The sequence below is a fragment of the Megalobrama amblycephala genome, unplaced genomic scaffold, assembly GCF_018812025.1.
Source record: "Megalobrama amblycephala isolate DHTTF-2021 unplaced genomic scaffold, ASM1881202v1 scaffold201, whole genome shotgun sequence".
Taxonomy (NCBI): domain Eukaryota; kingdom Metazoa; phylum Chordata; class Actinopteri; order Cypriniformes; family Xenocyprididae; genus Megalobrama; species Megalobrama amblycephala.
This window is the reverse complement of record NW_025953337.1, coordinates 876,077-1,153,043: the sequence shown is the minus strand read 5'-3', so window position 1 is coordinate 1,153,043 and position 276,967 is coordinate 876,077. Positions and strand designations below refer to the sequence as shown.

The window sequence follows — 276,967 nt, the reverse complement described above, 5'->3', positions numbered from 1 at the left end:
GCAAATCAATGATAATTGAGAGATGGAAAAATAAATGTTCCCCAAAAGCCTGTTATTTGACATTTACATTAACATGAAAAAAAAAAAAAAAAGAAGTTAAAAGAAGTTAATTTTTTTACATAAAAAAATGGTGTATGAATATGAATAATCGAGTTGCTTCAATCCAGTAAATGTTTATCTTACATTTACTTTATAAAAATCATAGCAAAGTTTTGGTCAAATTGATAATAGGCCCTAGAATTTTGCATATTAAATATGATAGGTATTTATACTTATTGTTCAACAGAATTTTACAAAGAATGTTTAGTTTAGGTAATGAGAGAATGATTGTTTTAAAAATTTTGCTTGCCAATTTGCATTGCCAAACAAGCATTCAATTAATTTATACACTCAAAGAGGCAACTATATCTTGGAGATACAAACATGTAAAAAATAAAAGTCATGTTAAAAAAAAAAAATCATGAAATTTTATTATTTATGTCCTAATTAAATGAAAAATAAATAAAATAAAATTAATTAATTTTCTGATTTCTCTTTATGGTCTTGCCCTTTTTATGGCAAGTATGAAATTTAACTGTGCAGACTTAACTTATATGAGTTTGCATTATAAATGAATTCATAAATATTGTTTATCACTTATTGTTTATCAGAATGTGTTACAAAGGATGTTTATTGGATGTTGTAAGAGAATAAAATGTTTTAAAATGTTGTAAAAGGCATTGCCAAACAAGAATTCAGATTTCAATGAATTTATACCCCTAAAGTGGCAACGTATCCTGGGGGATACAAACATTAAAATCAAAACTAAAAGTCATATTTTGAAAAAATATATCATATAAAAATAATCAAATATATATAAAAATATTATATAAAAATAATAAAAAACAATAAATAATAAAATAAAATATATAAGTTGTATTATTTGTGTCCTAATAAGATGGAAAATAGCAATAAATTAATTTTCTGATGTCTCTTTACACAAGCAACATGCTTGAAATATAAGGATTGTTGCAACATACTATGTTCTGTAAAAGTAATTTAACATTAATTTTACACAATAATATCAATGTGGTATAGTATATAATATTGCTATTATACATTTTTGATAAATTAATTGTCATGCTAAGTACACACAAACATTAATTTGAAATTGGGAACTATATTGGAAGCAAAAAACCTACCTAATAATATAAGCTAAGCTAGCAGGCTAATCGGGTAGATGTATGTTATGCTAGTATATGAGCTAACTAAAAAAAATGTAAGAACAAGAAATGCTTGATCATTATATGGTCATTATAACACATTTTAAACTATATAATGTGTTTTTGCAGGAATTTTAATCAGGCGCTAAAAAAACTACCAATTAAAAGTCCGTTGAACCAATGTGATCACTCGGGGTCCTAAAGGAGACCCGATTCCTTGGGGGACTCGATTTCTCACCTCACTGGTCTTGCTGTTATGATGATCAATGCAGCAGACACATCACAACACACTGTACTCACATAGCGCTCTATACTGGTCTGGCAGAACCACCATTCCTTCAATGTATTTTCACATACAGAGACAATATTAAATTCATCAATTGTGACGAACCAACAATTGGGGCATCACACATCTCATCCTCATGGACCGCACCAGATTTGTCACTTTTATGAAATCGGCCATCACTAGATATTATTAAAAAGTCGTTATTTTGTTTTTTTGGTACACAAAAAATATTCTCATTGCTTTATAATATTAAGGTAGAACCGATTTAAATATGTTTTTAGTACCTTTATGGATCTTGAGAGAGGAAGTACCATTGCTGTCTATGCAGGCCTCGCTGAGCCATCGGATTTAATCAAAAATATTTTAATTTGTGTTCCGAAGATGAGCAAAGGTCTTAGGTGTGTAGAACGACATGAGGGAGAGTAATTAATGACATTATTTTCATGTTTGGGTGAACTAATGTTTGTCTGTGCCAGTTATAGGAATGTACATATGAATAAACTGTAAGTATACTATTTTTTTCACTATAGGGTAATAATTATTGCCAGTGTGTGTGTAGAGGGTTGATATTAATTATTCATGCCCCAGTGCATGCTGGGAAGAGGGTGAACTATAAAACATACTTTCTGACATTTCTCATAGGAAACATTAATTATATTAAACCATTTAAAACCATATAAATGAGGTAAACATTTTTGGCACATCTTTTATTATGTAAATGAAAAAAGCCTGTTCCTTCCCATTTTCACAAAAAAAAAAAAAAAAAAAAAAAAAGAAGAAGAAGAAAAAAAAAAAGGATGGTGAATAAAACCTAGACCAAGAACGGGTGTTCCGTTATGTTTTAGCAAGACAGCAACTGTTCAAAAAAATCTGCTGAAAGGCAAATTGACCTTATAATGTCCTTTTTCCATTACGACAGGGGAAAGGATATAAATAGCCATTAGGGTTTTGACCAAGCACTTGCCTGTGCCAACACTCGCCCAGTAAAACAGCTTGGCCCAGGGCATCCCGCCTGCCTGAGGAATGGCAGGACAGCAGGCCGGACCTCTGGAAAGGTTTCAGCCATCTTACTGTCCCTCTAATGTCCTGCCAGCCAACCAACACTGGATATGACAGACAGTCTGGCCACAGAAAACGACAACGACAACAGTCATGTCACAAAGATGTCTGGGCCCACCAAATCACAATGCAAAACTTGAATAAAATATGAAACAAAAAACTTGTCTACACCCTTCCTCTTTGCCTAGATCTCTAATAATAGGTATAAATTACACTAGAAGTGATGTAGATAAAAGCTGGTATCTGAACTGCCTTTTAATCTCCAACCTAAACCAGAAGCTCTTTGCATAATCACAGACTATTAGCTGTCATGTTGCCAGCATACAAATTATACAATGACTTTCGAGGAGGTCTAATGTTTTAGTTTTTTTTAGTCATTCTTTCAAAACTTGATCTCATGCTTTCATTCTAGTTGAACATTTGAACATTTTCATTCTACATAATCACTGTTTCAAAACATAAGACCAATGTGATATGAGAACATTTGGTTTAATCACTGAAACACAATAGTATGTTCTTCTTACAGTTTAGTACTTTTAACAATCAGTTAATTCAATAACAAACAATGCAAGATACATGTTTCAAATCACCCTTGTTGCTGAAATAGTTACAGTAACAGGCTACAGATGCCACATTAGAAAATAAACTTACATTACCTAAATTACATATTAGACATAAAATCCATAATGTTTGTAATATATTATAGAAAAGAGATGAAAATCTAAAGTTTGAGAGTATATGCTTTATGAAAGGCAGTTACTGTGAATGAAACATAGATGGAACACTTATTTTGTGTTGTGAAAAGGATACTTGTAATTGTGTATTGTAATGTAACGATCAGCCAGATCAGTTGGGTTACAAGATTTAAAATGGGGTCAGGTTTTACTGTATGAGATTGTTAGTGGTTAAAAGAATGACACATAAAACAGGGATAAGTTTAAATAAGAATGGTGTATTTACAATATTCACACAAGACTTTAAAACAACACAATAAAACCAGGAAAACTCAGTCTGTTAAAAGCATATAGTCCAAAGCACCATACTCTAAAACAGCCCAAGAATCCTAGTGTGTTGATAAGTCCCAATGTGTGTGTCCACGGTAGTGATAATCCAAGTTTGGAGTTGTGACTGGAAAGGTGAGTCCACAAAATGTTAGCTCCACGATCCAGATAGGTTATGACTGTTAGTGACTGAATGTGTGTTTGCCATGCTACTCTCTCTATAAAGGGTATGCATAGACATCACTTTCCCGCCGGAACGCGTTCCCTCAGCTGGATTGAGTGGCAAAAGAACCTGCTGCATGACTGGATTTAATAAGGGAAACTGCGAAAACGTGAGTAAAACAAAAGATTACACTAAAGGTTGGGGTCGAAAGCGTTCCTTATAACATGTCAAAGAAACCTAATCCATGGATATTGACATGCAGCCAGGAATCGTGTTTCCTGACATTTATATGTGCCTGATTTCGATGCTGGGGAAACACATGAAGCAAATCTGTCTGTGAAAGCTTTATATAATTACAGTATAGGTAGGTCTAAATTGGAGTGATCACTTATATCATTGTTATATATGTCATCATTTTGTCCAGCCCTAAAACTTTAGTTTTTTCAGATTAAGATTTAGATTAAGATGTTTTTGAATGAAGTCTCTTATTGTCACATTTTCAGTTTGTTTGGACTTTCAGTTTGGTTTGATTTTCATTGAGTCCTGTCTTCCTTTGTTCTTTTCCCTCCAATCCTTAGTTGCATTGGATACCTTGATTATGAGTTTCAGTTCAGCTGTGCTAGTTCAATTATCTTGTTTGGTTTGTATTACTTAAGCTTGTCCTTCACTTTGATGGTCTGTTTAAGCCGAGTTCAGACTGCACGATTTTAGCCCCGATTTTGGCTCGCCGACAGGTTTTGAGAAATCGCCGACAAATGCCCGAAATCACAGGCAAATCGGTGCTCGTTCACGCGAGTGACAATCACGCAGTGTGAATGAGCAAAGACGTGATCTGAGAGAGTCGCCGACGAGTCGCGACACCCGTGAGATATTTGGCATGCTAATATCTGGACCTGTCGGTGATTCAAAATCCTGCTGTGTGAAAAGTGCTCTGACTGAAAACTACATCGGCGATGACCGACAGCCAATGAGAGAGCAAGATACAGAGCAGCGTGAGTTCGGGGAGGAGTTAGACCAAAATATCAGCAAGCATGGCTTCGTACACATAAACATTACAATTCTATCAAACAGAACCAAAGCACAAACATTTGCTTGATCGTATGCAACAGCAGCACATTGAAAAGTTATGTAGGCTATTTTGCTACAACTGTCGTTGCAGAACACACAATCCACAGTCTCCCCAAACATTTCCTTCTCCCTATTCTTCTTTTATTTTTTGTTGTTTTCGCTGCAAATCAGCGAACAGGCAATTCGTATTTCAAGCTTCTTGCGGGCTACTATTTTTAATAATAATGGCCGTGTGTCTCAATCAGCTCCCTAGTTCAGTAGTCAGGGCACTGATCAGGGTATCAGCCACATTCACTTTCATTATATACTGATTCACGACCTAGGGAGCTAGGGAGCTGATTGAGACGCAAGCCCAGTCTCACGTGAGAACTCCGGTCTTGAATGCGTGATATCGCGTTGTTTCCTTGTCACATCTCGCGCGTGTATGGTTGTGAAACGGAGTTTGTGTGCCAGACAGAGTTGTCGGCGATTCTTCCTATTGTAAAGTCACGCAGTGTGAAACCTTCTGTCGCCGATCCATCGTGCAGTATGAACACAGCAGCGACTGAATGCTGGCCAAGATAGTCATGCAGTGTGAAAAGAACAGTGACCCGACTACTTTGAAAATCGTGCAGTCTGAACTCGGCTTAAGTCACTGTTGTTTTACATGTGTTTTCTTACCTGCTTGTCTGTTCTCCAGCGTTTGAATTAAAGCTTTATTTGGAATAGTATCTCCTGGACCTTCAGTTTGTTCCTGTGTATACCACACCGTTACACTTATGCTCATCAAAAGCTGCATTTATTTGATCAAAAATGCAGTAAAAACTGTTTCCTATATTACTTTATTTTAAAATGTAATGTATTCCTGTGTTGGAAAGGCTGCATTTTCAGCAGCTTTTACTCCAGTCTTTAGTGTCAAGTGATTATACTAATATGCAGATTTGTATTTTGCCACCCCCATTTCTAAATGAAAGGGTAAAATTTAACTTTTTTTTGATAATTATTGATCTAGAGTGTCCAGAGAATTGTACTGCACTGGTTTGGTTCCAATCGAGCGAAAAATGACTAGCTTTCAAAAGTAGTTTTTTTTACATAATTGTGAATATTTAATGAATGATTTGATTGACAGCATTGGTTCTTGAGGCAAAGTTGTTCAGCATGAGGAGATCTATCAAATGATATGAATATTGTGTGTATGTGTGAAATACCATGTGATTACAGAGGCGTAAAACTCATTAGCTCCACCTAGTGGCTGATTTTTACAGACCTCTAGGACAAGTCGAACATGCCCACCGAGTTTTGTTCCAATCAGCCTCAGTTAACCTAGGTCTAGGTGCCCAAATTTCATTGGCCGTTAGAGGCCATGTTTTTCTAGATACACCATTGTCCTCATAGACAATCATGACATCTTGGACCAAGACACTGCATGCCATTTTTTAAGTCAGTTGGTCTAATAGTTGCATAGTTATAGCTGTTTTCATGTTTCTTTTTCATGTTATAGTGCCACCAGGTGGCCAGTTGCCGAGTCCTTTTTCACACAACCACAGAATGAGCTCTTACTTAGGTGTGCTGAGTTTGGAGAAAAGATCTCATTCTGTTCACAAGTTATAGCCATTTTAGTAAAAGTCGCTCCACCCACTTCAAAAGTTTTGGCGGCCCTTAGGGATCGTGAATTGAAATTTTAACTTTTTTTTTTGATAATTATTGACAATCAGACTCCGGAGAATCTTGCTGCACTGTCTGATTCTGATCGGGCCAAAAACCTAGGACTAGTTCGCAAAAGTGGGTTTTTCAAAAAAATCCAAAATACCTGAAAATTTCATTAAGCCTCCCAGCCTGACCCCTGTATGAACTGATCAATCAAAAACAGTGACTGCAGAAATTGCAGGAATGTGAGACGTTGCAAGTGCCAGACTGGGGGCAGTGACAGCAGTCTGTTCTGACTCAGAATCCATGCAGAGAACAGAAGACTGAAGCATGTTCTGAGCTATGCCTTTGTCACAGCAGAAAAAGAGAGCGAGAGAGAGAGAGGATGTGAGGAATGAGGACAGATGCCAGCTCCTCCTTCACTCATCTGTATTCATGAAGGATGGCAAAAAGCTTTGTGTTGCTTATGGATAGAAAGAGCACAGTGAACTTTCCCATCAGGCTGCAGCTGGGATTTTTGGGTAATGTTGTATTATTATAAATGTGTGTATTTCAACAGAACATAATGGCTTATTCAACAAGCAGATAACATTTCATTGACTCTTTAAGGATTTTGAATCCTAGACGTCTAAATCTTAATCTAATGTTATTAACAATAAAAAAGTGAGAAAAAGTAGCACAGATTAGAAAAAAAGCTTTGTGTGCAATAAAAGACTAATAGAAAATGCCAAAAGACCTCATTTTACAGAAGTCCCAACTATAAAATCTCTACCCCACTTTATCTAAAATCCTAATTAGGTTTTGCATTATCATTTAACTATTGCTCCGAGTCCTGTCCCTTAACCTCATTTAAATAACATTAAAAGTTTCTTTCAAGGACATGTCTGTAATGACCCGAAGTACTTTAATGAAAGTTCTGACAGCTGATTAGGCACCCTCATTACAGACAGAGAGAATTATGTCAATAATTCATACAACTATTAGTAAAAATATTTCATACATCCATTACCACATCTATTTCTTTTCAGAAGCTGAATTCTTGCACTTTAGCATGTGTTTTATTGTCCATCAATTGGCATCAAAACTGTTTGGTTATCATCATTCTTCAAAATATTCCTTTGTGCTCCATACATTACATGATGGTGAGTAAATGATGACAGAATTTTCAGTTTGGGGTGAATTGTCCCTTTAAACCATGTTGAGGAACTGAAATTGTATTTTGCCCACTCACAATAATCAACACGACAGCAGTGAATATTCCTAAAACTCTTACAAATATTTTAAGAAAATAAAGCAATTATCTGGGTTCAAGCACTTTAAGGCCTTAAAGCACATTCTATAAAAAAAGTTATGCTTTCTTTAGAAAGCCTGTAGTGTAACCATCTAGATCATAGATAGTAAACATTTACAGTCAATGCAGGCAATTTACTAAGGAAATATGTGTTTTAAAGCTTTTTAACAGTTATTGGGGTTGAGCCAAAAACCTAGGACTAGTTCACAAAAGTAGGTTTTTGAAATAATCTCCAATATTTAACAAACAATTTGATTGACAGCAGTGGTCCTAGAGGCAAAGTTGCTCAGAATGATGAGTTCTACCATATGGTATGAATGTTGTGGGCCTATGCAAAAACAAATCGAGTGATATACAATCCTTTACTCAAAATGCGTGAATTTCTCACAGGCCTCTAGGGCCGAGAGTCAAGCAGACCCAGCAAGTTTCATTCATCTGTTAACCTTGTCTGATAGCCGTTAGAACTACATTGGCTGACGGCGGCCATGTTTTTCGAGATGCGCGAATGTCCTTGGACAAAGACACCACATGTCAGTTTTCAAGTCAATCACACTGACTGTTGCACAGCATAGCCATTTTCATGTGTTTTTATAGTGCCACCAAGTGGCCAGTTGCGTCCTTTTTCACGCAACCACAGACTGAGCATATACATAGTTATACTGAGTTTGGTAAAATTATCTCATTCAGTTCAAGAGGGATAGCCATTTTAGTAAAAAGTGCCCACGTCCACTTCGAACACGTCCACATCATAGATGTGAATTTAAATTTTGGCTTTTTTTGATAATTATTGACAATCAGGCTCCAGAGAATCTTTCTGCAATGGTTTGGTTCCGATCGGGCGAAAAACCAAGGACTAGTTCGCAAAAAGAAAGTTTTTTGAAAAAATGGAAACAGTTTTGAAAAGTATGGCAATTTTCTTTTTTTCTTTTTTTTAGATGAACTATCACTTTAAGAATTTACATAGGAGTCATTTAGACTTAAAAAAGACATGGTCTATCATGAATCTGTAAACATAAATCTATGAATCTTACATGCATTCAGTCTCACTCTCTGTTCCTGTATGTGCGTGTTGGATGATTTAAAGCACTGTCATGGGTGGAATCGCAGGAGAAGATGGCGCAGATGGATAAGGCTCTGCACTATTTCATCCTGACTGACCCAACAGTACGCCACTTTTCTGCTCTTGCAGACAAAGCAAGATATCACAGCTAAGACAGCTGATGTCCTGCCTGTGGCAAATGTTGCATGAAATAACACACAAGATCACACTCACTCAACCCTATGCTCTTGTGAATGGTCTGAGGGTGGGTGCAATTTTTCAAATGGTTGTGTTGATTTTTAAAAAAGACCACACTACCTAGGTCACAATGAAACAGATGTAGCAACAGATTATTTTTTTCCTGTATTGCAACAAACATCTGAATATTTCGGATTATCAAAAAAGATTCTGTGCATTGGTTGTTGACTGGATTTTGTGATATGGATGCTGCTCACAATAAAGGAGGCAGATTAACATGATTTTACAGGGGCAGGGTTTATGCAGATGAAATGACTGGAGAAGTCCTGCATATGTCACCTGAGAGAGAAGTCTGTCATTTTCACCTGAAGGTCCAGTTTTTACATTTTTCTTAAACATAACATTTTTTAAAAGAAATATAATTAAAAAGTATGAAGAAAAAGAAACATACACAGATAAATTGTTCACAATAAGATCTATAACATGCAATTAAAATAGATATGGTGAATATTCATTTTATGCCGAATTTAAAGAGTTCTATAATATAGTTTTTTTTTTTCACTACATAAATATGACATACATTTTACACACAAAGTTGCCATTTACCTTGTCTATTTTTGCTCCACTAGTGAAAATAGTTACAACAAGGCAAAAGCAACTGCAGTGTCTGTGCAACAGAAGAGGAAATTTATTCCTGAACAAATCAGTGTTCTAAAAGAAGTAGTTGAATGAATGATTCAATAACTTGCTCATAAAAACCAGCCAATTGTCGCCGCCTACTGGCATAAGATGTAGCCTGCAGAAAGAGTGGCCGAAAAATCCCTTCCAATAATATACTGACTGACAATCAAATTTAAGGAATGGAACAAACTGTTATAATTATAATTAATAATTACATTATCATTTAGCTTGTGATAATCAACTGAATAGGCATGATCTGACTTAAACTGCTGATTAGCATCCTGGCATTGAAATGTCTTCACAATAGAAAAGAGATGTGATAAACTGTGCTCATTACAGATTCAGTAATGAGAACAGAGTAAAAACAACACTGATTTGAATATTTTAATTGTTTACTGATTTAGCCATGATCCTTTTGGGCAGTGGTGTATGAAATCTTAAAACCAATCAGTTACATGAGAAACCTTGCAAGACCTCATAGAGGCACAAGCTGGTGGTCCATCTCGATGAACTAATAATGCATGTTTTCAGAACATTTAATCTAATACTGCGTGGGAGGAGGTTAATGAATGTGAACCATTTTTTTTAGAGCTGTTATGAATCAGCTAAAAGGGGCATTACCATTTATCATGTAGTCCCATGGGGGTGGTACATGCATCTAAACATAAGGCTAGTAAATCAGAGCAGACAAGAAGGTTTTAAATGAAATCTATTTTTTTTGCACCAACGTTGTCTTAAATGATGCACTTTTTTTCCCTGCTATTGCATTTACCATATAGTATGCTGATAATGCTGTTAGCAACACTAGAGTGAAAGCCTCAGTCATGCAGATTTGTGCTCTACAACATCAGAAAAATAAAGACTTTGCTTTACTTGCAGCATTCTTTTTATAATAAGCGTTTATAATAAGAGTTTATAATGACATTTCTCATATTTAGAACAGAGTCATACCCAGCATTTTAACATTTTAACACAGAGAACTAAACTCAAATCTCAACCTCTGTGAGTGCTCATCTCTGACCCAGTCCTAATTAAGAAGACCTGACCTGGGTTGTCTTTCACTCCATCCATTTTTATAAGCCTCAAATGAAAGAACACTGACCTCTTGTTCTCTAATGAAAAGTAAGCATAGCAACCGGTGACAAAGGCAAACACCATCTGCTCAGGATCAGCCTAAATGAATAAAGATCCACAAAGAAAAGGAGCAACTCATATAAGCCAATTCAATACAGGATGTCAGTTTAGTCTTGTTCTTGTTTCCTATTAATATTCAATAAATAGCAATATTATATACTCGACTCAGTTCAACATACTCCTGGTATTGTCAAAAGACATCTCGAAGGGTTAAAAAAAAACATAATTTGTAACTGCTTGGGATGCTGAGCAGTTTTGATAGTGCCAGAGACACATTGGTAAAATAAAAAAAAAAAAAAAAAAAATATTATTCAGCTTTTATTAAAAATAAAAAAACAAAAACAAGTTCATTGAAAAGTTGTTGTTGTTTTGTAATTGTCTTCATTAGTATGCATAACAAAGTTTATATTTTGGAACAGTACAAGATAAGGCCAACTGTGCTCCACTGCAATCTGAAAAAGGACTGTGATAGAATCTTAAGCTCTGAGAACCGACACAATGCTGAATCAGTATTCTACAACCGTTTGCTCTCGATTGTTCCCATTCTCCTCCTGTTAGCCTCTGGACAAATGGCACTCAGGGGCATGAATGATCAAATCAGTGCTAATGACTCTTTCTGCTGAAGTGTCATTAGACCAGCCAGAGCAAAGAGGGAGTTCTGACGAGACAGAAATATCATGCAGGAAATTGAATGGGACATGGAGGACAAATGCATAAAGTAATTCAATTGGCCCAGAAAATATGACCGTTGGTAAAACTGACATAAAACTATTGAATGTGAAACAGAGATTGGAAAATGACCCACCTCCATGTTTTATGATGATTTTATGATCTGTCACGGGTGTTTTGGTTTTGTGTTCATGTTTTTGTTTTCATGTCTTTTATTTTGTAGTTCGATTCATGTTGCTTGTTTGTGTCATGTTTCCCTTGCTCCTCATGTTCTCCCTTAGTCCATGTGTCATGTTCTTATTGGTTGGTTATAGTCATGTGGTTTTCTGAGTTTATTCTGTCATTGGTTCTCTTGTTCCTTGTGTCACTTCCCCATTGGTTGTCCTAGTCATGTGTTCCATCAGTTCTTGTATTTATAGCCATTGTCTTCCCCATGTTCCTTTTGTCATGTATTATCAATGTAACCTGCTGTCGGTGAGTTGTTTTGTCAAGCTTCACAGTCATGTTCACGTTCACGTTCATGTTTGAATTTTGGATTATTCTTATTAGTGATGGCGAGATGAAGCCTCATGAAGCATTGATGCTTTTCAGCCAAGTGGTTCACAAAAGGGTTCATTTCTCGAGGCTTCATTTGCTCACAATACCACCTGGTTGTCAAAGAGTGTAAAACAAGTAGACACATTACAGATGACCTGATGTGATACTTTATTTTGCGGCAGTTATGGCTTAGAAATAACAGTGAAGAAAAAACACACATTTCCACAAAGACTTAAATATTTATTTGAATGTAATGTGTATTTTTTTGTTGTATATAATGACGATTGTATAACATAACTTTGTAATAAACGTATTGGCTTTAAATGAATGGGGCTATTAAATGAATGTAATAAATTCTTTGGTCATTATATGCTGGAGGGGATATATTATTCTAAAACCACACAATCTGTGGTGATCTCATGGGTTTATATATCTGTCAAAATATCGCGCCAAGATTTGAACCGCATCCAGTCGAACCATTCGAACCAGTCAGGCAAAAGCGAGGCTTCAAACATCATCAATGACGTCACTGATCTAAAACGATACAAGCTTCGATACGCGCTTCACTGAAAGCTTTCGGGATTTCCCGATACACGCTCCGAAGCCTCGGCACAGACTGTAACATCACTAATTCTTATCAAAACTGCACTTGGGTTCTCACTACGCTCACCTCCAGTGGACTCCCTTCCGTTACAGTCCCAATGTGCATCCCATCCATCCCAAATAGTACGTGAGATTACAATATGTGTGACCCAAAGCATAGTATGTTGATGAGAGTATGCCAAAAGTCCCTGGATGGTCTACCATTTCTGGTAGATTTTCGAAGTGTGGAGCTGCGTCCCAGTTCACCTACTTATACTACACCCTAAAAGTATGTACTCTTTTTGTGAAGAAAAAGTACATACTTTTGAGTGTGTAGCAGAACAGTAGACAAGCTTTGGGATATCACATCATACAATTGTATCTTTGCTCTGTCGCATCCTGTCACACATCCTGTCACTGTAAACTGGCCTGTCATCATCAATCATCAGTTAAAATCCTCCACATTTCATTTTCTACTGTATCCAAGAGAAATGCAGTAGCATGTTGATCTGCAGTCTCAGGTCTTTCATGTGGAGTGTAAGGCAGCCCACTGAGGCAAGTTGCAGAAAAACCCATGTGCAGTTTTATTTACATTAACAAACAAACAAAATACAAAGGCTTGGCTTGGCTCAGCTTAAAACATAAAACTCACCAACAGTGGTTACACGGACAATACTAGACAAAGACACATGGCAAATATAAGCACCGAATGCCAACAAAACAGACTGCCTGCGATCTGCAAATCCGGCGTCGAACTGGGTCTTGTTTACAAAGCATTCATCACCGAAATTCCGGGAACAAACAAACATACATGCACAACTCCGTTGCTGCCCCGGAAAAACAAACTTCATCCACTGTTCCCTTAACGCTGGGTTCTTTGGGAAGCTGAAAAAATGTAATCTTTCCATCACAACCAAAAACACACTCCTTTGGTGACATTGTTGAAAAATCTCTCGGCTTCCGTAACCCGAACAAAGCACGTTGATGGGCATGCACTTGCTCTTGCTCAGGGTGATGCGTGTGTGCATGCTTCTCAGGGAGAAGTGCCCATACAAGGAATTCCACACTATATTACATGATAAAGGGCCATACTCTAAAAAAAACTCTCCGAAACCCGAAGTAGTGTATTTGGCAGAAATACTCCATCATATGTCCAACTCGTGTTTTAAAACTTTGGCCATGTTTAGCATGAGAATGCAACTCTTTGAAAGTGTAAATAAGTCAGAATGCATGAAATAGCATTAATATTTTTAGTGATATTTGTAAATTGTCTTTCTAAATGTTTCGTTAGCATGTTGCTAATGTACTGTTAAATGTGGTTAAAGTTATCATCGTTTCTTACTGTATTCACGGAGACAAGAGCCATCGCTATTTTCATTTTTAAACACTTGCAGTCTGTATAATGCATAAACACAACTTCATTCTTTATAAATCTCTCCAACAGTGTAGCATTAGCCGTTAGCCACGGAGCACAGCCTCAAATTCATTCAGAATCAAATGTAAACAATATAACAGTATACAATACTCACATAATCCGCCGCATGCATGCCGCATGAATGACGAACACTTTGTAAAGATCCATTTGAGGGTTATATTAGCTGTGTAAACTTTGTTTATGCACTGTTCAAGGCAAGCGCGAGCTCCGTGGGCATGGAGCACGAGAATTAAAGGGCCAGTATCCCTGAATCGGCTCATTTATAATGATGCCCCAAAATAGGCCGTTAAAAAAATGAATTAAAAAAAATCTATGGGGTATTTTGAGCTGAAACTTCACAGATACATTCAGGGGACACCTTAGACTTATATTACATCTTTTTAAAAAAAAGTTCTAGGGCACCTTTAATGACTAATAACTTAACTGATCTTTATAAAAAGTCCACATTGTTATTGTAGTTGAAATATAACATGGATAACATAATTTTTTTTTTATCAGGTTAAACTGATTATTAGTCATTCAAATTTTTATCTAAACCTCTCACCATCGGTCGCGCATATCCACCATATTTTGTAGTTTTTTTTTTAGTTTTTTTTTAGTTTACTCATGTTTGTATTTCTGAAATGAATCCTCCTCCAAAGCGCAATGGGTTGTGGGCATTATTAGCCTTTATAGTGTGCACAGAACCACACTTCGAAAATCTACTGGGAATAGTAGACCATCTGGGGACTTTTGACGTACTCTTTTCAACATACTATGCTTTGGGACACACTTATTGTAATCTCACATACTATTTAGGATGGATAGTTATAGACATTGGGATGGAGGGTGGATCTGTGCATAATGGCTAATATTGCCCACAACCCATTGCGCTTTGGAGGAGGATTAAGAACTAAAAACATGTGCGTGACCTACAGTTAGGCTAAGTAGAGAGGTTTAGATAAAGGGGTTTGAGTGACTAATAATCAACATTTAACCTGATAAAAATATTTATTTAAATGTTATCCGTGTTATATTTCATCTGCAACAACAATGTTAACTTTTATAAAGATCCGTTAGGCAATTAACTTTTAAATACATCATTACGTAAACACATGAGGAGAATTCTCCACATGAAAGGCCATCGTCTGGCAGATCAACATGCTACTTCTTTTCTCACTAATATGATAGGAAATTAAATTAAATGTGGAGGATTTTAACTGTGACAAGATGATTGACAGGCCAGTTTACACTGTAACTATGCGACAGAGTGTCACAATTTAATGTTGTGATAGTATGTCCCAAAGCTTGTCTAGTCTTTTGCTACACACTCGAAAGTACTTTTTCTTCACAAAAAGAGTACGTACTTTTAAGGCGTAGTATAAGTAGGCAAACTGGGATGCAGCAATCTACAGTGCATAATTATTATGCAAGCTGATTTTCTGATCATATTTTTTTCCAAGCACATTTTACCAATTCCAAACCACATCTTAAAAACTACGATTAAATTTGTATTTAATCATTTATAAGTGATATATAACTGTTTGTAAAGGCTGGAAGTGAAAAACACCTTTCACCTATTCAGGTGTGCATAAATATTAAGCAGGTTTTCTTTTACAGATAAAATAAGCCAAAAAAAGAGATTTAACAGACTGAAATGTCAAAAAATATTAAATGCCCATTAGAAGGAAGCAATACTAATGCAATACTAGAATTTGCAAAGTTAAGGCATGACCACTGGACAGCAAAACGCTCAATGGGTCAGACCAAAACAGGTGGAGAAGAAAAGACACATGTTAATGGCAAAATAATTAAGAATTATGGTGAAGAATTATGTGTGAAACCATCAGGAAGCCTTTAGTCTCCAGCGCCACCATTTTCCAGAACTGCAACTTACCTGGAGTCTCCAGAAGTGCAGGTGTCAGATTCTCAGAGACTTAGAGAGAATTTATCTTCCAGAATCTGGTAGTAAGATTTGGGGGTTAATTTTTAGTTCATCTCCTATCCCGAAAAGTCCTCAAAGCTCACCCTCATTTCGTTCCACACCTGTAAGACCTTCATTCATCTTCGTAACACAAATTAAGACATTTTTGATGAAATCCGATGGTATCTGAACCATACATAGGCAGCAACGTCATTGCACCTTTTGAGGTGCACTCAGTGCAGCCCTTCCTTGTTTACGTCCGAACACCGGCTCATTATTGGTCGACTCTTGCGTCAGCATCACATGCATGCGTTGTGGTGCTCACAAGTTCAGCTTCGGCCAATACTAACGTAAACACGGAAGCCTGCACTGAGTTCGCTACGTATGACAATGGTCAAATTGTTGAATAAAGTTGTTATTTTTGTTTTGTTTTTGCGCACAAAAAGTATTCTCATTGCTTCATAACATTAAGGTTGAACCACTTTAGTCACATTGTATATTTTAACCATGTTTTTACTACTTTTCTGGACCTCAAAAGGTGCAATGATGTTGCTGCCTATGTGTGGTTCAGATACCCTCGGATTTCATCAAAAATATCTTAATTTGTGTTCTGAATGAAGGTCTTACAGGTGTGGAACGACATGAGAGTGAGTAATTAATGACAGAAATTTCATTTTTGGGTGAACTAACCCTTTAAGGCCTCCGCTCTCTAGAGCTCCGACCAGAATAACAGTTGCCAGTTATAGGCTTTCTGTGAGCCTCCTTGCAAGATATCATGTGTGTGAAGCGTTGTTAGGCCTCCTCTCGATAAGAGTTGTTATGCTGAGGCCTCTGCTTCTGGAGCCCGGCTTTTATTTGCTAAGTTGTCAGGCTCTCTGTGATCCTCTGTGGCTAAATTTGAGCGTCGTCAGGCCTCCTCTCACTGAGAGAGTTATTTTTATTGAGGCCTCCGCTTTCTTGAGCTCTTTCATGATAGCAGTTTTGAGTTGAAGGCTCTCTGCAAGCCTCCTCGCAAGATGTCCCTTGTGTGAACATTGTTAGGCCTCCTCTTGATTGGGGAGTTGTTATGCTGAGGCCTCTGCTCCCAGAGCTTGGTGATTATTTGCTACGTCGTTAGGCTCTCTCTTTATTGAGGTCTCCGCTATCTAAAGCTCTGCCAGGATAACAATTATGAGTCGATGGCTCTCTGTGAGCCTCCTCGCAAGAAATCCTAATATGGAATGTGGTTAGGCCTCCTCTCGATAGGAAAGTCATTATGTTGAGGCCTCCACTCCTAGAGCTCGTCAGACTCAGGCTCTCTGTCAGGCTTTCTGTGAGCCTCCTTGGCTAATATGAGCATCATCAGGCCTCCTCTTGTTTTAGAGAGTTGCCTTATTGAGGCCTCAGCTCCCTAAAGCTCTGCTAGGACAACAGTTTTGAGTTGAATGCTCTCTGTGAGCCTCCTCACATGATATCCTGAGTGTGGTTTGTTATTAGGCCTCCTCTCATGCTGAGGCCTCCGCTCCTAGAGCTTTGCTATTATTTGCCAAGTGTTCAGGCTCTCTGTGAGCCTCCTTGGCTAATATGAGTGCCTCCACTCATTTTAGAGAGTTATTTTTCTAGAAGCCTCTGTTCTCTAGAGCTCCACCAGGCTAGTACTTGTGGGTTGTAGGCTTCTTGCAGATATCTGGTGTGTGGGACATTTTTAGGCCTCCTCTCAATTTAGAGAGTTGTTTTCTAGGCCTCTGCTCCTAGAGCTCAGCTAGGCGGTAGGATAGTATGCTTGGTAGTTAGGCTCTCTTGGAGCCTCCTTGGCTACTTAAAGTGTTGATAGGCCTCCTCTGAATCTGAGAGGCATTCTATAGGCCTCCACTCTGCGGAGCTTCGTGGGCCAGCTGACCCGTCACTTCCCTTGGGTTAGAGTGTTGCCAGGCCTCTTGGTGAAGCCTCTGCTCTCCAGGGCTGCTTTTAGAGGAGTTGAGTATTTTAAGCTCTGCGTGAGCCTCATGGAAGCTGGCCTAAATATGAACGTAGTTAGGCTTCCTCTCTTTTTAGAGTTATCCTATTGAGGCCTCCGTTCTTGAGAAGCTCTGACCTATGATTGTTGCTGGTGTGCCTTAGGGATGAAGACTCTTTGAGTCTTTGACTTAGCTCAGCCAATAAGGCACTCATCCCTTCAGCATGGCAGCATGGGTATTCCGTTCCCCATAGGGACCCGTAGAGGATGCACTGTGAGTTCCCTTTCGAAAGGGAACGTCTCAGGTTACGCATATAACCATGGTTCCTGAGAATAGGGAACGAGACACTGCGTCCTTTTGCCATGCTTCAGGCATTCCTGCTCTGGTCTCCTTCAGACAAGAAGTGGATGACTTTATTCACAAGTGCCCTTTTATACTCACGGTCGCACCAGTGATGAAGTCAATGTCAAGTTAATTGTCGTGTTTAGACTCACGCTTCAGACACCTGGCATGCTAGAGGCATTACCCATAGCGACTCCTAGGGGACGCAGCATTTCATTCCCTATTCTCAGGGAACCATGGTTACATGTGTAACCTGAGACGTTTTTTCTCTTGCAAATTCCACCATGTAAATAGCTATAGTGCGAGTGCAACTGGTTTTTAAAGGGAATGGGAGATGAGACTCTGATAGGTTTATTGCATGTTACGCCCAAAACACACCCATTACTCATTAAGAGAATAGGGACAACCCTTTTAGACCATGCGGCGGGTACGGCGACCATTTTTTCCATCATTAAACTTGCGCAGTGCGCTTTAGACTATGCGCTTAGGTCGTTAATATAAGGCCCAATGTTTTTGTCAATCACAGAACACTGAACAGCCGATGCTTGTGTTCAGCACTGGAATATGACACACTATGCTCCAAAGCATGTTTACAGTCATTGTTCACACAGTGCATATCTCAAAGGTGACAGAATCAACAGAAGAAGATGAAGAAAATAAATAAAAAGCTGATGAAATAATTTCTGCTGCAATAAATCCACTCAAGATTGCTTGATATGTGAGAGCACAAGAGAAAGTGAAAATCCTTGCAGATTCACCTTTGGCACAAGCAATTAACCTTGCTGCAAAGTCAAGAATTTTATCTTTTTCAATCACAGTTAGAGAAACTCACCATAGATCAGTGCTTCAATGCCGAAAGTAAAGATTATAAAAAGATGTTGACCCCAAAGGGAATACTACAAATCAATTACTCCAGTTCAGTACCAGTGATAACTACAGAAAACTGGAGAAAACCATGACTGGTGGCAAGAACACAGCCTAATGCTGTGACCTCAAAGGAATTAAGCATTACTTTATTATATACATAGTCAGTGGAACAATCTAAAGTAATCTGAGTCTTACTTCAGAGAGTGTTTGCATTGAGTACTGCCTCTAAAAATACCAGAGATCAATGGGTGAAACAATATGGCTCAGAGTAAAAAGAGGCACATCAATGACACTTCAAGGGCTCTGGAACATTAGGGATAAATTCAGACAGTCAGTCAGTCCTGTTCAGAGTGCTAAATACATTTATGCTCACATGCAATTCCAGAGATTTTATAACTGGAATTTATTGCATTCATAAGGGAGATTCACAACTGAATTTTGGGTGGCAGGAAATAGAGACACAACTCCTGGTAAGAGCTTGGGCAGAAGAGAAATAACTTGACAGAGCTGGAGAGATTATGCATATCTGAGAGGATGAGAGCAGCGAGAGCTGCCCAGAATAATTTAGAATAGAAATGAGAATAAAAATTAAATCCTTATTAATTATGCAACATAAAGTCTTGATATTTACTGTTACTATGGATTCAACCATTACTCATAGTCTGATTCATAAAGGGGACTAACTTTGGATATCCCCAAGGAACACCTAGGTGAGACAATCAATGGAAAATTAACAAGAAAACTGTTTATCTTCGTAACACAAATAAAGATATTTACATTATTCTCATAATTTTTGTCTTTCTATTGAAAGTCCACACAATCAAAACTTTCATGCATGAAGACATCACAAAATTAACCCATATAAATCATGCAGTATAATTTGTGTAACAAGTGATTTTAGGAGACACAGTTAATGATGAACAGATTTATTTTAGACTAGGGATGTGCCCGAAACCGAATTCTTTATTCAGAAAGTATAATAGAAGAAAGAAAAATGGTAGACACAGCCACTCCTCATGTTTTCTGGATAACAGTTAAGCCAGGGGATAGCACAATATTTTACATAAATCTCTAAAATTACTATGCTATAATGACTGTGTGAATTTTAGATAATCCATAATTTAATATGAGAATAAATATGTTTGTCAACATTGACTGTATGAACATAGCCAATATTACGAGCGGAATTCTAATATTCACAGCCCCATTTCATTTGCACCCAATGAATACTGTAAATACTGAGAGGGGTAAAAGATTGACATAAACACCTGTAGGGACAGAGACTAAGTGGAACCCAGAGAAAATCTGTCATAGATCAGCCAGCATGTTTATCAGATCTTTCATTTTCTTTAAAGAGTAGTTTTGCAATGGTCTAATTTAAATTAACTCAAATAATAATGAACCCCAGAGGAGATCACCAGAATGGACAGTTTAATAATGCATTATCCATTTAAAAATACATGCAATAATACAGAGCTTCTTCCAGCACCAGAGCCAGAACATGTGCCAGATAAAAGAGAGAGCAAATATATCTCCTAACAATGACAAATAATTACATTGACCAGCATTGGATTAATTCTCTGCAAAAAGCAGGAGTTTAATCACCCTCTCTCCAAAACCTCTAAAACATACATTTCAGTAGGGAACAAAAAGTAATAGTTCAATCAAAGTTGCATCTGCACAGTAAACACAGAAATACCTATCAATATTTCCATCGATCTCAGACAAACACAGAAACACTGGCACACAGACTAAAAGAAAGAAGATAACCTCAATCAGACGCAGCGCAGCTTATCACACACGAGTCACTTAAGAGCCTGCCAGAATAATGCCTGAATCCCAATCAATATTACATATCTGTTTGTACAGTTTCCTTCCATAAGCTCCAAACTGCAAAACACAACACCCTCTGGGTAACACTATAACCAACACAGCCCATGAGCGTGATGCGAAAGAACAGCTGAGTGTGGCAGATTTAAAAAAGATTATTTTTATACACACTCAAAAAGCTGCTTTGACCAGCATACAAATGTTCATTGAACTGGTAACAACATCATTCTCACATTTTATAAATATATAAATGCATTTTACGTCTGGCTGAGCAGCAATCTACCAAGCCCCAGAGCTCAGGCATAAAATCACTCACCATCATAAATTAAATTTGCCACTGGGGTGTTAATAAATCTTGCAGTAAGGTTTCACTTCACATGTGTCAAAGTTTCGAATAAAAAAAAAATTAGATCACCTAAAATTCTCCTGATGGACTTTCATGTTACATCCATCAGCAGAGGCCAAGGAGCCGTATACAGCTCTGATCATCAGTTACTCCACTTACAAATACTTTCAACTCAAACAAGCAAAGCAACATCATATAAACAAAATTGTTTGTCCCACATCCCATCTGACCCATCTAGCAATTTAAAAGTAAAGTGTGTAATTATTGCACCACTAGAGGCACCTAACAGAGATATTGTGTTTACATTAAATTGGGATAGCCAATAATATTTTAAAATAAAAATGACATCAGCTTTAATGATCACGGAAATAAACTAGCCTCTGGTTCATTGTAATACAAAGCATCACTCATATTGGCAATAGTCTCTGTCTCACACTATGTTTAATAATTATTCAAGGACTTTATGCCTGTTATTTAATTGCTCCTAGCATTTCCCTTCTTTCAGTGAGTTTTATTTATGCATTCATACGTCTGCTACAATATGTAAATGTTTCGCTGCTAGAGGTTGCTTATTCAAAACAAAGGCGTAGCTTGATGACACCTTGATTTCACAGAATCATGGGATGTGTTGGCTTCATGTCTACAGCTGGTGAAAAAGAATCGGGAAGGCAGAAATTATGTTCACGATGATTATTAACGTTACTGTAGTATGAAGCAGAGCAGGACTGAGTGCTGTGCGAGCAGAAACGAGGCCGCTGGAGCGATTGCTAATGAGAGAAGAGTGAGACACATGTCTCGATAGCAGTGGAACTTTTATTATGCCGCAGTCGCCGCTTCCGCTTCTTCCGGTCATTCGTATGTGGGGTAAAGCAGCACTGTATTATCATATTAGATATATTTGTGTGTTGTTATAGTGCTACTCTGTGTTCGCTCGGCAGCTGATATGAGACACTTGATGCACACTGCAGTAAGCTAGATCAATATTAGGCATTGTAAAACATAGTACTAGCTGTAAATCAAGAGTTTTACTGTGTTTAGCTATATAACATCAATAGTTGTTGATGAATGTATACTGTACATCCAAACAGTTGCTCACCTGTCTAATAAAACACATAATATATTAAAGTGTCTAAAATAAAACCGGAACCCGAGGGTAATGCGGGTATGATGTCATTGATAAGCGACGCATGGACACATCCCGAGTCCTGGTTAAAATTTGTTTATTTCTCTGGATTTAAAGGTGCCCAAGAATGCTTTTTCACAAGATGTAATATAAGTCTAAGGTGTCTCCTGAATGTGTCTGTGAAGTTTCAGCTCAAAATACCCCATAGATTTTTTTAAATAAATTTTTTTAACTGCCTATTTTGGGGCATCATTAACTATACACTGATTTTTTCAGTCGCCGCCCCTTTAAATCGCGTGCCCCCTGCCTCACGAGCTCTCGACTATATTACAGCGCATTTACAAAGTTCACACAGCTAATATAACCCTCAAATGGATCTTTACAAGATATTCGTCATGCATGCTGTGTGCATACATCGAATCACGTGAGTAAAGTATTTATTTTGATGTTCACATTTGATTCTCTATGAGTTTGAGGCTATACTCTATGGCTAAAGCTAACATTACACACTGTTGGAGAGATTTATAAAGAGTGAAATTGTGTTTATGAATTATACAGACTGCAAGTGTTTAAAAATGAAAATAGCGACGACTCTCGTCTCCGTGAATACAGTAATAAACGATGGTAACTTTAACCACATTTAACAGTACATTAGCAACATGCTAACGAAACATTTAGAAAGACAATTCACAAATGTCACTAAAAATATCATGCTATCATGGATCATGTCAGTTATTATTGCTCCATCTGCCATTTTTCGCTGTTGTTCTTGCTTGCTTACCTTGTCTGTGCACAGATCCAGGCGTTAATACTGCCTTTCCTTGTCTAATGCTTGAACATGGGCTGGCATATATGGAAATATTGGGGCCGTACACCCCGACTGTTACGTAACAGTCGGTGTTATGTTGAGATCCGTGTGTTTTCCGGAAGTCTTTTAAACAAATGAGATTTACATAAGAAAGAGGAAGCAATGGGGTTTGAAACTCAATGTATGTCTTTTCCATGTACTGAACTCTTGTTATTCAACTATGCCAAGATAAATTCAATTTTTCATTCGAGGGCACCTTTAAACATTCTTGGAAGCATTTGGTATAATGTAAGTACACAAGTCAACAAAATATATAACATTGTTCTAGTGGTTTTGATGTTTTAATCCAAAAATTTTACATATTGTGCCTTTAAATCAATCAAATGTGAAAGTAAAGACATTTATAATGTTACAATAGATTTCAATTTCAAATGCTGTTCTTTTGAACTTTCTGCTTATCATTCGAAAAAAATATACATCATGGTTTCTAAGACTGGAGTAATTGCTACTGAAAATTCAGCATGCCAACATAGCAATAAATTACATTTCAAAATATGTTTAAATTAGAAAACAGTTCTTTTTAAGTCAAGTCAAGTCACCTTTATTTATATAGTGCTTTTTACAATGCAGATTATGTCAAAGCAGCTTTACAGTGATAACTGGTATATAATTTTTAATTCTCTTAAAGAAAATGGTGTCATTGTCCAGCTTAAGTTAATTCAGTATTGATTCATTCCGTTGTAAGAATCAATAATTATTAAAACATTGTTGAATATTAAATGTCAAGTGTCCCCAACTAAGCAAGCCAAAGGCGATGGCGGCAAGGGACCCAAACTCCAACAAGTGACATCAGGTGGCAAACAGGTGTTAAAATGGAGGAAAAAAACCTTGGGAGAAAGCAGGCTCAGTCGGGGGGCCAGTTCTCCTCTGGCCAACAGCGAACAGTGCGTGATTATGATTCAGGCAGTTTTCATAAGTCTGATTGGGATCGCAACAGTCAAAGTATTTATTCCATCTAGTTGGGGATCATATTCATCACAACGGTATGGGGCGGTTTGTTGAGGATCTGTGCCACTGGCTGTCGTGTCGATGAGGCCTTCACAGGGGATGATCTAGTTGACTCAATCTCTGCTGACACTTCAGGGCTGCGTTGTTGTCATGTCTAGGTGCAGGTCCTCGATCTCACCTGGATATGGCCCGGATCAGGCTGACTACTGTAAACCTCGGAATAAACAGAGAGACTAATATTAGCGTAGATGCCATTCTTCTTCTGATGTAACAAGTACATCTGGTGTTATAGGAAGTGTTCCCGGTTCTGGCTGACCTATTTTATGCAGCCTAACAATCCTTTAACGGATTTGAAAACATAAGTTGATAATGTGTTATGTGTATGCCAGGTTAAAGAGATGCGTTTTTAGTCTAGATTTAAACTGACAGAGTGTGTCTGTTTCCCGAACTATGCTAGGAAGATTGTTCCGGAATTTAGGTGCCAAATAGGAGAAGGATCTACCACCTGTGGTTGATTTTGATATTCTAGGTATTATCAACTGGCCTGAATTCTGAGATTGCAATAGATGTGAAGGACTATAATGCGTTAAGAGCTCGCTCAGGTACTGGGGAGCTAAACCATTTAGTGCTTTGTAAGTAATTAGCAAGATTTTAAAATATATACAATGTTTAACATGGAGTGTTGACAGAACTGGGCTAATATGGTCATACTTCCTAATTCTAGTAAGAACTCTAGCTGCTGCATTTTGTACGAGCTGTAGTTTATCAAATGAGCGGGGCAACCACCTTGTAGAGCGTTACAGTAATCTAGCCTTGAGGTCATGAACGCATGAACTAACTGTTCTGCATTTGTCATAGAGAGCATATGTCGTAGTTTAGATATATTTTTAAGATGGAAGAATGTGGTTTTACAAATGCTAGAAATGTGGCTTTCAAATGAAAGATTGGTATCAAAGAGCACACCCAGTCCAAGCAACAGTCCTAGTACTGAGCCTTGCGGTACTCCATATTGAACTTGTGATCGATATGACATCTCTTCATTTACTGCTACGAACCGATAACGGTCAGACATGCCAATGCAATTCCAATAATGCCAACATAATTTTCGAGTCTATTTAAAAGAATGTTGTGATCGATAGTGTCAAATGCAGCACTAAGATCCAGTAACACTGATAGAGAGATACAACAACAATCTGATGATAAGAGCAAATCATTTGTAACTCTAATGAGAGCAGTCTCAGTACTATGGTACGGTCTAAATCCTGAAAATCCTAAATCACGAAATCCTCAAATACCATTTATTTCAAAAAAAAATTAACATAGTTGTGATGATACTGCCTATTCTAGTATTTCTGACAGAAAAGGTAGATTCAAGATCGGCCTGTAATTGACTAATTCTCTAGGATCAAGTTGTGTTTTTTTAATAAGAGGTTTAAAAATAGCCAGCTTAAAAGTTTTCAGTACGTATCCTAGTGATAAAGATGAATTATTAAGTTGCAATATTTCAGAATGTTCTTGTTTTTACTGTATTTTAATCAAATAAATACAGTCTTGGTGAGCATAAGATACTTCTTTCAAAAACATAAGAATTTCATAAAAAATCAGTTTGCATTCAGAGGTGCTATCTGTCGTAATTTCACAAATAAAATGTTTCCAGTTCCAAGCCTGGTTTACTCGGTTTCAAGTGAGAATTCCATCTCAACAGCTGCTTATGAGCACTATTCATTTATAGTACAACTTTAAGCTAAGCTTTTAAAAACTCACAATGTATACAACAGTCTCTGGGCTCACAGCATCCCAGTCACCAATATTTTAACAATTCATAAAGATGAATCGCTGTCTGGCCAAATGAGATTTTGGTATGGAGATAAAAATTAGGATCATGTTCGTTGTTTGCTTTTGGCATTTGAAAAAGTGATTGGGACCCGAAATGGTCATGCGTGACAGCCAATTTAACAAGCAGATAGTGATGTTAATGTATCAGATCAAACCCTTTTGTATACATGTTTTATACTACATATGCTGGAGCAAAAAGGGACTGACCTTGAATGAGTGCAGAGGAAATGAACGACCAAAGAGCTTGGCTTTGAAAATATAAACGGTTGGCTACTCGCAACATTTGTTTCCAAGAACTCCATGTGTGCTATAGCTGTTAATGTGAAAAGCTAATATTGACATTACATAAGCAGACAGGCCTCTATTGGGTTACATGAGCGGGCAGCTGTTCTGAGAATCTGGCCAATTATGACTGCCAGCCAATGAGCCGCATCTGCAGGTAAGCTGCGCCACAAAAATCTCACTCCAACACATTGATTTGCTCAACAGTTCAATACATTTAACTTACAAATGTGTCTTTACATAGAACATTAGAAAATAATGCATGCCATCAAATGCATTTAAAATCTGGAAGAATAGATAAAGGTCATTAGCAGTGGCCTTATGTGTCAGCTTTCTGAGGGGCACCAATGGTGGCTCTTTCTTACTTGGTGCCTGATTCAAAGACACTTCCCAATGGCTCTTTAAATAAGTGTAAAAGGCTTGTTAATCTAGCAGTACAATTTTTGTTTAGTACGAAAATTGATTTACCAGATTTTTTTAAAACCATTTTTTTAAAACTTTTTTTAAAAATTGCAATTGACAGTCAGTTGAGTATTTTTTTTTTTTTTTTTTTAGTTATAACGGGTATGATTCTTCTTATAGAAGCATGTGTAGAGGCAAAATGTACAAATAGGCTATATGGATAAAATTCACAGCCACGATGTACAAAACACCACACAAAGACATAGAAGAAAATGAACAAAAACATTTTGGATCAATAAAACTTAAAAATAAAGGCCACACTGAAGATAGATATGCATTTCACATGTCGGCAAATCAAAATAAATCGGCTAAATTGCCTGTGCGAGCAAGCTTTAACTCTACAGCGCAACATCGATGCACCAATAAAAAACAATAAAAAATTAATTTACAGAATTGAATTAGAACAGAATATACCATTCTAATAAATAAAAATAAATAGGCCTAGTCTAATCAAGTCACAACTGCAAAATGCCTGAAGTGCAGGGGAAAATTCAAAAGAAAACACAAGCCACAAATAGTAGATAACCCAGTTCAGTGATCAATAGGCCTAAATAAATTAAAATTAAAGAAATTATTAAAATAACGATAGTAGATAGCCAGAATTGTCAACTTTGTCTTTTTAACTACAGAGGCAATAAACGCTAAACTGGAGTGGCAGCCTTTTTAGCTAAACATTCACAGCATTCAAAAATCAAATTAGAACTGACTGAAATGTTTTGAAATCACTTGTACTTTACCTGATTGAGAGAAAAAATCCAGTCTTTCACACGATCTGCCTGTGTCCGTTTGAGTCTTTTCAAATAGCGCAATGTTTTTATTACCTTTCTGGACATGGACAGTCTACCGTACGTACACTTTCAATGGAGGGACAGAAAGCTCTCGGACTAAATCTAAAATATCTTAAACTGTGTTCTGAAGATGAACAGAGGTCTTAAGGGTTTGGAATGACATGAGGGTGAGTCATTAATGACATGGGTGAACTAACCCTTTAACGTTGACCGGCAGAGGCGCGTCGCAGTGTTTGTCGTTGTTGAGTGGTAGGACATGAGCTGCTGGCACAACTTGCATATACGTGTTTTGGATCATTTTTTACCATTTCAAAGTGCATCCAATTCCACACTTTAGATTTTCTTATCCCAGATTTGGCAGCAGGGATTAAAGATTTAATCCCTGCCGCCAAGATGCCCTCTGTTAGTCACGGATCATGGAAGTGAAACTTAAAGGGTTAGTTCAACCAAAAATTAAAATAATGTCTTTTATTACTCACCCTCATGCCGTTCCACACCTGTAAGACCTTCATTAATCCTCGGAACACAAATTAAGATATTTTTGTTGAAATCTGATGGCTCAGTGAGGACTCCATAGCCAGCAATGACATTTCCTCTCTCAAGATTCATTAATGTACTAAAAATATATTTAAATCAGTCCATGTGAGTACAGTGGTTCAATATTAATATTATAGAGCGACGAGAATATTTTTGGTGAGCCAAAAAAAAAAAAAAACGACTTATATAGTGATGGCCGATTTCAAAACACTGCTTCAGGAAGCTTCGGAGCGTTATGAATCAGCGTGTCGAATCAGCGCGCCAAAGTTATGTGATTTCAGCAGTTTGGCGGTTTGATAGGCTACGCGATCCGAATCATGATTCGATATGCTGATTCATAACACTCCGAAGCTTCCTGAAGCAGTGTTTTGAAATCGGCCATCACTATATAAGTCGTTATTTTGTTTTTTTGGCGCACCAAAAATATTCTCGTCGCTTTATAATATTAATATTGAACCACTATACTCACGTGAACTGATTTAAATATGTTTTTAGTACCTTTATGGATCTTGAGAGACGAAATGTCATTGCTGGCTATGAATCGTCAACTATTCAGGGTCACCCCTAGTATACACACATTTTTGGTCAATACAGTTCACATTAGACCTAAATTGTTCATAACAAGATATACACATCTACACATTCATGCATTATTCTCAAGCAACCTATTAACAGGGAATTGTATCTGTTCGCTCAGTCAAGCAAAGTGCTTCACTATGCTTGCATGAATGATTCATTTACTAGCAGAGTGCTGGAGTAGCAGGTTTGATTCTGCTCTTTTTCAGAACAGATACAAACCAGAGCAACAAAACCTTGACTGCGACCTTGAATAACACAAGGTCTTTTTTTCCATATATAAACAACTTACGTCAAGCTACTCTTTAAAAAAGCAGTAATCTGCACTGCAAGCTACTAACAAAAAGTAACTAACTACACTATGCAACTAAATCTTCCCAAATATCTTGCTGTTCTGAATAAATGCAAATTTAAATAAAATTTAAAAATTAATTTAAAATGATGATTTTTTTGAATTAATAAAATAAGCAGAGGTCGATTCAGTGAAGTGAATATTTTCTTTTTGAATCATTCATTTATATAGGCCTTCCGAATTAACTGATTCGATAAAACAAATTAGTCTAGTATCCAACTCTACACATGAGAGAGATGACATTTCCCACTTGTTAATTATTGTACACCAAGTTTAATAGATACACTAGGTCTTCATAGAGGGGAGAATAACATAATAGTGAACAAAACCAAAGCGATTTTACAACAGAAGCTCAAAATCATGGAGCAGAGAATAAAAGGACAGTTCTGTGTGAGATTCACGTCAGTCACATCTTTGCCCCAGTTATGGAGACTCAGCTGCATATTTCCAAGTCCTTCCAAATCAAGCTGCTCATATTCCATCCATTCTCACAGATTTTGGACAAAAGGTAAGGATTATTAAAAATAATAAACATTTACATTCTAATAAACAACCATGTCGCTCTTTTCAAATTACAGTTCATAAATAGCCTGGAATGTTTTATTATTTTACTTCCCTCCTCTCCAAATATGAGTACAATGTAACAGTCTGGCTGAAGAGATCTTTGCCTAGCACACCACCTCTTAATAATTGAAGCATGTGTTCCATACATTGCCATCATAGTGTCATTGAGAAGGAGGGTGTGAGCAAAAGGAAGTGAGCTGGGAATACATTCTTGTAGGAATTGCACGCTTGTTGTGTTCCTCTTCATCAAATAATATATTTAAAGATTTCATTCATGATTATAACAACATCAGTAGGAGAAATCTCAAGGGAGGCATCCACAGTAAATGTATGTACATTGCTCCTCGGTGTGCTTAAACCTCTGTTAAAATGTAAAAAAAAAAAAAAAAAAAAAAAAAAAAGCATAACATGAAACTCATTACTTTTTGAAAAACATTATTTTAGTGGGCAATTGGGCTTTTTATGTATGTTGCCTGAAGGTAACGCTGTGCAAAAACGGAAAGAAAATAAGGCAGGGAAGGGTTAAGGGAATACACATCAGCACATTTGCTTCTTCCATCACATCCTCCTCCAAAAGAACAACACCTGGATTTATCAGCTGAATGTGTTGACCGAGCAACTAGAGAGAGTAAGTCACAGATAACACATACACACACACAGACACACACACACACACACACACACACAATGAGGTGTCTGGGGAGCCATGGTGATCTCTCCATCCTCAGATGATGATGATCACATAACGCTCAGTCTCTGGAGAACACATTCATTGGTTCCATCAATTGTGAGAAGGAAGACTGAGAAGGATCTCTCACATACATGACGCATGCATGCAGCAGGTCCTTATGTTCAAAAAACAAGTTAATACACACAGGGGTGATACTTCTATTAGGGGAAGCTTTCAGTAGGATTAATTAATAAATAAATAAATAAATAAATAAATAAATAAGAAATATTAATTTTTTATATATATATATATATATATATATATATATATATATATATATATATATATATATATATATATATATAGACTACCGTTGAAGGGTTTGGGGTCGATATGTTTTTTTTTACTGTTTTTGAAAGAAGCCTCTTATTCTCATCAAATGTAATTTATTCCTGTGAAAACAAAAGCTGAATTTTAAGCACTCATTACTTGGAACATCACTGTCACTTGATCCGTCAGAAATCATTCTAATTTGCTGATTTGGTGCTCAAGAAACATTTCTTATTATTATCAGTGTTGAAAACAGTTGTGCTGCTTAATATTTTTGTGGAAACCGTTATTCATTTTTTAAGGATTCTTTGATGAATGGAAAGTTCAGAAAAGCATTTATTTGAAATAGAAATCATTTGTAACATTATAAGTGCTTTCACAGTCTCGTTTGATCAGTGCATCCTTGCAAAATAACAACCGTTCTAGTTTAAATGGTAGATTATAATCATAATTTAAAAATGTAGTTTTAAATGTTTTAAAATATAAATGTATAAATATAAATGTTTGAAAGGTCAAAATTTTCTACAGACATGGACAGAATTGTTGGTACCCTTGATAAATATGAACAAAGATGACTGTAAAAATAAATCTGCATTGTTTATCCTTTTGATCTTTAATTCATAAAATTAGCAAACATCTAATCTATAATGCCTGATGAGTTTGGAGAACACCTGACAAGAGATCAGAAACCATTCTCATGCAGAATGGTGCTGCTTCTTTTCAGTTCACTCCACTCATTTTCTTTAGGGTTCAAGTCAGGGGACTGGGATGGCCATGGCAGAAGCTTCATTTTGTGCTCAGTGACACATTTTTGTGTTGGTTTTGATGTTTATTTTGGATCATTGTCCTGATGGAAGCTCCAACCATGGCCCATTATTGGATTTCTAGCAGAAGCGGTCAGGTTTTCATTTTTTATCTGTTGGTATTTGATAGAATCCATGATACCATGTATCTGAACAAGATGTCCAGGACCTCCAACAGAAAAATAGGCCCACAACATTAAAGATCCAGCAGTATATTTAACTGTGGGCATGGGGTACTTTTTATCCATGTGTGCACCAAACCCATCTGGTGGGTTTGCTGCCAAAAAGCTTTTTTTTTTTTGAGTTTCATCTGACCATAGAAGCCGGTCCCGTTTGAAGTTCCATTCTTGTCTGACAACTGAATATGCTGGAGATTGTTTCTGGATGAGAGCAGAGGATTTTTCTTGAAACCCTCCTGAACAACTTGTGGGGATGTAGGTGCTGTTTGATCTTTTTTTTTTTTTTCAGGCTTTCTGAGACTCAACTAATCTCTGCAATTCTCCAGCTGTGGAGAGTCTTTGGCCACTCACCTTTAGCTATTTTCTTACAGCCACTTTCTATTTTGTGAAGCTCAACAATATTTTGCTGCACATCAGAACTATATTCTTTGGTTTTACTCATTGTGATGAATGATTAAGGGAATTTGGCCTTTGTGTTTCCTCATGTTTATACTCCTGTGGAACAGGAAGTCATGGCTGGACAATTTCATGTTCATGATCACCCTGGTGTGCTAAAAAAAATGTAAATATAAATGGGAATATACTAAATAGATATTTTACTCTATTCTAGGGGTGCCAATAATTGTGGCCAATGTGTTTTAGAGAAAAAAAAAGAAAGAAAAAAAATCATGATGTGATTTCCCCCCCACTTTCAATTCTTTTCCTTCAATTAGATTTTTGCTAATTTTATGAATAAAGATCAAAAGGATAAACAATGCAGATTTATTTTTACAGTCATCTTTGATCATATTTATCAAGGGTACCAACAATTTTTTCCACATCTGTATATTAGGCTTCTGTTCTATCCAGACTTAAAATTGATGTTTTTATTTAGTCAAAAGTACCCCTAATTGAAGAATCACCCATATATGGACTACAGCAGCACACCCCTACACACATTATGAGCCACACACACACACAGGTTTGTTTTTGTGAATTGTGGGGACATTCCATAGGCGTAATGGTTTTTATACTGTACAAACCGTATTCTCTATCGCCCTACACTACCCCTATACCCTAAACCTACCCATCACAGTAAACTGTGCACATTTTTACTTTCTCAAAAAAACTCATTCTGTATGATTTATAAGCCTTTTGAAAAATGGGGACATGGGGTAATGTCCTCATAAGTCACACTCTCCTTGTAATACCCATGTCATTATAAAAATTTGTGTCCTGATATGTCACATAAAAACACACACACACACACATACACACACACACCTATATTACAAACAGGGGACTATCACTCTACACCCGCCAAGAGGGGACCAGTGTTTCTGGTCATTTTGAAGAAACAAAAATGACATACAAAATTTTCTTTTAAGGTCTTTTTTCATAATATAACTTCAAATAAGCATTTTTTTATTTTTTTAAAAATATGCCAAGAGGGGACCTGCAACTCTGACCGATGTCTACCTATCCAACAGGGGACCTCCATAGCCTGCAGTGGAGCTGTGTGTGTGAACAGTGAACTGGCAGTGAAGTCATTATGTAACTTTATATAATTATGTAATGTTCACACAGGCATAAAGGATCACAGTAGGCATGAACATTCACAATATACAAATAAAAAAAAGAATGGCCAAACCATCAGTTATTAAAAATTTTAAACGTTGAATTGCTTGAGGAAAAAACATTTGAATCAGTTTTAAATACAACGGGGGAAAAAATACAGTCAGTGAGATGGCAACAGTTCAAAAGCTAATGTTTTGGACATTACAGAAGAATATTTTCTTTAAGAAATGTATTCTCTGTTGTGGCTTCATACAGTATATGATCAGTCCACATATCCCATTTAAGCTTATTGTCAAGTATACCAAGATATTTATAATTTTGGACTGATTGTACTGGCTTCCTATTAATTAAAAAATAATTTATGCTCTCTAAAATTAATAGACATTCCCTTTGTTTTGGAGATGTTTAGAGTGAGATTTGATTCCTTGCACCAATTTAAAAAGATTGAGGACTGGACTGTGTTCCTCCTGCCCATCATATAAGAGACTCACTAGCCATGTTTCCACTGTTGAGCCAAAAACTTCAAAACTTGCTGCATTAAAAAATTGGCTCAATTAAATTATGTGAACTGAACACTGGCACTTCATTTCTTGAACCAACCAAAGATTTTCATGAAACAATCAACATAAAAATTAATTTTGACCTAAAAATAAATAAATAAATAAATAAATAAATAAATAAATAAATAAATAAATAAAAATCTTATTACAGTGTATTTTTTATGGCAAGAACTAAGTTCAAAAGTTTAAATCTAGCAGAAACAGGTATAAGGTAACAATTGCAGGTCACCATTTTATCAGGTTAGTGATTATATTAAACAAATGGATACTGGTCCCCTGTTAGATGGTGTGAAATGATCTGGTTGCTTTGCCAGCTCTTCAGTTTCATTCATTTTGACCTTAAAAATCTTTTTACAGTGTATTTTAATAACAAGAATAGGTGTTTTAGTGTTTTTATGAACATTGCTGCTACATTCAAAGATATACAGAATACAAAATTTTGCTAAATATAAAGGTATAAATATAAAAATATTATTTAACATCACTGAACAGTGAAATTTGATTTGATTAAACAACCTACCATCTGTTTGGTTGCTTTGCCATTTCAACAAAAACTAGGTTTTATGGGTTAAATCAAGCAGAAATAGCTCTTTAAGGTAACAATTGCAGGTCATCACTTTATACAGTGAAATTTGATTTGATTAAACAACATGCCTTTGGTCCCCTGTTTGATGGTAAATTGCGACATCTGTTTGGTTGCTTTGCCATTTCTTACCATCACAAACACACTAAATATTTTGGAGGTCAGATCTCAAAATTTTATGTTGACTTGTTGCATTGCTGCAAAATTGTCAGTTATCTCAATTAAATTATGTGAACTAAATGTCTTTTAACACTGACACTTTAGCTGAACCAACTGAAGATTTTCAATGCAACAATCAACATAAAACTGAGTTTTGACCTTTAAAATCTTTCTAAATTGTATTTTTATGGCAATATCTGGTGTTTTAGTTTTATTATGAACATTGCTATTACATTCAGAGATATGAAACATTGCTAAAAGTAAAGGCAACCAAACAGGTGTCACACTTTACCATCTAACAGGGGACCACCGTTCTTTTGTGTAATGAAATAACTATTACATGCACATTTTGCTGCTGTTTACCTTTACCATTTAACTTGATTGGAAATGGGCATGGAATAAAAAAAAATGGTAACATATTGTGGTAACCTGTTATTGTAATGGCAAATTAACTAATTTTGTTGAAGTCAATAATTAAACCTTACTAAACCAACCTAAATACATACATTTTTTACCCCAGAAAAAGTTTTATGGGTTAAATCAAGCAGAAATAGCTCTTTAAGGTAACAATTGCAGGTCATCACTTTATACAGCGATTTTTGATTTGATTAAACAAAATGCCTTTGGTCCCCTTTTGATGGTAAATTGTGACATCTGTTTGGTTGCTTTGCCATTTCTTACTATCACAAACACACTGTAAATATTTTGGAGGTCAGATCTCAAAATTTTATGTTGACTTGTTGCATTGCTGCAAAATTGTCAGTTATCTCAATTAAATTATGTGAACTAAATGTCTTTTAACACTGACACTTTAGCTGAACCAACTGAAGATTTTCAATGCAACAATCAACATAAAACTGAGTTTTGACCTTTAAAATCTTTCTAAATTGTATTTTTATGGCAATATCTGGTGTTTTAGTTTTATTATGAACATTGCTATTACATTCAGAGATATGAAACATTGCTAAATGTAAAGGCAACCAAACAGGTTTCACACTTTACCATCTAACAGGGGACCACCATTCATTTGTGTAATGAAATCATTATTACATGCACATTTTGCTGCTGTTTACCTTTACCATTTAACTTGATTGGAAATGGGTATGGAATAAAAAAAAATGGTAACATATTGTGGTAACCTGTTATTGTAATGGCAAATTAACTAATTTTGTTGAAGTCAATAATTAAACCTTACTAAACCAACCTAAATACATAAATTTTTACCCCAGAAAAGGTTTTATGGGTTAAATCAAGCAGAAATAGCTCTTTAAGGTAACAATTGCAGGTCATCACTTTATACAGTGATTTTTGATTTGATTAAATAAAATGCCTTTGGTCCCCTGTTTGATGGTAAATTGTGACATCTGTTTGGTTGCTTTGCCATTTCTTACTATCACAAACACACTGTAAATATTTTGGAGGTCAGATCTCAAAATTTTATGTTGACTTGCTGCATTGCTGCAAAATTGTCAGTTATCTCAATTAAATTATGTGAACTAAATGTCTTTTAACACTGACACTTTAGCTGAACCAACTGAAGATTGTCAATGCAAAAATCAACATAAAACTGAATTTTGACCTTTAAAATCTTTCTAAATTGTATTTTTATGGCAATATCTGGTGTTTTAGTTTTATTATGAACATTGCTATTACATTCAGAAATATGAAACATTGCTAAATGTGAAGGCAACCAAACAGGTTTCACACTTTACCATCTATCAGGGGACCACCGTTCAATTGTGTAATGAAATCACTATTACATGCACATTTTGCTGCTGTTCAACTTTACCATTTAACTTGAGTTGAAATGGGCATGGAATATAAAAGGTAACATATTGTGATAATCTGTTATTGTAATGGCAAATTAACTAATTTTGTTGAAGTCAATAATTAAACCTTACTAAACCAACTTATATACATTCATTTTTACCCCAGAAAAAGTTTTATGGGTTAAATTAGGAAGAAAGCATTTGTGATTAGGTTAAAATTTGGTAAATTTGGACAAACCATTGGGGAAATTTGAGCTGTGATGGATGGTTAAGATATCTCTGGATTACAGTCAGGACACTTTCCAAAGGGGAAATTTGAACTGTGTTGCATAGATAAGATATCTCCGGAAGGGGGATTAGGGCTGTGTGGCGCAGTTTGAGGTGTCTTGGCAAAAGAGGAGATTGAAACTTTGTTTATCAGTTTGAAGTGCCTTAACAGGTCGCTAGAGAGCGGTCCTGTCGTGTGAGGTTTAGATCCACTCTGACGGCAACAACAACACAAAACTCCCTAAGACTTCCTAGCTCTTCCATCCAGATAGCAAAATTATCTGTTTTACTGTTATTCCTTATGTTTTATCTTTATTATTCTTCTTTATGTAAAGCACTTTGAATTACCATTGTGTATGAAATGTGCTATACAAATAAAATTGCCTTGCCTTGCCTTGCCTTGCCTTAAATCAAGCAGAAATAGCTCTTTACGGTAACAATTGCAGGTCATCACTTTATACAGCGATTTTTGATTTGATTAAACTAAATGCCTTTGGTCCCCTGTTTGATGGTAAATTGTGACATCTGTTTGGTTGCTTTGCCATTTCTTACTATCACAAACACACTGTAAATATTTTGGAGGTCAGATCTCAAAATTTTATGTTGACTTGTTGCATTGCTGCAAAATTGTCAGTTATCTCAATTAAATTATGTGAACTAAATGTCTTTTAACACTGACACTTTAGCTGAACCAACTGAAGATTTTCAATGCAACAATCAACATAAAACTGAGTTTTGACCTTTAAAATCTTTCTAAATTGTATTTTTATGGCAATATCTGGTGTTTTAGTTTTATTATGAACATTGCTATTACATTCAGAGATATGAAACATTGCTAAATGTAAAGGCAACCAAACAGGTTTCACACTTTACCATCTAACAGGGGACCACCGTTCATTTGTGTAATGAAATCATTATTACATGCACATTTTGCTGCTGTTTAACTTTACCATTTAACTTGAGTGGAAATGGGCATGGAATTAAAAAAAAGGTAACATATTGTGATAATCTGTTATTGTAATGGCAAATTAACTCATTTTGTTGAAGTCAATAATTAAACCTTACCAAACCTTAAATATGAAGTTGAATGACAACTTAAATACATTAATTTTTACCCCAGAAAAAAGTTATATGGGTTAAATCAAGCAGAAATAGCTCTTTAAAGGTAACAATTTCAGGTCACCATTTTATACAGTGAATAGTGATTTTGTTAAACAAAATGTTTTTGGTCCCCTGTAAGATGGTAAAGTATGACACCTATTTAGTTGCTTTGCCATTTCTTACCATCACAAACACACTGTAAAGACTTTGGAGATATAGGGCCAGATTTAATAAAAAGGGAAAATTAGTGTGAGAGCTCAAAACCATAAAAGTGCTGATGGTAGTGGAAATTTCAGCGTGTGATCTACTGACGAAGCACAAATTAAAGAACACACTGACGCAGCTAGATCACTTCCATAATGACCAACGCAATCTACCAAGAGAAGCGCAAATTAGCATCTGGTTTAAGATTTTTGCATTTAAAAGGTAAACTCCAACAAATGCATATGCAAAAAGGACAGCTGCAAAAATATCTGTGTCCACGCCTTTTCAGAACTAATTTTTTCACCGTCTTTAGTAAATCCTGAAAGTGGATTTGTGCTGTTGCAAACCGTTAGTAAATCTGACCCCAAATGTCATCATATTAGAATGATTTCTGAAGGATCATGTGACACTGAAGACTGGAGTAATGATGCTGAAAATTCAGCTTTGCCAACACAAGAATAAATTACATTTTAAAATATTTTCAAATAGAAAACAGTTATTTTAAATTGTAAATTGTTTCACAATATTAATGTTTTTGCTGTAATTTTAATTAAATAAATCCAGCCTTGGTGAGCAGATAAAACTTTTTTTAAAAACATTAAAAATCTTACAGATCCCATACTTTTGAACGGTAGTGTATATGAGATATAAGGATTTTTTTGTAGTATATAATATAGTCAATAATAAAGTGTATAATGTCAATAAAACAGTATACAGCAAATAAAAAAGTAATGTATTAAATAATAACAACTACCCTCTAAACAATGTTTTGTTCCGTATCTCAAGAATCAGTTCCTTAAGCAGCCTGTTAAACAGCAGCTCACAGTCTCAGACCCTCTCTAGGACAGCAAGCCATTCAAACAATAGAGGAGTGTGAACGACGTGTGTTTATGGGCCATTGCAGTTCTTGCTCCAGCCTACAGGGGTGCTGCTGTGTATGGGCTTAAACACTCACACACCTGTAGGTCCCCACTTGGTCAAAAATGAAAAAAATTCACCAGAGCGTTTTTTACTTGATTTTAACATGATTTAAAGCATGACAAAGTGGGGACCTGAAAAATGTTGCCTCTTTGCTCGGTGGTCCCCTGTTCGTGAATGTGTTACGACACCAATGTCCCCAGTTTGATAGGTAGACAAGTACACAGACACACACACACACACACACACACACACCTAAACACACATACACAAGCAGACTGGCACCTCTCTAGATAAATGTATCATCATTAGCTATCTAGACACTGAATGTACTTGTCACCCACACAGTTTGGGCAAAGCAGCTCTTCTAGCGTACTGAACGACATGGTATTACAGTTTAGCTAATGACTCTCAGTGAAATTAATCAGCTGACTTCCTCTCTCTGCCCACAACACGGATCTCCAACACACAACTTAATAGCGGGGCAGGTTGCAGGACATGCTGGGTTGCCATGGCGCTCTAATGATACGATACTGAGGGGTGAAAACACAGTGGTCCAAGCTCATGGAATTAGTACACTGATTGTCAGATTGAGTGGTCAACACCTATCTCCTTGAGTCTTTCTGTGTGTGTGAATTTTTGGATTGAATAAATTAAAGAGTTGTATGCAACTATATCTACAAATGAAAGAAATGAAAGTGAGGTTATTTGCCCTTCAGGGCACCTTGTATGACGCTGGCTCCCTCCAGAATGACAGATCATTTGTCAAGCAGTGGAAAATTAATTTAGTCACCAGTATCCCCCCTAGTGCAATGCACCTGTTTAACCTGTGCGGTCCCGCTGAGCTCCTGAACCATCAGCCTCGATTTTCAAACTGAGACGACTGGTGAAATACTGTGATAGACAGAATTGCATGCTTGTACTACTGAGTGTCTGACTGAGTGCATTTGTTTGTTTTGCTTGTGTTCAGGACTCTCAAACAAGTGACCCTGGAGGCCCTTCAGTGCATACCACAAACGCTAATGAATTTTTAAAAACGCCGTCACTCATGGAGCATCGCAAGATCGATAGAGAACAGTGCAAATTTCAGGGGAAGCACAGCCCTTTACATTGCTATTGGTGGATTTCATGCTTTGAGGCATTTCTCTTTTTGATTTGTCTTTGTTTACTCCCAGCTGGAGCTCAAGGCTCACTCCTGACGCGTGAGTAACGCAATCTGAGCTGTGCTTGATGAAAGCTGAATTTGAGCATATGCAAACACCGTAAAACATCTGTTCTTATTCAAGTAAGAATAGGTGAATTATTTGCACCATAGCTACACACAGTGAAGATTAAAGGCTTGATGGACTTTTTAACAGTTAGTTCAGTACACTCTTAAAAATAAAGGCTCTTTAATTTGCATCAAAGAACATTTAACATCCATGGAACCTTTCCATTGCACAAAAGATTCTTTATATTGAAAAGATGTTTGATTATTAAAATGTTTTTTTACACTAAAAAAAGAAAAAAAAGAAAAAAAGGTTTTGCTATGGCATCGCTGTGAAAACTCCCTTTTGAAACCTTTAATTTTTAAAACTATAGTTGTAACTGCTTTAAAAAATTGACATAATTACTGTAGAAATGTACAAATGCCTTGCCCCTATGCTACCTGCATCCGACTACTAAATAGCAAATTATGCATCACAGTTTTTACCTCATGGACCTATTTCTACTTGATCTAACCCCATCCAAATTTAATGTATTCATGTGAAAACAAAAGTTGAATTTTCAGCATACTTCACTGTCACTTGATCCTTCAGAAACCATTTTAATACGCTGATTTGGTGCTCATGAAAAATTTCTTATTATTATCAGTGTTGAAAACAGTTGTGGTGCTTAATATTTTTTTGGAAACCATGATTTGTTTTTTTAAGGATTCTTTGATGAATAGAAAGTTCAGAATAGCATTTATTTGAAATAGAAATAATTTGTAACATTATAAGTGCTTTCACTGTCACTTTTGATTAATTCAATGTATCCTTGCCAAATAAAAGTATTACTTTAATTAAAAAACAACCATTCTAGAGTAATCATAATTTCAAAAATATAGTTTTAAATGTTTTAAAATATTTGTACATTGTACATTTGTACATGTGTATCTGAAATGTTTGAAAGCCAAAATTATCTATATTAGGCTTCTGTTCTATCCAGGCTTAAAATTGATGTTTTTATTTCAAAAGTACACCTAATTGAAGAATCACCCCACCAACCCCACAAAAAAAAACATATGGTGGTGCAACCTGTTTTGACGTGAATAATTTTTAATTATGAATAATAATTAATTTAAATGTTATCACACAAAGCGCATTACCAGGTTACAATTCAGCTTGCATTTTCAAAGTACACAATAGTTTCAAAATTCACGTTTGAGGTAGGACTGTAATTTATTTATTTATTTATTTATTAATTTATTATAAAATGCTAAATGTTAAAACCCCTATTTTTGAAAATACTAATTCTCTTCCTGGTTTTAGGACTAAAACTGAATAGCTCTATTAAAGATAACAATAGGAGTAAATTGCAACAACCTTGCCTAGCTTTCCTACACCTATTACAAGCCCTCTTGTGTTCTATCATCCATCTGCTCTTTAGCTGTGGAGAGACAGAGTGGGTGAGTGATGAGGGAGGAGAGAAGAGACAGGTCAGAGGGGCCAGGTAAGGACAGAAAACACTCACACTATCAGCGGGAGAGATGATCAACAACACTTTACGAACCACTGAGAGCATTCTGGAAACAGTGTGTTCATTATTCCTGTGGAGTAAACACAGTGAGGGGTTCACGCAGTGCTTTTCACCCCCACCTAACTAATTCTCCCCCTCCAGCCTCCATCATCCATCTCTCTCTGTGATGGATCAAACTCATTGTGATTTGGACACAGGTATTAAATTGCAGCCTCCACCAACGCATTGTACTTATTATTGAGCACTCACACAACAGTCATCCACAGACGTCTGCTGCCAGCGCCCGTGGCGCAACAGTCATCAGCCACAGGTTTCATTTACGTCTAAGGGTTCAGTTTAGATTTGCAAGACAATGAGGTGCATGCCAACCACTCACTGTTAAGCCCTGTTGAAAAATAATATAGAGGATTTTTTCTTTTTTCTTTGAGATGACCCCCTTTGAAGTTAAGTGTGATCAGATAGTGTGCAAAGAGAGAGATAAACAATGCTGCCTAATTATGTTTTTGTCTTAAGGGGTTGAAAAAGTGGAACACTGAACAGTTTCCACTGAAATAATTTATGAGTATGTGTGTGAGAGTCTGAATACACCAGAGAATTTATAATTGAGTGGGCTGTTTGACTTAATTATCTACTGGTCCCGGAAGATTAGCAGAGTTGGTTAGCACTTCAGTTGGGAAACTCAATTAGCTATTATGGCGTGAGGCGCCGCAAACATGTATAACCACTGTGCAGCCCATAAAAGAAACAACACACACACTCAGCTAATAATGAATGTTGTGCACTCTTTCATATAATCTAGTGAGCTACATAGGCACTGCCCTCTTAGGAAGCACCAAAATGTTCATGGAACATCATCTGTAAGTAATCAAGTTTTCAGTAACCATTGGCAATAATGGTCTCTACTCAGGCTTTAGGATGCTTTTGGGAAATGCAGCCCTTGGACACTCTATAGGTAGAAGTTCAACATATATATATATATATATATATATATATATATATATATATATATATATATATATATATATATATATATATATATATATAGAGAGAGAGAGAGAGAGAGAGCCATCTGAAATTGGTTACCAACATTATTCAAATTACCTTTTTTTGTGGTCCACAGAAGAAATTGAGTCATCCAGGTTTGGAATAACATGATGGCAGAATTTTCATTTTTGGGGAAACTATCCCTTTTAAGATCTGAGGTGCAAGTTATAATGTCAATACATAAGAAGAAAAAAAAACTGCAAAACTCAAAAATGTTTTTATCGTTTATAGTCAACTGCCACCTTAGATTTTTACTGAGTTTGTCACAATGCATTCCAGGATTGTTCTCTCCCTTAAAGATACATACGATGCTGTTTAAGAATGTAAACACAGCAAGTTAAAAGGCAGCATTATTTAAGTGGCTACCATTTGGAGCAGCTTATGGTGCTTAAAAATGCTGCCTCCATAAGCAGCTCACAAATTTCTGGAACTGACATATTGTGCGGAAACTTATCAGATATCAAAACGTTACGAAATTTGGCTACCTACATGTGTTCAGTTGAAGCATTGGTTAATGAATGATGTCACCAGTTTCCCGTTCTCAGTCAGGGTGTGGAGAATTGAACAAATATCTGGTTTGATTGTAAAATCTCTGTTGAGTGTAAGTGGCTGTCAGTCAGGTCAATCTCTCAGCTCAGCTACTGTATCTTTATCCTGTTGACAGCTTTAACTGTCACACTTTGCCAGGCAGAGCCCCCAGACCACAATCTGAACACAATACCAGCGGAAAACAACACTGCAGAACATATACACACACACACACACACACACACACACATACAGGTATATAGTGTTTATGAGGACATCATGTAAAAACTGTGGTTTAGAGGGACACCCCTTTTCTTACATCCTACAAATAAAACAGATATATCAAACATTGTTATATGGCCTCAATAAGATACATCTCACTTAAAAATTTAGTTCTGTCCACAAATTCATTGAAATATGACACCTGTTTTTTCACAGGCATACAGGGACAGACAAATCATGGTTTGTAGGTACACACCGGTTTACAGGGACTGTTTGTGTAAAACTTACACATTAAGCAATGTGGTTTACAAGGTCAAACATGGTTTACTAATTACAAGTGATATACTATATTTTATGTTTGAATTAATCTTAGGGTGGGTTAAAATTAGAGGCTTTTCTCACTTGGCTCATTTCAGCATTTGTTTTGGAACCTGGCGCAACGGTATTACTGGAGCAAAACACCAGAGCAATTGTGACAGCAGAATAGTCACACATGCGTATCAGTAAATTGGACAAATTTTGCACATTTGTAAATCAGTTTGTGAATGCACCTGTAGAATGTTTCTAACGAATACATTTATTTTCTTTGATATTTTTTGGCACAAAGTCCATAACTAAAACTATATGAATCTGCTGTTACGAATCTCAAAAGCTGCTTTTTCGATAACAAGTTCCACATTCTCTCACTTTTGCAGCACATATCTGTGTGGAATGTGAAGCAAAAGTGGTTTGTTCACCTGTAAAGACAGGGGTGGCCACTGTTCAGAGATCAGAGAATTTTGGCCAAAGGATCTTATTTGGGGACCTGGGCCTGTATGTATAAAGCCGCTCAGAGTAAAATTTTAGTCTTAAGTGTGTCAAAATTTAAGAATGACGTAATTTTACTCTTATTCTTATACTTTAGAATAAGTGTGATTCATAAAGGTTCCTAAGTGTCAAGACTAGGTCTTAGCTCTTAAATTATTTAAGAGAGCTGGAGAGGTGTCTTAACCTAGTTAAGAGTAACAAGATGGCAACAAAGAGACACGCGCTTTCCAATGAAGATATGATGTATTGGAGTTATATGATGACGGATGGAGTTAATAAAATGATGATAACTTGATTGTCAATTCTTTTTGTAACTGACCTAATAAGAAATGTAATAACTTTAAATAAATGTTATAAATATTACTGCATTTTATGCATTTTAATACATTTAAAGGTGCTGTATGCGATTTCTCAAATTTGTTGTTGAACACTGTTGATTATTTGAAATCAACCCAAACAAACACACCCCTCTCTTCATTGCGCCACCTCCAAAACTCGCACTCTAATACAAACAACCCTGCTGCAAGTCAGTCTCGAACCCCGGCCTGAACGCTGCTGACGTGAGGCGAGTGCACTAACAATGACACCTCATTCTCTAGCGGGCATCAGTGTCCAGTGGTTTACCTGCAAAACTCTCAGAGTCACTACTCTATGGCAGTTCATTGACTGTCTGACCGACCATCAAACCATGCGGCAAAAGAAAGACACTTTTGTGTTGACTGTGGGCTTCACTGCAGTTGTTGGAGCCGTTGATGAACTCATGACACATCATTGCTCTAACTGTAAATGAGGAGACATATATCAATAGAAAAAAATTCCACACCATCAATACTAATTTGTGATAATTTTGCACAATGCAAAGCTATTGCTTTTAAATCAATTTAAATATTAAAACGTTTGTGGGTTTTTTTATTATTATTGTTATTATTGTTTTTTATAATGACATTAAATGACTGGTGTTGTACTGCTGTGACTTCACCCTTGCAGACTCGCTATTGGCTGATTCAGAGGTTGAGGGCGGCCATTTTGAGTTGACATCATTGTAGTCCTTAGTTCACAACACTTAAGTCAGCACTTAAGAATCCGTCTTACACTTTACTAAAAGTTGCTTTTAGCTTCTTTATACTCTTTGAAAACTCCTACTCTTTACTAAGAATTTTTTGACACTTAAGTCAAAACTTAAGACTATTCTTAAGAGCATTTCTGAGAAGTTTTATACATACGGGCCCTGGATGGGTGTCCAATAGGGTGGGGCAACACGTGTTCATTTAGGATAGATAAGAATAGATAAGAAATGCTTGGGGACCATGTAATCAAAATTTAATTTATTTAATTTTATTTATTTATTGCTAATTTCTGTGAGTATCATCCTAAAACAAAAATATAAATATGATTCAGCACATAATTACATAAATTTCATAACTGAAAAGTTGTGTAATGTGTAGTGTCATTGTTCATTAGGATGTTTGTAAGGTTTTTCTTTGTAAAACCATTTAAAATAATGTTTATTGTAAAAACAAATATATTGAATTGAGTGTGCAAAAATTTGCATTCACATTCTTTACCCAAACATGATTAATAACCTGACAGTGCATGTGGTCATGTAAATATGTTAACCCCCTTTCCTGTAATATTGACATTTTGCAATATTCTGCAGCTATTAATGCTTTATTTAACATCATAACTCACACAATAAAGGCAATACTTGGAGTCAGATACACAAAAGATTACATTTTGATGTCAGTAATGAGGAATAACCTGGGGTCATATGTATAAAGCCAAGTTTTAGTCTTAACCCTTGTGCTGTGTTGAAAAACCTATCACACTCGTAGTGTTGCCAGTCAAAAATGACCGGCCTGCAAAAAATTACTTTTCTCGTTTTCACCAAATATTGGATTCAACCTTTATGTCAGCTTGTTTTCTTTCAATTAGGACAGGTTTTGTGTTTATTTTTGGAACTGATTGATCGTGGTCCTTATTTATCACGGTCCGTATGTATAAAGCCTCTTAGAGTAAAATTTTAGTCTTACGTGTGTCAAAATTCTAAGAATGACCTAATTGACGTAAATGACTTAAGCTTTTCTAACATTAATGCGGTCCTAAAGCGCTTGCCCAGTCACAAACCTTCACTGCAGTGATATTCTTTTGAGCTCTTTAGTAATATTGCGAAAACTTACTACACCAAACATAGTGGCCAAAATTGATGTGTAAAGGTTTTTGATGTAAGAAAGGTTTTTTTTTTTAAATGACCCTACAGTTTTGCTTAAACCATCAAAATATGAGTGAAATATTTTTATTTTTATGTTTATATTATTTAAATGTTTTTAAAATATGACATTGACTACAACATAGTCAGTTTTTAATATTTAATTGGTTCTCTCTTGTTTTTGCATGTGTTCATAATTTCTTGGCCAAAAATAATTTGAAATAATTTGAAATTTCATTTCATTATCACACATGAAACAGTTAACTCCAAGCACAGCTACACAATATGCTTGCATCTTTTATCACATTTTTAAAGATATTTTTATTTTATAATAACATTAAATTATTGGTGTTGTGCTGCTGTGACTTCACCCTTGCAGACTCGCTATTGGCTGATTCAGAGGTTAAGGGCGGCCATTTTAAGGAGACATCATTGTAGTCCTTAGTTCACAACACTTAAGTGCGACTTCAGTCAGCACTTAAGAATCAGTCTTATACTTTACTAAAAGTTGCTTTTAGCTGTAGCTTTTAACTGCCGGGCCCTGAGCTCATGTACCACAGTTTTTGAGTGAAAAAAGTGTTTTTTGTGGAAAATTTTGTCAACTTTGCACAAAATATGAAAAAAAAAAAAAAAAAAAAAATGCAGTTTATCACACTAGTGTGCTTTAATGTTTAAATATAAAAATTTGTTTTGAAATGTTTTTATTTTGTTTTTATTTATTACAAAATGGAACAAAATCACACTTGTTCAAAAATGACCAGCCTGCAGAAAAATGACTTATAAATCAATTGTTACACTATTCTATTACCAAATATTGGATTCAATCTTTTTGTCAACTTGTTTTCTTTAAATTAGGACAGGTTTTGTATTTATTTTTTAAAACTGATTGACTCATTGATCTGAGCCTCACTGATTTGAGGATAAAGTTCATCTCTATGTAAAATAAATAAAAACTTTTCAAAACACACTTTCTGCTTAAACATTAAAGCACACTTGTGTGATTTGACAAAATTATCCACAAAACACTTTTTTTTTTTTCATTCAAATACTAAGGTGCCTACTCTCAGATAAATGAGGCCTACGATTAATCAGATGCAAAAAGAAACACAAAACCAGTCCTAAATGAAAGAAAACAAGCTGACAAAAAGATTGAATCCAATATTTGGTAATAATATAGCATAATGAGAGATTTATAAGCAATTTTTTTGTAAGCCGGTCATTTTTGACCAGGAACACTGCAAGTGTGACAAGGTGAAAAACCTTCACCCCCAAAAATATGAAAATTATCAAAAAAATTGATAAGTAGTTATACCCTGTGTGAACAAAGTTTCAGTCCAATGTGATAACATTAACTAGTATTTTTGGGGAAAAGAAAGTCGTCTTCGGGTCAAAATGACCCGAACACCGCATGAGGGTTAAGTGTGTTGTAATTTGTTCCTTGACTTAAAGGGCACCTACTATGCCCCTTTTTACAAGATGTAATATTGGTCTTGGGTGTCCCCAGAATGTATTTGTGAAGTTTCAGCACAAAATACCCCACAGTTAATTTATTATAACCATTTGAAAATGTCATTTTTGGGGCCTGTTTTAAAAAGAGCTGTTTTGGTACCACCTTAAATATAAATGAGCTGCATATCCCCGCCCTGCCTTTGGATGAGGGCGTAACTATGGCAATAAACAGTCGGTAGAAGCAGAATGGCTGAGAGTGAGAGACCCGCTGTTTTGTATGGCATTCAGCCGTACATGTTTGAACCGGTATCAGACCTAGATGATGAAGAGACTGCGGCAGAATAAACAATTAAGAATGGAGCAGGACGTCTCTGAATTGTTATTTGATACATTTATGTACGTATAGAGTTTTAATCGCGTCCCCTTTGCAATTATGGATGTGCAACACACACACACACACACTGTGATAACGTTTGTGCAATTTTTTGAAACTACAAACACAAATACTGTGATAACGTCTGCTAAGTACAAACGAAATTATATTTATGCAAGGGAACGGTTGCGTCATGTTGACATTACTTGTCGTACAGGTGCTTATGTGGCAAATGTGAGAAGATGGCTACAGAACCAGAAAATATATGCTGCAGGGAGATAGAACAGGTATTAATTTATTTACATTTGTAATTGTCTTGTCTTTAAAGAAAACATACAGTTTTTAATACAATATCTTTAAAATATATATACGTGTGGATACACACTATACAAACAAGGTTTAAATTATATACACAGACATTCTACGACGACGACAACTTTAGACGCATTTGTTATTGAATTGGCTGACATCGACTGAAATGACTATTTGCTCAAAAAACATTAAATACACTTACTTCTTCTGGAGGTGACGTTGGATCGCGAACAGTAGGCAACGATCCACACTTGAGGATTAACTTTGAAGCAAGACCCGCAGTGAATTTACCCTCGTTCTCAAAACAGTCAGTCAAAAAATGATTCGCGCAAACATAAACGTATTTTGGAATTTTGAGTGGCGCCTTTCCTTCGTAAATAAAATCCATCCACTGCGTTTTCAGTGGCTCTGATGTCGGAAGTAAGTGAAAACTACTATGTTCATTATTACATCCCACAACAGAACACTTATGTTTCTTAGGAGACATTACCGGCTGTCGTTGAAACAATGGAGGATGGTTGACAGATCACCGACGGCGGGGTCTATGCCAAAACCAGATTGTCAATCAAACCACGTGGGTGGGGCTTAGCGCAATTCTACGTCACAGTGAGCGCAATCTTAGAACAGGGCGTTCTGAGACAGTGCTTATAAATTATTGAGATTGTAAAAAAACCACTGGGTGGATTTTTCTCATTCTAGGGTGGTTTTGCTCACACACTGCCAACACACATTTATGGTCAAACACCATGTAAAAGTGAATTTTGCATAATAGGTGCCCTTTAAGAATAAGTATGATTCATAAAGTTTCCTAATTGTACAGACTAGGTCTCAGATCCTACAGACATAAGACAGCAGGAGAGGTATCCTAACCTAGTTAGGAGTAACAAGATGGAAGCAGGGAGGAGGAGACCATACACTTTCCAACAGAAATATAATGTATTGGAGTTAAAGGATGACAGGGAGTTGATAAAACAACAAAAGTAAAATCAAATAAAATCTTTAATTGAGACACTGAAAATTTAGTATATTATTTTATTTTTTTTTATTAATTTTTTTTTTTAAAATATTGCTTTGCAGTGTGCAAAATTATCACAAAGTAGTGATCTAGAATCAGTTTCTATGGATACAATTGTTTTATTTTAACTTAATGAAACGTCAAATTGTGTGACATGATTTTTGGCCAGGCTGTCATACAAAGATATAATATTCACATCCAAAAATGAGAGAGGACCAATGAAATATTTATAACTGATCATGTTGCAGTCAATGTATATTTTTTGTTTGTTTGTTTGTTTGTTTTGTTTTTCTAAAACCAGTAGCTGTAGTTTTTCTTTTTTGCCAAATAATTTTGTCAGATAAATACCTTGACAAAGTTTTGTTCTTCCCTCATATTTTAAAATTAAAAAATATGAATAAAAAATATTTTCCTCATATTTTGATGGTTTACGCAGACTTGTAGGGTCACTAATTTGTACAGTGGGATAAGTTACTATATTAAGTGACAATGGATTTCCAAAGTACTCCTGAACACATGTGGCTTGCAAGGGAAATGTGATTTTTGAATTGTTTGACAATTTTCACATTACATTTGCCAAAAAGTAGTGAGCCATGACCCATCTTTGCTTGCAAAGACTGAGATGCTCCTTTTATACCCAGTCACGGCACGTTCACCTATTACCAATTCACCTGCTAATTGTGGACCATTTCAATTTGGATATTCTATATAGCTCATTATTAATTCATTAATATATTAATAGCTTTTCACTTTTATTTTGCCTCTGTCCAAACTTTTTTATGAGTGTGTTGCAGCCATCAAAATCTAAATTAGTTTTTATTTACAAAAATACAATTAATTTGGTCTGTGAAAACATTAGAAATCTTTGTACCTTTGTCAGTTAAATAAAGGTTCAAGAGAATTAACAAATCACAGATTTTACTCAAATTTTATTTTACTCTTTCCAAAATGACCCAACTTGGAAATAGGGTTGTACATCTATCTGATTATAAGCGCTATATCATCCCTGACAGGGTGATTAGAACAGAATGTTGTAATGGTGAAAAGCTATAAGTTTAGTCTCTCAGATGACCTGTCCATTATTAGAGCATTGCTATTGAAAATGGTCATTATCGGGCAATAGTAGACCTTGGAATGTTGCAATTGACCAATGAGATTCAAGCATTGCAGGGAGCCATGTAATAAATTTATTTAAATAAAGACATTTCAAATATTAAGGAGAAGCATCTGCAAAGATAAAAAGTGGCTTTCTTTTGCCAAATGGTTTGATGGTCAGTTGGAAAGTCAATGAACTGCCATAGAGTAGTGGCCAAATGTGATGTCCAGCCGTATGAAAGATGCAAGCATATTGTGTAGCTGTGCTTGGAGTCACTTGTTTCATGTGTGATAATGAAATGAAATTTCAAATTATTTCAAATTATTTTTGGCCAGGCTGTTATACAAAGAAATTATGAACACATGCAAAAACAAGAGAGAACCAATTAAATATTAAACTCACTATAGAGAATTAGGTGTTTAACGTCATAGAGACAGAGCGACATGCGTCATAGTCTGAAAACCAAACAATCCATCCGTCTCCATTGACTTTGCATTGCGTGAGGCTGCCTCCTTGCCTTTTCCGACTTATTACAAAAAACAGAACAATGTCTAAAAGCTGCTGTGTGACAAGGTGTACAGCTAACAAGCTAAAAAACCCAGAAATAAGTTTTCATAAGCTGTCAACCCCAAAAAAACTAATGTTTAAGGACACAAAAGTGGATACAGGCAGTGAAACAGAGCACAACGGGTCATATTACTATAAGAAATCCATTAGAGGGGAACGTATTCAGCGACAGGTGAAAGAATTCTTTGACATGGTTAAAAATAATGGTTTGTTTTTGTTGGTTTGTTTAGCATATGTTGTCACCGATTACGTCCCCCTCCAATGCATTTTTTATAGTAATATGTAATACTGTTATATTGTTCTCAAATTGTTAATGTTAACAACATCAGCATTGCGTGACTGTGTATTTAGTTTATATTAGCGTTACTTGTAGATTTCAATTTCTGTAGCCACTCCACAGTCCAAAGTGTTTTGCTTTTTGACTACGGGTGAATCTCCAGTAGTCACTAATGATTGTCATTTGGATCTTTCTGGATTACAATCCGCCATCAAAATGATAAGTTTAATTATTTCAGCTGCTGTGAGAACAGGCTATAAATGACCCGCTACCAGCAGCGTCCTCACGTGATAAAACCAACTAGCCTGGACGTGACTCCTTCCTTTCTGTTTACAGACGTGACGTAATGACGCACAGAGGAACTGCTGCATGCTTGAATTTCCCGCAGAAATCCACCATGTCGCTCTTATTATAAAACATTATTACAAGCTTACTGTTGTGAATCGAGCTAAGATAATGGAGATAGTTTTGAACACTGGCTGGTTATGTACTTGCTCAAAAATTGATTTTGGATCATTTTTAACCAAAACAAGTTACGGACTGCAGCTTTAATTTATCAAAGAATTATTCAACATAAAGTAAACTGTTACTAAAATACCATTTTATGTGTTGTAGCAAATCAATGGTGTCATATAATATTAGCATTATGAGACACCATATAATGCTAATATTATATGACATATACACTTGCAGACTCACTTTTGGTTGATGGTGGCCATTTTGTCTATATACATCACTGTAGATCTTATTCCATCACTCAGTCAACACTTAAGAATCAGTCTTATACTTTGCTGAAAGTTGCATTTAGTTTCTTTATAAAAGGCTTCTACTCTTAGACAAGTCCTACTTTTTACTAAGAATGTTTTGCCTCATAAGTCAAAAATTAAGACTATTCTTAACAGCATTTCTGAGAATTTTTTTTCCATAATATGGCCCCTGATTTTCTTAATTGTATTTTTTAAATATATCTATACAAACACGTTTGAGACAGAAAGGGACTGTCGGGTATATAACTACATACGCATGTCCTCCTATACCACATGTCCTTGAACACCATGACTGTGAAAACACAAACACGTTTGAGACAGAGAGGAACTGTCAGCTATATAACTACATACACATGTCCTCCTATACCACATGTCCTTGAACACCATGACTGTGAATACACAAACACGTTTGAGACAGAGAGGAACTGTCGGCTATATAACTACATACACATGTCCTCCTATACCACATGTCCTTGTACACCATGACTGTGTATACACAAACACGTTTGAGACAGAGGAACTGTCGGCTATATAACTACATACACACGTCCTCCTATACCACATGTCCTTGTACACCATGACTGTGTATACACAAACACGTTTGAGACAGAAAGGACTGTCGGCTATATAACTACATACACACGTCCTCCTATACCACATGTCCTTGTACACCATGACTGTGTATACACAAACACGTTTGAGACAGAAAGGGACTGTCGGCTATATAACTACATACACACGTCCTCCTATACCACATGTCCTTGAACACCATGACTGTGAATACACAAACACGTTTGAGACAGAGAGGGACTGTCGGCTATATAACTACATACACACGTCCTCCTATACCACATGTCCTTGTACACCATGACTGTGAATACACAAACACGTTTGAGACAGAGAGGAACTGTCAGCTATATAACTACATACACACGTCCTCCTATACCACAAGTCCTTGTACACCATGACTGTGAATACACAAACACGTTTGAGACAGAGAGGAACTGTCGGCTATATAACTACATACACATGTCCTCCTATACCACAAGTCCTTGTACACCATGACTGTGAATACACAAACACGTTTGAGACAGAGAGGAACTGTCGGCTATATAACTACATACACATGTCCTCCTATACCACATGTCCTTGTACACCATGACTGTGTATACACAAACACGTTTGAGACAGAAAGGAACTGTCAGCTATATAACTACATACACATGTCCTCCTATACCACATGTCCTTGAACACCATGACTGTGAATACACAAACACGTTTGAGACAGAGAGGAACTGTCAGCTATATAACTACATACACATGTCCTCCTATACCACATGTCCTTGTACACCATGACTGTGTATACACAAACACGTTTGAGACAGAAAGGAACTGTCAGCTATATAACTACATACACATGTCCTCCTATACCACATGTCCTTGTACACCATGACTGTGAATACACAAACACGTTTGAGACAGAGAGGAACTGTCAGCTATATAACTACATACACATGTCCTCCTATACCACATGTCCTTGTACACCATGACTGTGTATACACAAACACGTTTGAGACAGAAAGGAACTGTCAGCTATATAGCTACATACACATGTCCTCCTATACCACATGTCCTTGTACACCATGACTGTGTATACACAAACACGTTTGAGACAGAAAGGAACTGTCAGCTATATAGCTACATACACATGTCCTCCTATACCACATGTCCTTGTACACCATGACTGTGTATACACAAACACGTTTGAGACAGAGAGGAACTGTCAGCTATATAACTACATACACATGTCCTCCTATACCACAAGTCCTTGTACACCATGACTGTGAATACACAAACACGTTTGAGACAGAGAGGAACTGTCAGCTATATAACTACATACACATGTCCTCCTATACCACATGTCCTTGTACACCATGACTGTGTATACACAAACACGTTTGAGACAGAGAGGAACTGTCGGCTATATAACTACATACACATGTCCTCCTATACCACATGTCCTTGTACACCATGACTGTGTATACACAAACACGTTTGAGACAGAGAGGAACTGTCGGCTATATAACTACATACACATGTCCTCCTATACCACATGTCCTTGTACACCATGACTGTGAATACACAAACACGTTTGAGACAGAAAGGGACTGTCAGCTATATAACTACATACACATGTCCTCCTATACCACATGTCCTTGAACACCATGACTGTGAATACACAAACACGTTTGAGACAGAAGGGACTGTCGGCTATATAACTACATACACATGTCCTGCTATACCACATGTCCTTGTACACCATGACTGTGTATACACAAACACGTTTGAGACAGAAAGGAACTGTCAGCTATATAACTACATACACATTTCCTCCTATACCACATGTCCTTGTACACCATGACTGTGAATACACAAACACGTTTGAGACAGAAAGGGACTGTCAGCTATATAACTACATACACATGTCCTCCTATACCACATGTCCTTGAACACCATGACTGTGAATACACAAACACGTTTGAGACAGAAAGGGACTGTCGGCTATATAACTACATACACATGTCCTGCTATACCACATGTCCTTGTACACCATGACTGTGTATACACAAACACGTTTGAGACAGAGAGGAACTGTCAGCTATATAACTACATACACATGTCCTGCTATACCACATGTCCTTGTACACCATGACTGTGTATACACAAACACGTTTGAGACAGAAAGGGACTGTCGGCTATATAACTACATACACTTGTCCTCCTATACCACAAGTCCTTGTACACCATGACTGTGAATACACAAACACGTTTGAGACAGAAAGGAACTGTCAGCTATATAACTACATACACACGTCCTCCTATACCACATGTCCTTGTACACCATGACTGTGAATACACAAACACGTTTGAGACAGAAAGGAACTGTCAGCTATATAACTACATACACACGTCCTCCTATACCACATGTCCTTGAACACCATGACTGTGTATACACAAACACGTTTGAGACAGAGAGGAACTGTCGGCTATATAACTACATACACGTCCTCCTATACCACATGTCCTTGAACACCATGACTGTGTATACACAAACACGTTTGAGACAGAGAGGAACTGTCGGCTATATAACTACATACACATGTCCTCCTATACCACATGTCCTTGTACACCATGACTGTGAATACACTAGGGCTTGCATAGACTAGTCGAGAGATCGACTACTTCAACCACTAGTCGGCGCTGTCGGAAACAATCGACTACTCAAGCATGCATTAACCATAAATGAATTAAAATAAAAAGAGATACGTCACAATATTGTAAATCTTCCCGTTTTAAACCAAGAAGGGGAGCCACTGGATATCACACAAAAAGCAACGTGCAAACTTTGCGCAAGAGTTATGCTGGTGAAAGCTTAACCTCGGTCAGTGGGCTATTTAAAGTGAAAGTAAAAGTGACTGAGCTGTCTGACACTGCATTAAGGGATATATTCTCTCAGAGATGGATTTCAACATAATAGAGTGCCCCAGGGATGATGCATTTTTTGTAGGCAAAACCCAGAAGCGAGTTAGCATTTTAGGACTTCCGGTTCCAACGCCGTAAAGTCTATGGGTTTTTTGAATGGGTTTTTGCTAAATCGCCTGAAATAAGGTCTGTGGTTAACAAAGCCTCTAAATACTTTCACGTTTTGATCTATGACATAAAACACACCAGTTATAACCCACTTGTGATTTTTTTAAACTTTTACTGTGTCTTAAATTCGGCGGTTGCTAACAAATTTCTAAAAGGGACTACTTCCTTTGGCAGGGACTTTAGACGTCATCATGACAAACAGGACATTTGGACAGCATTTCTCATGAAAAAGTGGATAAGTATTCATACACAGCGCAGATCATAATCAGTGAGCACGTTTTTAAATAAAGTTGTTTTTTCTAAATACAGTTTGAGGAAGCTTGGTGGTGACGACGTTGATCCGCGACCATGGTGTGCTGTAGTCCGTTTATAGCCTACTGTTAGCCTTTTATATCTGACGACTTTATTTAGGCTTCAAAATCTATAAATGTTGTGTTAACTTGTAAAGATTATCTTGATAGACAAAACGTGTAAGTGTCATAACCCTTTGTTAAACACAGAGCTTATTTTCTGCGATTTTCCAAAAGTCTATGGGAAAAATGAATAGGCTTTCAGTCGAGGGAACCCGTGCGCTGCTAGCTTCCGGGTTGGCCTACAAAAACGCGTCATCCCTGGGGCACTCTATATGCTGATAACGGTATAAAACTGTCTTAATTTATTCCATTATTTCTCTTGTGGCCCGTATATGAAACAAATTAGAATAATAGTATTTCATGTTAAACAGGTTGTATTTTTTAAGTCGGTGCTGAAGCTCTTAATTTTCATTGATGACTGCGGTCAGTGTTAGGAAAAATTATAGACTGTTAATAATTTTAATTATAGGCCTATAATTCATTGTATAATAGACCTAAAAAAATGTTTAAAACATTTTCAAAGATGAGCTAATATCCTAATCTTTTATTATCCTCAAAGCACATCAGTTATGTGATGCGCTAATTATTGCGGGGCAAATTTATTAATATTAATTTAATAATGAAAGTAGCCTAATCTAATAGTAATAATAGACTAGAAGAATGTAACAGGCCTACATTAATTGGAAATGCCAAATGCTCTGAATATTGAATATTAATATTTGATGCTTTTGACAATATTTCTGGCTATCGTCTATACGTGATCATCGTCTGTTGACGCAACCTGGGTTATCACGGGTTTATTTGGCTTTACTCTGTTACATGAAAATTACAATATGTAATGTCATAATTATAATGTTTTGAGTGTTTACTTATAATTGTTGCATTAGGCTATTAATAAACATTTATTGATAAGTAGTATTTCATGTCTTTTCATTTACAGTAGCATGAACCACGAGTAGTCGAGTAACTCGAGTAACTCAAGTATTGTTTTGATAAGAAATCGACTAGCAGAAATCAGTAGTCGTGCAACCCCTAGTATACTGTTACGGCCAAAGCCTTTGTATTTATTATTTAGTGTGGTGTGTATTCTTTCTTTATATTAATTTGGGTCTTTCTCTTCCCCCGAGGGTAAGCTCCGCCCCTGTGCACCTGCGCCTCATTCGTTTCCGACGCGCTGGGTTGGCTATAATGGTGCGTTCAAGTCATGTCGGAAAGATCGTATTTACGAGCAGAACTGACATGAATGCCACCACAATGTCGTAAATACCAGTGGGAAGCTCGTAATTTTCTTTAAGCTCCGATCTGTACGAGTTGGGGGCGTGTCAGTCAGAAACATGGCGAAATACCACAATATTACAGGTATTTAGCAGTGAATTGTCAGGCTTTTCTATTTACAACAAAGTAAGCTGATTCCCAGCAAAAAATACAATAGCATCACAATATAAAAATGTAATATGCAACAATAAAGTTTACAACAGCTTCATACATTAATTAAAAACATAAAAAAGCAACATACAACTAATGTACATTATTTGCTCTACATTTTCTAGAAGCAGAAGTGTTGTTATTTTGTGTAATTAATTTAGAGAAGGCACACCGCCATCATACTCCGACGAAAGTGACTTGAACGCACCTACCGTCGTACACACGATTTCCCACCTCGTAAATACGAACTTCCCAGGAAGACTTGAACGCACCATATGACGGGAGCGTGTAGACGTGGGGTGTGCTGTTGAGTGTCGAACTTGTGCTGCCTCCATCATAACTCCAGTCGCCAGGTCACCACTGCCACTGTCTTTAGCTCTATGTGAGCGTGGTGCGCACTTGGGAATTCCCAATGACTACAACACCTGTCGTGTAGCCGCCACTGCCACTGTCTTTAGCTCTACGTGAGTGTGGCGCACACTTGAGAGAGGGCTTGTGCGGTAAGCTGACGCAGATGACCAGTTATGCCCGACGAGTTCTGTGTGCGTCCTTATGGCCCGCTGATGTTACGAAGCGGTTTTGTTTTATTTTATCTTTGTCTTATTTTGTTGATCTGTGCGTTTGTTTATTTCATGTTCATTGTTTCAGAGAGCTGTTTTTATACCACCTGAACAGTAGCCTGTGATACGCGAGTGCTGCGGCATCAATAAACGGATAAATTTCCTCTCTTTGTCTCACGTGTCCTTTTATGTTGCTTACCCCCTTACCTAGCGAGCTCTTTGAAGGTGGGGTTCGTAACAATACACAAACACGTTTGAGACAGAGAGGGACTGTCGGCTATGAACTACATACACAAGTCCTCCTATACCACATGTCAAACAAAATTAGATGTTTAGTCATAGCCTTTTACATTTCAAATTGTAATAACAGGGTCTGTCTTAAAGGAATTTAAATATTTATTTTGTACACAGTATAAAATCATTACCTGGTTTGAGAGGACTATTTACACTCACACACATCATGGTATGTGAGGTCATAGTTGTATTCATACACACACACATCATGGTATGTGAGGTCATGGTTGTATTCATACACAAACACATCATGGTTTGTAAGGTCATTTTTTCGAAATTTTAAAAACTTCATAGGGGCATTAATTTATGCCAGAAAATAACATATATGACCTTAAGTTTATGAGGACACTGATATGTCCTCATAAACCTAAGTGTCCTCATAATGCTGGTGAGTAACCTGACATTTTGTCCTCGTAAACCATATATACAAGCACACACACACACACACACACACACACACACACACACACACAAACAATGAATCTATGACTGGGGGGAGGGCTGTGGCGTAGGGGTGTTCCAAGGTGAAGCAAAATTAAGAATTAAAGAATATATATATTTTTTCTTTTTTTCCCCAGTTGTAATTAAACTGGCCACAACCCACAGGATGTTGAGTTGGAACTTGAATTGGAATGACAGAGTGGAATTTACTGAACTGTAATTAAGAAAAGAAAAACAGAGAACAGAGAAATTTCATTAGTCCAAATCATAATGCAAAATAAATAGCTTAATTAATTTTGACTATGCCTATTTATTTCCAGCTATGTGATACATTTCTAAAACTGATTCACGTAAGTTCAGTACTGTGAAAACAATTAGCAAAGCCATCCAAACAGATTTTGATTTTGCCACACTTTTAGTCCATGTGAGTTTGATTTGAGGCCAACAAAATTCACTTTAAGTGTTTCTTTAAATGTATTAAAATTGAGCAAAAAACATTGATAATGACTCATTCTGCACTACAGAGATTTTTATCTGTGTTGAATTCCTTTCCATTTTAACATTCTTCCTTTTCACATTTCTTAGAAGCAGAAGTCATCATGTGTTGGGGAAACTTCTATATTGGTGATGGGAGACAAAAAGCAAATTTGGTTTTCAAGTTTACCATCACTTCCTCACCTGTTGCATTAAAAACATTATAAAACAGTTAGTTCCAGTTTGATTCTGATTGGTCAATGGCTGTGTTTTATTTACAATAAAACACAGCCATTGACCGCTTAACCCAACTGTATCAACTGTAACAACCCAACTTTTGTGTATCACTGCACAACACCATTTGCAACCACTGTAAACATATGTTTGTTCTCAAATGATATTGTTCATTGATGCTTACTGTAGCCTATATGTAGAAGAGTATTGTGAGAAAGATATCAAGTGCCGAGTGTATCACTTGCATTCAAATTTAGCATTTTCCTTCAGGAGGAGTGACTCGCTCATAAAGACAATCTTTGCCACCATCTAATGGCATAATAAATGTAACTTCTGTTGCTGTTCACAGTCAGGGACTAATTTTTCCAGTGGAAGGAAGACTTTTTTAGTGATTTATAACAGCTAAGGGGGTTTTAGGAACTCTGCTCCATTCGTGCGTAACAACGCCCCTTAGCTGTTATAAATTCACTGTAAACCATGGCTTCTTGGGGATTATTGCTTTATTAAATTGGAATTTATAAGGCATTTGCAATGAAGTATACGGTTCAGAGTATGTGTGTGATCAACATTTATGTTTTTTTTTTTTCTTTTAGTCATCATCACAGAGCCAGAACACTCTTTGACAAGGTCAAAGGAATTCTTACAATTACAAACAATACACCTTTTATCATATTATTGGACACATCAGTGGAGATCCATCCACACATGAGATTTGTTCTTTGGCTACTCTCTAATGAAACGTAGATAGCTGTTTGAATGTTTTTCTTGGTAATTTAAAGCTTTGAATTACACCATATTTTAGCTTTAGATTTTAGTGTAAAGGCCCAGTCACACTAATGATGTTGATAACTATAAAGTTTTAGTTATCTAATTCTACAAGAATAGGGAAGTCCACACCACGACTACAACAATAACAACAACAAAAAGGAAGTATGTCGTTGGAATCACTAGCAGAATCCACCACTTTAAAGAGCTTGAGCATTTAAGGCCACAGCAGCAGACAGCATAACTGTAATGTGACCATATAATAAATCCGTTGATGTGAGCTCTAATATATTTATTGTATAAAATATAATTTAATTCTAATATATTTATTATATAAGTTATCGTTCTTGGTGTGAACAGGCCATAACACTGTCATAGAGATAGACATGAAGATGGATGCTGCTATTTTGTTGTCTGAGTTTGCCAAGCAGGAAATGTTCCTGGATCAACATTCTTGTTTGCCCTGCACAATATTACTATTAATCAAACAGATTTTAAGAAAACAGGAAGAGACGAGATAGGGTTGGGTTTAATCATTTCCCTAAGTTTTTAATTATAGTTCATGGTAGGACTGGGTAGTATATTGACTTTGTAAGGTATATCAATATATTTTCAAAAACAATATAGAATAAGGCAATATCATTTATATCGACTATTGGCCCTTGATGTTGATTGGTCAGAGACATGTATTATTTTTGAAAAAGTATGCTTTGACTGCTTCACCAAACAGATCTGTGTATCACTGTGCAATACCCTTTGCAACATAAACAATCAATATATTGCCAAAACTGTTCATTGTATTATGTATTTCAGAAAAAGTAACTGTTCTGGCATTGTGTCTGCTTCATTCACCTTTAATCTTGAGGCCACACCCTTCCTCCTGTCAAAGAAAGTCTTCTCATGCGGGAGAGGCTACTTTGTGTGCGTGCGTGAGGAAGCTTACAGTTTCCGAAGTGCAGAGGGAATATTATTTAATCATGCATACAGGTCACTAGAGTTAACAGCAAAAAGCCTTTTTCTTGCATATACTTGGGTTTTGATGGCATAATTGCACATCAACCACTACAGTGGACTCTAGTGCATCATCCTATACACTGCCACCAAGTGGCAAGCCGTTGTATGTGAATTTTTTTTTTCTTCAATCCAAGATGGTCGATGGCCTGTCAGAAATGGCAAATTGCTCCAGAATATCCATCCATCCCTTCTATCCTAGGAGACTCTTGCAGGTTAAAAAAATGTTGTAACATCAAGTAACATCTAAGGAGTCATATCATTGTTAAATTAATCAATAAAAGTATTGATTTTTGATTGGGAGGAAACTCTACATAATTATCTATCTGAATTGAACCATGCGTCACTAGCTACATTTCAGCTACTGTGATTGTTGTTCTTGAAGATACTTCATCTGCAGTAACATTTTTGGCTGTAAATAAATGCTTTACTTGTTACATCAAAAAAGTAATCATATTACATAATAATGCAAGTTACTTGTAATGCGCTACTTTACTCATTACATCAATAAAGATAATGTAATTCATGTTAATTCGTTATACCCAACATTTCAGATGAGACTGAAAACACATGATCGCTAGTTTTTTAACATTCTGAAAACAACAATAGATCAATGTAGATTTCAGTCCGAGGTTTTCTCAGAGAGGAGAGCTACTGTAGAAATTTGTCCATTTTGAACATAATCAGAATTATTAGCTAATAAGAGTAAATTTTTAGATTTTAAATAAGAATTCTTCTCCGTCTGCTGGTCAAACAGGAACAAACTCAGTTGCAATTGTAATAATTAAATATGTATTATATATATATTTTTTATAACATTTCTCATGCTGAAATATCAAATATTGTGTTAAAAATAAATGAGACAGCGCATAAGAACAGTTTCTAATCTCTGTTTTTTTAATCTGTGGAGAGTGCCATAAACAGGTTGCATCCAAAAGTAGAAGTACTTCAAAATTCCACCATTTACAAAAGCAGTACGGAAACTTGCTGCTGCAAACCTTGCTGCAAAAGCTTTTGAGAATGAGAAGATCTTTTCTCTGAAACAAATCACATTCCAAGCTTCATTTACTGCATTGTGTGCCTTATTAACAGTAAACTGAACATTTACCTCACTTAATTTAAAGTATGTCCATTCAGCCTAATAATGTATTATTTTGGTATGCATGGTTTGGTTTACGGTTGAGTTAGGATTATGTGAACCAGGAATATGTCTTATTTGACAAATCCAAGGTGACTCTACTCCTTTAATCTCACAGACATGCATACATTTTCTTTTTTTTTTTATCACAAGCTCTGTGAAATTCTTGCCTGTGGCTGCCTTTGGAATATAATGGTGTTCTGGCTGGCAAGGCTTTTCATTGAGACATAGATATCAAAAATGCAAATGCTGCCCGTGATGGTCAGGTTTAACGATTCTCCTTATGCTTGCCATATGTAATAAAATGAGTGCAAACAACCTCATAGAAGACAGTGCCTCTGGCAGATGTTGTCAAACTAATGAGGAGGTTCATTCATTAAACTGGAAACTCCTCTTGGTGTCACAGCTTCATGCCAACTGAGCTGTTTTTTTTCTCCACCCTCCACTCAAGCAGGGTCTCTACTGCTGGGTACTTAAGCCTATTCACACACTGCTGCACATACGTGCTGTACTACATCTGCTACCAGTGTGAGAGAACAGCGTTGCGCTTGAGGGACTTAAGGAGGTGCACAAGATGTTTTTCCTGATTTACAGGGTACTTGGATTTGTGAAAATAACTGCAGTTCAGGGGAAACAGGAAAGAATTAAATAAACCTAAAAAAAAAAAAAAAGTTACTCTGTAAAAGTCAAGCCATTTTGCCATGTTCCTGATTGAACTTGTAACATGAAAAAATGGCAATTTATTAAAGCAAAAGAAATATCAGCACAGTTGTATATGGGCAAATGAAAACATTGAGCACAACTACTCTTGCAGCTAGCACCATTTTTGAACATTGGGGGGGGCAAAGTGGCTAAAAGATACCTTAAAACTGTAGCAGACAGGCTGTTTTCCAGTGATGGGAATAACAGCGTTATAAATAAACGGCGTTACTAACGCCGTTTCTTTTTTTAGTAACGAGTAATCAAACGAATTACTTTTTCTCCCGTTACAACGCCATTACCGTTACTGGCAAAAAAATGCAGTGTTACTATAATTGAGCTCACTGAAGCAGTTTTCATCCGATTAAGCTCTCTCTCACAGGACCTGCAAAGATTTTTCTCTGGTGTGTGCTGCAGTTAGTCATACACAAATATAATTTTAAACTGATAATAATGTACGATGCTCTATCTGTGTGTGTGTGTGTGTGTGTGTGTGTGTGTGTGTGTGTGTGTGTGTGTGTGTCAGAGCATGCAAGCTGAGCGCAAGCTCAAGCTAGAATACCCTTTGTGACATGCTTGATCGAAAATATGTGAAATAAGTTTTTCTAGTCGACTAGTAGTTGTTCATTTAAGCCATTAGTTGACTAATCACATTTATATTGATTTAATTTCTTAAAAACTGGAGAGAATAAACTAATAATGAGCCTTTATGAAATATGGGCTATGGACTCAAGCGCACGCATAACGCTTGCCATAAAGAACCGGCAAAAGTAGGCTAATGATTATGAATATGACAACAACAACAACAACAAAAAAACAGCAAGGAGACATTTTAATTGTTTATTAATAAAGTAATGTTTTCTGAATCAGTGTCAGCTGCAAAGATGAAGTTGACATTGCTGACTCTCATCATCTCCGCATACTGGACGCGCCTAGAGAGAATTTTGTCGCTGATGTGCAGAACAGGAAATGCGCTCTCGAAGAAACACGTAATCTCCAAACCATCGATCAAAGTGTAACGTTTTCTGAGGACATGTCGATGGTATATAATATAATCTTATTTTAAGTGAATGCCATATATCAAAACTTTTTAATACAGTGATCATTTAGACTGTCCAACATTGTCAGAAATATATAATTGTAGGATGTTTTTGTAATTTATACATAATTTATTGGCAAAAATATGTATGGTGATGGTGATGACATTGCAGTTCTGGTAATGACAGTTTGTTGCGGTGATGACAAATCACTGATCATAAGCCATTGTAATTTAAGATCCTAAGTGACTTCAGACCAACAACAACAAAAAAAGACCAGCTAGTAATCTGTTTAAACATCAAAACATAGTTTAATCTGATTATGGAAGACCAAACATGAACTGTGTTCCTTGTGAACAGGATTGGTTCAGTATAATTATAGTCTAAACAGACTATTTAATCATTTCATAGCCACGTTGAATAAAAAAAAAAAAAAAAACATGAAACAGGAGGGCAGTTAAGAACAGGTAAAACGCTGAAATAACACATTAGTCATATTACGTACCCCAAACAACTAGAATCTAATCTGACACACGGACGAATTGTGTCTTACTTAAACTTTTTGTTCAACAATTGCTTAAAAAATGAAACACCACAAACATGTCATTGATACCAAATCTTCCACAAAACATTACTGTCACAGTTCCCGTGTCTCTCGGACTCCATTTCCCATCATCCTCGTCTCCACACCTGCACTCACTTCCCTCGTCATCTCCCCATCAGCACTCATCACCTGCACCTGGACTCCCTCATCAGCACTGCCTTTATAATGGACTCACTCCCTTCACTCCCTGTCCATTCTTAATGTTGTGTTATGTGTGTCATGCTATGTTCTATTATGTTCTATTCCTGGATTGCTAATAAAACACATCATTTGTGGATATCCGTACTTGCCTCATCTCTTCTGCAACAGCATCCGTAACAGAAGAACGGACCCTTAAAGCAACTGGATTTCCACAAAGTATGGATTTAATTCATGTCTCTGAGGCTCTTACTCCTCCCGTGCCTCCCACTCCAATGTCGGCAGCGGATCGTCTCATAGGACTCTTGCAGGTTGGACGTTCACTGGAGAGGTATGTGGAGGAGTTTGTTGAGTTGGCTTTTCTGACGAATTGGTCAGACGCTCGTTTAAACGCCCTGTTTCTGGATGGACTGGACAAGAGCACAATCCGTTTTGATGAACCTGACGATTATGTTTCCTTAAACGATGCTATTAATCTGATTTTGTATTTAAATGGTTCTGAGTTTATTGTCGAAGAGGTTCCAGATTTTCCGTGCTTATCTCGTCCAGTCCCTCCAGAAACACGGGCGGCCTGGCCAGTTCGTCAGCCTCCGTCTTCCTCCACATACCCCTCCAGTGAATTGTTCCCCTGTGTCCTGCTGGACCCACATACCTCCGTTGGGTCCAGAGGGCCAAAGAGGAGGAGGAGGAGGAGGAGGAAGAAGCCGGCCTGTCTTGAACCCGCTCCAGCCCTTGCCGAGCCAGATTCTCCAGTCTCCGCAGAGCCCACTTCAGTACCAGTGGGGCTTCTTATTGTGTATGAGGGGATGGACTGGATCCCTCTTCAAGCCGCCGAGCCCGCATCTCCAGTCTCCGCCGAGCCCGCATCTCCAGTCTCCGCCGAGCTGGTTCCAGCTGCCCACGAGCCCACTCTATTCCTCCAACTCCTGAAGTTTCTCCTCAGTCCCCTTAATGATTTTTTTTTGGGGGGGGGCTAATACCTGTGGGTGGGGAGAATGTGGGCGGGGTTTCCAAGGCCCCTGACCCCCCGTGGCCTGCCAAGGCCCCTGACCCGCCGTGGCCGCCCACGGCCCCTGACCCGCCGTGGGCGCCCACGGCCCCTGACCCATGGCGGCTTGGAGACCTTCGGTCATGTCCGTTCCTCTCCCTGCTCCGGCGTGAGGTCTCCAGGACGCCCACCCCCCCTCCCTGGTTGTTACATCTACGGCACGAGGACGCGCCTACCGGGAGGGGGAGGTACTGTCACAGTTCCCGTGTCTCCCGGACTCCATTTCCCATCATCCTCTCGTCTCCACACCTGCACTCACTTCCCTCGTCATCTCCCCATCAGCACTCATCACCTGCACCTGGACTCCCTCATCAGCACTGCCTATATAATGGACTCACTCCCTTCACTCCCTGTCCGTTCTTAATGTGTTACGTGTGTCATGCTATGTTCTATTCCTGGATTGCTAATAAAACCCATCATTTGTGGATATCCGTACTCGCCTCATCTCTCCTGCAACAGCACCCATAACAATTACTCATTGAAAGATAATTTTCTATTTCTCTTTTTTCTCTGTCCTTAGCTCTCTTCCTTTGTTTAACTTTCCATCGCTTTTTTTTCATATCTGTGTTCTTGCGTGCTCAATAGGGAAACAGATTTCAATTTTCCTGTTTCTCTTCTACGATATCTCTCTTTCTCACTCTGCAGATACTGTGCACATTTCTCAGGATCATCTTTCAGACCTTTGGGCAGCTGCTTTTGGAGCCATGTCACACCTAAACACAATTATAATGAATTAATTTAGTATTCTAAAAACAAATGCATAACTTAATTGAAAATATAGTGACTTTTAATTGGTAAATGTATATTAATTCATTTAAGATAACGTCAAGTCAAATTTATTTATATAGCACTTTTTACAATTGGTAATTGTTTCAAAGCAGCTTTACATATTAGAAGCACAGAAAAAAGAGAAGTGGTTAAAAATAAGCTGTACAAGCAAGCGTGGTAATATGTAACATATACAAGATGGTGCTACATTAAGCCAATGTCGGCTGACTCCCAGGGGTAGAAAAAACCCCCTAGGAGAAAAACCCAGCGTGCTAACACTGGGAAAAAAGTCCTAGGAGGGAAAAAACCCCTTGGAAGATATATATAATATATGTAAATGGATATGGAGATCAAAATCTGAATTATACATTTTTATTATAGAGATTAAAAATAGATTATATATAAATATATGTAAGCGGATACGGAGATTTAAAAATCTGAATTATAGCTGCAGCCAGAACTGGATCTGTAGGCCCATTGTCTCCTGGGCTACGTTGTAGTCAGGTCCAGACACAGGTTCTCCATCTGATCTGGATACGGCCTGGATCCAGCACCCGGCAAACCTCAGGATAAGCAGAGAGACTGATATTAGCGTAGATGCCATTCTTATTCTGATGTACAGGTATATCTAGTGTTATAGGAAATGTACTCGGTTCCAGCCGACCTAATTATTGCAGCGTAACAATCCTTTAACGGATTTGAAAAAAATGTTAATGTATTGATAATGTATTATGTGTATGCAAGAGCAAAGAGATGTGTTTTTAGTCTAGATTTAAACTGACAGAGTGTGTCTGCTTCCCGAACAATGCTAGGAAGATTGTTCCAGAGTTTAGGTACTAAATAGGAAAAGGATCTGCCGCCTTCAGTTGATTTTGATATTCTGGGTATTATCAACTGGCCTGAATTCTGAGATCGCAATAGACGTGAAGGACTATAATGCAGCTCGCTTAGATATTGGGGAGCTAAACCATTTAGAGCTTTATAAGTAAGTAGCAAGATTTTAAAATCTATACGATGTTTAATAGGGAGCCAATGTAATGTTGACAGAACTGGGCTAATATGGTCATACTTTCTGGTTCTAGTAAGAACTCTAGCTGCCGCATTTTGGACCAACTGTAGTCTGTTTAAAAGCCGAGCAGAACAACCACCCAGTAGAGCGTTACAGTAATCTAGTCTTGAGGTCATGAATGCATGAACCAACTGTTCCGCATTTGTCATTGAGAGCATATGTCGTAATTTAGATATATTTTTTAGATGGAAGAAGGCGGTTTTACAGATACTAGAAACGTGACTTTCAAATGAAAGATTGGTATCAAAGAGCACACCCAGGTTCCTAACTGAGGACGAAGATTTAATGGAGCACCCGTCAAGTGTTAGAGAGTATTCAAGGTTTTTTCGTGAGGAAGTTTTTGGTCCAAAGATTAGGATATCAGTTTTTTCTGAATTTAATAATAAGAAATTTCTTGTCATCCAGTTTTTAATGTCAGCTATGCATTCTGTTAGTTTTGTGAATTTGTAGGTTTCGTCAGGGCGCGAGGAAATATAGAGCTGAGTATCGTCAGCGTAGCAGTGAAAACTAACACCATGCTTCCTAATTATCTCTCCTAAGGGCAGCATGTACAGAGTGAAAAGCAACGGTCCTAGTACTGAGCCTTGTGGTACTCCATATTGAACTTGTGATCGATACGACATCTCTTCATTAACTAATACAGACTGATAACGGTCAGATAAGTATGATTTGAACCATGCCAAAGCAATTCCACTAATGCCAATGTAGTTTTCAAGTCTTTTTAAAAGAATGTTGTGATCGATAGTGTCAAAAGCAGCACTGAGATCTAATAACACTAATAGAGAAATACAGCCACGATCAGATGATAAGAGTAGATCGTTTGTAACTCTAACGAGAGCAGTCTCAGTACTATGGTATGGTCTAAATCCTGACTGGAAATCCTCACAGATTCCATTTCTTTCTAAAAAGGAGCACAGTTGTGTTGAAACTGCCTTTTCTAGTATCTTTGACAGAAAAGGTAGATTCGAGATTGGCCTGTAATTTACTAAATCTCTCGGATCTAGTTGAGGTTTTTTAATAAGAGGTTTAATAATAGCCTGCTTAAAAGTTTTTGGCACGTATCCTAGTGTTAACGATGAATTAATTATATCAAGAAGTGGACCTACGACCTCTGGAAGCATTTCTTTCAGTAGTTTAGTCGGCATTGGGTCTAACATACATGTTGTTGATTTTGATGATTTGATAAGTTTAGATAATTCTTCCTCTCCTATAGCGGCGAATGATTCTAGTTTTACCTCAGGGACACTACAGTGCACTGTCTGAAGCGAAACTGTAGACGGTTGCATGTTTATAATTTTCTCTCTAATACTGTCAATCTTGCAAGTAAAGAAGTTCATAAAGTCATTACTGCTGTGCTCTTTGGAAACGTCAGCAGTTGAATCTCTGTTTCTAGTTAATTTAGCCACTGTGTCAAATAAATACCTAGGATTATGTTTGTTTTCTATTAAGAGATTTGAAAAATAAGTAGATCTAGCATTTCTTATAGCCGTTCTGTACTCAATCATTTTTTCTTTCCACGAAAGGCGAAAAACTTCTAGTTTTGTTTTCTTCCAACTACGTTCAGCTTTTCTCACAGCTCGTTTTAGAGCCCGAGTGTGCTCATCATACCACGGCGTTGGATTGGTTTCCTTAATCTTCTTTAGACGTAAAGGAGCGACTGCATCTAATGTGCTGGAAAAGAGAGAGGCAATAGTTTCTGTTGCAGCATCGAGTTCTTCTAAGTTGTCAGGTATACTAAGGCGATGAAACTGCTCGGGGAGATTATTTATAAAGCAATCTTTAGTGGTAGAAGTGATGGTTCTACCATATTTATGGCTGGGTGGTGGTTTTGTAGCCTTGGCTAACTGTATTATACACGAGACTAAATAATGATCTGATATATCATCGCTCTGCTGTAGAATTTCAACAGCATCAATATCAATTCCATGCGACAGTATTAGATCTAAGGTATGATTACGACAATGAGTGGGTCCTGACACGTGTTGTCTAACTCCAATAGAGTTTAAAATGTCTGCAAATGCCAATCCAAATGCGTCTTTATTATTATCTACATGGATATTAAAATCACCAACAACAAGGACTTTATCCGCAGCCAGTACTAACTCTGATAGAAAATCAGCAAATTCTTTGATAAAGTCAGTATGGTGCCCTGGTGGCCTGTATACAGTAGCCAGCACAAATGTCAACTTACATAATGTTACATAAAGCACCATCACTTCAAAGGAATTATATTTGAAATTCTTTTGAATGATTCTGAATATATTACTATAAATTACAGCAACACCTCCCCCTTTGCCTTTCTGTCGAGGATTGTGTCGATAGTCATAACCTTGAGGACTAGACTCATTTAAAATAATGTAATCGTCTGGTTTTAGCCAGGTTTCTGTCAAACACAGCAAGTCTAGTTTATTGTCTGTGATAATTTCATTTACAATAAGTGCTTTTGAAGAAATAGATCTAATATTCAGTAACCCAAGCTTTATCATTTGTTTATCTGATTTATCTGTGATTTTCATTTTTTGAACATCAATTAAATTTTTACCCTTAAAAGGTTTCGGAAGTTTTTTGTATTTACTAGTTCGAGGTACAGACACAGTCTCTATGTGATAATATCTAGGTGAGAGAATTTCTATGTGCTGTGAATTATCTGAGTTCTGTGACGTGAGGCGGCTAGCAGACGGTCGGTTTAGCCAGTTTGTCTGCGTCCTGATCTGGGCCCTGGTTTGTCATGTTTCAGCTCTAAGACTATTTGCCAAATTTCTAGATAGAAGAGCAGCACCATCCCGGGAGGGATGAATACCATCTCTTTTCAACAGGTCAGGTCTGCCCCAAAAGCTTTTCCAATTGTCTATGAAACCTATATTATTCTGTGGACACCACTTAGACAGCCAGCCATTGAGTGATGATAACCTGCTAACTATCTCATCACTCCGACGAACAGGAAGAGGGCCAGAACAAATTACTTCTGCTGACATTGAATTTGCGAGTTCACACACCTCTTTAAAGTCCCTGTAAAGTCAATTCTGAGAATTCTTTCTAAACACATTATAAATGCTACAAATGTATTGCTGAAACACATTACAAAGACTGTGAATTGTGTAATGCTTAATTGTGAAGTTAGAGCGTTAAACAGTTTTTCAATAATTCTCTGCTCAGGATTTTTTGGGCGGAGCTAAAACGGGGGTCTGATGACGCACTTGGACCCCCGAGTATAGCCCCGTCCCTTACACTATATAACTGTCGATGACACACCGAGCGTGGCGCCGCCTCTGCCCTTTGCACATTTAGCTAGTAATGCCTTCGTCACGCAAATGCATATTACATGGTTGTTATAATATACAATATGCTCGGTCTCCTTATTTAAATTTCCTAAAACGATGAAATGAAGGATTCTAAAGTGATTGTTCTACAACGGATAGTTTTACAAACTTTCATCAGACAGCTGGGATTCACAGATAATCCGCTGTTTTTGGTGAATGTGACTGAACAGACCTCGGCCCCCCTCCCGCCTCGGCCTTCTTACCGTCCCGACTATAACCGATGATATATGGGGCCGGACAGAGTCTCTCCCGTCCCGGCCTTCATCCTCCCGTCTCGCGGCACCGTCATTTGTCGACTCGACAACAGTCGGCAGTTCGTGCCCACCAATGAGTGTAAGTTGCCGAGTTTGCTTATGTTATAATTAGTAGGTAGTCCACAGTAACTCTACTAAAATTTGCAACCCTCTAAATGATTCTTTTTATATGCATCAGTATGTTTGACTCATTAGACTCAAGTCAGTTGATGGGACGGCAGCTCTCGCGAGTGGGCGTGGTTTCAGCGCCGATAGCGGACACGCCCCCAGCATTTTAGAGCAGAGAGTGCTGCCTATTTTTTCGAGATTTTGATAACTTATTTCATTTACTTGCAGATTTTTTTAATCATTCAAATTTGGCTGGGAGGTTAATAACACATTTTTCTGCGGTGTGGCAAACATGTGACTATGGTGGCTGGTGTCTCTATTTTCACGTTCCGTGTAATAGAATCGCCAATAACTAGGGCACTTTCAACAGGATTCTCAGTGGGTGCGTCACTGAGTGGGGAGAACCTGTTTGATGTTCTAATCGGAACGGAAGAGTGGTGTTTGTTCTTGCCACTATGCCGCCTCACAGTCACCCAGTTAGCCTGCTGCGTGGCTTCTACAACCGGAACCGAATGTGCAGTGTTTACTAGGCTAGTCGCATCCAAAGCAGTATCTAAGGCCCTTTCATTCTCACTATCCTCAATTAAAGTTTGGATGCGTGTCTCTAATTCTGAGATTCTCTCTGTCAGCCTGACAATATCCCTGCATTTATCACATGTGTAAGTCTCACTGCTGACAGAAAGAGCTAAGCTGTACATGTTGCATTTAATACACATGATAATCGTCGGACATGACTGACTGTGTTTTTGTAGAGTAGTCTGACTCCCCTCGCCGTCCGAAAAACTGCATCGCACACGGGACTCGCTAGCTGGATGTCTCGGTCGCTTGCAGGTGCCTGGGGCAAGGGTGATGTGCGGGACGCTGTACCTCACGGTGGATCTATGAATGCCGGGCAGCAAGGTCTCCACAGCTTCCCGATCTGGCGAGGACAGATCAGAATAACATACATCGGATAAATCCGCCATTAGATCGACAAGGAAGGTTAGTTTAGAGGAAAAAAAAATAGACGGTAGCTAGCAGGCTAGCGGGCTATGGCTGACACTAGGTGATTACGCTGGTAGATTACTAGTAATAAATCGTTCCGTTTAGTAATACTATGCAATAGGTTAAGTAATCTAGTGAAAAACAAGAAAGTTATATTATGTGAATAGGAATAAAGAGAAGGATTTAGGATAAACTCCGAGCGTAGGTCAGACAGCAGGCAGCAGCGTTAAGCAGCGTTGAACCGGAAGTCCTCAAGGCGCCAAATGCCAAACGTATTCAACATAAATTCTTTAAAGAACAGTATGTTTAATGTATCTGCCGTCATCACCACCACAACCTGTCATTACCAGCACAAGCTGTAATGTGCTGGTAATGACTGTGCTGGTAATGACACTTTTGTAAAAAAAACTAGCCTTACTAGCAAATATGATGACTTAGCAAGTGTAGCTAGTTTTCTACATGTAATGTACACCATTTAAACTATTAAAGTGATAAAAATAATCCAAAAATGTTTAAAAATACAGAAATACAACACATATGGTAATGACGCATAATAAGTGTACATGCCCAACGCAAAGAATAAAGAGTAGATTTACTTACTTTTCTGGACATCAAGGCATCAGTCTTGCAGCTTGAAATCAATGTGCTCCACTGTGAAATTAGGTTACCATGGCTACCAAATAAACTTTTGATGAAAAAAACGTAGGAAAGTGCCTTTATGCAGAGTGTGTTGGTAATGACGGCTAAACCATGGGACAGGTAGAAATTAAGCAAAATAAAGTACAAAATGCATATATATGCTTAATCTGTGCATGTAGTTTATTAGTTCAGGTAACATTTAATTCATATGCATATTTTTTATTTATTAATTTGTGATAAATAATGTTTGACATATGGCATGACATGTGAAAACTCTGGTGGCGGACAACACCAAAACACAGATAATGTACCACAAAACACCAATAAAATGTGTTAAAATCATTAGTAAGAGCAGCCATAAAAAAAGTCTAGGCTTGTTTTTGTTTATACTAATTAGTGGTGCTAAAATGTATTAGATTTAATTAGTTTTTAATAAAATTACACCCTGTGGACAGAAATAGGCCCGAATTCTGGAAAATACCCACTTACAGTTTGAAGCCAATAAACAGCAGCTTCTGCTTTTAAAGTGGGAACTGCTCCATCTTTCAGTAAAAGACTAGCATTGTGCAAATCCAGCATTGAACTTGTGTAGATTCTGGAAACTGTCTTCCACGCCGCATCCAGTGTAGAAAATATCAAAGATTACAATGGGTTCTATTATCTTTTGACGCGTCGCGCCGCTCGCGTCCGGTGTACACAACTCTTCCGCTTTCATTATGCTGCATGACATGGTCTCGCCCACTTTGTTACGTGTTCTGGGCGCATGTTTTGCAGGGTTTATGATGTCATCAACCCGGGAAGCTTGTTGTAGTCCAAACCAGTCGTTTTTGTAGGCAATAAACTGCCATAACTTTAAAAGACAATATCTCCGTTTGCATTGAACTTTCAGCGCTGTAACTTTATTGTTAAAAAAGTGAAATCGCATTGAACCACCCTTTTAAATAATATTTATATCGACACATTTTAATGCACTGTATTCTGTTCTTGAGGAAAGTGGGGGGGAAAGTGGCCTTTGAAGTGCGATTCACCGCAGCGCGAGAACAGCTGGCGTAATTCGAGAGCGACTTCAAGTGCATCCTCTCCGTTTCCCCGCGGAATGAAGCGCCCATCTCAAGACACTTCGCGGTCTACACATGTAATGAGTCTGGGGAGTCTGGGATTGGGATACTTTTACACTTGTGCTGTGATTATGCTACTTTTGGGATGGTTTTGTTGAGCAGACCTGGCAACCCTCCACTCCAAAACCCCAGCCCTTTCATGCACTTCTAAGTGCGCGGCCCCCTATAGTGTGTGTCACTACTGTGTGTGCACTTGGACGGGTGAAAAGCAGAACACAAATTCCAAGTATGGGACACCACTACACGCCACATTACTTTCACAATTAGTCAGAGGTGAAATTGGCTTAAAGTTAAAAATGATTATTGATTAACAGGTTGGGAAATAAATGTAGGCTATTTATTATTCAGAATGCACATTGCACATTTTGAAGGGCATATCCTCAGTTTTGAAGTGCATAGGCCTACTACACACGAATGTAGGCCTATTCCCGAATCCACGTATAAAGAAGGACCTTCATCGCGCCATATCAGTCTCACCTATGCTTTCCTCAAGGATGTCGTTGTTTAGAATTTGAGCAGCCGGGTATGCTGCAGTAAGACTGGTGAGAGGATTCAGCCATTAGATTTGATTACTTTGCGATGGGACTGGAAGTAGCCTAGCGATACACTGCTTCACTTACCGGAAATAGGAAGTGTGACAAAGGTCTATGACACGGTATCTTTACTTATGGCATTCGGAAACAAAGTTTGCCTCTTTCCAACTGTAATCGCATATGTGATGATGATTATGGGCCGTGAATTGGATTAATCACTCACTTTGTGATACCCCAAAGCGGACACGTTGTAGCGTTCTGAGACTTGATGCTACAGTGTATAGACCTTATTTACAGCAGCGCCATCTTTGATTTTAACGGGAATGAAAGCGAGGCTGTGAGGGATATGGTGCGTTAAAGTCATATCGGAAAGATTGTATTTACGAGTTGAAGGCACATGAACGCCACACAATGTTGTTAATATGAGTGGGAAGTTTAGGATTTTCTTTAAGCCCTGATGAGTTGCGGGCGTGTCAGTGAGAAACATGGCGGAATACAACAATAGCCTACTTATAGGTAATTTAGCAGTGATATTGTCAGGCTTTTCTATTTACAACGAAGTAAGCTAATTGCCTGCATAAATTATGATAGCATTGTAATATAACAACATAACGGACCTATGTAACAATAAAGTTTACAGTGGCTTCATAAATTAATTAAAAACATAAAAAAAGCAAAACACACCTAATGTACATTCTTTGTTCTTCATTTTCTAGAAGTATAGAGTTAAAAACCTTGCTGTATTTTTGTGTGGTTAATTAAAAAAAGGTACATCGCCATCTTACTGCGAAAATGACTTGTACACACCTGGCGTCGTAAACACCACTTCCCACCTCGTAAATACAAACTTCTCAAGAGGACTTGAATGCACCAATTGAGTTATAATGTTATTTAATGTGTTTTGGATTGTTCCGCTCACAAAACACTGCAAAATATATATTTCCAAAAAAATCCATGACAAAAAACTATGACACTATGGATAATTATAACTGATCTAGGAGCTTTATACAGCTTTTTGCAGCGGCTGCCATTGAAAAGATGCTGCACAGCTTCGCACATGAGGTCCAGACACTGTTAAAAGATGTGATCACAGTAGTTAAATTTCGCAGGCAACACACGCAGAAGTCACCTTCAAATCAAGCAGCCAAGCAAACAACTCTGCAAATTCGATTTAGATTCCTATTGAAATGGCTAGATTTTGGCAGCGAAATTTCACCAAGCAAGTGTGTGACCCTTCACACTTTTTTTTTAATTTGTATTTCGAAAATATCTGCCTTTTAAATACATCCTGAAATTACAACACAAGAATACTCACTTTTTAAAAGGCAAAGCATAACAGAAGTGGCAGATTAAATTGCTCTACTCGGTCTAAATCCCATTTTATGTTCACCATCAAACAGTCTGCCCAAGAGCAGCACTGAACAAAATGAAAAATACAATACAAAGACCAGCAAATGCAATAGGAGCACACCAGCTAGGACAGATTAACCCTCTCAAACCTCCTTGTGGTACAATAACAAAAGCCTATGTATCTTGCTCCAAGAGCCACCAATCCAATCAAGCACGTAACAGTTTAAACCATGCCTTAAAGTGCAGAGGAAGAGCAGAAATGGACACATTCCCTACTACTTGGGTAATTTACTCTGAACAACACGCAAGCAATGTCAAACATTTAGGAGAGGAGAAGTAACTGCAGCCTCAGCAATACTTAGAGATGTGCCAAGCTAATGCACCAGGCAGGAAAAACAACAGACGAATGCAAAAAAAAAAACATGGATGAAGGACAGCAGATTTATCTGAATAAAATAGGGAGCAACCTCTGATTTGTGATGATCAGTGAACTCAGTAGAAAAAAGCGGCCAGTGCAGTCGAACTCCTGATACATCCATAAGAAAAAACATAGGACAAACAAATAAACAAATCAGAGGCATTATAGATGCTTTTTTTTTTTTTTTGTTAGGGGTCACAAGTGGTGGTCCTTGAATATTAATAAACGATTAATTCGCAAAGATACTATATTTTACAATATATTTCATGGTGGTGGTGTGTGTGTGGGGGGAATATATCCACTGCATGGGTTTGAATCAGCATGATGCTTCCGAAAGAAATGAATTCACAGTGTTTCCACTGAAAGCTAATTCTTCTTGCACTGTGTGATTATGAAACTTGGATAATGTCCTAACGACTGTGAAAGTAAATGGCTTCTCATCAGGCAGCACTTAAGTGCTGTTAATTGAGGAAAGTTGTTTACAAAGCCACTTAGTGTGAGGCTAAATTTCTCAAAAATTGAGAAGATCGCTTAAATATTCTCCAAAGAGGAAGTAGCATTCAGTCATCCTAATTCCTCTCTATCAGCAAACCACCTGCTATATTAAACAAAGATGGGGGGAAATTTAGGGGTGCAAAGGCACAGCAGGTGGATGACAGGTAAACAAAACCAGGCTTGAGAGAGAAAAAGGACAAGATAATCTGATCTGAAATGGGTCGGGGGTTTGGGCGGGGTCCCCATCTGTGTGCCTAGTGAATCAATCCATCATTTGGTATTCCTGTCAGGATCAGGGCTTAATGTCACTGTCAGTGCAGCTGTTTTTTTTTTTTTTGCACCCTGACACAGTTGGGTGTTTTTGAGAGATTGAAAGCACCTCCTTCTCAAGATCTGCACTTCATGTGCTTAATGGTCACGGCAAGGACTGAGTTTCAATCTGCAGGTGGCCCCTGTCCACAGCTGTGACCTTCAACTGCGTCTGAGGACTCTGAACTTGATATATCCCAAAACTTCAACTCTGATTTAAGAAGAAACAAGTCTAATTGAATGAGAACCCATAACTGGGTTGCAGGTTAAATAATAAAATAATATTAATAAAATAAAATTCTTGAAGTATATACATCTAATATATTAATATATAATTTTTGGTTCCCTGAATGTTCTGGGAAGGTTAGTTGTTAGTTATAGAATACAGAGGCATTTATTCTTCAGAATGGAAAGTATTCAGAATGTTTTTGAATTTCACAGATTCACTCAAGAGCTTCAATGGTGAAGTTTTGGTCAATCATGCATTAGAAAGACCATCCCAAGGACTTTGAGTCTGTACAATATCTGAGCTGCACATGATCCTTAAAGAGGTCCAATTTTTGAGGCCCATAATCAATAGTGCTAAAAGTCTTGCGTTTGGAGAGAATATTAGTTAGATGCTTCACTTGTTGTGCACCATCTTAAGAAGAATGTGGTTCATGACTTGTTTTGGGATGGAACCTGGGGTGTTTTATTCCTGAGGTTTGGTTTGCTTGTGTCATTATTGCAATAATTATTCTCTGTCAATTAGCTCTTCAAGGACACGACTGCATTTCCATTTAGGCTGTGCAGAATATTTTCTTTCTTAGTTTCTACTAGTTTCTTTCTTTGGTATTCTGAGCATCCGGCATGGATTGGCAAAGCGAGTGCTTTTGCTTTTGTTAGGGTAGACTTGACACAGATTGTGAAGCTGTAATGCCGCTTTAACATTATAGGAAATGCAACTACATCGGTTTGTCCCAAAGATCAACACCTGTGGCTCATGTCTCATAGATCCACTTGTAATTTTCCTTGCAACGTGCTTCTATAACTCTGTGAATCAAATAAATTTAGAAGGTAATCTTGTAATCTGCCTCTTTGAAAGACAGACTGGGACTCAACCATCCGTGGTGGTGAATTCACCTGTGTTTGCTAATGTGTGAAAGACTGAGAAGCTAATCAAAGTGCTGTGGAGTGTAAAAGAGCTTTCACCTGATATAACACATATGGTATGAGGGCTGTGCAGCAATGCTCATTCATCAATTCTTTACTGCTGTATATGATTTAACATATTAACAAACTGTTACATTTTCAGTTTCTTAACATCTTAAAGGAACGATTCATTCAAATTCTGTGATCATTTATTCACCCTCATGTCATTTCAAACAAGCATAAGCAGATGCTTAGCAAAATGTTCAAGTTGCTCTTCTCCATACAATGAAAGTGAACAAAACAATATTAATGTCTCTCTCTCTCTATATATATATATATATATATATATATATATATATATATATATATATATATATGCGCTACAGTTTAACATTTTCTTTGAAAGAAATAAATGCTTTTATTCAGCCAGCAGGGATGCATTACATTTATAAAATGTGACAATAAAGACATCTTTTGACACTTCTTACAAAAGATTTAGGTTTCAAATATGCTGTTCTTTTGATATTTATATTCATCAGAGAATCCTGAAAAAAAACTTCGTTTCCACAAAAACATTAAGAACTGTTTTTCATAATAAATGTTTCTTAAGCACCAAATAAGCATTCTTAGAATGATTTCTGAAGGATAATGTGACACTGACATACTTCAAACTGTAATATTTCTCAATATTAGCATTTTTTACTGTATTTTTGATAAAATAAATACAGCCTTTGAGTATTTATAAATATATTACAATATGGAACACAAAGACATGTCACAGCAGATTTGATAGGATAGAAAAGAGAGAAAAATGTGTTTATTCTATAATATAGAAATAAATTCATGTACTAGAACAAAAAAAAAAAAAAATCATCTTGTCTTTAAAAGGTCTTAAAATTAGATAAATACAACCTCAGATGAACAACAACACATGACATATTACACCTTGTCATTATTTATTTAACAAAAACTAGGCCAAAATGGAAAAGCCATGGGTGACAAACTAAGTACACCTTTGCTTCCATAGGAGTCAAGTGTGTAAGTAGCAGTCAGGTGCTGCTAATCAAATGTCTTTGATTAATTGATCATCAGCAAGCGTGACCACCTCTATAAAAGCAGAAGTTTTGAGCATCTGTGGGATGTGCTGAACAAACAAGCCCGATCCATGGAGGCCCCACCTCACAACTTACAGGACTTAAAGCATCTGCTGCTAACATCTTTGTGCCAGATACCACAGCACACCTTCAGGGGTCTAGTGGAGTCAGGGCTGTTTTGGCAGCAAAAGGGGGACCAACACAATATTAGGAAGGTGGTCATAATGTTATGCTTGATTAGTATATATATATATATATATATATATATATATATATATATATATATATATATATATATATATATATATATACACACACACACACACACACAAAACTTGTAAAATGCATTACAATTTGCTTAATCTTTGAGGATGAAATACTGAAGTCTTGCATTTTATTAGACCATGAGAATGGATAAAAGAGAGTGACACCTAGTGATATGATATTGAATAGCATTTATTGTCAACCAAGAGCTGCTACAGTATGTTTTAGCGGCATAATTCTGGTACTGGACAAACAACACATTCATACCTTTGAGAATTCACTTACACATTGATTTGTTATCTGTAATAATGTTGTAACTGTATTGCCATTAAAAAGATCAGTCACATAATACTGGATATTAGTTATATCGTTAGCCTCATAGCATAATTGCCTAAGTATCATTTGAAAATGAATGACTTAGGCAATTATGCTATGAGGCTAACGATATTCATTCCTGTGACAGCAGTGCTCTTTATATGTGCACACATTATGGCTTAAAAAGCTATTCATTTTTCTCTGTCAATCTCAGTGACTAAGGGAAAGGTCTCCATTTGTTTTCAACTGATTACATGAATTGTCACCATTAGTGTTTAATTCATTTTAAGGTCACAGTTTGATAATAACAGGGTTAAACAGGGTAAAACAATAAAATAGGGTATACATATTTAAAATTCAAGCTTGCGAGTAGCGAGACAGAGATTTAGGTTGATATGCTTCACGCTATTCCCAAAATGTATACTTTTTGCAAACTTAAAATGTGTGGTCTTGTAACCAAACGCTACTGATGTATGAAATATGAAACTGCAACAGCCATAGGTAGGTTCATTTTTATAAAAAAAAAAAACAAAACTTAACTGTACATATTGGTGAAAAAACAGAGAAAATACACATAGTTCCTTAGTAATTATTTTAAGTGAATATACAACAGATCGTAGACACAAACGTTTCTTTTGTTTAAAAGAGGCCTTTGCTCTTTTTCAGATTCAGCTGTTTCCAGTTTGGCATGGTGTTAAATTCATCCCGTGTCATTTCCAAAACACTCTGCAAAACAAATACAAACTCAACGTCAGACAAGATTAGAAAACTATGAAAACAAATTTAGTATCTGCTGACATTTTATGATGCTTACCATGATGACTATTTTAGACTGAACTAGTGACCCTAAGGGTGGGTATTTGGACAGGTTTGTTTAGTAAAGGGCAGTGGCGTCAATTGTGAATAGAAGGGTATGGCAGCTGTTGAATTATTAGAAAAATAATGCACACCTGAGGCATTACCGGCAATACTACCTCAGATGTGCATTATTTTTCTAATAATTCAACGGCCCGTCATCAAATGTTCCATAGTTATACAACAGTTAGTTCCAGTCCTTGAATATGATTGGCTGAGAGGCCTTCCAGGATTGTTGATATTTCACCAGTAGCAGCTGCGACTGTTCACCATTTGTATCACTCCACTTATCTCTGCGCGTTCTAGACAGGCAACATTTCTCCTAGCGAAACGCAATGGCAGAGGAGAAAACTCACGATAATTTTCACTGTTGGTGTGTCACTGTTGTGTTTTTCACATACACGCACACACACACACACACACACACACACACACACACACACACACACACACACACATATATATATATCAGCATTAAAATGATTAAACGAAACATACTAAATGAATGTAAAAATGCAGAATGTTTTATGTGATGGGTAGGTTTATATAGGGGGACAGAATGTACAGTTTGTAAAATTTTAAAAAAATCTACAAAAATCCAAACTGATGAAACAAAAAATATTTTTTAGCAGCAAACGCTCAAGATGGGTTTGGTGCACACAGGGGTAAAAAGTACCCCATGTGTACAATGAAATATACTGCTGTATCTTTAATGTTGGGGGCTTATTTTTCTGCTGGAGGTCCTGGACATCTTGTTCAGATACATGGCATGGATTCTCATGGATTCTATCAAATACCGACAGATAAAAAAAAAATCAAAACCTGACTGTTCCTGTAAGAAGTCATATAATGGGCTGTGGTTGGATCTTCCATCAGGACAATAATCCAAAACAAACATCAAAACCAATACGAAAATGTGTCACTGAGCACAAAATGAAGCTTCTGCCATGACCATCCCAGTCCCCTGACCTGAACTCAAAAGAAAATGAGTGAACTGAAGAGAAGCAGCACCAACATGGAGCTGGGAATCTGAAGGATCTGGAGAGATTCTGCATGAAGGAATGATCTCTGATCTCTTGTCAGGTGTTCTCCAAACTCATCAGAAGAAGACTCAGAGCTGTTATCTTGGCAAAAGGAGGTTGCAAAAAGTATTGAATAAAAGGGTATGATTAATTGTGAGCAGTGTGTATTAGAGAAAAACATTTCTCTCATAATGAGATTTTCCCCCCATTTAAAATTATTATTCTCCAATGAAAGGTTGGATTTTTGTAGGTTTTTAAAATAAAATATCAAAAGTATTAACGATGCAGATTTATTTTCACAGCCTTCTTTTTTCATATTTACCAAGGGTATGAATAATTTTGAGCATGACTGTATATACATACATACATATATATATATATATATATATATATATATATATATATATATATATATATATATATATACACATACATATATACACACACACACACACCCCCCTTATGATGCAATTAGAGAACAGAGGTGTCCTTCAAGATGGATAACTTGGATCGGTTTCCGGGTCACAGGATGGAGGATGGAGGAACGAGGAAGCATCCATTTAAGTATTGAGAAGCATCCAATGAAGTAATTGAATCTTTCATTCAATCGATTTGTTCAATAGGACTGATTCATTCACTAATGTGTTGCTAAGAGACGCAAAATAGTTCTGCCATAGCTTTGTTTATAACTATTTTCGTTGGTGAAATAATGCAAAAACAGGCAATATTGTATCGAAAATGTAACTTACATAATATTAAATTCTTGTTTATTCAATTGCAGTATAAAATCAATATCACATTTGCAATCATGCTGATATTTGGGGAAAAATAGCACTCTTTGTGTGATATTGCTAAACTATTCAATTTGATATAAATATAAAAAGACCCTGGCATTCTAACTGCATTTTAACAGAGTAAATCACACAGTAAAATTGTACACTCTAAATGTGCATGCAGTGGTCTAACCTACTAGGTAACATGGGTGAGGTGCTTTTGTTTGGTTTTTGCAGTGAGGGACATACTCGATAATGTCAGATCGCACATTGTTAAAACAACAATTATGATATTGAAGAGGATATATATCGCTCAGCCCTAACCACAATTACAAACTCCACCCTAGCAAATGCCTGACCCCACCCCACCACTAACCCTACCTTTAAAGAGGTACAAACATTCCATTCCATTCCACCCTACTCTAACTTCCGGTCTGCGACAGCTGGCCTGGCGCGACTGTCCAGAAACTGCTTATGGCTCTGCGACTATGCAGCGGGGAACCATCAATTTATAATTTGACAATAAACATCTAAATTTTTTTGAGGAAATAAACCCTTCAAATCTGTCTATTCAGTTTTAGTTCAGTTGTGTTGATGTCCGTTTTCTCCATTTTGTGCAGAAAGCCAAAGCTTTTGAAAGCAATTATAAAAGATAGATACCTCTGGATGATGACAGCTTTTTTAATCAAGAAGCTAAAGCTTTATGGCTGGAATTGTTTGTGGTTAGGGCAAGTTATTTAAAATCTAATAGGTTATGTGACTGATTTTATTCTGGCCACTGCTGCCAGTTATATGTTAAGCTTTAGTTGAGAAAACAGTTATTTTGCAGAATTACTGGTCAGTCTGTAAACTAAAGCTTTGTTTCCACCGAGTGGTACGGTAAAGTACAGTACGCAATTTTTGCTGTTTCCATTGTCAGAAGTTGTGAATGGTACCCTCATTCCAAACTGTACTGTACCACTTTTTTGGGACCCTTCCGTTGGGTTACCTAGTACAGTAGTCCGGTACTAAAGGGTGAAGCTAGACTCACTGCAGAATGTTGATTGGTTGACAGAGAATCGTCACTTGCACGTGCTACAAGGGGAATGACGACACCAGAGGCACCATTTTTTAATAAAGTTGAAACAATCTTCTTTTGACAAACAGCCACATGCCAAGAAGCAAGAACAAGATCTGCTGTATGTCCTCCATTGATGTTTACGGTGTCGTTTCTTCTTCACACAAGGATGGAGTCGATCGCTACTTTCCGGCATACACCACGCCTATTAAGTAAGGGTACTGTTGGCGGTGGGAATGCAAGCCGGATCAGAGTTTCCCGTACTGAACTGTACTGTAATGTCCTGTACCGCTCAGTGGAAGTGAGGCAATAGTGACCATGCACATTTGCTGTAATTCTGCACAAGTTACATTTTTTCCCAAAATCATAAGTTTAATACAGTTTGTTACATACATTTAATCAGCTGCTGTGCCAGTCTAATGATACGATTTATTAACAACTAATGTGTCACTAATGTGCTTTGGTCTGAGTGCTGTCATGATGCATCGGCTTGCATTAAATTTTGTTGATTTTGTGGCCAGTTGTCACCATATTCCACTGAAATGACACACCGATTGTGTGGTGATGTAATTTTTTGTAATGTCGATTTGCATTTTATTACTTTTTGCTTCATTTTTGTGATAACTATCACGTTTACTCTGATATGTGCTTGTGGCATTTCTTGTCAAAGGTAACATGCAGTATTATAGAAGAGGACATTGTAAGCTACGCTGATTTTAGGCTGAGTTTACTTTTTCCCAGACGAGGAAAGGGGGTGAGAGGGCAAATGTTCAAGAGTCATGGTTTGCTACTGCGGCCACTAATATGGCCGAATCACAGCCATGCTGATTCGGCCGTATCACACAACTATTCATGTAATATTGCTCATATATAAACTTGTCCACACTAGAACTGTCATTCTTTCTCACACACATTTTTTGATGCTTATAGGTCTCATGTTTTGTGTCATAATTTTATCAATCTTGATTTCTCAAAATTATGCAATGTGTACTTTTCCTGGGTTCATCTGCTGTAAACTGGCATAAATGTACACAGGATCATGATGGCCAAAGTTAAGACTTTTGCTTAATAATAAATTATATTTTCGGTTTGTTTTTGTCCAACCAGAATGCCTTTAGAACACTTGGAATATATGCCACTAGTTGCATGGGATTATTTTATGACACGTTTGCATCCTTATTTTAAAGCTTGAAGTCAAGCTTGAGCAGTACATTTTTTTTTTTTTTTTTGTATTTCTCAGTTTGTGTTCCAAAAAAAGAAGCCAATACAGATTTAGAACAACAACAGGGTAAATATTTACTGCATTTTGTGTAAACTAATAGACAGTCACAGAAAAATGAGTTGTGAAAGGGTAAATAAACTCCGAGCAGATGAAAGCCATCATTTGCTAATAATTGTGATGCATGGCAGTGTTTTAGAGAGGTTTTTGTTCATTTTATTGTTCTGAAACCAACTGCTCAGAGGTTTTCAGAGGATTTTTACAGTTTTAAACTATTTTATTGTATAGCCTGTCTGGCAAAAGTTATTCATTCTTATATCAGCAACTATTATCTGCCATGTTACAAAATTATGTATTTTTTATTTAGATTTTTAAATTGGATGATGCTGTTGGTTAGTGTATAATTGCTGTTTTGTCTTTCTCTCTTTTGTCTTTCTACACTAATTACATTGATATTTTAACACAATATTGTTAGATTGCATGACATCATCTGAACATGCCATATCTTGACTTTCAGTGATTTGACACCACTAGGAAAGAGCATGTGTGAGCATCATTAGGTAGGGTTATTACCTGAAAGTCTTCATCTGATAGGTAGCACTCAAGGTGCAGAGGGTCAACTCCCTCTGGCAGGGGTTTGGAAGTGAGCTCTTCCACAGTGTACTGCTGCCTGCTGAGTTTAGACAGGGCGTCTTTAACCAGAATCACTTTATTATGGGCTCCTTCAACCTGCACAGACATTCAAACATACAGTTTCATCATCCATAGGCTTCAATATTAAAAATCTTTGGGCTGTATTAAAATCGACCACTATCTACTCATATATGATTCATATATGAGAATCCTTTTAAAGCAAAAACTCATCTGTAGCATTCTGCAGGGTTTAAAGTATTTGAGTAAATAAAATTGCTATACTTAATTGTTATTTTGGGTAATTACTTGTATCTGTAATAAAATGAAATAGTTTATATTGACCTACATATTTTGCAGGTTACTGTGGATTAAAACTTTCCATTTATTAAAGCAGTTGGCCACAGCTCAATAATGGGAGTATTTTAAACCTAAAGTGATTTCTTTAATAAATGCTTTTTAATAATAAATATTGGTGCAGGTAACAGAGAAAAAGTACTCTTTACACCTCTGGCATTCTGAAAGCTATGGGTGGAGTAACGTACCTGTACTTTAATATTTGGGTTTTTTTCCCAATAAGGGAAGATGTTGGTAAAGGTGAGTGGTTCTGCGCCAGCCAGGATCAGATAGGCCTGAGGAGGCCGTCTGGAGTTCTTCTCTATGAAAAACAAACACAAGAAGGTCATTACAACACAGCAAATCAATAAAATATGCACAAATAATGTGTTTATACTCTTTCCTCTGATTATGCCAAAAGTTTACCCAAAAATAAACATTGTCTTTATTTACACATGGTTGCATTGTTCAAACCCATGTGACTTACTTTGTTATCATGGAAGACAAAAGGAGATGTCAGCCACAGTCCATTCAATTTCACTGCAGCTTTTTTTTCCCATATAATGAAAGTGAATAGTGACTGAGGCTGAAGGCTGAATCAAATAATGGTGAGTAAACAGAAGACAGAATTTTCTTTTTTTGTTTGTAAGGTCATTTAAATGTGATCAGGGAAAGGTCAGACCCAATTGACACACTGATCACACCCACGTTTTTTGGCACTAACTCAGCTTGTACATATGCACATATCTGACTAGTTCTGATATCAAGAAAAAATCTGATCCCCCCCATTGTTTTGTCTCAAGATGCACACCAGTAATGCTTTTTTCTAGGGTATGTTTATAAAAGCTACTTAAATACCTTAATTGAAATAAGGCTTAATGCTGGTTTAGCCTAAGCCCTGTCTGTGAAACCAGCCCATAATGTAATACATGTAAACAATCAACTTACATACATTATGTATTATATCAAATGCCTGCAGAGGGTGTCAGCGGCTAGGTGATTGTTGTTGTTACACTCCTTGCTATTGTTGTTACTATTGTTGGCCACATCTTTATGATATAAATGCTGCAGTCACTGTAATTTCTTCAACAAGAACATGTTATCAAAACATGCAGAGTCAGAGCGAGGGTTTAAACTTTTGTTTTGAAACTGCGGTGAACCTTTAGAAACAAGTATTCTCCTGTGTTAGAGTAGGTTTATATATGATAGCACTATGTTATGCTAAATTATCATCTTTTAAATTGTTAAATGTATCGTGAAGCCTTAGAAAATAATCTATGATTTTACTTTTTATTTAATATTTTGGTGAAATCGAGCACTCAAAATTAATTGAGGAATCGTGAAATCTGGCTACAAATATCTTTACTATGGTTCAAAATCCACATTAAAGTATTGAAATTATAGCTATGAATAAATTGCATTAGTATCAAATCAGGCAGATGCGTTTTTAACTTCGTTAAACACGTTTAATTAATCTCACCCATTAACTACAATAGTCAAAAATATAAAGTTCCACATGTTTGTAAACATACCTAAAAATGATGCACGTGATTAATCTTGTTTTCTTTTCTTTTTCGCTTCGCAGCGCCAGAGTGCTGTTGTCAGTATGAGGTGGGGGCTGGGCGAAGTGGGAATGGCGTGTTGCGTGTGCTTAAGTTACTGCGTTCTCCAAATGTTTAGTTTATTATATATTTAGACTTTTTTTTTTTTTGAGCAAAGGCTGTGCCCCCCCTGGGTGTTGGTGCCCTACGCAAACTGTATATAGGGAGCGGCGGTACTGGTCTCAGTTCACATTAAATGCTGTTTCTCACTAACTGTAAGCGCTGTGAGTTTAACTTGCATTTGGGTGTACGGTACACTTTATTTACATCACATTTGCATAATTTCCATTCCAACATTTTTGTGAACAGAAGTTTACAGCATTTTATCAATATTCTGGCAAAATAAAAGCTCAAGGATTTGATGGGTTAAAAGCTTGAGGGTTTGAAATTGAAAGTGAATTTAAGAAAATTATTTGTATTGTAACTTGAAGTGTTAGTTTGTTCTTGTAAAGAGTAGGGGTGTTAACAATACACTCATGTCACGATTCGGGTTGATACACGATACTAATAAAGAAGTTAAAATGTGACTTTTTAAAAAAAAAATTATTACATCTAAGACATGATAAAGTACTGTTCAAAAAATGCTAAATTTGTTATTACAGTAGGGTGAACTATCTATCTCCCCCATGCACAGGGCAATGGTGACAAGTGTGAACACCCTTCAAAATAACTTTCTATTACCGGTAGCAGTGATGCCATTCACAATATATGACAACATAATCAAAATTTTTGGCCAAATTGTGCAGCTCTCTCTCTCTCATGTATATATATAAAATAACTTTAGAATAAAGACAAATCAAAATAACACAATTATTGAAAGAAAAATATATTTTATCTGTATACTTGCATGCCATGTCCCCATTAACCAACATCAGAGAACTGTGAGCATGCAAATAAGATGTTAAATTATTGAAATATTAACTTAAATCCTCAGAGGGTACTTCAAGTAAATATTTTACAAAGGGTTCGGCCGACAAAAATGTGTGAACCCCTGGTCTGTAACATTAATAAGGGTTATGTAGTCTTATTAAATTAAGCATTATGTTACTAGTGCTGTCAATCGAAACATTTTTAATATATTTTTATATTGTAATGACTGAACATAAAATATCCAAATTAACATAGAAACAACATAAAGATGATTAATTTTAAATATGTGTTTAATGGCGTCTTTTTACCAAGTACTATGCATGAAGTCAAGTAATGGCGATAACAATACTACTACTGATGCCTCTATTAAACAGATTTTTTTCCCTCAATTTTAGCCAATAATAATAGCCATGTAACATTACAGTATAATTGAAAGCCATCGTTTTTAACATTAAATAGGCTTTAAAAAAATAACTTTTAACCCTTATGTGTTGGTGGGGATGTTTTCATCCACTATGGGGTGTTTTTGAGTCTTAATTTGGCCACAACTTTCTCTGTGTTTCAGCAAATGGAATGATTTTTGGTGACAAATCTTATTTTGCTACATATTTTGGGATAAATGCTTTGAAAATTTTCAAAACCTCAAAAATGAACTGTGGGCAAATTTACTACCCTTTTGTTATGTTCGTGGATGAAAACATCCACTAAATTAAACTGCTGTAAAAATGTAGTCTGGGTAAACCCAGCCTGATCTGCCGGCGATTTGATTTCGCTTGGCAACTCAGTCTGGAAACCCATGCATTCATTTCTGCTGCGCTGTTACACTTTTGTGGGAACCAATCACAGACTGGCTTATCCACCTTGCTTGCTATTGGCGGGTATAACACGATGACGATAGAGAAGCGACGGCAAGCAGCTTTCAAACTCTATCTGATCTACCCGTCTCTCGCACGACCGTCACTCCAAAATAACAATGCACAATCACAGTGACGCCGACTGTGTTAAGCATTTACCTTATCTGAGAGAAATGTAGCAGAGCGTTGATCCGACAGCCTCTTCATAGGAAGATTACAAACAGCGATTAATGACACACAATGATTCTCTGCTGTTATTTTGGTGGTTTGCTTCACGATGTGAGTACAGGACTCTTTTACTTCAATGCCCCTTGATGGTAGACAATATTTTTATTATTTGCTCTATATGTTTTGTCTCCCTGCTTGAATCTCGCGCCGCCTGAGCTGACTGGAATTCTTTTTGGTTGTCATGACAATGACGTAGTTTAGGGCGGCTATATTCCGCGTTCATTAACACTGAACCAGAACAGTATCAGAGTCGCCTTTTAAACTCTCGACGATGCTGAATGACTTCTTTAGTTAGCAAACAAATTGCTCGAGTGGGTGTAAATACCGATCACTTGTTCACATGTTTTTTGCACAACTTGCAAAAATTGCTCGATGCCATTGCTGCTTCTGCAAACCGCGGATCAATGCTACAAACCAATACAAACTAACCCTGCGTCTCAATCAGCTCCCTAGTTCCCTAGGTCAGCTTTGGGGCTCTCTGATCACTGTTTAGTTCATCTCATACCAACCTACAGGCAGAAACTGAAATCAGCTAAACCTGTAGCAAAGACTGTAAAGAGATGGAACACCGAAACAGAGCGGGCTTTACAAGCCTGTTTCGAATGGACTGATTGGAGTGTTTTTGAAGCTGCTGCCACCGATCTGGACGAGCTCACAGAGACTGTAACTTCATATATCAGTTTCTGTGAGGATATGTGCATTCCTACAAAGACTCATTTATCTTACAACAACGACAAACCCTGGTTCACTGCAAAACTCAGCCAGCTCCGTCAGGCCAAAGAAGATGCTCGCAGAAAAGGGGACAGAGTCTTGTACAAACAGGCCAAATACACACTGGAAAAGGAGATCAGAGTGGCAAAGAGGAATTATTCTGATAAACTTCAGAATCAGTTCTCTTCTAAAGACACAGCTTCAGTGTGGAAAGGTCTGAAAGTTATCACCAACTACAAGACACCATCCCCCAGCTCTGTGGAGAATCAACAACTGGCAGACGATCTGAATGGGTTTTATTGCAGGTTTGAAAAAATCACCATTCACACCTCCATCAACCCCCCTCTCCTCCACACCTGCAATTCAGTTCAGTGAAGATGACATGCGCCAGGTCTTCAGAAAGAACAAGAGAAGAAAGGCACTAGGCCCAGACAGCGTTTCACCAGCCTGTCTGAAAACCTGCGCTGACCAGCTGGCCCCCATCTTCACACAGATCTTCAACAGATCACTGGAGCTGTGCGAAGTCCCCTTATGCTTCAAACGCTCCACCATCATCCCCGTCCCAAAGAAACCCAAAATTACTGGACTAAATGACTACAGACCTGTGGCTCTAACGTCTGTGGCCATGAAGTCATTTGAAAGACTGGTTCTGGCTTTTCTGAAGGACATCACTGGACCCTTCGCCAGCTGAGGAAGTTCAACCTACCACAGGAGCTGCTGAAACAGTTCTACTCTGCCATCATCGAATCCATCCTCTGCACTTCAATTACCGTCTGGTTCAGCTCAGCTACCAAATCTAACCTCAGAAGACTACAGAAGGTAGTCCGGTCTGCTGAGCGAATCATTGGCACAACCCTCCCCACTCTCCAAGAACTGTACTTATCCAGAGTGAGAAAAAGGGCAAAGAAGATCACTCTGGACCCCTCACATCCAGCACACTCCCTCTTTGAACTGTTGCCATCCGGTCGACGCTACAGAGCCCTGAGCACCAGAATGACCAGACACAGGAACAGTTTCTTCCCTCAAGCAATCCATCTCATGAACACTTGACAAACACGGAACACATAACACTATTACACAATATTTACTTAAAACACTTATTTATATCTCAATTTGCACACATAATTGTACATACAATTGTCTATAATATATATTGTCTTTTGCTTTTTTTTGCACTTTGTCTATCTTGTAAATTTGTATATTATTATTTTATTCTTTTTATTATGTGTCTTGTCTTGTCGCTGTTACTCTGTTGCACTGTGGAGCTTCTGTCACTAAAACAAATTCCTAGTATGTGTAAACAACATACCTGGCAATAAAGCTCTTTCTGATTCTGATTCTGATTCTGATGCTACAAACCAATACAAACTAACCCTGCGTCTCAATCAGCTCCCTAGTTCCCTAGGTCGTGAATCAGTATATCATGCAAGTGAATGTGGCTGATTCCCTGATCAGTGCCCTGACTACTAAACTAGGGAGCTGATTGAGACACACGGTAAACCTTTCTGGAGTTTTCGCATCGCTCCGCAAAGTACGTCACCCGGATCGTTGATCTGATTGGTTGAAGGACTATCCAATTGCGTGACTAATGCTCGTTGATCACGCCTCTTGTGCAGTAGGAAATGCATAGCAAACTCCCCAGACCAATGTTCAATTTTAAATTGAGCTTGGTCTGGTGATAGCCAGACTAGTAAAAATGTATCAGATAAATTTTTTTTTCAATTTTTTTTTTGCATAAATCTGTTAATCAACCTCAGTCCTGATCAAAACTACTAAATGTTTAAAAAAAATCCAGGATTTTTAGTCTTTTATTGCCAAGTTTATAAATGATGTCACTGATTTTTGAAAAAAAAAAAAAAAAAAAAAAGCACAAAATGACTTATTTTCAATATAAAAAGTGATTGTGGAGTGGATTTTTTTTACCTTTTATCACAGTCTTGGACATGTGAAAAATTAGTAACAACAATGGTTTTGATGCATTGTTAGTTTTTGTGCAGCATCAGATTTAAATTTTTCTCCCTCATTTACTGTTCACGGCTGTTTTTGCCCCATTGACTTCCATTATAATGACATTTTTTGATTGCAAAGCCATGACACCATAATCATGCATTCTTGATTGATGGTGGTTTTCCCTGTTGGGAAGAGGTAAAATTTGTAATTTTTACAGTTGATCACCAGGTGGCACCATTAACCCTTTAGATAGGCCTGTGCAAAAAAAAGCTTAGTTTCTGGATTTTATATGGAGTTATATGGAGTATAACAGCATATTATAGTGTGTGTGTGTGTGAGTGAGAGAGAGAGAGAGAGAGAGAGAGAGAGAGAGAGGGAGAGAGAGAGAGTGAGAGTGTGTGTGGGAACTTACTGTGATGTATCTGAGAAAATCAAAATATGCACCTCAGCTCTCAGAACTACATGGAGTAAACAAAAACAAAGTAAGTGTATTTATGCACCTGCTGACTTTTGATGGTGAGAAAAACAGGCTAAACAAAAACAAGGTAAGTGGATTTAAACATTTGCATGCCATCCTGCTGGTCATTTGATGGTGAGAAGAGCAGCAAGCAACATGAGAAAGGGCTTGACTTGTACCAAATTTTTAGAAATGATTATGCAGCCTGACCCCTCCAGCGAGCTGCAGGATGTATTGTCTTCTCCCACTGACACCACAGACTCAGGAGAGTCAGATCCTGATTTTGTTGTGGCACACTCATCATCCTCTCCAGCTTCCACTGAAGGCGAAGAGGATTCAGAGGATCCTGGATCTGGGTGGATTGGGAGAAACGGCGAAGTGTGGTTTTCCACCTACGTGGAGACAACTCCCTTTCTTCAGCCTGCCAGAGATGTGACTCCAGGGCCGACGCATTGAGGCAGGAACACACCAAGCGGACGCCAACGAACTAGTGGTGATGAAAGCAGACTGCGGGGTTGGCTCACGTCGGCAGGATCTGGGTCCAAAGTTGCCCTGACATACCAAACCGACGCTCGACAGCCGACAGCCAAGTAGCATGTCCGTTCTGCGCCTGCATAAGATGAAATGCCTTTCCGTACCAGCAGGTGGCAGTAGCTGAACAGCCAATCCGAATGATCAGATGGCCCGATGGGCGACGAGCTCCGACGCCGATTCAACCTGTCGAATTGGCCAAAAAAAAGGTGATGAGGTCCAACTTCAGCCGACAGTGAGGAACACACTGAGAAAACTTAGTCAGCCGAGGAACAAAAACTGCCTGATGGCCAACCGTCAGCTTGGTGTGTTCCTGCCTTTATGCCATCGCAAGGGTCCAGAATGTGGATTCTGTGTTCAATCTGTTTTTTTTTTACGGAGGAGATGACTGACCTCATTGTCAGCATGACCAACCTCCATGGGCGCCGCACAATGAGAAACTGGAGTTGTTGCACTTTGGTTCATAAAAATTATGTTCATAAATCTGATGCAGAGTATATTTTTTACAGAAAAAATGGAAAAGTGTATCACTGAAGGGTTTTAAGGTTTTAAACTGGCTTTACCATCAAGAAAAGACAAGCATTTCACACATAGGCCGTCCGTACTTCTTACCATCAAAAGGCAGCAGGTGCATAAATACACTTACTTTGTTTTTGTTTACTCCATGTAGTTCTGAGAGCTGAGGTGCATATTTTGATTTTCTCAGACACATCAAGGTAAGTCTCACTCTCTCACACACACACACACACTATAATATGCTGTTATACTCCATATAACTCCATATAAATATAAAGCTTTTTTTTGCACAGGCCTAACTAAAGGGTTAATGGTGCCACCTGGTGTAAAAATTACAAATTTTACCTCTTCCCAACAGGGAAAACCACCATCAATCAAGAATGCATGATTATATGGTGTCATGGCTTTGCAATCAAAAAATGTCATTATAATGGAAGTCAATGGGGCAGAAACAGCCACGAACAGTAAATGAGGGAGAAAAAATTGAAAAAATCTGATGCTGCAACAAAAACTAACAATGCATCAAAACCATTGTTGTTACTAATCTTTCACATGTCCAAGACCGTGATAAAAGGTAAAAAAATCCACTCCACAATCACTTTTTATATTGAAAATAAGTCATTTTGTGTGTTTTTTTCCAAAAATCAGTGACATCATTTATAAATTTGGCAATAAAAGACTAAAAATCCTGGATTTTTTTTAAACCTTTAGTAGTTTTGATCAGGACTGAGGTTGATTAACAGATTTATGCAAAAAAAAAAAATTGAAAAAAATATTTATCTGATACATTTTTACAGCAGTTTAATTTAGTGGATGTTTTCATACATGAACATAACGAAAGGGTAGTAAATTTGAACAATACACAAGGGTTAATTTAAGTGAACTTAAAACAATTTTCACATAAACCCATTATAATAAATGTCACATTTAGCTGTGCCTTTAATATAGCAGGGCTTGCACTGCCAAAATTTTCCCTGGTTCTGCCACACACACACAAAAACACACACACACACACACACACACACACACACACACACACACACACACACACACACACACACACACACCTCGCTTTCAGTTAAAACAGCTCAAACGTGCATTTTAGGACTAGCTTAAGCCTTGTCTGTGAAACTGGGGATTAGTATCTTCAAGCACAATTATACACAAATGAGAAAGCAAATCTTTCTCGCTGTCTGAGAAGGAGCTTTCTCTGTCTGCATTTCAGTGTTTGTTACAGAGAGCCGCTTCACAGACAGCACGCCAGTAGATTCTATTTTCCGTCTTATCGCGCTTAAATATTTTAAAAGCACGTGAATGAGAGAGCGATCATATACTGTAACACCAGGCAAAGGATGCCAGGAAAAAAAAACAGATGCTGTGTTAACTGAGTTAAATATTTTTTATGCATTAAACACAAACAACCCTAGTTTGACAGCCCTAGTTGTTAATGATCAAAAGCAAAAGTTACTGCAGGTTGTTGTTGTTGTTAGGAACCTGCCATCTGGTACATTCGACTAGCACAGAGTCTTCAACCCTGCCTCTGGGGACCCACTGTCCTGCAGAGTTTAGCTCCAACCCTAATCAAACACACTTGAACCAATTAAAAATGCTCTTCAGGATTGTTTGAAAATCACAGGTTGAAGCAGGATGAATATAAATTTTGCAGGGTAGTTGGTCTCCAGGAGCAGAGTTGAAGACCTCTGGACTAGCATGAATTTCCTTCATTAAACCATCCTAACCTCTACCCTGAGTGTAGATTCCATCTCCTAACCTTGGCAGTACTGTAGCGTTGTTTCCAAGGCACACTTCCTCTCACTGTCCCAGCGGATCTTGGCCGAGCCAGTACATTCTGTATCTTCTGGTTGCTGCCCTTGCCACAGGTACACTTCCATCCTGTTATCCACCAAGAACAGAGCTACAGAGAATAAAAAAAGAGAAAGATTTAGATAAAATATAAACTATTGACACTGTACAATGTGCAAAACATGATGCAATACAACATCAGTTGACATGGTTACAGTCACATTATGTACCAGGCTGAGGGGCTGAATACAAGTTCTCCTGCAGGAACGGCATGGCCATGATGGTTCCTGTCACTTGGGTGGGTCCGAACTGCTCCTCTCCCTGAAAAGTCCCACCGCTGGCACTCAGACGGAAAAGACGTGGGGTGAAATTGTACTTCCCTGGATCTGCAAGCACACAGAGACAGTCATATACTTGTGAATATACCTGAATCAGATAAAAACAAAACAAAAAAGAAAGCACATGGGCTCTGCTCCAAAACCTAGTGAGCTGCCTACTTAAAGCAGCATTTTAAAACATCACAGACACACCCTCAACATAAAAGCTGTTCTTAACAGACAAGCAGCGAGATTATGCTGAAGATCCCTGCTTTTGGCCCAATTCTAAGGCAACATTGCATGTAACTTGCAGAAGTCTTCCAAAATGTATTGTGGTGAGCTCAGTGAAAAAATCTATTCAAGATGAGAGAAATGTCTATTATAAATATAATTTATGCGATACCACTAGGTTTTGATGTAAAATAGTTTAATCTAATTAAAATTTAACCAATATTTTGTGTGCTACTTTATTTTAGACTTATTCAAATGTTGTACTGTTAGGATAATAACATGCTAATGGCAAACTGGAAATCAGCAGTTAGTGGAGTGTCCCAATTTAAAAAAAAAAAAAAAAAAAAAAAAAATACTAGAATAGAATATTGTGCATAGAGTATTTCAAATCAGTCACTTATGAAGTTCCATTTCAGATGCTGTCTTCCTTTGTCAGCAGTAGACAGCAAAAAAGCACACTAGATTTGGAACAGAGCCATGGTATCATAAGGAAATATGCATGTGTATGTTATAATGACATACCAATTTAGCAACCTTATAACAAGGAAACATGGATTGTTTAGAAATAAACATTTTCTCTTTTTACCTTGCAGCATGCAGTCATAGGCTTTCCTGTCCTGCTTGCCAAGAGCATCCCAGAATTCCTTGGGCTCAGTTCCTTCCTCTATTTCAGTTACTTTCAAACTGCTGTTACTGTTCAAACCCAGTTCACGAGGACAACTGTAACAGTATATTATATTATATTATATTATATTATATATATATATATATATATATATATATATATATATATATATATATATATATATATACACACACACACACATATATATATATATTATTGCTGTCAATCGATTAAAAAAATAATCATTTTTAAAGCTACAAAAGTTCTTTAGTCAACAGCAGTGATTAATTGTCTCTGTTATCTTTGTTCTTTCATTATCTTCAGTGACAAACGTTATTAGTGGTTGCTGTCACTTTAAGAACTGCCCCTGCTCCACATGTATGAGAATACTCAACAAAATTTTTGGCATTATTGTGTTATTGTTCGTTCAGGTATGACAGAGAACTCGATTCTGGCTATCATCTCTAGTCACACACCAAACTTCATCAGCTAGCCTATGTGTCCCACCCCAACACACACCAGAGAAAAAACTCTGCAGGTCCTATGGCTGAGAGAGAGCATACTCGGATTCAGTGAGCTTATAGTAATGCTTCATTTTATTGTCAGTAATTGTAATGACGTTGTAAAAAACAAAAAGGGCAGTGGAAAAATTAAATCCTAATTTTTCATAAAGACGCAATTTAAAGATATTATTTCTTGGTTATACACAAAAAGACAAAATAAAAAGGCTGAATAAGCTGATCTAGCATTTTAAATGGTGGCTTCCTAGTAAATGAATGGTACACTCCCTTAAGCTCACAGAAATGGTTTGACCCAAGTGAAATATGCCTTAAATACGCATGAAATACATGTATTTAACGTGTTGTTGCCGTGTTAAAATTCACGTGTTTATGGCCCTTTTGGCCTTAATACTTAATACATACTTTTTCTCTTTTGGCGCATTTAAATGGTTTAAAAGCATTTGCCTGTATAAGAGCGTGATCATATTTTGTAATGCTAGCCAAAGGATTACAGAAAAAAAAATGGATGCTGCGTTAATATTTTTAATGCGTTAAACTGGAAAAAATTAATCACGTGCGTTAATGTTGACAGCACTAATATATATATATATATACACACACACACACACACACACACACACACACACACACACACACACACACACACACACAATCACCACATGGTCATTACATCTAAATCTATATGAGTAAAATCTGCTCACATTTGAGTGAGTCGCTCCACGGTCCTCTTGCCCACTTTCCGGGCACCTGGATGAGACTTGCAGCCATGCCACAGGTACAGTTGTCCCTTCTGTACCCCCAGCAGCAGCAAACTAGCACGAGAGCGCAGGCTGGCACAACAGCACTCCACTTCAACCAGCGAGCCCTCCATTTCTGCCTCTCCACGCACACAGAACAAATGCCAGTCTCCTGACAGGAAAATCACACCAAAATAACACATACACATGGAATTACTGCAAGTTATAAAAGAGGTCTGGTGAGTTTTGCTCATTGTTATCTGTGTTTATTACCTGTGTTGTTAAAGCTATCCTCCCTGGAGCCTCGGTGGATGATTAGCCCTCCTTGGAAGAGTTGGAGGAAGCAGGGCGGCTCTTTGCCCTGTGTGACCAGCACTTGCGCCCCCCTGTGGTTGCCCAGCTCTACGGTCATGAGGGCAGATGTGCCGCGCCCACTGACACTGGAGTGACGTCCCTGCCAGAAGAAGCATGCTGTGCGTTCCCTGCCTGGGCCAGCTGTACTCACTTCACCAGGCTTCTGTCTCTTACCCACTGCAAACATATAAGATAAAATATTCAGCACCTCTTCCGACTTCTTTTGAATTATGCCACTTTCAGTTGATACCTCTGCATGAGTCCAAACTGAATGTGATTATCACCTTTCCCCTGCTGGTCTGTTTTAATATTGTTTGTGTACAATAAACTTTCATTATAAACAAGTCAAAATGATGATGCACATAGGAAAACGTACTGCAAAAGACAAAGATTATTTCATTTAAATATATAATATATATATATATATATATATATATATATATATATATATATATATATATATATATATATATATATATATATATATATATATATTAGGGCTGGGCGATATATCGCATGCGATTCTCACGCGCATTTCGTCAGTAAAGCCGGTTCCCTGATTACCGCTAAATCGCCATCACCTGCTTTAAAATGGAGCACCTTTTAATAGACAGAGCCGTAGTTCACAGACAAGCCACGCAAAATCGCGTTCAGTATCGAAGATGAATCGACTTCGATAATGAACCCGATTTTGCGTGGCTTATCAGTGAATTACGGCTCTGTCTATTAAAAGGTGCTCCATTTTAAAGCAGGTGATGGCAATTTAGCGGTAATCAGGGAACCGGCTTTACTGACGAAATGCGCGTGAGAATCGAGAATATATATATATATATATATATATATATATATATATATATATATATATATATACACACTTATTAACAACTTGTTTTATTTTTTCTTTGCGATTCTTTATTTTTTCAAACAAGTGTTGCAATTAAATTTTAAATACAGCTTTTTTTTTGCCAAACCAATGCTTTTTTTGCCTTATGTTGACCAATGCTGCATTTATTTGGTCAAAAACACAGTAAAACAGCAATATTTTGAAATATTTTTTTTCTAATTTGTTATATTTTAGAAAGTAATTTATTACTGTGACAGCAAAGCTGATTTTTCAGCAGTAATTGAAATCTTTATAATATGCAGATTTTGTGCTCAAGAAATAGCCTGGATGCCAGCCGAACTTAGCCCCGCCCACAACATTTTGAGGTCGGGGAGTTCGGTCTGGACTCGATCCGTAGAGGAGTAATTATGCCCGAACAGAAACTGTTCGGACCAATCACATTGTCAGGGCGATGATTGACAGATTATCACCAGAAACATAATCAGCCACGTCATCAAAGAGTGCTTGGGGAGTTTGATTGACAAGCGATCTAACCAATCAGAACGCCGCATCCGCCATTTTGTCCGACAAAGCAGTCAGGAGTTAGAAGATTAACCTCAGTGGAGTTAAACTTGAAAAATTGTGCATATTGACGTCTTTCCGCGTTTGAAACAACATTCATTCTCATGTTCATTCATGTTTATTTGATGCTATAAATGAACTAGTAGGAAGAGATGATCGGTTCACGAGCCTCTTGAGCTGAGGCACTACAGCAATCTGTCACGATCATGGTCACAACCCATTAAAGAGCCACAAAACGGTTTTTATTGTTTGAATTTTTTAATAACTACACAGTTTGAAAGCTGTGACTTTGTTTAATATCATAAGTAACCTGCTCTGTCTCGTCTGTCGATGTGTTGTCAGTTTCCTCTTTGCTCCGCGATGTATTTTCCACTCTGTGTGGCGTGACAGCACCACGGCTTGTCGGACAAAGCAACAGTAACTAAGGGGGGCGGGTCTTTGCGAAAGGTCAATTAGTTTACAACAATGATGGCTGTTGAAGAACTGAGATGTGTAGATTCTGCCATCGCGTCCGTTATAGAAGATATCGACAGCGCATTAATTTTAAAAAAGGAACAGAGGACCACGATCAAGGCATTTGTCGATGGGAAAGATGTCTTTGCCGTCCTTCCTACGGGATTCGGCAAAAGTTTGATTTATCAGCTGGCCCCGATGGTCGCCAAGAAGAGTTCTGTTGACAACTATGCGTCGCTCAACATACGTCACTTACTCTGTAGCTCTGATTGGTTGTAGGTCTATCCAATTGAGGACTTTCCTGGATCGGTTGAAATACGCCCCCATAATCAAAGCCCAATGGAGCAGTATCAGACTCATATTCGAACTAGAATTGAGTATGACCACGTCAGGCTACTCAAGAAACATTTCTTATTATTACCAGTGTTGAAAACAGTTGTCCTGCTTTTGTGGCACACATGATTTTTTGGGGGATTCTTTTAAAGCTTCAAAATAACAGCATTTATTTAAAAGTAACCCTAAACATTTTAATGGCAGTGTATATGTATCGTCATCATTACTTCATAGAGTGCCATCACAAGCTGTTTATTAATATAAAAAAAAACACCAAACAAACAAACAAACAAACAAACAAACAAACATCAGTGTTTTGTGATCATGAACTCCATAATGAGTTTGGAAGATGGCTTTCAATCATACTTCTCTTTTGCTCCTAAAAATATATTAAAATTCTAATCTTTCTGTAAATATGTTTTAAGATGCTTGTTCTTCATTTTGTCTTTTAAATACTTGTATGTTAAAAAAAATAAACCCTTCATGGTTACATGTTATATAAGAAGGCAGTCCTTTGTTACTGTATGGGACTGACAATCTGTGAATACCGCCGCGTTTGCAGACTTTATTGGTGTTATTGCCCGCACTTAAGCTTTAGTTAGTTTCGGTTTTCAGCCATTCACGGGTTTAGGCTTTTGCAGTGCTGATTTGCAAGGCGGGCCTGGCGAGGCTAAGCATACTTAAACTCGTGTAATTCAGAAGTGAGCAGGACTAGCGAGCTGGCAGTGGTGACGGACGCAAGAGCGCGTAAGTGTTTTGCTTAATATCTGTTCTGGGTCAGTTGCTTCGTTTATTATTTGCTGCTAGGAAGGATTTAATTCGTATCTGTGTTTGTCCTATTTCCTACCTCGACTATAATTGTATTTTAATTGTACTTGTTTAGAATAACAGCCGCCGCGTTTGCAGACTTTATTGGTGTTATTGCCCGCACTTAAGCTTTAGTTAGTTTCGGTTTTCAGCCATTCACGGGTTTAGGCTTTTGCAGTGCTGATTTGCAAGGCGGGCCTAGCTCGTTTCAATCACGTGTTAATAAGCAGTATATTAATTGTGTGTGCGCGCTGTCGCGGAAGCGTCAGCGGGAGCGTTCAGCCTCCTCGTGTGAAGACCGACTCGGGTAAAGACCGACTCGGGTAAAGACCGACTCGGGTAAAGACCGACTCGGGTAAAGACCGACTCGGGTAAAGACCGACTCGGGTAAAGACCTGCGACTCTACCTGCGCGACTCCACCGAGCAACGACACCGGTAGGCACTTAAGTTTCTTCCCTCCTTTCACACTTTTCCTTCTTCCTCAGCATGTGCTTTCAACTCATTCCTGTTGTCTCTCGGCAACGCTCCACTAACCCACGTAAAAGGCAGCGCAATGCTTCTAACCTGCGCCCTATTTACTCCTCTTCTAACACTAATACTCCTCTCTCTGTCTCTGTGGGTCTATGGAATTGTCAGTCAGCAGTTAACAAAGCTGACTTCATTCCAGCCTTTGCTACTAATTCTTCTCTTAATATCTTGGGCTTGACTGAGACCTGGATATCGTCCAGAGGACTCAGCAACCCCTGCTGCTCTCTCTAACAACTTCACTTTCTCTCATACCCCTCGCCAGTCTGGGAGGGGTGGGGGCACAGGTCTTCTCATTTCTGACAATTGGAAATACTTGACTCATTCCTCTCTGTGCAACTACAATTCATTTGAGTTTCATGCTATTACAATCTCAATTCCTGTCAAAATTCATATCGTAGTAATTTATCGCCCCCCAGGCCAACTGGGTACCTTTGTAGAGGAACTGGACATGCTGCTGTCCTCATTCCCAGAGGATGGTAGCCCACTTGTAGTTTTTGGCGATTTCAACATTCATCTAGAGAAGCCTTATGCTTCAGACTTCCACTCTCTTCTAGCCTCATTCGATCTTAATCGGCTCATCACCACAAGTACACACAAATCTGGCAACCAGCTTGATCTCATTTACACACACAACTGCATCACCGACAACATTCTGGTAAAACCTCTGCACTTTTCTGATCATTTTTTCATTACTTTTAATCTTCAACTCCCCATTTGTTCACCACCAACCCCGCTACCAGATACCTTCAGACGAAACCTGCGCTCTCTTTCTTCTTCTCATCTTTCCTCTGTCGTGTCATCCTCCCTTCCCTCACCCTCACAATTCTCATCTCTGGATGTGAATACAGCAACAGACACTTTATGTTCCACATTAACTTCTTCTCTAGATAGTATCTGTCCTCTGTCATCCAGGCCTGCACGTGCCACTCCCTCTAATCCCTGGTTATCTGATGTTCTTCGTGAACATCGGACCAAACTCAGGGCTGCAGAGAGGAAGTGGCACAAATCAAAAGACCAATTTGACCTATGTAGCTATCAGTCTCTGCTCTCATCCTTTTCTGCTGAAATTTATGCTGCTAAATCCTCCTATTTCCACAACAAAATCAACAGCGCTTCAAACACACGTACACTTTTCAAAACATTCAACTCTCTCCTCTGTCCCCCTCCACCACCACCCACCTCATCCCTTACTGCTGATAATTTTGCTACATTTTTCACTGACAAAACATCTACCATCAGCAGTCAGTTCTCCGCTCCACACACACAGGAACGCAGACCAACCACACACACAGCCACACACCTCCTCTCTTCATTCTCCCCCCTCACTGAGACAGAAGTATCCAAACTTCTCCTCTCCAATCATCCCACCACCTGCCCTCTAGATCCCATCCCTTCACACCTTCTACAAGCCATTGCTCCCACACTTTTACCAGCACTTACACACATTATCAACACATCTCTCCACACTGGCACTTTCCCTAACACATTCAAGCAGGCTCGGGTAACCCCTCTGCTTAAGAAACCCACATTAAACACGTCTCTTGTAGACAGCTACAGACCTGTTTCTCTCCTACCATTCATAGGAAAAACACTTGAACGAGTTGTTTTCAACCAGGTGTCATCTTTCCTCTCACAGAGCAACCAATTGGATGTCAATCAATTTGGTTTCAAGAGTGGCCACTCGACTGAGACTGCACTGCTGTCGGTCACTGAATCCCTGCGGATTGCAAAAGCTAATTCCAAATCATCAGTTCTCATTCTGCTCGATCTATCTGCTGCCTTTGACACGGTGAATCATCAGATCCTCCTGTCCACCCTCTCGTCACTGGGCATCACAGGTACTCCACTTCTCTGGTTTGAATCCTATCTCACAGGAAGGTCTTTCAGGGTTGCCTGGAGAGGGGAGGTATCCAAAGCTCATCAACTGACCACGGGTGTTCCTCAGGGTTCAGTTCTTGGACCCCTCCTCTTCTCCATTTACACTACATCACTTGGTCCCATCATTCAGGCACATGGTTTCTCCTACCATTGCTATGCTGATGACACACAACTCTTCCTTTCATTCCAACCAGATGATCCCACAGTAGCTGCACGAATCTCAAGCTGTCTGGCGGACATCTCGGCATGGATGAAAGAACATCATCTACAGCTCAACCTGGCTAAGACTGAGCTTCTCGTCTTCCCTGCCAATCCGACTCTAAATCACGATTTCAGCATCCAGCTAGGCACATCCTCAATTACCCCATCAAATTCGGCCAGAAATCTTGGAGTAATCCTTAATGATCAACTGACCTTCAAAGACCACATTGCAAAGACAGCTCGGTCATGCAGATTTGCACTTTACAACATCAGGAAAATCAGGCCCTTTCTAACAGAACATGCAACACAACTTCTGGTCCAGGCTCTGGTCATTTCTAGGCTTGATTACTGCAATGCTCTTCTGGCTGGACTGCCATCATGCACAATCAAGCCTCTAGAAATGATTAAGAACGCAGCAGCACGTCTCGTCTTCAACGAGCCCAAAAGAGCCCACGTCACGCCTCTCTTCATCTCTCTTCACTGGCTACCACTTGCTGCTCGCATCAAATTCAAGGCGTTGACGCTTGCTTACAGATCCACCACAGGCTCAGTACCCTCCTACTTCCACTCACTCTTACGAGTCTACACTCCTACCAGAAACGAAATCACTTTCCAGAACATTCTCATTCACTGTCCCTTGCTGGTGGAATGATCTTCCTGCCTTCATCCGGAATGCGGAATCCCTGGCAATATTCAAAAGACAGCTGAAAACCCATCTCTTTCGTGAGCACTTAACCTCATCTTAAAAAAAAAAAAAAAAAAAAAAAAATTCTTATACCTATCCTTTCACTTCCTCTCTATTGTAGCTTAGGATAATCTGAGCACTGCCTATAACTTGTATTATGAGCACTTCTTGTCTATTTGCCTCGTCATGACGACTCGCTTGTTGTATTCCTCACTTGTAAGTCGCTTTGGATAAAAGCGTCTGCCAAATGAATAAATGTAAATGTAAATGTAAATGTAAATACCGGATACTGCCATCTGATTAGGTCAATGGTTCTCAACCTGTTTGACTCCACGGCCCCCATTGTAAATACAACAATATATGAAGGCCCCATGATTTCTCCTTTTTTTTTGTTATTTAATGAATAAGTATTAAAGGATAAAATATTTTAGAATCTGGAATAACCAGAAAAAAAAAGTATATTCACAATAAATATGCTGATGGTGGTATAAAATTTTATTCATTTATATGACTTTTCCAGATCTAGAAATCACACCTGTAAAATTAGGCTTTCTCATATATCCAGTGGGAATTCTGGTTCTTCAATTAATTAATTAATTATAAAAATGCATGATTTAATGTTTGTTTTGTCTTATTTTTAAATAAATTTGAGTAATCTTCTTGAGGCCCCTATGGATCCTTGCTGAGGCCCCCTGTATCGCCTGAAATGATGCATACCAAGTACAAAAGTAACATTATAAATAAATTAAGTTCCATGCCTCACTCACCAACATTAGTGACTGAGTATTTCCAGCGGATGACGTAGGTGTCGCCCTCGTGCAGCTGACCCACACTCTCTGGCGGGATCTCAAAGTCATCGAACTCACGGATGTGCCATGAGTCCACAGCAACGGTGGCCAGCTCAGCCTGCCGCCCATCCTCAGAATGGACCAATCCGTGACCTCTCTGCACGTCCACACCCTCCAGCACCATCTTCACAGGGCCTGCTGCTCCCGCCAGCATCTCTTTGACATCACACGGCTTCAGGTCAGAGTCACAGGTGGGAAGGTGCTGATAGACTGGACTCTAGAGGAGAAAGACAAAATGCAGGTTGTTAGTATCTTTTTACAGGAGAGAAGGTTGGAATCTATTCTGAGTGTCTTGCTGTCTGTTACCTTCACCTCCTCTACCACCGGTTCATCTTTGGGGGGTTTCCTCTCTGCCCAATCTAGAAACTTCTCTCGGAACAGAGCAGTTTCATTGTGTTCTGACAGCCGGCCAAACAGGGCCCAGCTTGGTCTGCCCTCACCTTGTCTACTCACAAACACAGACACAAATGAGAAAAGGAGTAGGATCCTCATGAGATTTGATTCCATTAACAGCTTTTGAATGTCTACATTCTTTAGTCTGAATTGAATGCATTGAGAGAGACTGACTGAACATGATAAAACACATACAAAGATAAAACAGACAACACATCTGCCTGCTGCATTGTCCTCCCTGGTTACACAGAAAAAAAATGTAAAAACAAAGCAACCAGTGTAGTCCAATTTGTGAAAAAATTACTCTTTGACTGACTTTTTGACTAATACATTCAAAAAGATCAACAACGTTGCAAGACTAATTCACTGAATTGTTTGGAACAGATCTTAAATCACTAACTGAACGAAGTCATTTACTTTCGTCTTCTCCAACTTGAAACGAGAACTGTTATTACGAACTTTCAGTCAGTTTCTGAAGATACACATTGCATTTTGTTGTAATAAATGCCATTATAAAAATATTAAATTGTTCTTATTTCACATTTTTGTTTAGAGTTTAGTTAAGACCAACAATTGACTAAAAAAATCATTAAGTTTACAAAACAAAATGCTTTATTTACCTCTAATATGTTCTAATCAAATTATACCACATGGGGGCAGTATTGTGGTTGCATATATCAGTCTGTTTGTGAGGCAGTTTCATGTGTCCTGGTTTTAATGGATGCTCCTGAGAGTTCAATCTTTTTTGAGAGCTTAATAAACCACTTTCTCAAGGCTCAAAGCATCACCTACAAAATCATAATCTGGTAAGACAGGTCCTATAAGATGATTTTTTTTTTTTTTTTTTTTTAATCACACAGAACATGAGCTATGAATAGTCAGTGGAGGTGTCTCTCACTTAGGGGTGTCTTTATTGGCTGAGGAGGAGTTGAGGGGGTTGACCCTGCAAGTGCTGTAGTCATATGCGCCACTCCAGATTTGTTTGCCCAGCTGCACTGCCACCTTCCTGTCACTCAAAGGAACATCCTTTCCTGTCCAGACGTACACCTCGCTACCGAAGTCAAACACCAGTGCCTGCCACATACACACACTCTGAGTTAAGTTCAGTACAATGGGTTGAAGCACACTTTACCAACACACACACAAAAAATCCACAATGGGACAGAACTGCATATAAAAGGCTATAAATGTGACACCTCCTTAGAGTTGAGCAGAGAGACACTGGGAATGGATGCCCAGGCCTCCTCATAAGGAACCAGCTTATCCTCCACCAGCCTGTAGACACAGTTTGACTCCACTATAGCACTCTCATACAGTTCATCTTCCTCCGGCTCCCCTGCACCTGTAAAACAAAGAGAAATACATGCAAGAGTGGAGAATAAACTGAACTTGATTATGTAACATGAGTAAATTCTGGCCTAGAGATAATTGTCTATATATACAAAATTACAAATGAATGTGTGTGTTTATGGTGAGTGAAATACTGTCATTTCAACATCTGTGCTTCATGTACAGGGCGTGACAGGTTATGTGTTTTTGTAAGTGCCTGTACCTCTGTACTCAGTCTTTCCTCCCAGCAGACTCCAGAACTCTTTGGCCGAACGGTTCTCTGTGTTGATTCCCTCCTCCAGCACAGTGACCTGAGGAGCTTTGCAGCCCAGATCTCTCTTTGTCTGGATGTACTGAGCCATCTCTGAGCTCTGATATACACACACAAAAATGCAGAATGGGTCACTACTTTTAAGAAAATCTTATTTGTTATTTGTTATTCTTAAATAAAACTAAACTATTTAAAAAAAATGGTAATTGAAATAAATTAAAATATATAATAGATGAAAAACTTAAAAAGACAACAATTTTAATAAATAACTGCAATAAATAAGTTTGAGCTGAAGTACTAAAATTACTCAAACTAAAACAAAAAAAATATATGAAAATATAAAAATAATAGCTAATTCAAAAAATGTATAAATACTATAATAGTATATAAACAATGCTAAAATAACACTGGTGTAAACTGTTATACTGTATATAGAATAAGCTTGGATTTTTATTTATTTTGTGGTAGTACCTTAGCTTTTTCGATGACATTGGCAAATTCTCCACTCCAGAAAAAGCAGTGTTTGGAAGTGATGAGCAGATAGCAGTCTCCACTGTTCAGAGAGCAGGCTGTGGGTTCAACCAGGCGAACCTGAACATGTCTGCGGCCTGCGTGAATTAACAAAGCAGAATATGCACATTTTGGACAAAAACTTGGTCAAACTTGCATATTTTGCATGATCCTTGACTGCTTCACCTTTAATGTGGATGAGCATGAGCTTGTGGAAAGGCACAGCACTGTTGTTGGTCACCACTTCTGTAGACTTCACACTCCGCAGACTGACTTTCTTGAAGTTCTCTTTGCTGGCCAGACCTGCCAGAGCTGCATCGGCCAAATTTGAGTGCTTGGCCACTGAAGACAGAAGAGACATTTAAAACCAATTAACAGTGTTCATATTTGCTACATCACCATTTTAATTGCTACTTCAATGTAAAAGGAGAAGAGAGGAATGTTCAGTAAATTAAGCACTTAATTACTGCACATTACCTTATTACTTCACAAGAAATTACTTCTAATAATGATAAACAGCTGCACTCTTCCACTCAGGAGCAGTTTTCATTCAGTTTTCATTTACAATTTTCATTTTTATTAATTGAATGTTTTAATTTAAATGTTCACGTTCAGCTCTATTTCACCACATTTATTGCCTGATTAACCTGTTAGACACCATACTTGTCAGTTTGTTGTCATCAAGTCAGAATTAACTATTGTCTTAAAGAAACAACCTGTAAAGGGCTTGTTATTAGAAATGTATTTGTATGAAATGGGAAAAAAAATATGAAATTGGCCTTGTTGCAGTCTAAAAATGCAATGCAGCTAAAGCCACGGGCCTGGTCATGTTTTATTTAAAAGATGAAGATAATTGAAACTCTGAGTTTTATGCAATATTTTTTAAGACCATGTTGTGCAGCTTTAAGACAAGACTAAAATGCTAACTGATGTTTATTCACATCTTCTAAGCATCCATTCAGTCTACTGTCACTATTGTTTTGTGGTGCAAATGGCCCCATTCAGTTTCAGGCTTCCCTGCACACATTCTCACCTCTCTGGCCGGGATATGCTTCTAATTATTCTTCTTTTGCCTTTTATATTTACGTTGTATTCACACTTTTTTTAATCCCTAATTTCTTTGATCAAACTTCTCACTTTACCTTATAAGCTTTGATTCAAATGGCCTTCTTAAAAAGAAACATTCCAATGATCTTTACTTTTTAAAATGAGTCATAATTGCTCCTGGTAATAGGTGCATAAGAACTAGCTAAATGTTATCTTAGCACAGCATCAAACCATGTTTTTGCTCCAAACTCGCTTTACATTACATTAGTAATGGGTGTTCAACATTAGTCGGGTGTCTGAAATAACCTTCTGTGAAAAAATGCATTACGACAAAGTGGTTCAATAAAGTGTGTATTGACCTTGTGAAAAAAATGAACGACTTTTTGGCACATTTACTGTACAAATATTTTTAAGTGACCATTTTTATATGGGATAATACGCATTAAGATGCCTATTGCACCATCAGCCCATTTTCCAGCGCGGTTTCTTGGCTGTCATAGAGGATGTGTTAAAGTGGACATAAGAACTTTATAGCAGAGGTACTGCTCTAACAAAATCCAAGTTTTCAGCACTTATGATGGTACCATTCATTTTTAATTGGCCTTTGAACTTGGCATTTAAGACACTGCACTCTATGCTATATTACGCTTTCAGCCCATTTTGCAGTGCTTTTTCTCGGCTGACGCAGTGGATGCATTAAAGCGGACATAGAGGTATGGCACTAAAGAAATTCAAATTTTAAGTACCTTTTACTGTACTGTCTTTTTTTTATGAACAATTGAACTTGGCATCTAAGACAATGGACATTGAGCCCCCTATTGCAGCATCGGCCCAAATTGTGGCGCTGTTTCTCAGCCGCCTCAGAGGATGTGCTAAAGCGGACATAAAATACATTATAGTACTGGTCTAGTGATAATGAAAGTATCAGCACTTTTTACTGTACTTTTTTTTTTTTTTTTTTTTTAAATTGGCCTTTGAACTTGGTATCTATGACAATGCACACTGAGCCGTATTGCGGTTTTAGCCCATTTTGTGGCGCTGTTTCTCGGCCATCACAGAGGATGCATTAAAGGGGACATAACGACATTATAGTAGACGTACTGTTCTAATGAAATCCAAATTTTCAACACTTTTTACTGTACTAATTTTTATTGGCTTAATATGCAGTATTGTGCCATCAGAAAAAACAAGGGCCAAATAAAAAAAAATAAATAAATGGTACAGTAAAAAGTGCTGTGAAATGGGCTTAAAGTGTAATATGGCTTAGTGTACATTGTCCTACAGGTCAAGTTCAATGCTTTATAAAAAGAATGTTACAGTAAAAAGTGCTAAATATTTGGTTTTCCTTAGAGGAATCCCTCATGTCCACTTTAACACCCTCTGAGATGGCTGAGAAACAGCACAGCGAAATGGGCTAATGGTGCAATATGGCTCAGTGGGCATTGTTTTAGATGACAAGTTCAATGGTTCTTAGAAAAATAATGGTACAGTAAAAAAGTATTGAACATTTGGATTTCATTAGAGCTGTACCTCCACTATAATGTCCTTATGCCTGATTTAAAGCATCCTCTAGGACTGCCAAAAAACCCCCCAAAAACACAGTGCTGCAAATTGGCCTGATGGTGAAATAGGTGGCTTGGTATGTATCGTCCCATTTAACAACCAATTAAAATGTGCTAAAAATTTGTATTTGACAAGATCAATACATCATTTATTAAATCACTTTGATGGATTTAATGCATTCTTACAGGTGGCGGAGAAATGCTGAATTCAGTCATTCAATTCTAACAGCACATATTGCGAGCAGCGCCATAGACAGAGGGCTGATGCGGAAATATAAAGTTCAGTTATGAAACTCTTTCAGTACTGGTGAAACCAGTGAGTGATGAACACCTGTCAAGCCATTCATAATGAAAATAGTCTGCACACTTCTTATAATAACTACAGTAATCTGCAGGCAATGCAAAAAGACGGCTATGGGGTGTTTTTCATTCAGTAATTCTTTAGCAATACAATTAAATGACACCAAAGCATGCCATTTTCTTCTTAAGAAAAAAATTATGAAGTTGCATTTAGCAACATTTTTGCAAACTTCTTAGAATTTGTCTTAAGAACTTTCTAAACTTCTTTCTTAAGAAGATTTCTATGAATTCGGCCCTCAGGAATATTTTTCTGCATGGATACAGCAGAGGCTCATGTTTCATATTAAAGGTAACTATATAAAATCATATAAAAGGTCTGTTTACTCCTTTTAGGGTTGCAAAGGGGCGGAAAGTTTCCGGTAAATTTCTGGAAACTTTCCACGGGAACTTAACCTGGGGATTTTTGGAAATATTCCAATTTGGAAACTTAACAGGTATTTATGGGAATTTATGGGAATTAATTTAAAATTTTGGGAAATTTATATAAATTTATAATATTTATATAAAAAGTATCATATAAAAACAAATATAAACATTTTGTTTGGTCATAACATGAAATAACAGTTATTTATTCAGCATTCAATTAATTCTAATTTAGTAAATACGTAAAATAAATATATTTTTATTGCAGCAATTGTTATGTGTTATTTATTTCAGTGTCACATGATCCTTCAGAGATTCTAATATGCTGATTTGATACTCAGTTATTATCAATGTTGGAAACAGTTGTGCTGATGAATATTTTTTGTAACCTGTAATACTATTTTCAGGATTCACTGATCGACCACAGAAAAGTGCAAAATAGAAATCTTTTCTAACAATATCACTTTAATAATACTTTTTTTTTTTTTTTTTTTTTTTTTTTTAACAATTTCACACATCCTTGCTAAATAAAAGTATTCATTTCTTTCAAAAAACAGTAAAAGAAAGATTACTGACCCCCAAATTTTGAATGGTAGTGTATATTGTTACAAAAGATTTCTATTTTAAATAAATGCTGTTCTTTAAATTTTTATTCATCAAAGAATCCTGAAAAAAGTATCACAGGTTCTAAAAAATATTAAGCAGCACAACTGTTTCCAACTTTAACTAAAATTTAATTATTAACTAAATTTTAATATAAAACTTAAATATGGTTGTTTTAACCAAAATTATGCTGCAAGATGTTCTTTTCAACTACATTTAAGCCGTTATACCCCGTTATAGGCTAACCTGTAATTTTGCAAATTCCCTGTTTATTCCCAATAATTCCCGTTAATTCCCATATATTCCCATTAATTCCCATGGAAAGTTTCCAGCTTTGAAAATTCCTGGAATTTTGCAACCCTAACTCCTTTGCATACTCATCATGTAGGAAAGAAATATAACGGCGGCTCTGTTGGTGCACACAGTTGGTGTACACAGACTAACCACATCCTCTCAGGGAACCAGGTTACATTGAGTAACCAGAGACATTTTTCATTTTCATAATTCCTGACACAAATTAAGAAATTAATGTCACCATGAGATTTTAAGAGTAAACCAGTGGTCAAAAATTAAAGTTCGAGTCTTAATCTAAACAAAGAACATGGTTAACAGGTTAAGCTGGAACACAGATCTTTGTGATGAAATAGCACATGTAAAAGTATTGCAAACATTCCATGAATTTAGCACAAAATGTAACTAACAAACGTACTCCGCTCCATTTGTATCCTTTTGGTCTCCACGGAGGCCACGTTCAGTCTCTGTTCAGTATAAGCCTGTCTGAGGTCGTCTCGTGCCGCCAGGGCACGGAGAGGGTTTCTCGAGCTCTTGGTTCTCCTGCAGGGCCGCACTGAACGCTTATGTTCCTCAACTGCTGATGTTAGTCTGCAATTAATCAAGAATACAATCATGAGAGAAAGAATGAAGACATCATAGCAGTACTAGTCAACCATTTTTGCACCATGAACCACTGTTTAGGTTCCAAAAAGTTTGCGACCCCACACAGTCACCCACATCTTTGAGATATAGACCCTGCCTACAGAAGTACGATAAGACTTTAGGATCTTACAGACATAACTTAACTGGTAAACTACATTTTAAATGTGTGTATTTAACACAGCCATTATTAGTAGAATGGGGCACTAGCAGACAGATACTGCTGACGCAGGAGCTGGCCAATAATTGTCAGCATTCTGACGTAGAAAACGGAAGCCTGCACTTACGTTGCTTTCTATAAGGGATAAAAAAAACCTCTTGGATTTCATTAAAAATATCTTAATTTGTGTTGAATTTGTGCCGAAGATGAATGAAGGTCTTATGGATGTGCAACGACATGGTGAGTAATTAATGACAGAATTTGGGTGAACTAACCCTTGAACTTCCCCCTGTGATGCACAAGAAACTGTCACTTTGGCATCCAGGCCAGGTTAGAGCCTATATTTCACTTAATATTTTAAACACAAGAGAAGCTGTATATTTTATATACAGATCTATCTGATGGCTATTAAATTGATTATAAATGCATATTTTTTATATACAGTACAATAAATAAGATACAGTTGATTGAAATCCCCAGAAATTCAGAGAAACACTGCCATACAGGACATCACCTCATAATTTATTATTGTGTAATATAATATAATGTGTAATGTAGTAGTTTATTATTGGCTTACTGAAAATATTACTACAAGAGACAAATATGGATTGCAGCATCTCAAAGAGTTTTTTTCTTCTGTGGAACAAAGCTATTTTGAAAAATTGCTGTGTTTTTGTCCATACATTGGAAGTCAATAGTAACCAAAATAGTTTGGTTACTAGCATTGTGTTCCGCAGAAGAAATGCAGGTTTGGAACGACATGAGGGTGAGTAAATGATGACTAAATTTTGGGGTTTTGGTTAACTATCCCTTTAAAACCCCATTAGAGCAGTATCTCACTTGGGCGTGTCTGACAGGATGATGTTGAAGTCTTCTTCCTCGCCTAGCAGTACAATGGAGCTCAGAGTGGTGGGTGATAAGCAACTGTAGAAGCGCCCAAATGTCTCTTCATCATCCAAGGTCATCACCTCCTTCTCTTTCTCCTCCATCACCTCAATGGTGGAGTTCTTCATGCCCGCAACACCTGCTTGTGAAATAAAGAGAGAAACAGATCACTGCATACAACTATATTATGCATTAACCCGCAAGTTATTAATAGAGTAGTTTAATGAATAACCTTTATTGTGAAGTCTGTCTAAGAAGGACTCCAGTTTGTCCAGTCTTTTATCTCCCTCAGCATCAGGACGTGTGGAGATTTCTGTTTGAAAGACGTTTCCAGACATGAAAGAAGAACACTTAGTAGAGACAATGGCCCTGACAATACATTAAAGTGGCAAGTGAGCATTCAAACGGGGTCACAGAAGATGTCAGACACTAATACCTTCTAATGGTTTGACTGGTGTACTTTTGCTGGCCTTCTTGCTGAGGATGATGGGAACATCCTCTCTGTTGGGTGATACTAAGCCTGATGGGAAACAGATGCATCAACATGAAAACATTCTCATCACTACTTGAACCACAGAATGCACTCTAAAACCTGCTTTGTGCAGGGATCATGATATGCAAACATTTTCGCTTGGTTTGTGCATTAACCTTGAAAAAGTCAAGGTCTTGCACAAAGCTTAGTCTTTGGCTATAAACCAGGCAAATTATTTTATCCCCACCTCTCTTAGCCATTCGTCCAGCAACAGAGTACTGGGTCGAGTCATTAAAAGCTCCTTTTCCTTTAGCTTTCCATTGTTCCTCCCTCTCCTGCAAGATCTTCATCCGCTCAGCCAAAGACATCTTTGGTTCTACGTCTGCAGAAGATTTCTGAAGAGAGAAAGTGAAAAACAACATGAATCTGTTAAGCTGTTCCACTCTGAAATCCCACTTGTGATACAGTGACTGAGAAGTCAAACATGCTCAGATTGTGATTTATAAGTTTGTCTTACAAGAGAAAACCCCCTCCTTACTGAGCTCATCTGACAAAAACACTGGAGACACATTGGAATATAAAATGTCCAGACACTATCCGGATACACACTGCATGTATTAACATGCTGTGTGCATCCGGATAGTATCTGGACATTTATCCAGGTGTAATGGGAGTCGTTAACACCATACAGATGCTACACATCCTCCAGCTGAGGATATGTTGTATCCAAAAACTAATATTTAGGGGTTCAAGCACGTAGCGCTGAAACCCTATTGTAATTGTTAAAATTTCCAAGGATCAGCATTCTCTAAAAGTGATCGGGCAGACCAAACCGTAAGTTGTTGAGAATTGAAACTTTGAGGGCTGGTAGCACTCTACAATGTCACCAAGGCTTGCCCCGATCGGCCTGACGGGGGCGCTACAGTGGTCAAAAGTACAAAATGGCTCATAACTCCTACACTCGTCAGCTCAAGTGTCTTATATTGTTGGAATTCTTGGCTCAAGATGGACAAAATGCATGCCTCGGATTCGCTTGTTGTTCAGAATTTTTGAAAAACCTACTTTTGCGAACCTACTTTTGCGAAGTAGGTTTTTGGCCCGATCGTAACCAGACCAGTGAAGCAAGACTGTCTAGAGTCTGATTGTCATAAATTATCAAAAAAAAAAAAAAAAGTTGAAATTTCGATTATGGTCCCTAAGGGCCGCCAAAACATTCAAAGTGGGAGGACCCACTTTTACTAAAATGGCTATAACTCGTGAACGAAATGTGATATTTTCACCAAACTCTGCACACCTATGTAAGAGCTCATTATGTGGTCACGCGACAGGCCACTTTGGTGGCGCTATAACAGGAGCAAAAACATGAAAATGGCTATAACTACTTCACCATTAGTCCGATTGACTTGAAAAATGGCATGCAGTGTCCGAGGTGCCATGATTGTCTATGAGGACATTGACGTATCTCAAAAAACATGTCCACCATTGGACAATGAAGTTTGAGCAGCTATCAGACAAGGTTAACAGAGGCCGATGGGAACAAAACTCACTGGGCCTGTTTGACTCATGGCCCTAGAGGCCTCTGAGAAATTTGAAAGAAATCGGCTCAACCTCGATAACTACCATATATTTCCTATGGTAAATTTAACCTGTATTGGCTATTTAACCTGTATTCCTATTGTAAAATTAAACTGTATTGGCTATAAATGGTCTTTTCCATCTATGATTGAGATGGTTACAGGCTTGCTAAATAAAACATAATATCTTATTACACATGTGCTTAAAGGCCTTAAAGCAATTGAACCCGATAATCACTGCTCGCAGCTATATTTTACTATTATTATTATTTCACTAAAAAGACATTAAGACATTTTTTCTGTTTTGCTCAAGTATTTTTTTTTTTTGGTTCTACGCACCTGAAGGAAAAGGAACTTTTTGTCTAGTGAGAGTGCAACAATTTTCTCTGAACTAAACAGACGTGTAACATTTCAATAACAATAACAATAACATTATTTAAGGCCGATGCCAATCCAAAAAAAGAAAAAAAGCAACAAACTTGTATTTTGTGGAATTAATTGTGCAGGACTTTCACTGTGAGTTTAAGTTTCCACCTGAACAGCATAAAATCTCTTCAGTTTTGTATGTGTGTGTGTGTATGTGTGTGTGTGTGTGTGTGTGTGTGTGTGTGTGTGTGTGTGTGTGTGTGTGTGTGTGTGTGTGTGTGTCAGACCAATCACTGAATTTTTTTTATGCTCCTCTGAGTTCTTTCTTTTCATCATCTCCACAAACTAGCTAGGCAGCTGCTTGTATCTGTGCGCCAGAGGTTACTATGGCTGTTCACACAGCAGTAGTATATGGTTGTTGAATGCTGTATTTGACTCCTTAATAAGGTTGCATTCACACAGTTTAGTTATTTATGGGAGTGACAACCACATAGGGTTGCCACCCGTCCCGTGAAATACGGAATCGTTCCGTATTTACAGGCAAAATGACGCGTCCCGTATCAAATCAATACGGGATGCGATTTGTCCCGTATTTTACATAGGTCCACATTATGCAGCATACCATGGAAATCACCCCACCCGCATTGTGTGAAGACACACCATCGTTGGTTTGATTGGTTTGTTTCAGGTTCACGGGCCGTGAAACACGGCCAATCAGAGTCAGAGGAGGGCGGGACACCGCCTCGCCGGTTCTCTCCTGAGGCAGATAGTGTAATGTTTTTTTTTTTATCACCTCAAGTTTTTGATTAATAACGTTAGATTTCATATGCTGCCTATTAAGAAATAATGTTAATAATGTACATTAATCATGTTATGGTACGATTTGTTTATTAAGGTTAAGTTGTACAGTCAGACACATAAGCATTACTTTAATAAGAGATAAGAGAGATATATTTAATACATATTTAATCAAAATATAGTACCTATGTGAATAAAATAAACAACTATTTGTTATGCTTAACCAATTTAAATAATTGCATCATTCAATACTATAGAATTAACAATAGACTATATAAAAATGGAATAAATAAATATATTTACTTACTACTAATAATAAAAATGTTGTTAAGTGTTTTACTTAAATAAGAAATGTTTGTAGATAATATGTCATTTACAGTTATTTAGGTGTGGTTTCACTGTTTGGATGGTGTTACTGCAAACAATGACAAATATTTTAGCCAAAATCTTTGTTCACAACAAATGACAATTTACAATTTGTTTAATTTATAATTACTAAGTTATGGATCTGTTAATTTAATAAGTTAGTAAAATATGGTTCACATCTCACAAGAGCTTATTTTTTGTGGTCTCAGTCACACTTTTATGTTTATTATTGTCATAGCTGCATTCAATATGACCACTTAAGGCCCCGAGGGGTGTGGCCAAAGTTGCGGAAGGCGTTCCTTATTTTTCTGTATTGAAGGTGGCAACCCTACAACCACATTCTATCACCGAACTCACACCTTTTCGGCACTTGCAACCGTGTTCTCTGCAAACCCTTGCTGCGTGAACTGGACTAGACAACTAGTTGTCTTGTCACGTCATACAGTGACAGAAAGAACCACTCTGCACTGCACATAAGCATGTCTGGTATGTGCAGTGTGTTTTCATTTTCGTTTTGGTAATGTACCTGTGACACACACACAGCTCATTAACTTGTCATTATCTTGCTCATTGTCTCTGTAAATTTTAGACTGTGTCTTCCACCAGAACTGCGTATTGGTGTGGTCTGTGCGTGACTCAAATGTGTCGCTTCTCTCTCCACTCAGGTATAAAAGCTGCTGTCTGTTAATTAAGATTTGACTGAGGGTGAAATAACGCATTGTCCGCTGTGGTGATAATTTCCAGTTTTATGGACATCTTTGATATGTACATTAATCACTATCACTATAGTTACAGGTGATATTCATGGCAAGAATGATAACAAAATAAGGGCTTGTGATTTTAGTTGTTTGTTCATAAAGAAGGTATTCGAGCTGCTACTGTAACCTGCTGTGTAAACAGAACATTTCAAGAAATAAATACTTCTGTAAGTAAATGCGATTGTCATTTCGAAACACTGTGAGCGTAGTCATAAAAATGAAAATGTTTGCCATTGTTGTTGTTGCACGCACCTCTGCAGCCTATGCAAATTGGTCGGAACACCTCGAAATATTATTGTAAATTGTGTTTTCATTAACTGGCTGTACAACAAACTTTGTGTTTTCTGCTTGAATCAGATCTCTAGTGATGCGTTTTAATGATCATATGCTGGTGAAGAGTGAGAAACCTGGCGAGCCACCCGATTTTTGTCAAAGGGCAATGTGTGGCTCGCGAACCATAGGTTCTCAACCACTGCTATAGAGGCTGACACTAAAATTAATTACATTGAATATACAATTTTAAAATCTATTCTTGAATTCTGGCAGTAATAATAATTACTGTGTTGGTTAAATGGCATGTGGTCCATTGGCAAAGAGAGAGACATTCATTTCTGCCTTGCTTTTGCGGTCCCAGTCAGTTCATTGTAAATTTCATAGTGTTGACATACTATAACACATATCTTTCCAAGGAATTTGCAGAGCCTAAAATGGCTGGAACCATTAAACAGAAAAATAGCCCAAATGGATTATTCGAATTAGCTGACATGACCTGGAGGGAATTTTAATTAGAGGGACCAGAGCCTGCATGTGGATAAATTCCATGAGACCACAGGCCAATGAAAAACTTAAGCCCAGGACACACCAAGCTGATATCAAAGAACTAGTGACGACGAAAGCTGACTGTGTTGTCGCCTCTTGTCGGCTGCGTCTCGGCCAAAAAACTGCGCTTGAACACATCAAAAGGACTAAAGGTGACTGTGAACTAGCATGTGAGTTCTGCACCTGTGTGTCTATATCAGCAGCTATTAATAGTCTATTTTCGTCATTCAAAAAGGGAAACCGAAACTAGGACTGCAGATATACAAACAGTAAACAAAGCAGTGCTTGTTTACCATTTTGAATATCACCCTGATCACTTTCTTCATTCCAGTCGGCTCATGGTATTATGAAAATATTTGCGCATTCTCAAATGCTCAGGTAAGATGACGTAAAATTATAACAGCCTCCAGTCTGCACCGTCTTGACTTCTTTTCTCACTTTCATCACTTTCGCTTTTATTCTTATGCACTGACTCACTCACTAAGCTGAAAAGCCTATCAGAGTTCTTTCTCTCACCGAAAGCCCGACGCCGATTCAACATGCTGAATCAGCCCAAAAAACCCAGAAGGCATTCAACTAGAGCCAACAGTGTGGAACACACTGAAAAAACTAAGCCAACCGATGCTCAAAAACGGCCTGATGGCTGAGCGTCAGCTTGGTGTGTCCCGGCCTTTAAAATAAGCTGCATAAACACTTACACTTACAATTTAACCAAAATCAGATCCTCCAGAAAAAAAAAAAAAAAAAAAGTGTCAGAATGAAAATGAAAATGAAATGATGGGTCACCACCCATCAGCCACTCTCACATTATGAATCAGACACTTCATAAATGGGCCCCATATGGGGAGTAGTAACCACAGGTAATATGTTATTGGAGTCCATCACTCGGACTGTGACTGAGAATGGGCCCTCAGGACTGAACAGGATGGAGATGGAGTTATTAATCTGAAGGCTTGAATCCCACACTGCATACTGCCTCCCCACATCTTGAACATGTGGTCATCACAGGTGTTGCTTTCTATGCCTGAGTGGAATAAAGGCCCTTGTAAATTCCAGAATTTAATGTTCAGGACCTGTGGATAAATAATATCTGACATGTTCCTGGTCCCTTTAATAGGAATTTGAACATACGCACGTGTACACACTTGTGCGTATACAAATGTGCCAAAAGCAGTAAAGCTTTTAAGCAAATCCTTTCAGGGGAATTCCTGGGACAGAAGGAGTTGGAATATCTGCCCCAAAGACTCAATGGAAGACAACATTTTCCCAAGGAACTCCAAGGAAGCAAAGCTTTATTTATGTCTAAAGAGAGATACTGACAATCTCAGAGAGCTGCCAATTTAGTCTTGAACAATAGTTCTTTTAAAAAAAAGCTCAGCACGTATGCATAAATGATTCAGATTAAAACAAAGAAACAAAGAAACACACACACACACATTTGATGTTTCAAGCATAATCATTGAGACATAAAGACACAACAAAGTACCCATAATGTATCAAAAAAGACCACAAAACACAAGCTTAAGAACTCACCTGGGAGTGGAGCACTACAAACTATGCTGAGGCAGATAGGGAAAGCTGAGGAGATAGAGCAGGTGCCTGAGGTGAAGAAGGAATGACACAGAGGGAATAAGACAGATCAAAAGGTAATTCTGAATACAGAAGCTGGGTGAATCTAACAAAAAGAAACATCTGGGTCGTAACTGAAATAGAAAAAAATATTTTGTACAATAATATATATATATTTTTTTTCATTCAAGTAATAAGATTTTTTCCCTACATATTGCAGTAGCCTATAATTTATTTTTAATACACAATATCCTTAAACAAGTAAACAAGCATATTAATGGCTTCAGGGTGCAGTAAGCAATTTCTGAGAGACGCTGTTGATATTTGAAATTGACACCCAAGCAAACACATCCCAACTCAAAAGAAACACACCCCTCTTCATTGCTCCACCCCTAAAACAACGAACATGCTTTGCAACACAGGCTAAGGCTAACAGCTAGCACATTTTCAACAGCATTTTTTAGAAATCACTTACTGCACCTTTAAAACTAAGAGATAGAACAAAGAAAAAACCTGTAATTTAAATTTTGAATTCTTCTGAATCTTGGGTGAACTATGACCCATGCATTTTCTTGACAGTTTTTGTGAGATTCACCTGTTAGGAAGGTAAATCAGGACAGAGGAAAATCAGAAGAGACAACTGTAAAGGCTCCAGCTTTTCAGATCCAAATACATCTCAAACTCAACATGCAAATAAAAACTCCCTAAAGCCAAGCAAACTCTCACCCAGCAAACTGTTATGGATGTCACTGTATACTGGATGTCAGACTCATGACTGAAGAGGTGCAAGCTAGGAGCCCCTCTAGGGGGATTGAACAGAGAAAGACAGATTTAAAGAGTGTGAAAGAGAGTGAGACTAGGCTGAGGTCATTGTTACAGTTCCCAAGCAGGTTTCCCATAAAATTGAATTGCCATAAAAAAGGTTTTCCTTCAGCTCTGTTTTAGCTGAGCTCACACTTTTCAAACAGCCTCCAGTGAGAACTCACAAAGTGTGAGTCAGAACAAATAAAAAAAAAGATGAAAAGACAAAGAGAGAAACTGACTTATACTTGGGATGATGAGGAACTGTCTCAAATTTCTGGAGTTCAGGAATAGTTTCTCAGTAATTAGATTTATCTGAAAATGAGCAACATGATAATCCTTAGGAGGTGATCCTCATCATGGCATCATCTGCTGAAACATCTGACAAATTGAGTAAATGATTTTGTCATATTGACTATGTCTAACAAGGCTCAGTGGGAGACCGAAGCTTTCGACACTGAGCTCATTTCATGTAAAATGAATTATTGGCAAAATATGTTAGCAGCACAAGTGAAGCTGAACCAAATGACAATGTCTGTTTGGTACAGGCCTGCTATAAGCCAAAGACATCATGGTCAGTGGCTTAGTGTGGCCTGGCTAAACGGAAGCAGCTGTAAGTGGGTGCATTTGTCGGCAATGTGTGCCCCTGACAACAGAATTGCATTCTTTTCATTTCTTTCTTTTCAGAGCCAAAAAGAGTGGCAACATCTGCTCATTTTTATTTTTTATTTTGCACAGATCTGTAGCAGATCTTATCTTCTCACAATCACACAGATGGTCCTTCTGCATTCAGGCCTGTTTCTGGTCACATTACATGATTCTGACTCTATTTTATAACTGTCTCATAGCGACTTCTCAATCTGTTTGTTATTGGATCTGATCTACATTCTGTGGCCAAACCACATTAGGGAAATCATTTTGACAGGCTTTTATTTTAGCTATGACTGTCACATAACAGTGATACAGCCATAAAATGCCCAATATAAACCTCATAAGGGATAACCTCATCATCTCTAAATAAAACCTGACAGAGTGATCAGGACTTGGAGGGGACTCAACGACTCTTGAAAGGGATTTACTTTTACAGAATTCACAGACTGACAGCTTATTACCAGACTAACCTGCCAAATAAGTAAATAAATGGATATCAAATATAGATGAGTTAAAATAATTTGATTATAGGAGAAGAAAGAGAACTGAATGTAACAACAACAACAACAAACTAGCACAAAGCAGGGTCAACAAGAATCAAATACACAGATTAGCAGTGAAACAAACATATTTGACAGACAAAAATAGCCATTTTTATCTATTTTATAAAGCCAAGCAATAGAAATGTCAGGTTAGTCTCAACCTTCCGGAAGAAGATCTGATCAGATCTTCAACCAGACAGACAGCAAGTTCCACAGAGACAGTGTGAGACCCCGACCAAAGGATTATCCACTGTGGATAAAAAAAAAAAAGAAAAGATTATCCACTGAAATTTGGCATAAAGTATGTCTTTCCACCACTTTAATTAATGGGAGCAGGGAGAGATTGGAAAGATTGAATTAAAGAAGTTCTTTTCAAGATGGGACTGGATTTGGTGTTAAGTCATTCTTATCTAGGACATGTTAAGTCTGGGTTCAAACTACACTGGTTTTTAAATCCTGACCAATTTTGAAATCTGGTTGCATCATGCACATAAGGAGAATCTTTACAGATTTTCTTCCCTCAAATCTCAAACATGCACACACTACAATATGTTATTAAGATTATAATGTCAGAAGGAGCTGAGGTGCTCCCTCTGGAATTATAATCTTAATAATATCTTGTATGGCTATTTATGTCTGCATGATCTCATGCAGAAGCGGATGTAAACAAAATGATTATTGTCTGCTCTTCAGTGAGAACTGAAGGTGAGATTTTGCCAATTTAATATCTGTCAACAGTAGTATGCTAGCTAATGTTAGCCTTAAGGTATAAAATGGTACATTCAAAACTGCGGTGATTTCTCCCCAGATTTTCTCTTTACGTTTTTGAAGACGTCGTGTTGTTGCCAGAGAGGGAATGTTGTATTGTTGCCTTTTTTAAAATTTCTCTCATTCACCTCGTCTCGTTGTACACTACTTAATTTCTCTCCTTTGACTATGAGTACTGGCGTAATCATAGTCAAAATCATCCCAAATTAAAATCCTAAATATCAAACATGTTTGACATCATTGGAGCAGCCCGATGTGTCCGAGAGCAGATCGGGAGGTTTAAAGGTCACGTTCTTCGTGATCCCATGTTTCAAACTTTAGTTAGTGTGTAATGTTGTTGTTAGAGTATAAATAAAATCTGTAAAATTTTAAAGCTCAAAGTTCAATGCCAAGCGAGATATTTTATTTAACAGAAGTCGCCTACATCGAACGGCCAGTTTGGACTACATCCCTCTACTTCCTTCTTTAATGACGTCACTAAAACAGTTTTTTGACTAACCTCCACCCACAGGAATACACAAGAGTTGCGTTTGTAGAGTGTGTTTGTCGCCATGTCGTCGAAACGCTGTTATTTTCATCCCGCAGTCCAATCACCGGGTCTGATTCCGGCTCAAATTGATAGGGTAAAATTAAAGACATGTTTACAATAACACTGAGCGCATGCATCTCCATGTTATGGTAAGAGGTGTGACCTTTCCGGGCAAGGTGCGCTCAGAGCTGTCGAATCACAACACAGGAACCGCTGGCACAATCAGAACTCGTTACGTATTTCTGAAGGAGGGACTTCATAGAACAAGGAAGTCATCAGCCCGTTTTTATGACAGTGGAAACAGCGGTATACAGATAAGTAAATTATGTGAAAAATACTGTGTTTTTTTACACGCGAAACATGAACACGTTATATTGCACACTATAAACACAATCAAAGCTTCAAAAAACCACGAAAAACGGGACCATTAAGATTAGATCTGAAAATGCCTCACATTACCAGATAATCTGTGCCAAACATTGGAACCGACCAAGGTCCTGGACAAGATTTTTTTCTCAGATTGGTAGGAGGGTAAATCGGGGATAAATAAATAAATAAATCCATAAGTAAATATTTTTGTTTTGCACTATTAAACATAACTCTACATATGAACTAAATATTTACAGAAGCTTTCGACCAGGAGTAATAATTGGAATAAAACAGATTGTTTTGATTTGCACCAATAAGCTCATGTTTTATCTACCTGACAGACTTCAATACTACAGACATCATAATTAAAAAAAAGCCAGTGGTGTAAAGTATTTGAGTAAATGTAATTAGTTCCTGTACTTAAGTCTTTTTGGCTACTTTTGTATCAAAGATATTAGCAACTTTTACTCTCTATTTGACTACATTTATGAACAAGTATATGTACTCTTTACTCCATTACATCTGTAATGAATAATGCAATTACACATTACATTTTGCATGGCACCTAACTTTTTCTGCAGCAGTTTTTCTGTTACAAAAGAAATGATATCGCCATCAACAGGGCATTGAAGGTAGTATTACTTGTTGGTTTTGCCCTTACCCAAACTTGTCAACAAGGCTACTTTACATGAATGTAAGCGCATTAGCAGGTAGTTGTGAATCGCAGGTGTTTCATATATGGGATGTGGACATGGTTGCAACCGGTGATGAGGCTGAAACCAGCAAGTCCAGAACAAGTAGGACTTTTTTAGGTTTTAATTATACTTAACATTATTTTATTTATCCATTATATTGAAGATAATTTTTTGAAGGTTATTGGTTTACTTATACCCCTTTTGAGCACTTGAACTTAACTAAGACTTGAGTGAACTTAACTAAGACTAGAGTGTATAACCAAGAACTTAACTAAGACTTGAGGTTTTAAGTTTTATTTCGACTTGATCGCTTTCCTCACAAATCAACAGTTTCTTGTTTTACACTGTCATGTCTCTTAGGTGTTAAGTGGTCTGTTGCATGAAGATAGTTGAACAAACTCTGAGTTTCAGAGTTTTGGAGTTGACAAATCCAGATAAATCCAACCTGATTTAGATCAGGATCAACTGTTGCACAACGCTCGGTATAAACTTTCTCAGGTTTAATTCATAGTTTGCAAAGCACGTGCACCTGAAAGTGTGACACATGCGGCAAACAGCCAATCACATGGAACAAGGAGAATGTCAGTTTGAAAGAAAATATCTGACTATATCAATGAATGTGAATCAAAGAAATATGCCTAATAATTTATAATAATTTATATTAGATTCACAAAGAGCTCAAATGAATACACAAGCTTAATTTGTTTAAAAGCTTTATATATAGATGCATGTATTATATTTATATCAATTTAAAAGCAAAGTTAAATATAAATTGTCAAGTGATATAATAATTATATGATTATATTATTATATGAATTATACATAATTCACATAATATAAATATAACAAATAATTAGCAGCAAAAGATGAGCAATTTTGTCTCTAAAATGTTTTCACTATAAACTGCTTTAATTTGGAGCGAGTGATACAGGGGGAGTGTCTTTATTACATCAGATACATGTCACTTTACTCACAGCTGATTGGTACAGTTTGGGTTTACAATCTCTAACCCAGAATAAAACCTGCTCCGGAGCAGGTCAGCTGTGTAGCGCAAGTTACCATAGCAATGAAACCCGCTGAAATTGGTGACCTGTAACTTACAATGGAGTCATTTTTCGCTGTAAGGTATCTGTACTTGTACTCAAGTATGGTTTTCAGGTACTCTTTACACCTCTGTAAATGTCATTTCTTATGTTATTTTGTATCAGTATTTATTTATTGCTCCTTATTAATTTCAAATACAGTTTCTGAAAGATATTTAGGCCTACATATAAAAACACCTACATGTATTATGTTATTTCATGATGACATCATATTTTAATGGAAACGTATTTTTACTGTTAGTTACATGAGGCAAAATAAGTTATAATGGACCTTAACAGGATAAACTGAAATTCACCGCATTTCAACAACTTCTGCTCACAAATTTGAAGGCTACTATTGGATTATTGAATGTAAACTTCATATTATGCGACTATGCATTACTTTACAGAGTGTTTGCAACCTACCAGTTACGCTCAGCCTTAAGAACAAATGTTGCAACAAAATTAAGTACAGAGTTAGTTACAAACTAGCTAGTAGTTACTAAGCCCCTAGTGTGGACTTTACATTCCAGTTTAAGTACGAATTTACAAATGGCTAGTGCAACCCTACCCTGTAGTCTGAGCCTGGTTTAAGTCTTACTTAGTAGCTGTGTCTTCTTGTGAGCAATAACATAGACTGATGGGTATTAAATGTGTTAAGATAATCTTACTAGGAGTGGCTTTCACTATTTACCCAGTCTCATGTTGTTCCAAACCTATATGTGGTTTTGTTTTCAGTGGAACACAAAGGGAGAAAATCATTCAATAGACGAATCTTTATGCAGCACTTTCAATACAACAACAGTTCCAAAAAAAAAAAAAAAAACAAAAAAAAAAAATACACACACCAAAAATGCATAATAAAAGTAGTCTATGATGTGTGCCATTTGGGATAAGGCCTTAGAGTGTTGGTGTACAGGTGAACAATGGAAGCCGGGACCATTTTATCGGAAAAAAATCGCTTAAATATCAAATTGTTTTTAAAAGGAAATTGTCATTATATTCAGTTCATACAAGTAAATCATTTTTGCATGAACAATATCTTTTAAAGCAAGTGAGAGAAACACACTTCTCCATATTAATGTGTGGGTTTAAATGTTTGTACTGGGAATGCATGTAACTAGATGCATATCAAATTTCAGGAACGGGTAAAATTGAGTGGAAATCCTCCCCCTGTGCTCACACCACCTTCTCAGCAGGACAGCCAAACTGAGGAACTTGCTGATTCTGCACTGAAAACTAACTCTTCCTGCCCCACCCCTCCCAGTGGATTCACCAGCCCACAAACAGCTCCTCACATCAGGAGAGCTTCTTCTGCAGTCTATTGTTTCATGCTGTCTCCACCCTATAGCTAACCAACACAGACACTGCATGAACCCCAAACTGCACACAACAACATAAGTGTTGTGTACTGTGAAAAGTTTTATGAGAGTTTTAACAGGTTAATTTAGCCCATTATTCTCTGCTACTGACCGGAAAAAGTGGCAACTGTAACTGTTTCAAAGAGTGTGTGCGTACCTTCTTCTTCCAGGCATTCTCACTTTCCTGCAGCTGGGAGTAACGGTCAGCCAGGGAAGTCTGGAACACATCGGTGTGCTTAATCTTTTTTAGCTTGCCCTGCCAGTCGTCTTCACCACCCTTAAACTCTGCCAGCCTGCCAAATGTATGGGGAAAGTATAAGAGAAACAGACATAAGTTAACTTTCCATTTAGACTGTGTCAGTAGTTTAACAAATATCGGTAACACATTACAATAAGGTTCTAACTAACATGACTAACTAGTATTAACTAACATGAAATAACCATGAGCAATACATTTGTTACTGTATTTACTAATCTTCATTAACGTTAGTTAATGAAAATACAGTTGTTCATTGTTTGTTCATGTTAGTTCACAGTGCATGAACTAATGTTAACAAGATATAAATAATGTATTAGTAAATGTTGAAATTAACATTAACAAAGATTAATAAATGCTGTATAAGTTCATTATTAGTTCATGTTGACTAATTGTAAAATGTTACCCAAATATCCCACTTTTGTGGGACTTTCGTTTGGACTTAATTCAAAGCTGGGTAAAAGGTACAAACTGAAATTAGAAGTGCATGTCATTCCTTGGTGCTCATGAAGGAAATGTAGGTTCAAACCCAGTAGAGATAGACTGATAATCTATTTAACTTATATTTTTAATTCATACTTATTATTCATACTTTTTTACTTGACATATCTTCGTACCATTATTCAGACTTTTCTATGCATATCACTTTAAACTATTCAAACAAAATGAAAATGAAGAAAAATAAAATTAATTTTAATTCAATACATTTTTTAATGAATAAATTTGCAGACACAAAAATAGCAGTGGATAAATAAATAAATAATGTCAATACATATTTTTTATTATTCTTGTTGTTGTTATTCTTCTTATTATTATATTCAACATATATTTTAACATGTTTTTATTCTTGTAGTCAACTGATTAATTATTGTCAAAAGCAAAAATAAACCAATTACTAGACTTTTAAACAAATAATCAGCATCAATCATAACGGTTTCATTAATGCACCTAGCAGATGATTTTATCCAAAGCAACTTATGTTGCATACACATTAACAGTTCATGCATTCCCTGAGAATCGAACCTATGACCAAGGCATTGCTAGAACCGTGCTCTACTGTTTGAGTTACATTAACGCTTTCAAACATTAAAACTTAATTTCTCTTTCCTCATCATACCTCTCTTTGAGGGAGGAGTCCAGGCTGCTTCCATCCAGGCTGCTATCTAGCTCCTCCCCTTCTTCAGATTGGGAGATGGACGGGTTTTTGTCCACAGAATCTGGGGAAGGAGTGCGAGAAGTCTCACTGGAGCTGCTTTCCTCTCTCTGCTGCCTCATCTCTTCTTCATCCTCCTCTTCCTCCTGGTCATCCTCAACCTCTTTGTCCTCTGCCTTCTTTCCATCAAGAATAGTCAGCTCCTTGCAGATTTTGATGGCAGGAGTTGTGATCTGCTCCAGCTCGGCAGGTTCTGTCTCCAGACTGGTCGAGTGGCTCTTCTTCAGGATGCCTTTGATACTGCGCTGACCTGAGTCCTGTCTCTGCAGGACTGTCATGGCAGTTTTTGGCTCTTCGTCCACCTCCAGAGCTCTAGAAGAAACGATCAGCTCTTCTGTGCCCACAGAACACTGCCTCTCTCTCGCTTTCTGCTCATTCTGTTTAGCCTAGAAGAGTCAATGCCAAAAAAGAGAGGATCTTATTTGAATCCCTTCAGTGCAAATTTTGGTAGATGTTTTGTTTCTTAAAGACTGATATGATTTTTTTTGTCTCATGACTAGTGAGTATGAGCGAAATAGAAATGTTTCATATTAAACAGCATTAGAGTTTGTAAGTTCAAGTAATTTCCATGAAATAATGGTTTCAATTCAGTAATATGTCACTTTGATTCAATGATTTGTTTGCACCGACTCAAATGTTCACTGAAGTCCTTGTGTATTTTTTTATGTATTAAAATGTATATTTGGCCATGAGAGACATAATCACTGCTTAAGTAAGGTCTTGCCAGCAAATTAAAGAAAATCAAAACAAAGCACTGTGTCTGTGGCTCTCATTTTGGGGTAAGACAACATGCAAAATCAAGCACTGACCCCCAGACCCTTCCATTCTTCTTCAAAACAGGCAACCAAACTCTCTTTCTCTCCCAAAAGGCAAAAGAGAGAGATAAAGAGGGGTGAAAGAGACACAGTGAGAGTGAAGGGATGAAAAACATGGTTGGTAGTCTGTTTAACAGCGACACAACCACACACCCCTGAGGGAGGAACACAGAAACACAGTGACCCAGAGAGAGAGAGAGAGAGAGAGAGAGAGAGAGAGAGAGAGGGGAACAGGAGGGTAGAGTCTCATGAGGATGTCTGGAGCCACTGCTGATTACAAGAGGACAATACAGGAAGATGAGGAGCTGTCATAGAAGCACATAGTTGTCATAATCCTAATTATTACTCAAACAAATCAAGAGAACATCAACTCATATGGATTATGTTACCTCATCTAACTTCACGGATTTATTATATGTATCATATACTGTATATGAACTCACTATCTAGTTTATGAAAAGTGGTAAAGCCTTAAAAATCTTCTCTCAACAGCTAAAACAGTGAAATTCCTAATATTGGTTACAAATATGCCAAATTTATTGCAATAATTCCAGGCTTTGTTTTGTGCCACAGAGGTTGCATAAGTTTATTCAGTGAAGGAACACAGACTGGCTGTAATACATTTTAATTTGAACAAAATATTACATTGGAGATTGCTATTCGGTGTTTTTTGTAGTGCAGAGAGAGAACATGCACATGGTTAGGTTGGGAAGATTAAGCAAAACACTGGCCAGAAAATGTATCCACTTAAGAGAAAAGCTCTGATTGGGAGATTTAAAATGTGATTAATTGTGCAGACCTAATTTTAAGGAATTTGCTGATATTTTACTATGAAAGCAAACAACATTAACACACAACGCTGATTAACAAAGCTCTTCTAGAGAAACCAAATTTGCCAGCTTTTTCACTGATTATCTAGAATGATGAAATTCTCTTCAGTTTGGGTTATGCAGCATGACTGCTTACCATTTCTTCTCTCACTTTCTCTTTTTCCTTGTTTCCTGCATCCTGTTCTTCTGCTGTAAAAGGCTGGAAGTGGGAGATCATCTCATCCTGTCTGAGATTTATTCTTTCTCCAGAACTTTTCTCACCCTCACCTGATGAGGAATGGCTGCAGAGAGAAGATAAGTTTTTGGTAGGGATCACATTTTATAATCAAATTTATTATTGTATGTATCATTTTATTATTTGTTCATTTAAAAAGCTGAGTATGTGTGATTAGTGGAGATTAGCAGATGCTTTGTGTCAAATAAACAAATGAAAACAGATGCTCTGATATATAATGTTGTATAAGGAATCAGGCTGCTTTCCATAAAGTTAATCATTGTGACTGTTTACACATATTAAGGTGAGTCATAGCGATGTCTGCTGCCAAACACTGAAAGCAAGAGAGCATTTGGTCTAAATTCCACAGATTCAACAGTCAACTTAACTCAAACATATACACAAACAGAACATATAATTTATACTATTACCTCACACTAGCTGACAAGAAAACACAATATTGATAACACGCACACCTAAAACCACACACACCCCCTCATGTAAAACATTCACCAGTGTTAATAACACACACACTTTTTAAACAAATTAATGGCCATCATAGGAATAAATTACATTTTAAATATATTAAAATGTAAATATATTTAAAACTGTAATAGCATTTCACAACATTACTGTTTTATTTTTGATAAAAATAAATGCAGTCTTGGTGAGCGTCTGTCAGGCTAGTTGAATCGGCGTCAGGGCCCTATGTTAGAGAGATCGCTCTGATTAGCTACTAAATTTAGCAAATGAGTCTGTGCATGAGAATAAAAGCCTAAGTGATAAAAGCAAACAAAGTCATCAAGAAAGCACAGACAGAAGGCTGTTTTAATTTTACATCATCTTAACTGAGCATTCCAATATGTGAATATTTTCATAACAACATGAGCAGCCTGAAGTGAAGAAAGTGATCAGCATGATTGATATTCAAAATGGTACGCAAGTGCTGCTTTGTTTACGGTTTGTATATCTGCAGTCCTAGTTTTAGATTTCCTTTTTGTATGGCGAATATTATATTTTACTATTGATACCTGCTGATATAGTCAGTTATTTTAATGTTACTATTTTTAATGGAATAGTATGATGTTGGCTTTGCAAAGTTGCCTTGCTTTAACTGTTTGATTACAAATTGGGCAAATTATAATTTAATAGGGTTTTCCCATGAATTTTTAGCCCTTATATTTAAATAACTGACCGACTGAGCATCAATAATTTTGACAAAGGTTTATAGCTAAAATTCATGGTTGTAAAAAGACTTTCTTCTTTTCTGACATAATAATTTGAGTTTGAGACCGCTGTTTTATACTCTCACTTTAAAGCAATCTGTGTAAATCCAAAACCTTTGACCTAGGACTGTCAAACTACACCCAGAAGATAAAAGAAGACTGTTAAGATCTGAAAAGTGAAGCTTGCAGCAAACTATGTGCCAATGAACCAAAAACATCTACCAGACACAGACAGACACATACACACTGAAATGCTATGCAACCCAAAAAGTGCATAGGACCTGGATATTGTAGACCTACACCACATCAGACTCCACACACACAATCTTCCAGACCCCTGCTGTGAGAACGGAGCCAGATGAGATGGGATCCAGAAGACTTGAGTCTAAAGTTCTGACAAAAAGTCAAATTTATAGCAGACCTCTGTCTTTTGTTCAGTATCACTCTATCAAATTCCTAAAACCAGCCTTTAAAACAGCAACTTTGTTGAAATATCCACCCCAGAAGCCCTTGATTTGTAATTGCATGAGACATTCATACAGTGCTTGGTCATGACGCAGCCATCCAGTGAAGGGTAGCAGAGATCTGTTCTTTGTTGTAATACGAAGCAGACCTTCGATCTTTAATATATCAGTCTCACTATGTCTAGAAACATGCAAGTGTGCCACCCACACAAACACAAATAATAAACATATGTCACGACTAAGCTACTGGTTTACTTTCTGGAAAGCATATCATTAAAGTAAGACAGACAGACATTCACTGAAAATAAACACACACACACACACGCACAGAGAGAGAGATAGAGTCAGCATGCTTAACAGAGATGCTTATCTGACAGACAGGCATTTTGCATTCATCTGCTATGACTCACTGCCCTCCTGGCAGCAAACAGATCAAAACTAAACCAGCATTACAAACTTTTAAAACTAACCTCGTGTGAATAACCACAGATGGACTATATACAAATGAAAGGCATAGTTCAGCCAAAACTGATCATTTACATACCCTCATTTCATTCCAAACCTGTATGCATTTCTTTCTTCCATGGAACACAAAAGATGATATTTTGAAGAACCTTTTCCCCCTATAAAATCATGTACAATGATGAAAGTCAATGGGGACCAAAAACAACAACATTGGTCCCAATTGAATATTCATTGTATGGACCAAAAAAAAAGAAAAAAAGAAAAAAAAAAGAAAAAAACTGAAATACTCCTCTTTTTATGTTATACAAAAGAAAACAGTCATACAGGTTTAGAAAGACATGACGGGGAGTAAATGATTATATCATTTTCATTTTTTGGCTGAACTAACCCTTTAACTCAAAAGCTTAAACTAGCTGACAAAATATTTCACCCTGATTACCTTGTGGAAACTGTCCTCCTCTCACTAATATGCTCTACATTGTAGGTAGTGTCATCTGCTTGGTTCTTTTGGGTGGTCGAGATGTCCGTCTTCTCCGGCCCCTGGTGGCCAAATGGGGGGGGAAAAAAGCTTACAATACATACAGGAACTACAGTAATACAGGAACTTCAAAGCTGGAAGAAAGGAACCATGGGTACTTTCCACATCAAACTAATCCTCCAGGGATAGTCCATTCAGAATCTCACAATTAGCCATTCAGAGCCAGGCGGTTTTGTGAAGTCTTTTTTTTTTTTTTTTTAAGCCTGGGCAGAGCCAGAGGGGCTGCAAGGGCCTTTAGGCGCACACACACAGCCTGGGAAAAGCTGTTGTCTTAAGATTGAATGAGGCCAGTGGGAGAAAGGGGCTTGTGGGAGGATTTAGAGGTCAGAGTGGCTTTGACTGCTCTCGATTCACTAATTCTGAGTGGGGGGAAAAATGTGGAAATGAAGGCGATACTCATTTAATAAATATTAAAATGAATGTTTTGAGTTAAATACAAGTTAAGCTCAGTCAAAAGTGTCTGTGGCATGCTGTCAATTAGCAAAGAAAATACTTTTGTCTTGTACTTTTAAACAAACAAAAAATAGAGTTTACAGTAACACTTACAATGAAAGTTTATAGGCCGGATTTGCATTGGAATAAACGTCAATGTAACCCTAACCACTTAGAACATGTAACCAGGAAATTTAAACGTGTATACAAGAGACTGCTTACTAACTGTATATGTGTGAAGTTAAGCCTATATCCAATTTTTCAACTCCTGTCATGACCATGTATAGCCAGTAAACCTAGTAACTTTCATAAGATATGCACAAGGATTCCAGAAGGGAAGTGTTCCTGATTATTAATTACACGTTGTTTTTTTACAATCATTATAATTCAGTGTTAATTAACATTTTTTACTGATGAAAACGTGACAATAACTAAATAAAAAATCTATTTACCTTTTTGTCAAAAAATATGAACAATACAAAGATGTTAGAGAAATATGATTTGGGAAGAGATTCAATCACAATTAATCCCTTAAGGATGTTAGATGCACACACTTGAATGGTAATGTATCTACCGGGTGGGTTAATAGCATACAAATGCTGCAAGCCTTATAAAATGTTTAAAAATATGTCAGAATCTGTGAGAAAGAGGAAAACAGGCATATGGATAAATTTCACATTTGATGTCAAGGAATGGACCAGGATAGTTGAAGGAACTGGAAATTTTATCATGCATTCACATGTGTTCTGCCAATTTAAACAAAGCAAAAACATTTTTTTTAACTATTTAAATACAAAAATAAAACACCTTTTTGTGTGACAACAATTAATACTCAATATTAATGAAATAAACAGAGTATTAGCTAAAAATAAAAGTTATGTTGTGTATTATATCAAAATAATCAATAGAGTGTGTAGGTATGACATCACTTTGTAGGCCAAAACACGAGTTAGCATTTTAGCACTTCCGGTTCCATCATACCAAAGACGGTGGTTTTTTTTAAAGGGATTTTGTTTAAATGGCTGAAATAAGGTTTATGTTTTATTCTATGACATAAAATACATCAGCATTACCCCACTCGTAATTTTTTGAAGCGGTTACGTGTCTTGAAAAAGGCGGTTGCTAACAAGTGGCTAAACGGGACTACAGAGGCAGTCATCACGCCGAACAGTTATGCTCAGTCCTCTGTTACAGCCTGATTATGCTCATAATTGTGCTCTTATAAAGTAGTCTAACTCAAACTTTCTGGGAAAATATTTTTAGATAAAAACTGAAAGAGTTGTCGGAAGCTTAGTGGTGGTGACGCTGAAGTCGAGCGACCATGATGTAGTCCATTTATAGCCTACCTTTAGCTTTTTACTTCTGGCGACTGCATTTAGGCTTCAAAATTCATAAAAGTTGTGTTCATCTGTGATAATTATCTTGATGGAAAAAACATGCAAGTATCATAAACTTTTGTTGATCACAGAATGTGGCGACAAGGGCGGGCGAGAGCCGTGAGGGAACGGCGCGAGGCCGGTGGCGCGAGAGTTAACGAGCTACACCTGGGAGGCGCACCGGCCTTGAGTCTCTCACGGAGGAGCTCCGGGAGCATAAAAGGAGGAGCGACGACCGTGGAGGACGAGAGAGGACCAGGCCTGGACTTTATTTTATGTTTTATTATGTTTGTGTGGCCGGCAGACGTCCGCGAGGGTCTGCCGGCATTACCTTCGTTTCGTTCTTTGTTTATTTTGGTATTAAAGTTTTGTTGAATGTTCGCCGGTTCCCGCCTCCTTCTTCCCACATCTATGAACCACGTTACATTGGTGCCGAAACCCGGGAGGAAGGAGGGACATGCTGTCGAAGAGCCCTCGCTGCTGAGGGGGATCGCGGTGCTGCGGAGTTCGGGCAGCGCGGGAGTGTGTGTAGACCGCGAGAGGCTGCCCGAGGCGGTGGTGCTGGAGCCTTGTGAAAGGTGGGACGGAGACCCGGATGCCGTGCTCCTGGGACGAGGTGGGGTGGCTGCCGTCCTGGACCTGGAGGGAGCGGAGGAGTCGCCGCCGTCCGCCGTGGGCCGGAGCCTGCTGCCGTCCGCCATGAAGGGATGTGGGAAGAAGGAGGCGGGAACCGGCGAACATTCAACAAAACTTTAATACCAAAATAAACAAAGAACGAAACGAAGGTAATGCCGGCAGACGTCCGCGAGGGCCACACAAACATAATAAAACATAAAATAAAGTCCAGGCCTGGTCCTCTCTCGTCCTCCACGGTCGTCGCTCCTCCTTTTATGCTCCCGGAGCTCCTCCGTGAGAGACTCAAGGCCGGTGCGCCTCCCAGGTGTAGCTCGTTAACTCTCGCGCCACCGGCCTCGCGCCGTTCCCTCACGGCTCTCGCCCGCCCTTGTCGCCACACAGAACTTATTTTTTGCAATAATCCAAAAGCCTATGGGAAAATCCTATTGGGTTTTAACGAGGCAACCAGTGTGATGCTAACTGCTGGTTGGCCTACAAAATTACATCACACCTGCCCCAATCTATAGGCTATTGGTCTAGCCCCATTCGCTCCAAGCTGTTCAGTACATCGCACAGCTTTGCCACACAGATTTTAATAGCTGGTCAACTAAATAAAACAGGCTATGTGATAAAGAAGGTAATGTATGGGAGCAGATGCAAGTTGTTTAATTTTTTTTTTAATAAACACCTATATAGCCCATAGACTGTAAAAAAAATATGGACGTAGTGTCCGTGACGTCACCCGTAGATTTCTGAAGAGCATTTTTGAAGTGAAAATGAGGCTGCTTGCATCTTAGCAGCGCGTCACCACACGTCACTCCTGGATAACTGAAAATGGGCAAAAAGGCGGGATGTGGTTGGAACCGAGGTGCTGAAACCATGCCCGCCTAGCTCGACGTGATCATGTTAGCAGGCAAAAGAGTTATCTATCTATCTTAGATACTATCTAAAAGATTAATAAAGATAACCAGTTATATCATTTGAAAATTCTAAAGGTTTACTGTCAATCTACAGTGTTTTTTTTACGATATAGATACTCCAGCACCAGTAATTGTAATTTGTGTCAGGTGTGCAAAAACAATGTGAAAAAAAAAAAAAAATCAAACAATCCGTGTGAAAAAGCAAACGGGACTTCATACCTTTATAATGAAATAGCGATCGCGAGATGAATCCAATCCGTGGCATTTGGGTAAAATGTCCATGAGTGTCCATTGAAAAACAAAAAACTACTTTTTGTCCACAAAAGCATTAAATCCATGAAATATTGATATATTATCCATTGTTTGCATCACATTTCTTCTGAATGATCTGCTCTCCATCATCTTTCTTCAATAAATTATGCAACCTGAGCCCTGTTTATGTTGTAAAACTGTATATGATCATTATACGGAAAGTATTCAGACCCCCTTAAATTTTTCACTCTTTGTTATATTGCAGCCATTTGCATTTTCCTTATTAATGTACACACAGCACCCCATATTGACAGAAAAACACAGAATTGTTGACATTTTTGCAGATTTATTAAAAAAGAAAAACTGAAATATCACATGGTCCTACGTATTCAGACCCTTTGCTCAGTATTTAGTAGAAGCACCCTTTTGATCTAATACAGCCATGAGTCTTTTTAGGAAAGATGCAACAAAGTTTTTCACACCTGGATTTGGGGATCCTCTGCCATTCCTCCTTGCAGATCCTCTCCAGTTCTGTCAGGTTGGATGGTAAACGTTGGTGGACAGCCATTTTTAGGTCTCTCCAAAGATGCTCAATTGGGTTTAAGTCAGGGCTCTGGCTGGGCCATTCAAGAACAGTCACGGAGTTGTTGTGAAGCCACTCCTTCGTTATTTTAGCTGTGTGCTTAGGGTCACTGTCTTGTTGGAAGGTAAACCTTCGGCCCAGTCTGAGGTCCTGAGCACTCTGGAGAAAGTTTTCGTCCAGGATATCCCTGTACTTGGCCGCATTCATCTTTCCCTCGATTGCAACCAGTTGTCCTGTCCCTGCAGCTGAAACCCTCTCTCACCAAGGCTCTTCTCCCCCGATAGCTAGCCGGCCAGCTCTAGGAAGGGTTCTGGTCGTCCCAAACGTCTTCCATTTAAGGATTATGGAGGCCACTGTGCTCTTAGGAACCTTAAGTGCAGCAGAAATTTTTTTGTAACCTGTGCCTTGCCACAATTCTGTCTATGAGCTCTTCAGGCAGTTCCTTTGACCTCATGATTCTCATTTGCTCTGACATGCACTGTGAGCTGTAAGGTCTTATATAGACAGGTGTGTGGCTTTCCTAATCAAGCCCAATCAGTATAATTAAACACAGCTGGACTCAAATGAAGGTGTAGAACCATCTCAATGATGATCAGAAGAAATTGACAGCACCTGAGTTAAATATATGAGTGTCACAGCAAAGGGTCTGAATACTTAGGACCATGTGATATTTCAGTTTTTCTTTTTTAATAAATCTGCAAAAATGTCAACAATTCTGAGTTTTTCTGTCAATATGGGGTGCTGTGTGTACATTAATGAGGAAAAAAAATGAACTTAAATGATTTTAGCAAATGGCTGCAATATAACAAAGAGTGAAAAATTTAAGGGGGTCTGAATACTTTCCGTACCCACTGTATATATAGCCCACATCCAAAGAATAATTTTTCAAAACGCAGCAGTTTTAGTTATAATATCCAAGCAGTGCTGTCGGAGTTTTATATCCTATTGTCGGAGTTATTGTCATTGTAGTAAATCTCAGGAACAAATCTTTTAGCCAATGCCACGAACCAACAACGTGTGATCACACCCTTAATTATGCACAACTTTAAGGCTTAATATAATTTAAACGGACAAGTTATAAATAAATTAAAAAAAATCACCCCCCTCAGAGTTGTCATGAGGAGCAATATTAGCAGTATAGACCAAAACCACAATTTGATCCAATTTGATGTTTTTTTCTGCTGTAAAGTTGGCCGTTTTAACATGGGACTGAGATTCTGCTCTCTTTTGGAGCCTGTCCCTAGTGGCCAATCGATGAATAGCAGTTTAAATCACTTCTGTATTGGCTTCAAGATAAACTGGGGGAGGTTGCTGCTTGATATAGCCAAAATAATCGTATAGCCTGTATTTCTCTGGCATGCGTAGATAGCCATAGAGAACTTGTCTACACAGAAGAAAGCCCTATCTAGGCGCAGTACGGTTTGTGTCAAGCAATTCATTTTGCCCCAATATACAAATGAATTCGAAGAACGAACTCATGCGATGCCATGTTGAAAAAAATCAGGCCAAAACGAAGTTCGTTTGGAGTTTGTTTTTAATGTACTTCCATTTGGTGCATTAGTGTGATAAAAAATAAAAATATGAAAAAAGACATGAGATTATTTTATTATGTTCATGAGAAGGGTCGAATATGTGATAAATAAGTGGTTTCTTTGTTTTTTCGTTTTGAAGACAAAAACTAGAAAGCAAATTATCTGAAGGTACATGGACAGCAGCCCTAACATTGTTCATATTTACCTGTTCAGGAACAAAGGTCATGTTTTAGTGGCCTTCGTTGTCATTGCGGGCGGAAGAAAACAAACATTCATCTGCATCCTGTGGTGCTGAACATGAACAGTAATGCACACTCTTCATAAATAAATGCATAATCTAGCCTATATGCTTGTCCTTTAAGTTTATGATTAAAAATTAAAATGTGAATGAAAACAATAGCTTTTAAATGTCTTATTATCATTAAAATATGAAAATTAAAATGATGGGTAATAATAGATTATGACAGAATTTTTACGACCCTGGACAATGCAAAAGTCTAACACAAACTCTGTGTTATACCTACCTGATAAATTAAAGCACTGTTTACTTCATTTGTATCTTTGTTCTGTAGTATCTAATTTTTGTTTCTTATTTAGTAACTTAGGTTTTATTTAACTAAATTTCTTATAGATTTAGTTGACTCAAATTATATGATATTTAGTCGACTATAACTAGACTAAAACTAAAACAATTCAGATGACTGAAATATGACTAAAACTAAATGGCATTTTAGTCAAAAGACTATGAATAAAGCTAAATCAAATTTTGCTGTCAATAAAGCTTTTAATTCTAACTGATTTTCTTGTAAAGCAAGATCTCTGTGAGCTGGCTGGACCAATACAGAAATAATTAAGGCTTCCAATAATTAAAATTAAGAAATAATTATTTTTTTCTTTAAAAGATCCTGCATATATGTACATTTTCCATTCATGTGTGAGTCCGGTCTCTATGTTCATAAAAGTTATGTGTGTTTTTACAAACATAGGGACAAGTCAGTTTTTATTTTCTGTGGTTATCAACAGCATGCCTACTGTCATCAGAGCTTGAACCCCGAACACTCCTTTAACTTCAGAATTCCCTTTCACACGTGTAAGTAAGAAAAATCTAAATAATTCTCTTTTTCAAACAAGACTGTAACTTAATCAGATAATACTTATACAATTCTTGGAGCTAAATGAGCATCTGAAGGGCTGTGAATGCACTTCTATAGTCAGTCTCTGACAATGAAGATATATCGAGCTTTGCATGCAGACCTCAATTTCCTCAGTACAAAAAATATGGTGTTTTCATTCAACTGTCCTTGAGGACACCTGGACGTGTTCAAGTCCAGCTTGCAGACATTTGGGACAACTGCAGAACGCGGCTGACACTAATCCATTTAATTCAGTGTAACCTCTCCAAGATAATTTCCTGCCATGAAAATGCATGACCAGATACTGACATAATACTCATAATCAGAAGCTTAATAACAACATAAAAGGGAAGACATGAATTTGTCTTTGGGTTGTAAAGTTTAGTCTCTAAACCAAATTAAAATTTGTATTAAATATAAACAAATATACATATGTTTTTTGGTTTATACTTTTCATAGCTGAACAGTAAGCTGACGCTTTCAACATAAACTACTTTACTTTAAAAAAAATGTAACTGAAGTGTGTCATTATTGTCAAGTAATTTCTCCTGTTTCTCTCTGACGTCAACCTCTGGCTCAAGCAATGACATGAATTTGATGCAGGACTACCTGTTTGTTCTTTACAGCTCACAATCAACTGCTATGTGACGCTGAAGTAAGCTATTTCCTGTGAATGTCCAAGACTTCTGATTCATTAGCCACTATAGTAAATAGCTAAAAGAATAAAAAAAAGTGCAATACACAGTAAAACTATATGCACAGCAAACTAGTTCATTGTAATAATACATTTAAATATTAGGATAATAACAGTTTGCAGTTTCAAGCAGCATCGTTTTTATATAGCTAAAATAACTGGAAGTGGATGACACTGCAAGCCTTGCACATTCAAGTTACAAATGGCCAAATCTATCTCTTACGGTAAATGTAAGGTGAATGGTCTTTGATGGAAAGAAAGCACACTTCAACATGGAGAGACTTCAATGAACAAAAATGAGTCAGTCCATGCAAACTGAACAAGAATAATTTGTTCAAATACTGAATTGCTCAAGAACGAAAAACCACAACTGTTCGGTCACAATGTCAATTTGCCAACCTGGAAAGGTTAATTCACCAATGTGAATTTTGAAACTTGTGAAGATGTGTTTTAGACAAAGAGAAAGGGCTGGAATCCCATTTGGTGTCACTAGTGCTGAAATTATCTATAAATCCTATAAAATATTTTTTGTATCAGTTTTATACCTATAACATTTGTTTGCGAGAGAGATAGAATGAGAGGTGACACATGGTCACAGGCGGGTGACATGTCTCTTACAGTGCTTACAGATAAAGGGCACTTACTTTCAAAAGAAACGTTTTGGCAGGCATACCGGTTTTGGCGTCATCATCTGCTTTCCCATCATCTGTCAACACACAAACAAAGAGTAATGTCAGAACGTGCACAAATGCACATGCATGCACATCAATCAATGTGCCTGAAGTTAACTTTACTCATACTGCACACAATATCAGATGTACTGAGTGAAGTCATGATCCAAGAAGGATCATTTTACAGTTTGTTTTGGTTTTGATATTTAATAGAAAAATAACTCATACAAAATAGACCTTCACACACACACACACACACACACACACACACACACACACACACACACACACACACACACACACACACGCTTATGCTCTTCTATAAACTCTTATTGTCAAGAACTTCTCTTGACATTGACCCACTGTGCGAACTCTAAAGAAATGACCATACAAAAAACACCTCTTCAATGAGAGCATGATACGAAGTATATAGGGTTATCATTTGAATTTTAGCAATTCCGATTCTGATTATGCTTATTGGTTCTAAGTCTTATCGATTCCAACTTTAGATTCTAATGCAGTAAAAACAATGTCTAGGTCAAACATTTAGTTATCAAACGTATTTATTCTATGTCTCTTTTTACAAAACATTTCACTGCAGCTAAAAACCATGAACAAAAATCAGCAGCCTACAGAAAAAAAAAAATCAGCAGCCTAAAGAACACTACACAAGGAACTTTTGCCTATGGCTAACCTAACTAATATAAATGTAAAACATGATTAAGGACAAGTACACAGTATTGTACTTGTCCTTAATATGGACAACAGTGGCAGTAGTGCATATTTACATATATGACTTACCATTTGAAGCATATTATATGTGTTATACACAGCGAAACTAGCATGTATTTGACCAAAACTCTAGATCTATATAGTGGTGAATGTATACAATAGCACTTGTAAACTGGCTTTAATAAGATTTCCACAAGAAATAGGCAAGAATATACCTGGTGTCCTCCATGATTCCTATTCTTTCTGACAACAAAGCACTTGAAAGCGACAAGCTCATAATAATTCAGAAGTGGGAAGTAGGACATTTCTGATAGCATGTCAAAGCAGCACAATATAGCTACCGACAAATATTCGTTTTCTCTCAACTGTTTACCTTCACTTAGAGACAAAACCAACTATGTTTAAGAGGATGCTCGCCAAGGCAGGCATGTCGACATAATTTTGTGTATCTGTCCGTCAAGCGCAAGACACAAAAGAGAACTCAGTTCAGTATTCACACATCCAAAGCACAGACAAAGAAAGCTGACTCTCATGTAGTGTGCAAATGCTGAACTGGGAACTGTCACGTCTTCTTGTGCTTGAATGATGATGCTATGATGACTGTTATCATCAACTGCTGAACATGCCCTGTTCATGTGAACACACAACTGCTTTGTCTATATCTTTTCTCTGCAACTCTGCATCAAGCAAAAAAGACCTGGTCTATCTGAAATGTGCTCACAGAAAGAGATAAGGGGAATCGAAATTTTAATTTTATAACAAGTATCCGATTCCACTGCCTCATAAGACGCAGTATGGACTACTGCATTTTATGAGGTAGTGGCAGAAACGTGAGGATGGTATAGGTGGCTTTATTATAGCGCAGCGGATATACAATGTCATGTTCTGAATATATCAACATTTGTATTGCAAACCCCTCCATGCTGCTGCTGTTGTTTTTTGCTGTATAGCTACCAATGCAACATCACTGCCATAGACACCAATGCAGATATTCCGGAAAACGAAACAGCGGCATGGGACACACAAATTGGATCTGCACAGTTGCGACACACAATGTGGACAGTCAAAAATTTTAGATCAGATCCAATCGAATACAAAAATAATCAGATTTGGACTGACAGTGTGAATGTAACCATATACACAGGGGTGCACATAACTTTTTTGGTCTGGTTCTCAAGGGAGCACCTGGAGATGTTGCTTGGTACTCACACTTTACTCGACACTTATCCTAAAAGCTGTCCTCATCACTTTCCTCCTGACTGCTCTCCTCGCTATCGCTATCTTTGCTATCGGACCTTATCCGTATGGATCACGGATTAATCAGATTAATAATGCACACTTAATAATTAAAGAACACACTTAACATCATGATTGCTATCTTACCAGAGATGGAGAAAAATCCTACTCCAGTAAGTAAACGTGTCCCTGTGAACCAGTCCTCAAAAATGTTGGTACTCAAAAGCGCTTCCCTCCATGTTTTCAGGTGCACATCGTTTATTTTGACCGTGCATGTGGACCTGCATACCACTTATGTGCATCCCTGCATATACACACACTCGCACACATACAGAAACATACACATGCACAGAAAATTCTTGTGAACACTGCCCCGTGACTTAATAAAATAATGTTGCTACTCGACATTTCACAGTATCAAGGGAGCAATGTCGCTGTTTTTGAAGCAGTTAAACTTACAGATTCTCTATTAGTAGAGACGCTGCTGCCGAACACTGTTGAGATGCACAGATAAGGTAATTCACACACATTTAAATCAACCCCCCCCCCCCCCCACCCCAGTTAACTTAACAGTTTAAAATAACTAGTTTCTATTTTAATATATATATTTTAAAATCTAATTTATTCCTGTGATTTCTAAGCTGAATCTTCAGTAATCATTACAGTCTTCAGTGTGACATGATCCTTTAGAAACACAATTTCATAAAGTATTAATTTATTTAAAAAAAAAATAAATAAATAAATAATATATATATATATATATATATATATATATATATATATATATATATATATATATATATATATATATATATATAAATGAATTGTATAGTGTAGATTGTTGTCAATATTTATTTTTATAAAGTTCTGAAAACAATGGTGGACATTTTGTGGTGCTGTATATTTTGGTGGTTGCATTAATTGTTTTGAATAAATCACTAATGTATTTATTTGTTTCTTCATAAACCTGACTAATGAAATTACTATGTGCCAGTGCGACTATGCCAAATTTCCTTGCTTTGTAATTCAGTAAATTCCTCCTCTTGTCATTCCAATTCAACATCCTGTGGGGTATGGCCAGTTGTAAATGAGTGTACATCATTTAAAACATTTTTCAAATGTACCATTCATTTCATCAAGGTTTAACTTAAACTTCAACTTCAACTCAACAATAGAAGAATAGGCTACAGTTCCCATTTAAGTTGTCAATTATGCCCAACCCTGATGAGCACACGTGTTGTCATACTGCCTGAACTACTGCGTCACAACCAGAGGAAAATGATGTTTCTGTTCCTAGCCTAAAACCTTTACGGAGTTTAATTTTTTTTCATGCCTATTCAGTAAACTGTTTAACAAACCATAATAATATTGGGAGGCACATTTTACATCACAGTAGTAAAGGCCAAAGTGTGTGTGTGTGTGTGTGTGTGTGTGTGTGTGTGTGTGTGTGTGTGTTGGCCTTTGTGATTTATGAGGACATTTCGTATGAATACACGCCACATTATAAGGACATTTTGAATTATGAGGACATGGCCGGTGTCCTCATAATTCGGGCAATGTAGAAGTGCTCCAGTAGCTAGGGGGAGCTGAAATCCAAAATTTCTCCACATGTCTTTATAATTCACATAAACCTGAATTTGTGTATGACGTGTGTATCGGAAGTGCGCCTCTGTAGCCGGGACTTGGTACTGCGCCTCCTCATTAATTATTAATACGTGTGTATGAAATCGCGGCTTCTGATTGGCTGACCGCCGGAAGTCCTCATAATGTCGGAATTTGTCAAACTCAAGCCATGTTAACACAGATCTACAACAAAGACGGTATGGGAAAATATATAATTTTAAGTATAAAATAATAGCCACGTATTACATTTACTAAATTATATATGAAAATCACTGCAAACTGAACCCTCTAATCCCACTTGACCGAAGCCTTTTCTCTGTGGATGTCTGACGACGACGTCATCTCTCATCGCCCCTAAGGTAAGATTAATGATAAGCACAAAGCTACTCTTTATGTTAAAATCTGTTTTAGTTTATAACGATTTAAACTAGTGTTGTTAATAAGACGATTGTGAAATTACAGAGAATGAGCTGTTAATCAAGTTAGCTTTGTTAAAACATCCCTTACGAAAATTAACCATGGTTTTACTATAGTAAAAGTGTAGTAACCATGTTTTTTGGCTAATAAAATTTATATAACCACAGTTTTACCACAAATACCATGGTTAAACTATGGTTAGAGTTGCAAAGCTATAGTTAATTTGTGGTTACCATGGTTTAACTATAATAACCTTTTTTTTTCTTTTCTTTTATTGGTTTTATTTGTACTAATACATATAAATATACATGTAATTTTATATGTAGTAATAAGTAACACTTATTTCATAAATGTTATTGTGCTCTAAACAATTATTCAAACATAAGCTTTAATCATGTTGAGAATTTGTGATACTTTAGTATACTTTATTATTAATCTACGCAGAAAACTTCAGAGAATGAAGAACCTGCCTCACTCGTCTGTGGAGATGGGAGTAAAACATCACTGATGGTAAGTGCTTATGAAAAGTGAATCCATTTAGGGTCTTATAGTTTTATTCTATATATTCTCATTCAAACACACAGATTTCTGTTAAAGTGGTTTTATCAATCATGTTGAGAATTTAATTTGTTAATATTTTATTGTTGATCTACGCAGATAACTTCAGAGAATGAAGAACCTGCCTCACTCGTCTGTGGAGATAGGAGTAAAACATCACTGATGGTAAGTGTTTATGAAAAGTGAATCCATTTAGGGTCTTATAGTTTTATTCTATATATTCTCGTTCAAACACACAGGTTTCTGTTAAAATGGTTTATCTATCATGTTGAGAATTTAATTTGTTTAATATTTTATTGTTGATCTACGCAGAAAACTTCAGAGAATGAAGAACCTGCCTCACTCGTCTGTGGAGATGGGAGTAAAACATCACTGATGGTAAGTGTTTATGAAAAGTGAATCCATTTAGGGTCTTATAGTTTTATTCTATATATTCTCATTCAAACACACATATTTCTGTTAAATTGGTTTTATCTATCATGTTGAGAATTTAATTTGTTTAATATTTTATTGTTAATCTACACAGAAAACTTCAGAGAGTGAAGAACCTGCCTCACTCGTCTGTGGAGATGGGAGTAAAACATCACTGATGGTAAGTGTTTATGAAAAGTGAATCCATTTAGGGTCTTATAGTTTTATTCTATATATTCTAGTTCAAACACACAGATTTCTGTTAAATTGGTTTTATCAATCATGTTGAGAATTTAATTTGTTTAATATTTTATTGTTAATCTACACAGAAAACTTCAGAGAGTGAAGAACCTGCCTCACTCATCTGTGGAGATGGGAGTAAAACATCACTGATGGTAAGTGTTTATGAAAAGTGAATCCATTTAGGGTCTTATAGTTTTATTCTATACAGGTGCTGGTCATATAATTAGAATATCATCAAAAAGTTGATTTATTTCACTAATTCAATTCAAAAAGTGAAACTTGTATATTATATTCATTCATTACACACATACTGATATATCTCAAATGTTTATTTCTTTTAATTTTGATGATTATAACTGACAACTAAGGAAAATACCAAATTCAGTATCTCAGAAAATTAGAATATTGTGAAAAGGTTCAATATTGAAGACACCTGGTGCCACACTCTAATCAGCTAATTAACTCAAAACACCTGCAAAGGTCTTTAAATGGTCTCTCAGTCTAGTTCTGTAGGCTACACAATCATGGGGAAGACTGCTGACTTGACAGTTGTCCAAAAGACGACCATTGACACCTTGCACAAGGAGGGCAAGACACAAAAGGTCATTGCAAAAGAAGCTGGCTGTTCACAGAGCTCTGTGTCCAAGCACATTAATAGAGAGGCAAAGGGAAGGAAAAGATGTGGTAGAAAAAAGTGTACAAGCAATAGGGATAACCGCACCCTGGAGAGGATTGTGAAACAAAACCCCTTCAAAAATGTGGGGGAGATTCACAAAGAGTGGACTGCAGCTGGAGTCAGTGCTTCAAGAACCACTACGCACAGACGTATGCAAGACATGGGTTTCAGCTGTCGCATTCCTTGTGTCAAGCCACGCTTGAACAACAGACAGCGTCAGAAGCGGCTAAAGACAAAAAGGACTGGACTGCTGCTGAGTGGTCCAAATTTATGTTCTCTGATGAAAGTAAATTTTGCATTTCCTTTGGAAATCAGGGTCCCAGAGGAGTCTGGAGGAAGAGAGGAGAGGCACACAATCCACATTGCTTGAGGTCCAGTGTAAAGTTTCCACAGTCAGTGATGGTTTGGGTGCCATGTCATCTCCTGGTGTTGGTCCACTGTGTTTTCTGAGGTCCAAGGTCAACACAGCCGTACACCAGGAAGTTTTAGAGCACTTTATGCTTCCTGCTGCTGACCAACTTTATGGAGATGCAGATTTCATTTTCCAAAAGCTACCAGTACCTTGTTTAAGGACCATGGTATCCCTGTTCTTAATTGGCCAGCAAACTCACCTGACCCTAACCCATAGAAAATCTATGGGGTATTGTGAAGAGGAAGATGCGATATGCCAGACCCAACAACGCAGAAGAGGTGAAGGTCACTATCAGAGCAACCTGGGCTCTCATAACACCTGAGCAGTGCCACAGACTGATCGACTCCATGCCACGCCTCATTGCTGCAGTAATTCAGGCAAAAGGAGCCCCAACTAAGTATTGAGTGCTGTACATGCTCATACTTTTCATGTTCATACTTTTCAGTTGGCCAAGATTTCTAAAAATCCTTTCTTTGTTTTGGTCTTAAGTAATATTCTAATTTTCTGAGATACTAAATTTGGGATTTTCCTTAGTTGTCAGTTATAATCATCAAAATGAAAAGAAATAAACATTTGAAATATATCAGTCTGCGTGTAATGAATGAATATAATATACAAGTTTCACTTTTTGAATGGAATTAGTGAAGTAAATCAACTTTTTGATGATATTCTAATTATATGACCAGCACCTGTATATTCTCGTTCAAACACACAGATTTCTGTTAAAATGGTTTTATCCATCATGTTGAGAATTTAATTTGTTAACATTTTATTGTTGATCTACGCAGAAAACTTCAGAGAGTGAAGAACCTGCCTCACTCGTCTGTGGAGATGGGAGTAAAACATCACTGATGGTAAGTGTTTATGAAAAGTGAATCCATTTAGGGTCTTATAGTTTTATTCTATATATTCTCATTCAAACACACAGATTTCTGTTAAAGTGGTTTTATCAATCATGTTGAGAATTTAATTTGTTAATATTTTATTGTTAATCTACGCAGATAACTTCAGAGAGTGAAGAACCTGCCTCACTCGTCTGTGGAGATGGGAGTAAAACATCACTGATGGTAAGTGTTTATGAAAAGTGAATCCATTTAGGGTCTTATAGTTTTATTCTATACAGGTGCTGGTCATATAATTAGAATATCATCAAAAAGTTGATTTATTTCACTAATTCAATTCAAAAAGTGAAACTTGTATATTATATTCATTCATTACACACATACTGATATATCTCAAATGTTTATTTCTTTTAATTTTTGATGATTATAACTGACAACTAAGGAAAATACCAAATTCAGTATCTCAGAAAATTAGAATATTGTGAAAAGGTTCAATATTGAAGACACCTGGTGCCACACTCTAATCAGCTAATTAACTCAAAACACCTGCAAAGGTCTTTAAATGGTCTCTCAGTCTAGTTCTGTAGGCTACACAATCATGGGGAAGACTGCTGACTTGACAGTTGTCCAAAAGACGACCATTGACACCTTGCACAAGGAGGGCAAGACACAAAAGGTCATTGCAAAAGAAGCTGGCTGTTCACAGAGCTCTGTGTCCAAGCACATTAATAGAGAGGCAAAGGGAAGGAAAAGATGTGGTAGAAAAAAGTGTACAAGCAATAGGGATAACCGCACCCTGGAGAGGATTGTGAAACAAAACCCCTTCAAAAATGTGGGGGAGATTCACAAAGAGTGGACTGCAGCTGGAGTCAGTGCTTCAAGAACCACTACGCACAGACGTATGCAAGACATGGGTTTCAGCTGTCGCATTCCTTGTGTCAAGCCACTCTTGAACAACAGACAGCGTCAGAAGCGGCTAAAGACAAAAAGGACTGGACTGCTGCTGAGTGGTCCAAATTTATGTTCTCTGATGAAAGTAAATTTTGCATTTCCTTTGGAAATCAGGGTCCCAGAGGAGTCTGGAGGAAGAGAGGAGAGGCACACAATCCACATTGCTTGAGGTCCAGTGTAAAGTTTCCACAGTCAGTGATGGTTTGGGGTGCCATGTCATCTCCTGGTGTTGGTCCACTGTGTTTTCTGAGGTCCAAGGTCAACACAGCCGTACACCAGGAAGTTTTAGAGCACTTTATGCTTCCTGCTGCTGACCAACTTTATGGAGATGCAGATTTCATTTTCCAAAAGCTACCAGTACCTTGTTTAAGGACCATGGTATCCCTGTTCTTAATTGGCCAGCAAACTCACCTGACCCTAACCCATAGAAAATCTATGGGTATTGTGAAGAGGAAGATGCGATATGCCAGACCCAACAACGCAGAAGAGGTGAAGGTCACTATCAGAGCAACCTGGGCTCTCATAACACCTGAGCAGTGCCACAGACTGATCGACTCCATGCCACGCCTCATTGCTGCAGTAATTCAGGCAAAAGGAGCCCCAACTAAGTATTGAGTGCTGTACATGCTCATACTTTTCATGTTCATACTTTTCAGTTGGCCAAGATTTCTAAAAATCCTTTCTTTGTTTTGGTCTTAAGTAATATTCTAATTTTCTGAGATACTAAATTTGGGATTTTCCTTAGTTGTCAGTTATAATCATCAAAATGAAAAGAAATAAACATTTGAAATATATCAGTCTGTGTGTAATGAATGAATATAATATACAAGTTTCACTTTTTGAATGGAATTAGTGAAGTAAATCAACTTTTTGATGATATTCTAATTATATGACCAGCACCTGTATATTCTCGTTCAAACACACAGATTTCTGTTAAAATGGTTTTATCCATCATGTTGAGAATTTAATTTGTTAACATTTTATTGTTGATCTACGCAGAAAACTTCAGAGAGTGAAGAACCTGCCTCACTCGTCTGTGGAGATGGGAGTAAAACATCACTGATGGTAAGTGTTTATGAAAAGTGAATCCATTTAGGGTCTTATAGTTTTATTCTACACTGCGTTCCAAATTATTATGCAAGAGACAAATCAGTAAGATTTCTGTACAAAAAAATTGTTTTTCTAAGAAAATGTTTGTTCGTTTATTTATCCATGACTTTTTAGATAACTGGTATCAACCTCAGACAAAATAATTTGCCAGATCTATGGAAACCCTACTTAGAGGTTGTTCCACATTATTAAGCAAGTTATGGTTCTCATGCAATATGGGGAGGAAGAAAGATCTTTCTGAAGATGAAAAGCATGAAATGGTACAATGTTGTGCAAAAGGCATGAAAACAACTAATATTGTGTGAAACTGAATGGTGATTATCGAATTATCATAAGATTTGTGAGTGATTTAGAGCACAGCGGAACTCGGTCAGATAAAGGTTTATTAATGAAAGTTCCTGTCAAAAAAATTAATTGTATTAAAAGGGCAGCTATAAAAAAAGCCAGTGTTGAGCAGCAAACAGGTATTTGAAGCTGCTGGTGTCTCTGGAGTCTCAAGAAGCTCTCCATGCAGGCTGGCAGTTGTGCGTAAAGATGCATTTCAGCCACCACTAACCAAACCTAACAAAGAGAAACATTTACAGTGGGTGTAGAAATACATGAAGACTCATTTTTAAATAGTTTTATTCACTGAATAATGCCGTACTACTACTGGATGGTCTATGGATGGATTCCTGGATGGTTGGTGAATGGCCACCACGTTCCAACAAGACTGCGACGTCAGCAAGGAGCTGGCGGGTGATGATTTGGGCTGGAATATTGGGAAGTGAGATGGAGGGTATTAAAATGACTTTTGCAAGATATGTGGAGTTCATAACTGTCCATTTTCAGCTATGGTATAAAAAGGAGGATAGTGCATAGTACAATGCACTATTGTACAATGCACTATGCACTATCCCATTCTGCAAAAAACACCACAGCAATAAAACTGTTTGTATTTCTACACCCACTGTAAATGTTTCTCTTTGTTAGGTTTGGTTTGTGGTGTCTAAAATGCATTTTTACGCACAACTGCCAGCCTGCATGGAGAGCTTCTTGAGACTCCAGAGACACCAGCAGCTTCAAATACCTGTTTGCTGCTCAACACTGGCTTTTTTATAGCTGTACTGAACTTTCATTAATAAGCCTTTATCTGACTGATGTGGAGTCACTGTCTTATGAAAAGTGAATCCATTTAGGGTCTTATAGTTTTATTCTATATATTCTCGTTCAAACACACAGGTTTCTGTTAAAGTGGTTTATCAATCATGTTGAGAATTTAATTTGTTAATATTTTATTGTTGATCTGCATAGATAACTTCAGAGAGTGAAGAACCTGCCTCACTCGTCTGTGGAGATGGGAGTAAAACATCACTGATGGTAATTGTGAAGGTAACACTTTAGAATACTGATCCTTCATTAATGAATAACTACACAGGAACAAATGAGTAATGCATTATTAACACTCTAGTAACTACTATTAACTAACAAGTAACTCTGATGAATGAATTAGTAAGTAATAGTGCTCAGTTGTAGGTGGTAGTTCACTATTAACTAATCAGTAACTACTGTTTTTTTCATACCTCCCAGAGAACTACTAAGAACTACTATATACAGGTTCGTAATTAATGTGAATAATGAATAATGTATAATTAATTCTATAGTAAAGGCTTTGGTAAACCACTAGTAATGAGTGAAGTATTACCAAATACCTAAGAAGGAATTACTAATTATTTGGATCAGTATTCTAAAGTGAAAAACATGATAACTCTCTAGTAACTACTGAAGTCATTGTAAACTTTTGAGGTTTTTGTAAAGTATTGGATAGTAATAACTCAAGAGTTACTATATAACTCTAAAGTAACTACTACTTTTTTGGATCAGTATTCTAAAGTGAAGATCATAGTAACCCACTAGTAATTACTCAAGTGTTACCAAATATATCATAAGGAATTACTGTACAAAACATACAAAACATCAAAAGTTTACAATGACTTCAGTAGTTACTAGAGAGTTATCATGTTTTTCACTTTAGAATACTGATCCAAATAATTAGTAATTCTTTATTAAGTATTTAGTAATACTTCAGTCATTACTAGTGGTTTACCAAGGCCTTTACTTTAGAATTAATTATACATTATGCATCATTCATGTTAATTATGAACCTGTATATAGTAGTTCTTAGTAGTTCTCTTAGAGGTATGAAAAAACAGTAGTTACTGATTAGTTAATAGTGAACTACCACCTACAACTGAGCACTATTACTTACTAATTCATTCATCAGAGTTACTTGTTAGTTAATAGTAGTTACTAGAGTGTTAATAATGCATTATTCATTTGTTCCTGTGTAGTTATTCATTAATGAAGGATCAGTATTCTAAAGTGTTACCATTGTGAAGTGTGTGTGTAACCTATAATGGTATTAATAAGGATAAAGGAATCCTGCTCCTGGAGAGTCACAGTCCTTCAGAGAGTTATGCCCATTTTACACCGCACGTGTAAGCAATGCGTAAGCAACACATATTTTTTTGGCACCTCAGAGCATGCGTAAAGCAGCAGTGCAGCCATCATTTCAGAGTCAAGTCTATTTTTATTGCACTGCTCATGCTGATTGGGGTATATGCTTACGTGGCGATGACACATTTCCGCTAAAATCTCAGCCTGGGGTGTTTTTTCCAAAAGCATCGTTAGCCAACTAACATCGCAAGTTCCGTCGTTACTTACGTAGTTCAACGATTTGGTGCTTCCCAAAACCATTGTTCAAACGAACATTCGCAGACTGTATCGCAAACTTGTGTGGTTGGAACGACAGCTCTCGAGCTGTGGTTAGAAGCATAGTTTCCTGTTTATATGACATGTGGACTTAATAAATCCTTATCTTAAGCAAAATAAGCAAGCTGACATTAAGATTTAAAGCACCGTTTTTAAAGAGTGTGCATGTGTGTACGTGCTCTGGTATGTCAGAACAGGCATTTGATTTAATCTGGAAATAAAGCAAAATAACTGAGGAAAATGAGAATTAGTCCTCTAATGCCATGTCTGTAATTTATAGCAAAAAATCTAGCATTAATTCGATCTCAAATGGATTAATTTAAAGAAGTTATTACTCACCACCTGCGTGACATCATTCACCAACGTGGTTCAACGACAAGTTTGCGACAATACAGTTTCGGGAAACAGTCGTGACTAGCTAGTTGATTTGTTCAACGATGCATTGTACTATGGTAGTTCAGCAGCGAGTTTCATCGTTGTTTGGGAAACTTTTCAAAGTAAGTTTAGTCATACACACAGAAGTCATACAGTAAAGGAGAAGGGCATCAAGCTATACATTTCATTCACCATTCACAAATATGAAAAAAAGGAAAAATGATTTCATCTCACATCAATCACTCTCTCCTATAGTGAATAAATCCCACATCATCAATACACTGCTTACACGTGCAGTGTAAAACAGGCGTTTCCCTTATTGGACCACGAATTGTACTCATATTTACTGTTGATGTCATGTTGTGGGGGTTGGGTGAAGATCCAGGTTTGGGTTACTACAGTCAGATTGGAATATGTGTGTTGTGTTTTATGTCCTCATATTTACTGTTGGTGTCATGTTGCGGGGGTTGGGTGAAGATCCAGGTTTGGGTTACTACAGTCAGATTGGAATATGTGTGTTGTGTTTTATGTCCTCATATTTACTGTTGGTGTCATGTTGCGGGGGTTGGGTGAAGATCCAGGTTTGGGTTACTACAGTCAGATTGGAATATGTGTGTTGTGTTTTATGTCCTCATATTTACTGTTGGTGTCATGTTGCGGGGGTTGGGTGAAGATCCAGGTTTGGGTTACTACAGTCAGATTGGAATATGTGTGTTGTGTTTTATGTCCTCATATTTACTGTTGGTGTCATGTTGCGGGGGTTGGGTGAAGATCCAGGTTTGGGTTACTACAGTCAGATTGGAATATGTGTGTTGTGTTTTATGTCCTCATATTTACTGTTGGTGTCATGTTGCGGGGGTTGGGTGAAGATCCAGGTTTGGGTTACTACAGTCAGATTGGAATATGTGTGTTGTGTTTTATGTCCTCATATTTACTGTTGGTGTCATGTTGCGGGGGTTGGGTGAAGATCCAGGTTTGGGTTACTACAGTCAGATTGGAATATGTGTGTTGTGTTTTATGTCCTCATATTTACTGTTGGTGTCATGTTGCGGGGGTTGGGTGAAGATCCAGGTTTGGGTTACTACAGTCAGATTGGAATATGTGTGTTGTGTTTTATGTCCTCATATTTACTGTTGGTGTCATGTTGCGGGGGTTGGGTGAAGATCCAGGTTTGGGTTACTACAGTCAGATTGGAATATGTGTGTTGTGTTTTATGTCCTCATATTTACTGTTGGTGTCATGTTGCGGGGGTTGGGTGAAGATCCAGGTTTGGGTTACTACAGTCAGATTGGAATATGTGTGTTGTGTTTTATGTCCTCATATTTACTGTTGGTGTCATGTTGCGGGGGTTGGGTGAAGATCCAGGTTTGGGTTACTACAGTCAGATTGGAATATGTGTGTTGTGTTTTATGTCCTCATATTTACTGTTGGTGTCATGTTGCGGGGGTTGGGTGAAGATCCAGGTTTGGGTTACTACAGTCAGATTGGAATATGTGTGTTGTGTTTTATGTCCTCATATTTACTGTTGGTGTCATGTTGCGGGGGTTGGGTGAAGATCCAGGTTTGGGTTACTACAGTCAGATTGGAATATGTGTGTTGTGTTTTATGTCCTCATATTTACTGTTGGTGTCATGTTGCGGGGGTTGGGTGAAGATCCAGGTTTGGGTTACTACAGTCAGATTGGAATATGTGTGTTGTGTTTTATGTCCTCATATTTACTGTTGGTGTCATGTTGCGGGGGTTGGGTGAAGATCCAGGTTTGGGTTACTACAGTCAGATTGGAATATGTGTGTTGTGTTTTATGTCCTCATATTTACTGTTGGTGTCATGTTGCGGGGGTTGGGTGAAGATCCAGGTTTGGGTTACTACAGTCAGATTGGAATATGTGTGTTGTGTTTTATGTCCTCATATTTACTGTTGGTGTCATGTTGCGGGGGTTGGGTGAAGATCCAGGTTTGGGTTACTACAGTCAGATTGGAATATGTGTGTTGTGTTTTATGTCCTCATATTTACTGTTGGTGTCATGTTGCGGGGGTTGGGTGAAGATCCAGGTTTGGGTTACTACAGTCAGATTGGAATATGTGTGTTGTGTTTTATGTCCTCATATTTACTGTTGGTGTCATGTTGCGGGGGTTGGGTGAAGATCCAGGTTTGGGTTACTACAGTCAGATTGGAAATATGTGTGTTGTGTTTTATGTCCTCATATTTACTGTTGGTGTCATGTTGCGGGGGTTGGGTGAAGATCCAGGTTTGGGTTACTACAGTCAGATTGGAATATGTGTGTTGTGTTTTATGTCCTCATATTTACTGTTGGTGTCATGTTGCGGGGGTTGGGTGAAGATCCAGGTTTGGGTTACTACAGTCAGATTGGGATATGTGTGTTGTGTTTTATGTCCTCATATTTACTGTTGGTGTCATGTTGCGGGGGTTGGGTGAAGATCCAGGTTTGGGTTACTACAGTCAGATTGGAATATGTGTGTTGTGTTTTATGTCCTCATATTTACTGTTGGTGTCATGTTGCGGGGGTTGGGTGAAGATCCAGGTTTGGGTTACTACAGTCAGATTGGGATATGTGTGTTGTGTTTTATGTCCTCATATTTACTGTTGGTGTCATGTTGCGGGGGTTGGGTGAAGATCCAGGTTTGGGTTACTACAGTCAGATTGGAATATGTGTGTTGTGTTTTATGTCCTCATATTTACTGTTGGTGTCATGTTGCGGGGGTTGGGTGAAGATCCAGGTTTGGGTTACTACAGTCAGATTGGAATATGTGTGTTGTGTTTTATGTCCTCATATTTACTGTTGGTGTCATGTTGTATTAATTGATGTGTTTCTGTTTTGTTTTTAAGCAGTTTACAAAAAAAAAGAAAAAAGAAGAAGAAGTGGAGAAGTAGGGAAGATCATTGACAAGCTGGTAAAAAAAAAAAGCACCAACAAAAATGCACAATGAACACTTTATTAGACAACTGTGTTGATCATGCCGTCTTTGCATCTGTTTCTATGAGTCGCTATAAGTAGGTCATTCGCCATATTAACGTTCTAAGCGGTTAGTGATGCCAAGTCCATGATATCCCGCTAAACTACACTACTTTTAAACTTTTGCAGTGTAATATACTTTCTGGGTTTAAAGGTTAAATCATTTTTTTCGCCAGGTGTCTTGACCATAATCAAAATTTAAAATAAAAATGTACGGTTATAGTTTTGAGAATAGGGAAGCTGTACTATGTAATGTTACTGCGATCTGGCAACCACGCCAAGCAGGTCTGCGGACAGAGAGAGCTGAATGAGTCTGTGAGCTATATACTTGTATAATCATCTACATCTGCCATAGAGTAAAACCACATTATTTTCATATGATTAAGGCCATCTTTGATGTTAAATAATTTTACACATAAGCTAATGAAAATAGTGGTAAAAAAACCCTTTTAAATATTTTTGGTTGACGTTTTTTTTTTTTTTAAAAACTGCTAAACAAGAAGTACTAGTTTCGGTATCGGGCCCGATACCAAGCTCATTTACTTGTACTCGTAAAAATGCCACCGATACCAAAGACCGAAACCTCATGTGACTGACAGAATTATCCGTGCAGAGAGACTCGGCCTACAGCAGCAGAAATAACGTCAGCCTCAGAGGTGTGGAAATACTTCAAAATTGATGATGACAGCACACACATTGCGAACTTCATGCTTTCGTTATCTTTTAGTGAAGGCTGATAGGCGGAATCACGCTGAATGACACAGACCACAAGCACGCTCTCTCTCGCACACTCTCTCTCTCTTTCTTGCGTGCGATTCCAATTCTCTCAGACAACCAAGATCGTTTCTCCTCGTGCCTGAATGGTCAAATACACACATCCTTCCAAGATGGCGGACACATCTACGTGCCTAGAGCGCTTGAAGGCGGCATCTAGTTATATATATCTATTGGCTAGACTAAAGATAATTATAAGACTAGTTGGAAGAATAGAAAGATGAGATCTAGTCATCATTGTGTTTATTCTAGGAATCTGTTTTTCTCTTTTATAGTCATTCCTGAAAATCCTGCTGAAAAGGATGCCAGAAGGAAACAAAAACAGCAATGGTCAGAGAAGAGAAAGAGACAGGAACAAAACATTTAGTGTTTTGATGGTGTAGTTTTTTTTTTTTGTTTGTTTGTTTTATATGTATGAGCAAGGTTATATATTGTTTAGTGATATGATATAATATGCTTTGTTCAAGGTTATCAAAGGTAAAGGGTAAAGTGCTTTACCTCAACACATTTTTTTTTTTTTTTGTATATGAAAAAGCACACATTAAAATTTGCTTCTTGTTCCCATACTTGGTGTACTGTTTTATGTTCTCTCTCTCACACACACACACACACACACATATATATATATATATATATATATATATATATATATATATATTTAATACAGTCATGGACAAAATTGTTGGCACCCTTGATAAATATGATCAAAGAAGACTGTAAATGTCTGCAATGTTTATCCTTTTGATCTTTAATTCATAAAATTAGCAAAAATCTAACCTTTCATTGAAGGAAAAGAATTGAAAGTGGGGGGGAAATCACATTATGAAATAAATGTTTTTCTCCAAAACATGTTGGCCACAATTATTGGCACCCCTAGAATTTTTTATGAGTAAAATATCTCTGAAGTATATTCCCATTCATATTTACATTTTTAACACCAGGGTGATCATGAACATGAAATTGTCCAGCCATGACTTCCTGTTCCACAGGAATACAAACATGAGGAAACACAAAGGCCAAATTCCCGTAATCATTCATCACAATGAGTAAAACCAAAGAATATAGTTCTGATGTGCAGCAAAAGATTGTTGAGCTTCACAAAATAGAAAGTGGCTGTAAGAAAATAGCTAAAGCATTGAAAATCCCCAATCCCCACTATCAGGGCAATAATTAAGAAGGTCCAATCAAGATGTTAAAAATCTGCCTGGAAGAGGACATGTGTCTAAATCATCCTAATGTGAAGTGAGGAGGAGAGTTTAAGTGGACAAAGACTCTCCAAGGATCACAGCTGGAGAATTGCAGAGATTAGTTGAGTCTTGAGTCTCAGAAACCCTAAAAAAAATGATCAAACGGCACCTACATCCCCACAAGCTGTTCAGGAGGGTTTCAAGAAAAATCCTCTGCTCTCATCCAGAAACAATCTCCAGCATATTCAGTTGTCAGTCAAGTCTGGAACTTCAAACGGGACCGGCTTCTATGGTCAGATGAAACTAAAAAAGAGTTTTTTTGGCAGCAAACCCACCAGATGGGTTTGGTGCACACATGAATAAAAAGTAAATTTAAATATACTGCTGGATCTTTAATGTTCTGCTGGAGGTCCTGGATATCTTCACAAAATTAAGCTTCTGCCATGAACCTCTGACCTGAACCCTAAAGAAAATGAGTGGAGTGATCTGAAGAGAAGAAGCACCAACATGGAGCTGGGAATCTGAAGGATCTGTAGAGATTCTGCATGAAGGAATGGTCTCTCTGTCAGGTATATGTCAGGTGTTCTCCAAACTCATCAGGCATTATAGGTGAAGACTCAGAGCTGTTATCTTGGCAAAAGAAGGTTGCAAAAAGAATTGAATAAAAGGCTGCCAATAATTGTGGCCAACGTGTTTTAGAGAAAAAAAATATTTACAGTGGGTACGGAAAGTATTCAGACCCCTTTAAATTTTTCACTCTTTGTTATATTGCAGCCATTTGCTAAAATCATTTAAGTTCATTTTTTTCCTCATTAATGTACACACAGCACCCCATATTGACAGAAAAACACAGAATTGTTGACATTTTTGCAGATTTATTAAAAAAGAAAAACTGAAAATATCACATGGTTCTAAGTATTCAGACCCTTTGCTCAGTATTTAGTAGAAGCACCATTTTGATCTAATACAGCCATGAGTCTTTTTGGGAAAGATGTCATGTTGTTTTTCACACCTGGATTTGGGGATCCTCTGCCATTCCTCCTTGCAGATCCTCTCCAGTTCTGTCAGGTTGGATGGTAAACGTTGGTGGACAGCCATTTTTAGGTCTCTCCAGAGATGCTCAATTGGGTTTAAGTCAGGGCTCTGGGTGGGCCATTCAAGAACAGTCACGGAGTTGTCGTGAAGCCACTCCTTTGTTGTTTTAGCTGTGTGCTTAGGGTCATTGTCTTGTTGGAAGGTAAACCTTCGGCCCAGTCTGAGGTCCTGAGCACTCTGGAGAAGGTTTTCGTCCAGGATATCCCTGGCCGCATTAATCTTTCCCTCGATTGCAACTAGAGATGTTCCGATACCCCTTTTCCATTCCCGATACCGATTCCGATACCTGAGCTCAGGGTATCGGCCGATACCGAGTACCGATCCGATACCTGGGTGTGTATCTGTATATATATATATATATATATATATATATATATATATATATATATATATATATATATATATATATATATATATATATATATACACTACTAGCCCTGTATGAATTAATAGAATTATTTATGGTGTGCTTCAGACTTCTCTCTTAATGAAACAAGAACAAAAACATACAGTGAACTAGAGTATTTTTATTATCTGACATACATTTGTCAGTTATATTATTTATTTATTTTAAGTGAAAAAGAACTTCAAATGCAGCCACAAATTTAACACTGTAAACTGAAAAAAGGTATATTAGTTTTATAATATAACTATAAAAACAGTGCAACAAATAAATCTAGGAATATAATTAGGCTATATAAGAAAATAATCTCTTTAAAACTTGAAGTCCAGAAACAGTTTTGTTAAATAAAAATCTCACGTTTTCGACGACTGACAGCAGCTGGTCATCCAGAACAATAAACCCGACAATTTTGTCGGTTATCTTTATTTGTCTTTTGAAAACTTTTCTCTTTGTTTGAATGAAGCTGGCACGCCTCATCCTTCTCTATCTTAAGCGCGTCAAACGCCCGAATCGCTCAATTCGCACCGCGTCATTCACGCGAATCGCGCCGCAGGGAGTCAATTCGCGTCTTTGCATTGACTTAACATGTAAATCACTCGCGCTTATCGCTTCATTCGCGTCTGGTGTGAACGCAGCATTAGCCTTTATGTAACCATCGTGTTGCGCGGGGTGACGCGTCTTCAAATGCTTTATTAAGTTATTTGTGTTAAAGTTGCCATACTTGTGCCACTCGAAATTGCAGCATTGCATATGAGACATGTCGCCGTTTTACTGGTCTGAAATACTGCCAAACAGCGCGTTTTCACTTCTCCGCTGCTCTAAACAGTGGTTGCTTGTGGCAACACAGCACAACTTCCTGTGTTTGCATTCTGAGCCGCGAAGAAGAATTGATTTCCGATTTGCTGCGTTAAGCAAAGATAGCGGGCACAACTAGGTATTGTTTAAGAACATGGTATCGGATCGGTACGTGAGTTTAAATACTAGCCGATACCGATGCCAGAAATTTTTGTGGTATCGGTGGTATTTCCGATACTAGTATCGGAATCGGAACAACCCTAATTGCAACCAGTCGTCCTGTCCTGCAGCTGAAAAACACCCCCACAGCATGATGCTGCCACCACCATGCTTCACTGTTGGGGCTGTATTGGACAGGTGATGAGCAGTGCCTGGTTTTCTCCACACATACCGCTTAGAATTAAGGCCAAAAAGTTCTATCTTGGTCTCATCAGAACAGAGAATCTTATTTCTCACCATCTTGGCAAACTCCATGCAGGCTTTCATGTGTCTTGCACTGAGGAGAGGCTTCCGTCGGGCAACTCTGCCATAAAGCCCCGACTGGTGGAGGGCTGCAGTGATGGTTGACTTTCTACAACATTCTCCCATCTCCCGACTGCATCTCTGGAGCTCAGCCACAGTGATCTTTGGGTTCTTCTTTACCTCTCTCACCAAGGCTCTTCTCCCCCGATAGCTCAGTTTGGCCGGACGGCCAGCTCTAGGAAGGGTTCTGGTCATCCCAAACGTCTTCCATTTAAGGATTATGGAGGCCACTGTGCTCTTAGGAACCTTAAGTGCAGCAGAATTTTTTTTGTAACCTTGGCCAGATCTGTGCCTTGCCACAATTCTGTCTCTGAGCTCTTCAGGCAGTTCCTTTGACCTCATGATTCTCATTTGCTCTGACATGCACTGTGAGCTGTAAGGTCTTATATAGACAGGTGTGTGGCTTTCCTAATCAAGTCCAATCAGTATAATCAAACACAGCTGGACTCAGATTAAGGTGTAGAACCATCTCAAGGATAATCAGAAGAAATGGACAGCACCTGAGTTAAATATATGAGTGTCACAGCAAAGGGTCTGAATACTTAGGACCATGTGATATTTCAGTTTTTCTTTTTTAATATATCTGCAAAAATGTCAACAATTCTGTGTTTTCCTGTCAATATGGGGTGCTGGGTGTACATTAATGAGGAAAAAATTAACTTAAATGATTTTAGCAAATGCCTGCAATATAACAAAGAGTGAAAAATTTAAGGGGGTCTGAATACTTTCCGTACCCACTGTATTTCATACTATTTTTCTGCTTAGTACAGTTACAGTCACAGTAGTAACTACAGAAACACAAACTATGATTTGAAATTATTTTTGCCCATTTAAAATCAAATTAAATTATTTTGATGCATTATTATTTCAATATATGTTATTAAGTTGCACCAGTCACAGTGACTTGCAGTACCTGGATAAGTCTTGTGTTACCAGTTTCAGCAGACCTGAGAATGTTGCGTTCACTTTGTTAAACCGTTTGTCTTCGTCGATCACTTTTGTCCTAATAATAGACAATGTTTTCACGTTTGTGTTTGTGTTAAACCGTTTGTCCTCATAGATCACTTTCGTCCTTATAATACACAACATTTTTACGTTTGTGTTTGTGTTAAACCGTTTGTCCTCATAGATCACTTTTGTCCTTATAATACACGACATTTTTACGTTTGTGTTAAACCGTTTGTCCTCATAGATCACTTTTGTCCTTATAATACATGACATTTTTACGTTTGTGTTTGTGTTAAACCGTTTGTCCTCATAGATCACTTTTGTCCTTATAATACACAACATTTTTACGTTTGTGTTTGTGTTAAACCATTTGTCCTCATAGATCACTTTTGTCCTTATAATACACAATGTTTTCACTTTTGTGTTTGTGTTAAGCCGTTTGTCCTCATAGATCACTTTTGTCCTTATAATACACAATGTTTTCACGTTTGTGTCTGTGTTAAACCGTTTGTCCTCATAGATCACTTTTGTCCTTATAATACACAATGTTTTCACGTTTGTGTTTGTGTTAAACCGTTTGTCCTCATAGATCACTTTTGTCCTTATAATACACAATGTTTTCACGTTTGTGTTTGTGTTTTTAAGTTTTCAATTAACCCATTTAATCCCACAGGTCACTATTGTGACCACAAATTTTTTCTCACATATTTTGGTGTGGTATTAAAAAGCAACTCTTATTATGAAGCATATGTTCATTTATAATGCAAATTTAAGATGTCTGCATGAGTTCTGGGCAGGTCTAACATTATTGTGTAGTTTGGTCATGTGACCACACACATTTATTTCCTGGTACTGCCATCTTAATACAAAGATGATGTTAAAGCTCAGAAATGACAGTCAAGTTTAATAAGTAAATTTTTGAATAGCTCATTAATTTTTTGCACACATCATCATGAAAAGGGTTATCTATACATACATATTGAAATTATATTAATACATGGTTTATTCTGTTGTCAGACTGCAGATAAATGAAGACGGTCACAATTGTGACCGGTGGTATAACACAGGGAGTCTATGTCCCCTATATGTTATTCTCATAAACTCTATTTCATACTGACCGTGTTTTGGATTTACTTGATCCTTGGTGACATCCATCCATCCATCCATCCATCCATCCATCCATCCATCCATCCATCCATCCATCCATCCATCCATCCATCCATCCATCCATCTATCTATCTATCTATCTATCTATCTGTCTGTCTGTCTGTCTGTCTGTCTGTCTGTCTGATGATCTGTCTGATGATCTGTCTGTCTATCTGTCTGTCTGATGATCTGTCTGTCTGTCTATCTGACTATCTGCCTCTCTGTCTATCTATCTGTCTGTCTGACTATCTGTCTCTCTGACTATCTGCCTGTCTGACTATCTGTCTGACTATCTGTCTCTCTATCTATCTGTCTGACTATCTGTCTATCTGACTATCTGCCTGTCTATCTGTCTCTCTATCTCCCTGTCTATCTGCCTCTCTGACTATCTGCCTGTCTGTCTGATGATCTATCTGTCTGTCTGTCTGTCTCTCTGACTATCTGCCTGTCTGACTATCTGCCTCTCTGACTATCTGTCTGACTATCTGCCTAAACTCTTTACTACCTTTTAAAGGATTTTGATATTCAGGGCATTATTAACAGACCAGAACTTTGTGACCCTACGGTTTGATTGACAGTAGTCTCATAAGGGTTCACAAATATAGATCAGCAATGTCATTTTAATACTCAATGCCTTTATTTTGTGTATGCTTAGATATGTCCTATTAATACATGTGTGTCCCTTTAATACACGATAATGGCGTGTGTGTGTGTTATAGCTACTGTCCTCATAATAATGTTTTTTGTCATAGGCGGGGTTTGCATGTAATTATAATATGTCCCCATAATTGTGTATTTTGTCAGGTTGTTACATTATCACTTGTGTTGAGTGTAAATGAATTCTGAAGTGAAATATGTGTTGTGTGGCTAAAACTAATTTTTTTGATGTGCACCACAACTCTGTAGAGCAAGTAGAAAGGGGTGTCCCCCTAATACAGCAAAAAACTGGTTTGGGCTGAAGTGTCCTTGTAATACACATAAACCCGTATAGGTGTGTGTGTGTGTGTGTGTGTGTGTGTGTGTGCATTCATTCAGTCACTTCGCTCGTTTCCAGCCCTCTCCAACAGCGTCAATGGGCGTCACTCAGTGTTATTAAGCAAGGGCAAGCTTGAAATGGGCAATGTTGTTTAGCTATTGTTCCATAATTGGGGCCATTTATCAACCACAATCTAAGAAACTCTATATCTATTCCTTTATCTCTTTCTTCCCCTCAGTCATTTTCTCTTGATGAAAATGTGTGTACCTCCAATATGTGCATCTCTGAGTGGATACTTTATTATTCATATTTCCTGTTGTGTCCACTTTCAACACTCCAAGAGGTCTGATTATTATAAAAACTTCCATCCATCCGGTCCATCCAATCCATCCATCCTGTCCTATGTATGTTCACAGCTTATTAAAAAACTTTTATTGCTAATACTTGTCTTGGATATGCTCTCTGTGCAGTGTGTAAGTGTCTAAAGGGGGTCGCACACTGAACGCGAACCTCAGCACCGCGCCGTGTCTCGGACAACTCAGAGGTATCGCACACCAGCCGTGCACATTATACGTACGAGCTCAATTTTGAATCGACTCCTGATAGAAGAGCTGCACGGTAGGTGAGTTTTACGTTGACGCGGAAATGTTACATATGCCTATGCTTTAATATTTCGCACTGAGGTTAGCGTACACGGAAAAATGACACAACAGAGCAAAATGAAAGAAAAGGCTACATTTATTATACATTTTTAGACTTTATTCAAGCTGTTAAACTAAGAATGTAAAACTAATGTATCTTGCAGCACAGGGTGAAGTCAGTACGTACATTAACGACGATTTGAGAGAAATATAATATAAATTTAATGCAAAACAATGTATATGGCGCTCTGAGCCGCGGCAGGATTTTGAACAACTTCCTGAGTCGTTGCTGGGCGCAGCGGACAGGCGCCGAATGTCGCTGCCGGTGTGCGTACACTCATAGAAAACAATGCATTCGAATTTTAAAGACCTGGCACGGCGCGGCGCGGCGCGGCGCGGCACTGCGCAGAGCTGAGCTTCGCCTCCGGTGTACGACCCCCTTAAGTGTGCACACTATAAGTTATTTTATAGTCCAGTATAATGATTTATGAATGATTTATAATGATAAGAGGCATTCTTTGGGTCACACAATACTAAGGATTACTGCTGTTGAAACTTTTGTCAGTTTCACCTCCCTGTTTTTGACGTGGGTTGATTTTACATTAAAATGCCAGCTGACTCCACAAAAATGTCCAACTCCTCCAGAGGCGTCAATGATGTGGACAAATCCTAAAACCTGCTGAGTTCACACATTCAAATGAATGACCTCATTGCAAAATACTTTACAGCAGATCAGAGAGGAAAGCCATAGAATACAGCACACAGAAACTGATCAATCAAACCAACCAACCCACAAAACAGGGATATTCAAATTACGTGGCTTGGGGGCCACTTTCAGACCTGGCAAAAGTAATCTTACTTTATGTGGCTTAAAAATGTGTCTGTTCTTACATATAGCTGTGGTTGTTGGTTACTGCACATTTGAATCACCTTGTTCATTAATGCAGTCATAAGTCATATTGTGAGTGCAAAAAGGACCCTATTTACTTTAATACATATTCCTGGTCTTAATGTGAATGATTCATTCACACGCATCATACTCTGAATACACCACAAAAAACAATAATTTATTGTGATACTATTTACAATAACCAATAAAAGGCCAAAATTAATAATCTATTCCATGTTGTGTTAAAAAATGTAAACACTAAAAATAAAATGTTTTAAAAGCTACTGGTGAATTTAGCCATCCAAATATAAGTGAAAGTATAACAAAATAATTTTGAGACTGCAAAAGATAATATTTATCAGTGTTATTAAATTATTAGTATTAATAAATATTAAAAGTAACCCAAGTGTAAAAATAAGCAGAAAAGAGCATGTACAATTAAATATCCAATATCAGCTGATATACACTACCGCTCAAGACTGGGGTCGGTAAGATTTTTTTTTAAAGAAATTAATACTGAATATCATTCAGCAAGGATACACCACAGTTTCCACAAAAAATCTTAATATAATATTATATAATATATAATATTATATTTTATGATAATAAAATCTCAGGTTTGAATATTAAAAATGAAAAATGTTTCTTAAGCATAAAAATCAACATATTAGAATGATTTCTGAGAAATCACATGACACCAAAGACCTGAATAAAGACTGCTGAAAATTCAGCTTTGCTAACACAGAAATAAATTACATTTGAAAATATATTAAAATTGAAATTCATTATTGTAATTTAACAATTTGTATTTTGTACAATTTTAATTTGACATTTGTAAAAATATTTCAGAATATTACTATTTTATTGTATTTTTGATCAAATAAATGCAGCCCATGAGCATAATAGACTTCTTTCATAAATAAACAAAAAATGTATTGACCCCCAACCTTTGAAAGGTAGTGTATGTCTAATATTTTCCAGTAACAATTAAAAAAAATATTACTGAGATCAAATAATAACAGGTAACAATGTGATGCAGATATATTGTGCATCCTTCATTTATTGTATTTGGCCAGCTAACATCATCCATATTGTAAACAAGTGACAAGACAAAACTAGAATTCTTCCATAAGAAACGAGACATCTAAACTGCAAACAAATGACACATAACAAAATCAAATGTGACTCAACATACTAGAAATCATACAGTGTAGACAAATGTGTTAAACAAAGAAACTCACTTTCCTAAAAAATAAATAAATAAAAAATCCAGATTGTGGTGTACAGGCCACTCGGGGTCTGGGTCTACTCAGTGGACCAGAAGGGCTGTATATATGTGCACATCTGTGTATGAGGCTGTTTGTGAGTTTCACTAGATTTTCTCCAGCTGTATGTGAGTACATCACTGTATCTCTGCTCTTTTAAAAAGGGAGAGTGTGGAACAACTGAGGCAAGAGAAAGGAACTTTGTGTTTCACAAAGGGGCTCATTGAAGTCAATGAAAGGAAAAGAGACTTACCCTGTTGCTTCTGGGCTTCCTCTGCTTCCAGTGGACTGTGTGTGAGAGAGAGAAAGGCAAAGACTAATGAGCTTATGAATTAATATATGGCAAGGAAACAAAAGATGACACAGCTTCACCTGAAACCCTACTCCCAACTTTGCCGCTCTTCACGGCATTTCTATTGCCCCGTTTAAGGCAGATAAGAATGGGAACTTGGTGCTAGATAAAAGCATGAGAAAGAACACATTACACGTGATTTGCGCTGCACATCGGTAAAACATTACTCAAGCACTGCAAAGACTAACAACACGCCAATCAAGAACTTATACCCCCGGTTTCAAAGACAAAATGAGTCCCGGACTAAAATGCATGTTTGAGCTGTTTTAACTGAAAGCTTCTTTATATAATTTAGTCACAGTTTAAATAACAGATTATTTTCATCCTACTAAGAGAGACAATGTGAAGTTGATCGTAGTCACTGGTTTGATTTACTCTGACACATAGACAAAGAACATCTGACTGTACATGAATCATTACATATCAGATCAAGCGTTAGAGTTAACACAGTTACTTACATGTTGTTGCATTACTGTCGAGTCCATATCGTAAAAGTCTGTTTACAAAGCCTGCACCGAAATGCACCGATCGATTTACCAAAGAATCAACAGTGAATTCGAGAATGCAAATAAATAAAGCTCAACTGAGATTCTCATTGTGTAACATGAACATTACTTTGAAAGGTAATGTTATTCTTATCCTGTATCGCTACTCTCTCCTCCTCATTTCACTAATATACCCCTAGGCGGGACTAACATTGCAATGATGAAGTAGGTGTTGATTTCATCTGCGTTGATTTCCATTTCTATGTTTCACATTTCTATGACAGGCACATTCCAGGATCAGTCATTCAATGGGCATGGTGTCAATAAAAGCTTTTATTGGCGTAACAAGGAAGTTTTTTGCTCTGAATCTTACAGGATATTCTTATAGTACGATGACCTCTTATATCAAAAGCTCAAGGAAAAAGTTGATTTCTCAATTCATGACCCTTTAAATGTCCTAATTAAACTAAGGCCTAATCCTGGCTTAATCTAAACCCTGTCTATGAAACCAGACCGTAAGGTCATTCTAATTTTCTTTACAGTCATGCATGCATCATGGCTATCATGGCACTTCCATATTTAGATAATTTAATCTGTGAAAAACAAATAAATTGGAGAACGGCACCTATCTAAGATGAAATCATGAGTTTTGTGCCTTTTAAACCATCAATGTTTGAAGTAAATTAAGGTGGTGAAAAAGGAGTTGAGGTGCAGGCATTATTATTAAGTTTAATTATTCCCATGTATGGTTTGTACACTGCGCAAGACGCAACAATTACAATGCAACTACTGTATAATATTATGGTTAAATAAGATAAAAGACATCTAATATGACATAAATGTAAGGTAATTTATATTTATTTACCGTATATTATGTCATACCTTATTATCATATCATACCTTAAACTTCTCAAATATTTGCAACTCAAGTGTTTGATAGATATTGCAGAGGGTTCTAAATGAACATATTTTGTCAACCAATATCAGTGAATAGGAGGCAGTGAACACTTCGTAGGGACCCTGTGATTAATGGCTGTGAAGTAACTAAAGCCTATTGACTTTTTTTAAAAAGTGTATGTATATAAATTTACATAAAGGAAGCTTGTTAACACAGGAATAGAAACTGCTAAGTGTTCCACTTAATGTTAGAAGTTCAAGAAATAACAGCACAATCGTGTTCAAAATAGATCATTATAAAACCACAACTAACAGGAAAAAACATGTTTTTATCAGACAACACATATGGGTAGAGGCTTATCTACACCCAAGGCAAACACAAAGAGCCATGAAATGAGCCAAGAAAACTACTAGAGTTTTCTTTCCCCTATGAGAGTTCACTAAAGGTTGTGTTACAATGAGTCAATGCTCAAACAACTGACATTTCTGAGAAACAGACAAAATGCTTTCTGTGTTTAGAGCAGTGATAAATTTGACAGCAAATTTTGATAGTATGACTAAAATGCCATTTAGTTTTAGTCATTGGAAATTGTTTTAGTTTTAGTCTAGTTTTAGTCAACTAAATATCATAAGATTTTAGAGAATATCTTTCAAGTTCAAGTAATGAAGTTCAAGTTTATTTCAAGTAATGAAGATTTTTAATGGTTTTAGTTTTAGTTAACTATAATAACCCTTATTACTTGTAAAATATATTGACTAATGTGTCAAATGTTCTTAGTCTTTCCTTCCTGTGACAGAAGATACAGTAGTTTACTATGAATTAAATAGAAACTAAATCAAATACAGTTTATTGTGTAGCTAAACAAAATAACAATAGTGACCAGGAAAAAAATAATTATAAACTATCCCGAAATACACCGTGACTCTTATTCTGAAATGTCTGCAGCCTGCACTGTAGCCTATTGTAGTAGCAGGCTACTCATAAGGGGGGGATAAAAATATGCATTCTGACAACCGTCTAAAACATATTACCATATAAACATCATGTAGTAAACATTGTCATAATTCATCAGTATTATCAGTTTATAAGCAATCAATTGGCATAAACGTGGGCTATTCATTAATTGCTAGGCAGTCTGAAGTGCTGCTAGACGAGCCTATATATTTTCCCGCGGTTAGATCAGCACGTTACACTTCAAATGTGCCCATCTTCCACACAGGACAGCAGTTTTGACTGGATATCTTCCCAACTCGTCCCTCTCTATCATTTTCGTCTCGTTTTCTTCCGTGTAAAAACGTTGTTGACGAAAATTATTCGTCAACGAAATTAACACTGGTTTGGAGTGTACAGTTACTGCTAGAGGGGAAACATGGCATAAATGTCTAAGACACACCCCACTGGGGGAAACACTTCTAAATAGAGTGGTGCAGGTATGACGTCACTTTGTAGGCCAACCGGCAGTTAGCATCACACTGGTTCCCTCGACAAAATCCCAATAAGATTTTTTCCTAGGCTTTTGGATTATTGCAACAACAAAAAAAAGCTCTGTGATCAACAAAGGTTTATGATACTTACACGTTTTGTCCATCAAGATAATTTTGACAGAATGACAGAACTTTTATGAAATTTGAAGCATAAATGCAGTCGCCAGAAGTAAAGGTAGGCTAAAACGAACTTCATCACGGTCGCTCGACTTCAACGTCACCATCACTAAGTTTCCTACAACTCTTTCAGTTTTTATCAAAAAACATTTTCCCAGAACGTTTGAGTTAGACTAGATTATGAGAGCACAATTATGAGCATAATGAGGCTGTAAAAGCAGACTGAGCTCACCTGTTTGTTGTGATGACGTTTAATATTGCTGACAGCCTCTGTAGTCCCATTTAGCCACTTGTTAGCAACCACCTTTTCCAAGACACATAACAGCTTAAAAAAAAAAAAAACCTCACGAGTGGGGTAATACTAATGTATTTTATGTCGTAGAATAAAACGGCAAAGTGTCTTGAACTTGAAAGTGTCTTGTGTTCACCACAGACCTTATTTCAGCCATTTAAAGTACACATGAAATCAAAATTGACCTTATTTATTTTGTTAGCTCAAATTGCTAGTTTTGTGGTGAACAATTAATCCGTGCAAGTCAATCCACACAAAAAAATTGTTTGGCTTCCTAATATTTAATTCAAATCTGAAAATGCTCCTCCCCTCTGCAATGGTGCCCCTTCTCTAATGACATCAGTTTGACAGATTGGGTTGAAATCGCTTAAATCACTTGGTCCGTGTACGTTTTGATAGTTTGTTTTCCAATTTGAAATGAAATACGCAGAAATGATAAAACAATCTAAGATATTTGCAAACAATGGGCCTGATTACACCTGGTCATTTCATGTGTTTATACTCCTCGGATAGCTATCTGATTTATCAAAACAATTTGTCGTTTCCCGTTTTTTCGTTTGTTAAAAAAAAAAAAGAAAAAAAGAAAAAAAAAAAAGGAAAACGAGATTTTGACTCGATTTTCGTTTTTTCGGGTCACGGATAGAAAATGGAAACACGACTTCAAAACTCGTTTTCCACATGTGGGCGGTCATTACACGCCCCTTTCAGCCGATTGGTCAATCAAATCTGAGCCAGTGACGTCATCTTCAGTTCGTTCAACAAAATAACAGTCCTCTGCCGTGAAAAGCACAGATTAACCACTACATAGCTATTTCAGTTATGACAAAAATAATATATTAAATGTTAAGCCAAAACGAATTCATTTAAAGCTGAACTGAAACAGAAACCGGCGTTATAACCTAGGCTACCTCTCTAATTTGACACAAATCCAAATGTTTCAGTATTCATGATTTGGAGGCTAAACTATATTTATTTATTATTTAAACGCTTTTATTGTACACAGACTACTTAAAATGAGCAGTATAACTTTTTATGTATTTGGTTGAATGTATGTTATTTTGACAGTTAACAGGCTACGATGTCAAGTTACTAAAACTGATGTGCGCGTGAGGCGCCGACGCGTTCACATGAATTTTCTTATAAAAGCGGAAACAACTTTAAATACTCAAACATTTATGGTCAAATATATGTAACCAGGGTTCTAAATTAACAAAAAAAAAAAAACTTACTAGCCAGTTTGGCTGGTGATGCCCCCGTTTTATAGCTCGTTCAAAATAACCCGCAAATACATTGCAAAAAAAGCCCGACCAACATACAGCAGCCTGTTGGTTATTGGAGCAATCGTGTAGTGATTATATTCAACAACAGAGGGGGCTGTGCAGCTACATGCGCGCCGCTAATTCATGAAGAACGTAACCTGGACCAGAGCAGAGCGCCATTATCATCAGTTATCAAAAGAAACATCGCTATTGGTTTCATCTTTTAAGGTAGTAACATACTATTCATGTTAAATTAAAGTAATACGGTTATGTGTTTTATAAAAGAGCTTAAACAAGGTGCGGGATTGTTCTGGACTATTTAAACGTCCTCAGTCACAAAGCAGCAATTTCCACACACGTCTTAACTGAGGTGAAGGTACACTCAGATATGAATAAATAAAACAATTATAATAAAATATTAATACACTTGCAACTTACTTAGTGCTTAAAATGAGTTTGTCATTTCTGTACAGTAGCCTATAAACAGCTCATGAAAATGAAAATATTAAATTCAATAATAAATGTTAAATATATTTAATATTATATAAATATTTGTTAAATGCCATTTTATTTATCTTATCTTAGATTTATGTTGTTTTAATGTTGTAATGTAATTTTTCAAAATAGTGTAATACTTTTTTTTAAGTTAGGCTTGGTTAACAAAGTTATAGTTTTTTGTTTTTTTTTCCTCGTTTTTTATTGATAGTTAATAACAAATGAGATTTCTGTGATATTTTGACTACTCAAATAGGAAATGTCCATTTCAGAAATCTGGTCACCTTAGCATGTACGTGAAAGAAGAAACAAAACGAGCAATTTCGTGGTGGGAACTAATAATTTTAAAGTTGAGGCAGTAAAGGACCATGATGTGATTCAAATGATAGATAGATGAAATGTTTCCACTTTGTGCATATTTATTTTGTTGTATGCATTGTACTTTATATGTGTTTTTCATGTCAACAATGTTGATAAAATGATCAAATGCGTTCAGTGTCATAATTTCTCTTATTTTCAATGGGAAAAAAAATTTGGCTAGTGGAAATTCTGATTGGCTGGTAACTTTAGAAAGTTACCAGCCACATTGGCTGGTGATAAAAAAAAGTTAATTTAGAACCCTGTATGTAACACCATTCGAATCTGTGAAGGGTTAAATAGGCCTATTATTTTTGTACACTCACAATAAAAACAAAACATTGCTCGTAAAATAAACAAAGAAAGGAGGGAAAGACAGAAAAAGTGAGGATAGCAAGTAAACTGTGACATATATAATAATGTTCACTGTGTTCATAAAAGTTCTAGGGCTATGTTTAATTTAAGAGATAAAATATGCATGGCCATTTATAAGCTAAGGAAAACTAAAAAGCCCCCCGACGGTGATACCGTTATTAGGTGTTGTCACATGTCAAATAGGAATAACAGTTTTATTAGCCTATATTTATTATATTTCATATTTGTCTCTTTGTCCATAGGCTACATATCGTGAAAACAAATGTAACACACACACCACCAACAACAACTATTTTGTGTTAAGAAGCTGCTCTTAATTTTTTTTTAATCGATGACTTCACAGCGCATTAGTATTGCTGTGCATGAATAACACTGAAAATATGAAAATATCTACTGCGGGGCAAAGGATCGCCATCGACTTTCGACGAAACCATAGACTATAAAAAAGACGAAACCCAGCACGGAGGTTATCGTGATCATGTGCGCCACCTAGTGGATAGCCTATTTTCTAATATGACTGCATAGTCTACTCTATAGCCTACTGCAAGGAATGCGTCTGCTAAATGATTGAATTTAAATGTATAAAATGTAAACAAAACATTAAAATAAGAAAAAAAAGAGTGCAGTAGCCACTGATCTATAATAGAGAATAGTCTATCATTATATATAGCCTATTGATCAGTGGTAGTAGCCCAAAGGATGTCATGCGCTTGATAACAGATGTAGAGGCATTTACATTTTAAAAACAAAATGAGTTTAAAAACAGACTTAAGTAAATTTACTGTAGGTTTTTTTAAACATTTTTTTTTTATCTGTGCATACATATTTCTGTGAAATACGCGTTAGGTTGCACAGAAGAAAGACGATTTATGACATCTACTGATATAGTGACAGAGGACTGTTATTTTGTTGAACGAACTGAAGATGACATCACTGGCTCAGATTTGATTGACCAATCGGCTGAAAGGGGCGTGAAATTACCGCCCACATGTGGAAAACGAGTTTTGAAGTCGTGTTTCCGTTTTCTATCCGTGACCCGAAAAAACGAAAATCGAGTCAAAATCTCGTTTTTCCGTTTTTTTTTAACAAACGAAAAAACGGGGAACGACCGTTTTCTCGTTTCTGCGTATTTCATTTCAAATTGGAAAACAAACTATCAAAACGTACACGGACCACACTCCCCTCCGACCGTTAGTCTGCTATGAGCGAGAGATGGAGAGGAGGAGGAGTGCTAAAGTAAAACTCTGCCCTCTATTCAATATTCCGTTTCACTTGGAAATACGTCACAGCACTGGAGAAAAGTCGTTTGCAACTTCCGGTTCACACGGACTTTAACCAAAATCCCATCCAAAAAACCCATTGACTTCGGCACGATGGAACCGGAAGTGCTAAAATGCTAACTCGCTTCCGCGTTTTGGCCTACAAAGTGATGTCATACCTGCACCACATGACAAATTTAAAGGGATATTTACACAACGTCCACATTGATGAACATCCCACCAAATATGAACTATTTTACAATTATTATTATTGTTTTTACTGGTACTATTATTATTATTATTATTATTAATATGAGGCTAGTTTAATGTAGGTATACAAAGTTTTTCTAGAAATTTAGGCTACAAAAAAAAAAAAAAAAAAAAAAGGAAATACTTGGTGCAAACATATTGGGCCTGTTTACACCTGGTCACTTCATGCATTTTCTCTGATCGGATACGATCCGAAACGCATTTGAGATGGATCTAAACTTCAGGAGGTGTTCTGGGACGCATTCCAGTCAAAACTGAACAGCTCTAAATGCATCTGGTCGTTGAAACCACACATGTAAATTTGACTCCTTTTAAAAATACTAAAAAATAAACGTATGAGAGAGCATGTTATAGGCAAAATAACATCCTATAGCCAAATATGACAGCGGTGCTACTGCTTAGTATCTCGCAAACTGCCGCATATGAAACAAAGTCGTACACGCTCAAAAAAAAAAAATTATCTTTAGTTAAAGTAATGAGACTAAATTATCTTACCAGTGCTGTTGCCACGCTCTCTCCTATTGTGGCCTTTTATTTTGAAATTAGCAGATGGTCAATAAAATGCAGCTCATATTTGTTGCTTTTGGTGACGTGAACTCCATTAACCTGCATATAGCGCGGGAACCGAAGATCGGATTTATATCCGTTTTGCGTAAACACATTTATATGGACAACTGTAAATGAAATTGTTTTGATAAATCAGATAGCTATCCGAGGAGTATAAACACATGAAATGACCAGGTGTAATCAGGCCCATTGTTTGCAAATATCTTAGATTGTAATGACATGTTTAGTCTTGGTCTTGGTGTAAAGTTTAGAAGGAATAGTTCACCCAAAAAAAAAAAAAAAAGGTCATAATTTTCACACTCATGTCCTTTTCAAAGCCATATTGCTGTTATTATTACAGTGAAAAAAACAACTTTGAAAAATTGTGAAATACTGTAGATATTTTCATAAGTTCGTAATGACCACATTGTGCATTTGAATAACATTCTGAGGGGGTCATTATAAGTGTGTGAGAATCAGACCAAATATAAAGTTATTCAATTTTATGTTTACATAATATATACAAAATATATTCTTTTTGGACCTTGACAGCTCACGATCACCATGAACTGCTCCAGTCCTATTGTGTTCCATAGGGACAAAATACAGCATACAGTACAGTTTTGAAACAACATGAGTAAACAATGACAACATTTTGATTTTTGGGTGAACTATCCTTTCTAGCTACACTGACTCTCCTCAATGCTGATTGGCTGAAGACAGTTTCTAGATGGGCAAGAACTATCCTTTACCCAAGAAATGTTCTGAACATCCGTCCAAAGCACGTCCAACCATGACCCTGAACCTGACCATGAGAGAGCTCAAAGAACTTGGATGCACTAATTCTGGCCAAAGGAAACAGAGGAAGAAATAAAGGAAAAAAGATGGAATAGGAGGTTTGGAAAGGTCAAACAATAAAAGTAGGAATAGAAGAAAACAAATTGATTGGAGAGAGCAGAGGAAATGTGAACATTTGATGAAAGAGTAGGTATGGGTTTGAACCACAGCATGACCCAACTCATCCATTCATAAAGAATGACCTTGATATTACAGCAGCCTGCAGCTGAACCTTGTTAGACATGCTGGATGAGTTTTCAGAGAACAGAATTACACAGGTACACCTAATCCAGTTATATGTTGCTTCCTTCCAACCCCTACTAGTCACGGCTGTAGCACCTCTCTATTAGGATCCATTTTAAAGAGATTCTTCTCATTTAGTATCTCTCATATTTTTAATTGAACTTTACAACTGGTCAGTCTGAGCTTTGCAACTCCAAAATTTTCAAACAATCCAAAACTGTATTTTTAACTTTAACTTTAATACCTTTACCTCAAGGTATTGTGTCAGATTATCAGTCCAACATGGCTGCATTTGTTTATATAAACACAAAACAGATGTTTTCTGTTAACTTAACAATGGTCAAAAGTCTGGACACATCTACTCCTTCTGAATATTGTGCATCCTTGGATGCTTTTTAAACTGTATTGACTAAGTTTACATGGATGCTGGTGCTGGATAGTTGTTGGCTGATTTTCCTTTATTATCTGCTCCTACCCATCCATTCAAATTCAGTTTTGAAACAAAATAGCATAATTGTAGATTAAAAAGTAATTAGGATCAAGTAAAAAGATTTAAAACTTTTGACTGGGAGTAAAGATTTCCACGGTACTGCAAATTAGAAGATAATACCTCTTTGATCGTGTCAAAGATTACCACTCACTCTTTAACGACTTTCGCCTTGTGTATTTCACTTTATTTTCTTTCTCTTTTTGCTAGACAAGCTGTAACATTTAGTTGATTACTAGCTGTCACTGTACAGAGCAATGTAGCAGTGAGGGGAAAAAAAAAACCTTTGGGGTTAAATTAGGCTCAATTTCAGCAGACACAAGACAGAATATCATGTGGTCAGCTATGGGCTAAAGCTAAAGGCTACCATGGCGTCACCTCATAAATCACATCCGCTTTGGCCGTTGTCAGTGATATTCAACGTCACGTTCAGGTTTACTTTCACTTTAACACAAGCCTACATGAACCAGATAAAACATTGACCTTTACAATGCAGACAACTAAAGACTAAACAGAGACATGCTAGGACAAGACAGGCTGGTTTGACATGTAATAGCTAAGTCTGAGAATGAACAAATGTCAACATGCCACTCTCATGTTTACGCTATCAATTTTAATCGTTGAGAAGGTAATTAGTAAATTTGGCATGTTTGTTAGTCTCTAAAAAAAAAAAAAAAAAAAATCAAGCGACTGCATCACAGAACTTTAAACAAATCGGATAAGGGAAACAGGGTGGTGGCCAGTATATAAAGAATTGCTTGTATCATGACTTACAGGTTAGAAATATCTCAAAAAATGTCTTTTGAAATATGCATTTTCATCTTAAAGATACAAAACATTTCTTATGGATGCCTAGCACATCATACATCAGTATTGACCAGAAATACAACAGTAAAACTAAAATTGTGAACCACCTAAAACCACAAATCTGGACATTCATTTTTATCCTACATCTTGAAATAGCTTTACATTACAGATCCACAATTTTGACAGTTCTTATTTCATTACAATTATAAAATAATATTACATATATATATATATATATATATATATATATATATACACGAGTCCTTCGGGAGGTAACGTATTAAGTCTGAAACCACAATCGGGCCCGATTTCCGATACGTGATCGGATAATATAATATAATATAATATAATGCTAACAAATACTTATTTTAATGAATACATTTATTAGTTGCTTTATTAAAAAAAAAAAAAAAAAAAAAAAAATTGTATTTTTTTCATCGTGGATTTAATCAATCAACTCACAGATCACTTGGAACCACAGTTTGAGACCCACTGATATAGAGAATTAGCACCAAACAAGGAAGAGAAAGTTCTACCCTGTTCTCCATACAAGAACATTCCAAACTGGCGGAATAATGCTGCCTATCCAACCCCCGCACGTTTGGTTATATCTATGTTTGTAATTGCCCAGAAATGAAAAACACTCCATGTTGACAGAGTTTCTGTAAGTTTAAACCAAAACAAAAATCTCAGATGTCAAAACAGCAGGATGTGTCCTGGCGTAGACCTCTGCACGGCTCAATCTCCCTGACTATTCAGTTCTCAACATCTAAATGCTGCCCTCAGTCTGAATTTACTGAACAGTGAAACATGAGATCTGTGTTATAGTCTCTAAATGGCCAATGTCTAGCATTGTACGATATTACCTTGAGACTCAAGCTCACCTGTGACACTGGTGTGACTTTGTTACTTTGTTGCTGTGACTAACGAAGATGTTAGAGGATGGTATGGCATCTGTTTTGGCCTTTCCCTCAAAATTGCTCCTGTCTTCTTGCTCGCTCAGAGCAGCGTTATCTTTATTGTACTGACTCAGTCCAGAGGAAACATCTTTCTTCTTCTGCTCAGAGCTGGGCACTGTATCTGAGGTGTCTGTGGTTTCCCGATGTCTTTCCTTCCGTGTGTATATGGATGAACGTTCCTCCAAGTTGGCATACCGTTCAGACAGCTCCCGCCTTCTCTCGGCCTTGTAGCGGGCGATACGTTCAGCTTTGGATTCCAGAGATGAGCCTTGCAAAGAATCTAGAGCATCCATCATCTCTCACTTCAGTTACACGTCCTTTGTCTGTGATATAAGCTACAATGTGGAAGAGTCCACAGCTCCAATGACTGATGGTGACAGTGGGCGTTCTTGCTCACTTCCTAGTGGACAACGAGTCTGCCGATACCATTCCACTGTTGAGAGAGACAAACAAAATGAGTTGCCTGTTCTTAAATTTAAAAAACGCATTTGTTTAAGCACTGAATGAAAAAACAAAAATGAAAATATGCGATTGAATAAAAAAAATAATAAAAATAAAAATAACAAACAGTGGCACAATCACTAACACACCTACACTCTAATCCTTCCTAAGGCACTTTTTTGTCAGCCTATATCTGTTGAATGAAAGCATGCAAAGGACAGAAGTGATCTAGCTGAAAGAAAACACACAGAACTCTAACACCTGCCCACATTGCTGTGATTCTCATATTACCCTTAACAGCCCCAGAGAAAAAGAGAGGGAGAGGGAGAGGGAGAGGGAGGGAGGGAGGGAGAGAGGGAGAGAGGGAGAGAGAGAGAGAGAGAGAGGTTTAACAAGCACTTTATTACTCTATGAACCTTACATCATATTACATTGATAATTAAAAAAATAAAAATAACAAATACTTTAAAAATTCAATAAACATATCATTTTGTACTGTACATAGTACCTCATTAAGACACCATACATCACAAAAGAAAACCACATTATTTGTCAATCTATAATAAGCAAATTCAATTTTCAGTCTTCCCTCTACCAACCGTCTAAACATCATTTCAGGATCTATTGTAGCAAGTTGTAGGCCTTTGTTTTTTCTTGTTTTCCAAATTGCCAGTTTAGCTGTTCCAATAAGATAATTTAGTAAACATATTTTCCTCCTCATTGGAAAACTGTATTTCATTCCCCCAATAAACACTTTATCAGAAAAATCCTCATTAAATCTTATAAACCAGGTCTCAAGTAAGCTAAAAAGGTCTCTTAATCTGCTACACCTTAAAAATAAATGTTCTAGATCTTCCTGCATCCCACAAAATCGACATTCCCCTACTACTGCTGGGTTCAGGTGTGCCACATGTCGGTCTGTAGCTATAGCCCCGTGAATAATCCTCCACTGTAGATCAGCAGTTCGCTTCTCTACAGGGGGTTTATACAGGGTCCGCCACCTGTCCCGCACGAGAAAGTCTGGTTGTAACAGTTCTGGCCATCTAGAAGCTTTTTGCCTCTTCAATGAATCTCGATGTGTGGTCTTAACTGTAATGCAGTATATTGCTTTCTTAGACACATCTTTAAAAAGGTCCAGCTGAGGGGTCCTGAAAGATAAAATCGAGTCTGCAACTTCACCTTCATCATCTTCATTTATTACAGGTGAAATTTTTATTTCTGGAAAACCTTGCCCAGTTCTCATGTCCTGCGTTTGTCTCAGTCCTATCCAAGTCCTGCAACTGCTTGGTAGTGCATTACAGACTTCTTCTTTCAGCTTTGAAACAAGACGCAAAGACTTTAATCCTGTCATCTCTTGAAGTGCCTCAATGGATTTCCAACCCCTCTCATCCAGTAGATGTCCAAGTTTCTGAACACCATTCCTCAGCAAACATCTCCTCACACTTATGGAGGACAACAGTCTAGTCTGGATCATTGGGTTAAAAAACAATGGTTCCTCTGGAGTCCAATGTCCTTGATCACCCATGTCCCGCTCCACTCTAAAAACAGTTCTCCATGTCTGTAACATAGATTTATAAAAGGGTGGAAGCTCTGACAGGCTTACTTCCTCTAGATTCATTAAAAACAGGTGTCTATCAAAACCAAGTCCTCCTGCCCGCTTCAAAAACGCACTTGCAGTTTTGGCCCATACCACATCTTTGTTATAAAGAAATCTCTGCACAGCTTGTATCCTAAAGGCCCGGATCCGACTCCTCACATCCACCAGGCCTTGACCACCCTCTTGAACTGGTAAATAAAGTGCAGCTGCACGGATCCAGTGCTGTCCACTCCAGAAAAAATTAACAAATGTCCTCTGAATCATGGAAATAAGTTCCTCAGGAGGCTCCATAGTAATAGTCCTGTGCCACAACATCGATGCAGCAAGATTATTGATAACCAGAGCTCTCCCCCTATAGGACAATTGTGGCAATAGCCATTTCCATTTCGACAATTTAGCAGACACCTTCTCCAGCAGACCCTCCCAATTTTTCTTTTGAAACTGGTCATTCCCCAAAAAAACTCCTAATGCTTTTAAACCATCCTGTCTCCACTGCAACCCACCCGGAAGTTGAGGAAAACCCATACCTTCCCATTTACCAATAATAAACCCTTCACTTTTAGACCAGTTAACTCTAGCAGAAGAGGCTTTTTCATATATTCTAATAGTTTGGTTTAAGTTTGTAATATCCTCTTGACTTTTTATAAAAACAGTTATATCATCTGCATACGCAGATAAAAACATTTTACAATGATCATTTGAATTAGGAATTACAATTCCTTTGAGATTCCTCCTCAGCCTGCACAACAAAGGTTCAATAACCAAACTGTATAATTGCCCAGAAAGTGGACATCCTTGTCTAATGCCTCTCGACACAGTTATTGGTTCACTTAATCCACCACCAGCTTTGACCAAAACAAAAACATTACAATATAACAACCGGATATAGGATATAAATCTGTCACCAAACCCAAAATATTTTAACACATTAAAAAGATATGCATGATCAACCCGATCAAATGCTTTTTCTTGATCTAGAGATAGAACTCCCAGATCAACATGATAAAACTGATTAATGCTAGTTATATCCCTTAATAGAAAAAGATTATCCATTATAGATCTTTCAGGTATACAATATGTTTGATCATTGTGAACCAACAAATCTAAACAGTGTTTAAGTCTATTTGATAAACATTTGGAAAAAATTTTATAATCTGAGCATAACAGAGAGACTGGTCTCCAGTTTTTGAGAAGTCCCAAGTCCCCTTTCTTTGGAAGCAGCGATAAAACTGCTCTACGACAACTTATGGGAAGAGTTTCACTTCTTATACTGTCCAACAACACTTCATAAAAATCTTGTCCTATTATTTCCCAAAACTGTTGATAAAAATCTATAGGTAGTCCATCAATTCCTGGGGAACGGCCAATATTCAACTGACGCATTGCATCTGTAAGTTCTTTGAAAGTGATTAGATTGTCCAGTGCCTTTTTCTGTTCATCCCCGAGCTGAGGTAAGTCCTTAAGCAAATCATCAACACTTTCAGCATCACAGCTCTCAGCACTGTATAACTGTTTATAAAAGTCTCTTGATAAATTCCTCATTTCATCTGGATTTGATGTTACCGATCCATCCTGACGACGAAGGTGACACATTTGTTTTTGATTAACACTTTTTCTTTCGAGATTAAAAAAGAAAGCACTTGGAGCATCCATATCTTTGATAGTACAAAATCTTGCCCTTATCAATGCTCCTTTGGCCTGCTCTTGTAAAAAAGAATTCAGTTCTTGTTTTTTTCCTTTTAACACATCACCTTCATTATTATTTACAAGATTTTTTTCCAACAACTCAATATCCTTTTGTAAAGTTTTTACTGTCGTTTTGATCATATTTGATGTATTAAAAGCATAATTCTGACAAAATAATCTTATATTCGCCTTTCCCACATCCCACCATTGACAAAGATTCTCAAGCAAAGACTTTTTCAACTTCCAATTACTCCAAAACACTTTAAAACTTTCACAGAAATAAACATCATGCAATAATTTGACATTCAAATGCCAATAATAATTGGATTTTAGTGTCTTTTTTACATTTAAATCCAAAGTAACCACATGATGGTCTGAAAAACCATTGGGATAAATACAGGCGTCAATGACTCTATTGTTCCACATTTCTTTCATATAAAACCGATCCAGTCTTGCACCACAAATTCTGTTGTCACACACTTTCAACCATGTATACCGTTTCACACTGATATTTCTTGTTCTCCATACATCTATTAATTGATATTCATGTATAACATTTAACAGTGTATTACTTGATTGACTATGAGGCTCTTCCCCATTTCTGTCTACTGTAAAATCTGTTGTGCAATTCCAGTCCCCACCAATTACAAGACACACACTATCATCATACTTCTGGATACCATTTCTTAATTTCATAAAAATATCCTGCCGCTCAGTACCACTATTAGGGGCATAGACATTAACAACACAAACATATTTCCATCATACTCAATTTCTATTAGCAATAATCTACCTTCAACAATCTGTTCAACATTTAAAATATTAACATTCATCTTTGCAGAAAACAAAATGGCTACCCCTGCACTATTATATGTCCCATGGCTCAAAACAAACTTGCCTTCCCACCACATACCCCATTCAATTTCATTATACTTATCAGTATGTGTTTCTTGTAAAAAAGAAACATTAACCTTTTTAATTTTAAGAAATTCTGAAACCACTGCTAATTTACCCCTGTCTCTTCCCCCATTAATATTTAGAGAACCCACCCTCAAAGCATCCATATAAGAATAGAGATATAGAGTGAGTAAGGACAGGAAAAAACAGCAAAGTGTAAAAACCACCACGTGATATTTAATCATTTGAATGTCTTTGAGAAACAAGTTTATCTTTTCGCAGTTTTGTTACCATCTTCTTTAATCTAAACCTCTTTTTCTTATCCAGGACCTCATAGCTGACCGTTCTTTGCAACAACAATACTGTCGCAATGAATTTCTCGGCATCCGGAAAAAAATCTGACACATCAACAGTCTTACCAAAAGTCGTATCTAGGAAATCAATTATCTCTTGTAAAGTATACACGTCTCCCATTAACTGTGATCCCATATCAGAAATCTCAGAAAGCGTATCATCATCTTTTATCTCTGTGTCACAACTTTCTTCACCCTTTGATGCATCAACGTTAGCACTCGCCACTTCTTCATATACCTGGTCACTCACAACATCGTTCATTACATCATTTTCTCTTAATTCTGTTTCAGCAACCATATTTTCATTTTGACTATCATCAGTAATGCTTTCAGCCTGATTAACAACTTGAGTGTCACGTTCCTCCACAACTGGAGGCAGCGTGTCCTCTGAGGCATTCGCCATGACGACCGCAGCACTCGGCCCAGCATTTACCTCACTAGTGCCAGCCTTATGTGGGCATGTTAGCCTCTTATGACCAACATCCCCACATTCAAAGCATTTCATGCTTCCAGCATTTGCATAAATCATATATGCCTTTCCCTCGTACATCACTCTAAAGGACACGTCTAAATTCGGTTCATTCAAAAACATGAACACCTGTCTTCTAAAAGACATAACGTGTTTTAACGCTTCATTTTTACAGCCGAGTGGAAGCGTTTTTATTGCACTAGCAAACTTTCCGTAACGTGAAAGCCCTCGCTCAATTTCATCGTTCGGAATAAACGGAGGCACGTTAGATACAGTTGCCCTAGTAGTTGGCGCAACAAGTGGTGAAACAAAAACAAATTCTCCACTTACCACAATTCCATTGGTTATCAGGCGGCTAACTTGAAACTCTTCCTTCACAAAAATGACCACAGCTTTATTCATACGAGACGCCGATGCAATATTCTCGTACCCGATCTCCTCTCCAACAGCCATCAACACATCCTCCACAGTCACACCGATCACAGGAACACACCTGACGCCGTGACGAAGGGAAACAGGTGGCGCTACCCCATCAGAGAGGGACGCCATCCTGATCCCAAACAAAACTCCACAAAAATCTCACAGAAAATAAATGTTACTATCCTTTTTTTCCATTCAAATGTTATAGAAAAACAGGGAGAGAGAGAGAGAGAGAGAGAGAGAGAGAGAGAGAGAGATGTCTCTACTGAAGGGGTTTTTAAACCTCAGCACTGCACAGGCTGCAGTGTAATATCATACAGCTGTAAATACCTTTTTAATTGATTATTAAATAGTTTAATTAAGGTTTATACATGCTAGTTTCCATGACAGAGTTCCAGATAAATCTTATCATTACTACTGTCAGTTTGCTAAGTTTCAAATGATTATTAAACAGCAAGCACAAACTATGCAAAAGCGGCAACCCTTTCGGCAAACTCAGTGTCCAAATTCACCCTCTCATTTTCATTCACTCCTTCAAGTGGACTACAGTATATTAGAGGAGCAATGTTGGGAATACTGAACAAGGGTATAGAGGGGCGATTTCGAACACAGCCTAGGTCTTGATGAGCTGTAAGAGGTGTAAGATGAGGGAGAACTACAAAATGTGCAGTGCTGGGGGTCCTCCAGGACAGGTTTGAAACCTGTGCATGCATAGGCTGCCTACTAAGGAATCGTTCACAGAGAACAAATGTTTGTGTTAAAAAACAGCTAGACCAGTATTTCCCAACCACTGTGCCATGGCACCAGTGTTGCAAACTAATTTTCAGGGGAAGTTGCTAAAGGCAGGTTGATTTGTTGCTAAAAGTTGCTAAATGACGTTGTGCTGTCATTGCGTAACCATGACGCAAAACTGCGCTATTGCCTAGAATCCACATAAAAATAGGATTTGAAATATGTTAGAGTTTTTTCATAAAAAAATAATATAAACATTTTATTTGTAAAATATAAACAACATCTTTATGAACAGATATTTTTTTGAACAATTACATTTTATTTATTTTGCAAAAGCAGCAACTAGTAAAACTAAAGTTTGCACAATCATTGTTATTTAAGCAGTGTACTGGTCTTAGGTGTGCTACACTCTAAGAAAAGTTTGTAAAAATAGGGCACAATGTACTGTATTAAAATGAAGGAATTATCCGTATTGATTATTCACAGGTGTTTTACCTGTGTTTTAAATTACTCATTGCATTGTGTTTTAGGGTTACACAGAGTTACAACTTAACATATAATAATTTACCAGTACACAATTATAGGTACAAGCTAATAACATGCTGTATCATAAATGAACAATTATTATCGAACAACTGCAACTTTCGACTTAATTCACATATGATGTGTGTACTGTTCTTCATCTTTCTTCAGCTCTCCCCATCTAAGTGTACATCCAAGTGTACTCAACTGTGCTATTTGAGACAGCATGAAATATGAACTAAAATGTGCTTTTAATGCACTATCTCTGTATTAGGAAAAGGAATTTAGATACTACTTATAGTATATTTGAACCCATAGTGTACTACAAGTGGTAGCTAAATATATTTTTTAAATACAGAGATAGTATATTAAAAGCACATTTTAGTTCATATTTCATGGTGTCTCAAAATAGCACAGTTGAGTACACTTAGATGTTCTTAAGATGATCTTAAGTAGTACTAAAGAAGAATTTTTAGTATATTAAGTACAAAATTAGTGCGCGAAAATAGAGCACTTTAAGTACATAATAGAAGTGTACTTTTTTTGTCACCTGGGTCTCTGGGTCCTGATGTGCTGCTTGACTGGCTAGCTGTTCAATGTTATCCTCTTTTTGTGTAATTTAGATGAAAATATGCACCTTATTTATTGTTTGAGTCACCTTTCAAAAGTTGCCAAATAAATTTTAAAAATGGCTAAATAGCTAAATTTGTTAACACTGCATGGCAGACAGGTTGTCAGGTGTGCCGTGGAATATTATCAAATGGCAAGTTGATGAAAACGTAATGCAATACACTTACTGATACATAGATGCGGCCGTTCAGTGACTGACAAAACATATCATTCATAAAATGTTAACATTATAATGACACATACACGTGGCAGACCATATATAAAACCACAATACCAATTTTGATCACACACTGTTTAATTATTTTTAAAATTTGAGGTTGTGTCCGATGTGTAAATATGTTAGCTACCTATAATGACGTTATTGTGTTCATACCTGACTTAAGGTCAAGTTTCACATTAAATGGGAGTAATTCTTTTAATATAATATTCAGTTTTAATAGGCCTATGCCATTTGAAGTAATGCATGTTTGTGGAATTTTGGTATTTTAGAGTTGGTGTGCCGTGGGATTTTTTACTTATCAAAACTGTGCTGTGGCAAGAAAAAGGTTGGGAAACACTGAGTATATACATAGTTCATCTGAAGGTAAAAGAATAAGGGGTCATGAGATGAAAGTTGTTTTTTAACTTAACACAGTCCCTAAAAATGTGGTGCTCATGGCAAGATGCAAAAAAAAAAGTCTATTTGGAATGTTCTGCATAGCCAGCAATTTATGGAGAATTTGGAGTGCCATGTTAATAAATAAACCTTTTTATTTAAAGTGCTAATAAGTAAGCAGTAAATAAACAAATGGCTATATACAGTATGTATCAATGTCCAATGGAAATATCTATATATGAAATGTGTAATTTCATAAATGATTTATATATTTACTGATAATTTATTGAAAGAGTTATTTATTATTACGGCACTCTAAATACTCCATAGCAACTCACATTTGTTTTCAATATAGCTTGGAGTTAGCATCTTGTACAAGCTAATGTTTTGATACTCTAATAAGTATAAAATAATTACAGTTCTATCAATATTTCTGAGAATTTAATGCATTTTTCTTGGTCTCTACATTCTCTGCCCTGTCGAGCTTGTTGCAAAAGGTATCTTAGCAGGCAATTTAGCATCAGTGTGTGCTTGTGTATGTCTGTAAACACAACTGTGGATGATGGAGGCTCAGATGTTGCTATAAAAGTCTATGAATTATGAGCTGGTGAGGGTGTGTTTGTGCTAGTGGAGGTTTGGGGACATGAAGAGAAGTTAGCAAGGCACTCCTGGATTCCTGATGCGGGGCACAGGGGTTAATGGGCCACATCTGGTACCTCACATTTAATAGCTTCCACACAGAGCAAGCACAAGAGGGAGAAAGGCAGAAAGAAACAAAATGAATGTAACAGGGAAACAATAATTGAAACGGAAAGAATTAGTTTGTGAAAAAGAGAGCAAGGCTAATGGTGATGAAGATAAGAGTATTGCAGGTGCAATAATGAAATGATCATGGGACAAAGGAAAACACATGGGAGGAGGTTGTGGAATGACAGGGAAGAGGAACAAGGTAATAGTGGAGTCACAGATGAGATTACACCATTAGGGCCCGAGCACCGATGGTGCTCAGTCAATTCTTCTTCTTTTCCAAAATGAATCGCATTTTTGAGGGCCTAAACATGCTTGAAAACTCATGAAACTTTTTAATCAATTTTTTTAACTGCCTATTTTGGGGCATCATTAACTATGCACCGATTCAGGCTGCACGGCCTAAAGGTTGCAGACTTTAGCCTCCTTTTTAGAGCGTCTGACTCCCACGGCGGAGACCCAGGTTCAAGGCCCGTGCGGAGCGGGCGAGTAGGACCTGGGTAGAGGGGTTACATTGGTGCTGTGACCCGGATGGGAGTGAGGTTTAGGGGGGTGAGTGTAACGGAGGCCAGCTAGTAGTAGCCGTGCAAGTAAACCTCACTCCTTTGATCTCAAGAGATGCTCTAGCGACCGACACTTGAGACTGCGGTCTTTAGCCTCCTTGTTAGAGCGCCCACCTTCCATGCGGACGGGCCCGGGTTTGCGTCCTGCTTGGAGCAGGCAGGTGCGAACTAGAGGGGCTACACTGGTGCCGTGACCTGGATGAGAGTGAGGTTTAGGGGGGTGAGTGTAACGGAGGCCAGCTGTGCGAGTAAACCTCACATCTCTGATCTCAAGAGATGCTCTAACGACTGACTCTAGGGTTGCAGCCTTTAGCCTCGTTAGAGCATCCGACTCCCATGCCGGAGACCCAGGTTTGAGGCCCGCGCAGAGTAAGAACTGGGTAGAGTGGTTACACGGGCAACAGGAAATGATATGTTTCACATTGTGATAAACTCCTCATAGAGATTTAACCAGAACCACATCATATATGGTCAGTCTAATCTTAAGACCTTAGCGATGTTAAATTGCGAAGGTCTTGAGTTTTTGCTGAAGGGTGTGTCCATGGCAGTCTGATGTTTCACCACGAAAGAGGAAGCTGTTGTAACTCAGGCATACAGTGTCCGATCTGCCCCAAACTTCACATGTGTGATAAGAGTCCTGGTCTAAAGACATCTGCCTTTATTCAGTTAGTCATAACACCACCTGCTGGCAACAGGAAATGGCATGCTTTACACTGTAATTCACTCCCAGAAATACCATTTAAATATGCCTCGAAGTACCAGACATACTAGAAACATGTTAAATCATGCAACACTTGGCTAAGTGCTAAAGTATGTGATTAATGCCACGAAACAGGAAGTTGTTGTTCTCAAGCATACAATCTGCTCCAAACTTCACATATTTAAAGACCCCCTGTGGTGAAAAATCAAGTTTTTAATGTTGTTTATATGTATATGTAGTGTTTTTAATATGCTTTTAGACAAACCATGTGCAAATTCATAAGTTAGCACCATTGCGGAGTATTTAATGTTTGAAACCGCTGTAAACCAAAGACAGTCTAAAACCCGCGGTTTGAAATGACTGCTCTGAAGCAGGAAAGCCTCGAGAGAAGCCAGGTTATCCCCGTATATACTCGGTTGTTATGAAAAATTGTGTAGATTTAGTAATATAGCGAGTCTATTACAATGTTATGATGAACTATAAGCCTTTCTCCACTGACGTTCTGAGTTGTTTAAAGCATTTGTAAGGATAATGATTGTTAGAAGGCAGCTGTCTGACTCTGAGATAAAGAACAGGAACGTGTGTGAAACATTAGCAACACATTATTAGCCGTTTGATAACGTAGTCAAGCAAAAGGCTAATCATATTATTCATATTAATTAATGACAGAACCGTCACAAGGGCTGTGCAAAGTGTGAGAGCACATAGGAGCTTGCGCCAAAGTAAAGTGACAGCTGACGAAGTAAAGCCAATAAAGTTAATTTTGTCATCCTTTGAAATATTTTAATACTATAAAACATAGCTAAAACAATATTGCTCTGAGCGTGTACATATGTCAGTCAGTGTGTCCTCGCACGCCAAGTTCTGAGAGAGCTATTCAGTCGATTAAATATTCTGATTTTGGCCGCCTCTGGAATGGATCAAACCATAGATATTAGCATACCTGATAAGTTCAAGTAAATACGCTGGAAATCCGCGCTCATTCAAGGATGTGCATTTATTTCATGTATGGAGAAGGTACGGCACCTGCAGGATTTCATCTGAATGTTTTTTAAATCTGAACTCCAAAAAGCAACAAAATTGTCAAACATCCATTTACCACATATTCACAGAGGGAAACGGCTGCTTGTTCTCTCAATACTGTCTGTTTTACTGAGAAATCGCTTCAGGTGATTTAGTGAGAGAGCAGTTCAAACAAATGCAAGTGGATTCAGACTGTTTTGCAAAGGCGTTTTACCAATTCATAATTTAAAACACAATTTAAGCATCAGAAATTAAACTGAATATGCGAAGCAAGCTTTTTTCTTCAATATCCACAACAAATTGCTCGTCACTACAGCAACACTAGACTCTCAGAGCTGGTATGAGCGAGTGGAGGTGAGGCTAATTTGCAGATTCATTGAGCCGTGTATATTAAATGAGGCAAGGTTGTAGAGTGACATTCAAGCTATTTTAAGGCATGAAGAAATTTTTTTCACTTGAATATTTTTTTCAAAATATGTCATTTTGGTGATCAAAGATGAGTTTTAAGGTATAAAATAATTGACTACAGGGGGACTTTAATAATAGTCCTGTCTTGAAGACATCTACATGGCAATATTCAGTAATAGTCAAAGCGCCACCTGTTGGCAGCAGGAGGTGTGGCATGTCTAAATTACTTTGCCATATTTGCCAATTAATTTGCCATATTTCTCCTGTATTTACTCGCTTACATGCATGTCACCCACTATTCACTCTTTTCCTAAGGCCAATGGGTGGCGGTGAGTCCAGGTACGAGGGCCCTTTCATCGCTGCTTGCAGCTTTAATTCTGAGAAGAGCTGTAATCTCCCATGACAAAAGATATTTGCAAAAATTTTCTCTATTTCTATTGTGAGTGAGTTTTGAGATATTTTAATATCTAAAGTATGCTTTTATGGTATCAAGGGTATGTTGATGCAATGGTAAGACATTATAACATCAAATTTCTAATAATAATATTGTGGAAAATACATCATCACAGGGACCTTGAGCTCCAGCCATTGTGTATTTACCTGGACATATATCAAGGTCTGGTTACAAAACATGAAGTAGTGAAAAATAAACCCTACCCTTAGAATCCCTGTAAAGCAATATTAAAATATGCATTCTGAGTTTGTCACACCACAGAAAAAATGTGTTATTAATCATCCAGCCAAATTTGAATGATCAAAAAAACCACCAAGTAATTGAAATAAGTTATCAAATCTTGTTCTCAAACGCTGGGGGCGTGTCTGCTGTCGGCTCTGAAATCACGCCCACTCGCGAGAAAGTTGTCTCTCTCAACTTACTTGTCTAGTAGTGAGTCAAACATACTGATGCATATAAACATAAGAGTCACGTTAGAGGGTTGCAAAATTTAGTAGAGTTACTATGGACTACCTACTAATTCTAACAAGCACACAAGGCAACTTGCACTCATTGGTGGGAATGTACTGCCGATTGTGGCACCAGATGTTGGCGCCACGAGACGGGAGGATGAAGGCCGGGACAAGGAGATAGATGTCGAAAAAATGTTGAACATCACATGACCAAACCAGAAAACTGGTCTGATTGCATCCGTTTGTCAGAAAAAGTGTTAACAGCAGTATGAACTGAAGGCATATCTATGGACTTAAGGTATTCAGCGAATCTACCTAGTTCACATTGTTATAGGTGTTTTATTCTATTAAATATCTAAACGTTAGTGTGAAGAAGAAAAATTAAAAAAGCTTTTAAATATCAATCTGCATATGCGGGGGACATCAGTTATGCTCATCTTTGCTAGCTCCTTTTAAGTTATCTTGAATAAAACAGCTAATTTTTCATATAGCACATACAAAAGAAATTGGAAGTGATCTAATCTGTTTTATAGAAAACGGAAGTTAGATTGCGCATAACCCCATGACACTGATACGGCGGGATGCAGGGGCGCCACTAGGACGATTGAAGTTAGGATGATTCTAAGGGCCCACGCACTTTTGGGGCCCGTAGAGATCGGTTTTATTAGTAGTAACAGTCAGTGCTCGAAGTAGGCCGGTACTCAGTAATGTTTAATTTTGCATGAGTGGTGCGTGAATCACCATAAGTGCGTTCACCAGTGCGCTCCAAAAGTGTTCAAGTCCCCCTGAAATCAAAATTGAAGTTTTTTAGCTTTTAATATGAATATGTTAGCCTTAATGTTATGAATAAGCTGGTGTGTTCCAAAACAATGACAAAATTCGCATTTAGGAGATATAAGCATTCAAAACTTAAAAAACTCTCACTTCCGCTAAAATGGATCACAGATTTTCATGACATCACATCACACTTTCAAATGCTCTCTAGAATCTGAAGTCCCGCCTCCTCGTACACTCTTACAGACGCTGGAGCAGCGGCTGAAATCCGTCACTTGCTCACACATTTACTAGTTTCTACATGGTGGATGGAACATAGTGCACTATATAGAGAATGATTCAGACAGTGTAAACATGCTTTCCTTTGACACGAATGAAGTCCGTTTTCGCGTTAGTGTCACATGAACTGCCGCAATGCAAGCAGCACAGTCTGCTCTGGTCCAGAGACATGAGAGCACAGAGCGAATCATATGCGCGAGTCGGCATAGACCACAAAAGGTATCGGACCCATTTGAATTTGATAGAATGCTATATATTAAAGCGATATAAAAGGACATTCGGAGGAGAAACGGTTAGAGATTTGAAGGAAACAGCTTTTACAGAGTCTAACGGCTCTGGCCGAGCTGTAACATAAACGAAATGCTATTGGCCATTTTAAAAAAGGTGCGGGGATGTTCGATATATCACCCTGTCTTCCTGTTTCAGTTGAAATTACGTCAACACATTGAATAATGCTGCGTGTTCCAACACTCTTCAGTGGGCCTTTAAGATTTGCACGAGCCGCTCCTATGCAACGCTGATGATAAAATGTGCAACCCATTTGGATTCTATTGAGGATAGTAAAACGCTACAGAGAAAGTCGAACATGATTTAAAACAGCCACTAAAATGACTGATGAAAAGAGGGGAAAACAGCATCCTGCAAGCTTTTTAAACTTCTCATGATGACCACATTTACTAGAATTTATTACATTGTTTTAATTGTGGCACATTTTGACTAGTTGTAGAATTTATAATAGATATTAAGGAAATAATTTTTCAATAAAGATTTATATTACAACTGTGGCATGTTGTAGCTATAGTTTCTAACTGTGTTGCTATTTTTCATAAATGCTATAAAAAGAAAAAGAAAAAATGGTCTTACCTGTAATTATGTCCTTATTGTAACCAATGCTATAGTTAATTACAAGAACTATGTTACTTTTAAGGCTGAGTACAAGTTAGAAAGAGCTTTAAAATATGGACCTTCTTGAATTTGACTAAACAATTGGTTTTGGGAATGGGTGTGGTAGGGGCCCCAACCTCACATTCTTTCATAGGGCCCAAAATTGCTAGCGGCGCCCCTGGAGGGATGAAGGATGTTTACATCGCTTATCTTCAACCTGCTGAAATGTTCCTATAAATATATTTCCCTTAAATGTGCATTCTAAATAATAAATAAATGTTTTTCCCAACCAACCAACCTGCCACAGTCCAGTGCTCGTCTTTATGAACAGTGTTTTTCTCTTACTGATATTATTTCATACCTGAATTTACATTTTTAAAATGAATTTGACTGATGAGCTCTCTTACGAAAATTAACCATGGTTTTATTATTGGGAAAAAAAGAAAAAAAAAATGTAGTAACCATATTTTTTTTCATGGGTTGATTACCGCTTGTATTAACAGTTTTACTACAAATACCATGGTTGATTTGTGGTTACCATGGTTTAATTATAGCCATTGTTTTTTTGGTTTTACTTGTAGTAAAACCATGGTTAATTTTTGTAAGACCAGTATTTAAAAAGATGAATAAATGCGCCTTAACTGCCTTAAAGCAATTTAATGATGTGTTAAGTAATCTTAATCAGAAATGCGTTGACAGCTCGACTGCTTTGAATATTATTAATTTTGACCAATGTTGTGAATTGCATTCAGTGAAATGATTTTCAATGAAGAATGATGCAGAATAATGACTAAAATATTTAATTCAAATGAATAAATGTGTTCATTCTGATCTTATTCATCTGATCTTATTCATCAGGTCTCACACTCACTGCAGCATTGCCGTTACCAAGACGAGCACTAACACTGTGGTGAAATAATCACGTATGTTTACTTGCCACGGCTTTCTCAGATAAATTCTGTTCACAGCAATCATCAAAATATCTCTTCTCCTGTCTCTGAAAATGTCCGGATTTTGAAATTATCCCATGGATGCTGTTAATATCACATTGAAAATATAAATAACAAAGAATCGATGCACTGCTTCAACGAGCACTTCCGGTATTCGGTTCCGCTGTGATAAAGGTCTATTGATGAAAAACTGTTTAACTCAGTAGTTCACAGTCTTTGTAATGTGTTTCAGCAATACATTTGTAACATTTGTAATGTGTTTAGAAACAATTCTCAGAACTGACTTTGCAGGGACTTTAAAGTTAACCTATTGCAAGGGAGTAATTCCCAGGAGAGGAAAAACGGCTCACGTTGGCTCTATGATTAGAAGTGTGCGTAATTCTACAAGCCATCTAGGGGTTGTGTGTTCCTTGCTATTACCTATAAAGGAGTGCTAAAACCAAGAACACACTTGTCTGGAAAAGTACTGTTATTTTATATAATCAAGAGCAGAATACTTTAAAGATATGCAAAGACATCAGCAGCCGGAAGTTCTGTGCTTACAATGCGGGAAGTCCTGCAAACATTTCCTGCAAAAACAGCACGAGTGATTGAGCTCTACAGTGTTCTCTCTTTCTTTCTTTCTTTCTTTCTTTCTTTCTCTCTCTCTCTCTCTCCCAATATGACAATTACAAGTGAACTGCACACAATAAAAACTTTCCAATACAACATTTATAGTAAATGAAGTGTGTGTAATATAATAAGGATTTGATAGCCAGAGTTTTTTAATCACCAGAAGGCACAGAATCAATGTGCGAGAAGTTTAAGACAGAAGAAAGAAAATGGCCTTGAAAAATAAGTTTTGACTGATTTTAGTACAAAAGACCTTAACAAGGAAATTATCCTTGATTAAGGAAAAATATTAAATGGTATTAAAAAAATGCAGCTTTTTTTTTTTTTTTTTTTTCCAAAAAATAAAAACAGCTTCTGACCAAGTACAAACATAGCTTGCTCCTTTTCCTTATAAGTTACGCAACTGAGTAATCAGTGCTTGTTCAGACAAGCAAAGTCAAAGGCATTACAAACTCTTTCAAAAGACTGAAGAGCTGAGAAATACACTGAATATTTCAAAGGCTGAATGGTTTCTGAAAACACAAACTGGGTTCTTCAAAGACTCAGTGGTGGAAACCTAGTTATACAATGTCCAAAGCTTTATTGATATTTCACAAATAGTGACATCACATCTTTGATTTCAAATAATAAAGCCCTAAAAAACTGTGCAGATATTTGTGACCTTTGTTCTCTGAAGTTACAACAGAAGAGAGAGGAAGTGTTGCCTGAAAAGCAGCTTTCCTTGTAATATCCTGAAATTACATAGTAACCCATGTGCTTGCCAAGTACAACCATCAGGCCTACATTTAACAAAATGTTTGGGAATTTATATCATTGCATAAGCAGCTATTTGACAAAACTAACAGCAGGGAAGAGCCATAAAAGCAAAAAAAAAAAAAAAAAAAAAAAATTATATATATAATTCAAGTAAAATCAGAGTGATTTTCGACCTTTTTTTATGTTATGTTTTTGGGCATTTTTGCCTTTATTGGATAGGACAATCAAGGAGAGACAGGAAGTGATAGGGGAGGAGAGAGGGGCACAAGATCAGGAAAGGGTCAAAAGCTGGGACTCAAACTCAGGTTGCTCAAAGAGCCGTTCAGCTATATGTCGTTATATGTTCTCCATAAATCAAAAAATCGATTAAGACTCGGGAACATGTTTGATTGATTGATAACATTTGTTGTATATGTGCATGTCACCTTGCTCTGCTCAGTTATACCAGGATTATGGAGTATGGGCACCCATTAGCAGAAATAAAAATTGGTTGGAGCACGGACTACAAGGCTATGGCTCTGACTGGTGCAAACATGATTTTATAGTCCCCCTACAGTCAATACTTTTAACCCTTAAAACTCATCTTTGATAATCACGATGACATATTTAAACTTTTTTTTTCCCCTGTGAAAATAATTTCCTTATGCCTTAAAATGGCTTGAACGCTATTCTGCACCCTTTCTTAATTTAGTACATGTGGAACGATGAATATGCAAATTGGTCCCCTCCTTCACTTAATCACACCAGCTCGGACTTACCTGATCCACTCGGTCAACTATAGTAAATGCTACACAATGGCAAGTGAAAATATTGATTTAATTCAGCAATATATGTTTGACCAGAAACTGATTCAAAAGAAGAAAAGGAAGAGATCTCAAATTGAGATGAAAGACAGCTTTTTAGTAATTGTAAAGGGAGTGGTCTTTGCACACTTTCTAGGCTATATTAGGGCTGGGTGGTATGACGATATATATCATAACCACAGTATAAAATGTCTGTCGTTAGAGATTTTGCTATATAATGTATATTTGTAATTATATACGTGTATTGTACATGCACTATTGGCACTTAAATGCATGAATGAGAATATAAAGGGCGGGACATGCTTGATGTTAAAGAGAGTAAAAAAAATAAAAAATAATAAACCTGAGCATAGAAAGCAGTGAAACAGAACTCAATGTGGTGTGCTGACTGACACACAGCGTAAGCCGTAAGCATGCAATCGTGAATTCAGTTCTTATTCACATCTTATTGTGCTTGAGTGGTCGAATACATATGCAATTATGTCAATTATTGTGTGTTTTGTCTAAGTGACAGCAGCCTAATATACCTGCTGCTCTCTGTTATTAATGTAAATCCAAAAAGAGAAATTAACTCGCTACTCCTGACTGAATAACTTTTTTTAGCTTTAATAAGAATACATTTTTATTTAATTCATACAGTGAAGACTTTTTACATTTGATTATTAAATTTCTGTACTAATTCTAACTACATGTTAAATAAACCTATTGTACCTGAAAACAATAACTCATTCATTATTTAATTCATATTTTTGTTACATTGTATTTGTACTATTGTTTTCAATTGTTATTTTTTTCTATTTTTAATAACAAAAATGAGATAAAATAACTATATAGTGATATATATCGAAATAAAATGTTATCATTATCGTAAAATGGTCATAACGCCCACCCTATGTATAATCCATTTGAATAAAAGTTGACACAACAGTAATTGATATGATTAGCCTTTGGTGTGACTACATTATCAAACAGCTAATAATGTGTTGCTAATGTTACACAAACCATGTTCCTGTTCACCATATCAGAGTCAGTTTCAAACCACATTTTTGAGACCGTCTTTGGGACACTGCAGTTTTAAGGAGAAAATACAGTGTTGACTGATGAATTTGCACATGGTTTGTCTTAAAGCATATTATAAACACCACAAAGACATGTAAACAACATTTAAAACTTAATTTTCACCACAGGGGGTCTTTAAATGTAATCCTGTACCACTGAAGATTAGCTTAACTCCAAGGCTCAAACACATTCCTGTTATCTGTGATCCTGATATTAGTGTACGTCTGGGCTAATCTGACATGAGGCTAAATCCACTGACTGACCTGCTTCGCTGGGTGTTTATTTGCTTAAAAAAATGAGCACCATATTGAGCACTAGCTGACATACAGAGTCATTGTTATGTGTATGAAGGCATCCAAATATTTGCCTAAACAGATGAAGAACCACACAGGCTTTATATGGTTGTATGTGAATGATAAATCACCATGATTAGCAGACACAGGAAAGGTAAAGGAGTGTCAGTTTTCATGCTGACAGATTATTATTATTTTCAAAGCTTAAAGGAGTAGTTCACTTATGAATTAAAATTTCCTGATAATTTACTTACCCCCATGTCATCCAAGAAGTTCATGTCTGTCTTCAGTCAAAAAGAAATTAAGGTTTTTGAGGAAAACATTCCAGGATTTTTCTTTATATAGTGGAATTTAGTGGGGAAGATCCAAATTGCAGTTTCATTGCAGATTAAAAGCACTCTACACAATCCCAGACAAGGAATAAAGGTCTTGTCTAGCAAAACGATAGGTAAAAAAAAATGTATATACATTTAACCACAAATGCTCATCTTGCACTAGCTCTGCGATCCACCACGCATGACGTAATCACATTACAAAGGTCAAGCTTGACGAAAACAGAGCCAGTGTCTACAAAGCAAACGTGCAAAGATTAAGTCAAATGCCCTTTACAAAAAAAGATATTCATATTGGACGATTTTGAAGTTGGAAGAGAAAATTAGATTCGCCTACGTCACGCATTACCTTTTTAACATAATGCGTGGGGGCTCGCAGAGCATTTCAAGTTAAAAATTATATAGTTTTTTTTTAAATAACCGATCGTTTTGCTAGATAAGACCCTTATTCCTCGTATGGGATTGTGTAGAGCCCTTTGAAGTTGCACTGAAACTGCAATTTGGACCTTCCACTCGGTGAACCCCACTGTAGTCCACTATATGGAGAAAAATCCTGGAATGTTTTCCTCAAAACCTGAAGAAGGAAAAACATGAACATCTTGGATGACATGGGGTTGAGTAAATGATCAGGAAATTTTAATTCTGAAGTGAACTAATCCTTTAATCCTGTGGGTGGAATTCATTGTGCTGAATATTTACAGCTCAAGCAAAACTATTTCTCTCAAATGTAATGGCTGGTGTCAATACCATGCTGTTGCCATAAAGTTGCCATAAAATCAAAATTGACAATACTTTTTTTTTTTTTTATAGAATGTTGCAGTGCTCATTATAAATGATTTATCTGTGCATATTATTATTTTTTTTTACCTGTTAGCGTTCCACTGTACCACCTGTGGAACAAATACCATTCAAAAGAAACCTTAGGAATGGCTAAGGGGGTAAAAAATCATATGCCCTCAAAATCTTTAATCAAAAACGTTAACCTCCCCTCCCCCTCAAAACGATGTCTGTTCTTTTCATTATGAATGTCTTGGCGGAGGGTGTGGCTAAATATCCTCCACAACTAACTGCAAACAGGAATTTAGATCTGCCTCCATTTAATTAGCAACACTCAACTTCCTACAATCCAATTAATTCCAGAAGTACGAAATCAAATCCTGGCCTACATTTTTCTCATTCCAGAAGCCATTTCAATTGGATATACAAAACAAAGAAAAGAAAGAGAGATGTAAGAAAAGAATATAACAACTTTCATGCCATTTCATGAGGGAGGGGGGTTGGATAAAAATCACAATTCCAATTTAAAATGCTATTTTCTTCTTTTTTTTAAATAAAAAGTTCAGGTTTGCTGTGCTTGTTTGTGGGGCTGCACAACTTGGCCAAAAAAATCATATTGTATTTATATATCAGTATGACAGCAAAATAATAATAACTATTATTATTTTTGTTATTATGATGACTACATATTCACTCTAAAAATGCTGGGTTAAAAACAACCCAAGCTGTGTTAAATATGGACAAACCCAGCAGGTTGGATTAAAGTGCACCTATTATGCCCTCTTTCACAAGATGTAATATAAGTCTCTGGTCTGGTCAAGTTTCAGCTTAAAATACCCCACAAATTTGCCCCTATTTGGGGGGTGAGCAAAAACATGCCTTTTACTATATTACTATATTTAAAAAATAAATACAAAATTGGTTGAAAAAAAAAATGGCTGGGTGAAAACAACCCAATCCCTGGGTTTGTCCATATTTAACCCAGCATTTTTTAGAGTGTACTAATCTGGTAAAATGGTTGCCACACATTTTAAGCCACCCACACTCATAGCAGATGGAAAGATGAGTGGAACAGCATTTACTGCGAATCAAACCACTTCGAGACACCAAAAACAGTTACCATGAGCTTAACGTGTGCAAATGAACACTGTGCTGCATTTCACTTCAAAATGCTCAGAGCATACATTTAATTAAATAGCAGCTTTTGGATTTTGATAATCACACAAAGCCATTTCATGATTTCTGCTTTATTTAGATTCATCGTACAGCCTTCTAATTAACTTCTACAAGGCCCACTGTGTAACATTTTATTAGGAAAGAAAGAGGATACAATGACTCTGCTGCAGATAGGCCTTGAAATACCATTCAGAACACAAGTTCTTTTAAGACACACCCCCGTATGACACAGAAATCCCGCATGCTCTGTGAAAGTGTTTTTTAAATAGTGAGAGTATGGCTGTTTGGTGAGTGTGAAAATGTGTTTAATCACCGTGGGTCAGGTGACAGGCTGCGTGGAGATGAGGCACAGTGTGCATTGTCAGTGTGTAATCCAATAACATTATCTGACAACTAACTTCTTAGGCATGAAACAGTCCACAGCAAAAATGGCACCAGCACCTTACACTGATCAGATTGAGAAAGCTGCAATACACACCAACAGCAGCCACTTGATGGGTTTGGAGGAAATATGACTCTCATTAAACACACACTTTCTGATAGAGCTTATGTAACTTGCATATGCAATCTGTCAAATAATCACTTAAAGGTGAAAAAATGTTTCAACGAGGTCAACTACAATGACACTTGAATGAAATTAATGCTTATACAATGTTCATGATAATGCTGAAAAAAAACAAAACAAAAAAACATTCTGTATACTGTATTCTCACTGTGTCATGCAAAGAAAACGGAATTAATTCAAACTATAGTCTCACATAGCCAGATTAATATACTTATATACTTTCTCAGAACATTTAAATATAGTTTGAGGAGTATTTTCCATGACATTTCTCAAAGGTAAGGTCCTAGTGTGATTAAGCATTTTCCATTATGCCTCATGTCAACATAGACAGAATGAAACTGCACTGCTTTTCTAAACAGAGCCTGGTGTTCAGTCTTTTGTCTTCACTTTCCTCCATCATTTTCACACATACCGGTGCCAATCTAGTCTCTAAAAGTCATGATTATTGAAAAAAAAAAAAAAAAGTTTCTTAAACTGAACAGTAAAACTACAGAGAGGTTTAACAAGATACATTTTCCCCTCAAACTAGGTATAAGCCACATTTACATCCACTCTGAGATGCTGCAATAACATACTACAGAGGAAGACACTGGCTGACTTTCCTGCCCTTGTAGGGTACTGTCCTGTTCGCTACAATCTCTGACAAGTCAGGCATGAAAAAAAAAATACTTAAGTCAATGTGGGTTTCACCTCATTAGGACATATTGCCTCTGTGTTCCTGTTCATTTCACTGAGCGATCACAAACATATCCCTGTCAGATTATTTTTCATTGGATAAGCACACAGAGACGCCGTAATGAATTGTGACAAGCAACCAGAGTAGGGAGAAAGATAACAGGCCTTGTTTTAATATGGCACTCAGACGATATTACACAGAGCTGTGTGTGTTAGGTGGGGTTTCACCTCGGCCCGATGCCGGACTGATTCCAGCTCATGATGCCGGCATTCCAGCTCATTTGTTTAACAGATGGGTTTCCCAGCTCACTCAGCAAAGATTTTTTTTTTTTCCAAGCCTGAAAACTGGAGACTCTTTGGAAAAAGTCTGAGAGATACAGATCGAGAGAGAATAGGAAATTGTATATGGAAAAAGAAACGGGAGCAGTGGAGAATGAAATACTTTTTTTTTTTATTTTCACAGTAATGGGGTGTCCCAAGACCCTCTGGAAGACTGACAGACTGCTGGGAGAAAGAGAGGGAGATGATATATTAACTGATCTATTCCTGATGATAAACTGATATATTCCTGAAATAAGAATTCCATAAGGAAGCTTAGCAACTGTGGTACTGGCCTATGTAATTTGGTAATTTTTGTAGTGAACAGTAGACAAACAGGTCATCTGACACTCACACGCACTAAGAAATATTTGAGTCCATAACTATTTTGGCACCTTATGTGATCAAAATCACAACATTATGCACAAGTAAACAATATCGGGCATTTAGTTGGCTGCACATCTTTCCACATAATACTTTGTCAACACAGCTGGAAACTTCTGTAAAAATATCCTTTAGCTTAAATGTAGATGCCCAAACACATGTAAGTATTACACAAACACAGCACAATGTGACAAAAGCACAGATGCATTTGAAAAACATGGGTCTAGATTTGTATACAGCTGTAAACTACGTGGCATTATGACATCAGAAGATGGATGATTATTTAAAGTACACGGGAACAAAACCATCTGGGCTGCATGTTACAGCTCTATCACCTACAAATCATTGAAACCTTGGTGACTTCTCATATTAACGGTGAATTTAAAGCACTGAGATAGGGAAGTGCATTTGTTTCACAAAAAAATTACAGTACAAACATTACAGCATATCCTGCATTTCATAATCACAGTTTTATCAGCATGACCTTGATGTTCACTGGCTGTGAATCTCTCAACACTCAACAAGACTCCTTTAACAGCCACCTTTAACATCAGAGATGGGCAGGATGGCAAATTAGTCACACAACAACTAGTTACTTAGCAATAAATGATTTTTGAGAATTTTCATCTCGAAAGTCAGCCCTTCATGCTGCTTGTCAGACTTTACTGACTCAACTGTTGTCAGACTTTAAAATTTCTACAGCAAAAACTCTAAGACTAACTATATAATATAAAAGTTCAAGCATTATTAAAGGCGAGTAAATGGTCAGTAGTAAAATAAGTAAACAAATTACAAGCAACAGCACAAATAAATACAACAAAACAAAGACAAATGAAATTTATTACATTTTTAAGGGTTTTCTAACAGAAATTTTCAGGTAAGAAATACTACAGAAATTGACTAATCAAATGCAAAATAACTGCATAGTTTTCACTGTATAAATTAAATGTAGATTAATCCTTATTAAAGCTACAAAAGTTATTCAATCAAGTCTATTTTTATTTTGTTGTTTTGATTAACATTACGGACACAGACAGCAGCAGGCATGCTGTCACTTTATGACCTAATCTACAGACCTTATACCAACGCACATTCATTCTTTCCCAATCATTTACATTCACTTAAAATATAACCAACTTTGTTTATCAGGATACTCACTAAGAATAGCATTCAGGCCGTTTAAGCATGAGAATACGCGAAAGAACAATTTGGTACTCGCGCATTGTCAGTCAAACAGTGCACAATAGACCCTTTTCACAGACCACCAATTCCACAGTTATCAACATCACAAATCTAGTAAAGTCTTTCATATTTTCATTTAAAAAAGTTAACACTTTATTTTAAGGTGACGTTGTTACACGTTACTACATGTACTTTTTTATAGTAATAACTGTAAATTATGCATAATTACAAGTAACTAACCCTAAACCAAACCCTAACTCTATAGTAAATACATGTAGTTAATTAATATTACTCCATATTTGAGTATGTACAATGTAACTACATCACCTTATATATTGTGTTATATTCTAATTTGTCACTTTGCTGTTGATTGTCATTTCTGTTTATTGCTTCCAAGTGCAAGTGCAACTGCAACTGTAATGTAAAGCGACCTTGAGCTCTGGAAAGGCACTATAAATAAAACTTATTATTATATTACCTTGTCAGTAAATGACAAAAAATTAATTAATGCTGGTGTGTGAATTAATGTGGGTGGTTGTAATACAACCGCTGAGGAGTGTATTGCTGAAACACTTTACAAAGACTGTACTATGTACTGAATTGTGGAGATAGACCGTTAAACTGTTGTTTACCAATTCTGTGTTCAGGATTTTTTGGGCGGGGCTAAAACGGTGGCTCGATGACGCACTGGAGCCACCTAGCATGGCCCCGGCACTAACACGAGAATACTACACTGTATTAACATCAGTGGCTCACCCGTGAGTTGCTGTCACTACCGTTAGTTATACAGCGTTATGCCTTCATCACGCAAATGCATATTACTGGTTGCGATATTATACAAAACAACTCGGTCTCCTTATTTAAATTTCCTAAAAACGATGATATGAAGAAGAGTTGGATTAATTTTGTGAAGAGCCATCTTAATGGAGAGCTGACAATCACCACCAACACGGGCCTCTGGAGTGATAATTTTACACCAGATAGTTTCACAAACTTTCATCAGAGGCAACTGGGACTCACTGATAATCCGCTGTTATTGGTGAATAGGGCTGAACCAACTATCTCCCACCTCAACTTTCATCCTCCCGTCCCGCTGACAACCGATGAAATGGGGCTGGACTGACTATCTCTTGTCCTGGCCTTTATCCTCCCATTTCGTGGCGCTGACATCTGGTGCCACAGTCGGCAATACATGCCCACCAATGAGTGTAAGTTGCCTGGCTTGTGTACTTGTGTTATAATTTGTAGGTAGTCCACAGTATCTCTACTAAATTTTGCAACTCTCTAATGCAGGGGTGGGGAAAGTTGATCCTGGAGGGCCATTGTACTGCAGAGTTTAGCTCAAACCCTGAAAAAACAAAAAACAAAAAAAAAAAAACACTCACCTGCCTGTAACTTTAGTAATACTAAAGACCTTGATTAGCTTCAGTTGTGTTTATTTAGGGTTGGAGCTAAACTCTGTAGGACAATGGCCCTCCAGGATCAACATTCCCCACCCCTGCTCTAAGGTGACTCTTTTGTTTATATACATCAATATATGTTTGACTCAGACAAGTAAGCTGAGAGAGACAACTTTTCCGCGAGTAGGCGTGGTTTCACCGCAGACAGCAGACAGGCCCCCAGCATTTGAGAGAAGAGGTCTAGCCTATGGACGCTCTTGTTGCCTAGCAACTGTGACAGCTGTTTATGAGGGACAGGGACGTTTGTACTGGATTTTTGAATTTTATGTTCAACAGTCTGTAAACAAAACAGGGTTCACAACCTGTCTAAATGTGTTCACCTTGGTCCATTTCTGTACATAATAAAGAGTATAAAATATAGCTGCAAGCAGCAATTATGGGGCCAAGCACAAAAACGGCACAACAAGCCAGCCAACACGGCTGGGAGCATCAGACCAACTGCAACAATGAGCAATTAAACACCTATTAAGAATTTTGTTTCTAGCCCTTACGGTTCAAAAGTTATTAGCATAAACATACGTGGAAATTTGGACAGCTGGTGGCGCTAGAGGGATTGAGTTAGAGACTCCAAATTTGCTATGGACACAGATCAGACTGTCTTCTAACTGTGTGCCAAATTTCACAACTTTCCTGCAAGCGGTTCTATGGGCTGCCATAGACTTCAAGAGCGGAAGAAGAAGAATAATAATAAAAAGAAATCTAACGATTACAATAGGTGCCTACGCACCTTAGAAAGACACAAGTCAACATTTGAACCGCTTTATATATTTATTTATTTTTCATTTTTACATTTGTATCATTAGGTATTTGAGTAAGTAGAATCCCTATATTTAAAAGCGTAATCCAGCAATTTATTTCTCTCTCTCTCTCAAAAAAAAAAAAAATCCCGTTGTCACCGACGCACAATGAATTCTGGGGTAGGCTTATTACACTTTAAGTAATCGTGATTTAATCGTTTAAACTTTGAGTCAATCCCCGCATTGTTAGCTTACAATTATAATAATAACACTTTAAAAATGAATTTGAATGTAATAGTAATGTACAGTCTAAAATAATAGAAGCAGCCAACTTGACTCATTTATAGGCCTTTCCATCTGTCGATGAGCTCCTCAAATACTGGAACCAAATAATGCCAACATGGTCTAGGGAGGCCTATATGGCCTACTACCTCAAACGGACACATAGCAAAAGCCTGTGGCAGTGTAAACTATGTGAGCAAACTATGATCAAATAACAGCACTTGTTAGAAATACAATTGCAAACTAGAAGGAGGCTAACCAACCATAAGAGCCTACAATCAAAGTTATGCAATATAGCTGTTAACAAGATCACAAAAGGGAGCTAATAGAAACCAGCTTTTCTCAAAAAGTGGTTCTATACTACCCTGATTATGCCATCCAACAGGTGATGCACTCAGTGACACAAATAAACCTCAACTGGGGAATATAATAGTCACCAATCTCTCCAATAGAGGCTAACATCAAAGAGCCTGCTATTATGAGAACAGGTGCTAACCTGTGGAAGCATAAGCTCACATACAAATGTAGGGCAAAAGTCTAGAACTCAAAGCAAATGTAATGCTTTGACATATATGCTGTTTCCAAAGAGGATAAACATTTTCTCCACACAGATTCTCAAATCTGTACTAAGCCCTAGAGGACGAAGGCTAAAAGCTAGCACCATCAACTCAGACTTGATTAAGAAAATCAAGTGGCTCAGAGGAAAAAATATTTTCCATAGCATGAAAAGTTCTAGAAAGTGGGGCCTAGTATACACCTGCATAACTTATCTACGCAAAGATAAGGGCCTACCACCTGAGAAAAACAGCATCAGGGAGTCTAAAAACAGTCTACAACCTAGCTGTTAACCTCACCAATTGCACCTACATAAACAAGGGGACAATGGGCATACGGCCTAACAACTCCCTCTGGAGGTGGCCAGAACTAGGAACTATACCACCTGACAAGGGATAGTATACATAGGGTTAACATATAACACACCTAACCCAGCTCTAGCCTAGCCGCTAAGCTACGGGCCTTCTTACAGGGCCACAAGCCTAGTGAAGCCTGGCTTCACCTCCAAATCTCATGGATAAGAGAAGGAAAGCGAAGCTCACAAGCAAATAATGTCTGGCGGCCAATTAAGACCGACCTAAACATACAAACTAACTGAAGTGACGAGTGCCAACTCAAACTATTCTAGAAAACAGCATATGAGAAGCTACTCTAAACAACAGGTGGCTAAGAGGCAGCCATTTTGTGGCCTGCACAATATATCGTTCTAGCCAACCTATCAAACTTCAGTTTGCCCAAAAACCTCATACTTTTTCTGACCAAAAACCCCAGGAGGCAGAGGAAGAAGGGGCAAGGGCAGATATAAAGTCGCCCTCGCAACGAGAGGGAATCGATTACCGATGCTACTGGCGTATGTGATCGATCACCTCCTTAAAAACCTGCTTCTTCCTCGAGTCCAGCCGTCTCTGCGCCTTGCTCCGAAAGGAGGAGGTGCCCGAGCAGCCATACTGGACCTCTGTCTCAGACCCTGTCTCAGCTCGAGATGGACCAGCCTCCTGATTAACTACATGCTCAGAAAAACTATACAGGAAAACAAGGTCTTATTTTAAAGGTCCCGTTCTTCGTGGTTTTTTGAAGCTTTGATTGTGTTTATAGTGTGCAATATAACATGTGTTCATGTTTCGCGTGTAAAAAAACACAGTATTTTTCACATAATTTACTTATCTGTATACCGCTGTTTCCACTGTCATAAAAACGGGCTGATGACTTCCTTGTTCTATGAAGTCCCTCCTTCAGAAATACGTAACGAGTTCTGATTGTGCCAGCGGTTCCTGTGTTGTGATTCGACAGCAGCTTAGCGCTCCTTGCCCGGAAAGGTCACGCCTCTTACCATAACGGGGAGATGCACGCGCTCAGTGTTATTGTAAACATGTCTTTAATTTTACCCTATCAATTTGAGCCGGAATCAGACCCGGAGAACATAGATGAAGAGGATCGAGTAGAACCTGTGCAAACACGTCTTTTACAGGATGTGTCACAATGGTAAGCTGTTTATTTACAGTAGGTAACGTTACATAGGCCTAAACATAGAACAATGATTCGCGTGGCTGCAGCTAAACCAGCATGTGGTTAAACAGTAAACAACAGATATAATCAACAAATAATTTAAACTGATCATAACAAACACCAACAATCGATGGTGTCCGGTTGAATTACTACACTTTTTAAAAGTTTTGGTCGGATAAGTTTCAATTGCCATCTAGTTAACAAAGCTAAACAGCGTTGCCCTTTGTGTGATAAGTTACAGAAACTGTTAAACGCACCAACGTAAATAATAAAATGCACTTACCGGTTGTGGTCCACAAACAACGCCTTCTCCAGACAAAGAGGGAACTGCTCCATCTTTCAAAAATAATCTTTGTGCGAATCCGGCATTAAACTGACTGAGATTGAGGAAGCTGTCCTCAGTAAAATGTGCTGCACATAGTTTAACATGTGGATTATAATTTTCGGGAACCGAGTTAAACATAAATTGTAACCACTGATTTCTAAGTACAGCGTCCCTGGGAAGGCCAAACAAAGGTGATTGGACTGCGGGATGAAAATAACAGCGTTTCGACGACATGGCGACAAACACACTTTACAAACGCAACTCTTGCTCTTCTCCGTGGGAGCGCAACAAGACCACGCCCCCTTTTTTGTGTATTCCTGTGGGCAGAGGTTAGTCAAAACCATAGACTGTAAAGGTCAAAACACAGTTTTAGTGACGTCATTAAAGAAGGAAGTAGAGGGATGTAGTCCAAACAGGCCGTTCATTGTAGGCTATCTCGCTTGGCATTGAACTTTGAGCTTTAAAATTTTACAGATTTTATTTATACTCTAACAACAACATTACACACTAACTAAAGTTGGAAACATGGGATCATGAAGAATGGGACCTTTAAGAACATAAAATATAGACCCATCTTATCTTTTTTTTTTTTTCCACACGAAAGGACAGAATCTAGGGATCTTTTAAGCCTAAAAGATCCTCTCATTATCAAACCGAAAAAGTGGGCCAACAGAAAATAATCACTATGGGCCCAGCCATCAGTCTGACCATAAGTAGTATCTGAGCATGATATATGAATAAACATATATATAGGAGGTGAAAGAAGAAGAGGAGAGGGTAGATATTAATCGCCCTTATGTCGCTGGGGAATCGATTACAGATGCAACGGTGTTTACAATCGATCACCCATCTCACTCTCACTTCCTCCTCCCGTCTGTCTAGGCTCAGATACAAATCTGAACGGCTAGGGGTTTTTCCATGCCCTCCCGATCTCAAACGCGGAGATCAGGAAGGAATGGAAAGTTTATGGGAGCGTTCATGGACAGAAAGGAACCACTCATCGAGCCGTCCGCCCCTTTCTTAACGCACTCTCACGGCAGCTGCAGCCTGCCGAAAAGCGCTTTCCAAAAACACCAGCAACTCCGCATACACAGCAGCGAGAGGAGCGCTCGCTGCCGGACGCGATGACGTCAAACAACATCATTGTCATCCAACAACTCATCCTCGTCAGCCCCAGGGGAGTTAAGAGAGAATACAACTTTCTCAAACTTCCCAACGAGCTCACCTGCAAGCCCTATAATTGCAGCTGCCGTTTTGCCTCAGCACAAACAGGGCCAGAATCACCAGGCACAGATGCGAACACCTCTTCCCTCGAGAAGAGTGCCGAATGAGAACGGAGCGTCCCGATAGGAAGCCACTCACAGTAAACAAGACAAACACACAGACAGCGCCCTCAAGCACTGTCTATGCGCGCTCCTCTCCAGACAGAAAATGCCCAGAAATGTGTATATCAAGTGTCAAAACCTGGGACACGGATGAACACACTCTCTTGAACGTTTGTAAGGCATATTATAGAATCCCTTACCGGAGTAGATATAGTCGCGATCAGACAGAACAGACCCGAAAGACGAAAAGATACTGTTTCTCCAGGCGCTCCTTGTATACTTCCGGGTCATGCCATATTACGTCATAGGCTGTCGCCGGCCAATAGGGATTCGAGTTGTTGGATAGCTGGCTTTCAGACACCGGGTCACGTGTGACATTCCCCATAGCGTTTCAAACGCAGAGCGAGTTCATTATGTAAGGTCTTTATACACCACTGAAAACATAGTTATGTATATTATATTGCATTTCTGTCAATAGACCCTCCTAAAATGTACACATTGCACCTTTAAGCTCCACAAAAGGCAAAAAAACATTATAAAGCATCATAAAAGGTTGTGCACTATATTCCAAGTCTTTCCAACCATAGCTTAAATGTAAGGTCTGAAAAGGGGTGGGGCTACATAAGGTCTATAGAGTGGGGGAACTATGACATCACAGACAAATATTTACATTGTTAATTAAAGCAGACGGAAATGCTTCCCTCTGCTACGGCTGTCAGTTATTCTCCATTCAGCAATCAAACATTGTGTCATGTTCGGTTACGACAGTCAGTCAGCAAGGTAAAACTCTATCCAAGATGATTCAATGTTCCCATTATTAGGCTATACTTAATCTGTAGATAAAGGTCTGTGGACTTGCATAATAGGACTTTATCTTGTCGGAGTTTATTGCAGTTTCTAAATGATGTGGAAGTCACTACTGGGTATCTGTTAGATCACAACACTGGCATAGAGAAGACTATGAATTGACATCACATGCACAGTAGGCATATGGCGGTACCAAATTTCGAAACGAACTCTTGTAATGACAGACAAATCAGACAATTATTTGTCATATTTAACAAGTAATCTTTAAAACTCACTGGGGTCTGCAGAGACCCATCCCCCAAAAGACCAACTTGGGCCAGGGCCTCAGTGACCATGGATACCAACTGATAAGGTGGTTTATTGCTCTGAACCATGCAGCCACGTGGAAAAGCAGAGACCATAGAAAACACCCATAGCCCTTAAAGCAGACTTTCCTGAATTAAATTTACAGACAAACTGATCTATAAATAAACATGCATCCCAGGACATTGTGTGTATGATTATTGCTGCCTTGTGTAATGTCTTTTGTATGATATTTTAATGCATAGTTTATGATAGAACCAATGTGTTAATGTAACCTCACCTATACCAAGTTTGGGGTCTACGAGTTTGTATTTTGAAGATTTAAATGATTGTGTATAATGATATGTTCATACCTGTGCAACATATTATTATGAAACTTTAATAGTTTCTTCTTCAACAACCCAGCCAGTTACATATGCAAATGCCCTGCTAGATGGACAAAAACTAAAACTCCCCCACAGAGGAATTTCCCCCTCAGAAATCTCATTAGTCAGGTCAACCCTAAGAGGTGTGACTTCTCCCAGACTTTAAAGAGCCACACACAGCTCCGCCTCGCTCACTTTTTGCTTCTACTGCTGCTTCTTCTGGTTGATGTGCGTGTGGGACCACATTGGGAGTCATGTCTTCACTCTCCTCCTCGGAAGAGAGAACTCTCCCAACAGAGTCAGACTGCAATTCCTTCATTCCATCTCGGAAGAAAACTCCAACTTTACCACCACTGAATGGGCAACCATCAGCTCTTCCTTCTCTGCATATTCTGTTTGGCCTCTCCTGTCAGCGCGCTGCACAACAGACCTCGATCTACAACCAGCCATGTGCTTACTCCTGGAGTTCTCTTTGTCAATCAGAAAAGAGTTTAACTAACCATGCAAGTTCATCACAACTTCTTGATTTGACACAGAAGAAATCAATTGAAACTCATGGAACCATTACAAGCCTTCCTCAGGAACTTCACGAACGGCTTCCACTACAATTTCCATGTAAGTATCGAACATTCAATGAGGTGTTATGAAATGATACGCTGATAGTTCTTTCCTGGTTTAATGACTCTTTTCCATAGCTTCATTTCCTGTTCCTATTTCTGGTTTCATTCTATCACTTTTCATTTTACCTATGTATGTGTGATTGTTTTTGTATGTGTTTGTTAGATAAGTTGTGTTTGCGATTTAGTTAATACAATTTGTGCACAATACATATGTTTCTGACTCCCTGCCTGCAAATAACTGTCACTTAAATGATCTCGATCTTGTTACACGCTTTAAGCGCTGTAAATGCTAACAAAAAAAATAATTTTCTGTGGCCATGAAAAATACCCTTTTCTTAGAATTAATTAATAATCAGTACTGAGTGTTCACAGGATGAACTGAGTAATTGATTGCAATGTTAATGTAGCTACATCAAGTTACAACATAATACATCAAAATACAACAAAACAATACACACAAAAAAAGAACAAAGTAAACAAATGTTTTACAGATTAAAGTGCAAAAGAAGTAACACTTTACAATAAGGTCTCATTAGTTAACATTAGTTAGTTAATTACTACTGTTAACAAAAGGAACCTTATTGTAAAGTGTTACCGAAAAATAATAAATCAGAACAATTTAGCTTTGTTCACACTGCAAGGCTTAATGAACAGATCTAATTTTTTTACCATATCCAATTTTTTGTCCGGCCTCTTTAAATTCACTTTAGACACGACTGGTATACGATATCTGTTTACATTAATCCCCACCCAAAATTACCAAATTACCTGTAAAATTACCTGTTAATTACCTGTAAAAGTGAAGCTGTGATAAAGTCTGTGGTGAACAACACTTGACTATACTTTGACATTTTGTTCTAAATTGGAAATTACACCTTTAGCGAAAATGCGAATTTTTAAGCAGTTATGTTCATTTTTGAAAAGTAAGTTTTTAATAAGTAACTAGATAAGACAGCTTAGGGTGTGAGTGTGTGCAGTGTACGCTGAGAACAAAATGTCAAAGTATTGTCATGTTATGTTTACCATAGGCTTTTACTCATAAATTGAAAAACAAACAAACAAACAAAAATATTATAAAACCCCATAGGAAAATCTTGAAGGGACCAGCTGCAAATTAGATTTCTGGGTTCTGATCTCATACCTGCACCACTCTATAGACCTTATTTGCCAGAAACAAGCGCGCCGCCATCTTTAGAATATTGTCTTTGAACTTCCGTTTTTGCGGTAGCTCTGTATATTTCTATGGCAGCGCTGTTGAAGAATAATTAGCTGGTGAAGTGGATTTACTTGTTGTAGAGATAATGAAAGTTATCATGTGCATTGTTCTGTTTAAAGCAGATGTCTTAACAAATGTCAGTAGACCGGGAAGATTTTAAAATGAGCAGTTCATTCATAAATACATAAGATCGCTGTGGAAATACAAGCCGGAAGTCAAAAGACAACGAGCGCAGCACTGAAAAGGGGTGGGGCTACATAAGGTCTATAGAGTGGTGGAACTATGACGTCACTTTGAAGGCCAATCAGCAGTTAGCATCATGCTGGGTCCCTCGACAAAAACCCAATTGGATTTTCCCATAGGCTTTTGGATTATCAAAAAAAAAAAAAAAAAAAAAAAATTTGCTCTGAGATCAGCAAAAGTCTGATACTTACACGTTTTGCCCTTGAAGATGATTTTCACAAATGAACTTCATTTTTATGAATTTTGAAGCCTAAATGCAGTCGCCAGAAACAAAAAGCCAAAATAAGGCAACAAGCTAACTACACCAGTCACACAATTTCAATGTCACCAACACTAAGCCTCTGACAACTCTTTCAGTCTTTATGTAAAAACATTTCCCTGAAAGTTTGAATTAGAATAGTGTGTAAGAGCGCAGTTATAAGCATAACTAAAGTGGACTGAGCTTACCTGTTCGGCGTGATGATGTTTAATGACGCCGACAGCCTCTGTAGTCCGATTTTTAGCCACTTGTTAGCAACCATCATTTTCAAGACATGTAACAGCTTTATTAAAAAAAAAAGAAAAAAACCAGGTAGGTTATACTGATGGAATTTTAATATCATAGAATAAAACGTGAAAGTATCTTGAGCTTGTGTTAAAGGGTTAGTTCACCCAAAAATGAAAATTCTGTCAAATTTAAGATATTTTTGATGAAATCTGAGAGGTATATGACTTGTCCATAGACACCACTTGTACTTAGCAAGTTAATCGTCACTTTCAAGGTCCAGAAAGGTACTAAAGACATTGTTAAAAAAGTCGACGTGACTGCAGTGGTTCAACCTTAGTTTTATGAAACGACAAGAATACTTTTTGTGTGCAAAAATAAAAAATAATGACTATTCAACAATATCTTCTCTTCTGCCTTTCTCGTACATTGTTTACGTCCAGCAATCCCAGGTTCTACATCAGAACACTGATTAATTATTGGCCGGCTTCTGCGTCAGCATCACACGCATATGATCAGCTTTGGCCAATGCTGAGCCGACATTCGGACTTAAATACGGAAGCCTTCACTGTGCTTACTGCAGCAGCTACGTAAGGATAATGACAGGGAAGAGAAGAGATTGTTGAATAAAGTCGTTTTTTTGTTTTGTTTTTACACACAAAAAGTATTCTCGTCGCTTCATAAAATTAAGGATGAACCACTGCAGTCACGTCGACTGTTTTAAAGATGTCTTTAGTACCTTTCTGGACCTTGAAAGTGTTGGTTAAATTGCTGTCTATGGACGAGTCATATACCTCTCAAATTTCATCAAAAATCTTAATTTGTGTTCTGAAGATGAACAAAGGTCTTATGGCTGTGCAACAACACAAGGGTGAGTAATTAATGACAACATTTTCATTTTTGGGAAAACTAACCCTTTAACCATGGACCTTATTTCAGCCATTTAACCAAAAACCCTTGCCAAAAACCCACTGAATTTGGGACGATGGAACTGGAAGTGCTAAAATGCGTCATAGTTCCACCACTCTATTCCGTCTTCTTCATTCATTCCGCCATGCTGCTCATGCATGTTGGAGTTGTTTACATCAGAATGCGCATGCCTATTTGACACAGCATACACGCAGTGTTGTACAGTTTAAATGGTTTGTAATTTGTACATTTGTAATGTCATACAAAATAATCATGGTATTTTGAAGTGCCCATGATAACAATACCATGCATGTTTATTGTTGTGATAGGCCCCTATATCATATTGGCACATCTAGAGCACAGTATTAGTAACTGGAATTTAAACCTATTAAGAATGCTCAATAAAATGCTCAAACTGTTGGATAATATACTAGGAGTTGTGTGCACAACATCAAAGCGCACAACTTTTCAAAGCAGAGCGCTGCGTGCTGTGACTCTCTGCTGCTTTAAAACACATCATTATGCACCCAGGATTCAGATAAGCGATTTGTGTCGCTCTGTATTTGGACTCTTACATATTATGATAGTTTTGCACACTGAAAGATTATTAATAGCCTATATTTTTCGGTCATATCGATCACATCTTGTTGCCCCTTTTAAAAGCTGTGCAATACATTTAAAATAAATGTCTTTCAAATTTTATATTATTTATTTTCTACAAACTGTTTTTCATGAATGTATTTTATTAAGAATACAAATAGAAAACTGTAATTTTTTTAATTAACATTTTACCAAATTTAGCATTACGTATATGGTAACACTTTACAATAAGGTTCCTTAGTTAACATTAGTTAACTACATAGTTAACATGAACTAATAAAGATCTGCACTTTAACAATGATTAATAAATGCTGTATATGTTAAAGGGCTAGTTCACCCAAAAATGAAAATTCTGTCATTTATTACTTACGTTCATGCCGTTCCACACCCGTAAGACCTTTGTTAATCTTCGGAACACAAATTAAGATATTTTAGTTGAAATCCGATGGCTCTGTGAGGCCTGCATAGGGAGCAATGACATTTCCTTTCTCAAGATCCATAAAGGTACTAAAAACATATTTAAATCAGTTCATGTGAGTACAGTGGTTCAATATTGATATTATAAAGCGACGAGAATATTTTTGGTGCGCCAAAAAAAATAAAATAAAAAAAATAACGACTTATATAGTGATGGCCGATTTCAAAACACTGCTGAAATCAGACTTTGGCGCTCCGAACAGCAGATTCGATACACTGATTCATTGTGCTCCAATGCTTCATAAAGCAGTTTTGAAATCGGCCATCACTAAATAAGTTTTTTTTTTTTTTGGCGCACCAAAAATATTCTCGTCGCTTTATAATATTAATATTGAACCACTGTACTCACATGAACTAATTTAAATATGTTTTTAGTACCTTTATGGATCTTGAGAGAGGAAATGTCATTGCTCCCTATGCAGGCCTCACTGAGCCATCGGATTGTGTTCCTGTGTTCCGAAGATTAACGAAGATCTTACAGGTGTGGAACGGCATAAGGTTAAGTAATAAATTACAGAATTTTCATTTTTGGGTGAACTAACCCTTTAATTTCAACATTTACTAATACATTATTAAAATCTTGTTAACATTAGTTAATGCACTGTGAACTAACATGAACAAACAATGAACAACTGTATTTTCATTAACTAATGTTAACGAATATTAGTAAATACAGTAACAAATGTATTGCTCATGGTTAGTTAATACATTAAGTAATGTTAAACTAATGAACCTTATTGTAACATGTTACCACGTATATACATTCACCCCCCCCCCCATTAAATGTTTTTTTTTAACTAAATGTTTAGATTTTATAAAGTTATGAACTTCACTGTGCTAGTCAGATTGTGTAACTCCCATTGTGTGTGAGCTCTTCCCATAACAACATGCTGAAACATGGGCAACTAAAGCACAAAGAATTCACAACATTATATAGTGTTCTCAACATAATGTTATGTAGCCTTAGCTATATGGCAGATTGGCACTGCACATTTTACAATTAACTGTATTTCTATTTACTTTATCAAGTGATTCCAGACAGCCTGCACATTTTTGAAGCCATGACAAGAAGCACTTTGCTAGCAAAGAAGCACTTTTCCCAAACACATCCAATATGAGATTAATCAGATATAAACAACATAAAAAGAAGAATTATTACTGGGTCATTCTGTGTAAATTAACCAAATTTCAGAAACTGCCCCAACTAAATTTTTTTATTTTGGTAAATATTTTCTGAAGAAAGACAAACAGAAATAGTGATGAAAGCCAAAATATTAAATGTCATGGATTATTATTTACAGAGTAATCCAATATTTTATAGATGGCGGTCAAAATGACCATTTTCACTCAGATTTGGAGCCAGACTACAGGAGAGTAAAAATGACTTTAGAAAGATGGTAGCATCATTATTTTATTTGTACACAGAGATTGGTATGTCTATTAGTAAAATCTGTTGACTTCAGCAATCTTTGTCGCAATATATGCCACCGGTGACGTTCAAAAATGAGAAAAAGCACTTCTTGTGTTTTCTGTTTGTTTGCCCAAAGTTTGCATGCCTGTAACTCAAGTGTTAGAGATATCTTAATATCCTTTTATATTTTGGTTTTCAACAAACTTTTCTTTTGGTATCCATATTTTTAAGGCCCTATATCGTTCAAATCCAGAGAAAGGATCTTAATATGGCTCTAAGAGTAAATTGTTATTGTACACATTTTCAGTGGTCAAAAACAAAATGTGGGTTACTTTTCATACAGCTGATACTTTTTCTTTCAAAGAGGAACAGCTGAAGAGCAAATAATGTTTAACTCCCTCGGGTCGGCGGTCACACCGGCGTGATCACCGCGTTTTTTTTCTAACCAGTGTGAAAGAGACTCAAAATACTCTGTCAATGTTGCACATACAATTAAGAGTTATACACCATTTTAATCTGTGGAATATCTTCTTTTATTTGTGTACACTCAGAGTAACAACAAAATGTTGTGCTTTTTGTAAAATAAAGAAAACTAACATGATGTGTGATCTCTCGTCTCCCTCTGAACGAACCCCAATCTGATAGTTCTCAGAAAATTAACTGTAACTTAGTGAATACTAATCACAAAAAAGTTAGACTTATGTCTAAAAAAACGTTGAAATGTCAGGTTTTAAATCGTGTAAGTCAAATCGAAAACAAATATTCTGTTTATGTAATCTGTATGAAAAGAGAGCCATGTCAGAAGTCCCGTGATTCAGCTCATTATCCGCTAATGCGGCCACACCCACGGAGCCAGCGCTATTCAGATGCAAATTCAGTCAATACATGCATACATCGTTTCAATCGTGTATTTATTGTCTTGAAAAGTGTTTTGAATAGCCATAGTTAGCGATCTCTGGCCTCTGTTAGTTCAGTTAGTTCCTGGATTGCCTATTCTTCTTTAGCAGGCATTTGTGGATAAAAAGGGGCAGAGCGCCCTCCAGCTGCAAGTATGAATTGAAAACACAGTATCCAGCGCTCATAGTAATGACAATAAATCCTGAATAAATATTACTCCTCTGTATAGAAAATTGACAAACATATGAGAATCCATCAATATTTCTCCAAACGTGCATGCTTTTAAGCAAAAAGCCTATATGAAATGCCATAGAGGTAACATAATTGTTCAGACACTTTGCATCACAGAAATACATTATATTTTAAAGAATATAATAGAATACCATTATTTTAAATTGTAATAATATTTCACAGTATTGCCGTTTTTTCTGTATGTTTGATTTACACCATGATGAGATTTGAGACATGATCAACAGAGGGTTTTTTCACAGCCTACCTGTCTGAAAGAGCTCATTATTTATGCAGGTCATTAGAGCTCTTTATGCGATTCTTTTGTCTACTCAGGTGAGAATCACCCATTATTCATGATGATTCACGCCTCCACGCATACTGTGTTTCTTGACCAAAGATGTTTTAGAAAATTTAAATCTCTCTATTGTTTTATATGAACAAGCAGGCAGCATAATTTTTACCTCATTTTGAAGCAAAAACTCTAGTCTACAACCTCCAATACCCAGAAGTCTTGTGAACAAAGATTTAATATATATTTTTTGGCTTTATTTCAGTGACTTAAGTTTTTAGTTTTTTCAATAACCACGCATAAACGTTATTCCTTCAAAAACACAAACATACATGTTCCTCACATATTATTGTAGCCTAGTTTGTGCTGAATACAGTGTAATGACACTTTTTCCATTAATATGTTTATGAACAACTGAAAAACGCACAAATGTCAGGGCATGTCAAAACTTCTCCAGGGCCCCAAAAATCCTCAGACCCCTGAGGGTTAAACCAGAAGTGCATTTCATTTTTTATTTTTTTTTATTTTCTCTCTATTAAAACAATTGCATAGAACGTTTGGTTACAATGTAACCTTTGTTCTCTGAAGAGACTCTCTCCCCACTACATTACATATTCCATATGTACGGGAAATTGATTCTCCATATCTGGTGACGTGGATACTCTTTAAAACAATCTGGCTGTGCCGGTCATGCCCAAAAAAAGTGCCCTATAAAACACTCATAGTGGCATGCATTCATTGCCATCCTTTGATCGGAACATGTCCCAGAGCGGCCTCAAGGTGGAGAGATAGTCTCTTCACTCAGAGAACAAAGGTTACATCGTAACCAAACATTCTCTATCATATCGTCTCTCCACTACCTTACATATTCCATATGTACAGGAAACTCTGTAAGACACCCCGCGAAAGGATGGTGCAGTGACAAATGAACTATATACAATATTAACATAATTGATTCATATTAACAATCTTGAGCCAGGCAGCAGACGCAATTAATGGCTCACCTCCCTTGAATTATGCAGGAATTGAGGGCAGAGGCCTTATTTATCCAACCTTGCAAATGCAAGAATGACAGCTCACCTGCACCTGAGGACCAATTAGACAACACATTCATTTCTAGTTGCTCCCAGTGCCAACTTCCAAAAGGAGAGGCTGGCTGCAACATTCAGTCTATAAAACTTAGTAAAAGTGGATGGAGAAGACCACGTGGCTGCCTCACAGATCTCCTTCAAAGAGGCCCCCTGCTACAAAGCCAATGAGGTGGAAATTCCTTGAGTCGAGTGTGCTCTCAGTTCTGGCAATGATGGACCATCAGTTTCCTTGCAGGCCGTTTGGATTGTTTCTACAACCCAATGCGAAAGCCTTGCCTTTGTTAGTAGCCTACCTCAAAACTCTGGTTTAAAGCATACAAACTTCTGATCCGTTTGTCTAAATGCCTTTGTCCGCTGTAGATATATTGACAGTGTTCTCAATGGGCAAATTAGTTACTGTCTTTTTTCCATTTTCTCATTTTCTTGTGAAAGAAAGAGTGGGTGAAGTTCGACTGACTGGTTAAGGTGTAGATCTGACAGCACTTTAGGCAGAAAAGCTTGGTTGGGGAGCAATATAACTGCACCATCTGGCATAAACCTACAGCAGCTTTCATGCAATGATAGAGCATGAAGTTCCCCAATCCTTTTGGCAGAGGTTATTGCCAGGAAGAAGGCAGTCTTTAGGGACAGCCATTTTAGTTCTGCCAATTCAAGGGGCTCAAATGGGGGTTGCTGAAGAGCCATTAAGACTTGATTTAAGTCCCACTGAGGCACGATATGTCTAGTACTGCGTGCTGTACGTCTTAGAGCACCTTTGAGGAATTGAGATATCAGGCTAACACGGTGCTCTGATAATTTGTAATCCCCCCAATCGAACAGCCTTAATTGAAGCCACCATACCTCTTAGAGTGGAAGTAGATTTGCCTGCATCCAATTGTTCCTGCAGAAACTGTAGGATATCACGGGCTGTAGATGTGAAAGGATTTACTTTGTGCCCTTCACACAAAGACTGAAATCTAAATGAATAGACTGCCCTTGTTAAGGGAGCACAAGTTCCTTCTAGAGTCTTAACCACTTTGTCTGATAGTAACATAACAAGTAACCCAGCCCGTAACCCAGCCCTCTTAGGGTCCAGGCCCTGAGCTTGAGACCCTGAGGGAAGAGGTAAAACAACCTGCTCTGTGCATGGGATAATAAATCCCTCCTGATTGGGAGTTCCCATGGTGTCCCATGATGTAGGGGTGGAATGTCTGAGAATCATCTTAGGCCAATTTGGGGCCACAAGAATTAGTCTCACCTTCTCCCCCTTCTGTCTCTGAAGAAAAGGTTGAAGGATGAATGGGGGAAAAGCATAAAAGCTAACCCCGAGGCCACTGATGTGCCAGGGCATCTATTCCAAGAGTGGGATTGTCCCTCCCCAAGGAAAAGAACAGGGGACAATGTGTTGATTTCCCTAGAGGCGAACAGGTCTGCTACTGCTGGACCGAACCTGCGCCAGATCTCCATGGCCACCTCGTTGTGCAGTTTCCACTCCCCTGGGTTCGGTCCATCCCTGGACAGCTGATCCGCTGCCACGTTTGTGGACCCAGGCACATGTACTGCCCTCAGTGACAGGAACTGCTTCTGAGCCCATAACCAGACTTTGTGTGCCAATCGACATCAGGGAGCTGAGGCTGTTGATATATGCTGCACCCGAAGGCTTGGCCAGAAATGCTGAAATGCTGAAATGCGAGATGTACTGCCTTCAATTCTAGCACATTGATGTGCTGACTTGCCCAGTGACTGTTCCAGCATCCCTTGATGCACCAGCCTGCATGGACTGCCCATCCCCAGCCTAGCTGGGATGCATCTGTTGACACCAGTTGTCAATGGCATACTGGACCCAGTGTGCTGCCTCTTGCCGTGTTTATCCCACACCTCCACCAGCAGAGAGCTACACAGAGCCTCCACATAACAATCACCTTCCTTGACCGAGGCATCTATGGATAAAACCCTAGTCAGAAAAGGCTTTGCTGTACAGGTCGCATATGTAAAAGACCAAGTGGCACTACCTGTACTGTGGCTTTCATAAGACCCATCAGGCAAATACACAGTCTCCAGGTGACTCTCACCCATAATCGGAACTCTCTTATTGTCTGCTGTCTCTTATTGTCTGCTGTCTTTCTAATGTTAAAGTCACAATTGTTTTCCAAGAGTCTAAAATCAGCCTCATCAGCCTGACCTGAGATGGCTCCAGCTTGCTCTTCTACATATTTATGCAAAGGCCCAAGCTTTGAATATGCTTCACAAGGACAGACATATGCTGCCTGCACATTTTTTTTTTTGTCTGAGCACAAACCAACCAATCTTCTAGATAGTTCAGCACTCTGATATCTGGACGACAAAGAGGTGCCAGGACAGCATCCATACACCTTGTGAATGTCAGAATGGCCAAGGCGATGCCAAAAGGGAGGACTCTGAATTCTAACTGAAACCTCAGAAACCACCAATTACCCTCCCAGATAGGTATCTGAAAGTAGGTTTCTTTGAGGTCTAGAGTGGCAAACCAATCGCCTTTGTTTATTGCTCATCATACCCTTGGACGTAGGCCCCCATCCTGTTTGGTATGAGAAAATAAAGAGATAAAGATCCGGTTTGATGGTCGCTTTTTTCCACCTCCCTGATGGCCCCTTTTTTGACAAGTCCAATTATCTCTGCCCACAGTATTTCTCTGTGTTGTAGGTCTACAACTGTCAGCCACGGAGGAACCTTTGTTAGAGGTGGTACGCTGGAAAATTACAACTGAGTCATAGTTGAAAGGACCCAGGGGCCCATCTCTCTTTTTATACTGTTGAGCCTTTCTCCTTATAGATGCCTCCAGCTGAGACCTCAGTTCTCTGGGACTCCACTGGGACTGATCTGGGGAATCCCTAGGCTGAGTCTCTCTTGGTCTGAAGCTTCTAGACTGGCCAAGTGTGCTTGAAAACTCCTTAGCATAGCATTGGGCCTCTTGGGCCTGCTGCAGCATTCGGAGAGCAATCTGGCCCGAACATGGCAGAAGGCTCATCAGGCAGACTAGAGAGACAATCACGGTCATCCTGCTGGAGCCTTGATTGTGACAGCCACAAGTGACGCCTTGATACCCAAAATGATGACATGGATTTTCCTGCAACCTCTAGCCTGCTCTTTCATAATTACAGACATTACAGAGGAAACTTGCTTAATCTCATTCAACCCAGTGGACGATTCCAGCTCATCTTGAGCCTTACGGATCAACTCTTGCACACATAATGAGAGAATGGCACCTGTGTTCGCTAACTTAGTCTGAACTGCCATGGCTTTGTGCATTTTTGATAGCAAACCATCCATTATTTTGCAGTTTTTACAAAGACAGCCAGCCTTGCCCAAAACTGATTTGTTAGAAGGTTATATAAAGGCTGTCATGTGTTGGTCTACTGAGGGCAAAGACCCACATACAATCTTTTCTGCATAAAACACATTTGCCAGCCTTCTGCTAGTTCTTGGCCACCTGTGAGGGGCTGTGGGTATGGCCAATTGTTTTCGCACAACCTCCTCAAAGTCTGGAAGGGGGACTTTAACTGGACCAGGCTGAGCCTCTGTCTTCTCTTCAAATCTTGAGAGAGGGTTGGACAGATTTTTTGGAATAGGGATATCTAATGCTTTGGCTGCTCTACCAATGGTCTCCTAGAGCAGCCATAGATGTTTCCGCTACTGCTTAATCCTGTTCAGCATGTCTCTCCTCAACAAAATCATCCTCCTCATCTGAGGGAAACAGATTAATCACATCCACATCTTCTTCTGCTGCATCAGAGGAGAAATGTTCTCCCATCTGAAAACCTGCATGAGAAGAGCCCTCACTGGTAGGATCTCTTCTCATACATTTAGCTCTTGTTGAGGAGACTGTGAACGTTTAGCCCCAAAGAAATGGAAACAAGCCTCTCTTGTACACAAAGGCATAATAAACAGTCCATGAATGTTGAGGGATCGTCACAAGCCTTTCATGCATGATCATATCGCAGGCATGCTATACATGTATCATGCCCATCTTCAACAAGCAGAACAACAGCATAAATTCTAAAAATATGACGACGCTTGCCATTTGGTCTTTTTTTTTTTTACTCTGTGACAGTGGGATTCGAACCTGTTATTTCTTGACTGTACCTGGAAGTGATGAGCTGGGCTCGAACTCGGGCCACTCTGACACTATCTGGAAACAACCCACCGTTGTACATCCACCATATCTAATAGACAGACAGACGCCCAATGTTATGGTAAGTGAGCAAAGTATAGAGCTTCCACGTCCTGCACCAAAGTGGAGATCAAAGAAGCAATGAATGCACGCCACTATGAATGTTTTATAGGGCACTAATTAGGGCATGACTGGCACAGCCATATTGTCTTAGAGTATCCACGTCACCAGATATGGAGGATCAAATTTTCCATACATATAGAATATGTAATATAGTGGAGAAATAGTCTCTATACCAGGGATGGGCAACTCCAGTCCTGGAGGGCCAGTGTCCTGCAGAGTTTATCTCCATCCCTGATAAAAACTCACTTGCCTATAACTTTCTACTAATCCTAAAGACCTTGATTAGCTGGTTCAGATGTGTTTGATTAGGGTTGGAGCTAAACTCTGCTGGGCAGTGGCCCTCCAGGACTGAAGTTGTCCATCCCTGCTCTATACAATAGAGAACATACCTGTCTGAGTGCCATAAATATTGTTTTTCCAAAGAAAGCATGACTGTAATTCAGAAAGTATTAAAAGATACCTCAATATGATTTTAGATTCTGGTTCTTAAACCTTTCTTTTGAAATATTCCATTTTCAAGGCACTATGGTTAAATCACATAGATATGGGGATCTCAATGTGGATACATGTTCAAATTGTTGAACATGTGAGTCACTTTGCATACAGATGATACTTAATGCATTTATAGAGGAATGTCTGAAGAATAAATGTTGAAACTAGAAATGTATCTTGTTTCCCTCTATCAAAACAATTGCATAGAACATACCTGTCGTAATGCCAAGAATGCATTGAAATGGTCAAGTTGAGGCACATTAACTTGCTCTCAAAAGTATATTTATAAGAATCAGTTTCAGGAATATTTGGAAAAAGGGATTTTGTTCATTTTAACAGCTTCTGAAGCTGTAACAAGCAGTATCAACTACATGTACCATATAGGGCCTTAAAAATTAAGATTCCATAAAAAGGTTTAATAAGAAGAAGAATCTAAAATGATATTAAGATATCTTTAATTATTCTTACTGACATGCAAACGTCAGAAAAAAATTATATATACTTAGAGACTAAATACACTTAAAGAGGTAGTTGTATGCAGTTGTTTTGATAGAGGGAAACAAGATATATTTCTCGTTTCAGTATCATTTGTTTTTAGACATTCTTCTTTAAAACACAAATAATAAGCTGTTTGAAAAGTTACCCACATTTGGTTTTTGACCACTAAAAATGTGTAAAATTAACCAATTTACTCATGGATCCACATGGAAATCGTCATATCTCTGGAAATGAACCATATTGGGCCGTAAAAATTAAGATATCAAAAGAAAGGTTTTGTAAAAACCCAGAATCTAAAAAGATATTAAGGTACCTTTATTACTTCTTGAGTTACAGACAAGCAAACTTCGAGCAAAAAACACTGCTCTTTCAACAGTGGAATATAATGCAACAAATATTGCTAAGGTCAACAGATTTTACTAATAGACCTAACAATCTCTGTTTTTCGCTATCGTTGGTCATCAAGATGGCTGTTGCTAACGTGCCTTTCCAAAGTTTTTTCCTGCCTTGCCACGGTGAGCCTGCTATGTACATTGTGGCAGATATTTAAAAATTATCTACAAATTATTGATGCTATAGGGGATGCCTGACTGGACGAAAGACAGGGTTGTACTGCTTCACTGCCTCGGCACACAGGGACAACGTATTTTCTACTCATTGCCTAACACAGGTAACACGTAAGGATGCAGCGGATGCATTGAAAGCCTACTTCGTGTCAAAAGCTAACACAGTAGCTGAACACCACACCTTTTGTAAATGCTGTCTGGCGCCTCACGAGACAGTTATACAGTAAGTTGTTGCTTTGCGAGAGCCTGTTGTTTCAGGCGAGTTCAGTGGCAGTATTGACGAAATGATTCGCAATCAGTTAGTATAGAATGTGCTTAGTCCACGAATATGTGAGAGACTTTTACTAGAAACTGATCTCACACTGGACAGAGCTTTTACAACAGCAAGGCAGATTGAATCTGCTGCCGATCAAGCTAAATCCATTTCAAATTCCTGAACAAGGGGAAAACCATCAAATGCACCTCCTAATTCAGCTCAGGTGGAGAAGAGGAAGTAATACTTTCACTGTGGAGGCACACATAGCCAATGCTGCAAACTGCCTGGCTGCAACTGCAACATGCAGAAAGCGTAAAAATGCTAAACTGTACTGTCATACACACGCTAGGTGCACATACTCCCAACATTAGCTACAAGCAGAGAGACTATATCTACTTCTGACTCACAGACTTGTGTGGTGGATTTGGTGGTTGACAGTGGGTCTTCCGTATCTGTCCTGCCTTACAGCACACATGCATACCATTTCAGTGACATTGTGCTGTTGCAACCCACAGCCAGGCTAGTAACACATACAAAAGCCCAAATTACAGTGGTTGGATGTTTGTCAGCGAACGTTTCCCTACATGACCATTCAGTTCCTGCTACGTTCTTCATTGTGGCCAAAGGGACATCACTCATGGGGAGGGACCTAATGCACTGAATGTGAGGATTGAAAACAATTCCTGCCTCTTAACGCCCTTCCTCTGCCTGCTTCTCCTGTGCACTGTTGTTGAGTCAACTGAGTTTGGATGTGCTAAAAACTTTATACGCTGTGTAAAGCTAAATGAAACCGTTGCACCTTTGTGCCAAAAACTTCTCCGTCTGCCACTCTCTGCTCATAGTGCTATGTCAGAGGAATTGAATTGCTTGCAAGCAGTTGGGGTGATAGAACACATTGATGGTACTTCACCCTGCCTCTGCATGGGTGTCACCAATTGTTGTTACACAGAAAATGTTGGGTAAAATTAGGATGTGCATTGACCTCAGTGAGTCAAATAAAGCAGTGATCGTGGACTCTCTTCCACTGCCACACATGAATGAGCTACTCTCTGCTCTAAATGGTTTGACTGTTTTCTCTACCATTGACCTGACTAATGCTTACTACCAAGTGCCGCTGCATGAGGACAGTTGTGGCTTCACAACAGACTTATCTGTTTTTGTTGTGTTCCTTACAGATTGGCTTCAGCACCCACATCATATCACAAGATGTTGACCATCATCCTGACTGGCTTGTCAGGGGTTTTAAAATTACCTGGAAGATATTATCATCCACAAACGTGTAGGGGTAGGAATATTTTGGAATCTCATGATTCGATTAATATTGATTCTTGGGGGTCACGATTCGATTCAAAATCAATTCTTGCCAAAATCCCGCCCCACCCCAATGTATAAGCAATCCTGTGCCCTCGATTGATATTAAATACAACTCTCAGGTGTAATTAAACTTTAAAGTTTTGTTGAATTATTATTACAATCTCATCCTCAATCAGTTTATAATAGACCTATGTAAACATCTTAAATGTAACTTTTATTCATAATAAATTACATTTCCTGCCTTTTAACTGTAGGATGTAATACTTGTTATATTATTTAAATTTGTTCCACTGGTAGCTTTGCTATATTACATTTTAAGGGGCTTGTTTAGTTTTTTTGTTATATCTGGCAACCCTTCACCTGGCCCTGTTATTAAGGGTGCTTTCAGGAAGAGTGCAGAAGAGCAATAGCTACTGTTAGTGTCAATCAGTCGGGACTTTTTTTAATAAAGTAGTTTAAATTATACACACCTTGTAGGCGTGTTATTTTACTCTATCCGGCTGGGGCTCAGCCTTTCATATTCACCTCTTCAGGTTTATGTGAATGTAAAGTTGACATATTTAAAAACAAAGGAAGTGATTATCAGCTGGATCCGATCAGTGGATGATCATTTGGGGTTAGAAATATATACATATACATATACATGACATACACAATTATCTAATCAACCAATCACATGGCAGTTGCTTCAATGCATTTAGGGGTGTGGTCCTGGTCAAGACAATCTCCTGAATTCCAAACTGAATGTCAGAATGGGAAAAAAAGGTGATTTAAGCAATTTTGAGCGTGGCATGGTTGTTGGTGCCAGACGGGCCGGTCTGAGTATTTCACAATCTGCTCAGTTACTGGGATTTTCACGCACAACCATTTCTAGGGTTTACAAAGAATGGTGTGAAAAGGGAAAAACATCCAGTATGCGGCAGTCCTGTGGGCGAAAATGCCTTGTTGATGCTAGAGGTCAGAGGAAAATGGGCCGACTGATTCAAGCTGATAGAAGAGCAACTTTGACTGAAATAACCACTCGTTACAACCGAGGTATGCAGCAAAGCATTTGTGAAGCCACAACACTCACAACCTTGAGGCGGATGGGCTACAACAGCAGAAGACCCCACCGGGTACCACTCATCTCCACTACAAATAGGAAAAAGAGGCTACAATTTGCATGAGCTCACCAAAATTGGACCGTTGAAGACTGGAAAAATGTTGCCTGGTCTGATGAGTCTCGATTTCTGTTGAGACATTCAGATGGTAGAGTCAGAATTTGGCGTAAACAGAAAGAGAACATGGATGCATCATGCCTTGTTATCACTGTGCAGGCTGGTGGTGGTGGTGTAATGGTGTGGGGGATGTTTTCTTGGCACACTTTAGGCCCCTTAGTGCCAACTGGGCATCGTTTAAATGCCACGGCCTACCTGAGCATTGTTTCTGACCATGTCCATCCCTTTATGACCACCATGTACCCATCCTCTGATGGCTACTTCCAGCAGGATAATGCACCATGTCACAAAGCTCGAATCATTTCAAATTGGTTTCTTGAACATGACAATGAGTTCACTGTACTAAAATGGCCCCCACAGTCACCAGATCTCAACCCAATAGAGCATCTTTGGGATGTGGTGGAACGGGAGCTTCGTGCCCTGGATGTGCATCCCACAAATCTACATCAACTGCAAGATGCTATCCTATCAATATGGGCCAACATTTCTAAAGAATGCTTTCAGCACCTTGTTGAATCAATGCCACGTAGAATTAAGGCAGTTCTGTAGGCGAAAGGGGGTCAAACACAGTATTAGTATGGTGTTCCTAATAATCCTTTAGGTGAGTGTATATATATATATATATATATATATATATATATATATATATATATATATATATATATATATATATATATATATATATATATATATATATATACACACACACACACACACACACTATGGCCACGTACACACTGCAGCTAAATTCGGTTGTCAGTTCACCTTTTAGTGCTTAATCGCATTCTGTACACACACAGTTCAGTAAAATACGGGAGTGACAACCGCATTCTACAACCGTATTAACTCCCGAAAAATACAGGTAGTGACAACCGCATTTACAGAAATTCTATGCACCGAACTGAACAACTAGTTGTTAATGACGTTTTTTAACCTTCATCGTAGATGTGTCTCTCTTCTGTATGTGCGGTCAATCACAGGGAAAGCACGAGCCTTTTCTCATTCGAGTTGCCAGATCTTGCTAGAAAAATCAGCAAACAAGAATAAGCCCATAATAAACCTAAATAAATTCAAATGCTTTATGCTTAAAATAAGACCAAAATATCGCGATTAATGTCTGCTCACTTTAATAACTCAATAAACCCATTCGCTTTATGAGACGAGCTTAAACTACAAGCCCAAATACACTTATCAGTCCCTCCAGAAAAACGTGGACTCTTTTTGTGATTGTTGCGGGCAAAAATCCTTGATTTTGCGGCACGTTTTCTTAAAAAATGCGATGGAATATGCAGGATATTTTTGCAATTTTATGTGATGAAATTGCGGGAACTTGCAAAAACTGCAGTTTGATGAAAAAGAGAAAAAAAAGGTGATTCCCCCAACACCCTGTTCTCACTAGGCTACTACTTTAATGTAAAGAGTCATTTCTTATTACTTCCTATGATAAGCAAGCATACTAAATCACAGAATATTTAAGTTCTCATTCTGTTTTATTTCAGACCTTAATTAACACATGGCTCAAACTGTTTTTCCAGCGTCGACCTCCGTCTGTGGTTGCACGGAGTATATAAAATAATTTGCCCCCACTGTCATGTAACACACTGGGAAACTGCTTCGCGCGGTCTTTTGCGCTTATTTTTGATGGCAAATGAGAATGATTTGCGTGCTTCATCATGGTTTCACCGCAGGGTTTGCAGATGATGTTCACGTCATGTAATTACGTCACTTCATAAGGTTCCCATGGCAATGGGGGGAAAATAATGGCGCTTTACTTGTGTGAAGTAAACCCAACATTTTTCAACTTTCTGCTAAGATATATGTGACTTTTTTGCAACGAAAATACAGGGATTATAAAACCATTCTAGCCCCGCATATTTTGCTTGCTGAAATCGGCAATTTATGCGGCGAAAGTGCGGCGTATTTGAAAAAATGCGACCCCCGCATAAATATGGACTTTGGCTGATTATGCATTAAATCAGGCGATCGCATAATCGCGTTTTTCTGGAGGGACTGGCTTATAATGAGTAACCATGGCAACACACAAAGAGCGCGCTCTGTGTGAAACTGGCTGTACAAGCATAAACCAAACACGACGCCTCCGTCGACTGTGTTACTGTGACTGTGTTTAGTTAAATTGCTGAAAATAATGAGTGTTTTGTCACTTTAATGTCACGATAATGGATATCAAACACAAGAGAAGCCAGAACATTGCTATGGTTTCCAAGCTGTAAATCATCGCATTTTCGATCGTGAGTCATGTTCCGTACACACATGTAATGATAATTTAGGGGATTCACTCCAGCATTTAAATGCGGTTGTCACTCCTGAAACTTACAGTGTGTACGTGGCCACAGTTCAGTAAAATACGGGAGTGACAACCGCATTCTACAACCGTAGGCTATTAACTCCTAAAAAATACAGGTAGTGACAACCGCATTTACAGAAATTCTATGCAGTGTGTACGGAACCGAACTGAACAATTAGTTGTTAATGACGTTAATGTGCACCAGTGTACACGTTTGTACGTGCGGCGAATCACAGGGAAAGCGCGAGCCTTGACTAATTTACTCATTGCCAGATCTTGCTAGAAAAATCAGCGAACAAGAATAAAACCATAATAAACCAAAATAAATCCAAATGCTTTATGCTGAAAATAAGACCAAAATATCACGATTCATGTATGCTCACTTTATAGCTCCATAAACCCGTTCGCTTTATGAGACGAGCTTAAACAAGAAGCCCGAAAACGCTTATAATGAGTGATCATGGCAACACAGAAAGAGCGCGCTCTGTGTGAAACAACCTGTACAAGCATAAACAAAACACGACACCTCCGTCGACTGTGTTAGAGTGTTTAGTTAAATTGCTGAAAATAGCGAGTGTTTTGTCACTTTAATATTACTTTGGTCACAATAACGGATACCAAACATGAGACATCAGAACGTCGCTATGGTTTCCAAGATGTCAATCATCGCATTTTCGAGAGTGAGTAGTGTTCCGTGCACACATGTAACGATAATTTAGGGGATTCACTGCCGCATTTAAATGCGGTTGTCACTCCTGAAACTTACAGTGTGTATGTGGCCTATATATACACTGTTGGATTCTTAATATTTAGTACTTTAGCTTCAGATACAGAATAGCCTATGTTCATTCGCTTTTATAGGCGGGTATTTGAACATGCTTTTTGTGTGTAAAAAGTACCTGTACAAGGCAAGATCACAAGAAAAGCTTGTAACAAAACATGATTTAAAGCTATTTTTTATTCATTAAGTTACTGATAACTCTTGTTGTCAAGTAAGCTTCATAATGCTTCATCCGTTGCAAGCTGAATTGCGATTCATGTGTGAATTCATGTTCCTAAGGGGCACAGAAATTTTACAGATCCTCTCACAGTTGCCAAAAGACTTGGGGTCGGTACATACATTCTTAGTGACGGAAAGACATGGAATGCTTACCATCTCAGTGAATTTCCATGCAAACCAACAACTCCAACTGAAATACCGCTCACTACACACACATTCTTATCACTAGACCTAAATGTGATGTTCAGAAGCCTAATTCATTGGAGGACTACATCACTTAGATCTGATGTGCTTATCTGGATCTCATGTGTGGATGTGGTTATTTTGTTTAGTTCTCTATTCAGAATCATGGGAGAATTGTGATTCTCAATTTATCATAATATTATATTTGTAATATTATGAGAATATAAGCAATAAAGGGGACATTCTTCTAAAATATGTAAGGTGACTTCTAAAACAACAAAGGAGAACCACATTTCTCTCACATTTCCCTTTTCATAAACATTATCTGTCATACCACCACAATCCAAGGCAAAAACACTTTGTTTTCTCTGCCATAGAAAACATTTAACATATTGTACTAAGAAAGACAGTGGCATTGGTGCATTTTTAGGATGAATGTCAACCTACAAAATGGACCCTAAACACACAGGGCCTTCATAAGATCTCCTTTATGGATGTGCAAAACGGCATACTTACAAGACTTAGTTGTTGAGTGGTTTGAACAATTTTGAAATATGTAGTTTTGCACATTTCCATTTACTCCATTGTCATTCCATTATTAACAATCAAAGTGTATTAGTATAATGTCTCTGTTCAGTGTGGCCCAGGCTCTGTAGCTCCTGATCCTAAACAGTGTAAAAAAAAATATATATAAAAGCCTGTGTAAATATTTACTGTGGGGAACTTCCTAACACCCATTACTGTCACTAGCCAGGAAATGGAAATGTGGGACGTGGAGGAGCAGCAGACTGACAGGGAGATTAAGAGAGATGCCAGGTCAACATTGAAAACGATTCCCTACATTATGCTTTGAAAAGTTGACCTCTGACAACATTGTAACATGTGATTAATTAAGAGTGATGTCTTCAGGATTGCAACGAATAGCCTTGTATTGAATAATGTTCTATTTGCCATTGTCTTGTCAGTCATCTCTCTTTACTGTCTTCACATCATAACTGAAATCTGACTCCCTCTGTACTGTGCTGTGACTCTGCAGCCTGTGCTGTACAGAGCAGAGTAGATGCCTTCAGTTTACAACTGTAGCGTTCGTTGTCCAAATGAACAAAATCATTTTCATTTCTGTAAAAAAGCAAAACTACAGTGGGGACTAGGGATGGGTATCGTTAAGGATTTAACGGTATTACTACTCTTACCGATACTGCTTATCGATCCGGTACTTTAACGGTATTCTTATCGGTACTTTTTGTTTTATATATATATAAAGAACTGAATTAACTTTGCTTTATATTATATAGTGTCTGGCATTTTTGGTGTTTTATATAAGATACAGTAAGAACATGAACAAAGAAACAAACTGCCAAATACAATAAAACAAAGACACAAAATGAAATAAAGTGCTTTCATTTGTTCTTGTGTTCAGGTAAGTAATATAGGCCTAGTCTATAAAAGAAATCTAAGTAAAGTAACCAAATGTAAAATAACACTGCATGGTTTTCACAGTATAAATAAATAGATTAACTCTTATAGCTAACTATATTCAGAAGAAGTGCTGTGAGTGATTTTCTCTTTGCATTTTGTTGTTTGATTAACACTGATGGCATAATTGTCAGAAGATGACTGCTGTCACTTTAAGACAATAGATATTAACACACATCGGATTTTCTCCCAGCTGTTCATGTACACTTCCGAAATAAACTGCATTTAAGTAGCTAAACACACTCCAATCCGGTCATTTTAACATAGGCTACTATTGCGTGTATTTGATCTTTTGGACGTGCACCTGAAGCCCAACGTGTAATTTGTTTGTCTATTTGCGATCCGTTTTGAAGAGCGCCCCGCAATTTAGCCTGAGGAACAGCGTCTCTTGCGCGGATTATTGTGCTTTCAACGTTTTTACATTTACTGCAATTTAGCAACAGTAAAGACTGCATTTTATAAACACTCACCGACAGTGCTGATTCTTACGTTAAGTTTGAGTTTAGGGAGGAACGAACGCGCGCAGCTGTGAAGAGAATGAAGGTGTGCTAGACGAAACGCGGCTAGTTTTTAATAGTTTTACCTCAGATATCTTCTTTCTGATGATCCTTGAAAGTCAACATCAAAATCAAAAATAAAATTAGCTTAATATCAAAGCACAGGCCTAAAGTGTATGCAGACGTTTAGTTTTTTAGTTCTCTCCTCAATCGTCACCATTAAACAGGGCTTTCATGTGGTGAGCGGCTGCGCGCGCTGTAGCTCCTCTGCGTGAGCGCGATCTCTCTTCTTAGGAAAGCAAAAATGCATCACAGACAAATGTCCTAATATTATTGTATATAGAAACAGCTGGCGACTCTGGCGAGATAGAATCTGCAAGATAATGTCTATATAGCAATAATAAATGCACGTGTATTCTCTTCATAATTTCTCCAGTACCGATAGCAGAACCGTTAACGTCAGAGCTTATCCATACACCGGTCTTTCAAAATTTAGCCCCGGGGTCAGTTTAATACCGGGTTTCGGTACCCAGCTGTAACACAGGTAAAACTGACTACCGCAGCAAGGCTATAAGAATGCCCCCACAATTCAGTCTGTAAACAAACAGTCTGTAAGTACATCTAAATGCAACATCAGATGCAGCTTCTGTGACACTTCTGCATTGCAAAGACAGATTTTATCGATACTGATTTCATTTGATTGGTAACAGCTAGGGCTGGGCAATATACAATATCATAGAGATCGGCCCAGACAGTCTGCAAAATATGTTGCCGGTCAGTTCCAACCAACGCAACAAACTTTTTATCTAAAAAGGTCCAATCCCAGTGACCACACCGAGAGAAGCATAATGAGCATAATGACTAGTTTACAATGTTTTGTAACATTTTGCACTTTTTACTCAAATTTGTACCTCTAAATAATTTCATAGATCTAAAACAGTGCCAGAGTTAATATTTTTGAACTTTATTTTATCTAACTTTTTTTATATAGGTTGTACCTCTTCAAATATTAGAGATGTTTGAGATGTAGAGATTTCACAGCACATTTGTGTTAAGTTATAATATTTTTACTTAACTATATGGGTTTTCGCACCAAACAGTTCTATAAAATTCAGTTATAGTAACAAGCCACTAAGATAGTTCCCCGAGAACTAATTTCTCCCCGGGGCCATGTTACTGGTTGCATTCGCACCGTAAATAGGAACTCTGAAGCGGCCAACAGCAGCATCTTTAAGCGCGATATTTACAAACGCTAAAAAACGGTGGATGGAGGATGCCGTGATCGGAGCTATGTTTGTTGTGTGTCGTGGTTTCTGTGATAATGTAGATGGAATGTAAACGCATAATTTACACGACTGAAACAGCAAAAAGTGGGGCTAAAAATCTCCTATGACAACTCTCAGCATTACATATTATCGAGGCGGAGAAAAGAACACAACCCCGCAGACAAATGCCATTATCAGCATTTTCCATGTTTGTGAAGTAAATGTTTACACAACTTTTTGAAAATGCTGGGTGCCGGTGTTTGACATGCGCTTGATCAGCATACACAACATCATTGATAGTTCCTATAGTGCTGGTTTAGATCCTACTCTGAAGTAGGAGCTAATTTAGTTCCCACAAAAGGAGTTTCTAGAACTAAAATCATTCCTAGTTCCTGCGATGCGAACACGGCAAAATCTGGGTACTTCAGCCAATAGTTCTAGGAACTATGAAAGGGTTCCCCTGGTACGAAAGACCCCCAGGTGAAAAAAAAGTACATTTCTATAATGTATTTAAAGTGCTCTATTTTCATGTACTAATTTTGTACTTAATATACTAAAAATTCTTCTTTAGTACTTCTTAAGATAACCTTAAGAACATCTAAGTGTACTCAACTGTGTTATTTTGAGACACCATGAAATATGAACTAATGTGCTTTTAATATACTATCTCTGTATTTAAAAAATGTATTTAGATACCACTTATAGTACATTTGAACCCATAGTGTACTACAAGTGGTAACTAAATACATTTTAAGTACAACACTTTAAGTACATCATAGAATGTACTTTTTTTTTTTTTTTTTTTTTTTTCACCTGGGCCCTTATATACTAAAATGTAATTAATGAACCCTCTGGTTTTTCCAGGCTTTAGTCATTGTCGGAATACTCTTCAAGCTGGCAGCATTATCAAATTATATATCATGATAAATATCAATATTGATCGATATGGGAAAAACAGCCCTACATGTCTTATTATTCTAATTGAATTTATTGGTTAAATGTAAGTATTTCACTTAAAAATGATGCATACATTTACTAATTAAGTTAGAAAAAAATGCCCATACAAAGGTAAAAATACCCATAACAGGTAAAAATCAAAAAACTTATCAGATAAGAAGCTTTGGGAGTAAGCTGTCCACAGGAGTCCTAAACCTGCCAAGGTGCCAGCACAATAACAGATTCAGAAAAATATCTTCTAATTATCATTATCAACAAAATCCCAGAAAACAGAGATATAATTTTTTTGTCAGTATTGCACTACACCTGACCTCTCCATAAAAGACCACATTTCAACTGGCCCACAACACTGATTTCACCACCTTCCAACAAAGAGGCTTCTGTCCACCTCTGCTTTCACATGAATCAAGATAAACAAGTTAAGAGAAGAATCATGAGCTCTCAGATGCTCTGTTGGAACATGTTCAAGCTTTGCTATTCTCCTCAGGCATTTAAAACCATGATTTACTTTACAGGAACCAGGGCATATTCACAAAGTATTTTTTCTTATTACTAGGAGTCCTCCAAAGAGTTCCTAGCTAGGAGTTTTAGCTTAAACCTATTCACAAAACTCATCAGAGCAAGTTTTACTAAGGAACTCTTAAAATAAGAGTAACACACACACACACACACATATATGGTTTACGGGGACTCTCCATAGATGTAATTGTTTTTATACTCTACAAACTGTATATTCTATCCCCCTACACTACCCCTACCCCTACCTCTAAACCTACCCACCACAGAAAACTGTCTGCATTGTTTGAATTTTAAAAAAACCCACACAATTTAGTATATTTTTAAAGGGGGGGAGGTGTAATGCTATTTCATGCATTCTGACTTATTTACACTGTTAAAGAGTTGGATTCTCATGCTAAACATGGCCAAAGTTTCAAAACACGAGTTGGACGTATGACAAAGTATTTTTGTGCCAAAAATACAACTTCCGGTGGTGGACAAGTCTCGCCTTTTTTCTGAGTATGGCCTGTATCACGTCATAAAGGGTGGAATTCCTTGTATAGGCACTTCTCCCTGATAAGCGTGCACACACACACCACCCAGAGCAAGAGCACGCCCATCAACGTGTTTCGTTCGGGATACGGAAGCTGAGAGATTTTTCAGCAACGACTGTGTCCCAATTCAGGGGCTGCATACATCATCGAGGCAGTCTCATTTAAGAAAAATAACCATTAGATCGCAAAGTAAGAAAGAAATTACAGTATTTTACACCTCACAGTGAATATCAGTCAATTTTATTACGGTTACTTTTCTTAAATAAAGACATCCCTGATGACGTATGCAGCCTTCAAATCCGACCTCCTGAGGACGCAGCCTCCAAAATGAGACGCAGCTCCTGTCACCAAAGGAGTGTGTTTTTGGTTGTGAGGGAAAGATTAGCTTTTTCAGCTTCCCAAAGAACCCAGCGTCAAGGGAACAGTGGATGAAGTTTGTTTTTCCGGGGCAGCAACGGAGTTGTGCGTGTATATTTGCTTGTTCCCGGAATTTCGGTGATGAATACTTTGTAAACAAGTCCCAGTTCTGCGCTGGATTTACAGATCGTGGGCGGTGAGTAAAACTGCATCAGATGTCTCTGTTTTGTTGGCAATCAGCACACAAGTGCATAAAATGTAAACACAAAAGTTTTTGTTCCCTTTTATTTCTCTCAATGCAAAAGCTGCGCGCACTCATGACTCTTTAGCTCTGCCCACGGCAGACACGCCTCCAGGAGCTCGGCTTTTTTCAGAAAGACTCGGTACAGTGCATCCATCTTTTATAAATATGATAAAACTAAAGACTTTTCGGAGATATGAAGGATGCAATACTATTCTAGGCACTCAAGATTAACATGAGATTGGCAGAAACTGTGTATGATACCCCCTTTAAGCTATTTGGTTTACGAGGACACTGGAAGTATGAACAGACTAAGAAAACCATTTAAAAAGGTGATTTAATTATTAGAGATGCACCAATTGACAGGCCAGGAATCGGACGATTTCATGCATGATCGACCCAGATCGGTGACTGACCGGTCAGTCAGAGGACCCCAATTGATCTTTGTGGCAAAGTAAAAAGGTTTGTAGATCTCTCTCAAATACTGATAAAAATAGCTACTTTCAAGTACTGGGTCGGTTGGTATACTTATGTAAGGTGCTACAACCAATGTAAAACTAGGAAAATGCTATTTTATCATACCTCTTATTGTATTAAACATTATATATAAGAACTTGCTAGCATAGGCAAAAGATAATACAGGCAGAAGTAGAAGCCTTTCCCATGTAAAATAAGTTGCAAAAGTCAGGTGGTGCAACTGCAATGAATGTCCCTATGGAATGAAAAACATTATTTATGCTAAATAAATAACACATTTAAACTAAGATTGCCTATTATTATCCTACTGTTTTTAATTAACATTCTAAAATGTTAGTTTTAAGTTAAAAGGTGTTTTACACTTTCAAGTATTTTCATGATCATTTTTAAATAATTTTAGATGCTAGTATCATATCAAATAAAGAGATATTGGTCACACTTTATATTAGGTGTCTTTGCTATGTACTTACATAGAAAATATATTAGTCATGATGTACTTGTTCATGTTGTTTAGCAAAATACTGTTGCTATTGAGATGGGATATGGGTATGATTGTTATTCTCGAACTATTTTGGTCACACCCCCTTTAAACCTTTATAATATCTTTACTGCTTTTACTTCAAAAGAGACTGTTGACAGTATTCAGCATCTTCCCTGTCAACTGATACTGATCAGGTGGTGCAACCATGTAAATTCTGTATTTAAACCCAAATGGCTGAAAACACAACCACAAAAAAAATAACATGTTGGGCACTGTAAGGGTTACTTTGCTAAGATTTCACTTAGCAAATCTTAGGTATATTTACAACCATATATATACACATTATATATATGGTTGTACCACCTGACATTTATCATGTCATGTCCTCCATATCGTCACTTTTAAGCTGTCCTAGGTTTAGGAGCTAGTAGTGTTAAAATGTTCTGAATTACTCTTAGATGAAAAATGTATGATTCCTAAAATTAGGAGCAGCACAGCCCTCATTTTTAAAGGGGACCTATTATGCAAAATTCACTTTTGCATGGTGTTTGGACATAAATGTGTGTTGGCGATGTTTTTTTAATTCCCATAAATCATAAGCAATGTCTCAGAACAAGCCGTTTCCAGATCCCTGGCAGTGTGATGTCACATTAGCCACAGGCCCTGCCCACGAATGTTGACAGACACTGCCGTTTTAACATAGAACAGCCCTGAGCGAGTTCACAGCAAGTTGTAAAGTGACGAGAATGTCTCCCAAGCGTTTTAAGAGTTCTGTACGTTAGCTGGCTGGATTATTCCACTTAGCTCTCTCCGTTACTCCTGAAATCTGAGCCGCTGAAGACGAGGTGGATTAATTTTGTTTTTGAAGAAAATGCTCCCTCAAATCTACCGAAATTCATTTATGTCTATGCAAATCATTTCACACCGGATTGCTTTGTGAACTAATGCCAATACAAAGGGACAATACAAAACAGAGGTTGTGCTAATCAGTACTGTTCGTGATCCAGCTTACAGTCTCCTGAGTGATATTGGATACGGCAGTAATGAAGGTGAGAGCACTTTATTACAGTTCATCGGAGTTGATTTCAGGATATAAAGTTGAGCAGTTTATTAAGCACCACCCGAAAAGGCATAAGGTCTTTATATATTTATTTACTGTTAGTTGTAACGAGTGTTTCTGTGTACTTCTCTATGTATGCTGATGATAATTATTCAAGGGAGAGAGAGTTTATGGATAATATTTAAATGCAAACTTGCTCTGTGTTTTATTAAGCTCTTAGTGATTTTCTAGAGTGAAAACAGACGCTTCATAGTTTGTTAAGTACAATGAACGTTATAAAACTCATCGGTAAACTGGCTTGTACTAATATAGAGGATACAAAGAAGAAGACCATATAAGTTATAACCGTAATTAAACTAAACTATACCTGTTCTATCTCCATGCAGCATATATTCGCAGTTTCTGTCATTATAATGTGTCCTGACTGACTCCTGACAGGGGAGAATGAGCTTTTGAAGTTCTGCCCTCTTAGGCCGAGTGCAGCAGCTCATTTGCATTTAAAGGGCACACATTTAAAGGGCACACATTTAAAGGGCACACATTGAAATGGCGAGTTTTTGCTCACCCCCAAAAAGTGGTAATTTTAACATGCTATAAAAAATTATCTGTGGGGTATTTTGAGCTAAAACTTCACATACACACTCTGGTGACATCAGAGACTTATTTTACATCTTGTACAAGGGGGCATAATAGGTCCCCTTTAAAGAGTTGTTCCTAAAGATATGGGATCAACTTTTAGCCTTCAGTTTTTTTTGTGAATAGGGCTCCTGATTGGGTCTTGGGTCTGGTTGCCCTTAACTCTGGGGAAAATGTTTGAGTGACAAACAGTCTGACTTAGGTTTACAACCACCATTGTGTTCAGATGTTTTTGGATAATTCAAGCATTTATCTGGACTGTACTTGAAAATCATGTCTGAGCTTCTCCTGTGCATTCCTGTTCGTCACTGATCGACTCAAATCTCCCCTCAGGGATCAATTAAGTATATCTAGGAAACTTAGAACAATCCAGTTAAGTCTTGTCAGAATATTTTAAAACATTAACACTGTCAGATCATCAAGGCAGATGTAAAGTTGTTAACCCAATGAAATTATGCAAATGCAATAGGCAGTGCTCGCCTATTTGGTTTGTGTAAAAAGAAAAACCAGAGCTAGGCTCTAGATTTTATAAAACCTACATTAAATAGCAATTACACACACACACACACACACACTCACACACATAATTAGACCTATAACTGTCTTATAAATGTAAGCATGTGTTTCAGAACTGCAGGACACACACATCTCAGTAGCCCGTGTTTACAGGATTTGAACCTGTGTCATTGATGTTTCAGTCCAACACTCTACCGCTCGACTACGAATTGGCTTTCCAAGAAATAACCAGAACAGAAGTTCTCTTTTATGAGATATGATGGTCTTGTGGTGTATTTTTTTTTATCAAAGTGCAAGAGGGATGTGTTCAATTCTTGATCAGGGATCACGCTGCATTTTGTGGAAAACAGCAGATTTTTTGCTAATAACATACAGTTTATGTTTTATGGGGAAAAATTAACACGTAAATTAAACGTAATTTTTATTATAAATAACAATGTCTTTTTGAATTCAGTTTAATACAATGTCTTTTTGAATTCATTCTGAATTATGGAGCAAAGCACATTCTTGTTATTAATGTCTTTACTGATGCTGCATCGTCTTAATTTTACACAGCGAATACAAATACTGATTTCTCTATTCAAATTTGCAGTATTTAACTGTCCCAGGACTTTATGAGGCTTGTGTTTAGGTCAATTTACGGAGCCCCATGGTGAGATGCAGGGGAAAAATGAACTTGCATGTTTCATTAATCATTCGAAACAGGAGTACGTTTTATTGGGATATTTCGTCCTTGTGTTTTAATTCTACTGTAGTTGAATTATGCCTTCCTTTTGGCCTTTTTTTCATTTCTTCGTTTTTCAAATCATAAGAACGATGTCATAACACGGTGGCGTTACATGTGGCAGTAATAGGCATTTTGGTTGACTACCAACTGTAAGTAGCAACTTTACAAGTCCACTAGCTCTAATGTTAGCCTAGATAAATGTGCGCTATTATTAAGTGCATATCCAAGTGTTTGTATGGAGAGCACGCTTACTGAATGACATACAGGCGCCGGTGCAAATTTTATTTAACTTAAAATACTCTGACACAAATCTTTAGTCAAGGGCAGCCCTAGAACAGATTGAATTTAAGCTTAAATTCACATGTAAACATAAGCATGTAAGCATGTTTGCTTGATGTGCAAGAACCAATGAGTTTCAGTCTCGTGTGTTACACAGCATGTTTGAGATTCCACAAGAGGTTTGTTCTCGCACCATTCAGGTTTAGCTGAGCTTCTGTTTATGTTCGCTGATCAATGTTTATATTGAGTAAAAGCCTAAATTAAATCTATCATAAAAAGCAATTGAATCTCTTCAGAAAATTTGGACTAATCCACTCAATTCATATGGATTAGTTTTACGATCTCTTTATGAACTTTTTGAAGCAAAGTTTCAATTGCATAGCTGTTTGTTTTAATCAAAAAGATCTTCATTTACTTTTCAAAGATAAACCAAAGTCTTACGAGTTTGCAACGATATGAGGGTGAAAAATATTTTTGGGTTAACACTTTCAGTCAAAGCTTAAGCCTATTCTTAAGAGTATTTTTGAGTTAAGTTTTATACATACGGCCCCTGGTGTATAACACAATAACTCAATTCCACACCCCTTACAAAATTTCTCTTTGACACTATTGAAATGAAATCATTCCTCAAGTTTAGTTTGCCTCACTTGCAATGCCTTTGTTTTTGCAGGTGTGTAACTGTGTGCTTTCCCAAACAGCTCACTGGGGGATCACTGTTTGACTCAGACCTCTGAACTCAATGAGAACTGTTTGTTTCTATTATAAATCAGACAAGGATGTTCCTGAATTGAGTTACAACCACCTTGCAAAAATTAAGAAGGAAATGGCACAACAAATCAATGACAATGAAAGTAAGGTCCATTGATGATTTAAATAGAGGGAGGACATGTTATCTGATCTCAACAAAAGAGAAACTGATAAACAAGATCAGAAAAAAGGTTACAGTAAAAGACTCACACGTTTCAGTCAGAATCTAAAGGCAATATTTTAAGAGACCTTTGATTTTTCACTCGAATTAAGCAACGCACTCCGCCCATTAACTCACTGATCACACACAAAACACCTCGGACATTTATCCATGGTTTTTAAACAATATTGTTCAACTAGCCTGTTCTGAATAACAGTTACGCGAACACAACATTAACGGATATGCAACCTCAGCAAACAATATAGAAGGATACAAAAATGAGAAATGTAATACAACATTTTGGATTAGATACTCACCTACTTTTCCAGAATTCCGCTGAATCAAAACTAGTGCAATAGGACCATCCGATTAACAAAGCCAGACGTTAAACATGAGGATAGACAGGTCCTAAGTATTTTAACAGACAAATCCAACCACCTGAATTCGCAAAGCAATCTTTAGGTCAGAGTCAGCGATAGAGAGAGTGAGCTCTGTCGGGATTAAAGCACCGCATATCCGTGTGGTGAAACACTAAATATAGCTTGACACGGCTCCTGGAGTACTACCATAAACACTAGGCACAAACACACATTATTATAAAGACTCCGAAAGACTGCAGAAGGCGAGTGCGTTTGCCAGCCGTGTTTGAAAGTTGAAATCCCGCCCCCTGTCCTACGCCAGTGCGGACTGCAAGAGGGGGGCGTAACTTGTTGAGGGGGCGTAACTTGAAGTTGTCCAAATCACACAGAACCACGCGAGATGTCAAAAAGGCAAGATGGCTGCTCGTAATGAGACAACGGTAAGAATGGCTGCGTCCGAAAACTGGAAAATGCTGCCTTCTGAGGACACATTTCAAGGTAGTAAGGCATCAAGGCATGTCCGAATCCAATGTTAGCTTCACTTCCTGTCTCATGAGATACCTTCCTCAGATCGATTTTTGAAGGAAGCATGGATGTATCTTTAGCTGCCTTTGATATCCCACAATCCTGTGCTTTCCATTCTGTGACAGTTGAGCTAGAAAAATAAAGATGGCGTCCAAAAGTTGCGTTTGCTGCTCAGTTTGTGTATAAATGTACGATTTTGACCAACATATTTCAATTTTGATATCATTTCTATCGAGAAATTACTACTGTAGTAATTAATTATTTGTTTAGTTCTCACCAAAGCTTGCGCTACATTGCTGTAGATCTTTAAACTGTTACGCTGCCTCAGAAATCTGTCCGAAATCAATTTCGTGAGGTGCCTTCATGTACAAACACTGCCGTACAAGTCATTCTCTTATAAGACAATGACGCAGCAAGACAGCTACCTAGGTTTTCGGACGCAGCCAATATTTTCCCGAGGTAACTTTTTGAAATTGAAGTGTATAAATCATTTCAATACAGTAGTAAGGCATATTGGTATTGTTTCTGAAGTTAAATATCTATCAAAGTTTAACCTTTCTCTCTTATTGTTGTTAAGTAAGCATTTTTTTTAGGTTCTGGCGGGTTAACAACTATTGGCGGGCATAAATAAGCTAGCTTGCCCGCTGAAAATCGTAACGTTGCTTGTAGATTAAATTAGTTTAGCATTAGCTGTACGTTAATTAAATAATATTAGTGGTTGGTTGAACTGAGGTTTACAGTGTGCTGTATTAATTAACATTAGGGTAACGTTAAGCCCTATCTGTAACATTCTATTTGTAACGTTATTTTTTCCTTTAGAGAACATGACTCTTTTGGAAAATGTTGTTATTATTATATATTTTTTTAATGTTTGGGGGAAAAATAAAATATGTATTAAAAAATTCTTAATTTATTTGCTTCCAGCTTCATCCAACAGTTTGTAGGGCAGGTATTCCCTACAATTTCTGAAGGCCCATACTACAAATGCCAGTTCTGCAGCAAAATGGGAGAGTATGCATATGTTGTGGCACATATGCAAACCCACGAGAAGACAGCTGTTAAACACGGAGGTATTTATGTTTCAATAAATGTTCCAGATCTTGTAAAATTTACAAATTGTCCACTAGTAATGATAAGCTTTTTATTCCAACGTTAATTTGTGCACACGTTTAATTTTGAACATTACCATAAGAATAAAGTAGGTATGTATGAGTAAATTGTAAAACTGAATTTCTCTTTGTTTTTAGGGTATAAAATGTACAGATGCCATGGTGGATGTTTAAAAAGCCATCATTATCACTGCTGCTATTGTGCAAGGATTATAACTCAGCAAAATTTATTTTTGAACCATGTGCAGAAATGTGGGTTGGCTGACGCCTCAACAGGTTCCTGTGTCTCTGCAAACTCCAGCATCTGTGCACCCTACAGCGCCTGTGCACTATCCAGTGCACCCTCCAGTACACCCTCCAGCGCCTGTGCACTATCCATTGCACCCTCCAGCGCCTGTGCACTATCCAGTGCACCCTCCAGTACACCCTCCAGCGCCTGTGCACCCTCCAGTACACCCTCCAGTACACCCTCCAGCGCCTGTACACCCTCCAGCGTCTGTGCACCCTCCAGTACACCCTCCAGCACCTGTGCACTATCCAGTGCACCCTCCAGTACACCCTCCAGCGCCTGTGCACTATCCATTGCACCCTCCAGTACACCCTCCAGCGCCTGTGCACCCTCCAGTGCACCCTCCAGTGCACCCTCCAGTGCACCCTCCAGCGTCTGTGCACCCTCCAGTGCACCCTCCAGCACCTGTGCACTATCCAGTGCACCCTCCAGCACCTGTGCACTATCCAGTGCACCCTCCAGTACACCCTCCAGCACCTGTGCACTATCCAGTGCACCCTCCAGTACACCCTCCAGCACCTATGCACCCTCCAGCACCTGTGCACCCTCCAGTACACCCTCCAGCGCCTGTGTAGTATTAGTAGTAATCGTCTGGTGGATTTTGTAGGCAGGTTAAGATGGGTAGGTAGGTTAAGACTACCTGTACCTATTCAACGAATAGGTACAGGTAGTTTAACACTGGATTTAGATTTTTAAAAATGTACTGTAAGGGAATATTTTTTGTTTAAAAAGCTATTACAATTATGAAAATTACATGTTTTTGGTGAGTTCATAATGTAATAAATTTCTCATAATGTAAACATTGAGCAAGATTTTATTAGGTTTTGAGAAAATTATTACATTATGAACATTGTTACAATAATAATGTAATACTTATTACAATATGTGCAGTTATTTCATGAGGTGCTACACACCTGCTATGTTACTAAATGTACCTGATTTTTCATATCAACAGAAGAGACTCCCTAGTTCACCCACAAATTAAAATTGTCATTAATTGCTCACCCTCGTGTCATGTCGTTCCACACCATTCATCTTCACACAAATTAAGATATTTTTGATTAAATCCGTTTTTTTTTTTTTTTTTTAATTCTCTATTGAAAGCAATGAATTTACCACATTCAAGTTCCAGAAAAACAGTTGATGTAACTGCAATTTTATGAAGCGACAAGAATACTTTTTGTGTGCCGAAATAAAAAATATCTCAATTTGTATTCTGAAGATGCATGAAGGTAGCCTGACGTGGTCATACTCAATTAGTTCGAATATGAGTCTGATACATAGACTGTAAAAAAAAAATATGGACGTAGCGTCCGTGACGTCACCCATGGAGTTCTGAACAGCAGTTTTGACCATAGACTGTAAAAAAATATGGACGTAGCGTCCGTGACGTCACCCATAGAGTTCTGAACAGCAGTTTTGACGCCTAAATGAGGCCGCGGCCATCTTAGCTGCGCGTCACCGCACGTCACTCCCGGATAACTGAAAATGGGCAAAGAGGCGGGGAGGTGGTTTGAGCTGATATGACTGGTTGCTGAAACCACGCCTGCCTAGCTCGACGTGACCATGTTAGCAGCAAAGGAGCTATATATCTATCTAAGATACGATCTAAAATATTAATGAAGATAAGTTTTATCATCAGAACGTTCTAAAGGTTTACTGTCAATCTACGGTGTTTTTTAAGATATAGATCCTCCAACACCAGTAGTGTTGGTTGTGCAAATAACAACATGGAAAATCAAATGGGACTTCATACCTTTATAATGAAATAGAGATCGTGAGATGAATCCAATCTGTGGCACTTGGGTAAAATATGAATGTCCATTGCAAAAAAACATTTCACATTTCTTCTGAATGATCTGCTCTCTGTCATCGTTCTTCAAGAAAGGATGCAATCTGAGCAGCGATCGTATCTAACAAACAAATGAGCCCGTGTCCAAAGTATATTTTTTTTCAAAATAGTGCAGCAGTTTTAGTTATAATATCCAAGCAGTGCTGTCGGATTTTGATATCCTCCCGCCATTGTCATTGCAGTAAATCTCACAACCAAAACTTTCAGCCAATGCCACGATCCAACAATGTGTGTTCTGTGTCTCTTCCCCATGCATGCACATCTACACAGACACACATCAGTCTCAAATATTATGCAGCAAGCCATATTTTATAATTGTATAAAATAATCGAGAAAAAAAGCACAAAAACGGCTGAGATGCCAAATTCAGCGGCAGCTGAGGTAACATGACGGCTCACAGACAGCAGCGCAATCTACCTGTCACTCAAGTGACCACGCCCTTAATTATGCAGAACTTTAAGGCTTAATATAATTTAAACGGATAAGTTATAAAAAAATTCACCCCCTCAGAGTTGTCATGAAGGGCAAAAATAGCAGTATAGACCAAAACCACAATTTGAACCAACTTGTAAACATGTTTTTTTCTGCTATAAACTTGGCCAATTTAACATGGGACTCTATGAGATTCTGCTCTCTTTTGGAGCCTGTCCCTAGCGGCCAGTCGATGAATCGCAGTTTAAGTTACTTCCGTATTGGCTTCACGAGAGAAAGGGGGAGGTTGCCGCTTGGTCTGATACTGCTCCATTGGGCTTTGATTATGGGGGCGTATTTCAACCGATCCAGGAAAGTCCTCAATTGGATAGACCTACAACCAATCAGAGCTACAGAGGAAGTGACGTATGTTGAGCGACACATAGTTGTCAACAGAACTCTTCTTAGCGACCATCGGGGCCAGCTGATAAATCAAACTTTTGCCGAATCCCGTAGGAAGGACGGCAAAGACATCTTTCCCATCGACAAATGCCTTGATCGCGGTCCTCTGTTCCTTTTTTAAAATTAATGCGCTGTCGATATCTTCTATAACGGACGCGATGGCAGAATCTACACATCTCAGTTCTTCAACAGCCATCATTGTTGTAAACTAATTGACCTTTCGCAAAGACCCGCCCCCCCTTAGTTACTGTTGCTTTGTCCGACAAGCCGTGGCGCTGTCACGCCACACAGAGTGGAAAATACATCGCGGAGCAAAGAGGAAACTGACAACACATCGACAGACGAGACAGAGCAGGTTACTTATGATATTAAACAAAGTCACAGCTTTCAAACTGTGTAGTTATTAAAAAATTCAAACAATAAAAACCGTTTTGTGGCTCTTTAATGGGTTGTGACCATGATCGTGACAGATTGCTGTAGTGCCTCAGCTCAAGAGGCTCGTGAACCGATCATCTCTTCCTACTAGTTCATTTATAGCATCAAATAAACATGAATGAACATGAGAATGAATGTTGTTTCAAACGCGGAAAGACGTCAATATGCACAATTTTTCAAGTTTAACTCCACCGAGGTTAATCTTCTAACTCCTGACTGCTTTGTCGGACAAAATGGCGGATGCGGCGTTCTGATTGGTTAGATCGCTTGTCAATCAAACTCCCCAAGCGCTCTTTGATGACGTGGCTGATTACGTTTCTGGTGATAATCTGTCAATCATCGCCCTGGCAATGTGATTGGTCCGAACAGTTTCTGTTCGGGCATAATTACTCCTCTACGGATCGAGTCCAGACCGAACTCCCCGACCTCAAAATGTTGTGGGCGGGGCTAAGTTCGGCTGGCATCCAGGCTAGCATGAAGGTCTTACGGGTGTGGAATGACATGTGAGTGAGTAATTAATGACTGAATTTTCATTTTTGGGTGAACTAACCCTTTAACCACTTTGAACCTTAACAGTAACCAAGATTCAGTTCTTTAAACCATGATTGTTCATTAATTTATGACACCGAATGCTGTAACTTATTGTAGTTGGGTTTTTTTTGTTTTGTTTTTTAATTTTAAAGGTTGAAGTAAACGGCTTAAACAATAAGTCAAAGAAATCAAAGACCTCATTGTACCTGCTCTGAGCCCATCATTGCATCAGTGACCACTGTGCCTTTTTTTTAAAGGTAAAACATGATTGTTCATTAATAAATGACACCTAATGCTGTAACTTTTTGCAAAGTGTTTTGTTTGTTTGTTGTTGTTTCTTGTTGTTTCATCAGTGACCACTGTGCCTTTTTTTTAAAGGTAAAACATGATTGTTCATTAATAAATGACACCTAATGCTGTAACTTATTGTAAAGTGTTTTGTTTGTTTGTTGTTGTTTCTTGTTTTTAAGGTTGAAGTAAATGGCTTAAACAAGAAGACCTCATTGTGCCTGTGATTTGTTCATTAAGTCATGACACCTAATGCTGTAACTTTTGTTACCCAAAATGAAATATGTTGAAATGGAAAAATTGTCTTAAACATTTGGGTTGATGTTTTATGTGCTTTTTTTTAATGGTAAAACATTAATATTCATTGTTAATTCATGACACCTAATGCTGTAACTTGTTACCAAATATGAAACATTTATTGGAATGGATTTTTTTTTTTTTTTTTTTTTTGGAGGGAGAGAGACCGGTGACCAACGTGAATGTGTGTGCATCTGTGTTGACAAATAAATTCATAAATACTTTCTCAAAAGTAGCTTAATGTCAGTTCATTTAAGCTTAGTTTAAGAAATAAGTTTCAGATTCAGATGTCCTTTTTTTATATAAGGAATAAAAGTTTCTTAATAGATTTTCATATATATTATTGAAAAATGGCAGGTTGAATACATAATTATGTTGTATTTTATAGTCAAGTGACCATATTAAATTATTAAACGATGCAAACAAAATTCAATTCTCCTTTAATGCAGCATTAAAAACACAATAGTGTCATCGTTCAGCTTAAGTCCAGTGTTTTTCACAGTCAATAACTAAAGTGCATAAATTATGGAGGAAACAGGTGGCATCACATTTCAGAATATTTCATTCATCTCCTGCTTGAAGATCGCAATATATCATGCCGACATATGACGATACTGACCACGGCACGGTAAGACAAATAATGTTAAATAAACCATGTATAAGTAGTACGATTCTGTAGCGATTTATCTTGCCGAAATTTTGCTTTGACATCTCGCGTGGTTCTGTGTGATTTGGACAACTTCAAGTTACGCCCCCTCAACAATTTACGCCCCTTTCTTGTTACACCCCCCTCTTGCAGTCCGCAGACAGATTCTATTGGGTAGTGGTGAGATATATCCAGCTGCAGAACCGCAGCGACAGAAGTTTCAGACCAGCAGCGCCAGACCAACAGCCACAGGCACCAAGAACAGGTCTCTGCAGGACAGTAATAGGAGTTAACAGATCAGTGGGCGAGGCCATAAACAAAGGGGCGTTTTTGAGAGCGATACCTGATTTGCCTACGTCAGAGAGTGGGTAGGGTTTAGGGGTGGGGTCGGGTGAAGGGGATCATTTTCACTGCATGATTTATAAACACCCACCAGTTTGAAAACACTCACAAATTCAGAAACGCCCACTTTTGTTCCGCAGAGACCTCGCCACAGGACTATAGCTGCATTCACGTCACCTCGTACTTACCGGAATCTTGAAATGACAACACGTGACGTTATATTCGGAGCTGTTCACGTCCTTTTGGTCCTTGGACTGGGAATTATGCGTTTCCATGGCACCACTATCAACGCCTAATAAATCAATCTACAGCGGTCAGGTGGTACAGTGGCCACGTGGTACATCTGGGAGCTTTCAGAAAACTCCCAGCTTACAAGCTGTAACTACGATCTCTACGAGGACGTGAACGCTTTTTACAAGCTAGAATCTCGTAACTACAGGAATTACAAGGCCGCGTGAACGCACCTTAAGATATAGAGTTAAAGGGATAGTTCCAAGCGGCAACCTCCCCCTTTCTCTCGTGAAGCCAATACGGAAGTAACAAACTGCGATTCATCGACTGGCCGCTAGGGACAGGCTCCAAAAGAGAGCAGAATCTCATAGAGTCTTCTTGTTTTCTATGTGAATATATTTCACAAAGTAATTTATTCCTGTGATGGCAAAGCTGAATTTTCAGCATCGTTACTCCAGTCTTCAGTGTCACATGATCCTTCAGAAATCATTCTAATATGCTGATTTGCTGCTCAATAAACATTTATGATTATTTTCAATGTAGAAAACAGTTGTGTACTTTTTTTTTCAGGATTCCTTGATGAATAGAAAGTTCAAAAGAACAGCATTTATCTGAAATACAAAGCTTCTGTAGCATTATACACTACCGTTCAAAAGTTTGGGGTCAGTAAGAATTTTTATTTTTATTTTTTTGAAAAGAAATTAAAGAAATGAATACTTTTATTCAGCAAGGATGCATTAAATCAATCAAAAGTGGCAGTAAATACATTTATAATGTTACAAAAGATTAGATTTCAGATAAACACTGTTCTTTTGAACTTTCTATTCATCAAATAATCCTGAAAAAAAATATTGTACACAAATATTTTGTACAATTGTACACATTAAATGTTTCTTGAGCAGCAGATCAGCATATTAGAATGATTTCTGAAGGATCATGTGACACTGAAGACTGGAGTAATGATGCTGAAAATTCAGCTTTGCCATCACAGGAATAAATTACTTTGTGAAATATATTCAAATAGAAAACAGTTATTTTAAATTGTAATAATATTTCACAATATTACTGTTTTTACTGTATTTTTAATTAAATAAATGTAGCCTTGGTGAGCAGACGAAACTTCTTTTAAAAACATTAAAAATCTTAGTGGTTCCAAACTTTTGGACTGTACTGTATATCATATTGTCAATAAACAAACAGTATACAACAAATAAAATAGTAATGAATAGAACATTTATAAAATAATATAAGTACAATAATATATCATAATAATATATTGATAATAGCATATAGTATAATAATACTATAATAGCAATAGAATATGTAGTATCATTTACATAATATAGACAATAATATAACATCATAACTATAATAGATTGATAATATTGGTATAATAATAATCGCAAATACAATGTAATATCAATTGCAGAATAATATAGACAATAATAAAAATAGTAAATTAAATAGTGACTAGTACAATAATAACATAGTATTGGTATAATAATAATAACAACAAAAGGCTATATATTTTCCATCAGTCTCTTGGAAATGGTGAGAACAGTCCACTGGCAGGCTCTCCTTAGCTTTTCTTGAGGCTTGTGTAGCCCTGGTTGCAATGGGCTAAAAAAGAAATTAAAATATAAACAAATCACCATTTAATGGCAAACTTTTAAATAATGTAGATGAGTCGGGAAACTTCCCTTCTAGCTACTTACCACTGTCTCCTCAACTCGTTGTCTTTGTGAAATCTTAAATGTGTGAAAAGCTAGCCCACTAACTAACCTTAAAGTAAGGGTTAGATTAACAAAATATCAGTCACCTAGCCATAACGAGTACTTGTCATAAAAGTCGGTTTTAATAAAATAGAGATGCATATTTAAACTTTAGTTTATAAAATAACATAAGCTAAAACTATATTAGAAATCATGTAAACTCACATCTCAACTTTCACAGCTAATTAGTGACATCGCTAGCTATTTTAGTCTAACTGACTCCGGTGGCCAACTACTATCAATTATATAATGACCAAATACAACCAGAAACAAATGTTCAGTCTTACCTGTGAAAGGTTATTCCCCGAGACCGGTTTTCAATTGTGCAGCGATTTGTATACAGCCCCAAGTAGCACACGAAGCAGGCATTTTTCTCAATTCCAGTTATGAGCGTAATGCGAACGTTGCCCCGCACAACATGGCGGCGCCGTTGACGTACGGTCCAGCAGCCAATGGGGCGTCTAGTGTTTATTATATGTCTATGGTCAAAACTGCTGTTCAGAACTCTATGGGTGACGTCATGGACGCTACGTCCATATTTTTTTACAGTCTATGGATAGTTCACACAAAAATGAAAATTATCCCATTATTTACTCACCCTTAAGCCATCCTAGGTGTATGAGTATCTTTTATCACACTAACACAATCGGAGTTATATTAAAAAATATCATTGCTCTTCCAAGCTTTATAATACAGCACGTAATGTTCATTTATTAAATATGAGCTATTTTCACATGGATTAAAGTTACCATTCGTTTGCTTAAGATGTGATGTACAATGAGCAGTTTTTTTTTTTTTTAATGATTATGTTAATGGATAATACAAACACAGTTTTGTTGTTAGTTTATAATGCATGAACTGGCCTAATTAAACTAGGAAGAACAAATACTTTTAACTTTTTTTATTTTGAAAATATTTGACTGTATTGTAGCTAATATTATTTTCTTAATGTTCATGTTGTTACAAATAGTAGCTACTGACACAGTCTGGGCATTTAATGTCAAATATACTGTATTGAATCAATACAATGCCTTGAACAAGTGAAACATGCATTTAAGCCAATAAGACATTTGACAACAGAACAAGCATGACGGAGAAAATGGTGAGTTGTCTAATCTGTAATATTTCTGTCATAATGTGGTGAACTAATTTATATATGAAGTGTTTATCTTCTAAAAAAAATATTTTTATCTGTGCATGTCTTAATTTATCACTGAAGCTTGAATTTGTTGACTTTAATTTCTTTATTATTAAATAATATAAATTGTGAGTGATCATAATATTTAGCTATGTATTTTAAATGTACTATTGGTTTTCATACAGAGAAATTCATGTTTCACTTTGTTCAAGGCTTTGTGTTATATGTTTATTTTGAATTACATATGGTTAAGTACAGTATATTTGACATTAAATAGGCTACGGTTTCACAGATAGGGCTTAGACTAGGCTAGGATTAGACCTTAGTTCAATTAGAACATTTAAGCAGCTTTTATATACGTACCCTAGAAAAAAACATTACTGGTGTGCATCTTAAGACAAAACAATGCCACTGACATATTTTGGGATGTGTCAGTACAAGTTTCTTTCAGGTAAAACAGCGCAAACATGCATTTTAGTCTGGGACTAGCTTAAGCCTTGTCTGTGAAACCAGGGGATTTTCTATTGTAAAATCCAGTACACGGCTGTAGTAAGCCGTCTCAAACACTCAAACACACCACTAGATGACCAGTAGATGACAGCAGAGTATCACTCATTAGCTCATTTGCCATTTTCACTCCCTAACAGTTCTCTACATTTTAGTTGAGTTTAGTTCTTTTAGTTGTATAACCACTATCCACCTTATTACAACACCCCATGACGCTTTGAGCTAATTATGGGTGTAACTTCCGTTAAGCGCTCTATTAACGCAATAATATGTTTTTTTTAAAACTGGGTACAATGAGATGACATTTGTTCTACTCACCCTTCATCCATCGAACATTAAAAGGACATTTAAAAGTGTAAAAGCATCAACAAGGTACTTTCAACAGACCATGAATAACCCCAAAAGCATGATTCTTTCCACAGCAGTAATGGACGGGTATCACTGTTGTAATATATAATTATCTGTATTATGTAACATATGTTACCTTGATCAAAAATGTTAATTTACTTCAGCACTGTGTGATACTATTTTAAAGTGATTTGTCATTTTGACAGATAATAAATTGTATTTACCTGTGAAAACAAAAAAAGGGGGAATAAAGAGAAAATAATCCTGAGGAAAAAATGACAGCAACTGAAAAGAGCTCTTGCCATAAATATTCTTATTATAATATGCCACGTTAAAATACCAAGTGTTACATTATTCTTGTGATATCAGAAAATAAAACATGAAGGAATAATGACAGTTCATGCAGTCAAACTGACAGATATGCTTTAGGGCAACCTAATGATTTGAAATGATTCTTTTCAGTCTTTTTGAATGGAAGTTCCCCAAACCGGAAGTGCCACCCATAATTCAAACATAGTAGGCTCGTCAGGAATAAGGTGGATACATTATAAAATCACTGTTATAACATTTAAAGCTACAGTCCGTAAATTTTGCCTCTTTGTCGCCATTTTTGTTTGAAACCAGCTACTCAGTTATTTGCAGAATTATCATTTACGGGGGTTATGCATCAGCATGGCTCCTCAGCGCAGATGAATCTAATGTTTGCTATCAGTAACCACATCGGTGTGGATACTGTACTCCGGAATCCCAGATTCTATCTTGGAAGTATGACCAAAATAATATTTTTCACCTGAACAACTAAGTAACATGACTGCCACTTTTGTTCTGACCAACTGAGAAAAAGAGACATTATTTATTACATTACAATAAATCATGCTGCCAGTAGTGATTAAATCTAATGTTCGCTTAGAAGGGAAAGACTGTCTCCAAACAGAGGTTGGCCCACTGGATAGTGGATGCTATAGCCTTGGCATATCAGGCACAAGGCGTGTATCCCTTTGGAGTATGAGCACACTCCACGAGGAGTGTCTTATCGTCCTTGGCATTAGGGTGACACCTAATACCTTTGCGAGCTAGTTTCATCCCTTGTGTTTTTCAGGTACAAAAAGGTAAAACTGTGGGCAACTGGCTAGGTGTACAGCTTGCACACAGTGCCTTTCCCCTTCCTGAGGTGATAATGTGAGCTTTTTTGTCTGAGGTCCCTAGAATAGTGAAGTTAAAGTAATGAAAGTTATTTCTCAGCACCCTTTGGCAGTTGAATTTTGTGAAGGAATTTGACGCCAGGCCAAGTACTCATGATGCATGCCCCATCAGGTCAGCCCATATGGGGTTAGGTGTGATTCCTTGATAGTAATCCAATATGATGTGTTGTCCACGATATGGGGTCCCTAGGGGTCTAGTATCAGCATTTCAACACCACGTCGAAGTGAGTGACAGAGAGGAAACGTTTCGGTTACTATTGTAACCATTCCCTGTTGGAGGGAACGAAACATGGTGTCCTTCCTGCAACAATGCTGAACTACCCGCAAATGAAATGGCCGGGACATACTCTTGGCTTGAACGAGTGTGGCTCACTGTCTCCTTTATACCCATATGTCCGGGGGAGTGGCACATGCAAATTCCACTTGCCAATTTTCATTTGCCAATTGGCCTTTTCTGAAGTATCAGAGGTATTTAGGGCCCCCAAGTGCCACCCCTGGTGTCAGCATTTCGAAAAATGTCTCGTTCCCTCCATTAGGAAATGGAGATTACAGTAGTAACCGAGACGTTCTACAGTGTAAGGAAATTTCGGGGTGGTGCTGTGTTGATTGATTATTGATTGATTAATAATGACACGATCATGTCACAGAGAATTCTGTGTCGAATAAAATGGGTCAAGTGCCTTGCACTGTTTATCACTAGATAGGGCACGAGTGTGTGAGAGGTATCTCACATACTGATATCTCATAAATGTGAGATCTCACATGTAAGTTCACATACTGATATGAAGATGTGCAAAATTTGACCATGGCTTTTTCTTTGTGACTTCAAATTTACTGATATGCATGTGTGAGCCATCCATGCAAAAGCAGATTGTGGTGTACTGTACACTGTAAAAAATATTGCCTTGGTTTTACTAAAAAAATTTGAGGCAACTATTTGCATCAAACTTCTAAGTATTTTGAACTCATCTAATTTGTGTTTAACCAATTGGCTTTTACATGTCTTCAACATGCAACCTTGAGTAATTTCTACTCAATTTTCCTCATAAAAATAATTCAAATAATTTGTGTAGCAGTATCATAATTCAACTGAGTATATACCAAAATACCTATAAGAACAGTAAAAAGTCTTCAATTAATCTTGTACAAGTTTTAAGTCACTATAGGTAATGAGTAGTGAGCTGAAATAAACCTTATTACAACTTTACTGCTAACAATTACTCATTGAGTAATAGTTTCACATGACAAGCTATGTTAACTCCCAACATGACAAAAACTTTTCTAAATCCCACCTTAATAGAACATTAAACAATAATAACAAGTCTTCTACTTATTTATCTTGCTTAAAAACACATGAAGATAAACAAATGAAACATTTTCTCTTCGAATTTAATCCGATGCAAAGTATTCTGGGAACTAGAAATCCCCCAGTAAGTAGATTATACACAATAAAATTAAGTAAATGTTCATTTAAATATAATAGGCCTATTGAACAAGCAGCAAACATCCTCATTTTGAGTGAGTGCTTTCATTTCAGTAGCAAAACAAAAAAACAAAAAAAAAATACATGACTTTCCAAACAATGAAATAAATACAGACAAGATTACAGCATTGCGAGGAGCATCGCAACGCATAAAAAGCAAGAAACCATTAATGGGTAATGCATGTGGTTGCGAAGGATTTGTAAAGTTTCCATTAATGCGTCGCAGTGTATAGATGTCTATGGACTGCTTCAAGCTGTTGCGGTGCAGCGCGAAACAACAACGGTCACGGCTGTTGTTGACAACACTGTTAAAGGAACACTCCCCTTTTTTTGAAAATAGGCTCATTTTCCAACTCCCCTAGAGTTAAAGGTGCTAAAGAGGATGTTTTGTTTTGTACATTTTTGCAATATTACTTGAAACTGTCTTTACTAACTGATAAAAGACTATTTATTAGGTGCACTGAAAGGAATAATATTAATATACATCATCTGTGCACGAGGTAGGGCCTTAAAAACATCAGATGGCCCTCTGGCTTGTCAATCACTGCCGTGACATTCCTTGTGAGAGACGTGCGCGGATTGGCCCTCTGGCTTGTCAATCACTGCCATGACGTTCCTTGTGAGAGACGAGCGCGGCTGCGCGCTCCAGTAACTTTCCACACTCCACAGGCGCCGCATGCGATGTTTTTGTCCGGAGACAGGAGTAACAACTGCAGATTATGAGTTACCTGCGGTGAGTCCAACATAATGAATCCACTAACACGATACAGCGAAATGAAATGGTAAACACTCATGTTCCAATACTCGTGCACAAATTTTGGGAGGCGTTCCCTCGAAAGGAAGAGGGGTTGTTCTTACGCATGCGCTCATTTCAAAAACTCAGTAACAGTCTTTGGTTTCTCAGTCGACGAAAAGATCCTCTTTATCACCTTTAAACAGTTGAGTTTTACCGTTTTCGAATCCATTCAGCCGATCTCCGGGTCTGGCGGTACCACTTTTAGCATAGCTTAGCATAGTTCATTGAATCTGATTAGACCGTTAGCATCTCGCTCAAAAATGACCAAAGAGTTTCAATATTTTTCCTATTCAAAACTTGACTCTTCTGTAGTTACATCGTGAACTAAGGCCGACGGAAAATGAAAAGCTGTGATTTTATAGGCTGATATGGCTAGAAACTATACTCTCATTCCAGCGTAATAATCAAGGAACTTTGCTGCCCTACCATGGGTGCAGCTCGGCCTAGAAAATCGCAGCTTTTCATTTTCCTTAGTACATGATGTAACTACAGAAGAGTCAAGTTTTAAATAGGAAAAATTTTGAAACTCTTTGGTCATTTTTGAGCAAGATGCTAAAGGCCCCGGTATACTTCAAACAAAGTTCTTTTTCGTTCTTTGTTTAGGGGTAACGCCTGTTTCACACATAATCCATCTGCAGTGCGTGTGCGGTCCGTATGCAGTGCGTATGTGTTGCTGAAGCAGGAAGCAGCCATTGTGCTTTCACACAGCACACGTTTGCAGTGCGTAATGTTATATTCATTACGCTTATATATTGACAGTTGCTGGAGTAGTTTAGTACACGTAAACATGACACAAAGATTTGAAAACTTACTGTCGACACCAACAGCCGACGAAACTGCTTCCCATGCCTTTTCCTTCGCATTCAAATCTTTGTACAATAAATTCTGCGGGTCATACAGAATTTTATGTTTTTCCACCTCATCGATGAGACGAGTCTCATCCATGTCACCTTGTTTTTGAATAGGTTGGTTTAGGTCTGCCTGTCACGTCATTGCCTGCTGGGATGCGAGTTTCCCTCCAACGATGGGGAAAAACATATCTTGATCGCATTATGCAAGTAAACACTGTTCATTTTTTTAAAATAAAATAATTGTTTTGAAATGATACAACTGAACTGTGAAATTGAAATGTTTCCTTTTGGCATGAATATAGCTTGTTGCTGGCATGGCGTTAAATCTTTAAAAAAAAAAAAAATTCTTTATGTAATGTACTAAATGTACAAAGTACTTTAAATGTGCATAATTTCCTTTTTTTTTTACAATTTCAGGTCAATCCATGTTCATTTTGCCACTTGCAGCACAGCAAAAATAGACTCGGTACGTAAACGATCGCTGCACTGCTGCAGACGCACCGCTCCTGGAACGCAATGACGGACCGCAACCGCGTGCAGCGTGAACGCTCTAATCCGTTAACATGGGTGCGTAAAAAAATACGCAACGCATACGCACTGCAGACGGATTATGTGTGAAACAGGCGTAAACCGAAGTTCGAAATGCGTGACCAGCGATATACTGTAAACGAACATCTGACACCACCCACACTGCTGAGATCGACGTTTAGATGAATAGGTAAATATGTGCCGTGCACTTTCTTCTCAGTAACAAAATAAACACAACAAAAATGAGAAAACAGCAAGCAATTATTATAGAAAGCATAAGAAATGCAAGTTGCCCTTTCCTTGGTTTGTGCTATGCTATGTTAGCACGAGCTCTGCAAATTAGCCCTCTAGTCACGTCACGTCTTCATATAGCACTTTATTTAATAGATTGCTTAAAATCAAGCAGCTTTACAGTATCAAACATGAAAAATAGTGTTAGTGCCTCATTTTATCAGAAGCACAACTTCATTTTGTACTATAAAGCGGCTATCCAGTGTATTCATGTTTTCACCCGCAAAAATCTTACTTCGACGAACTCAAACACACCAAATGAGTCAGAGACGCGTCCCACGTGAGTGAAGGCTGAGCCTCAGCGCACACCTCCTATTACGTTATCATTACTGACCAATGGTAGTACGAAGGTGTTTTGCAGCTGGAGTGAACTTTTCCTGAAAGTTCAAGCCGTTTTGAACTTCCAAAAAGAACACAAAACGAACTTTGTTTTGGCCTGATTTTGTTCGAAATGATGTCACATCAGTTCATTCTTCGATTTCGTTTAACGGTCTAATCAGATTCAATGAACTATGCTAAGCTATGGTAAAAGTGGTACCGCCAGACCCGGAGATCAGCTGAATGGATTAAAAAATGGTAAAACTCAACTGTTTAACTCTAGGGGAGTTGGAAAATGAGCCTATTTTCAAAAAAAGTGGAGTGTTCTTTTTTTTTTTTTAAATTGTCTTAAAATATGAAATATGAGAAAATTGCTAGATTTATGTTGCAATATATATTAAAAAAAATAAATAAATACGTTGTCATGTGAAAAGGGTTCATTGCGTCAGCCAAATCCAGCAGTAAATATTTAAGTAAATGTTACTTAAATAATATGTTGGAAATGCATGTGTTTACAAAGCCTTGTCTAGATTACTCAAGATAAGACGTGCAATATATAATTATACAAAATATGTTTTTGCTACAAATCCAAATTAAGTGAGCTACTCAAGTTATCCAAGTAAATTAACAAATATTTATTTGAAAAAAAAAAAAAATTATATTACACTTACAGCCTCAATGATTCATTTTTATCAGTGTAGATACATCTGTTATACACAGGCCTGATGTCTTTAACTGGGGATCCCAGAAAATTTGAAATAAAAATAGAACAAAATCAGTTCAAAATTCATCATACATACACATTGTAAAGAAACAATGTGTGTCAGTATATTCAGTCTGTGCGTATATTCCATCCTAAAGTGACAGCTGCCTAATATTCTTGCTGTTTTCTGTGTCATTAAAGGGTTAGTTCACCCAAAAATCAAGCTTCAGAGCGTTATGAATCTTTTGTGTCAAATCAGCGGTTCGGAGCGCCAAAGTAACATGATTTCATCGGCCATCACTATATAAGTCATTATATTGGGGTTTTTTTCGTGCACCAAAAATATTCTCGTCACTTTATAATATTAATATTGAACCACTGTACTCACATGAACTGATTTAAATATGTTTTTAGTACATTAATGGATCTTGAGAGAGGAAATGTCATTGCTGGCTATGCAGGCCTCACTGAGCCATCGGATTTCAACATTTTCAACAAAAATATCTTAATTTGTGTTCCGAAGATGAACGCAGGTCTTATGGGTGTGGAATGACATGAGGGTGAGTAATAAATGACATTATTTTCATTTCAAGAAATAACCCTTTCATGTTAATAAAAAAAAGAGAAAAAGAACGAGCAAGAGCGCGCATGCGAGACAGAGACTGTGTTTCAAACCTTGTAGCGTGCGCACGGCAGAGAGGGAGAGGGAGCGAGAGACCTCGAGTGTGTGTGCTAGTGTGCGTGTGTGCGAAGTGCATGTAAGACAGAGAGCATCCTGATTGGCCTGTTTCGGCAAATCAACCAATCAATTGTCAGTGTGGGTGGGCTTTTATCTCTTCTCCCGAACCAAATTAATCAGTTATGTCTATCTAGAAACAGGAGCACCATGGCAGGGGGAGAGTGCCACAAAAAAAAAAAGTATAAGACACATTTTACGGCAGACTACACGAAAGTGTACCCCGTCTTATTAGTGTCAAACATAATGACAGTCTTGTTCGCTGCACTATTTGTAACAGCGACTTCAGCATTGCCCATGGCGGGTTAAATGATTGCAAAAGGCATGTTGAGGTGAGTTGACAAGTTTCATTTCATGTGCATATTATTCAGGCTAGTTGCCAAGGCTACATGAAAACAACAAACTCCTTAGACCTGTTTAAAGTTACAATGAAAAATAAATAAAAGCAGTTTACATAAATCGTATAAGCAGCTTTTATAAATAGTAAAAGTAATCTACATATTTAAACATAATTAACGAATAATTGCATAGGTCTAGAGCTTATAGAAATAATATTTTATGCTTTTATATCTTTTAGGGACCACAACAGGCCTAGGCCTCCATGTAGGCTACATTTGGCGTGTATGTAAATAGTTACTTCATTGTTCTGTTATATTCAGCTGTATTTCAGTATACAAGTAAAGTCATGTTCTGTGGTGAAATGTCATTTCCTTGCCCTCCTTCCTCTTTTTTTTTTTTTTTTTTTGGGATACTCCCTGAAATGGCTTTTTGCAGGTTGGGATGTCTGCTTATCACACATGTGAAGTTTGGGGCAGATCGGACACTATATGGCTGAGTTACAACAGCTTCCTCTTTCATGATGAAACATCAGACTTTGTCAGTCCGCCACAGACACGCCCTTCAGTGAAAACTCAAGATCTTCACAATTTAACATTGCTGAGGCCTTAAGATTAGACTGACCAAATATATTTTTGGTTAAATTTCTACAAGGAGTTAATCACAGTGTAAAACATGTCATTTCCTGTTGCCAGCAGGTGGTGCTATGACTGTAAATGAATATTGGCATATAGATGTCTTCAGGCCAGGAAGTTTTGGAAGTTTTAGGGCAGATCGGACACTGCATGCCTGAGTTACAACAACTTCCTGTTTCATGGTGAAACATCGGACTTTGTTAGGCCGCGCCCTTCAGTGAAAACTCAAGATCAACGCAATTTAACGTCGCCAAGGCCTTTAGATTAGACTGACCAAATATGACGTTTTTCTGATTAAAGCTCTAGGAGGAGTTTGTTAAAGTACGACGTCTGGAAATAGCAAAAACTGCACAAATTTTGCAGAGAAATATTCAAAATATCCCACTTCCTGTTGGGTTTATAGATTTTGCACCCAGGGACTTTTTTGTAGGTATTGGGCTGTTATATCTGTCTTCCGAATTTCATACCTGTACGTGAAACGTAGCGTGAAAGGCGCTTAATTGAAATTTTGTAGGTGGCACTATAGAGCCAATTTTCACCACTTCTGACGTGTGAGCAAAGTTTCATGAGTTTTCGAGCATGTTTAGGCCCTCAAAAATGCAATTCATTTCAGAGAAGAAGAAGAATTGACTGAGCAATTACAATAGGGTCCTTGCACCACTGGTGCTCAGGCCCTAAAAAAACATAATTATCATCATGTACCATGTTTGAGAGAAAAGAAGATAGTGAGGAGAGCAAAGTGTGAGTACCAAGCAACATCTCCAGGTTCTCTCCTTGAGAACCAGACCAAAAAAGTTATGTGCACTTTGTGGCTTCCATCGTGGACCTCTCACTTCTTTACTGAAGATTCACACACAGATTTCATTTTACATGTAACAGTGCCCTCTTCCGACAGATACCGGTAACAACCACAGTAATCCCAATACATGACAATCAACTGTTTTCAAAGCTAACATCATGTGAACATCATGTTGGGTGACACCTAATAGACTGGAATTCACTGAAGTCAGAAGTTGGAGATTGCAAGTCATATATTCCCACTTCTGCAGTGGTGTAAAGTATTTGAAGAAATGTGATTAGTTACTCTACTTAAGTGTCTTTTTGGCTGCTTGATAGTTTTACTTAGTATCAAAGATATTAGCAACGTTTACTCTTTACTTGAATACATTTTTGTAAAAGAATATGTACATTTTACTCCAATACATTTGTGATGAGTAATGCAATTTTATTTGTCTGTTATATTGAAGAGACCTTTGTAAAGTATATTGGTTTACTTTTCCCCTTTTTGAGCACTTCAGCTTAAGGCACCCACAAACTACAAGATAATTGGGCTGCTTTTGGGTCCATTTCTTCCCTTCCAACAATCATAGGTAAAGTTAAGATTATCTTGATGGTTCTACAGACTTATGAGATTTTCCTGTGGTGTGATGTGTGTTAAGAGTGATTGAAAGTGCTTGGAAGAACATCGTGCTGCACAGATCTCAAGTTGAAATATCCAATATGTTGAATATTTACGATCAGAAATCCTGTTGTGTGGGGGGAACCTCAAGGACAAATGCGCATGCATTCTGTAGATTGTCATGTGGAATGAAACGATAACCAAACAGAAAGCAAGCTGACGGATGTAAAACAATCTCCACTACACTTTTTCCCCCACAAATATTCTGTAAAAAGTAGTCCAAACACTATTATCACCATTCCCGTTGTCCACCATGTTTCTTTACACTAAAGTCACGTTTGACCGTGAGAGATTTTGCAAGATTTCCCGTGTTCACAGTCAGGACTCTGGTTCTTTGTGAATGTAATCTGTTAGTGTGTGGTTCAGGGGCATGCACAAACATTTTGAGGGGCAGTGGCCCAAACCAAGGAAAGGGCAACTGGTTTCTGTGACACAGAAAATAAGTTCAGGACTTCCGGTTTCATTATGAGTGGGTAGCACGCGTTCTACAATAGTTCCGCACTAAATCCAGTAGAATTCGTTCAGAACATCTTTAATAACCACTTATTGTTAGGAAAGGAACAAAGTTTTGAGTTATAATTAATTTATCCGTATTGAAAATTTGGTATATTCATAGTTAAACATGCCAGCCAAGCATCGTAAACCAGCATCTATAAGAGGAGAGCTCACTGTGTTCCAACAGGAGGCCAGCTCTGCGATTTCAGCTGTTAAAATCACCATGGATGAGCCTGCTTCAAAACTGGCTGGCTTGGAAGCTAACGCTTCAACCTCTTCGGATACGGTAGCCAAGCTTGAACAAGAAATGGGCCGTTTAAAGTAGGTGGTCGAGCAGCTTTCGGATAAATGCATGGACCTTGAAGGACATAGGAGACAAAATATTCGTATACTACACATCAAGGAAGGGGCTGAGTCTGGAATGAAACCAAGGGATTTTATCGCGCAACTTTTGATGGAGACATTATCGCTAGATAATCTGCCGCTTGTTGATCGCGCACATCAGGCACTGCGAAATCGTCCCGGAGATGATGAACCACCGCAAGCTTTCATTATTCGGCTACACTACACCCATGACATGGAAGAAATCCTGCAGAAGGCGGCCAAGATGCAGCAAGTCACTTTCAGGGGGCAAAGAATTAACATCTTCCCAGATTACCCTCCAGCCGCGCACTTTTCAAACGAGTAAGGGAGTTGCTAAAAGACAAACCTGGTGTCAAGTACGGTCTACAGTATCCAGCAAAGTTAAGGGTTTCTTACAATGGCAAAGAACATTATTTCATGGATCCAGACAAGGCCGTTAAGTTTGCAGAAAAATGCTTCGGATCAGAGTGACAGTTCTAAAGATGTCACGTAATTGAGATAAGTATGAACAATATATCACTCGTTGAATGTAATTATTTTGTTTTGATACGTAGGAAGTTTTATAACCACAACCCATTCTGTAACTGTTCCTTCCTTTTATTTTCTACATGCTTCAAATGAAATTCTCTACTGTGGAGCTGTTAATTTAGTGTTTGAAGGTCAACAAATAAGATATTGTTTTTTTGTTTTGTTTTTCTTTATAATAATAATTTGCTTGCTATATTATACTTTTGTTCTTTTGATATAAACAACTGCTTCAAAGAATTCTATTCAGCTTTATACTCCTCTGACCCTTGCATTGACTTCCAAGTTATGGATAAATTTCTAAATAAATGTAATCTTCCCTCTCCTCAAGATGAGCGTGATTCCCTTAATAAGGATATATCTTTAGAAGAGTTAAAAAGTTCAGTAAATTCCTTAAAGAACTGTAAAACTCCAGGTCCAGATGCCTTGCCTTCTGAACTTTATAAAAAATTTAATCAAATTCTTTCCCCCTACCTGCTTAGAACTTTTTGACGAGGCATTAGTCACTGGGCTACCATTGACATTCAATGAATCAATCATAACTGTTATTCCCAAAAAGGTAAAAATACAGAAGAGGTGGAAGGGTACAGACCGATCTCTCTCCTTAATGTAGATCAGAAGATACTATCAAAGATACTCGCAAATAGACTTGGTAGATTAATTAGTGGTCTAATTCATCCTGATCAGAATTGATTTATTCCAGGCAGGAATGTCTCTCAAAACACTAGGCGTCTTTTTAATATAATGCACCACTCCAAAGCTATTCAAGACAATCTGGTAATAATCTCTCTCGATGCCAAAAAAGCATTAGATTGAGTGGAGTGGCAATATGTTTTCGCAGTGCCAAATAAATTTGACGTGGGTGATAAATTTATAGATTGGATTAAGATTTTGTATAAAAGTCCTACAGCTCAGGTAATAACCAATAATACCTTGTCTGGTTCCTTTAATCTCAAGAGAGGGACTAGGCAAGGTTGCCAACTTTCTCCTCTCTTATTTGCTTTCACAGTAGAGCCCCTTGCTCAGTCTATTTGTTCTGACCCTTCTATTCATGGCTTTAACACTTTAAATGCAGAAAATAAAATATCTTTATGTGCAGACGACATCCTGCTATATATTACCAAACCACATGTGAGTCTTCCAGTTATTATGAACACTATTAATGTTTTTGGGACGTTTTCAGGGTTTAAAGTTAATTTAAATAAAAGTGAGCTAATACCCATTGGACTAAAAGATACAGTCTTCTCTGTTTAAAGTTTTTATGGACAAATTTGCATATCTTGGAATTGTAGTTACTCATAAACATTCTAATATAAATAAAGGCTAACTTTACCCCTTTCATTTCCAAACTGCAAGGTAATATACAATTTTGGAGAGCACTCTCTTTATTCGGCAGAATAAATGCAATTAAAATTATATTCTTACCACAGATACTGTATCTATTCCATAATATTCCTATCTTTCTACCTAAATAATTTAAGAAATTAGATTTGATTATTCTTCCGTTCTTATGGGGATATAAAAATCACAGAGTTAAGAAGGCACACCTTTGTAATCCTAAACGAGAGGGAGGTCTGGCACTCCCAGACTTTCGTCTTTATTACCGGGCTTCTTACATCAGACATTTCATTGTGGTTGGATGATCATAGCACCCCTACAAATTGGCTCCAAATAGTTTGTGATCAGTGTTATCCCTACAATCCAGGAGCGGTGATTCTTTCCCCTGTAACTTTAGACCACTCAACCTTCAATAATAGTATCGTAACTCGGAATATACTGCGTATCTGGAAACAGATAAAAGCACATTTCAAGATAAAGTCCCTTTCATTTTTAACTCCCATTGCTAAGAAGCCATCATTTAAACCATCAATGTTGGACAGCACCTTTATGCAATGGAAAGAAAAGGGTCTATGAACTATTGGGGACCTTTTCGACCACATGACCAAGGTTCTGGCATCCTTTAGTCAGCTGCAACAGAAATTTAAACTTCCCCAAAAATATATTTTTTTAGATTTCTACAGATTAGGAATTATGTACATGCTCATATACCTTCATCAGATAATACTTCACCCTAAATTATTGATAAGTGTCTTGATCAATGTAAAGGAAGTAAAAAAAAGCATTATCGATAATTTATGATCTGCTGCAATCTTTTAATTCCCCCTCTACTAGATTTCTTAAGGAAGAATAGGAGAAAGAACTCGGATTGGAAATTTCTGAGGAAATATGGCAAAAGAGTTTAAAGGATATTAATGAACATTCTATCAATTCTAGACACTGCCTTATTCAGTTTAAGGTCATTCACAGACTACATTATTTAAAAAAGAAACAGCACAGAATTTTCCCAAAAGTCTCACCTCTTTGTGACAAATGTAATTCAGCAGATGCAGATTTGTCCCATAGTTTTATTTTTTGCTCAAGAATACAGAGTTATTGGAATAGAATTTTTTTTGCTTTCAGAAATGTTTAGGGTACAAATGCAGTCTGACCCAGCATTGATCATTCTGGGCCTTTCTGAACATGGGCATCCATTATCAGGAGGACAACACAAATTGCTCGCATACAGTTTAACTACAGCTAAGAAATTACTACTATTGTTCTGGAAGAAGGAGGTACCTACAGTCAAGTTATGGCTTGGAGAGATGACTTCCACTCTACATTTGAAAAAAAAAATGCTACTGTTTGAATGGCAAAATTGAGCAGTTTGACAAAATCTGGCACTCTTTTCTCTGTTATCTTGATGGAAACCCTATTGACTAATGCATCATTTATTATTGTAATATTTTAATATTTTTTCACCATATTTCACAATTTAATGTAAACAGGTCTGGTAAGGGATGATTGGTGGTGTTTTTTTGTTGTTGTTCTTGTTTTTTCCTCTGTCTTTTGTCTATTTTGACTTGAATTATTGTATTTTAGGTAAAAGAGTCTGTAAGATTGCAATCCTTTAAAATCTGTCTTTTAATAAAACTTATTTGATAAAAAAAGAAAACAAGGTCAATAAACATCGGAAAAGGAGCAAAACACTGCCAACAAAACAAACTTAGTTTCTGCAGATTCACCATAGACTGGAATGAAACCTAACCGTTTTAAAATTGAATTTATTGACATAGTACACGTTTAGCCTAATGTGATAGTTTCATCCTTACATCTACTATAATACAATATGTAGTTAGTCCTGAGATTGTTCACATAGGTGAATAAATACATAGATCCGCTATTAGTGTTGAATTCTAAAGGTTTGGTGGTAGAACTTTTGTTAAGCATGTCAGAGGTTCTGGGTTCTAATCTGCCCTTTTTTTCTCATTAAAACCAAAAATGTTCATCAGTGATTGTATATCAAGAGAAAGGACACATTTTTGTGCATTTATGTTGATGTGATTTCAACGGAACAAATAGAGAGTCTCCGCAACGGTTATCAATAGATTGACTAGCCACCGGCACTGATAACAGTGGCAAACGAGCAATCGGCATGATTTCAAAAACAACACATTCCATTGCCAGATCGCCACTTATTTAACACAAACAAACTAAATTAATACTCTGTTTAATTTGTATTAGATACATCCATACCACGGGATGTTTCAAAAAGTGGTGGGGATATGTCTCACCCGTCCCACCCGCAAATTATGCCAGTGATTTATGTCGACACAATAGAGGAGTGAAGGGAACTAGGAGCGCTGCTGGGGTGTGAGCGAGAAATGGAAATCCCGGTGTGGATCTGGAGCAGCAGAGTCATTACAGAATGCATTTAGCATGGATTGAAATCCACTCCGCACATATACTGTAATCTCCCTGCAACCACCCCCCCGTGCACGTCCCTGGTGTGGTGTGCTGTCTTGGTCACATCAAGGCACTCCACACACTATAGGAAAAAAATTGTTAATGATGATTTTTTATCGTAATTTTTGTTGTCCCTCACATTTTGAAAATCTGATAAGATGAGTGGGGAAGTATTCAGGTGAGTATATACATTTTCACAATACCACATAAATATATACACACATAAAATAACAAAATATTTATAGAAACAAAATCTAGTCAAAATAAATACAAATGTAGACATAAATAATAATAAACACATAATAATGCCACATTTCCATTATCCCCCCTTATTGACAAGACAATGGACGAGCTGACTTCCGGTTGCTTCACGCCGACGCGCCCACACACAGTGGTCCCGGCACTATTTATCTAGGCCCGTTGGGTGACGCTCGGGTTCGGCCGACTGATGGTGGAGAAGCAACGCGAAAGACCGGCAACACAGATGCTGACAAACACAGAACACAGGTATGTATTAACACAATAACATGACAAAACAGAAACGAAAGACAACTCAGGTTTGTATGCATGTTGTTATGCACAGCGTGGATTCTGATGGGGATGGAAATGGAGTGGATATGTTTGCGTGTATGAAGAAGATCAGCGTGCTAATGGCGTGTGTGTGCACCCACATCGCCTCAGCAGGGAACGGAGGATGAGGTAAGTTGGGCTGTGTTTGAGTGTGTGTGTGTGTGTGTGTGTGTGCGTGTGTGTGTGTGTGTGTGTGTGTGCTGCGCTAACCGACAGGGACAGGTCACTCTGTCACACGCTGTGACAACACCGCCCCGACCCCGGTGGAGGAGGCGTCAACTTCGACAACGATGGTTTCCATCTTCCTCTGGTCCATCTGGATGCCGTGTTGGTCTATGATGTAGCCCAGGAAGTGCACGGAGGTGGTATGAAACTCGCACCTCTTCAGCTTGAGGTATAGATGGTGTTGGCGGAGCTTCTCGAGGACCTCGGAGACGTGTTGGCGATGTTCGGCCTGGTTCCGGGAGTAAATGAGGATGTCGTCAATGTAGACCACCATGAACCGGTTGAGTAACTCCCAGAACACCTCATTCATGTAATTCTGGAACACGGAGGGAGAGTTGGACAGGCCATACGGCATAACCCAGTACTCATAGTGTCCAGACGGTGTAATGAAGGCGGTTTTCCACTCATCCCCCCGGCGTATACAAATGAGGTTATATGCGCTCCGCAGGTCCAGACTGGAGAAGATGCGAGCCCCTCGTAGGCAGAGACCAGAGAAAGGGTTATAACTGAACTTGACCGTCTGGGAGTTCAGGTGACAGTAGTCAATGCACGGCCTCAAGCCTCCGTCCTTCTTTGCCACGAAGAAGCAGCTTGAAGCGGCAGGGGACGTCGAGGGTCGGAGGAAACGTTGTTTTAGTGCCTCCTGAACGTACTCCTCCATGACCTTCTGTTCCGGGATGGACAGTGGGTAAACCCTACCTTTGGGTAGGGTAGCCCCAGGCAGCAGGTCGATGGTGCAGTCCCATGGCTGGTGAGGTGGTAGTTGCGTTGCCAACCGCTTACTGAACACATCCTGGAACGCCCGGTAGGGAGGAATTCAGGAGGAATTCAGCAGGAATTAACCACTTTGAAATCATTCTCCGGACTTTCGATGAAGGTGGAGAGAATAGGAAGGACATTGGAATTGGAAGAAGATGATCAGAGATTCGAGGAAGACATTCTAATAGGAGATAAACAGTTTTTAAAACATTCTTCACTCCACTTGAGGATCTCACCCATGTTCCATTGGATGTTCGGTTGATGTTGTGTGAGCCAGGGGCGTCACAGGATGATGTCCACGGTAGATCCTTCCAGCACCATAAATGTGATTTCCTCCATGCGTGGACAGCCGATACCGAGCGTCAGTATGGGGGAGAAATGTCGAATGTGACCACGGCCCAGCGGCTTTCCTTTGATGGTTTGAATGCGGAGATCCTGTTGGCAGCGTTCGCGACGTACATTCAATTTCTGGAGAATCTGGTTGCTGATGAAGTTCCCTGCGGAGCCAGAAATCGATTAGGGCTTGCGCTGAATCACAGACATGAGAGTTAAGGATATGCACAGGCGTTCTCGTGAGTGGTGCAATACGAGCGGGCAGTTGGATTGTACTCACCGCTGGGCATGGTGGTCGGATGGGACAGACAGCGATCACATGGTCCTCTCCCCCACAGTACAGACAGAGATGTTGTTGGATTCTTCTCTGACACTCCGCGCGGGTCAGGCGATAGGAATCGACCTGCATTAGTTCAGGTGCTGAAAGGGTGACAGATGGTGTGGCGGGCAGAGGACTGGCAGTGGGTGTAAGAAGCGCACATGCAGAAAAGCGCTGAGCCACTCGGATGGTTTTTTGGATCAGGTTTTCCAGGCCTCATACATGACCATTAATTGTTTCACGTGTGGATTCAAGCCCTGGAAAAAGGCTGTTATCAGGGCCGTTTCATTCCAGCTGCTAGTGGCTGCCAGGGTATGAAAACAGAGGGCATACATACTTACAGATTCATCGCCTTGGCGTAGATTGAAGATTTGGTCATGTACAGAGAGTTCAGCGGCACGAACACCTCCCGTAAGTGAGCGAAGAAGGAGTTGATGGTGGCTTTCACAGGGGCGTTGGATTCCCAGAGGGGTTGAGCCCACTGCAGCATTCGTCCAGCGAGCAGAGAAATGACAATCGCTACCCGAGACCGTTCGGTGGAGAATAGCTGAGACTGGGCTTCCAGGTAGAGGGAGCGTTGCAGGAGAAACCCACTGCAATCCTCCGCAGCACCGGTGAATATCGCTGGTCGGGCCATGGGACTGACAGAGGCAGCTGGAGAAGAAGCAGCGGGTGCTCGGTGCTGGAGTGCAAAGCGAATGGCGTGCAGGAGATCAGCTGGGACTGTGGGTGAAGTGCTTGTGGCAGGCTGTTGGAGTGAGGATCGCACTGCATCGACCAAGGTGGCAAACGGGTCCGCAGTATGGTCCCCGCCTGTGTCCGAGGTGCTCTGCATGTGGTCTGGTCTTCCGTCAGGACACAGACGGAGGCAGAGGGGTGAGTGAACACAGATGTTTATTTAAACAGAGGCACGAACATAGGTAAATGGAGGTTGCAGGTGAGTTGATAAACAAGCACTATTGGAACAGTCACTTAGCTGATAATAAAGTAGGTTTGTAATTGCAGGTAGTGGAAACAACGATGAGCAGACGGTTGGAGACGGAAGACGATGGGAGGAAGACACAGGAAGATGCAGGTAAGTCGAGGGTAAGGAGTCCAGGTACGTATGACGAGACCAGACACTGAAGTGAAGGGAGTGAGAGTCTTTATAGTGTCCTGGGTGATGGGATGCAGGTGCAGGTGATCAGTATTCGGGAGACTGTGAACGAGTGGGTGGAGCGTGACGATGCGTAGATGTTGGTGGGTGCTGACTGTGACTCTGTGACAATGGTGGTTACAAAAAAATCATTTAGATGGACGATGAAAACATCACTACTCAAAAATAAAGACTTTAATGAATTCTTTAAAAAAGAATGGGCAATTTTCATGGAAACGAACAATATACCAGGCACCTCTGCAATAACATTCTGGGAGACAGCTAAAGTTGCATTAAGGGGAAAGATCATATCATATTCTGCATTTAAACACAAAAAGGAACAAAAACTAGAAAAAGAGCTAGAAAATAAAATACACACGTTACACAATAGTTGCTCTCCTAATCCTAATGAACAGACTTTAAAGGAGATTAATAAAACAAAAGTTGATTATGAAAATATTATAAATAAACGGATATAATTTCAAAAACAGTGTCTAAGATATACACACTTTGAACATAATAACAAATCAGGTAAATACTTAGCCTACTTACTTAAACGTAATAGAGAAAAAACAATAATCCCTGTAATTAAGAACACAGAAGGAAAGGCGCTCCACACCATACAAGACATCAACAACACCTTTCGAACATTCTAAAAACATTTGTACAGTAATAAAAACCCAAAAATCAAAGATACTAATTTATTCCTTAACAACATAATTCTACCCAGTTTAACCTCGACGCAAAGAGAAGCATTAGATGTATCTTTATCAGAAATTGAATATGAACAGGCTCTCGATTCACTATCAAACAATAAAGCTCCAGGTTTAGATGGATTTTTCAAAACCAGAACCCCAACACTTCCTTTACTGTGCATCCTAGGTGATACCTCTCAAATTAACCCATCTTTTAAATATTCAACACCTTTACTCATGTCTCTAGCTATCGCCAAGAAAACTGGAAAAATAAATGCCAAATATCAATTACATAATTGCTACATCTATTAAAGGAACATATTATTCAAGAAAAACATACATCAGAAACACTAAACCAGTTATTCAGATTTAATACAGTTTTTAGCCCACTGCTCTTATCCTTAAATATGGATTAAAATTTAATCGTCTGGTGAGCTGATGCCTCAATCCCCAGGGTATATACAATAGATGAATAAAGTCTTAATACACTTTATAAAAATTATAGATGAATATTATGTATATATTTATGTATATATACGTGTGTGTATGTATATATATCAGGGGCGTTTCCTACGAGTAGGCAAGGGAGGCAGTGCCTCCTCAAAAAAATAGGCTGAGAAAATAATCCATATTACATATAAAACAACACAAATATTACAAATTATGACATTAAAAAGAGCGCAAGTCACGCTTATTTCAAAGGAACACTGCCCAACAGCGACACCTGCAGGTAAAGTTAAAGCAGGAGGCATGCAGGAGTCATGCCTGCCTTTTCACTCATAGAAAACCATAGAAAATCATTAGACCCCCGGCGTGTGGTGGGTTTTGTGGGGGGTAATTGAGAATGAATGGGGGAAAGTCACGTGAGAGGAGGCAATGTCTACATCGCGCTATGATTGGATATGATTGGTTTGTGCGATAAATCCCGCCTCTTGTTGACGTGCGCGTTCCACGCGTCAGTTTGACTGAACAAATGATGGAATCAATGGGAAGACTAATTGAAAAGTAAACAGATCACCCAGTTATATATCACCGCTTTATGTCACATCAAAATCAAACTTGAAGTGGACTGAAAGCATGATGACTGTGGGGGTTTTTAGTGCAATCAGCTTGGTGAAATTAAAAATACAATTTGTGTGTGTGACAGACGGTGTTTACGGAGCATGACTGTTGATCCGAAATAGCCTAAGTTGACAATTAAAAAAGAAAAACATCAATACACAAATAAAATATATTGTTAGGGGTTCAAGCACGTAGTGCTGAAACCCTATTGTAATTGCTCAGATTTATTTTTCTTCTGCCGTAAAACTGATCGTGCAGCCCAAACTGTAAGTGCTAGAGACTTGAAACTTTGTCAGATGATAGTACAAAACTCGAGGAGAGGATGACAGAGTATGACCCTAATCGGCCAATAGGTGGCGCTACAGTGACCAAAAGTAGAAAATCACTAATAACTCCTAGACCATTTGTCCTAGAATCAAGTGTCTTATATCATTGTAATCCTTGGCTCAAGACGAACAAAACGTATATATCTGATTTTATTTGCGCCTGGAAAAATTTTCCACCATTTTGAATTTTGTCCAAAACCTACTTTTGCGAACTAGTCCTAGGTTTTTCGCCCAATCGGAACCAAACCAGTGCAGGAATGTTCTCTGGAGTCTGAATATCAATAATTATCCCAAAAAAAGTTGAAATTTTGATTCACGGTCATTAAGGGGTGCCAAAATGTACGATGTGGGCGGAGCCACTTTTACTAAAATGGCTATAACTCGAGAACGAAATGAGATATTTGCACCAAACTCGGTACACGTGTATGGGCTCATTCTTTGGTCACGATAACAAAATCGCGTCGATTGGCCTCTAGGTGGCGCTATAACGTGGAAAAACGTGAAAACAGCCGTAACTACGCAACCGTTAGTCCGATTGACTTGAAATTTGGCATGCAGTGTCTTGGTCCAAGGGGGCATGATGGTCTATGAAGACATTGGCGTATCTCAAAAAATATGGCTGCCATCAGCCAATGAAGTTTGAGCACCTATTAGACAAGGTTAACGGAGGCCGATCGGAACAAAACTCTGTGGTCATGTTCAACTCATGGTCCTAGAGGTCTGTAAGAATTATGAAAGAAATCGGCCACTAGTTGGCGCTAACGAGTTTTACGCCTCTGTAATCATGTGGCGTTTCACACATACAGACAATATGCATTTTATAGATCTCCTCATTCTGAACAACTTTGCCTCAAGAACCAATGCTGTCAATCAAATCGTTCATTAAATATTCATGATTATGTGAAAAAACTACTTTTGCGAACTAGTCCTAGGTTTTTCACCCGATCTGAACTAAACCAATGCAGGACAATTCTCTGGACTCTCTAGATCAATAATTATCGAAAAAAATTGAACTTTATGATTTGGGTTGCTATAACAGGGTCATTTAGAAAATGGGTGTGGCAAAATATACTCAAAAGCCTATAAATCCTAAAAGAAAACTCGGAACTTCACGAAAATCTCCTCTCCAGGCCCTTGAGCAGCCACATCCGTCGCGGGCCTCGGGGAAGCCCCGCCCCCGCGGATCGCTAGTTCGCAGGACCCCTGACTTTAAACGGCCGTAACTCCCGAGCCCTACCTCCTAGGACCTCGGGGAAGGGCTCGTTGGAAAGGCCCTTTCCCCAACTAGATTCGATTCGAGATTGTTGCGATTTGGCCTGGGCGTTCTTGAGATATAAGCACAAAAAAAATATGCATTTGATCAGGCGTAACTCCGGACCCCCATCACTCACTGCCACCACGATGGTCTCGTTCCACAGGGACTGTTGAGCTCTATCTACCCTGAGTTTCAGAATCCTGTTCCCGAGATATAAGCGAAAAACCAAATTCCCATTCATCATTCATTCATTCATTATTCTGGTGTCAGAAAGACGAGACCTGCACTAAAATTTTCTTACCTATCATGTATTTCAAATATCTACAACAAAATGTTTGTGTAAGCATGTTTAATGCAGTCATGGAAAATTTACAAAAACAGACCATTTTTAAAATGAAAGTAGGCTATAATGACTGGTCCTTTGCTTCCACCTGCTGGTTAAAGTAGTCATTTTGTCATATTGTTCTAAAATGCATATTTAGACTTGATAAAATCACTATTAATGATTACAATCACACTTTTTTGTCAAAATGCATCACTTAATTTCGGTTGAAGTATTAATGACAATTGTGCCATTTTATGTGAAACTTTAAGGAGACTTGCAGTAAACATTTCGTTACCCATCATTTATTATGTAAATCAAATCGTTCATTCAAGAATATTTTAAAAACCTACTTTTGCATACTAATCAGGTTTTTTGCTCAATCTGAATAAAACCAATGCAGTACAATTCTCTGGACTCTGTTGTTTAATAATAATCAAAAATAAGTAGAACTTTTGCATTAGTGGATATAAAAGGGTCATTTCCAAATGTGGCCTTCACCAAGTGTCCCTGAAAGCCATATATCTCTCCAAGGAATGCTCAGATCTTTCTGAAAATAAGCAAGGACGTGTGACATGACATAAATGTGTGACATAAATAAGCAATTTCATGGAGATGGGGACAATAGCTAGCTTTAACAGTTAAAAATGTTTTGTATGTCCTGAAATTGTCATTTACCACCAGATGGCAGTAGAAGGCCACTAATATAGTTCAAGATTTCAAGGTTTTTTCAAGGTTTTGTCATGTTATATCCCTTTTAAACTATATAAATCCTTATAATATCATTACAAATCACATTTTGTCAAGGTTTACCTCTTCATTTGTTTTTTTTTGCAATAATATAACATTACAATTACATTGATACCTGAAAATTATGATTTTTAAAGGGGAAACCTGGAATAAGCATTTTCTTACCTCATTATTGATTTCAAATATCCATATCTGCAACAAAATGTGTTTGTAAGCATGTTTAATTAATGTAGTGAACATGGAAATATACTTGAAACACAAAACAGATACTGTTTTGACACAGAATGAAAGTGAGCCAATAAGTGGTGTGTGTTTGTGTATGTGTAAGCATGCGTATTATTATTGTTTAAGCCTTTTCTTTCTCTTTCTCTGTGTTTGGTTTAGCATATATCATAGCTGTTCATCTGTGATTTAAGCGGTGACATGCTTGCTAAATAAAGCTTAATATCTTTTTACGCATATATGTTTATTATAGGCCTTAAGC

At 37.7% G+C, this 276,967-nt stretch overlaps 3 protein-coding genes across 9 annotated transcripts; 2 read left to right on the top strand and 1 right to left on the bottom strand.

Moving 5' to 3' along the window:
- Positions 1–80,695: 80,695 nt before the first annotated feature.
- On the bottom strand, positions 80,696–243,501 carry svild (supervillin d). 6 transcript variants are annotated; one of them, XM_048179490.1, is made up of 30 exons: positions 243,004–243,501; positions 213,734–213,828; positions 213,478–213,536; positions 178,959–179,466; positions 167,765–167,799; positions 141,533–141,594; positions 133,253–133,353; positions 130,581–130,725; positions 128,704–129,185; positions 127,488–127,623; positions 114,530–114,677; positions 114,247–114,330; positions 114,043–114,123; positions 113,766–113,952; positions 112,542–112,714; positions 108,084–108,239; positions 107,859–107,995; positions 107,340–107,487; positions 106,984–107,129; positions 106,686–106,861; positions 105,701–105,839; positions 105,314–105,611; positions 98,175–98,432; positions 97,866–98,073; positions 96,605–96,738; positions 95,701–95,856; positions 95,439–95,582; positions 86,159–86,271; positions 85,557–85,712; positions 80,696–80,783 (listed from the first exon to the last, which is right to left on the bottom strand). In XM_048179490.1, the coding sequence occupies exons 4-30, from the start codon at positions 179,327–179,329 to the stop codon at positions 80,697–80,699; spliced, it is 4,461 nt and encodes a 1,486-aa protein (XP_048035447.1). In that variant the 5' UTR covers positions 179,330–179,466; positions 213,478–213,536; positions 213,734–213,828; positions 243,004–243,501; the 3' UTR covers position 80,696. The 6 variants fall into 6 exon arrangements, with proteins under 6 accessions (XP_048035447.1, XP_048035449.1, XP_048035448.1 ...); XM_048179492.1 differs by lacking the exons at positions 213,478–213,536; positions 213,734–213,828 and adding an exon at positions 228,226–228,282; XM_048179491.1 differs by lacking the exon at positions 213,478–213,536.
- LOC125260953 (endochitinase 2-like) lies at positions 146,587–158,197 on the top strand. 2 transcript variants are annotated; one of them, XM_048179496.1, is made up of 7 exons: positions 146,587–146,717; positions 146,866–146,931; positions 148,656–148,721; positions 148,869–148,934; positions 150,660–150,725; positions 152,064–152,129; positions 157,920–158,197. In XM_048179496.1, exons 1-7 carry the CDS (start codon positions 146,715–146,717, stop codon positions 158,025–158,027), a joined length of 441 nt encoding a protein of 146 aa, XP_048035453.1. In that variant the 5' UTR covers positions 146,587–146,714; the 3' UTR covers positions 158,028–158,197. The 2 variants fall into 2 exon arrangements, with proteins under 2 accessions (XP_048035453.1, XP_048035455.1); XM_048179498.1 differs by lacking the exon at positions 146,866–146,931 and having other exon boundaries at positions 146,631–146,717.
- LOC125260952 (putative protein TPRXL) lies at positions 243,416–245,972 on the top strand. Its single transcript, XM_048179495.1, has 3 exons — positions 243,416–243,485; positions 244,495–244,640; positions 244,818–245,972. Exons 1-3 carry the CDS (start codon positions 243,475–243,477, stop codon positions 245,573–245,575), a joined length of 915 nt encoding a protein of 304 aa, XP_048035452.1. The 5' UTR covers positions 243,416–243,474; the 3' UTR covers positions 245,576–245,972.
- The last annotated feature ends 30,995 nt before the right edge of the window (positions 245,973–276,967 follow it).

Excerpts from the sequence above, each read along its gene's own strand:
- LOC125260953 (XM_048179496.1), top strand. Across the intron at positions 148,722-148,868 it reads GGAGTAAAACATCACTGATG|ATAACTTCAGAGAGTGAAGA; the intron begins GTAAGTGTTTAT and ends TAATCTACGCAG. Across the intron at positions 148,935-150,659 it reads GGAGTAAAACATCACTGATG|AAAACTTCAGAGAGTGAAGA; the intron begins GTAAGTGTTTAT and ends TGATCTACGCAG.
- svild (XM_048179492.1), bottom strand. The coding sequence starts at position 179,329 with ATGATGGATGCTCTAGATTCTTTGCAAGGCTCATCTCTGGAATCCAAA. Across the intron at positions 114,124-114,246 it reads ACCAGTCAAACCATTAGAAG|AAATCTCCACACGTCCTGAT; the intron begins GTATTAGTGTCT and ends TCTTTCAAACAG. Across the intron at positions 106,862-106,983 it reads CTCTGCTCAACTCTAAGGAG|GCACTGGTGTTTGACTTCGG; the intron begins GTGTCACATTTA and ends TGTATGTGGCAG.
- LOC125260952 (XM_048179495.1), top strand. Across the intron at positions 244,641-244,817 it reads GACAGCTGTTAAACACGGAG|GGTATAAAATGTACAGATGC; the intron begins GTATTTATGTTT and ends CTTTGTTTTTAG.